At 47.9% G+C, this 288,358-nt stretch overlaps 1 protein-coding gene and 2 long non-coding RNA genes across 5 annotated transcripts; 2 read left to right on the plus strand and 1 right to left on the minus strand.

Annotated features, from left to right (window-relative positions):
- Positions 1-8,050: 8,050 nt before the first annotated feature.
- PHACTR3 (phosphatase and actin regulator 3) lies at positions 8,051-216,923 on the minus strand. 3 transcript variants are annotated; one of them, XM_070472452.1, is made up of 13 exons: positions 216,765-216,923; positions 99,362-99,523; positions 95,537-95,614; positions 89,317-89,499; positions 80,621-80,833; positions 77,855-78,029; positions 76,844-77,091; positions 46,571-46,724; positions 17,721-17,776; positions 13,512-13,573; positions 12,336-12,476; positions 10,772-10,848; positions 8,051-8,628 (listed from the first exon to the last, which is right to left on the minus strand). In XM_070472452.1, the coding sequence occupies exons 1-13, from the start codon at positions 216,871-216,873 to the stop codon at positions 8,613-8,615; spliced, it is 1,674 nt and encodes a 557-aa protein (XP_070328553.1). In that variant the 5' UTR covers positions 216,874-216,923; the 3' UTR covers positions 8,051-8,612. The 3 variants fall into 3 exon arrangements, with proteins under 3 accessions (XP_070328553.1, XP_020760821.2, XP_020760822.2); XM_020905162.2 differs by lacking the exon at positions 216,765-216,923 and adding an exon at positions 200,025-200,573; XM_020905163.2 differs by lacking the exon at positions 216,765-216,923 and adding an exon at positions 153,218-153,314.
- LOC139036727 (uncharacterized) lies at positions 198,455-200,461 on the plus strand. Its single transcript, XR_011489559.1, has 2 exons — positions 198,455-199,083; positions 199,751-200,461. It is a non-coding gene; the product is annotated as an uncharacterized lncRNA (long non-coding RNA).
- Positions 216,924-257,522: 40,599 nt separating the features above from the next.
- LOC110145004 (uncharacterized) lies at positions 257,523-262,102 on the plus strand. Its single transcript, XR_002316049.2, has 3 exons — positions 257,523-258,028; positions 259,929-259,969; positions 261,471-262,102. It is a non-coding gene; the product is annotated as an uncharacterized lncRNA (long non-coding RNA).
- The last annotated feature ends 26,256 nt before the right edge of the window (positions 262,103-288,358 follow it).

Genomic DNA, 288,358 nt, shown 5'->3' on the forward strand with positions numbered 1-288,358 from the left:
GTGTGTATAGCCCACACTTATTTTTTAAAAACATTAAAAAAATGACTAACATCAAGTTCCTTTTTAAATGCTGCCCTTCGTATGTAATTCTTAACCTAGCTTTACACAGAGCGTAGCAAGAGAGTTTTCTCTAGTTACTATCTCAATTCATACTTCTTACTTGCTCCTTACTGCCCCTCATAGACTCCAGCTTCTGTCCCTATAATTTCACTGAAACAGCTTTTATCAAAATCACCAGTAATTTTACCAAACCTCACCTCTGTCTTCTTAGCTTCTCAGTGCCATTCCGTAGTTAAAAACCCTTGGCTGACACAGATTTTCCACTCTTTTCTTGTCTTATTCCTAACTTCCCTTTTACATCTTAAGACTAGGAATGAGCTCCATATTCTTTTCTTCAGTCTAAATCTCCTTAGGTGTTTTCATCTGGTACCAAGTAATAACCATTTCTATATTAATAACTTCCAAATGTAGAAACATTCTGACCTTTACTTTGGACATTAATGTGTTATATACATTGCTTTAGGGCTTACGTGGTGGTTCAGTGGTAAAGAATCTGCCTGCTAATGCAGGAGATGTGAGTTCAATCCCTGGATCAGGAAGATCTCCTGGAGGAGGAAATGGCAACTCATTCCAGTATTCTTGCCTAAAAATTCCACGGACAGAGGAGCCTGGTGGGCTGCAGTCCATAGTGTCTCAAAGAGTCAGACATGACTAAGCAGCTAAACAACATCATATACTGCTTTACTGACAGTTTTAATAAACATCTCAATTCTCCAACTCTTGATTTCTCAGCATTCTCTCTCACCACCAAAGGGGGGAGAAAAGATAAACCTGTTCTTCTATCTCAGTAAATGTCACTTTTATCCACTCAACTAGACAAGCCAAAACCTAGGAGTAATTCCTGATTGCCTCTTTTTCTTTGGCTGGTTAATTGATCAACAAGTCCTGTAGATTTTACTACTAAAACATGTTCTACAAATATAAATACTTTGTCAATTCCACTGTCACTACCTTTGACAGTCTCAGCATCATTTCTCATATGGACAATTTCAACAGCCTCCTAAATAGCTTCCCAGCATTCATACTTGCCTTGTAATTTATAGCCTCTTATTTACTTAGCAGCCAATATATTCTTGCTAATTCATAAATCATACCATTTATGTAAAAATCTCCAGTGACAATACATTCTTAAATAACCAATGGGTCAAAGAAGAAAAATCACAAGAGAAATTAGAAAATACTATGAGTTAAATGAAAATGCAGCATATTCCAAGCAGTGCTCAGAAATTTATAACTGTACATTTATACACACACACACACACACACACACACACATATATATATTTAAGAAGTGAAAGATCTCAAGTTCATAACCCAACTTTAAAAAACTAGAAAATGAGTAAATATGCCCAAAACTATGAGAAGGAAGGAAACAATAGATATTTTAGATTTTTTTGAAAGAAGAGAAAAACAAAATCAAACCAAAAGTTGATTCTTTGAAAAGATCAAGAAAATTGATAAGCCATTTGTTAGACTAAGTAATAGAGACTAAAATTTCTAAAACCAGAGTTGAAAGATCTGAAAACTAAAAATTACAAAATACTGTTGAAAGAACACTAGAAAGACATCCCATGGTCATCCCCTCTGATTCTAAGACTTATTATTGTTGAATGGCAACAATCTACAGATTTAATGCAGTCCCTATCAAAATCCCAAGTCCTTTCTGCAGAAATGAAAAGGCCAGCCCTGAAAAACACATGAAAATGGAAAGAATCCAACATTGCAAAACAATCTTGAAAAAAAAATAATAAAGTCAGAGGACTCACAATTCCCAATTTCATACTAATACAAAGCTAAATTAAAATAATGTGGTACCTACATACGGACAGACATACAGACCAATGAAATAGATTTGAGAGTCTAGCAATAAACCTGTTCATCTGTAGTCCAGTTGAGTTTCATCAGTGGTGCCTAGACTGTTTGATAGAGAAATAATAGTCTTTTCAACCAGTGGTTTTGGGAGAACTGGATAGCCACATGGAAAAATGGGACACCCTTACCTTACACCATATATAAAAATTAAATGGATCAAAAACCTGTTAAGTAAGAGCTAACACTACAAAACTTATAGGAAAAAAATATAAGAATAAAGATTCATGACATTGGATTTGGCAATGTATTTTTAGATATGACACCAAAAACAACAACAACAGGGGGAAAAATGCAATTTGGACTTCATCAGAAATTTTTTTTAAAAAGATTTTCGTACAAAGAATACTTTCATAAAAGGAAAAAAATTACAGAATGGGAGAAAATATTTGCAAATCACATCTCATTAGGGTCTAGTAGCCAGAATATACAAAGAATTCTTACAGGTTGAAAACAAAATGCCAAAAAACCTAATTAAAATATGAGCAAAGGACTTGAACCACCATTTCTCCTGAGAAGACACACAAATGTCCAGCAAACACATGAAATTACACTGAGCGTCATTAGGAAAATGGAAATCAAAACCATAGTTAGATCCCAACTTTATGGCCACTATGATAGAATCAGAAACCAGAAAGCAAGTTTGGCAAGGATGGGCAGGAATTGAAACCCTTGTGGTGTTTTATTTTTGGCAGGGGGTCAGGGTGGGGGAATGTAAAATAATGCAGCTGCCATGGAAAACAGTTTTGTGGTTCCTCAGTTAAAGAATTACCATGTGACTCAGCAATTCCACTCTTAGTTATATACCCGAAAGAACTGAAAACAGATACTCAACAAATACTTTTGTACAGGAATATTCAAAATCGCACACTATTCACAACAGCCAAAAAGGTGGAAACAGCCCACATGGCAATCAAATAAGTAAACAGGTAGTATATCTATGTAATGGAATATTTTTCAGCTGTTAAGGGGAAAAAAGTATTGATTAACCTGACAGTGTGGATGAATCTCAGAAACATGTTAAAGAAAGAAAATAGATACAAAAGGTCATATGTTGCATGATTCAATTTACTGTAATATCCAGAATGTATAAATTCATAGAAACAGCAAATTAGGCATGGGATCTTCTTCAGGTGTGATGAAAATGTTCTGGAACTAGACAGAAGTGGTGGCTGTATGAATTTGTAACTGTGTTGAATACCATTTATTCTTCAATATGGTTAGTTTTATGTTATCTGCATTTCACCTGCATTAAAAAATAATAACAGCAAAACAACAAAGAACCTTTTCAGAGGTTTCCTGTGCCCTAAAAGTCAACTTTTATATATTTATTTCTAGAACCTAAAAGAGTACTTGGAGACATAGGCTTGCACAAAGTGAGTGAGCAGATGTTAGTTCCTGGAGGGCCAGTGTGCCTTATAAAACTTTCAGTTCCTCAAATCCTGTATAGTGTTCGTATTTCTATTAAAGTTGATAACAAAGTATTAGCCAGTCATATGAGCATCTATTATATGACATGCCTGTACTCAGCTCTAGATATAGAGATAAGAAATGAACTGTTTCCTTGTACTTAAAAATGGAATCTATGTTTTTTTTAATGCCATGTAAAATCATAGGGATTTCTAATTTATTGGCACCTTTGACAAATTGTGTAGGCAGATCAGATACTCACAGGCTGCATTACCAAAGAAGATATTAAATTTGTAATGGTTAGTTTTTGTTTTTTAAAAAAATACATTGGGTCAAGAAGGCCAGTAGAAATATTCTAAAACAACATGTGCCATGTGGTGCTAAGTCGCTTCAGTTGTGTCCAGCTCTTTGCAACTCTATAGAGTGTAGCCCACCAGGTTCCTCTGTCCATGAGATTCTCCAGGCAAGAATATTGGAGTGGGTTTGTATTTCCTTCTCCAGGGGATCTTCCCGACTCAGGGATTGAACCAATGTCTCTTAAGTCCCCTGCATCAGCAGGTGGGTTCTTTACCACTAGCGCCACCATCTAGAGGGAAATAATTCAATATTTTTTTCTTTAGGAGTACAGACTGTTGAATGAGATCTATGTGTTGCACTGCCTTGAACTGTAGATAACATAGTTTTGGTTTAAGCTTTGATAACAATAATTTTAAATAAAAGGAAGTTGGAACAGTGAGTGGTCATACTAATGAAACATATGCCTTTGATATCAATAGAGCCTTTGTTATTTACCCAACTTGATGTGCATTTTACACATGTCAGAATACTATTGTCAGTGTGAGGTTATAATGAGTTTGAACTTTGTAACAAACTTGATGTTAAAATTTTTAAGTTTATTTAGAAACTTAACTTTTCTGTGTAACTCAGTGTTTTCTATTATTTATTTTCTTAAAAAAAAAAAAAAAGATTTTAGAGCAGGAGAAGGCAAACTGTCTTTTAAAAGGCTATGCAGTAAAAAAAAGTTTAAGGGCCAAAAGGTAAATTTAATGATACCATGTATGTACTTGTATAAACTTGTCAAATGTAACAATTTAAAAATGTAAAGACCATGCCTTGCAGACCACTAAAAAAAAGGCAGATCTGGTCTGTGGGCTATAGTTTGCAAGACCCCTCATTTAGAAGAAACATTTGAAGGTCAGATATCTCTATTCTTTATTACAAAATTTATTCCTCAATTTGTCTTACTATAATGAGTTAAAGCAGTTTTGCATTAGCAGAGGTTAATGATTATGTTAATTAATATAGCTAACACTTCTTGATTTTCCCATTTCAAACATATTAAAAAATAAGCATTGTAACTAATGACGTCTATGTCTTACCTGGATCACAGTTTAACACCACGTTGGTGCAGGTTTACCACAGTGTGGTCAAACTGTTCCAGAAGGCGTGGGAAAGGACATGGAAGAGAGAAACATTTTGCAGTATTAGTACAGCCAGGCAGAAACTTAAATACTAAGCTCTATAGACATTATTGCAGAGACTTAAAAGCCACATGTTCCTGACACCACAGATGCCCGGCACATCCTAGAGTGGGCAGTAGATTGTGTGGTTTTTATCCTAGCATTTAATTCCTTCTTAAAACATCAGTCTAGGGTGATGAATTCTGCTTTCTATGGCCTCAGGGCCTAGGGTGAAGCTCTTTACAGCTGCTAAAGGTAGTTTTTTCTTTAGCCATCCCATCACCACCACATAATAACTAACCAAGTCACAGTTATGTCTAGGTTCATTAACATTGATTAAAATGTCAGTAAGCATGGGTGAATCATAAGTGCCGTGAATAAACACTTAAAATAGAATTCTAAGCAATGTTGGGACTTCCCTGGAGGTCTAATAGTTATGGCTCCAAGCTTTCATTGCTGAGGGCCCAGGCTTCACTCCCAGGTCAGGGGACTAATATCCACAGGCTGTGAGGAGTGGCCATTAAAAAAGAAACGATCCTTAGTATTGTAAAAATTGGAGCAAGCTCTTAGATCCTTGAAGTAAATTTGACTTTCTGTATTTTCAGTTGTTAATGAGCATCTTCTGAGATGTTTCTTTCACATGAAGAACTCTGAAAAAATATTCTGAAAAAAAAACTGGGTAAATAGGTATTGGAATAATGTGGAACTAGTAATTTTAACAGTATAATTAGAATTTTGCATTTCTGAACTTTGCTTTCGAAGAACTGTGGATATATAGCTAAAATCTGACTTTCAAACTTCGACGATGCAATAGGATACCTTTAGACTTGTAATTACCTTGTTTTTCCACAAGGTGGACCCCCTATGTTAGGTGTTTTTTTTAATCCATTTCAGTTGTCCAGAAATTATGTAATGTCATGGGACATTCAGCCCCTTTAAAATTTTGTAAATGTACTTTTTACAAAGTCATAGCATGTACTATTCTTCCTAACATACTGGCTTAAAACTTGATGCTTCTGGCTGTGATTCAGTTTCTTGTCACAAAATTACCAATTAAATTTTTAAAAAAATTTAAACTCCTTAAAAATAATTTAATGACTTAATATTGTTACTTTAACAGTCATTTTATTCTGTTAAAATAATTTGTTAAGTCAATGCACAAGAACCTTATTAATGACTACTAATAGTAGTCTGATAATTCAGATATTGTATCTAATTATTGAATAAGAAAGAATTTTTTTCTAAGTCTTCAGCTCCTAAGTATATAAACTTTCTCTTCAGATTTACACAATATGTGTAAATTTAAATTTATATCCATTTGCATGTATATCACCAGTATCATGTGATTAATGAATTGCTTTTTATTTCTGTTCCTCCAGCTAACTAGGATGAGAGACTGGAGATGCCACATCATACACTTACTTAGTGTAGCATTACATACACTTAGGTGCCGAGTAAACATACATACTTGATTCAGATTTAGGTTATCTCAGCCTCTAAAATACCTGCTAAGAACATGAAATATGGAAATATAATTTAGGGTAATAGTTTATGATTAATAATACAAATACAGTAGTAGATACCTTTCCAAATATTTTGATTATAATGAAAATGTCTTCTGGTTTTATATTTTAGAACTGTTGAGTCTAGACCAAACCAAACTCTGCTTTGGATATCTTGTACTTTATCATAAATCTTTAATTTTATTTATCTATTAGTTGTGCATCTTTAGTTGGGCAAAAACCCTGAATTTTTGCCCCATCTATCAGATTGTCTCTAACTATAGCTACAGTTTAGATATATTCTCAGCAGTGATCCTATTTGCTTTGGGGGCCAGAATGGTTTCTAAATAAGAAAACTTTTTTCATTTTTTGCTTCATAGTAAAGCAATTATATGGATAGTTCTATGTGATGAAGATTGAAATCTTATTTTTATATAGTTTGGGTCTAATATTTTAAATTGAATAAAATATAAAATAGGAAGCTGCTTATATGTAGCTTAAAATAGAAATTAAGTATTTAGAGGGTTGACTGGCCACAAATAACAGCTTACATATAAAATATACATACATAAATATAAAAAATATATATATATACACACACACATAAATGCTTATAAAATTAAGAGATTGGCTTCTAGTTAAAAAGGATTTAGGTATCATTTCATAGACACAGAAATTGAGGCTTAGTGAAATCAAGCGATTCAGAGAATGTTACACAGCATGAAGAGGCAGAGCTAGAATTTTTCTACTCTACACTGATTTCTTACAAAAAGACTCCAATTCGACAAACTAACAGTATGTTTGCTTGCATCTAGGATTGATCACAAATCCCTTAGGACAGAATGCTGCCACAAGGGCTGAGCAGTGGGCTCCTGACCCAGTGCAGCCACAGAGCAGCGCAAGAAAGGTCCTGGGAAGTAGTGAGGTAGCTTGTGCGGTGAGAAGCCACGGGACATTCAGCTGCCCCAGGGCTACCTGGCAACCACACCCACATGATGGACTGGGCACTTCGCTGGTACTTCACACGCACTTCCCCTCCTTTTTCTCATTTAGAGATTCCAGTGGTGGTGTGTGTGTGAGAGAGAGACTGGGGTGGGGTCGGGTGGGGAGCAGGTGGGAGAGCTTCCTGCAGAGAAATTAAAACACCTTGCTGAGTGGTGCAGAGCTGGGATCTGGGCACAGGTTCTGCAAGATCCCAACGTCGTGATAGAAGCACTGTGCTCCTGGACTCAGTGGACCAGGAGGGCAGGCTCATCTTTGCAATGATACTTACTCAAAGGCTAAGTAAAAATATATTCCAGGGAACATTTATTCTTATTTAACTTACTTTCCCCTCTTTGTGCCAAGATTACCTTTTACCTTTGTGCTGGGATAAATATCCTCTTAGAGCTCCACTCAATCTAAACCTTTGTCTCTTACAACAGAGTCTTTAATAATGTTTGCAAATACGAAATTAAAAATACTCTTAGAGGTCATCATTTTCCTTTTAGTAGAGTTTTTCAACAAGTTGTTACTTATTTCTAGGTTTATTACTCAAATGCTTTATAAACTTAACTTGAAAAAGGTAATTTGGTTTCCTAAGGCACAAACCACAAATACTAAAAGAATTTACAAAACACACAAAAAGTTTGAATTCTCCTTTCTGTGTTTGGCTTCTGATGGCTCAAAAATAATAAAATTTGACTTGTTCCACAGATCCTTTTTCTAAAAAAATCTCTTACCCCACCCCAAGAAACTGTAACACCCAGGTTAATTTCCTGCAATAAGTAGTCATTTAATTAAAGAACAAAATTAACAGGAATCAAAATGTTGCAGCTGTATTTTTTGTTAGACATTATATAAAAAAAGAAAAAGTATAATACAGTAAATCATTTTGTATAACAGGAACTTAAAGAGTTCTCTAATTGTGATGAGAATAAAAAGGTCTTTTGCACATGGTACTGAAGACACTGCGTACACGCCCCTTGGTTACAGCCTCAGTGTGGTGACCCTGCACACGCACGTCACCATCCTCAGTCACACCGCAGAGCTGCAAGACAAGGCGGGAAGGCAAACAACAGTTTTCTTCGGGTCGAGTCCCTGGGGTTTCTCCTGACCCCAACAGTTGACACTCCTCAGGCCCCAGAGAGTGAAGGGTGTCCTCTGGTCATTCTCTCACAGGTGAGCGTGGCCAGGATTTCACCTGTGTGTGTGGTCCTGCTCCTCTGGCAAACACAGCAGGTAGTCATGAGCTGAACTTCAGGAAAGCTCCCTGATGGATGTTCAGTGTTGGTATCAAAAAGTAAGCACAATTCTTCTCAGAAGAAAATCTCTATGGCCTGTGGAATCTAGAAGTTGTTAAAAAAAAAAAGACAAGGTTATACATTTCTAAGTTTAAATTGCCAAAAACCTTCCACAAATTACTCTGTTGCTATTAAAATCTTTGCAGAAGTCCAACATGTAAAACATGAAGATGGACCTGCCTGGGTTACAGTGGTGTACAGCCTCAGAGGGCACCCACCACTCAGGCCCCATCATAACGCAAAAGGAATCGAATGGTGAATTCTTAAGCCTATCTAAAACTTAGCTTGAAAACTGCAAGGTAGGCCCTTGAAGTTCACAGAAACAGCAGTGCTTTGCTGAATCAGCAGATGTAATGAACTGATTAACAAATGATTGGATATTATAGTAGAGTTATAATTTTGTTATTGTAGAATTGAAAATGTGTTTGTGGTACTGTTTAATGCACTTAAAATTTCATATCACTAAAATCATTGCTCTTTTAAAAGTTGACATTGAATGCTAAAATGTGGTGGTATAAAAATCTTAATATTTCCTGATGTGTAAGTTTTGGGCTCACTCTGAAAATTCTGTCATCTAAAAAAGCTATCAAGGACTAATGAGAGAAAGTACATATCTTTAGTAAATATCTTTTAATATTGTATAGTGAGAAATGTATTAAATATTTTCACATTACCATATATAGAATATGCAGTAATTACATCTTTTTTCTATAACGGGATTGAACATTAAAAATAACTCTGAATATTTTACAAAGAATGTTTATTTCCTAAACACTTTTTAGTGTTCTGAACACTCAAAAGAAAGATGATTTATTCCTACCCCAAAGTGTGCCAGTCATGGAGGAAACCTTAAACATCTTTAAACAAACTACTTGCTTCATTTTTCCTGCTCTTCCAACCTCTTCTTCCTCCCTTGATATATTTAAAGTCATCTATCTCATAGGACAGAATTCTGTTGGCTTGGTTTCTATTCCATAGCCACATTGCACTTTACAGAGTAAATCTTATAAATAACAACCATGGTGGCCACTTTGTGCCAAATTGAAAAGAAAAGGCGTCCACTGTTTTGACTCAAGGCAGTATCTCCATTCAGGATTTCCTTTCTCTGTGTGTCTGGGGCCTGAGCATCTCTAGCCCAAGGGAGAGATGACCAACAGCCAGTGCAGGTGAAGGCGTGTGGCATCAGGCAGTCCTTTGAGGATAAACGTGTGTGTGAGAACCTCATCATGGCTGTTCATGGACAGGAAGAGAAAGTGCTGGGGGAATATGCCACCTGTGAGCACACTGGCATCAGCAGGCCAACCCATGCCACCCCCGTTTATGTGTGTATTCCCCTTGTATGAAAAGTCTTTGATTATGGAAGAATCAGCCATATCCCCATTGGGATATAAGCTCCTTGAACACGGGACCCTCCTTTACTTATAGCTGACTCACAGCATAAGAATGGCACATATTTGCTGACATATTTGCACATATTTGCTGACATATTTGCTGAAGGAACAAAGGCTGTTTGGAAGACCTTCGAGGCAGCGTGAGCTTGTGTTAAAGATGTGAGTATAAACTTAAATAAGGTAGGAAACAAGTGGGATTGGTGTGGAGAGTAATTTCACAGCACTCCTCTACATATAAATTGGGGGGGGCGGGTGCGGGCGGGTTCCGAATATGAGAGAAGGGGAATACAGGCAAATTACCTTCAGTGCTTTGAGACTAATGTCTTTAAATATACATTAACTACTTAAATAAAACAATGTGTAATACTGTTCTACATCCCACCCTTCACCAAAAGTGTTAGCCCCACAGTCCTGTCCAATTCTTTGTGACCCCAAGGACTGTAGCCCACAAGGTTCCTCTGCCTATGGAATTCTCCAAGAAAGAATACTGGAGTGGGTAACCAGCCATTCCCTTCTCCAGGGGATCTTCCCAACCCAGGGACTTGAATCTGGGTCCCAGCATTGCAGATGGGTTCTTTATCATCTGGGCCACCAGGAAAGCCTGCCAAGCCCTATGTGAAACCACAGGAACCAATAGCACTTTCAATTGAGTTGCATTCTGTCTGTTCAAGACAGTTCTCTGCAGACATACTGAATTCTTTTTCACCCTAACATAGTGATTTGTGACATTTTTTTCTCTTAAAAAAAAAAGTACCATATTGCAAGTATCATGAAATTCATACAAATAGAAATCTGACCTTGTCAGATGCTTGCTTGATGCATGTACCTCCATTTCATTACTTTTGTATTCATTCAGTTCTTTACGAATTGCTGCCTGGAATTTAAAAACAGCACATTATTTTTCAGGACTTTAGAAAGTTAGCATGGGAAATGAGTATCATGGTTGTGGATTGATAGCCATTCCTAATACTTGCTGACTTTGTTATTTTGTGATAGAGTAAAAAAAATTTTGTGCTTAGCATTTAGGCTTTTACTTATTTTTACAGCCCTACCAACCTAGTACATAACTGGTGTTCTGGAAGTATTTAGTGAATTTGTTTACTGTGCTGGAGTGGGAATATATCACCCCCCTGCCTTGACCCCGCCCCACCCCCGTCCCATGTCACCAGGATACATAACAGATAGATCAAGCACATGCTCAGGGCACTTGTAAAGTAAGAACCTCAGAATAATGAGTGAGGTTCAGGTTTTGGTGAACTTACTTGGAATTTTGCAACTAGATAATTTAGAAGTTATTCTAACTTCGACATACATTTATATTTTGTGTCATTTGAAACATAATCTTGTTGTTACATGTGGGTGAGATGTGCATCTCAGTCTTCAGGGCTTCTCATCTGGCCCTCCAGCTTCCCAACGCCCATTTTCATCGTGTGCGTCTCTCAGATAAACTCTCAGGCCAGGGTAGACAAACATCAGACACAGCCTCTGGGGCAAGGAAAGGCTGCCAAAGATGCCTGAATTCTCCCTTCATGGCTGGGCTCCTCTGAGCACATCCACCCTGAGCACCTAACTATAGCCTGTCTGCATTGTTCCAAGAGGATGCAGTGCTTACGTGCGTTCATGTATTACCTCACAAACTCACACCAAGCTTATGAAGACAAGGAACCATTAGCAATTTCAGCACACTCAATGGCTGAATGTATTATGTTCCTCTCCTTTAGGGACGCTTTAAAAGTTCTGGAAGTCACTCGAAGTGGGGAGGTAGGAGAGACTCTGTAGACAGAGGCTCCCAGGTCTAAGTCCGGCCAGTCTTTCCCAGTCACCTGTTCAAATGGCACCTCTACAGGGATAATAGCAACACCTCTCTCTCAGGAATATTTTGGAGGATTAAGTACCTGGCAGGTTAGGCTCAGTCCAGGCAGCCGGAGGGCTCTTGCTGGTGGTGGTGGTTTAGTCACTAAGTCAATGTCCAGTTTTTCACTCCATGGACTGTATGTAACCTGCTGGGCTCCTCTGTCCATGGGATTCTCCAGGCAAGAATACTGGAGTGGGTTGCCATTTCCTTCTCCAGGGGTTCTTCCCCACCCAGAGATTGAACCCAGGTCTCCTGCATTGCAGGCAGAGTCTTTACTGACTGAGCTATGAGGGAAGCCCATTTGGTGGTAACCAAAAATGTCCCAGTCATTGCCAAATGTCCCTAAGAGCAAAACCATCCCCTAATTGAAAACACGACCCTAAGCCCAGGTTCTATTTGTGATTCCACATCCGGTCAAGCACAGCCTTATTTCAACAGCTGATAGTGCCCACTGTCTTCTGACACATACACACCCATAAGCCAACGTGCACAAGTCTGCTCAGTACCTTATCTGCTGCCGACAGTCTCGTCCAGGGTTTGTCTGCCCGTCTGTCATAGTCCTGTGCTTTCGCCACCTCCACATAATCACTGAATCGTATCAGAATTTTTCTGTCTCTCAGTTCATCAACTGTGGGTCTCTGATTAAGCTAAAATAAAAGATCACCATAGTTAGGTCTCACATGCCAAACTAGCTTTCTTAGTTTGTTCAAGTACCCTGAACAAACCAGGACCCTTCTATAAATAAATGTAAAGCTCTGAAGCTGAAATATAACCCTAATGCACACACACACACACAAAATCTCTAATGTGAAGGGCTTAAATTATACACTCTTAAAATGACAATCCCTTCTCCTTAACACATCTTGTAATGAGCACTCACACCCCCAGGAAGCTAGCGGTGCCCTGTCCACAGCACAACTCAAGGAAAGCTGGATGAATTATCTAAGGAAAAATTCTACAGCACCAGCTGTTGCTTTTCAACTATCATTAGGTAAGATTTTCAAAAAAAAGCTTCTGATAAAGTTGAAATACTAAATACTACTACTAGCACTCATAACTCAAGCTCAGAAAGGATATTCTATTAACTTCAAGTAGGACAAGATTTTATTATTATTATTACAGAATACAGTAGAGAAAGGGAACACCAGAAGACGAATTAAGAGATGGTCAGGGCTTTAGAAGGAGACCAAACTTTACAGACTTGCTACCTATATCGGCCATAGTATATTTTGACTTAACTATTTGAGTCTCAGACAAAAACTCTTGAAGCTAATGAAATTTTCTGTAGTCAGGAGCTTCTAGACAAATGGAAGGTAACCAAGGAGTGTGAAAGGTAACCTGACACACTGATATCCAGGCATGCTTTGCTTGAGCACTGTGTAAAGAGCTCAAATAAATGAAGAGCATGCCCAGTCAGCATCTGACTTCCTGGAAACAAATGGCAACATCATCAAGGCCACACGGCGGCAGTCATGTACCCCATGGCTGGGTGAGCACATAGTCCACGGGGACATCAGTCACCCCCAGGTTGATGCAAAAAGCACTGCTTTTTGACTGTCCAGTGAGTGAATTCACTGTTGCCCAAGAAATCACAGGTCAGCATCACAGAGTGATGGCCTGCATCACCTATCCCAGTCTTTCCTACCTTAATATTCAGGAAAGAGATGCTTAAATGATCATACCTTTCTTGTCAGCCTTTGCTTGATTTCTCTTCTTTCTTCTTGCTCTGTCTGATCATTCCTTTCTGTGAAAGATTAAAACAAAAGAAGGGAAAAACAAAGAATCAGGTTGAGACTTTCTCCTCTTTAGCAAGGACATGTGCTCAGATCTGGACATTCTGGAGGCTACAGGTGTAACAGGAAGGACACCTGGCAGGTGACACTTTTTTCCATATCATTGCACTTTGCCAATCACTGCTCAGGAAACTATGGTCTCATTGTTCCACAAAAACACTTATAAAGGAAAGTTTTGCCAACATCACAGCCTGGTTCTCCTGGGCCCTTTTCTGTGTTAGAAATAACCACACAGATTGATACTGGGCATTGATTTGCAGGAGAAACAGGAAGCAATTCTCTCCTAATCAAATATCATCTCTGTGTGTATTTACAAGTAGGAACATAGATGGCAAACAAAAATGTTTTAGTAGGATAAGTTATATATATATATATATATATATATATACACATAATATATTCAAGTATATATGAATGAATATTGTTAGAACTGTCACCGCTTTTCCATGTAAAAGGGATTCATACTTTTAGCCAACCAACATAAGGAACATTCGCCTCAGATTCTGGGCAACATATGCCTGCCTGGAATTCATATTTTCTGATTACATTTCAAATCCAAACATACCCAGGAACCCAGATGATTCTCACTGCAGAAGTGAGACACATGACCTGCCTTTTAAAGGACCTGAGTCTCTCACCAAAATTGGTTTTGCCTAGTGAGTGTCACTATTAACATGCAAGCCGTGTTTACACCTACACTTGGAAGCTAAAAATGGAGCAGAATGCTGAGACTTAGTGTAAAACGTAAGCTCCGCCCTGGGATGCCAGATAATGGATGTCCTATTTCTGGCTCTCTCTGTTGCTAAATAAAGCCTCAGGTCCCTGGAGGGGGCCCAGAATTCCATTCCTGGGAAACAGCCCTCATCTGTCAGCACTCCTAGAATCACTGCCAGGTTTGAGGAAGGGAAATTCTGCAACTCCCCGTTAACATAAGCTCACGTTACCTGCCTTTCTTTGAAACATTTTAAACATCTATGCATTTAGGAGATTTGGTATATGGGCATTTAACATACTAGTCATTGAACTTTTCAGTAATTTTCTTTAAAAAGGAAGATTCATCTTTCATTTGGATGTTTTAGAAAAAGAAGACAATCCCTGTTATGTTCCTTGTTCTTAATCTAAGTGAAAAACCAGAAGAAACCACAGTTAGAAGCTTTCATCTGAGAGCTGATAATACAATTAGAAAAAAAAAATGTGAAAATACCACATAGAAGGCCAACCATAAGAGATTTAAATGATGATATGAAACTAATTCTTTAGATTTTAAAAAATGTTGGCCATGCTGTGTGGCACTCATGATCTTAGTTCCTGCCCAGGAATCGAACCTGTGCCCCCTGAAGTGGAAGCACAGAGTCTTAATCACTGGACAGCCAGGGAAGTCCCATAATTCTTCATATTTCTTAAAAACAGGCCATGAACAAATCCTCAGTACACCCTCCATATAAAAACACTGAAATAAGAGCATATCTTTCTGTTTTTTAAATTGTGGACAACATCAGCATCATTACAAGGTATCAGAGCACAGCAGGGGTCTTGGAGGTGCCCGGGGAGTGTGTCCCTGCAGGCCAGGTGCTCTTCGGGGCACCAGCTCCAAGGTCCTTCCTGAGAGCCTAAGCCACAGACTCTCTGAGCTCCCCTGAGCAATGGGTTTATAGATCTCTTATTCTCAGACTCAGAAAGTCCTGTGCTTTATACAAAACAAGGGAGAAATAATCAGAGCCTCCATACCCAGATTTTCTGGAAATAGTGCCAGTAGCTTGGACAGTCACACAAGCACCTTCTGTAAATAATCAGATGCACTATTGCTCCTTAGGCAGTGGTCAGAACATGGATGATGGAGCCAGGCCACCTGCACATGGACCTCTGCTCCTTCCCTCTGCCAACACTCATGTTAAAAAGTCCTATTACCTCCCAAAGTCTGAGCTTCCTTACAAGGAAAGTGGGAACAGCCATGCAAACCTCACAAATGTCTGGTAACAAATCAGCGAGGGAACAGAGGCAAGCCCTGAGTACAATGCCTGGCACAGAGTGGGCCCACCTTGGAATGACCACTTCTAATACGACCATATAAAAGAGGGCCACTGTGTTTTGACACTCTCGTATCCACAAATGCACAAGCTCAGTTCTAAGCGTTCTTCCAACATGATCACAGTCAGCCATGAGGCCCCATTTGAAGGGGAGCAGGTACAATGTAGTGATATTCTAAGCCATTGACTCAAAGCAGAAAATACAGCAAGAGTGCAAGCCAGTGTCAAGGGCTGTGGGGATGACGCTCTAGGCTGGACCATATATAGTCAGTCGATCCTCATCTCCACAGAACCAAACCAAACCAAACGCCCACCTCAAACCAGCAGTGACATTCTCAAGGATGCTGCCCAGGGCACGTGAGAAGCTTCCAACTAGGGACGGACCTGACTGGCTGAGTGGCAAGGAAGAGACTGTCAGGGCCGCAGCAGGGAGCCTGTTTTCCTACCCTGGAGGTGAGTGCCATCAGTCCGGGATCCACCTGCCATCTCTGCTCACCAGGCACAGTTCTGATATTCAGGCTTTCACGTCTAAGTGTCTATGTGCAAAGACTAACACAATTATAAGCACTTGCTGGTGGGAGGACCTGGTCATCCACTAGAGCAGAGAGGAAGTGACCACTGACAGGAGAAATGGTTCCTAAAAGAAAAGCCTCTGCCCACTTTGGGCAGCAAACCAGGCTGAGGGCAGCACTCCTTGGGCCTTGAACTTGCCCCATTTGAGTCTTAGATTACTACCTGAGGGGGCATCTGTGGCTGATGAGCTTTATAAGTCAGTGACTTAATTTTTTAAAATTCAAATATTCGGTAACAGCTTCACATTTGTATGTACCCACCTGACTAAGCAAGCTATCCATGAAAAGATGTTCTTGAAATTCTCAGATACGGCTTAGTTGATGTAATATAGAATAGTAGTCACCATATCAAGTTTAAAAATAACACTTTTTTTTTTTTTTTTTTTTTGCTGCACTGCTCAACATGCAGGATTTTAGCTCCCTGACCAGGGATTGAACCTGTGCCCCCAGCAGGGGAAGCCTAGAGTACTAACCACTAGACCACCAGGGAAGTCCCTAAAACAAAAAATTCATAATCTTAGGGTTTAAATATTTCCAACAGTCCTTAAAAGGGGGAGTCTTCCAGGCAGTTAATAAAGGTGCTGAAGTCAAGAAAGGGGAAAGAGTCAGTTAGGACTCAACATCCAGACCAGAGGTTCTGCCTTCTACTTTTGGACAGAAGGTCAGTCATGGGACTGTCTTAACTTTGTAAAAGGCATTCATGAAATGAAAAACCAAATTCAGAGAATGTCTGCAGTGCTCACTCCTAGAGAGAGAAAAACATTTTAAAAATCCAGGCCCTTAGAAGACAGGCTATAGAAAATTCCTCACAAACTAAGTCTGTTGACCAGATACGACAGAAGTATCTGGGAAACACCTTTGAAAGGGTTCTACCACCCAAATCCTCAACGCCTTTAACGAGATGGAGCAGTGTTCTCTGTACCACAGAGGCTCTTCCTGGATGCTGGTGCTCAGCACATGTTGCAACCACAGCTCTACCTGGGAAAACCCAAAGGATGTGAAGGAGGGAAGGATCTAAAATTGCAGAGTTCTAAGCCACAGGCAACTGCCTAGGCTTTTCTGTTCTTTTGAGCTGGTACTTTACTCCCCCCAGAGGGAACTACAGAGGGCTGAGCCCTTCCCTGGTAGGTTTCAGACTCTGTCCACACCTGCCTGTGATGTCTGTGACCATGAGGAGCCCTAGTCCCAAACTGCCAGGGACATCTGCTTGAAACCCAGCCTGCCAAAGGACATCATTTCTCTTCCATCTAGAGAGCTGACTCATGACATAACCCCGAAGTAGGGACATTTTTAATGATGCCAGGAGAGCTTTTTCCTTTTTAATTTTCAACGGGATGTTGCTGGCTGTTTCAACTTTCCCGGGGGCTTGCTTTCAGAGTTACCAACAGCGGCTCAGGGCGAGGGGAACACAGGAGGGCTCAGCCAGCCTGCAGAGCCAGGTTCCCACAGCAGCCTAGGAGCACACGTGAGGGAAGCCCCAGGGGGCCGCCACTACTCACGTTTCAAGATGTTTCTTCTCTCCAGTTCCTCCACCGCGGGTCTTTGGCTCAGTCGTCTGCGGAAAAACACTAGAATTACATTTTGCACCATGGTGGCTGCCGGCGAATTGCATCCAGGGTCTGTGAGGGTACGGGGTGGCTGGCGCACCCCCTGAAGATCGCCTCCCAAAAAACGGGAGGGGGGAGGAGGAGGGGGAGGAGGTGGAGGGACCTCCGTCGGAGGCAGCCTCTTGCTGGCAAATCGAGTCCGACCCCCGCGCGGGAGGGAGGTGGCCCTCTGTCACCGGGCGGCTAGGGCAGCCCGCGCTCCCGCTCCCGCTCCGGACGAGCAGCTCATCATGTCCAGATCTGCTGCCAGGCCGGCAGGCTGGACGGCTCCCTAGGCGCGGGTCCGAGATCCAGCCAGGAGATGGTCCCCTGTCCGGGGGCGCAGGGAGGGGCGGGCAGCCGCGTCTCCAGCTTCTGTGTCTCAAGCTCCCGGCGACCCGAACACTGGCACTCGCCCGGGTTCTGCTCCAGCCGCTGTCCGGCCTCACCCGACCCTGCCTGCAGGGAGGCGATGGGGAAGCTCCTGCCTCTAGCGGGCGCGGAGCCCAGGCGCGTAGGGAAGAAGCGCATCCAATCCTGGCTGGGAATCTCCTGGGCTGAGCGCGCGCGCCGGCCACGCCCACAGCCGCCCGCCCGCCGCCTGCTCTGCCAGTCCGCTTGGTGAGATAGGAGGACAAATTATCATTTCCTTTTAAATGGCTTCTCATCGAGGGAGTTGGAGGACGTAGCCAAAAAGAAGAAATACATAAATAAATAAAAGGCTTGTCAGGAGAGGGAGGCATAACCAGTCAACATTAATGCCAAGCTCCAATTATTTCTGTAACTCCAATAATGTTATCCCTGGGGCAGAGCCAGAAACGTCCCCACTTCCGGATCCTTCTGCCACTGCAGGGAGGTGACAGGCGGAGCCTCTGAATGCCCACAATGCGGGGCCATAATCCTATTTATAACCCCTGTCCCAGCAAAAAAGCCCAGGCCCCCGGGGGCTCAGCTGCTCCTCCTTCCACACTCAAGGCGACACTGTGCTATCGGCTCCTAGGCGGGCTTTGTGTGTCTGCTGGCTGGTGGGTGGTTGCTTAACATCTTGTCTGCATGTCTGCTGAGACTTGAGCGTGCCCTCAGACAACTCCTGGCTGGCACCCAGGGGCCAGGGCCTCCCTCTCCCTGGCAAGCAGCAGGCACCAAACCAAGCTGTTTGGGTGGGGCTCCCTCAGCCTGGTCAACCCGCGCCCCTCATGCTATTTATTCATTCACTAAGTGACGTGTGGGGCGGGGGTACCTGCTCTGCAGCAGGCATTCTCCCAAGCCCCAGGACACAGTGGTCCTGCCCTTGGAAAACAAGTCTAAAGAGGAAGGCAGACAAACAGCAAGTGAGCAATCATCCCAGCGAGTGGGCAATGCCATGGAGAAGAGAAAACAGGGGTGGGGACGTGATGGATGAGGGAGGGGCAGGGGCAGGGGCAGGGGAGGTCCATTTCCTAAGAGACAGCAGAAAAGAAGGAACCAGCCTTGAGAAGCTCACATTTCTAGACAGTGTCTCCTAACTGTTCAGGTGCTGGGCTTGGAGACAGCCGTGGGGGCAGTGATCAAGGAGGACTTCCTGGAAGAGGAACTTTTGGCAGTGTTGAGGAGAATCCGCACGAGGTGCAGAGCCTATTCCTTAGGGGCTGCCAGCTGACCAGCTACGATGTCTGCAGGGACAGCTGAGGATGGCTGAGGCATCTCCTCAAGCCTGAAAAGTACCCCAAAACTCTACTCACTTTGCCCCCATGGAGGGATTTTTCTTGCTGGAGCCCTGTTCTCTCTTCTAAAATGAGGACTAATAATAGATCTTCACAAAGATGAGAGAACTGAATGAGAAAATGCACAAATACACCTGTTATATCAAGCTTGCTTGGGACAGAGATTTCTCAAGAAATGTCTGGAGAGAACCCAACCTATGGGTTGTCAGCTGATCATGGACTGAGTTACCAGAGAGACATTTCATCCAATTTGCACGTCTCAGAAAGGTGTGGATATCTCACCACCATAATCTCCGCTGCTAGCTCTAAGGGTGAAGGCAGGCCTGCCAGGGTAAGGGCCACAGCAGGCCCCCAAAGAACCCCCGAATGGCCCAGAAGGGGCAGTCCACCAGCTGTGAACAACATGCAGCCTGCTGGGTTATCATCAACCTGCCCCTGTACCCAGAGGGAGCCCAAGAGCCCACAGCTGGATTGCAGCCAGAGCCGCTCTTTGGGGGACCCCAATCACAGGGAAGGGTGGTACTGCAGGTCGAGGGTCCCCATTTGGACTCACACCTGCCTGTACCTGACACCTCTGCTCAGGACCCTGAGAACTAACTTGGGTTCACCAGGCCTCTTGTGTCAGAGGTTTAGTGAGCGCAGAGGACACACCCAGTCCTGGGATACAGCTGGAAGAAGTTAGACCCAGCCCTGCCCTCGGGGAACACAGGCTCTAGAGGGGACAGACATTCAGTCCGTTATCACACAAGTCAGTCAGTCAGTTCTGTTGCTGACTCTGCAACCACCAGGCTTCCCTGTCCACCACAAACTCCCAGAGCTTGTTCAAACTCAGGTCCATCAAGTCGGTGATGCCATCCAACCATCTCATCCTCTGTTGTCCCCTTCTCCTGCCTTCAATGTTTCCCAGCATCAGGGTCCTTTCTAATGAGTCAGGTCTTTGCATCAAGTGGCCAAAGTATTGGAGCTTCAGCATCAGTCTGAAGTTATCACACAAACCACCTAGCATTTCCATAGTGACCAGCACTAGGAGGAGGAACCTACAGCATCATGACAGCCCAGGGGTAGGTGGGCCAACCTGGACACACGCGAGGTCTGGGAAGCTGATGTTGAGTCAAGATCAGAAGGGTAAATGGGGATTGCTGAGCCTGGAGAAAGTGGAGGAGCACACGTCCTGAGAAGAGAAGGTCTCCTAAGTGTCACTGGACTGGGTGAAGGTGTGTGCGCACCTACGGGGCAGGGGTCAGGACCCACCCAGCCTGCAGTCTGGATCTCTGGAGCCCCGAATGTGCCGAAGGGTGTGAAGCAGGCAGTGCGGGGTAGAGAGGATCTGTCTTTGGAAGCACCTCCGGACTCTCCTGGACTGCAGTCCAAGGAAGGACAGGGCAGAACCTGCCCACAGGAGACATGGAGCTGCCAGGGGTGGGATCAGGGAGAAGAATCCCCATCAGACAGGAACCTCTGGGAGCCAGGCCCACAAATGGTCACAGGCCAGTGAAGTGTTCCAGACAAGGGGGAAATATTGGCTCCAGAGTAAGAACACTGCAAACTCCAAATTACATCATACACATTGGACTAAATACATATTAAACACAATATTCCATTCATTTACTACCTGAGACTCGGCTCCACTCTCCATGTGGGGATGAGGCTTCCCAAAGCAGGAGTGACTACGACCTTAATGTCAAGGACAGACAACGCGATTATGCCCATTTTACAGATGAGATCGGCGGGGCTCAGAGAAACAAACTTGTAAGCAGGTGTTATTCCTCGTGCAGACCCCAGAGCTTAGCACCGACAAACATGCGTGGCCTGAACAAAGCAGCAAACCATGGGCGCCGGTTCCCCTCCCTCCGTGTGAAACGTTCTTGGTGTGGCCCTGGAGGGGTGCTGCTAAAACATCCTTGGAGCCTTAGTAGCAGAGGGTTCTCCGGGACAGCGAAGACATAGCCCCAGGCTGGCTGTGCTTTGGGGGAGAGGGGGCGGGGCCCCAGGAGGGGAGGGGCGGAGCCTCGGGAGGGCAGGGGAGGAGCCTCGGGAGGGGTGGGCAGGGTCAGCACTCTGAGGGATTCCCCAGCTCTGCCCACGCTGTCTGCTCCCTCCTGATTCAGAAGCTGTTGCTGTGGGTGATGAGCAGGTGCCGCCTGGAACTGGGGAAGCCACAGTCTATTTCTGACTCTCCCCTCTGAGAAAGCACAAGCGTGGCAGCCAGTTACAGCACTGCGTGGGCGTGGGAGCGACAGGAGAAAGAGAGGCACCTGCCCATCCGCCCGCCCCATCCCTGGGTGGTCCCCACCTGTGCACACAGGAGAGGGAGCTCCCCCCGCCTCCAGGGGGCTGTGGGCAAGATGGCAAGGTGGCAGAGCCTCCACATGGAGTGGGCAGGCTGGCCTGTGCATGAGGTTGGCTGCCCTGGAGGGTCACCCAGACACAGCGGACTTCTCCTGCAAGAAATAAGCCTTTTCTAGGTAAAGCCCCCAAGATCTGGGGGTTTCCACTGCAGCACAGCTGCACCTAACCTAGTACACGTGTGCACAGCTGGCCATGACTCTGGCCCTGTCTCCCAGGACACTGTGCAACCAAGGCCAGAGCCGCCTCCCCCTTGCTGCCCGCAGCCAGGTCCAGCCTGGAGCCCTCCCCAGCACAGGATCAGGGCTCCGGAGCCTCAGAAGTCATATGCAAGCTCCCCACTCCCTGAGCCCACCTGAGGTGAGGGAGGACAGCCTGGTCACCACCCCCAGCAGATGACCATAGTCCAAATCTAGCCAGCAGCCTCATCGCTGCCCCCATGGTACTTTTTAGAATGTGAATATGAAGCAAATGTTAATCAAATCAGAGTTTTTACTCTTAAAAACATCAGCTTCCCTTGAAGACATGGGAGAGCTGGCTCCTCAGATCCATCAGCACCCCTACCCACCCCCAGCTCCGCAGAGCAGCAGCCAGGCTGAGGGGGCCCTTGGTTCCTCGCCATCCCCACGGCCCACACCTCCCAGTGGCCTCACTTCCCCGTGGACACTCCACCTGCCTCACCCATGGGACCAGGCTCCTGAGTGAGTGGAGCCCCAGGAATCCCCTCCTTGTCCTGAGACCCCGTGACCCCCATCTGCCTCCCATACACACTGGAGGGGAGTGGCTGCATTCTCGGGAGCACCAGGCGTGGCGGGAAGGCGACCTGAGGACAGCAAGTCCAAACCTCAGCTCTGAGCCCAGTGGTGGACAAGTGGCCCTGGCTGGCCACCCAAGGAGCATCCGGCAGCTGGTGTGTCCCTCAGGGAGGCTCAGCGCACAGTCAGACTCCTTCCAGGCACACTCCTCTCCATCAGTTGGCTCACACAGTCTACAGGCACAGGCCAGTTCCTCTCTCTGAGCCCGTTTCCTCTCCTAAAATGGACTGACAATAGACACCCGTTGGGGTTGCTGTGCGGTAAGAGAAATGGCCCAAAAAAGCACCAACCAGGTGCCTGGCACTCCAGGCCTGTCTATGTCAGTGGCCATGTCCGAACTGTCCTTTGCACACCCCTCCTTGAGAGTCCCTTGGACAGCAAGGAGATCAAACCAGTCCATTCCATCCTAAAGGAAATCAACCCTGAATATTCATTGGAAGGACTGATGCTGAAGCTCCAATACTTTGGCCACCTGATGCAAAGAGCTGACTCATTGGAAAAGACCCTGATGCTGGGAAAGATTGAGGGTGAGAGGAGAAGGGGGCAACAGAGGATGAAGATGGTTGGATGGCATCAATGGATGTGAGTTTGAGCAAACTCCGGGAGATGGTGAAGGACAGGGAAGCCTGGCATGCTGAAGTCCATGGGGTTGCAAAGAGTCAGACATGACCGAGTGACTGAACAACATCATCATCAGACAGGAACTGAGCTGCAATCTCCCTAAGCAAGGCAGAACGCCTTCCTGGAGAGGAAAGCCTTAGTGGCAGACAGACAGCTCTCCGCCCCCAGGGATGCCGGCTATTTTGGGAGCTCCTCCCTGGGAATACCATCCTGCTCCACCACCAGCCTTGAGTCACCAAGGAGGATCTTGGTGTCCCTGCTGGGGACAGGGTTCCCCAGCAGAGGGGAGTAGGGGAGGAGGGGGTGTCTCCCTCCATCATCACCATGACTCCTGAGCCAGACGTGTGGCTCAAGAGCTGTGATCGAGAAGACAGCTCCTCTGCTCCCACAGATGCTGTCCGGGCGACGGGACCACCAGGGACACGTGGATGGGCTGGGGAGCAAGAATCAGGGAGGGGAGCCCTCTCCCGGAGGTAACATGAAGACGAGGCCACGGACAGACCAGAGCCAGGCTGCAGGCTCTGAGGGGTGCAGCTCATCCACGCTGAGAACAATAGACTCCCAGACCTTAGCCCCCTCTGTCCTTGCAATTACCTTGTGAGAATGAATTATCAGCCCACTGAGGGTTTATCCAGCGAGGTGCTGGCTGCTGGCCCCCCATCACGGCATCTCACAACCCAGGAACCCTAACCCCACCTCCTCACATGTCCCCATTGTCCAGCATCCGTAACTCAGAGGCTGGTGCCCACTGTCAGTCATACAGTCACCCCAGACCCCAGGGCCACCCTCTGCTCCTCTGGCTCCACATTCCCATTCCCCAAGGATCTCCAAGTCCACTGGGTTCTAGAGCTGATACCTCATATGTCCATCTGTCTCTCCATCCCCAGGCCACCAGCCTCTGCCAGCCTCCAGCTTCCTTGATGCCCCATGGCAGCAGGCTGGTCATGCTTCTGAAACATGACCCCCCACTCCCACCATGACTTCAAACCTGGGGTCCCCACCAAACTCAAGACAAGCCCCACAAGGTCAGCAAGTCTGCGGGGTCCCCTCCCCAGATTCTGTGCACCATGACGCTCACACTGAACTGCCCACACTGCCTCCCTCAGGCACAGCCATCCTGCTCCTAACTCAGGTCCACAAGCTCAGATGCTACACCCTCTTTACAACAAGAATTCGGTCTCATTTCCCTTACTCCAGTCCACCAACATGCATACTTTTTAAAAATTGATGTGACACCCGGCTGTAACATGCAGGAGGAAGAAGGGAAGTTTTAATCCAATAACATCTGTTCAACACATAAGTGTTCAACAGGAGCACATCAGGTGATGTGGTGAAGGCGGCTACACAAAACAGTTGCCATGACAACAATATCAACTACAAACACAGAGAGACTGGGGTCCGTGCTGGTCACTCACACACCCACAGAGATGCCACCATGGGGGAGCTATTCCTGAAATGAGTGATTCTTGGTAAAGTTCTGAATGAAACAAGATGTGTCAATTTCCACCAATTTCCAAGACACTTATGTTCAGGGAAACTCAGCGACAAAGCTCTGCCAAACCCCTCTGTGCGTGCATGTCCACTGCACACCTGGGTTGCAGGCTCAAGTCATACTAATAGCTCTGGACTCTCCTGTTTGAGTGTCCAAGGGAAACCATTTGTGTCCTGTTTTTGATGGCTCTGTTTGAGCGTCCAAGGGGGTGGGGGCAAGTCTCCCCAGCTGGGGCCTGGCTCATTCCAGTGACAGCCCACAAAGTCTCCCCAGATGAGTCAGGGGCACCACTGACTTAAACCTTGTGCTCCCAGGCAGATCCCTGTCCCTGTCCTCCTCCAGGAAGATCCCAGGCTAGAGAAGGAGGCGCATCCTTCACTCCAACCCTTGGCCTTGGGGTGTGCTGAGTGGGTGAACTCTGGTGATGAGGATTTGGTCTTTACCAAGGTTGCACCTGGGCTTCCCAGGTGGCGCTAGTGGTAAAGAACCCACCTGCTAATGCAGGAGATATAAGAGACACAGTTTTGATCCCTGGGTTGGGAAGATCCAAGGAAATGGCAACCTACTCCGGTATTCTTGCCTGGGAAATTCCATGGACAGAGGAGCCTGGTGGGCTACAGTTCATGGGGTCACAAAGAGTCAGACATGCCTGAGGCAACTTAGAACAGCACAAGGTTACAAATGCAGGTATTTACCCTTTGCCCAATAGTTCAGGGTTAAGAGGATGTTCTCTGGAGAGCTCATATGGACACGGTGTGTGAGAGCTAGATTCAGGGCAGAGCTCTGGCATCCACTCAGAGCCTGGGTGGAGATGCCGTGGTCAGCTGGCAGTACGGCTCCAGGCACGCGTGAAAAAGCACTAGCATGTCTAGACTGGTCCTCCCTGGAAGCCCACCTGGCTGGTTTCTGGAGCATACATCAATTCAGAAGATGCAAGATCATGCCACGATTAAGCAGTGGAGCTCTAAATCCAGTCATGGCATGAACTCAAACACCGCCACCCTGTCGGTTCACAACCTTCTCTGACCATCAGTCGGTGGAGGTCACCTGGCGAGGCCCCGTCCCCAGTTCTCCACTCACTCACTCATCTAGGTGCCATGGTGGAGGCGTTTTGTAGGTCAACATCCGCAAGCAGGTGATAGCCCTAGCTGGCCTAGGTGGGCCTGGTCCAGCCGGTGGAAGGACCTGCAGAGCAGGGCGGGGGCTCCCTGGTGAAGAGGGAATTCTGCCTGTGGATGCCAGCTGCGGTCCAGGCACAGGAGTTCCGGCCCTTCCTGACTGCCTGCCCCATGGGTGGGCCAGACCTGTGCCGCCAGCCCCACAACCACTGCCACCAACACCTTGCCAGAAATCCCTCAATACACACCCCGCCGGGGGCTTCCCATGTGGCTCCACTGGGAAAGAATCTGCCTGCCAAGCAGGAGATGTGGGCTCAATCCCTGGGTCGGGAACATCCCCTGGAGAAAGAAATGGCAACCTACTCCAGTATTCTTGCCTGGGAAATCCCAAGGACAGAGGAGACTGGTGGGCTATAGTCCATGAAGTCGCAGAGTCAGACATGATTGAGCAAATAAACACCACCACCTCCCCTGAGAGCTGGGTCTCTATGTCACAGGCACAGCCTCCTTCTCCATAAACAAAGACGACAATACCGTGGGAAAAGCTCTCTCGAGTTCCCCCCGCTGACCTAGCCTGGATTAGCCAACACTCCCAGTCCTTCTGGAAAAGGAGACCCCACTGAGCACATGTAGCCGACATCCCGTGTTCCCAAACCTATGCGAACCAGGTGAACATGTATCTGTAATTAGGTGATTTAATCAGAATTTATGCACATTGATTTAAATGATTCAATATGGATGGAAAAAGAAAACATTCTTTCTAGGAGAACTGAGTTGGCTGCCTTGGAGTCGGTATAGGAGAGATGCTGAAACACGGCCTATGCAGGCATGTGTGGGAGAGGAAGCTGTAAGTGGTGGGGCTTCCACCTCAGGAAGGACTCGGCTTCCATGAGTCTAATTCTCACTCCTAGACAATGCATCACACAAGAGAGAACACTAATTGTAGAGCCTTCTGCAATGAGAAGTCTTTGATTCCACCTCAAAAGACAGCGGAATAAATGCACATCTGAATGCCTTAGGATGAACACATCACATTGATCACTCCTTACTTGAGCCACCTTTGGGGGTTTATCACCAGTGCTGTGTACAGAGGAGTGGGCTCTGCTCCGCTCCCTACTGGGTCTGTGGTCTCTTCCCAGCGATGCTCGGCCCCCGTGTGGGGATGGTGTCCACTGGGCACAGGGCAGGGGGTGAGACTCGCCTCCGGGTGGTTCCGAACAGCCCCTGGACACTGGCAGCCTCTGATGGGGTGGGAGTGAGACGCGCTATTTAAGATCTATCAGGGGTGTTGGTCCCTTATTCAGATTTGGGAAATTAAAGTAATACACGAAGCTTCCCACTGCTGCCTCTGGCATGAGGATCACTTGATCTCTGGTCCACACATTTATGGAGCACCTGCTGGGAACCAGGTCCTGCCTCTCACCCATCCTCCAATACTGCATTTCCTGCCCTTCCCCCATCTTCCCTTCCCTTCCCTCTCACCTTCCTGGGGCAGCTCTCCTGGGTGGTGGGTGGTTGAAGCCCGCCCCCCTGCATCCCTCTCTTCGTCTCCCCAACTGGGGTATCCTGAACATCCTGCTACTTCCCCAGGGACCTGAACCCCAGGCTCCTCCTTGGCCAAGATCTCAACCATCTGCTGGGGCCATCTCTTGGTTCCTACCCCAACTCAGCGGGTCCGGGAGTGGAAATCAGGTTAGTACAGTGCCCCAGGCCCAGGGCGGAGGCTCAGCAAGACTGCAGTGAACAAGCAAATATCAGGTGAGGAAACAGCAGGGCAGAGAGACACACAAATTCAACAAAACTGCCCTTGGTTTAAAAAAGCAAAGGGCATCACCCCACACACCAAATAGTCTCAACAGGAGACAGAACTGCACAAGGCTAAGAAGCCTTGACCTCACCAGCCCGGGGAGAGAGGAGGTTAGGATCTACCGGGGGTGAGTGGGAGGGCACACGGGACCTCCACAGCGCCCTGGGCACCTCACAAGCCACGTCCTCTGTCCCCCCACGTGCTGTAGGGACCACACTCTCTCTCGCCTGACCTCCCTCCCCATCCCATGTCCTGAGGACGGCTCCGCATCTCTTATTCCCTCCTCCATCTTGAGAGTCCCGTGCCAAGGGGGGTACACCCAGGCTGCCCAGAAGTATCTCTCCTTGAGCTTCATTGTCATTTAGGGGTTACCACTGAGGTTTCCCCGTGGCTCAGATGGTAAAGAATCTGCCTGCAGTGCAGGAGACCTGGGTTCGATCCCTGGGTCGGGAAGATTCCCTGGAGAAGGGATTGGCAACCCGCTGCAATCTTGCCTGAAGAATCCCTGGCAGGCTACAGTCCATAGGGTCAGAGAGTCGGACACAAGGGAGTGACTTCCACCACCAACAGCAGTGGTGAGGAAGGGACACTGGTGTCTGTTCCCGTCATCCCAGGTGTCCCTCGGAGTCTGCACGCCCCCCCCCCCCCCCCGCCCCAGCTTCCTGCCACCTCTGAAATCCCTGGGCCCAGCACTGGACAGTCGGGAACACAAGGCACTCATAAATGCCCATTACAGGGACACCAAGGGACTTCCCAGACCAGACTGTTACCTCACAGACACAAGGTTTTCCATTTACTTATCCACCTGTTTACTCCCCATTTCTCTTCTTCCTTCAGTCTCTCTCACAACAAAATTAGCTTGAACACCAACAGTAGCAGAGACCTCTAGTTTCCTACACAATCTTCATTCTCCCCTCTTATGTACATAGCATCAGAAAGCTGATTCTATTCAAAGAAGTCTCTTTTCCAGCTAAGTATAGTCATATGAAGAGGTTCTGACCAAGAAACCGTAGGGAGAAGTGTGCCAAAAAGCCTCTAAAGAGCAGTCCTTTTGAAGAGCTGACTCAGCTGGGATCTATGCACCGATGAGAGTTGAATGTGTCTGGCGCTCCTGAAGCCATCCTGGACCATTCAGGGTTAAGTGTCAGTGTGAGGATAACTGAGCAGGAAGATAGAAGGAAGCCTGGATCTTCAGTGACTTTGGAACAAACATGCCAGCCTGACTGTCTACAACCATTCCATGAAGCAGGGTACCTCCGGACCCAGTGTCCTGAACCAGCCTGACTGGGTCAAATCTCAGCTCTAGGACATACTAGCTATATGCCTTTGGACATCTTACCTAACCTCTCTGAACCACCATTTCCTAAGCTATGAAAGACAGCTAACAATAGCATTTACATCTTAAGGCTTCAGTGAATGCAGGCAGAACACAATCTCTAGCATACAACCCACATTGAATAAATGTTAACAAACTACCCCCCTTCATGGATCACTGCCTTGTTGTGGCAAAGGAGCTTGTGTAACTCAATGAAGTGTGAGCCAGGCTATGCAGGGCCACCCAAGACAGACACGCCATAGAGAAGAGTTCTGACAAAACGTGGTCTACTGGAGGAGGGAATGGAAAACCACTGCAGTGTTATTTCTGCGAGAACCCCATGAATATGAACAGTATGAAAAGGCAAAAAGACAGGACACCAGAAGATGAGCCCCGGTCCCCCGCTCCCCACCTCCTCCGGTCAGAAGGTGTCTAATATGCTATTGGGGGAAGAGCTCGGGGCAATTACCAATAGCTCCAGAAAGAATGAAGTGGCTGACCCAAAGCAGAAGCAATGCTCAGTTGTGGATGTGTCTGGTGGTAAAAGTAAGGTCCGATGCTGTAAAGCAAAATATTGCACGAGAACCTGGAATGTTAGGTCTACAAATCAAGGTAAATTGGATGCAATCAAGCAGGAGAAGGCAAGAGTGAACATCGACATCTTAGGAATCAGTGAACTTAAATGGATGGCAATGGGCAAATTTAATTTAAATGACCATTTATCTACTCCTGTGGGCAAGAATCCCTGACAAGAAATGGAGCCATCTTCAGAGTCAACGAAAGAGTTCAAAATGCACTGTTTGGGTACAATGTCAAAACGACAGAATAATCTCGGTTCGTTTCTAAGACACACCATCCAACATCACAGTAATCCAAGTCTATGCCCCAACCACTGATGCTGAAGAAGCTGAACAGTTGTATGAAGAGCTATAAGGCCTTCTAGAACTATTACCAAAAAAAGATGTCCTTTGCATCACAGGGGATTAGAATGCAAAAGGAGAAAGTCAAGAGATATCCAGAATAACAAGCAAGTTTGATCTTGGAGTACAAAATGAAGCAGGGCAAAGGCTAATAGAGTTTTGCCAAGAAAATGCTCTGGTCACAGCAAACACCCTTTTCCAATAACACAAACGACAACTCTACACATGAACATCACCAAATGATCAACACCAAAATCAGACTGATTATATTCTTTGCAGCCAAAGACGGAGAAGCTCTATACAGTCAGCAAAAACAAGACCTGCTGCTCACTATGGCTCAGATCATAGCTCCTTATTGAAAAATTCAGGTTTAAATTGAAGAAAGTAGAGAAAACCACTAGGCCATTCAGGTATGACCTAAATCAAATCTCTTATGATTATACAGTGGAGGTGCTGAATAAATTCAAGGGATTAGATCTGGTTGACCGAGTGCCTGAAGAACTATGGATGGAGGTTTGTGACACTGCACAGGAGGTGGTGACCAAAACCATCCCAAAAAAAGGAAATGCAGGAAGGAAAAGTGGTTGTTTGAGGAGGCTTTACACAAAGCTGAGGAAAAAAGAAAAGCAAAAATCAAGGGAGAAAGGGAAAGATATACCCAACTGAATACAGAGTTCCAGAGACTAGCAAGGAGAGATAAGAAATCCTTCTTCAATGATCAATGCAAAGAAGCAGAGGAAAAATAAAAGAATGGAAAAGCTAGAGATCTCTTCAAGAAAATTGGAGATATTAAGGGAACAAATCATACAAGGATGGGCATGATAAAGGACAGAAACAGTAAGGACCTAACAGAAGCAGAACAGATTAAGGAGAGATAGCAAGAATACACAGAACTATACAAAAAAAGTCATAATGAGCCAGATAACCACAATGGTGTGGTCACTCGCCTAGAGCCAGACATCCTGAACTGTAAAGTCAAGTGGGCCTTAGGAAGCATTACTGCAAACAAAGCTAGTGGAGGTGATGGAATTCCAGCTTAGCTATTTAAAGTCCTAAAAGATAATGTTGTTAAAGTGCTGCATTCAATGTCAGCAAATTTTGAAAACTCAGCAGTGGTCACAGGACTGGAAAAAGTCAGTCTTCATTTCAATCCCAAAGAATGGCAATGTCAAAGAATGTTCAAACTACATTACACTTGTGCTCATTTCGCATGCTATAAGGTTATGCTCAAAATCCTTTAAGCTAGGCTTCAGCAATACGTGAACCGAGAATTTCCAGATATAAGACCTGGGTTTAGAAAAGGCAGAGGAACCAGAGATCAAATTGCCAGAATTCGCTGGATCACAGAGAAAGCGAGAGAATTAAAAAACAAAAATCTGCTTCATTGACTATGTTAAAGCCTTTGATTGTGTAGATCACAATAAAATGTGGAAAATTCTTAAAGAGATGGAAATACCAGACCACTTTACCTGTCTTCTGAGAAACCTGTATGCGGGTCAAGAAGCAACAATTAGAACCTTACATGGAACAACGGACTGGTTCAAAATTGGGAAAGGAGTATGTCAAGGCTGTATACTGTCATCCTGTTTGTTTAATGTTTATACAGAGTACATCATGTGAAATGCCAGGCTGGATGCAGCACAAGCTGGAATCAAGACTGCTGGGAGAAATATCAACAACCTCAGATATGCAGGTGACACCACTCTGATGACAGAGAGTGAAGAGGAACTAAAGAGCCTCTGGATGAGGGTGAAAGAGGAAAGTGAAAAAGCTGGCTTAAAATTCAACATTCATAAAACTAAGATCATGGCATCCAGTCCCTTCACTTCCTGACAAATAGAGGAGGGAAAAGTAGAAGCAGTGACAGATTCAGTTTTCTTGGGCTCCAAAATCACTGCCAATGTTGACTGCAGCCATGAAATTAAGACACTTGCTCCTTGGAAGGAGAGCTTTGACAAATCTAGACAGCTTAGGATGTGAGAGTTGGACCACAAAGAAGGCTGAACACCGAAAAATTGATGCTGGAGAAGACTCTAGAGAGTCCTTTGGACTGCAAGGAGATCAAACCAGTCAATCCTAAAGGAAATCAACCCTGAATATTCACTGGAAGGGCTGACATTGAAGCTCTGATACTTTGGCCACCTGATGCAAAGAGCTGGCTCATTGGAAAAGACCTTGATGCTGGGAAAGATTGAGGGCAGGGGGTAAAGGGGGCGACAGAGGATAAGATAGTTGGATGGTATCACTGACTCAATGGACATGAATATGAGCAAAGTCTGGGAGATAGTGAAGGACAAGGAAGCCTGGCATGTTGCAGTCTGTGGGGTCACAAAGAGTCTGACATGACTTAGTAACAGAACAACAACCAAGCTACCACTGCACTATTACTACTGGGACTATAACTTGTGCAGGATAAGCTCTGACTCTGGGTAAAGAAGGCAAGCATCACCAACCATTTCACAGACTCAGACAGATGGAGTAATTACCCTGGGCTCCCTCAGTCTGCACCTCCCAGCCACGTGAGCTCACAACCACCAGACCACCTGTGCCCCTGGGTGTGGATCATGTTTTATTGATGCTGAAGGGAGACTGGTATTGCTTTGCATCTCCTTATAAAACATGCTGTACTTTCCTGGACAGACTCCCAAGCAACTGAGAAAAACCAAGAGCAGCTGACGCCACGGGAAGTCTCAAAGGCCACGAGCTGGTGAGAACGAGGGGGCCTGAGCCCCACCTGCAGGGGGCCTGGGGCCCTGGGTGCTGCTCTCCCTTCCCTGCAAAGGAGTAGGGGAAAACACAGGAGTGGGAAAGACTAGAGATCTCTTCAAGAAAACTGGAGATATGAAGGGAATACACAGTGCAAGGATGGGCATGATAAAGGACAGAAATGGTAAAGAGCTAACAGAAGCAGAATAGATTAAGAAGAGATGGGCAAGAATACACAGACCTATTAAAAAAAAATCCATAATGAGCCGGATAACGTGGTTATCCGGACACCATGTGCTCCACCCCAAGACCAATTTGTACGCATATGTCTTCGGAGGCTTAGATTTTGTTAAACCTTTCCTGATTTGGAAGTGCCATTTTCTATTGCTTAGCTACTTCCAACTCAGAGCAGAACACGTGAGACTCAGACTTCACAGCCACTGCCCTGCCTGCATTGTCCTGGCCTCACCCACCTCCCAGACCCTGTGGGACCACCGCATCGCTCCCTCCAGAGTTGGGGGGGTCTCGTCTTACCCTCCCCCCAACATCCCACAGGGCCCCCACTCAGCTCTGCCCTAAGAGTCCCTTCTGTATTTTTTCAACAAACTGTTGCAGGTGCCTAGTTAACCCCAGCATTCCTCTTGACCTTGGAGTCTACATCATATTCACATGGGGCTCTCACCACAGCAGCGGAGCAGGGAGGTAGCATCAAGCTGGGGGCTGGGATGGTTTATCTGGATAGAACAGGCCTGACCTCTGTGTCCCCTGAGGTTTCTAACCAGAGAGAGACTAAGAGCCTCAAGAACATGCCCAGAGTCACTGGAGGGCTGGGGAAGTAAGTCAGGTACATTTGCTTCTCCACAAAAAAAAAAAGAAGAAGAGAAACTACTAACACAAAGGTCTTTGCTCCTGGGATCTCAAAATCCTCTTCAGAGGGTAGAGACCTGGGCCCTGCACCTCTCAGCCTAGGGGTGGCTGGTAACTCGAGATCACCACCCCAACCAGTTACTGTACTGGGTGCACCCTGAGCTGGACTGGTAGGGTCTGAGGGGTCCTCACCCCACCCTCAGCCTTCCACCACTTCAGGCCCCCTTTCTCTCCAGGCAGGAGTAAACATGAAGCTCAGATGTGGGCTTCAATTCTCCTGGAAGTGGGGTACCTGAACCTCAAGGAGACTGAGAGCCACTGTTTCCTAAGTGCTTCCCATATGTCAAAGATGGACAATGAAGGTACTGATGGTGATGATAAAGATGTGGATGAAGATGTTGCTAAAGATGAAGATAACAACAAAATGATGAAGATAAATGATGTAGAAGAAGAAGAAGAAGATGGATAAGATGCTGATGAAAATGATGGTCGTGATCGTGAAGATGAACAAGATGATGAATGAGGTGATGAAGATGGTGAAGAGGATCAAGACAGTGACAGTGATGAAGATGTTGCAGAAGAGAATAAAGTTAGAGAAGACACAGATGAAGAAGAATAGGATGGTGACACTGATCATGATAATGGGTCTTCATACAAGTATATCCCTCAACCCTTGTGACAGTAACTGAAAAATTATTGAGTGCCCACATGGCCCAGGTACTGTTCTAAGGATTGGAGATAAGGCTAAGGGGTGAGGGGTTCCTTTGGGGTGATGAAAACTTCCTAAAATTGCTAGTGGTGATGGACGCACAACTCATGGATATACTAGGACCACGAGACTGTGCACTTTGAAAGGGCGGATTGTACAGTATGGAAGTTACATTTCACACTGTTAAAAGAAACTCTCTAGTTTCATATTTATTTGTTTTATTCTCTGGTGCTTCCTCCCTACCACACAGAAGTTCAAACATTTTATGTATCCTGTCTCTCTGCATCCTTTCTGCAGCCCTAGGAGATAGGCTTTGTTGTAATAATTCCCATTTTACAGAAGAGAACAGTGAGGCACACACCAGGGAGGTCACCTGCCTGAAAACACAGCCAGAACACAGCAGAACCAAGACAGGAAGCAAGACATCCTGCCCAGAGTCCATGCTCTCCCCACCACACAGAGACGCTTCCTTCAGGATGAGAGCAAAGAGAGCAAAGGTCACAAGGCCTTCCAGGTCAGCCCCCTCACCCACCAGGTGCAACGATAAGACCCGTCGGGGCTGCACAGGGCGCTGGCACACACAGTCTCTGGTCTTGATGCTTCTACTGCTGACCATCCATTCAGACCCTGACCTGCTGTTTTCCCTACAGAAATTCAACAGTCACAACCCCCCATTCTCAGCATAAACAAGAGCGAGCTTCTCATAAAATAGGTGATATATCACAGGGTGACCTCCCCCAGGACCAATACTGCCCACAAATGTGTTTTATGGGGTCCACACTTCCTTTTTTAAAAGCACTGATTTAGAAAGATGATAGAACGATCTTAGATGCAGAGCAGCAAAGGAAACACGGATATAAAGAGCAGAATTCTGGACTCAGTGGGAGATGGCCAGGGTGGGATGATTTGAGAGAACAGCACTGAAACATGTATATTACCATATGTAAAATAGATGACCAGTGCAAGTTCAATGCATGAAGCAGGTCACCCAAAGCTGGTGCTCTGGGAAAACCCCAGGGAACAGGGTGGGGAGAGAGAGAGTTCAGGATGGGGGTACACATATATACCCGTGGCTGATTCATGTTGATGTATGGCAAAAACCATTACAATATGGTAAAGCAATCATCCTCCAATTGAAATAAATTAATTTCAAAAATAAAATTAAAAAAAAAAGCAAGATCCTTCCCTCAATGAGAATCTGCTCTCTATGTGGAGAGTCATACAAACAATCGTGAACCAGGGAGCGGTCCATGGACCAGCTTCAGGGTGTTATGAAGCGGGTACTGTAGGCAGGGCATGCTGAGAAAAGAACTCTGAGCTGAACAAGTTCAAGTTCATTCCCCACTCAGCTACTCACTGGCTACTGGCAATTTTGAGCCTCAGTTTCCTCACATGCAAGAGAAAGGTTGTGGGCCCGCCACATGGGAATGAAACGTCATGAGTCCTCAGCACGTGCAGATGGCGCAAGACAGAGGGTGAAATTTCAGAAATCGTGGGAGGAATTTTATACCTAGTAGGACTGACCTGTGAAAGTGTTAGTCACTCAGTCATGTCTGACTCTGCAACCCCATGGACTATAACCCGCCGGCTCCTCTGTCCTCAGAAATTTCCAGGCAAGAATACTGGAGTGGGTCGCCATTCCCTTCTCCAGAGGATCTTCCCGACCCAAGGATCGAACCCAGGCCTCCTGCATTGCAGGTGGATTCTTTACTGCCTGAGCCACCAGGGAATTCTCAACTTCATGAGCCCCAAGGGTTATTAATCACAGACCCAGTCACCTGCTTTGTAGATTCCAGGTTCCCTATGAAGTGGGGCCCCATTAAGCTAAGCCTCGCCCTTCCCACCCAGCTGTACTTCCTGCTGGGGGGGCCCAGCTGTTAGGTTTCTGTTCAAGAATTACCTTGGGCAAATGAATTATCTTATCACTCAGCTCCCTCTTCTCCTCTATTGTCTGAAAACCCCTTTAGAAGCTGTCCCCCCGGCCATTTCAGAGCCTGGGCAGATGCATGTCCTATCGTGTACAAGAACGCCGAGTCCAGCCCTCTGAGGCTCTGCAGTCGAGCTGGGCTGGGAGAACACCCTGTGCCTTCCTTGCAGACGGCGGCTCATTAACCAGCAGCCTCCTTCAACAGCGGCCTCTCCTGACTCAGTCCAGCTGGGCCCCCGATGGCAGTCCCAGCCTGGCTGCAAGATTCCACCTCCCGAAGTCGGGGAGCCCAGGTCCGGCCCCTCCTCAGCAATGTGAGGAAGGACTCGGCTGCCCTTGTCCCATTTCATCCAAGCAGAAACACCTGCCCCGATGTGCCAACTGAAATCCCCAAATTACTCAGCATCACCTCGTGGCTGGAGCCCTGCAGGCTTATGGAACAGAGGAATGTGGGTTTCAAGTTCCCTCACTTCCCTTGGATTACATTTAATGCTGCCCAGTTTCCATAGATGGATGGGACTTATTAAACCCGACACACCTGTTCGGTACCCAGAGGTCCCCCTCGGGAAAACAGCTGGCCACCTGCTGTCCCTCTGTTGTGCTACGAGTTTGGAGGGAATGCACTGCGGTAGGAAACACACCCATGATCAAAGGAACCGCACAACCTGGAAAATGTGCCGGCGCTTCGGTGACCCTGATCTTGGCTGGTGCTGCTGGTAACTTGCATCCTGAGTTCACCACCACTGGGGAGGCGCCTTCATGTGGTCCTCCCACTCCTGCTCATGGGTTGGACCCCCAGGAAGAGCACCAGGGACACATGTCCAAACGTGGATACAGAGCCTCCCTCCTGCACCTGCCTGCCTTCTTCCTGTCTTCCCTCCCCCAGCACAGAGCATCGACTCCATCATGTTGGGGCCACCTCCTCCAGCCCTTACCCACGTCCTGCTCCCCGTCCTCCCCCGGCTCTCAGTCCATCCCTCTCCAGCCCCATCATCACGTGCTGACGTTTGTCTCCTCGGCTCTTACAGACCAGAGTCACATGCCCCCTTGAGGCCCCCTGCTGGTGGGGGCATCAAGGGAGGGTCCTCTGGGAAGGACCAGAGGCGGCTGTGTGTGGACCAGGAGCAGAGGGCACCCACCCCGGTCCTGCTGAGCCCTTCAGCCTCCCCCACCCTGCCCACCCCAGCTCCTCACAACCACACCACATTCTCCAAGAGGCAATGTGGATTCAGGCCTTGGTACCCTCTTGCAGCTGCTCTCTGCCTGGGACATCCTTGCATGCCAGCCCACCACGTGGACTGACACGTATCAGGACATCAAGACCATGCTCCACGTCACCCACTCTTCAAAGCCTCACCCCAACTCTGCCTCCCTCCGCTGGCTTAATCTCTCCCTCTTAGACCTCTGCTTCCGTGGCTGATTCATGCGTTTATTTTGTATGTATCTGATTAGATATGATGGTTCCTGATGCGCCTCTGCACCCCGGCACCCAACCCCTACACTCTGCAGGGACCTGAGGTTTGTGACGGGGTTTGTGCTCCCGGGAGACATGCAAGGGCGTGGAAGCGATGCCGTGGGAGAAACAGGCCTGCTCTGCTTCGGTCTCGACCAGATTCCCTGTTAAGTCATCACCATATCCCGTTACATCACAGTGAGCGTGCATACACCGTGGGGTAGGAGGCAAATCTACGAGGAACTGAAGTGCGGTGCTAACAGCTGTCATTACATGAGTTGGGGGTGGCTGCACCAGGCCCTCAGGAGCTGCACCCTCAATGATGCCATGGCAGGGGTACATGGCCCCCCATGGCACAGAACAAGAAGGAAGGTTCTAGAGCTGCTGATGCAGAAGCAGACAAAAGACCAGTGGAGGATGTGGACCTTATCCGCTTGTTAGTTCCGATGCACCAGAAATGGATGCTCCCTGAAGTGGAGTGTTTGGTTAAAATATGCAACTTGCCATCCTGGCTGTTCACCTGCTTGGCTGTTTTCAGTCACATGCATGCCAGGGGTAGATGGCACGTAAACCACCACCCTCCAGGATGGGGTGTTCTTAGTTCATTATCAGTATTTATGCTAGTAAAATATAATGTAAAATATTTAAAAATATTTTTAAACTTTCCAGTCACTTTAACTGGGGATGAAAGTTTCTTTGTTACTATGAATTCTTTATATCTCTAGTTACTAGTGAAGCTGAATTATCTTCATATGTTTATTTAGAAATTTTGCTCCCTCCTTCCCAAACCATGAATTCCAGGCTATTTCCCAGTGATCTGCAGAGTTCTGCTAACAACTGGTCTTCATTCATGAATGATGAAATCATCTCACTCAATGCATTTCCCTTCCTCTTTTCTCATTTCCGGAAATGTTGTTTTAGTCATTTAGTCGTGTCCAACTGTTTGGCGACCCCATGGACTGTAGCCTGCCAGGCTCCTCTGTCAATGGGATTTTTTCAGGCAAAAATACTGGAGTGGGCTGCCATTTCCTTCTCCAGGGGATCTTCCTAATGCAGGGATCGAACCCACGTCTCCTTCATTGGCAAGCAGATTCTTTACCACTGAGCCAGTAGGGAAACCCTCTAGAAATGCTGTTCTTATGAATAATACATAAAAAGAATAAAACCACTGATGTGTGGAAGTAAGCATTGTATGTAGTTTTATATTAAAAGTAAAGACTTTGACAGCAAGAGGGAAAAGGGAAGCTGGTGCCAGTCTGTCCCTTCCTTACACCCCAGACCACTATTAAAGTGAAAATGTAAACACTAGCAGAAGAATGGAGGAGAAGGCAATGGCACCCCACTCCAGGACTCTTGCCTGGAAAATGCCATGGATGGAGGAGCCTGCTGGGCTGCAGTCCATGGGGTCGAGAAGAGTCTGACATGACTAAGCGGCTTCACTTTCACCTTTCACTTTCATGCATTGGAGAAGGAAATGGCAACCCACTCCAGTGTTCTTGCCTGGAGAATCCCAGGGACGGCGGAGCCTGGTGGGCTGCCGTCTATGGGGTCGCACAGAGTCGGCCACGACTGAAGCAATTTAGCAGCAGCAGAATGGAAAACCCTCTGCCCACAATGCTAGGTGGCAGAATCTCATGCATGCCAAGAGGGCCTCCACAAAAATATGTACTTTTAGTTATACTTTTATATTTAAAGTTGAGAACTGTATTTGAAATCATGTATAGAAAAATACACCTCCTAAAGATAAAATTAAGGGCTGAGGAAATTAAAGTAACACTGAGAAAAAAACAACAAAACAATCCCACTCCTGGGCACATACCTGAAGAAAACCATCATTTCAAAAGATCCATGCACCCCAATGTTCACTGCAGCTCTATTTACAACAGCCAGACCATGGAAGCAACTTAAATGCCCATCAGCAGGGGGATGGATAAAAAAATCTGTGGCACATATATGCAATGGAATATTACTCGGTCATAAAAAAGAATGAAATTGTGCCTTTTGCAGAGTCATAGATGGACCTAGAGACTGGCATACAGGCTGAAGTAAGTCAAAGAGAAAAACAAAAATATATTTAATGCATATATGTGGAATCTATAAAAATGGTACAGATGAACCTATTTGCAAAGCAGAAATAGAGACACAGATGTAAAGGACAAATGTATGGACATCAAGGGGGGAAAGAGAGGGGTGGGATGAATTGGGATTAACATTATACAGCACTATGTATAAAATAGGTAACTAATGAGAACCTACTGTATAGCACGGGGAACTCTACTTAATGCTCTGTGGTGAACTAAATGGGAAAGAAACCCACAGAAGAAGGGATACATATATACATACACACACACGCGCACACACACTCACACACTCAGCTGATTCACTGCTATGCAACAGAAAATAATACAACATTGCAAAGCAACTATACTCCAATAAAAAAATGTTTTTAAAGGACTACAACCGGAGCACATCTGGAGAACTACAACAGATGGGAAAGAGGTGAGAAAAGAAAATTCAAACTAAAACAGAGATGCTCCCCAATAATCCTGTCTCACTCCTGGCTCATCACTCTCTCCACAACTTCAGCCTTCAGTGGGCATCGGCCTTGCATGAATGCGTTAGAAAAACTTCAAGTTCTATGCTTTAGAAATTACCATCAATTATCCAAAATCTCCAATATTAAGTCAAATGACAGGAGTCTATTTTAATACCTACATATTTTGTTTCTGGTAACCATGACAAAAATGTAACATAGGTGAGTTAGAACATAGTATGATCAATAAATGTGAGACTCCTTCCTTCCAAAAAAAAGTTGATGAAATTAAGACAAAGGCCATACAATAGAAGGTCAAACATAGACACACAACCCAAATGATACAAGGCAGTTAGTTGCACACTTGGCTCTGAGCTTCCTGGTAGCCAAGACAAAAAGGGAAACATGATTAACTACAAACACGCACGCTCCTGAAAAAACCAACGTAATAAATGTGGCTTATTTTGGTCCCGAGGCCTCCGAGAACAGTCTCCCAAGGGTCCTGAGGGAGGGGATATAGTGCAGCACAAGACAGCAGTGACACTCAAGGGAAGTGCTCTGTTAAAATACAAATTCCTGTTCAGGAGATTCGGGGTGGGGCCTCGGAATCAGCACTTTCACAAAGCTCCCTGGTGACCTGGATGGATGTTCTGATGTGGGCAATGGCGAGGATGGGACGACCGATGACCCTGCCCCCAACACGTCCTGCTGCATGACAACAGGCAAGTGACTGCACTGTCCTGAGCCAGTTATCCTCATCCGAAGAACAGGACCATTAACAGTTCCTACCCTACAGAGCTCTCACAAGGCTCCAAGGAGGTGATGTGTTTGAAACACTTGGCAGGAAGCTGGTACACAGAAGACACTAAATAAGTGTTAACAATGACCTTCATTAATAACCATGCTTCTCTGTCCCCAATTATATGATGTCTGCAGGGCTGGACTCAAGACACCCAGGAGGAGCTGGGCTCTTACCCAGCACTGCTGAAGAGGGAAATCAGCAAGTGTTTATCAATATCCGTTATTATGCAATCCCCCGCCCTCTGCAAGAATGCCTCAATACTTCCCAAAGGAGCAGCTTCCTTTCCAGCAATTAAGTCATGTATTTTCCTGCTAAGCCCAGAAAAAATCAGGTTTCAATATTTTCAAAACCCTGTGTCCATAGAACTGAGACCCTGCTCTTTGCCCCAGCTTCCCTGGCACCTTCAGCAGAAAAAAAGCCCCATGGCTAATATCCCATGATTATCAGGGGTGCCAATCTCCACTGCCATCCTGAAAAGCAACAAGCCTTGTCCTTAAGTTCTGCAGTTTTCAAGGCAGGTGCGGGGGAGGGGAGCAGTAGCACAAAACACTTATTTTCTGGGAACCTGTGTTTCCCGGAGGCCTGAGTGGCGGCAGTTTGTTCTGGAAACGGGAGAACAGGACGTGCAGAGGGGCCAGCTCAAGGAGCATTTAATGCCCACATAAACGTTCTAACTAACAGTTCCTGGAGGACGCTACTGAGCATTCACCAGCTTCTCACAAGGCGCCCCTTGTGAGCAGAGGAGCCCCCAGGGGAGACTTAATAGAAGGTCGTGCAGCATTCTGGAGGCCCCTGGCACCCCGCCCCCCAGCGCCAGGCAAACTGCACCCCAAGGGCTTTCCTGGTGGCTCAGATGGCAAAGAATCTTCTACAATGCAGGAGACCTGGGTTTCATCCCTGGGTCGGGAAGATCCCCTGGAGGAGGGAATGGCAACCCTAATATTCCCGCCTGGGAAATCCCACAGACAGAGGAACCTGATGGGATACAGCCCATGGGGTTGCAGAGAGTCAGACACAACTGAGCGACTAACACTTTCAAGGGGAACAAACACAGGGTCGTTACCAACTACACTAACACAACCTGAGTCCTCCAGGTGCCGCTCAGCACCCGGGCCTGGCCTCCGCCCCTCCCAGGAGACCACCAGTCAAGTGCATCCAGCCAGGACCACCAGCAGCAGCTCCACATCCCTCCCCTCCCCATCGGGAACACACTTTCACCTTTCCGCAGAGGGACTACCCTAGAATCTTCCGAAGGGCCCAGGAGGAAGGTGCTGCCACGGTGCTGAATTTGCAAACCAGGGGGAGATTCGGAGAAGGCGGTGCTCCCAAGCCCACAGCACTGTGAGGGAAGCCTGGGATTTGAACCTGCCTGGCTGCCTTTCTCCAAAGCCCATGGTTGGCCCAGGGTCTCTCTCTGGATATTTTCACTAACCATGTTGTTCCAGGTATAGGGGGCACATCTGCATCCCCTCCAGCAATCCCCACCTTAACACAGGCATGAAGCATTTTGCACAGAGGCCCAGGGCCTGGCTGGAGGCCTGAATGTCCTGACGGAAGCCACACAACATAAGAAAACCCAGAGACTCAGATAAGCCAGAGACTGCCTCTGAGAACCTGCTTCCCCCGCCACCTAGGCTGGGTGTTCTGAGGAACCTAGCCCGCCTCCTCAGACCCTGGGCAAGTTTCTAAACCTCTCTCATCAAGCCTCAGTTTTCTCATCTGTAAAATGGAGATGATGACAACTGGTTCCTACAAAGATTAAATGAAATGAGGGAAAGCAAGCAAAACTCACTGCATGGGCTCTGCACTTAGAAGGCAAAGTTGTCATTTAATAACTTTGCAAACAAATGCCGAATTCTAGTGCTGGACACCTCAAGCTTATAATAACAACAATAGTAATAAAGAAAGCTGTCAGGCATCCTTATCACCGGCTCCACCTAAATGGTGAGCAACACAACCGTACTGAAGCAAGACCATAACTTCCAGAACTCGCCCACTGTGAGAGTCCCTGGAGCTTTGGGTCTGTGAGACACTGCAGATCCATTTACACACATAGCAAAGGTGGGCTGGGCTGCTGGACTGAAAGGGGATGAAAACTACCATGAGGCTTTATTCCCCCAAGCTGACTCTGACTTCATATGCCCCCCCTAACAAGCAGCAGCACAGAGTTGGGGAGACCAAGACCACTTCATCCAAAAACGTTCTCAGAGTGCCCAAAAGATGAAAGAGTAAGGGTCTGGAAATTTTTAAAAAATACACAAGATGAAAACACCAACTGCACTTTAGGATATGGTGAATGGCCGGTTGCCATGGCAACCAGAGGCTGAATTATTCAGCAAGTGAAGGCAGAAGAATCTCTGAAAGGAGGCAAAACAAAGACAAAGGATCCAATTAAACCACTTCTGTAGGGAAACAAGCCAGGCAGCTGGGAGGGCTGTGTCTGCCCCCCGGGATGTGATTTCTCAGCCACGGCCCTTCCGTGTCTAATTCCGGGCTTGCTTTTCCATTTTTAAACATGGTGACAAACAGCCAAGGAGCTACTATGTTCTACTCCAAGATTTAAAACAAGCTACAGACTCAGTGATTAATGGAGGAAGTCTAGTCCAGGGCCTGGGTTTGGGGTACCACTTAATCAGAGGGACTTCGAGGTCCCAGCACCCTACCTTTTCCCACCTCCTGTCTGCCCTGGGAGTGGAGTCCCCAGAGTTCTCTTAAGCCAAGCATCATCGTGATCATTTTGTTTTCCTTGAATCTCATGTACTTACAATGCTTACTATTTTTTCTTTAATTTGCTTAGTATCTTATTTTGAAGGAAAACTTGGTTTTGTTTGAGTGTGTACATGCTAAGTCATTTCAGTCATGACTGACTGTTTGTGACCCTATGGACCATAGCCTGCCAGGCTCCTCAGTCCATGGGGCTCTCTAGGCAAGAATTTTGGAGTGGATTGTCACTGCCTCCTCCGGGGGATCTTCTGGACCCTGGGATCAAACCCACATCTCTTAATGTCTCCTGCATTGGCAGGCAGGTTCTTTACCACTTGCCCCATCTGGGAAGCCCCTGGTTTTGTTTAGCAAATAGAAAACCATTATTGACTGGCACAGAAGACAACTGCAAAAGCAAATGTGAAAAAATCATGTTTTTGACATCTGGGCAGGGGAGGATGTTTTAAGACTGGGCACAAATAGTATGAACCATAAAGTACATCAGGGGCTGGGTGAACTGTTGTTCATGTTTGTGCATAAACCTCCATTGGACCCCGGCCGCACTCACTCACCACGCACTGGCCGTGACTGAGTAAGTGTGACAACAGTTGTGTGGTCACAGCAGACACGGTAGGTCCCCAGAGGCAGCAAGATTCAGTATCTGGCTCTTCATGGAGAACATCTGCTGACACCAGAAGTACATGATCGATCATCTGGTGACTTTAGAAATGAAGAGGTTTCACACATCAAAGGGAAACATCAACAAAATGATGAGACCGGCCCCAAAGAGGGAGAAGAGGTGCCATTCGCAGACCTGGAGAGGGCTGGGAGCTGCGATTTCCAGAGTAAACTCCTCAAGTCAGTAAGATAAAGAAAACTTCGCGTAATGGACAGAAAAGGAACTGAAAAAAACAAAAAGCTAATAAGCACACACACAAAAAAAGAAAAAAGTTTAATCTCGCTAGAAATGAGAGGCAGAAAACCATGCCTCCCGTGATAGTGTGTGGCATCGTGAGACAGGCAGCCGGGACACAGAGCTTGATCGGCCGGCACATCCCCTCGGCCATGAAATCCATGCAGCTCTGTTCCCAGCCCACCCTCCTTCCCACCCACATGCACTCATTGAGTATCTGGTTGGTACCAAGCCCGAGAGTGGGTACCACCACACAGGAAGAGGTCTGAGGATGCTCTCAGGGGTGTGGGGCTCAGGGGACCTCTCTCTCATTACCCACAGCTCTATCTCCAGCAATAACCACAGCACCAGCCTGCCCTTCATTTGAGTGGGATAAGCCTTTGTTGAATAAGAGGAACAAGTGCTTGGGGGTCTGACAGTCTCACTGCAATCAGGCGAGGAACATCCAATGTGGAGAGACTCCTTCAACCCATTAAAATCAAGGAATTCAATAAAGTCCCCCCTCACCCCAGAGACTGATCCAGGTTTGGGGGTGGGGGGAGGTGGGGCTCATCAATCAGTACTTTTAAAAAGCTTTTCCACAGGGAGCCCTGTTCTGGGTTTGGGGCCACCGGTCACCATGGGCACCTCAATAGCCATCCACAGTGGGTCCCTCACCACGCAGCTCGGAGCCAACACAGAAGGAGGGGTTCCCAGGCCCCACCAGCTACGGTGAGCACTGATTTGAAAGATGTTAGTTGCTCAGTCATGTCTGACTCTCTGCGACTCCCTGGACGCTAGCCCACCAGGCTCCTCTGTCCATGGGCTTCTCCAGGCAAGGATACTGGAGTGGGTAGCCATTTCCTTCTCCAGGGGATCTTCCAGAGGTCTAACTCGGGTCTCCCGCATTCAGGCAGACTCTTTATCATCTGAGCCACCAGGAAAGCCTGAGCACTGACTTACTGAGCACCTACTACATGCCCCAGGTCTGCAATGCACCTTCCTTATGGGATCTCCCCGCAACTCACAATGACCTTGAGAGCATCAGCACCCCACTTCATGAATGAGTAAACTAAGACCTGGGGAGGTGAGTCCATTGGCCGAAGATCCCCAGCACATTAGCACAGAGCGGCGATTCAGACTGGGACTATGTGATTCCAGGCCCTCAGGACTCCAGCCAGGGACCCCACAGCCTGCGGAAACGTGTTCCTGCTGAGCCCACTGCTCCTTCTCTGTGAGCCCACAGCAGGTATCACCCCATTTCACAGGGGAGAAAACTGAGGCCCAGAGAAATGCGACATCTGGGTTCTGGGTTTTACCAATTACACTCACTGCCCTCGGCCCTGAAAAACCTGAAGTAAAGGCATTCAAAGGGCGACACACTGGGCCAAAGCTCCCAGCAGGATGGGAAACAGAGGCCCATCTGCCCGCAGTGAGGAGGCATGAGCCTCAGGCAGAGGGACGACCTGGAGGAGAAGCCCAGGGCGACCTTCGGGGGAGTGGTCCTAGACCAGGGGTGGCAGTGGCTCTGTCCCCAGGGGATGTGTGGTTGTCACAGTGGTGGGGGGAGGGCGGGCTGTGAGCATCTCCAGGGCAGAGGCCAGGGATGCTGCTAAATGTCCCATGGTGCACAGGACACCAGAGTCACCCAGCCCCAAACATTGGGACCCCCGAGCTCGGGAGCCCCTGCTGTAGACCCTCACTTCTCTGAGGGTGCCATAGACCAGCGGCACTGGCAAACCCCACCCCGTCCCCCCCAGAGCTTGCCCAAACCACAGGCCCTGCTTCTATAACCAGTCCTTCTCCACGAGGACTGGGCCCCCGCGGAAGGGACTCAGCAGTGTCTAGGGACACGTCAGTTGTCACAGGGGATGTCATGGGTCCAGGCCAGGGAGGCCACCAAGCATCTGATGCTCCGATGGCCCCCACGGCAAGAAACTTTGGTCCCGAACATTGATGGCGGTGGGTGCAACGCAGGGTCGGGCTGTGGGCGGGTAGGACCAACCCCTCTGGGGCCCACGCACCCACACTTACTTGGAGAGCTTCATTTCGATCTGCTGCCGGATCTCCTGCCGCTCCTCATCCGTCCTCTGGGGGAAGATGTTTCGGTCCTCCAGCTCCTGCCTGCTGGGCCGGTTCCTCAGCTTCACCGCCAGGAGCTCCTTCTTGCATTTCCTTGGCAGGGTACCTGGGAGAAGGGGTGATGAGATGACAGGTGTCAGGAGGTGCCAGCTGCCAAGCGAGATGCTCCCCATCCCCACTGCAGGGAAGACCCTGCACCAGAGCCACAGGGGTGAGTCCAGTAGCTGTGGTGCCCCCCAGAGAACGGTGGGCAAGGCACCTCCCTTCGCAAAGCCCCCTCATTCCACATCTTCCATGGGTGGGGTACTGATTGTGCATACAGGTCTCCACTGACCATCGTGAGAGACACTTGCTGTCTCAGAGCAATTATCAATAGCACCTCCTTTTCTTTCAAAAGTGTCCGAGTTTGGGTCATAAATTAGTTACTTCTATCCACGGTGGCCCTTCCCTTCCTCCCCACTGTCTGCTTCCCTGTGGCCACCTGGATCCCCTTTCATTCCTGGAACATCCCAGCTCATGGTCTCAGCAACATGTCCATCCAGTGCTGACCACCCTACTCTGCCTGGACCATCCTGGGCTGGCTACCTTTTGAACCATGTCGTTGGCCTGGAACCCGGCCCTCAGAGACCCAATAGGTCCTCTAATCTCTGTCACCCTTAGGATCAATTCCTCCCCTATCTGGTCTCTTTCTGGTTCCTTAGTTTATCATCTGTCTCCTCCACTAGACTGAAAGTTCCATGATAGTCTGTTCTCCTGGGTCCTGGAACAGTGTTGACGCAGCAGGTTATCCGATCCGGTCGAGTGAGCCTGACTCAGGGTCTAGAAGGCTGACACTGATCTTTCTCTCTCCCCGTGTCCAGAAGCAGCACAGTGACATCTGAGTGCACGTAAGATGTGAGATCTTAAGGAATGATGTTCAGATTTACCTAACACATTATTGACTGGGAGATTTTTTTGCAGAAACTAGCACCTGTAGCTGGCAATTTACAAAAGTGCACATTGAAACACTCCAGTCACTAATTTTCGGGTAACATAAGAAAGTGAAAGTGTTAGTTGCTCAGTCAAGTCTGACTCTTAGCGACCCTATGAACTGCATACCCTGCCAGGCTCCTCTGTCCACAGAATTCTCCAAGCAAGAATACTGGAGTGGGTTACATTCCTTCTCCAGGGGATCTTCCCAACCCAGGGATTGAACCTGAGTCTCCCACATTGCAGGTGGATTCTTTAGCATCTGAACCACCAGGGAAGTTGGGTAACAAAAGTAGTAGTGATACCTCTCTTGTCAGTAAGTTGCTAAGAGCAGAAATGGGGATTGGCTGCATTCAAGGTCAGAGAAGGGTCATGCCTTAGGTGCCAGGACATGGTGCTGAGCTTTCTGAACACCAGAGTCTGTATCTGCCCCAGCCAGTGCACATGCTGACAACTGGCAAGAACTCCAAATATTAGTACAACGTAGACTGTGATTCTGAGGGTATATGGTTTTGCACTTCTATTATGGGGTAGGTTTAATTCCTGGAGTTAGAACCATCATCCAATGTGGTCACCCCACAGCTGGTGGCAAACTATTTATTAAGAATCATGGCTCCCTAAATAAAGTCAATTCCCAGCGTGGGGTGTGGATATACAAAGTAAGAAATACATCCAGCAAGGTGATAGTTTAACAGAAATTTGGGATAAAGTAAGATATAAAAAATCGTACTTGACTGAAACTTGACTTTCTAATGTGAACTTGTTTACTATGTGTTTTATAGACAAAGAGAAAAATAATGACCCCAGAAACCATTTCAGCCAGGACTCCAGCCTGATTTTGCTTTAATAGCTTTATACATGATTGGAGACCTGTATTTATAGAATCATAAAAGCCTAAAGCAGTCACGTGCATTTTTCTGTTGATCTCTGCTGCATGGTCTGGGGAAAATTGAAAGCCAAACTGGCATTTATGAATCGAGGGAGCCTCAAAGGTCTTGGGACATGTCCTTCGTGAATGTCAAGGGTCTCATACATGGCGGGAAGGCGAGGGGGATTGCCATTTCAGACGAGTGTAATATGCTTAACCGTGAAATGACACTGAAGGCGGTTTAATCTTTTCAGCTTTTGATAAAGAACGTCTTTAAGCCTACTGCAAATGTCTCAGGCTTGTCATTACGAACTTTAAGCATATTTGTTCTTAACTGAAAGACCCTTTCATCAGAGATTTCTAGATGTGATGAGAATTCACTGCACAGGAAGTCTTAGTTCTAAGAGCGGGTAATTCTCTGCTTAATCTTTCAGCTTCTGTGAGCACAGCTTGGGCACCTATAGGGCCATTATGAAAATGTCTGGGCTGACAGTCATTCCCGGGCTATCAGGGGTTACCAGGTTTGGCTACTTAAAAGTCAAAGAGAAATTTCCAGACAAATGGCTTAAAATGCAGGTTTTACATGAATTTGAGTGGTACTTCTACCACACTGACAGCATTAGTCTAAATGAGCAGGTGATCCAGAGCAGGGTGTGATGCAGAGAAACAGAGGCTCGGAAACTTCCCTTCCTGACGGTGGGGACCATCGTCTCTGCAAGGGCCCCGATACACACTTGTGTTCCTATCTTTGGAGCCAGAAATCCCCCTTCCAAGAGTGTGCTCCCCAAACAAATGAGACAAGCACATAAAACTCACATATGAGGGTGTCCACCCAGCCTTATTTACAAAGTAAAGAAATTAAACACACCCGATTCGTTGGAAAAGACCCTGCTGCTGGGAAAGATTGAGGGCAGGAGGAGAAGGGGGTGGCAGAGGATGAGACGGTGGGATGTCATCACCGACTCAATGGACATGAGTTGGAGCAAACTCTGGGAGATAGTGAATGACAGGGAAGCCTAGCGTGTGGCAGTCCATGTGGCTGCAAAGAGCTGGACACAACTTAGTGACTGAGCAACAACAGCAACAAACACAGCCAAAATATCCCAACAAGACAGCATGTGCCAAATTACGGCACATGTGTCATCTGAATATTCAGTTCAGTTCAGTCGCTCAGTCGTGTCCGACTCTTTGCGACCCCATGAACTGCAGCACGCCAGGCCACCCTGTCCATCACCAACTCCCAGAGTCTACCCAAACCCATGTGCATCGAGTCTATGATGCCATCCAACCATCTCGTCCTCTGTCATCCTCTTCTCCTCCTGCCCTCAATCTTTCCCAGCATCAGAGTCTTTTCAAAAGTGTCAGCTCTTCGCATCAGGTGGCCAAAGTATTGAAGTTTCTGAATATTATCAACCTATTAAAAATGGCAGTTGTTATTGCTTAGTCACTCAGTCATGTCTAGTTCTTTGGGACCTCATGGACTGTAGCCTGCCAGGCCCCTCTGTCCATGGGATTCTCCAGGCAAGAATACTGGAGTGCACTGCCATTTCCCTCTCCAGGGGATCTTTCTGACCCAAGAATAGAATCTGCATCTCCTGCATTGGCAGGCAGATTCTTTACTACTGAACCACCTGGGAAGCCCTGATTAAAAACAGTGGTATAAAAAAATAAATAAATAAATAAAAACAGTGGTATATTCATTATTGAAAGACAAAAAGACAGTCATGTCGAAGATAAGGTGACCATAGGTTCGTGGACTTATCTCTGGGCTTTCTATTCTGTTCCATTGATCTATATTTCTGTCTTTGTGCCAGTACCATACTGTCTTGATGACTGTGGCTTTGTAGTAGAGTCTGAAGTCAGGCAGATTGATTCCTCCAGTTCCATTCTTCTTTCTCAGGATTACTTTGGCTATTCGAGGTTTTTTGTATTTCCATACAAATTGTGAAATTATTTGTTCTAGTTCTGTGAAAAATACTGTTGGTAGTTTGATAGGGATTGCATTGAATCTATAGATTACTTTGGGTAGTATAGCCATTTTGACAATATTGATTCTTCCAATCCATGAACATGGTATATTTCTCCATCTATTTGTGTCCTCTTTGATTTCTTTCATCAGTGTTTTATAGTTTTCTATGTATAGGTCTTTTGTTTCTTTAGGTAGATATACTCCTAAGTATTTTATTCTTTTTGTTGCAATGGTGAATGGTATTGTTTCCTTAATTTCTCTTTCTGTTTTCTCATTGTTAGTGTATAGGAATGCAAGAGATTTCTGTGTGTTAATTTTATATCCTGCAACTTGACTGTATTCGTTGATTAGCTCTAGTAATTTTCTGGTAGAGTCTTTAGGGTTTTCTATGTAGAGGATCATGTCATCTGCAAACAGCGAGAGTTTCACTTCTTCTTTTCCTATCTGGATTCCTTTTACTTCTTTTTCTGCCCTGATTGCTGTGGCCAAAACTTCCAAAACTATGTTGAATAGTAGTGGTGAGAGTGGGCATCCTTGTCTTGTTCCTGATTTCAGGGGAAATGCTTTCAATTTTTCACCATTGAGGGTGATGCTTGCTGTGGGTTTGTCATATATAGCTTTTATTATGTTGAGGTATGTTCCTTCTATTCCTGCTTTCTGGAGAGTTTTAATCATAAATGGATGTTGAATTTTGTCAAAGGCTTTTTCTGCATCTATTGAGATAATCATATGGTTTTTATCTTTCAATTTGTTAATGTGGTGTATTACATTGATTGATTTGCGGATATTAAAGAATCCTTGCATTCCTGGGATAAAGCCCACTTGGTCATGATGAATGATTTTTTTAATATGTTGTTGGATTCTGTTTGCTAGAATTTTGTTATACAATGGAAAAAAGATAACCTCTTTAACAAGTGGTGCTGGGAAAACTGGTCAACCACCTGTAAAAGAATGAAACTAGAACACTTTCTAACACCATACACAAAAATAAACTCAAAATGGATTAAAGATCTAAATGTAAGACCAGAAACTATCAAACTCCTAGAGGAGAACATAGGCAAAACACTCTCCGACATAAATCACAGCAGGATCCTCTATGACCCACATCCCAGAATTTCAGAAATAAAAGCAAAAATAAACAAATGGGACCTAATGAAACTTAAAAGCTTTTGCACAACAAAGGAAACTATAAGCAAGGTGAAAAGACAGCCCTCAGATTGGGAGAAAATAATAGCAAATGAAGCAACAGACAAAGGATTAATCTCAAAAATATACAAGCAACTCCTGCAGCTCAACTCCAGAAAAATAAATGACCCAATCAAAAAATGGGCCAAAGAACTCAACAGACATTTCTCCAAGGAAGACATACAGATGGCTAACAAACACATGAAAAGATGCTCAACATCACTCATTATCAGAGAAATGCAAATCAAAACCACAATGAGGTACCATTATACGCCAGTCAGGATGGCTGCTATCCAAAAGTCTACAAGCAATAAATGCTGGAGAGGGTGTGGAGAAAAGGGAACCCTCTTACACTGTTGGTGGGAATGCAAATTAGTACAGCCACTATGGAAAACAGTGTGGAGATTTCTTAAAAAGCTGGAAATAGAACTGCCATATGACCCAGCAATCCCACTTCTGGGCATACACACCAAGGAAACCAGATCTGAAAGAGCCACATGCACCCCAATGTTCATCGCAGCACTGTTTATAATAGCCAGGACATGGAAGCAACCCAGATGCCCATCAGCAGACGAATGGATGAGGAAGCTGTGGTACATATACACCATGGAATATTACTCAGCCATTAAAAAGAATTCATTTGAATCACTTCTAATGAGATGGATGAAACTGGAGCCCATTATACAGAGCGAAGTAAGCCAGAAAGATAAAGACCATTACAGTATACTAACACATATATATGGACTTTAGAAAGATGGTAACGATAACTCTATATGCAAAACAGAAAAAGAGACTCAGATGTATGGAACAGACTTGTGGACTCTGGGAGAAGGCAAGGGTGGGATGTTTCAGGAGAACAGCATTGAAACATGTGTATTATCTAGGGTGAAACGGATAACCAGCTCAGGTTGGGTACATGAGACAAGTGCTCGGGCCTGGTGCACTGGGAAGACACAGAGGGATCGGGTGGAGAGGGAGGTGGGAGGGGGGACTGGGATGGGGAATACATGTAAATCCATGGCTAATTCATATCAATGTATAACAAAAACTACTGTAATGATGTAAAGTAATTAGCCTCCAACTAATAAAAATTAAAAAAAATAAAAAAAAAAAAAAAACCAAAAAAAAAAAAAAAAAAAAAAAAAGACAGTCATGATAAGTTGCTAAGAGAAATAACTTCTAGGAAAATATGCACCATATATACATATATAAATAGATAGATATAGATATATATCTTTATCTACATTTGCATTTAATTTTGTAAATATATACAACCTTCTTATAAATTGGCATAGAGACACTAGAAATGGACTTTACTTATTAATTTATCTGTATTTTATTTTTAATCATCAGCATAGTTTCCTTATCTCTAAATAATTGTTTAAAAAGAAAGACCCTAGTGGAATTAAAGTAGCAAAGATAGTAGAAAATTCTCTCCTTCATAAGAGCAACAAGAAAATTGCAAATATCATCAGGATCAACTTCTTCAGAATTCTAAAAATTAATCAAAGTAATTTAAAGCAGCACAGGGAGTCTTTATTCAAGATGAACTGGTGGAATCTCAGTGAGAATGTTTTGCTCCATCCACTCCCCTGCCCCTCTCTCTAGATTGGAGCATGCTTGCAGCAGTTTGCTCTCTCCTGAGAACCAGGTGCCTGAAAGCCACTGTGGGAAAAGGAACAACCCTCATCCTCAAACAGCTGCATCATTTGACCTGCTGCTGGTACCCAGAAGTCCCCACCGCAAGGCTGCCTACCTTGGATCTGACTCAGAACCAGCCCCGTGCAAAATGTCTTCTCCCTGGGGGCGTTGGTTGAAACAATATTGTCTTTCCAAGCACAAGGCTTTCATTTATCTTCAGACCACTCTGGTTCAATACTCTATAGAGTTCTTAATTGGCCAAAGCAAATACAAACCAATGCATGGGCCAAAAATACTAAGTCAATTAAAAGTAAAACCTTGGACTTCCCTGGCAGCTCAGTGGCAAAGAATCTGCCTTCCAATGCAGGAGACACGGGTTTGATCCCTGGTATGGGAGGATCCCACATGCCACGGGGTAACTAAGCCCACGCAGCACAATTACTGAGCCTGGGCTCCAGAACCTGGGAGCCGCAACCACTGGAGCCCATGCTCCACAACAAGAGAAGCCACTGCAATGAAAAAAGCCCATACGCCACAACCAGAGAAAGCCCACGTGGCAATGAAGACCCAGCACAGCAATCAATCAATCAATCAATCAATAAATAAAACTATATACAAAAGGATGTTACAGATCCAGTTCCTCTCCAGCTAATGCTGGAGAGCCTTTCCCAGGCACAGTTGGCTGGCAGGCAGGGCTCAGCAGGCACGGTAGGCAAAGCTGGCACTTCTCCCAGGACCCAGCATGGCCAGAGAGCAGCAGACCCCAGAGCTCTGACTCCTCCTCACCTGCAGGGGGCAACCTCCTGACTCCACACAGGCTCACCACCAGTGAGTGCGGCATGCAGAACATCTCCCAGCCCTGTGTCATCAGGACCATTATCCACCCGGTAGGGAAAGGATGCTCGCGTGGGATATCAGGCCTTGGACCACTCTCTTCCTTGTCAAGCCTACCTCTTCTCTCCCTAGGCACTGCACTGGCTGGCGTCCTCCCATCAATGTCTTTGGCTGGTTCTTCATCATCTCCCCTCTAGACAAGTGTGTGCCCAGGACTCAGCCCTCAAACCCTCCTTCATGTTCGCTTCCTACATGACCTCACCTGCCCCATGACACTAGGGACTAACTACTAACACTCAGATTCTTCCTCCCCTGTCACATCTTCTCTCCTGAATCCATGCTGCATCTTCAGGCTGTCTCCACTCAGGTCCCAATCAAGTGTCTCAAACCTAGCATGGCCACAACCGAGCTCCTGTTTTCTTGCTGAAGTGTCAACAGGTTAAGCAACAGAGCCAAGATTTATACATGGGCTTGACCCCAGCATCCACAGTCTTAGCTGTAACCTTCATGGATCTATTAGGTTCAGAAAGGCACCATTTCTAGTGGACCTGTTATTCCTGTTGCACACCTAGCCCAAGAGGAGAAATGACCAGGTGGGGCATACCCTGCTGAGCTCACTTGGGTGAAGCAGATGTGAAAACAAGCACCTGTAATGATCTGAAACACATTATGTGTGTTCCTATTTGCACACTCTCACAACATACCCCAATTATCTGTGTGACTTCCTCTAACCATGGTCATTATCCAAGCTTGAAACATTTTCACTCAATGGAGGAAAACAAATCTGGTGAGCTCATCCACAGAGAGGATTCTGCCTTTTTCATTTCACTTCCTGCACAAACTCAGGAAATGTCTGCTGAGTTCCCTAGTGCAGGCAAGAGAAAACAGGCCACACAAGGAAGGAGACTTGAGGTCAAGATCAAGGAAGGATTTCTAGAGGAAGCAGCATTGGGGTTGGATCCTGTAGGAAGGATTCCCTCGGGGATTTGTCATATCAGAACACAGTTTGTTCCATGGAAGAATGTGCCGGGAAAATTTGTCCAGGGCTCCAAAGGAAAATTGATGATTTTGACTTCTACTTCTGACCAAGATAAAGTAATATATGAATTTCCCACCCACAAATAAACAAAAATCAAAATATATGAAACAGTGGTTTTGACGACACTGGGAAGGATAGTGACCCTTGACATGGGAACCAAACAGTGAGCTCTATGATCACCCAGCTGACTAGGTCTTGAGGTCATGGACCAGGAAGAGCCTGGAAAGCCCCTGAGTGGAGAAGACAAAGCCTGAAGACCAAGGAGACAGAGACAGCGAGAGTCTGCAGGGTAGGGGTGGGAAGGCGGAGCAGCACAGAGAGAGGCTGGAGATCTGCAAAACTAAAGAGCAGATTTAAACCCAATGAAATCAATGGACCTGTGAAGTGTAAACAGTCTGAAGAACTTGAAAGTGAAAGTGATCGTGTCTGACTCTGTGCGACCTCACAGACTGTAGCCCACCAGGCTCCTCTGTCTATGTGATTCTCCAGGCAAGAACACTGGCGTGGGTGCATGCGTGGGTGCTAAGTCGCTTCAGTCACGTCTGACCCTTTGCAGCCCCATGGGCTGCAGCCCTCCAGGCTCCTCTGTCCGTGGGATTCTCTAGGCAAGAATACTGGAGTGGGTTGCCACTCCCTTCTCCCAGGATCTTCCTGACCCAGGGATCGCACTCAAGTCTCCTGAATTGTTCTCAGGCAGATTCTTTACTGTCTGAGCCTCTGAATAGCTTAACTAAAGGCAAAAATTCTCGGGAAGGACAAAAAAGTAAGCACAAACTACATGCTGCCTACAAAACAGGCATTTAAATAAAAACATGAAAAATAAATATCGTATATTAACGCATATATGTGGAATCTGCAAAAACTGATATAGACGATCTTCTTTACAAAGCAGAAATAGAGACACAGATGCAGAGAGCAAATGTGTGGATACCAAGGGGGAAAGGGGCTGTGGGATGAATTGACTTTGACATATATACACTATGTATAAAATGCATAACTAATAAGAGGCTACTATGCAGCGCAGGAAATTCTACTCCATGTCTGTGGTGACCTTAATGGGAAGGAAATTCAAAAAACAGAGGGGATATATGCATACTTGTAGATGATTCACTTTGCGGTACTAGAAACTAACACATTTTAAAGCAACTATTGTTGTGGTTCTTCAGTCACTAAGTTGTGTCTGACTCTGCAACCCCATGGACTGTAGCATGCCAGGCTCCTCTGTCCTCCCCTATCCCCTGGAATTTGCTCAAATTCATGTAAAGCAACTATGCTCCAATAAAAATTTTAATAAATAAAAAGATGCAAAGAGATGAAAATTATAAAGGGAAAAAGTACCATTCTAAGATTAATCAAGAGAAAGTTGAAGTGGTCCATTAATATCAGACAAGGGAGATTCCGAAGCAAAGAGGCTTCTCAGGGATAAATAGGATCATCCCGAATGACAGAGGGACAGCTTAGCAGAAAGACAAAACAATCCTAAATATTTATGACCCTATTATAAGAGGTTCAAATATATGAAGCAAAAACCAATAGAATTGAGAGAAGAAATACATAAATCTATGGTTAAAGTTGGCGATTTCAGACCTCTGAGTAATTGACAGAACAAGTAGATAGAAAATGTGTAAGAATATGGAAGATGTGATCAACACTGTATCAAGAAATCTGATCCAATTAACATTTATAGAAACACTCTAACACACAACAGAAGAATACACATTCTTGCCAAGAGCACAGGCGATATTTACCAAGACAGACCATACATACCTGAGCCATAAAGCAAGATTCAGTAAATTTAAAAGTTCTCAAGTCATACAAAGTATATTCTTTGGTCAGAGTGGAATTAAATTAGAAATTAATAACCAAAAGATCTCTAGAAATATACCCAACTATTTGGAAACTAAATTTTAAAATTCTGAACAACCTACAGTCCCAAGAAAGTATCACAAGGAAAATTAGGAAGTATTTTGAAGTAAAAATAAATGCAGCATGTCCAACTGATATTGGGGGCAATTTACAGCATTAAATGCCTATATTTGAAGAGACTAAAAGGCCCAAATCCATGATCCCTGATTCTATCTTAAGAAACTAGAAAAAGATGCAAATTAAAACCAAGGATGTAGAAGAAAGGAAATAATAAAGATTGGAACAGAAACTGATGAAACAGAAAATAGAAAACAATAAAGCTAATGCTTTGAGAAGAGCAATAAAACGAATTAAACTCCAGGCAGACTTCTCAGGGGAAGTGGGGAGGTAGGAGTGAGAAGGGAGAGAAAGACACAGAGAGACACAGACAGATACACACACACAGATTGTCAGTGTCAGAAATTAGAGGGGCAATATCCACCCAAACACAAACCATCAAGACTCACTTAGGAAGACACATACAACTGGAATAGATCTGTATCTACTAACTAAATACAATTTCTACTTTAAAACCTTCTCCCATTTGAAAAAAAAACCACCTGCAGCCCCAGATGCATGCATTGACAAACTCTGTGAAATATGTAAGAAGTAAATAATTCTAATTCTATACAAAATATTTCAGAACACTGAAAAGAAGGATAGATGGTAAAACTCATGCTATGAGGATAGAATTTAGAGATGTCAAAACTAAGAAAGATACCCTAATAAAGACTACTAGAGACTAATAGCCCTCATGAACAATAATGTAAAATTCTCAACAAAACAGTAGCAAATCACATCCAACAATTGATAAAAAATGACCAACTGGGAGGCAAGGTGGTTTAACATTTGAAAAGCAACACATGTCATTTGCCAAATTAACAAACTTTGGAAAAGAAAAAAATATATTATTAGACCACCCTTTGATTTATGGGATGCCGACTCTATCAGAGCAGACTGGCCCTTCCTGGGCTCTGCCTGATATCTTACCGGTGAGATAACAAGAGGGAAGGTTAAGTTCATGGAGGTGGGAACTGTCCCAGGTCACCACTGAGAGCAGTGCTAAGGCAGGCTGCCTTCTGGCCCAAAGAAGCCTAATCTCTCACTCAGCTATGAGAACAGTGCAAACAACCAAAGACCAATAGCATCAGTTAGAGGAAAGGATCCCCTTCCCCCACCCACATCTCATCTCCAGCAGAAACCACTATGGACATTTTGTGGGACTTGCTTCCAGATCTAATTTGTCTGCTGTTAACAACTGACACCCCCATTTAACTGTTTCACAGAAGTGGGATCGCACCACATACAGCACAGCAAAGGCTGGCTCATTCATACATCCAAGTCTAAAGCAGGACGACCCGACCCAACTCTCTCCCTTCAATGGCTCCAGACACTCCCCGAGTGTGGATGTCCCCTGATCCCATTACTTGTTGGTCCAGTTCCCCTGACATCTAGGTTAGGGCTTATTCTGGCTCTTTTAAGCAAAGCTTCAGGGACTACCCTCATTTCTGTGTTTCCCTCCACATGAATGAATATTCCCATCAGCTCCATTTCTGGGAAGGCAAGCATTCCTGAGCCAAAGCTGCTGTGTATTTTAGGTTTAGGCAGACACTCCTCTCCCCCCTCCACACTGGATCGTCTCCTCACTATTCCTCCCAGAATCCCAGTCTTGAGTACCATCTTGAGAAGAGGAGTAACATAAATGGGGTCGTGTATAAATATGAACAGAAGGCTGAGGAGTTAAAAATAAACTCAACACGAGATCTTTTTCTCAATTAGTCACATTTCAGAATTTATCCTAAGGACATACTCATGGAGATGTACACAGCCTTAGATATAAAGATGCATATCCCCACACCACTAATGCAGCCCTTTTCCCAATAAACTGCATGTCCAGACTGGTGATCCTGGGGTTAGGGGGATGGGGGGAAGCCTCAGGCCACATGAACGGGAGGAGGAAGGCATGAATGTCCCCCTACCCGCCATGAGCTATAGGGGCCCCAGTGAGAAGCCCTCACATCTGCCTTGGCACAAGCATGGATGCTGTGGGGCCATCTTAAAGCTGCTGTGGATTTTTTGGTTCAGATATTATACTTTTTAATTCTAGAATTTGCATTTGGTTCTCTTTCATAGTGTCTGTCTCTCTGTGAAGATTCTCCATCTGTTCATTCATCCTGTTCTTTAAGGCTCTGAACATGTTTGCAGCAATGGCAGGTCTATTTCAGTTTTGAACATGGTTGTCTACTCCACAGCACACTCCTTACTCCAAGGTTTGGCCTTTCTAGGGTTTTAAAAGATGGTCCATGGTACTCACTGAAATCTCTCTGTGGTCTGGACTGATCCCAGCATCCCCATTCTCCAGGATCACACACCTTCCTTGCTCCTACAGGTGATCTCCGCTAAGTCCTAAGGAATTCTGTCTGCCCTTGGCTGGCTGAATTTCCACATGAACTTCGGGGGGCCCCATCGCATACCCCCCTTTTTCAGGATCCTGTCCTACAAACTCCAGCTGCTTCAGCACCACAGATCTGCAATTTGTTTCCCATATCAGTGTGACCACCACTCAGCTTGGAGGTCACCTCCCTGCACCCTCCATCCTAGGAAGATGCTCCAGGCAGAAAGCGGACAGTTGGTTGTGGGGCTCACTCTGTTTCCCCTGTCATCCAACGATAAGAGTGAATTTCAAACTGTGAGCTACTACTGCAATTTCAGTGGCTAATTCCGTGCATCACTGTAATTCCACATCCACAGAGTTCTCTGGAGTCTGGAGCCTAGTTTGGGTTGGTTGTTGATACAATAGGAGCTCTGTTGTATCAGATTATCACTGGGCCTGTGAGTCCCACACACACCTCTGCTGCTTGGTGCTTTTGGTAAGAACCACCACAGTCTCACGGGGCCCACCACAAACAGCCCACTCCCTTGTCCCAAAGCGTCCCGGGATGCCGGTCTTGGGAGCATCCTGCATCCCAGCGACTCTCTGCAGCGCCTCCTGGTGTGCATGCGGGGAATGGCCAGTTTCCGGGTAACGCCAAACCCGGAGCCCCAGGCCAAGCAGGAGCAGGGACAAGCGGTGTTCTGTGCCCTCATCCTTGTGAGGATAGGCGAGTTCTCACCCCATCAGACTGCAGGTGACTCTTCACATCAGAGGATTCACTGCCAGGGGCTGTTCAACATACCCCCCACCACATTTAAAATAGGATTCAAATAACACAACACACTTTAGCTTTCACTTTTCACCAGTTGTGTCCAGGGGGAAATGATGTCCGAGTCTGAAGAGAGGGCCACCCTTTCCTCAGTTCAGGCAAGATCACAAGCGCCTGGCCCTGCGCCCCCCACGGTGATGTCCCTGTATCATCGCATCGTCCAGCCCAACGTGTCAGGATTTCTCATCCAGACATGGCCCTCTTCCGCCTCTTTGCCTTTATGGCAGCTTTCAGTGTAGCCACGAGCTCCCTCGGGTGCTCTGGTTTTCCCTGAGAATACCCAGGGACCCAGAGCTGGGACATGCAATGCTTGTCCAACAAACAACAATGCAGATTTTTGTATAAGACGCAGTAGCAAATTCTAGCTTTTATACTAGGGTGGACCTATCAAGGATGAGATGGTTGGATAGCATCACCAATTCAATGGACATGAACTTGGGCAAACTCCATGAGACCGTGAAGGACCGGGAAGCCTGGCGTGCTGCAGTCCATGCGGACATGACCAAGAGACTGAACAGCAGCAATCAAGGATGGATTTTGGACAAAGTGCACCAGACACCGACCACCCCACCCCACCTGAGCTATGTTCTTCCTGAAATGTCAATCTCTGGGCCTCACTTAAAGATTCAGGAGGTCAGGCTGTGGTAGAAAAGAAAAATATTTACACAATGGCTATTTCATGTCATCTTTTCTTCATTACTACTTTTGCGTACATTTTATAATGTTTGCAATAATACATTCATGTATATAAAGTTTATAAATAACTAAATGAAAATGAACATAATACACAACGAAATAACATACAAATACCCAGTGTGTGTGTGTGTGTGTGTGTGTGTGTGTGTGTGTGTGTACACTCCTGGGATGCACCAACAGAAAACTGGGTGACCTTCTCTTTAGACACTCGGTTCTAAATGCTCATCTGGTTGCAGCCTCACTGAGAATGATTTGCTAGGTCCCTTGTTTCCCGGGTAAAGCCCTGCCCCTGAGTCTCCAGCTGTAGAACCCATCCTGGGGTTCTGTTTAGGTCCAAGTAAACATTTGGATGGCCTTCCCTGGTGGCTCAGTGGTAAAGAATCCACCTGCCAATGCAGGAGACTGCTTGCAATGAAGGAGATGTGAGTTCTATCCCTGGGCCGGGAAGATACCCTGTGGGAGGAAATGGCAACCCACTCCAGTATTCTTTCCTGGGAAACCCCATGGACAGAGGAACCTGGCGGGCTACAGTCCATGGGGTTGCAGAGAGTCAGACATGACTGAGCGACTGAACGACAACAAACATTTGGAATCCTAAGACTATCACAGACCAGATGCCGCACCTGTCTGCTCAGGACACAGGGCAGCCCCGGGGTTCCCACTGGGAAAGTCCTCCCAGCAGGTCCCACGGCTCCCCAGGAGCTCCTCCCCCAACAGGTGACACAGCTCAGCTGACGATCAGGCGGGTGTGGGAGTGCCCTTGAGCCGCACCGGGGCCTCCGTCTCCTGTGGCTGTTGACTGGGCTGTGCTGCTGGGCCCCCTCCAGGGGATCTTCCTGACTCAAGGATCGAACCCAGGTCTCCTGTGTCTCCTACACTGCAGGTAGACTCTTTACTCAGTGAGCCATAGAGGAAGTCCTCTTCCCCAAACAGATGCAATGTACCAGTCAATAGTGATATTTTTCACCATTAGCGATATTGACTGGTGACACCATGGCTGGAATTCTCAGCCTTCTCAGATTACCTAGGAAAGTGCAAAATGTGATGGAGGAGATTCTCACATCAACCCTACGCCGACACCAACAAAGACTCTCCAGATTGGACACCTTCTGCGCTGCAGGTGGTCCACGCCAGCTTTAGTTTCCCAAGTGTGTCCACCTCTGCCATATCTCTGAGACTTCATCTGCCTGGCAAACTCTTCCTCATTCCTCAAAACCCTATTAAACAGCCTCTGGTCCTCCTCCTGACATCTGCCCACCGCCTAACCTGTTCTTGGCCCAGGCATCAGCTCCTCCGTTGCACGCTTTGTCGAGCTGTGTTACTCTTGCCTATCTGTGTGTTTGTAAGACTGAGAACCCCCCCAAAGCAGGAATGAGGGCTTTTCTAAAAAATACCTATCCTATTGGTTTGCTAATGATAAAAGTAAGACATGTTCATTAAATCCAAACTAAGCAGAAGACATGGCAAGACTTAGAGCAGAAATCAGGGAAATTAAAAGTAGAACAACATGGAAAAATCAATAAAACCAAAAGCTGGTTCTTTGAAAAGATCAATAAAATCAATAAGCATCTAGCCAGACTAAGAGAAAAACATAAAGGACACTAATTGCCACTAATCAGAAATAAAAGAGGGACTATTAGTATAGATAATAGAATAGCATCTATACTATTATCTATAGTGTATTATCTAAATATACTACTTGTAATAGTATAGTCAGTCAAGTTGCTCAGTCGGGTTCGACTCTTTGCAACCCCGTGGACTGTAGCCTACCAGGTTCCTCCGTCCACGGGATTTTCTAGGCAAGAATACTGGAGTGGATTGCCATTTCCTTCTCCAGGAGACCTTCCCAACCCAGGGATTGAACCTGGGTCTCCCACATTGTAGGGAGACACTTAACCATCTGAGCCACCAGGGAAGTCTTTATACTTTATAATAGTATAGATAATAATATATTATATTATTAGTATAGATAACACAGTGTTAAAAGGATATTAAAGGAATACTATAAACAATTTTGTGCCTATAAACTGGAAAACCTAGATGAAATGGATCAATTCCTAGAAGACAATCTGCCAAAACTCACACAAGAAATTGATCACCTGAACAAGCCTCTGCTAAATAAAACGAATCAATAAACAATGATCCTCTGAAACAAAAAGCAGCAGGCCCAGAGGGGTTGACTTGTGAATCTACCAAAACTTGTGAGGAAGTATTACATCAATTCTCTACAATTGATTTCACAGTTTAGAAGTAGAGGGATTACTTCCTAACTCATTCTGTGAGGCCAGCATTACCCTAACACCAAAACCAATGTCACAGGAAAAGAAAATCAAAGATGAGAATCTCTCATCAACACAGATGCAAAAATCCTTAAAAGATTAGCAAAATTGAATCCAAAAATGTGTAAAGAATTACATACCACAACCAAATGTAACTTTTACATATGCATATGCAAGGCTGGTACAGCTTTTGAAAGTCAATTTATATAATGAATCACATCAACAGGCTAAGAACTAATAATCACATGATCAAATTAACTGATGGACAGACCCAATACCACCAGTTTATGACTTTAAAAACTAGTAAAGAATGACGTCATGAAATTCAAGCCATGAAATTAAAAGACGCTTGCTCCTTGGAAGAAAGGCTATGATCAACCTAGACAGCATTTTCAAAAGCAGAGACATTACTTTGCCAACAAAGGTCCATATAGTCAAAGCCATGGTTTTTCCAGTAGTCATGTATGAATGTGAGAGTTGGACTATAAAGAAGGCTGGGTGCCAAAGAATTGATGCTTTTGAACTGTGGTGTTGGCAAACACTCTTGAGAGTCCTTTGGACTGCAAGATCAATCAGTAAATCCTAAAGAAAATCAACCTGAATATTCATCAGAAGATGCTGCTGCTGCTGCTGCTAAGTCGCTTCAGTCGTGTCCGACTCTGTGCGACCCAAGAGACAGCAGATCACCAGGCTTCCCCGTCCCTGGGATTCTCCAGGCAAGAACACTGGAATGGGTTGCAATTTCCTTCTCCAATCCATGAAAGTGAAAAGTGAAAATGAAGTCGCTCAGTCCGACTCTTAGCAACCCTATGGACTGCAGCCTACCAGGTTCCTCCGTCCATGGCATTTTCCAGGCAAGAGTGCCGGAGTGGGGTGCCACTGCCTTCTCCAGGAAGATGAATGAAGCTGAAATTGAAGCTTCAGCTTTGATGCTGAAGCTGAAGTTCTACTACTCTGGCCACCTGAAGAGAAGAGCCGACTCATTGGAAAAGATGCTGGCAGGAGGAGAAGGGGGTGATAGAGGATGAGATGGTTGGATGGCATCACCAACTCAATGGACATGAGTTTGAGCAAGCTCCAGGAGATGGTGAAGGACAGTAAAGTCAAGTGTGCTGCAGTCCATGGGGTCTCAAAGAGTTGGACACAACTGAGCAACTGAACAACAACAAAGAAGGACGTCAGCAGCGTGGTGGACAAGAAGCTCCTTGTCTGTCTCTGTCAATCTACAACCACGGCTCAAGAAAGCTGCCTCTGCCCACCACGTCAGGACCCTGGAGAATTCCACACACCTGTGCATCTACAGCGGGGTGGACTGGGAAACAGAGAGGCGATGGGACCTGGGCAACGGCAGAGGTGGGGCCTGTGATCCCAGACCCCCAGCTGCCAAGCCTGCAGCCCCAGAGATCCCAGTAGCAGCACCAGAGGAGGGAACACACACAACTCCAGCCTCCTGGCCGCGGTAGTGCCCACAGCCACAGGGAAATAGGTGGCCGTGGAGGCAGGGCCGGTGACCTCATCCCTCTGGTCATAGATGTGCCCATAAATGCCCCCCATAGCCTGCAGCAGCAGGGCACATAAACCCCAAGACCCCAGACACACCAGAGCTACTCAGGACCCCGGCTCCCCCTGTGACGCAGGAGACCCTGGACGCAGTGGAAGTGTCCATCATCTGTGTCCCGGGTGGTGACCAGAGGCAACGAGGTACCAAGACGCCGGACACACAAGCAGAGGCAACAAGGGCACGAGGTGGAGGGTGCAAAGTGCTGATTCTCAACCACGACCAGAGGTAGTGCAGGTAGGAGAAGCCAGAAACGTGTGCTAGAGCACCACCTACTGGCAAAGGAAAGAAACGCTTCTTACTTCTCACCTGGCTAACTCATGTCCCACTCTTCTGCAACCCCATGGACTGTAGCCCACCAGGCTCCTCTGTCCCTGGGATTTTCCAGGCAGAATACTGGAGTGGGTTGCCATTTCCTTCTCCAGGGGATCTTCCTGACCCAGGGATGGAGCCCACGTTTCCTGCATTGGCAGGCGGATTCTTGACTGCTGAGCCACCAGGGAAGTCTGTTGAATTGTTAGAATCAAGTTAAAAAGAAAAAAAAGTTAAAAAGCTTTACCTAAAGAAGAAAGTTGTTCACAGCTTCAAATGCAGCGGCAGAGGAACAACTCATCAAGTGCCATGGAGAACCACAGTAACGTTGCTCCACCAAAAAAAAAAAAAAAAAAAACAACCAAACACGACAATTCTCCAGAAACCAAACTTCAAGTCATGGAATACTGTGATTCAGCTGATAGAGGATTCAAAACAGCTGTCACGGAGAAAAGCAATGAGCTACAAGAAAGCTCAGAAAGGCAGTTCAACAAGTTCAGGAATAAAATTAAAGAACAGACGGAATACTGTACCAAAGAGATGGAAACTCTAAAAAGGAACAATAATTATGGAGCTGAAGAATTCAATAAACAAGATAGAAAATGCAAGTGAAAAGCACTGGAGATAGAGGAGATGACAGGCAAGAGAGAATCAGTGAGCTTGGAGACAGAAATCTAGAAACGATTCAGGCCCTCTAGAGGAGAGAAAGTGAAAGGAAGCGAGAGTCGCTCAGTCGTGTCCGACTCTTTGTGACCCCATGGACTATACAGTCTGGAATTCTCTAAGCCAGAATACTGGAGTGGGAAGCCATTCCCTTCTCCAGGGGATCTTCCCAACCCAGGGATCAAACCCAGGTCTCCTGCATTGCAGGTGGATTCTTTACCAGTTGAGCCACAAGGGAAGCCCAGAAGAGGAGAGAGAATATCTCAGAAAATGAGGAAATTGTAAAAGAACATTATTAGGACTCCTTTAGGAGGGACATTAGGAGAGTGAGAAGGCAAGGTTTTATTTAAAGATAATAGCTGAGGACTTCCCTGGTGGCCCAGTGATTAAGAATCCCCCTGCCAATGCATGGGGATAGGGTTCGATACCTGGTCCAGGAAGATTCCACCTCCCGCGGGGCAAATAAACCCATCCACTACAACTTACTGAGTCTGTGCCAGCAACTACTGAAGCCTGGGTACCTAGAGTCTGTGCTCCACAATAAGAGAGGTCACCTCAATGAGACGCCCACACACTGTAAGTAGAGCGCAGCCCCTGCTCGCTGCAACTATGAAGACCCAGCAGAGCCAAAAATAAATACAATTCTGAAAAGAAATAATAGCTGAGAACACCCCAGACCTGGGGAAGGAACAGAACAGACAAGTCCATAAAGCTAAGGGAACACCTAATTACCTCAAAAGAGACCTTCCTTCTCCAAGACACACAGTATTAAAACTGTCAAAAGTCAATACCAAAGACTTTTCAAGGTATCCCAAGGGAAAAAAAAAAAAAAAGGTGACCTACCAAAGAATCCCATCAGGCTGCCAGCGGAACCCTACAGGCCAAAGGAGCGGCCTGGCCTTCTCAAAATACTGAAAGAGAGGGACTATCCCCCAAGATTCGATCCAGAAAAGTTATCATTCAGATAGGGAGGAGAAGTAAATGCCTTCCCAGACACACAAAGGCTGAAGGATCCAGACCTGCTCTGGACCTGCCTTACAGGAAATGCTGAAAGGAACTCTTCCATCTGAAACAAAAACTGGGACAGCACACACCTATGTGAGTAAAACTGTAACAGGCAGAGTCAGAGACTGCAATTCTACATCAGAGTGGGTTTTTAAGGTGGCTCAGACAGTAAGGAATCCACCTGCAATGCAGGAGGCCTGGGTTCGATCCCTGGGTTGGGAAGGCCCCCTGGAGGAGGGCATGGCAACCCACTCCGGTATTCTTGCCTGGAGGATCCCATGGACAGAGGAGCCTGGTGGGCTACAGTCTATGGGGTCACAAAAAGTCATACATAACTGAGTGACTGAGCACACACAGCATAAAGGTTAAAAGAGGAAAAATTTAGTAAAAATAACTACGTGGAAGTGTTAGTTGCTGAATCGTGTCTGACTCTGCGACGTCATGGACTGTAGCCCGCCAGATTCCTCTGTCCATGGGATTCTGCAGGCAAGAAGACTGAAATGGGTTGCCTTGTCCTCCTCCAGGGGATCTTCCCAACCCAGGGGTTGAACCTGGGTCTCCTGCATTACAGATTCTTTGCTGTCTGAGCTGCCAGGGAAGCCCCCAAATAACTATCGCTACCTTCAATTTGGTAACAAACTCGAACATAAAAAGGAATAATATGAAACATAAAAGGGGAAGAAGGACAGAAAGCATATAGGCCAAAGAAGATGAGAATGTTTCCAGCAGAAAGAGGACCATTGTATCTACGATACGACTTACACAAACACAGTGAGCACAAAACGTGACTCTAGAGCAGAGACACAAAGCATAAAAAAGAGAAAACAAAAAGTTTCATGGAGAATCACCAACCTCAAATAACAGAAACACAAGGGAAAAAGCAGCAGTGGTGACAGCGCTACCAGAACCCAGAGACAGAATGGCAGTAGCAGGCCCTCCTTTATCAGCAATCACCCTAAATGTAAATGGATTGAACTCACCAATCCAAAGACACAGACTGACTCACTGGATTGAAAAGTAAGACTCAAGAGGCAGTTCTCCGGGGCTCCCTGACCCTGCTGCTCTCTGCGCAAGTGGCCCTTCTCAACAAAGCCTTTTGCTTTGTCAGAAAGACACAAAACAACAAGACAACTATATGCTGCCTCCAGGAGACACATCCTGGCTTTAAAGACAAACACAGGTGCAAAGTGAGGGTACAGAAGATGATACTACAAGCAAACAGCAGCTAAAAGGCAGTGGATGTAGCCATACTTATATCAGACAAAATAGACTTCAAGTCACAAAAGTAACAAGAGACAGAGATGGACTTATGTAATCTTCAACAAATGGTGTTGGAACAACTGGATATCCACATACAAAACTGAAAACAAAAAATGAACCTAGACACAGACCTTCCTCTCTTCACAAAAATGAACTCAAAATGGATCACAGACCAAAATATAAACCATTACACCATGAAAATCCTAGATCACGCAGGAAGTAACCAAGGGGACCTGAGTTATGACAGTGACTTTTTAGATACAAGAGCAAAGGCACCTTCAAGGAACAAACCAGTTGATCAGTTGGAGTTTATTAAGTTAAAACTTCTGTTAAAGACAATGTTAAGAGTATGATGAGAAGAGTTACGGACTGGGAATCAACATTTGTGAAATACATCTGATAAACAAATGTCATCCAAAATATACCAAAAACTCTTAAAACTCAACAATAAGAAAACAAACCACCCAATTAAAAAATGGACCCAAAACCTTAACAGACACCTCACCATTTGCCATACAGATGGCAAACCAACAGCTGAAAAGATGGTGCATCTCATGTGCCACTGTATGTTAGCTGCTCTGCTGTGTCCGACTCTCTGCGATCCCATAGATTATAGCCCGCCGGGCTCCTCTGTCCGTGAGATTTTCCAGGCAAGCATGCTGGAATGGGTTGCCAAAGATGCCCCATGTCATGTGCCACTAGGAAAATGTGAATTAAAGCAATAATGCGATACCACTACAAACCTATTAGAATGGCCAACATCCAGGATACCAACAACCAACCAAATGTGGGTCAGGATGTGGAGCGACAGGAACTTTCACCCACAGCTGGTGGGAACACAAAACGGTACAGTCATCCTGGAAGACTGTCGGGTGCTTTCTTACAAAACTCAACAAACTCTTTACCATATGATCCAACAACTGCACACTTTGGTATTCACACAAAGGATTTGAAAACTTATACCCACACAAAAACCTACACACGGATGTTTGCAGCAGCTTCATTCACAGTTGCCAAAACTTAGAAAGAACCAAGACTTCCTTCAGTAGGTGAAAGGGTAAATAAACTGAGGTCCATCTAGACAGTGGAATATTACTCTGTGTGAAAAAGAAGTGAGGGTGTGAGAGGGAGAGAAACAGGTGAAGGAGATGAAGAGGCACAAACTTCCAGTTAAAAAATAAGTGAGTCACAGGCAGGAAATGTACACTATGGGGAATATGGCCAATAATTAAGTAATACCTTCGTATGGTGACAGATGGTAACTAGACCTACGGAGACCACTCTGAAATGTATAGAAATATTGAATCACTCTGTATATACCAGGAACTAACACAGTGTTGTAGGTTCAAAAGCAAACTCACAGAGAGATCAGACTTGAGGTCACCAGCAGCAAGGGGTGGAAGGAGGAGGAATTGGATAAAGGTGGTCAAAATGTACAAATTTCCAGCTATAAGATAAATAAGGAATGTAATGTACATGATAAATATGATCAGTAGAGTTAACATTGATGTTTGTTATATACGAGTTTTAAAAGAGTAAGTCCTAAGAGTTCTCACCACAAGAAAAAAAATTTTTTTTTCATTTTGTATCTACGTGAGATGATAGATGTTTACTAATGTGAAATTCATTTCAGGATGTAGGTAAGTGAAGAACATTATGCTGTGCACCTAACTTACACAGTGTTATTTGTCAATTATATCTCAAAAATCTGGGAAGAGTAAAAATAAGGGGGAAAAAAAGAAAAAAATTAAATGAGTCATGCAGCCACAAAGTGACGTGGCAGAAACATAAAGTGTATATTACTGCGTGAAAGAAGCCAGTGTGAAAAGACTGCCTACTGTATGATGCCAACTGTGACACTCTAGAAAAGGCAAAACTATGGAGACAGAAAAAAGATGAGTGCTCGCCAGGGGTTGAGGAGAGGGAGGAATGAGTCGACAGAGCACAGAGGATTGTCAGGGTGGTGAAAATTCTCTATTGATACCATAAAGATGCACATGTCATTGTCCATTTGTTCAAAATCACAGCACATACACACCCAGGACAAACCCTAATTAAAGTAGGGACTTCAGGTGATGTGTCAGTGTAGGTTCATCAGTTGTAACAAATGCTGCCGCTCTGGAGAGGGTGTTGATGATGTGGTGGGGGTGGGGAGGCTGTGCAGGTATGGGGCAGGGGATAAGGGAAAACTCTATTCGCTCTTAATTTGCTGTGAACCTAAAATTGCTCTAAAAAGCAAGATACTGTTGGGTTAGTCACTCAGCCATGTCCGACTCTTTGTGATCCCATGCACTGTAGCTTGCCAGGCTCCTCTGTCCATGTGATTCTCCAGGCAGAATACCGGAGTGGGTTGCCATTCCCTTCTCCAGGGGATCTTCCAGACCCAGGGATTGAACCCAGGTCTCCTGCACTGCAGGCAGATTCTTTACCATCTGAGCCACCAGGGAAGCCCAAACAAATGCTTCCCTTACCAGGAATTGAACCCGGCCCGTGACGGTGACAGCACTGAATCCTAACCACTAGATCACCAGGGACCAAAAAGCAAACTCTTTGCTAAAAGTCACCTTTGATGGACCTGAGAACATGCTGCGTGTCCTGCTGTTGTCTGGGGCTGACTGCGCATGCCCATAAAGGTATCGGGTACGTGGGCGGGTATGTGTGCAAACGTGTCTGAGAGCATGTACACATGGAGACTTAAACACATAGCCCGTAACACATCTTTCTGTACTGATCAAGGCACCGTGTTTGCCTTGCGTGGAAATCCAACAGTCAGATCCAGACTATAGCAAATACACTTTTCACTTCAACCGGATCCAACAGGATAGTCTCCTAGCTGGTTCAGAGGCAGGTCTGCCTCAGATGGGGCCCCCACCACCTCAAGAATTAAGCCCTAATGTAGAGGCTACTAGAGGATTCTGGTGGAAGAGATGTTTGATAACAAACACTTCCTGGAGTGATGATACTGGACAGACATAGCCTGCAAAGGCTCTGTCGACACCAAGTTATGAGGATAAATAAATACCAGTGCAGTTTCTTTAAGAGAATTAGAGATACCAAGGGAACATTTCATGCAAAGATTGGCACAATAAAGGACAGAAATGCTATGGACCTAACAGAAGCAGAAGATATTAAGGAGAGGTAGCAAGAATACACAGAAGAGCTGTACAAAAAAAGATCTTCACCACCCAGATAATCACGATGGTGTGATCACTCACCTAGAGCCAGACATCCTGGAATGTGAAGTCAAATGGGCCTTAGGAAGCATCACTACGAACAAAGCTAGTGGAGGTGATGGAATTCCAGTAGAGCTATTTCAAATCCTAAAAGATGATGCCGTTCAAGTGCTGCACTCAATATGCCAGCAAATTTGGAAAACTCAGCAGTGGCCACAGGACTGGAATAGGTCAACTTTCGTTCCAATCCCTAAGAAAGGCAATGCCAAAAAATGCTCAAACTACCACACAATTGCACTCATCTCACACGCTAGTAAAGTAATGCTCAAAACTCTTCAAGCCAGGCTTCAGCAATACATGAACCATGAATTTCCAGATATTCAAGCTGGTTTTAGAAAAGGCAGAGGAACCAGAAATCAAATTGCCAACATCCGATGGATCATGGAAAAAGCAAGAAAGTTCCAGAAAAACATCTATTTCTGCTTTATTGACTATGCCAAAGCTTTTGACTGTTTAGATCACAACAAACTGTGGAAAATTCTGAAAGAGATGGGAATACCAGACCAGCTGACCTGCCTCTTGAGAAATCTGTATAAGGTCAGGAAGCAACAGTTAGAACTGTACATGTAACAACAGACTGGTTCCAAATAGGAAAAGGAGTATGTCAAGGCTGTATATTGTCACCCTGCTTATTTAACTTATATGCAGAGTACATCATGAGAAATGCTGGGCTGGATGAAGCACAAGCTGGAATCAAGATTTCTGGGAGAAATATCAATAAGCTCAGATATGCAGATGACACCACCCTGATGGCAGAAAGTGAAGAAGAACTAAAGAGCCTGTTGATGAAAGTGAAAGAGGAGAGTGAAAAAGTTGACTTAAGGCTCAACATTCAGAAAACTAAGATCATGGCATCTGGTCCCATCACTTCATGGCAAATAGATGGGGAAACAGTGGAAACAGTGACAGACTTTATTTTGGGGGGCTCTAAAATCACTGCAGATGGTGATTGCAGCCATGAAATTAAGATGCTTGCTTCTTGGAAGAAGAGTTATAACCCACCTAGACAGCATAGCAAAAAGCAGAGACATTACTTTGCCAACACAGGTCCATCTAGTCAAGGCTATGGTTTTTCCAGTAGTCATGTATGGATGTGAGAGTTGGACTATAAAGAAAGCTGAGCGCTGAAGAAATGATGCTTTTGAACTGTGGTGTTGGAGAAGACTCTTGAGAGTTCCTTGGACTGCAAGGAGATCCAACCAGTCCATCCTAAAGGAGATCAGTCCTGAATATTCATTGGAAGGACTGATGTTGAAGCTGAAACTCCAATACTTTGGCCACCTGATGTGAAGAGCTAACTCATTTGAAAAGACCCTGATGCTGGGAAAGACTGAAGGCGGGAGGAGAAGGGGACGACAGAGGATGAGATGGTTGGATGGCATCACCGACACAGTGGGCATGAGTTTGAGTAAACTCTGGGAGTTGGTGATGGACAGGGAGGCCTAGAGTGCTGCAGTCCATGGGGTCACAAAGAGTCAGACACTGGACTGAACTGAACTGAGTGCAGTGTCTGTGATTAATAACTGATGAAGTCATCACCTGGCACATCTCTCCTTCTGCACCTCCATCTGTCAGTCCTAAGTCGCTTCAGTTGTGTCTGATTCTTTGTGATCCTATAAACTGTAGTCTCTCCTGGCTCCTCTGTCCATGGGATTCTCCAAGTAAGAATACTGGAATGGGTTGCTATTTCCTCCTCCAGGGGATCTTCCCAACCCAGGGATTGAACCTGAGTCTTTTATGTCTCCTGCATTGGCAGGCAGGTTCCTTTCCACTAGCACCACTTCTGCACCTCGAAGATCTGCAAATAACGTACCAGCTGTAACCCTAGGAGTGGGGTCTGAACTCAAGAGAAGCCAAGAAAAGCTGATCTTTGCTGCTGCCCTACTGGGCAAAGCAGAATGTGTTCACGGGTTTTTCCCAAGGTGAATCATTTTCCCCCAAAAGTAAGATGTGTAGGCTCTTCCCAAAACAGATATGGAATTTCTCCCTCCAAGCATTTTGTCCCAGCGATCCGTAACCCTGAGCGAGCTATGGACACACACGAGAGTGTAATAAAGGTGAAGAGCCCACATTCTCTACTTGGTTTCAGGGTTCAGGGAGCCCAGACTGTGTACCATGGCCCCAGTCACAGATGTCAGGGCTCCTCTCCAGATATGGGGGTCTCCAGCTGTGCCTCACTGTGTGCAATGAGCCCAGCCCTCCACGGATGCTTAAAGGGTTGGATGTGAGCCCTTGACCTTGAGCCCCAATGCTGGTACCCACAGGAGGGGCAGCTTTGCCCAGGTTTGCAAATATAATCAGTGCAGCCCTTCCCAAGCACAGCCTGGTGGGACCCTGGGCACGTTAACACCAGCAGAGCTTCTAGAATGAGTTCTACCCTCCCTGTTCCCATCACTACTGTCAATCTCTAAGTCCAGTTAAGGACCCCGGTTTTTGGAGACAAACAACAAGAGACTCAGGTTTGACCCACAAGAAACCTTGAAAGAGGAAAAGTGGCTGATCCCCACAGGAGACTACAGATACCACCTTCTTCCATCCCGACACCCAGTCATGCATGACATTTATTGTGTGTGTAGCATGCAGGGCTGCAGACACGGCAGGAACCTCTACATGATGAAGCCCTGACCTCAGGCATCTGTGCTGGTGGGGACAGGACTCAAGGATAGAAGGTGAGGGAGGGGCCAGCAGGGCCGTGGTGGGGAAGAGTCACTTGTTTATACCTGCCACCTTTCTGGAGGAGGTGGCATTTTAAACCCAGTGGAGCTGCACATACCTCCTACTCAGTGAGAATGGGAGCCCTGTGGTAGATGCATGTGGAGGTAGGGGGTGTGGCCAGGTCCCCGGGGGCCCAGGAGGTGACAAGCCAGGTGATAGGGACAGGCCACAGGGGTCTCATTGAGGACCTGCATTAAACCCTCAGGAAGCTCCTGGAGGGGTGTGAGCAAGAGGTGATGTTGCCCGATGTCCATCTGTGTGGAGGGGCTAGAACAGGGGTGATGGTGGAGGCAGGAGGGCCTGGGGGAGGCTGAGTCCAGGCAGGAGAGGAAGGAGCAGCTCAACAGAGGAGAATTGGCCTGACATCTCCAAGGAGGCACCATCTGCCAGGTGCAAGGTCAAGAGTGGCGAGATGGTCCCAGGCCATGGAAAGTCAGAGGCCCTGCTCATGGGGACAGGGAACAGTCTGGGTTTGGAGGCAAAGATCGAGAGCTCAGATCCAAAGGGGTCAGGTCAGAGACACCTCTGAGACCCCAGTGGATGTGCTGAGTCCACAGGGGACCTCTTGGAGTTCAGGGCACGTGGGCTGGAGGACCACTGGATAGGCAGACGGCAGTCAAAGCCATTCATCCAGCAGCTACCCACTCACTCCTATTTAGAACTGGGAGTGTATGGACGAGAGGCACCAGCCCTCACGTGGACAGCAGTGCAACACATAATAATCGAATAACTGATAGACTTGTGAAGAGACAGAGAGGCTTCCCTGGAGGCTCAGACAGTAATGAATCCACCTCCAATGCAGAAGACCCAGGTTGATCCCTGGATCGGGAAGATCTTCTGGAGAAGGGCATGGTAACCCACTCCAGTCCTCTTGCCTGGAAAATCCTATGGACAGAGGAGCCTGGCTGGCTATAGTCCAAAGAGTTGCAAAGTCAGACACAACTGAGCAATGAACACTTCACTTCAGAAGATAGAGAATCACAAAAATCATGGTAAAACTGCAACTGTGTGGAGTGCTGAAGGAAGGTCAGAGTGCTGTCTTCAGAGTGGAGGATGAGGGAGTTTGATCTGATCAGGAGGAGGAGGCAGAGGTGGGTGGGGGCCCGCCCAGGCTGCAGGTCCCAACTAAGGCAGGTGGTCCCGCAGCTGAGGCCCTGATGATGGGGTTGGTGGGGGTGGGAGGTAAGAGGCCTTGGGGGTGACCCTGGCTCCATGAGAAGAGGAGCATGTTACACCATCAGGAGCAGCCGCTCCAGGTAGACAATCACCCCCAAAGATTGGTGTACCCAGAACCTGGGAACATGACCTTATTTGGGGGAAAAGAAAAAGATGTAATTTGCTTTTGCAGATGTAATTAAGGTAAGGATCTTAAAATGAGGAGATCATCCAGGATTATCCAGATGGGCCCTAAATCCCATGATAAGGAAAGGAGAGGACACACAAGAGCTGATGCAAGATGGTGGCAGAGATCTGACTGACGCAGCCACAAGGCAAGGACCACCTGGAGCCCCCAGCAGCTCAAAGAGGCAGGAAGGATCCTCCCCTTGAGCCAGAGGGAGCATGGAGCAGTGGGCAGAGGCCAGGGGAGCTCCAAACACTGTACAAGGTATAGGGCAGGCTCACACAGAGGATGGTCCAGCCTTCAATGTTGCCGAAGTTGAAGGACCTGCTTCAACCCTGATCTGTCTACATCAGCCATTTTCAGACATCACCCTGTCCTGTAGGAGGCTGATGAGTGTTTAAGGGGAAAAGTCCCAGAACCAGATAAGCCTGGGAAACACCACATGCTTCAGCCTCTTCTCAGATGTCCAGGGTCTTTGGCTCTGGGTTTCTGACAGGAAGACCCTGGTTTGACTTTCGTCAGCCACTTCCAACCATATGTTAGCTTCATCCCGTGCCCCCCCACACACTACGGCTGGTGCTCCCAGAAGTGCTTCACCAGCCAAAGTGGACAAGGTCCAGAGGGGATGCAAGGTCACAGGAGGGGGTGACAGCCAAGGCCAGTATCCAGTCCTGGGCTCCTGGTCTGTCCACCTGGTCACGGCTGCCCCCACCTGACCCCCTTAGCACCAGCCAAGTCACAGTCAACGCCAACCCTTCCCCGTTCTCCATCAACACTGGGACCAGGTCCCCAGGAGCTCCCTGCAGACCGTCATGATTGTCACCACGAGATGCTTTCAGGAGGAACAACAACCCTCCCCTAAAGGCCTTAGAGCCATGTCACTCTAGACCCTCCTGCAAGAGACGGCGCTCAGCACAGCTCACATCAGGACTGAGTACCCATTATCAGGAGGGGGCTACGATGCTTTGTCTTGCGAGCCCGCATATCCTCAAGGGTAAGACTGAGCAAATATTCTAACCTGGAGAACATGTTGTGAGGACAGACAGACCTCCAAGGACCCGGTGGACACACGGTCCTGAACAAGTAGACACTGCTGGGTTTACAGTAGTTCTGAGATGACCATTGGCGTCAGCCTGCCCCCCCTTCCTCCCTCTTCCATCTCATCTTGCTTTCTTATTAGCATTTTCTGCCACATCTTCCAAATGCTGGCAATCCAAGTGCCCCCAACACAATGACATCCTGCCATATCATCCCAGGCATCGATGCTCTTAGTCGCTGGCTGAGCCACTTTTGTGTTTTCAAATACACATGAAAATGTATATGCGACTGTCAGAATCAAACAAGTTTCCTCGGGTTCCTCCTAACTGTGCCCTGAGCCAGCCCACAGGCCCCCGCTCACAAACAATGGGGCATCTCTCTCCACGACTCTCTGGCACATGGCCCCACCCTGTGCCCTCGACTCTGGCAGCAGAAGGACCCCCAAACCCGCGCTTGGGCTCCATGCCTCTGGAAGGGGGCTCCCGCCCCAAGAGACCCACCCTCTGCTCACCAGAGATGACGGAGTCATTTAGGGCTTCTTCGTCCTGATACAAGAGCAGGTCGTCCTTGAGTTCCGCATTCAGGATCAGGTTCTCCTTGTTCTCCTCGGACTCCTTGGCCGCCGTCCGCTTACTGTCAGAGGCGCCGTCGAAGCTCCAGGCCTCCTCCCGCTCCTTGCCCCGCTCCACGCTGCAGGTCCTCGACAGCCGGACGTCCACGCGCTTCTTCGGGGACCCCTTACTGTCCCTGCCTTGGAAACTGAAGCAGAGATGCAGTTCAGGTTATACACTGTCCCCGTCACCCGGACGCCCTGCAAAGTTGACCTGAAGACTTCTAACGGGTTTTGCAAAGATGGCCCCCGAGTGCGTGCAGCTGATAACTCAGGACAAGAAGTGCCAGAGGCTCACAGAGCTTTCAGCCCAAAGTTGCTCAGAATGTGTTGTTCTGAATGATGCTGACATGCATGTAATAAAACCTGCTGAGACAGCGCAGCCAATGCGCAGATCAAGGATTTCCTAAGAACCAAGCAGGGCATCTTCTTTGTCCAATATTTCTGCCAAGCCACATGTGTGTTCTAGTATCTGTTTTGCCCTCCAATGACTCACGAGTCTTCAGCCTATGAGGCGTGTGAGGTCAAGAGTAAGAGTCAGCTTCCGGGCAGGTTACTTGCGCTCTCGCTGGATGAAAACAGGACTCAATCAGAGTCCCCAGACAACATAACAGCTACTTCTCCCTCTCAATCCTCTTGTGTGATGCTCCCACTCGACCCTGGGTCCCTGGACCCTCCAGGGGAAACACAGGGGCTTAGGGCCTGGTTTTCACCCTCTCCCTCTCAGAATGTGGCCGCTGAGACCAGCTACCAACCAACTGCAGAGCCTGGTGCAAAACCGGAAAAGGGAGCGCCCTGCTCAGCAGCTGAGAATTCCAGGACGGCGAGAGCGGAGCGCTGAGGCCAGCCTGGACCCACCCCCTGTGACTCCCCTGAGGGGGGCTGGCCCTGGACGGGGGTTCAGGCCCTCACCTGTCCTGGCGGTGCTTGGTGGCCAGTGCCCTGTGCAGCTCCTCAATGACGCGGCTGGGGGGCAGAGGCCGGTGGACGGTCGTGAGATGCGGAGACCCCGTGGGCGTGGAAAGCTGTCCTCGGAGGGAAGGGTCAGTACTTTTCCCGCCAGAGCCTTGGAAGAGTGTGGCCTGGCCTGGGGCATGAGAAGAGCCAGTAAGAAGGTAAGTCTTTGGGGTCAGAGACGAGGGGCTTTGCTGAAACACACGAGCCTGTGAGCAGAGAGGACGCAGGGCTCCCGACCAGGTGAAGTCACTAGCATCCTATCTGAGATGCTATGCCAGGCTCCCTCCCCACAGAGACGGAGATGGGTACATCCCTGATCAGTTCCCCTCTATCCTTGGGACCCCTGAGCTGAACAGACAGCAGTGCCCACAGGCCCTCGGCAAGGTTGTGGGCATGGAAAGGCCTCTTCCTATTTCTCTACAACAAACTTAACATCCTGAAGCCACGCTTCCTCTTCTGGAAGCTGGAAGAACTCCCCAAGCTGTACAGCCATTGGTCAGCCTGGACCATCACCACAGCCTCCCTTTGCGTCCCCATCACCCACTCACGTCTGCCTGCAATCTGCACCTCTCCTTGTGGGAGTCTTCTGATCAAGGCTCTCCCATTCTCCTCGGGACAAGATCTGGGCTGATGACAAGTCCCAGGGCCCCACAGGTTGTTCCTGATCATATTTTAATATGCTTCTTTTTTTTTTTTTAATTGAAGTATAGTTGATTTGGGCTTCCTTGGCGGCTCAGCAGTAAAGAATCCACCTGCCAATGCAGGAGACACAGGTTCGATCCCTGGGTCAGGAAGGTTCCTGGAGAAGGAAATGGCAACCCACTCCAGCATCCTTGCCTGGAAAATCCCATGGATAGAGGAGCCTGGTGGGCTGCAGTCCACAGGTTGCAAAAGAGCGGAACATGACTTTGCAACTGAACACTCACACATAGTTGACTTACAATGTTGTGTTAATTTCAGATGTACAGCAAAGTGATTCAGTTTAATATTGAGACATATTTTGATGTTTTAAAAATAGGCAACGTATTTTTAAAGTACTGAATACCACGCGTGTGTGTGCTCAGTGGGACTGACCCCATGGACTATCTCCTGACAGGCGCCTCTGCCCTTCCTCCTCCTCCTTTGCTGCCGTCTAGCTGAAGCAAACATCTCACCCCAAAGGAAATGAAGACAAAGTCACCAAAATGCAGACTCGGCTACAAGAGATCCAGGCAGAAGTCCACAGCAGGCAACCCTCCTGTCCTCTCCCACTCCTAATCCAGTCCTCAGACTCCTCACCCCTGAGGGTGGGTGGGAGTCAGAGGAGCTGACCACTGGCCCCTAGGACCCAAGATTTAAGATGTGGGGAGAGTGGAGGGGTCATGGGAGACGAAATGGGCTGAGGTCTGATCACGTCCAAGCACAATGTGGGCAGAAAGTCTCCAAGAAAATTACACAGAAGCCAGAATAAAGCAGGGGGCTGGGGCCTTAGCCAGTGGATTTCCAACTGATTTATGTTTCAATGGATGGAATGGGGATTATCGCGAAGATAGTAACAAAATACAGGACAGCATTATTTGCCTCAAAACTTCATCTGTGTGACCACATCAGCCAAGGACTAAATGCTCTGACTCATTCCCAGAGATGGAGAAAGAGGCAGGAGGCAGACGAAGGGGGTCAGATCACCCAACTGTCCCTTTGATCAGTCACCTGCACTCACTATGCAGACTCTGGGATCTGGGGCTGACGGCAGAGTTCCCTCCCTAGAAAGGCTGGTCCAGGGATCGAGGGCTGGGCTCCTGGGAGTGCCTGGGGCTGGGCAGCTTCTGACAAGTGGTGAGTCGTCATATTATCGCTGGTGGTCAGGGATTAGAGCAATGCTGCTGAGCTCTGCTATCCGCTGTCACCTTCATGCCCACTGCCCGCAGAGGCAGAGTGTAAGGATTTATTCTTAAAAACAATCATCTCTTTGTGAAGGGCCTGCTTTTCCTGAGACCAGCAGTGTCTCCTGTTTCCAGCAGTGATGAGACAAGATGTACCAAAACTTGAAAAGTCAATGTCTCCGTGTCCTGGGATCTTTCAGCCAGGGTGACCAAAGCTACAGAAGGAGATGCCCTGGGAGGGGGGCGGTCTCTGCTGAGCTGGGCTCCCCACTCTGACAACCACTCTACATGCTGGTGTGGATTCCTGGCTCTGCCTTTCTGGTCGGAGTGCCCACAGAGGTGAGCAGAGATCATAAGTGAAACAGAGAGAAAGAAAGGGAGGGGAGACAGGGATGGGGAGGGAGGGAAGGGAGAGAGAGAATGAAAGAGAAAGAGGGGAAGAGAGGTAGAACAGGGGGTGATGAGAGGGAGGGACCGAGGTAAAGGGGAGGGAGGGAGGAGGCAAGAAGAGACAGACAGACACTGACCCAGAAGCAGAGAAGGACAGTCAGACACCTGAGTACCCAGATAGAAAGGCTGTGGTTGTGTCTCCTGCCTTCAGATTCTGGAAGAAATCTTTGACAATCACCCCATGTTTGCTTAAGGGAGCCCAAGCCCCTGCTTCTGTCAACCAAGCTCCTCAACAAGGGCCGCCCTCCTGCCTCCAGCTCTGCTCCCCAGGACCTGCCCAGAGCCCCACTCACAGAAGCAAAGGGTGAGAGCCCACAGTGGGAGCCCAGTCAGGATCGGTAGGAGGCATGGATGGATGAGAGGAAGGAAGAAGGATGGAGGGTGGATGGGTGGATGCTCGTAAACCCACCTGTGACACTTCTTGTGGTTCTGGAGCCTGCCTTGGGTGGCGGGGTGGGCAGCAGCGGGGGGCTGGGGAGCTGGCCCACGGATCTCTCCAGGGGTCTGGGAGGACTGTCCAGGGAGTCGGACCCAGCTAAGGCTTGAGAGGGCTCATCTGTGCTAGGTGGGAGGCTGCCGGCGGCGTCTGATTCTTCCTCTCTGGATGCTGACGACACCTTGGCTGGTTCAAAGGAAAAACAGTTCACAAACAGCTGCTTCTCTGACTGGGGCAGGTGTGAAGACAGTGAGGGGCTTTGGCTGGGTGGGCTTGTTATCATGAGACAGAGGGGTCACTTCCCATACACGCGCAATTCCCCGTGAGCTCAACAATCAACAGAAACTTCAGAAGCAGAGAGAGGAGGGAAGGAAGGAAGAGGGAGACAACTTCAAGAGTGTGGGTGACTCTGTCCCTTTCCCCCCTCAGCTTGTGGTACTGAGGCTCCCACCTCACCTGGGGTTGCTGGTCACCAACACAGGCTCTGGAATCAGACCCAAGCTGGCCCTGCACTTTCTCTGTGCCCTTGGATGAATTACTGTGTTCCCATTCATGTTGGATGACGTTGGAGTAACAGCCAGAGTCCCTCCCAGGCCTGCTGTGAGGTTTAACCAAGAAGCAACAACGACATGCATGCCTAGCACACTGCAGACCCTCAAATTGCTGAGTTATTGATTTTCCATGCCAGATCTTCCACAGCCCTGCACTGGGTGAGCCTGTGAGCTGACTGGTGAGGGAGAAGCAGGGGTTTAGCTTTGAGGAAGGGTCAGCCAGCCCAGAGGCCCCTATCCCCTCTTCTTCCAGCTGCTGGTCAGGCTACTCCCCCTCCAGGAGCACTGCCTGTCCACCCCTGTGCCTTCTCCCCACCCATCAACCCTCTCCTTTCCCCCTCCTCTTTCTCCAGCTCAAGTTCCACCATATCCATCCCTCAACCACCATCTCACCAACACCCCTCAAGCCCTCTGCCATGCTTCCTCTCCACCTAGCTAATTAGGAAAACCCCGTCTCTGGATGCAGCCTCCATCTGTTGGCTCCCATCACTGTGGAGCATTGTGGAAGAAAGTCAGTGACACGGGAACCCCCATCCTGGCATCTCAGGACCACCTCCCTCCACACCGTTGGCTCTGCTCCATCCTGCAGTCACTCACCTTCAGACCTTCTCTGTGTCTCTTCTACCTCGACAGTTTCTTACTCCCTCCTCCCTTGCAGCCTCACCTCCAGCTTTACAGAGGAAACTGAAGTCATCAGACCAGGGGGTGCAGGGGAGCTCAAACACAAACCTGCCATCCCTGATATACCATTCCTCCTTCCCTGACACAAGAAGAGAGGCGGCCTCCCACCCCCACCTTGGGACCCCAGCCTCCCTACTCTCTCAGACCACATCCCAGGTGCCCAGCCCTGGGCAAGGCATTGCCCCACATCATGTAATTTCATCTCTGCAACCACCTATGGGGGAAGATCCTAACTCCCTCTGCAAAGCTGGCCCCAAAGTCACTGTGTAGTATTCACCCATCATCAGTCAGGGAGTATGCCTAGCAGGGAGGGGTGCTGTCCGTGGTGCTGACTGAGGCAGGTCTGATCCTCACAAATCTCTGAAACTATAAAAGGGACACTGCACGTCCCATACACCCCACTGTCATCACCATTTCCATTTACTTACTGCCCCTGTTGGAAGCTGAAGACCTCTCTGGCCAGACCTTCTCCCTTGTGAAGCTCATGGAAATGCAGAACGGCTGGGCCTCCCAAATCCTGATGAAATGTCCCCTTCCCACCCACTGCAGATGTCAGAGTCAGGTTTGTATCACCGAGAACAGCAATTACAGCATGACCCTCACTTTATATCCTGCATGGATATGCACATGAAAACACTATGGTTTTATTATTATTACATCTGCCTTATTTAGCTTTTAACTTGAATTTTTTTTAATTGGAGGAAAAATGCTTTATAATGTTGTCTTGGTTTCTGCCATACAACAATGCGGTTAGTCACAATTTTATGTGTGTGTGTGTGTATATATATATATATATATATGTGTGTGTGTGTGTGTGTATTTATAAATATATATATATATATCTCCTCTCCCTGTTGAACCTCCCTTCCCCCCAACTCACCCCTCTAAGTCATCACAGAGAGCCAGGCCAGGCATCCTGTGTCATAAAGCAGCTTCCCACTAGCTATCTGGACCATAATGGTCCAGCAATAAAGAATCTGCCTGCCGATGTAGGAGATGTGAGTTGGTTCCCTGGGTGGAGAAGATCCCCTGGAGGAGGAAATGGCAACCCACTCCAGTATTCTTGCCTGTTGAGAATTCCATGGAGAGAGGAGACTGGCAGACTCCAGTCCATGGGGTTGCAAAGAGTCGGACATGACTGAGCATGCATGCACACACAGCACTACTCATCTGTTTTACGCATGATAGTGTGCATATGTCAAAGCTACTTTCTCAACTTGCCCACCTTCTCCTTCCCCTGCTGTGTCCACAAGTCTGTTCTCTACTTCTGCATCTCCACTCCTTCCCTGCAAAAAGGTTCATCAGTATCATTTTTCTAGATTGAATGTGTGTGTGTGTGTGTGTATATATATATATATATATATATATACACACACACATACAAAAATACATAATATTTGTTTTTCTCTGACTGTATTTCACACTGTATAATGGGCTCTAGGGTCATCCACCACACTGCAACTGACTCAATAAAACTGTCCTCAAAAGTATGATTTGTTCATAGAAATTTTTTAAGACTCCTAGACTTCAATAGTAATGTTATATCCTATGAACTGTTACCTGTTTCTTCTAAGAGTCTACAAGTCTGATTGTTTTAGTGAAAAAAGTTTTGCAAAAATATTAAAAGAAATGTTCTGCTTCTGAGTAAAAACAGACGTGTGGTTTCCTTGTTGAGCCACAGGCGAGTGAGAACCATCCCTCTTCTCCACATGGGCAGCAGCCCTGTGACTGTATTGGGTCTCCTGGTCTGTGTAAATCAGCGCAGGGCAGTGGACCCTGATTCCTGGGAGGCCATGCTCCTGGCCCAGGCCCTCAGTGGCCATGCTTGCATATGCAAGCACCAGGAGTGGGGCTGGCATGAGCTTGAAGAACTAGTTCCAGGCTTGATTCCTACCCTCTGAGCACCCAGCATGCTCCCCATGTCATGGTTTCAGGGCAGACAGGTGACAGAGGAATGACTCACCTGGCCTCAGGCCCCCCACTCTCCCACATCCATCCTTTTCTTCTGTTGTGATCAACTTATTCAAGAAGCATGACCTTGGTCTCTAATCGCTAAACCTCAGTTTCCTCATCTGTATAAAATACCCGCTCCTGCCCACCACCAGGGAGGGAGGGAGACCTCCATGAGATCACAAAGCGGCTGTTAGAAGCTATTCAGCACTTTGGACAGTTACAGGCCACTCTGCCAGGAAGAAAAGCATTTTGGAATGGCAGTCATGGGCTCCATCCACCAGATGCTGTGAGACAACCAGACTGTCTCCAGACGCTGCCCAGTGTCCCCTCCAGAGGGATGCCCAAGGCTGAGAGCCCCTGCTTGAGGCAGACACTACTCAGACTTCTGAGGAGATGCTCTGTGGGGTCTCGTGGAGAGGGCGGCCCCTCATGAGACCCACAGCTGTTTGATATTAAGTCACCATGGACACTCCAACAGGCCAGTTTCTCCCTCTGGGCCTTGGTCTCCTCGCTGGGACCTGGAAGTGTGGACAAGGTGGGCATGTCTGAACTGGGTTCCACAGGTTCCCTTGGGAGGGTCACCGAGAGAAGGGTTAGCAAGGAGACAGAGCAGCCCAGGGTCAGGGTCTCCACACCCGTGTTGGCCAGAACAGGTCCACTTGGCTGTCTCAGCACAATCCTCCCACCCCTTTCCACTCCTCTGTGGCTCCTGGACACCATGTCCCCTGGTACCCTCCCGCTGGTCTCACCTGCTCAGTCCCTCTCAGGCTCCTCCGGACTGCCCCAGCACTAAGCCCTCGGTCCTCTTCTCCTTAACTCACTCTCTCATCTAATTCTCTCCTCCAGTCCTCTGGCTTCAGAATCCATCCCATCTCTGCCGACCCTTGACCCTTGACCCTTTCCCAGCACTCCAGACTCATCCATTATTAGCCACTCTGACACCTGTGTCTAGAGGGCAACATCAAAATGAAACACAGGCAAACCCATCTCCTGATTTCCCAGGAGAAATCCTTCCCCACTCCCTCTTCTCTCTCACTTATCTACCCATCCATCTCACAGGTGTCTTTGCCGAGGCACCCTCCGAGGAGCTGTGCACAATGACACTGATCAAGACGGAACCCCACCTTCACCAGACTCAGTTCATGGTCCCGCAGCCCCCAGCTGTCCGCCCAGACTGGACACAAGGCTCCGTCCCTCTCCTGTCCTCCTCACCATCCAATGCATGAACACATCCTGGGCACACTACTCCCAAAACAGTTCTCAGAAATACTGTCCTCTCAGTGTCAGCCACTCCAGCCTCTGCCTGGACCTCAGCAGTGGCCTTCAAGCTCCTTTCCTCCCACCCGTGATGCCCCAAATCTAGTCTCTAAAGAAGAGGGTGGCAAACTGTTGTATAAAGGGCTTTGACTTTGCAGGTTATAAGGTCTCAGGAATGGCAACCTACTCCAGTATTCTTGCCTGGACAATCCCATAGACAGAGGAGCCTGGTGGGCTACAGGGCTACAGACCATAGGGTCGCAAAGAGTCGGACAAGACTGAATGACTAACACTTTCATATCATGGCCCAAATTTATTGTCTAAAATAGGGGCAGCAAATCTTACTGTAAAGGGCTCGACTTTACACCTATAAAGTCTGTTGGTCTCAGCAGAAAACTCTGCTGGCGGACACGAAGAGCAAACTCCCCTGGCTGCCCACCCAGGTGGATGTGGGGCCACCTGTCACCCCCAGGGCTGCCCAGCAGACCTTTCTCAGATGATAGAGATGCTTCCTCTTTCTCTGTTGCAGCAGCCAGACTGGCCAGTGAGCACCTGACCAGTGGCTGATGGAACAGGAGAGCTGGATTTTTAAATTGGTTTTGGTTTAAATTCATATAAATCACCATGCAGCTAGCGGAGAGGGTGGCTCTGGATTTCTGGGAGTCAGTGGCCATAGCCCTTCAACCAGAGAGATCTCAGGGTAAGCTTCCAGCAGACCTGTGGAGGTGCCCTCACCCCACCGGCCCAAGGTGGAATGTGGGTCCCCACGTGCTCTTAGGGATCTGGGACTCAACACACAAGGCACTTGCAGCCCAAACCTCCTGTGATTCTTTCCTCAAAACTCATCACACATTGAGCCCTCACACCCCAACCAGTCTGAAGGGTCCTAGTCTGGAGAACTGGTATCTCAGCATCTCCTCTCTAAATCAGCATCTTCCTTCACACCCTGTGTGAGCATACAGCTACCACTGAATTCCAGAATACTGTGACGCTGAAACATTAACATCTCAAATGCTGTTTGATTTTTTTTTTTTTAATGTAAAAGCGGACATCAGTTTTGCATGTTCACTGCGTTTGAATTCCACCCTCAGGGTGTCCCTTCCTGTCCTGACCAGCAGAGGTCGCTGCTCGCCCACTGAGCTCCCAGCCGAAGTCCTTCTGCCTGGGACATGCGGATGGGTGGGGGGGCTTGCTTTATAACCAGTTATCACCCACCAGCTGAGAGAGACTAGCCTGAGAGGAGGACGGGGTGGGCTGGGGGGACCGCTGCCATGGTCAGTTTCACTGAACCCCAGTGACACCCAGCACGCTTGGACATGGGCCAGGAGACTGGCCAACTCCCAGAAGAGAGCTTTGGCAACTCGGGCCTGGCAGCGGACACTGGTGATATACGGACACCTGCTGCGAGGCTGGTGTTGAGTACAGGGAGGGTGCTATCTCTGCCTGGTCCAGGTTCACGGTGCCAGCCCACGAGCTGATTGTACCGACAAAGGCAGCCTGGGCCTGACCTGTAGCCAGCAATCTGCTGACCCTCCTCTAGATGACAGAACAACCCACATTCCAGAACATGCCAGAAGCACAGCAAAGTCTAGCTATAGTTGGGGCTGTCGAATGTTATACTTAAGAGCATGTCTGGGAATCAAATCCCAGCTTCACCACTGATGCGCTCTGTGGCCTCAGGGAAGTGACTTAATCGCTCTGGTCCATCTTAAAAAAAATGGGGGACTTCCCTACAGCTGACTCAGGCTGGTGTTTGGCAGAAACCAACGCAATATTGTAAAGCAACTATTCTTTGATTAAAAATAAGTAAATTTAATTTTTACAAAGTGGGGGCCTTCCCTGGTAGTAAAATGATAAAAGATTCTCCTTGTAATGCAGAGGACACAGGTTCGACCCCGGGTCAGGGACCTGAGAACCCACATACCACAGGGCAACTAAGTCTGTGACCACAACTCCTGAGCCCATGAGCCCGTGCTCTGTAATAAAAGAAGCCGCTGCAAGGAGAAGCCCCAGTACGGCAACTGGAGAGGAGCCCCGACTCACCACCAATAGGGAAAAACCTGAATACAGAAATGAAGATTCAGCGCAACCAGAAATAAAATATTTTTAAATGGGGCTAAGATAATCCAGCACACAGAGAACATGCTCCCTGAATGCCACTTTTCCTTTAAATTCACGTACGCGTGGGAACACCGGAGCTCAGCCCCAGCCCCATAGAATCCGGTCCCGCTTAACATCAAAACAACGGGTCCTCCCGGGACTTTTGGAGAATGTTCTATGGCTAATGCCACACCATCCACACAAAACCAGGAATCACCCCAAACACAAAAGCCCAAAGTCAACCCAAATCACTGAATCTAATCTTCTCAGCTCCCAGCCACAGTGACTGTGTGGGAACAAGGGCCCAGGGGGCGTGGACTTTGATGGCTGAAAAGCAGCTAGCTACACACGTGAATTTTTGTGAATGCTCCTGGGTTTTAAGCAAAGGCAATGTTGGAAGTGGTGAGTTTAAGGTCTCTGCATTAGATTTCAATCCACTTCCTCATTGAAGGGGCTTCACTCAAGGTCAGGCTTCCAGAAGAGCCTGGAGTGGCAGTCCTGGTCCATGTTCTCGGTGCAAGATTTGTTACCTACAGCGCTGCCAGAGACCCGGGGGAGTCCCCATTCAAAGCAAAACTCAGGTGCACACACATCCCCAAACATGCATGCTGTTAGTGTCAGGGCCTCTGGGGGGCATTGGCAAGCAACCCAACACCAGGAGTTAACGCATCGACCTCCCCCAAAGGGCTACTTTTCCACAATGTATGTGTGTGCTCGTGTCTGACTCTTTGTGACCCCAGGGACTGTAGCCCGCCAGGCTCCTCAGTCCATGGGGTTCTCCAGGCAAGAATACTGGAGTGGGTTGCCATTTCTTTCTCCAGGGCATCCTCCCAACTCAGGGGTTGAATCCTCATCTCTTAGTCCCCTGCATTGGCAGGCAGATTCTTTACCACTATCGCCACCACAATGATGATGACAAAAGTGATGATGAGCATAAAGGTGATGATGACAGCAGCAAACACTTGTGAGCCCTCATTGTGAGTGACAACTAAGCTAAGTGGTTTCACTGTAGCAACCCCAAGAGGTGCGTGCAACATGACACCATTTACAGTTGACGACACAGGTTCAGAGAGGCTAAGTGACTCGTTCATGGTCACACAGTGAGGCGTTCAGTCACATCTCAAACCCAGGTCAGGCTGATGTCAAAGACATTGCTCTCGAGTTTCTAGTTCTATACCTTTGGAGCTTCCCTGGTGGCTCAAAGGTAAAGAATCTGCCTGCAGTGCAGGAGACATGGACTTGATCTCTGGGTAGGAAATAGCAACCCACTCTAGTATTCTTGCCTGGAGAATTCCATGGATAGAGGAGCCTGGGGCAGTGCAGTCCATGGGGCCACAAAGAGTCAGACACAACTACAACTAAAACGACAAAAAAAATCCTTGGATGAGTTACCTGTGTACCCCCTTTTCATCAACAAGTGAAAGCGGGCAACAGCATCGGTCATCTGGGTGTTCTTCCAGGGTTCCATGTGCCAACATACGTGACAGCACTTAGAACGGCGTCATGCACACAAACAGCCACGTGTGTTGGCTCTTGGGGTCACCAGCGTTACGATAAAGGTCAGTATTGGCTCTTGGGGTCACCAGCATTACGATAAAGGTCAGTATTGGCTCTTGGGGTCGCCAGTGTTATGATAAAGGTCAGTATTGGCTCTTGGGGTCACCAGCATTACGATAAAGGTCAGTATTGGCTCTTGGGGTCACCAGCGTTATGATAAAGGTCAGTATTGGCTCTTGGGGTCGCCAGTGTTATGATAAAGGTCAGTATTGGCTCTTGGGGTCACCAGCATTACGATAAAGGTCAGTATTGGCTCTTGGGGTCACCAGCGTTACGATAAAGGTCAGTATTGGCTCTTGGGGTCACCAGCGTTATGATAAAGGTCAGTATTGGCTCTTGGGGTCGCCAGCGTTATGATAAAGGTCAGTGTTAGCCCTTGGGGTCGCCAGCGTTACGATAAAGGTCAGTAGCTGCTGTCACACTGACCATACCTCAAAGGAATGAACCAGGCCTGCTGCCTCTAAAGACAGCCTTCCACCAAGGCTGCTGCCCAGCGCGGGCCAGGATCCTTGTCTCACCCAGGTCAACAGTCATCCTCGGAGCAGCTCAACCCCAGTGTCCAATCAATACCTGCATCGTCTGCCTGGTTATCCGAGGCCAACGGCTCATCCAGGGAGGCCTGGTCTGTCCCTGTGGCCAAAGGGCTTCCCGGCGCGGCTTCCTCTGAAGGCAGCGGCTCCTGCCGGGGTGTGGAGGGTTCGCTCTGTGTGGCACGGGGCTCTCCGTCGGGACTGCATGCTTTGTTCTCAGCATCTGCAAGAATGTCAGCTGTCAGCCGAGCCTGACTCCCTTCCTACTGGCTCTCATTCACACAAAGTGACTTCCTGGAACACCACCATCCCAGGCCTGGGGTGGTACCCTGCATTGCTCCCACACACCCTGGGGACTCTTCTCTATCTCCAGTCTCCCTAGGGCAGCACCAGTGTCACAACAGCACACCTGCCCTGGCCTCTACCTGCACCACGTCCAACCCACACCTGAGCCTCTGTGATGCCCCTGTCCCACCAGCCAAGGGCACCCAGATAGGTGATGACAAGCGCTGACTGCTGTCCATCCCCGAGGTGCTAGGTTATTACCATTGTGGCTATAAATAACCTTCCACTTCAGCACCCCCATCCCACCATTTGGTCCCCAACACACAAATGCTTCTCGTTTGTCAGATCTGACATTGTGCCAACCCTGGAAATCTGCAGGTTAACAAGACAATCCTTACCCACCTCCCACAGGAGACTTAAACTCTGGGCGGCCACACATGGCATCACCAGCCCAGGGCTGAGCGGGAATCAGGGAGTCCTTGGTCTAGACAGTGGCCATCCCAGGACGGAGGATACCAGACTCCTAGCAGGACACCTCAAGAAGGACTGGCACCACCCCTTGCTTGGGGCTCAGCGGCTGGAACCCTTGAGGGTCTGGCCCTTGCCTGGTTGATTGCCCTTCTGGGGTCACATCTTAGTGTTGAGGGGTTCGATGCTCTGGAGCATAATGGCTGATTGGTCCAGGTCACACAACCACACAGTGCAGGTCCAGGCTGGAGGCCCAGCCAGTCAATCATGGTCAGCTCTGAGACACAGCTCCCAGCCCTGGGCTTATAGCACCCACACAGCCCCCTGCACACCCTAATCCCCATGGCTGGTTCACCCGGCCACCATGGGGTGGGGTGTCAGCGTAACCTGTGCACATCCACACAGCTGGCCTGCTCAGCACCGTAGGGTGCCAGCCTGGCTTGGAGAACACGGAGGCAGGGGGAGGATTTATTTCAGAGCCGGGAGTCCACTGCCTAAGTCAGGTGGCCATGTCCCTCCCACTTCCCAAAGTGTCCAGGTGGGACAAAAAGTATAAGGTTTCCCTCTCCACCCATCCCACCCCACTGCCCCCAGTTCTTGTGCCCAGGCAGCAAATGGCTCCAGGCCTCAACTTCCACTACTGTAGAATGGGGCTAATAACTCCTTGCTTCAGAGAGTCAGTGCAAGGATACAGTGAATTAATGTCTACAACATGTCTGACATAAAGCAGACACCATGCATGTGCTTCCATTACCCTCATTATTGTTGTTGAAGAGGAAGAGGGAGAGGATGACAAGGGTGATGGTCTGGCCACTCGCCTGGGCCCCTCTGCCCATGTGTTATCAACACCTTTCCTGAACAGGGCCCTCCCCAACCCAGGACCCGGGCCAGGCCCGTGATGAGACACTCTGGAGGGACACGCGCTTGTCATCACTGTTGTTCGTCTGCTGCATGTCCCCTCAGGGGAGGCAGGTGGAGAGGGCAGAAAAGACAGAAGTCTGAAGATCTGGGGCTCATAAGATGACATCTGTGCAGCCATGTCACCTGGCCGGGGGCAGGGTCTAGACCAGGTACCGGTGACCCCTTCCCAGAAAAGAGAAGTGACCAGTATTTCTATTTTTGACTTTCTGGACCACAGGCCGCAAGATCCATACTCCTTTTTATTTTTATGAGAATACTTTAAGTTTTAAACCATTTTAAGCTCAAGGGGCTTTACAAAAACAGATCCTTGGCCAGATCTGACAAGCAGTCAACCAACCCCACCCCAGGAAAAGACCAAGACACAAGCCAAGAGAACTCGCCCAGTGGACACAATTAGAGGTCACCAAGCTCAGAACTACAGCATCTTGGGCCCTCTCTCATGACTGGTTTACACACGCCTGGCCCACAGCCGTGACAGTCCCTGCTACCAGCTTACCTGTCCGTTGGTGACAGGTGACAGCCGGCACCGACTGAGGCTTTGCAGGACTGTAGGTACTGTGCTGGCACTGCCTCACCTGAGCGGCATAGCCCCCCACCCCTTTAGGTCCTATATAGATGGGGACCCTAAATTTTAGAAGCGGTGGCTCATTTGCTGCTGGTGATGATCCCTGTTAATAATAAAGGTATCTCCATCCTCCTCATCAACAAAATGGTCAGAACACTGAACCTGAAAGAGACCCAAAGTCCCCACCCTCCACAGGGCTCAAGAAATGCTGCACCCCAACACACGGTTCTGGGGTTCCTCCACCTGCTTCTACAGCTTAGCAGGTTTGCATGACTCTTTTGGGCTGTGCTCAGAGCTCCGGCTCATAATCATGTTCAACGAAAAGTTACAGTTCTCAAAATAGCCCGGGTGGCTGGGTCGTTGCTAAGCAACGCTGGGGGGTAGGGAAGCTGTGGGCAGCTGGTCCCCTGCTCCCCTCACTGTACGTCGGTGCTCTGTCCCCGCCAGGCCCTTCCAAGGGCGGCAGAGGGGAGCATGAGCCGGGGTCATTCACAGAGCAGCCACGGAGAGAGAGGATATGCCACAAACATGCAACACACACCGTGCAAGCACACGCATGCATGCACACACAGACAGACAGACACTGCCCCCGGCATTCCTGCCAGACTTGACTTGTCACTGCCAACCGCCCCAAGGAGAGGAACCCCGTGGTCTCTTAGGTCACTTGAACACAGCATAGGGGTAACCACCACCTCATTCTCGGACCACTGATGCAGAATGAAAGTCCTTAAATTATTTAAGACAAAGCCAAGAGGACACACACAGGAGGATCAGGGAAAGTCACTCGGGAGAAAGTCACTCACACAGAGCAACTGGCCAGAGAAGCGGGGGTACTCCTGTCCTTACTCCATGTGCTTGGACGGGGGAACCCCATGTGGGGCTGGCTGGGATGCTGGCCAGCCCTTGCCTGACACAGACACATCCCCAGCCAAAGCAGTGAAGACAGAGTGAGGGAAAGGTCAGCTCCTCACTCCAGGCGGAGCCAGTCCCATCTTGAGTCTCCTAGCAATGCCAACAGGGTCCTTCCTGGATCCGGCAGATTCTTAGAGCTTCAGGAACCAAGGCGAACTCAGAGGAGTTCATACAAAGCACGTGTTCACAGTATCACAAAATAACACACCGCCCCCCTCACCAGGAGCAGGGAGGGCAAACCCACTCGCTGGACACAGGCTTGTCTCAGGGATGCACGGGCACCCCTGCAGGCCCGTCCACAGCCAGCTCATGCTGCCATGATCCTGATTGCCTTGTGGGCAAACTCTGGAGCCGGGGGCATGTCCACGTACACGTGAGTGCCCACCTGTGCAGGGCAGAGGACCTTCCTGGGTTTGCCTGGCCAAGGGGGTCCCAGTGCGAATTCCTGGGGCTGTAAAGGACTCCAGGCCACTCTGGGCCCCTGGGTTACTATCACAGGCTCACTTGGCCTCCCAGGTGCCCCCCAGTGTGAAGTCCAGGCTGGGGTAGGGGAGACTGGCCACAGTGGGGCACTCCTGGCTACCTACCGGCCCAGCTGGGCAGGTGGGGAGGGGAAGGCCATCTTCTCAACTGTGTGGGGGGTGGATGGTTCAACTCGCAAGGCCACAGATTCTTATCAACCCAGCAGGAACTGTGCTGTCCCAACTGCAGGACAAGTTAGGGACAGACCAGGCCTGACCAAGAGCTGGACCTCACCTGCAGTAGGTACAGGCATTTTCTGGACAAGCGCAGGACTGAAACTATCAGCCCAACAGGCACTTGCCCCAGGAGGCCACAGCCAAACATTCTCAGGTCTCCTCTCATCACTGTGTGTTCATTACACAGTCGGCACAGAGTTTAAGGGGTACGAGGGGGTACTGAGCTCACATCCCTGTCCCCTCCCTGACCCAGGTCGCTTCCTAGGGCAACCCATGCTGCCCGACTTCTCACACGTGCCCCCCAACCAGTGACACACCCCCAACCAGCAATGCCCCCCAGCAACACCCCAGGAGGCTCACCCCAGGCTCCGCCTACTCATCCTGTGGCTTCCTGGGACCCCCGTGGCCCCAGAGGAGCCTGTCACCCAGCCACTCCTGGGGAGTCTTGTTCTCTTGGCTCTGTCCACGTTGGAGGAAGAGGCAGGAGGGCGCTAGGCCCTGTGAGACACCAGATTCTCTCCCTCTCCCCATTTCTGACCTCCCCGCTTCCCCACCCACCTTCTCTCAGCAGCTCCTTCTTGAGGTGCCTGCTCCCTTCCCCCATGGGGTCCTGCACGGGCTGCTCCATAGGGCTGGAAGATGCTCCCCAATTCCCTATCGCTCTCCGCGTCTCGCCGGAGGCAGCACCAAAATTAGATCCAGCTGGGGAGGTTTATAAAGCAGGATCCTAAGCCCCGCCCCCACGCCGTGGACAGCAGAGCTCCCAGGTGACCCTGATTGTAGCAAGTTCAAGGAGCACCTTTGGATGCTCCAGCATCAGCCCCGCTCACGTTCTCCAGGACCCGTGCCTCTCCTTCACCACGCTCAACTCAGCTGTGATTGTATGCTGACTTGTGGGATTATCTAATCTTTGTTTCCCGCCAGACTGTTGAGTTCTCTGGTAGCTCAAACAGTAAAGCATCCACCTGCTAATGCAGGTAGACCCGGGTTTGATCCCTGGGTTGGGAATATCCCCAGGAGGAGAACGAGAAAACCCACTCTGGTATTCTTGCTTGGAGAATCCCATGGACAGAGGAGGCTGGCGGGCTACAGTCCATGGGGTCACAAAGAGTCAGACACGACTGTGCAACTGATCAACAATAATAAAATTAAAGCAGTCCGCATTTCCATCTCAGCAATGACATTCTCCTAAGTCTGAGACACAGACTAGACCATTTAACATCTGAAAGTCCCAGGACTTGATACCAACCCTCCCGCCTTTTTTTCTTGTACCAGGCAAAGTTGGATTTTTAGCACTGATTTCACATGTAGTTTTCCCTGAAAACAGTATCATCAAACTACTTTTCTTCTCAGATTTAAAGATGAGAGAGGATATGAAGGCCCTGCCTGAAGCAGAGCATCTTATAAATTTGGATTCACTGACTCCATGGGCTCCCTTCCTACTTCCTGATGCCTGGGCCAAATCACCAAGACACTAGGAATATCTGAGTGTCTTATCTTAATATATATCTTCATATCTTATGGAAATAGGAATTCCATTTAGTCACGTGTCCTTGGGGAACTAGCTCTGTGAGGCTGAGTTCCTTCAATCAAGGGGGCAAGAACTTGGTTCAGCTCCAGAAATACTGGTAAGCAGCGGAGAGGTTTTCTGAGACCCCCCCCCCCCCCGGCCTTTTCCCACTCTCGCCAAGCTTCAGGGAACTAGAAAGCAAGAAGCTTAAGGTCAGAATCCAAGTCCTATGCCTCACACCATCACCAAGGGAGGAAGATGGGGGATCTCAAGCATTCTGTAAATTAGTTGTGATGGTGATAAAACTGTGTGTTTCTCAAAGAAGCAAACACAGGCAACCACGCAGATGCCACGCTGAGTACTGTCTCTGGATCAGAGACTGAACAGCATCGGGGCCCTCCCTCTGGCTGCGTCCCAGGGCAGCCACCTCCCAGGCGCTCCCATTCCTCATTTGGAGACAGGGATAACACCACACCCAGTCTCGAGGATGCTGCGAGGACCAAAGGACGAAGGTGAAGCCAGCACAGCAGCGGGCGTATAGTCGGCACTTAAAAAACAGCGGCTGCAGTCCTAGGCGGTCATGGGGAACAAAGACTCAACAAATCAAGGACTAAACTACTAATGTGAAGTCACCGCTATGACTCCAGAGGAATTGGCACAAACCATCCACACCCGGCTGGGGTGGGAAGCAATCCCTCATTCCCCAGGGCGAGTGGTTGACTCACACTCATGGAGGGGTCCTCAGAGCCATGGGTCCCGACTTGGAAAACTTCTCTAACCATGGAGGCCTCAATCCAGTGCAGCTGCCACCTCCGGACAACAGACTCCTGGGACACTCCACCCTGAGGGATTTGCTGGGCCCCCGTGAGACACCCAACTCTGTGTTCCCGGGCCCACTTACCTTGCTCCATCATCTCCAGCAGCCCCTTCTTGATGAGGTCCTCCCGGCCCTGCCTGCCGGCCATCTTCTTCTCCAAGGCTGCACGCAACACAAACATCAGGTGAGTCCCAGGCTGAGCATCTCAGGCCCCACCCCGAGCCCCAGCCAAGGCCACCTCCAGTTCAGGAAGACAGCAGTGAAGCAGCAGGTGACCGTGGGTCAGCGGGCTACAGGCGGGGGTGTGGTCAGGAACCCGAGCTCCCTCACCAAGCAGTGTGCTGATCATGTACCGGAAAGCCGGGCCTTGGGGAGGTAACTGAGTTCTGCTTAAGGCAGTGGTTTTCTGCCTTATCTGAGAAGTGATGCCCGGAACACCACCCTCCTCTAAGTTCTCACTGGCCATTCCTTGGCTGAATTCGCCTTCACTTACCAACCCAGGGCCCTGTTCCCTCTCTGCCCTCGATGCTCTGGGGTGCGTGTCTGCGGTTCTATACATCCTGGCCGCCCTTTTGTCTGTTCACAGATCAGCCTTCTGCACAACTGCCCCACTGGAGGCTCCTTCAAGAAGCCCAGGTTCACCCTTTCAAAGACTGTGCCAGTCAAATAGGAAGGAGGCAGGCTGGCCCCATTCCCCTCCACTGATTCTAATGTGCGGAAGGACCCTTGTCAATTTCTCCTTCAGAATAGCCCTTTGGCCCTTCTCCCAGAGCAAAGCACTCCAGTAACTCACCCCTGCCCCTCTCTCTCCCCTCCCAGGGGCCAAGCTCACTTGCTTGACGAGCTCCTTTTTCCCCTAACTGTCCAGAAACAAATCTGCCTACAGTAGAATGCAATTCCCAAATACAAACCCATGTCATTCCTCAGGTCCTCTCTTTAAAAGATGCAAAGTGCTGGCTATGAGCCTGGGTCACCAGGGGCCCTGAGTCCCCCACACATGTGAGTGCTCAGCCCAATGCAGGTTACGATGGGGAACAGAACTGCCATCTGACCAGTGAAGCTTAAAGTCTAGTGGCCAATGACAAACAGATGATGTCAAGGGTCATCGAATTTATTCAAAAATATTTACTGAGCACCTATTCTGTTCAGGCATGGGGGAGCAAGAGAGGCATGAGCTCTGCCTGTGGGCCAGCGCTTTGGCACAGAGGACTCACATCTAATACAAGCAGGCCAGTGGCATCAACCAGAACCAGACAGCCTGGGAGAGGGCGTCCAGGGAGCCCCGGTGGCCTCCCTGAAGGCATTGACTCAGGGATAACTAGGAAAACCCCAAATGTATCACGAAAAGACATTTGGGGCAAAGGGAACTTAATTTCCAAGCCAATTTCCAGGTGCCAGAAGTGTGGATAAAACTGAGTAATTGGGTTGCCATTTCCTTCTCCAGGGGATCTTCCTGACCCAGGGATGGAACCCAGGTCCCCTGCATTGCAGGCAGATTCTTTACAGCCTGAGTCACCAGGGAAGCCCCATGGAACTCTGGCTTTGGGGGGTACAAGCAAAGAGGCTGCTGTCCAGCCCAAAAACAGGGGCGAGCACAGCCAGAGTGGGGTCTCTGAACTGAGGGACCCCGTTGTCCGACCAGCACTGGGGGGGGTGCTCACGGGAGGCTGGCCTGGGTGCAGGACATCACATGTACTGGCTTGTGAGTCCTCCCGATGTAGGAGGCAGAGCCAGGAGCAGTGTCTGTATCTCAGGGACACTCACCCCCAGGAGATACAGGCTGCATTGCCACTTTCAGACTTCAGGCTTCGGGAGCCACCTTCATGATGTCGCCCAATCCCCACTCTGGCCAAACTACTGTCTGCTTTGTTTTTTCCCTTTAAATCATCTTTATTTTTACTTCATCTCATCCTGGCCAAGGATGCCTGTGAAACCAGGGATTTGATACGCTGAAGTAAATAACATCCCACACTTTGGGGGGAGAGAATGGTTTAGAATAAATAAATGAGATGCAGTACTGTCTGCAGAATTCCAAATGCTTGATAAAGGACCCAGTGCTGGGGATGCCAGCCTGAAGGCGGGAGTGCTGCAGGTATTCACCTGGAGAACCTCAGGCCCCTGGCAGGGACCCCACAGCACTCTGATAAGCTCACAGGTCACCTCCTACAGCCCAGTGCCAAGTGAACCAGGGGCACAAGGTCCCAAGAGCACACAGCTCACCCTCCAATCCCACAGCTCAGAGAGCACCAGGGGCTCTCCGAGGTCACAGAGATCACCCTATTCCGGCCCCCTGAGCCTTTCACTGATGCCCAACCTGGCGAATCTGCACGGCCATTCCCACAGCTGCGATGCTCTTCCTTGCTTTTCTCCAGGGGCCAATTACACCTCAGCTCAGGGTCACCACCTCACCTGGGTCTTCTCAGGCCACCCATCCCAAGGCCATGCCCACCCCACCCACCTGCTCCCCAGCGCCTGCGCCGAGATCCTGACTGTCACGTGCTCATTCCCTTGCTTGTCTGTCTGTCTCCCGACTCCCCCCTTGGAGGAAAGCTCCAAGCAGGCAGTGTCTAGTCCCCCTCTCTAGCTCTCTGGCATACGGAGCTGTATCAGATTCATCGAATATCAGTGTTTGTTCTGCTTTCATTCTTGACGAGGAGAGCCTGTCAATCAAATTCTTGGGCAGTTAGAAACATAATCTCGTGAAACGCGTACACAGTGTGAATGGAGGACTCGCTGCTGCTATTAGGAGCCCCCGCTCCTCACAAGTGGCTTTGCCGCCGCCGTGCTCTGAGCGCTGGAGTCTGTGCCACTTCAAGGCTGGGACCCCCGGGGACTGTCAGAGGCAGCAACCCAAGGAGGGCACTTCTCAGTCAGGTCCCCGGGGCCCAGGACTAATTCCACGCCAGTGCCTCCCTCGCTAATTGTTTCCAGCCGCAGCTAACAGGGCCTGTGGGATCTGAGAGTCTCTCTCTCCCCCGAGTTTGCCTTTCAGGGCACCGACCTCCCCTTCACCCAGGGCACCAGGCACCCACCTTGGCACCCAGGAGCCAGACCTGAGCCCGGCTGCCCCACGACCCACCGCTGCTCGGCCCTGGAGGCGGCTGCCCGTCTCATCCCACCTCCCGTCCTGATACACAGGAGCACGGGCGATGGGGTGGTTCTGAGCATTTAGTTGGTTAGAAACATGCTGTGTCGCTTTTACCCTGACAGTTAGTCGTGTCATTGTCACCAAATCTATCCCATGGGTCTGGCTCACTGCTGGGGCAGGGGCAAAGGTACAACCTCTTGTTACCCAACTTCCCACAGAGCTGAAGGTGACTGAGGGGGGCTTCTAGAACCTTCAGTGGGTGGGATGCCCAGATACGAAGTTTCTTCAGGAAGAACTTAGGAGCCGGTGAGTGGCAGGCCGTCTTCTGTAGGAGCCTTGAGGCATCACAGCCAAACTGATGGCCTTCACCATCTGAATCACCGGGGGGACTCTTGGGGTCAGTGGTTGTCTCCAGGCTCTGGGTTGTCAAAGTGAGTGTTCTGGTGCAGAAGGGAGGGCGGTTCCTACTCAGGTGTGGTCAGTCAGGAGAGATGGTTACCAGCTGGGTCTCGCCCCAGACTGGCCCTGCACCGACCCCGAGTCTGCATTCTTAACTAGGTCAAGGGGGTCATGTGTGCCCCTTGGGGTCTGGGTGGTGCATGGGCTATGGGTGTGCCTGGGGCTGATGCCGCACCCCCAGCCATGGACCTGGAGGGACCAGAGGAGGAAGGGACCTGCAGGAGGCTGAACAGCTCCTGTCATAGAGGCCACAGAGCACAACCCGCCCCTCCCAACATCTGCAAAAGAAAGCAAGGTGACAGTGACATCGGGCCTCCGCCCCCCCACCTGTCCCCCAACCTCTTTCCCACACCCACACTCACCTGACGTGGTCTGCTTCAGTTTTTCATTTTTCTTTTTCCTCCATTTCCAGGGTTTGAAGATTCTGCCCAGAGTGGCCAGCTTGCTGTTCCTCCTCACGGGGGGAGTTCGAATCCCTGAGACCAGATATTCGGAGCGCACTGGGGGGGTTTGGTCCATCTCATCTGGAAGGAGAAAACCCAGAGAGGGGTCAGTGGTGACCAAGCCCACACAATGCCCTGGTACCACAGTGATCCTCCAAAGCCCGGGGATCAAGAGGATGGTCCAGGCGATGGACACACTCTCATCTTCCATCGTGTACCAGCCCACGTTCAAGTGCACACCCAATAGATTAATTCACCTCTTGCCTCCTGTGAGAAGGAGCTGGGAGCCTAAGTTTTTCCAGAACCAAGAAACCCCAGAGAGACCTGAAGATGCAGGAAGAGCAGGGCTGGAATGAGCGAGTACCAGGCCACAGGAGACTGCCAGCAGTCAGAGGGGCCGGGGCCTGGGGTGGGCTGGTCATCACCAGACCCAGCCTGATGCCCCATGTGACAGGCCCCCTGGCCAGCAGCCTCCAGAGAAACCCCCAAGGTTTGACTTCCCAAGGGCGTTTTTCTCATCAGCAGCCCAAGCCATTCAGCCCCCTGAGCTCCTGTGTCCACATCTGGAAAACAACGGTCATCCCTCATACCTAGGGTGGAGAGGAAGTTTCTGTGTGACCATAGGATGGCCATGAAGTCTGGAGACATATGGAAGCACATGAAATACACAGTTTATTGATAGCATGTTACAATCCATGTAAGGTACTATTATTTGTGTTTTGAAACTGTGGACACTCTGATTAACATGGCACACCAGCATGGGGGACTTCCAGCATAAATTTTCAAGATAATAATTTATATTATAAAAGCAATATAATATTTCTTATGGAGTGAAAGTTACTGCTTGTTCAGGGCTGGATGCTATGGTATTTTATTCCCATAGTAAAACTATGAAGTGGAGATTGTTATTACACCCATTTTACAGATGGGCACACTGAGGCTGTCAGAGCAACAGAATTCTGGTCTCAGGCAGTCTGACTCCAGAAACCTCTCTCATATTGCTAAGCTGCTTCTAGGTTGATGATACAAATTTATTGCCCAGAGCAGGAACCAAATGGATGGATGGATGGAACACAACAAGAGACATAAACCAAAATGGTCCCAGCCAACCACTCTCTCTAGCTCTCCCCACACCCTCCTCCCGCCCACCGCCAAGGGGGATATGGAATTTTAGTTCCCTGATCAGGGATAGAACCCATGCCCCCAGCAGTGAAAGTGCAGAGTCTTAACCACTGGACCACCAGGGAAGTCCCCCTCCAGCTGTTATTAATCGAATGTTAAATATATACCAGGGACTGGCTCCACAAAGCAATCCCATGTGGACAGACAGTCCAGGGGTGTCTTGTTTGAGAACTTCTGCCCGCAAACTCAGTGAACCAGCCAGGCTCCTAAGCCAATGCCATCCTCCACCTTGTGTTCACCTAAGACCCTAGGGCCAAACATCCAGGAGGGGCCCAGGGCTTTTGGGTCAGGGAATAAGTGAATCAGGGCAGTCCAGGGACTGGTCACGGATCCCCAGCTCCACGCTCCAGGCGTGCAGGTTGCAGACGGCCCTTCTTTCGCCAGAGGAGATTTATTCCATGTTACATCCTCTCCCTTCCTTCCTCCGCCCACGGACGCCAGATGGGAGCAGAACGGCCAGAACCACGTGGCCCCAGGAAAGCTGACTGTCCTGAAGGCATTATTGGCACAAAGGGGAAAGAACTGGCCAGGTCTCCCCAAGCTTCTGGGCTGGTTTGAAGATAAAGACATCCCCAGAGACGTACATGGAGATGGGGAAGAATTGCTATCACCTTGTTTATATTAATGCCTCATCTCACTCCACAAAGGATGTATGGCCATTACATAAACTCATGCCCAACAAGATACAATGAGTGAGGAAATCTGAAAGAAAAGGAGTATGGACAGGGCCACCGCATCAAGGGTTAGACACCACGTGTCACTCAGAGCTTCCTAGCAGCCAAAGCAAAAAGAAGCAGCCCAGAGAATAAACCACAAATCAGACCCCAAACCTCACTCTGTCTGCACCTGAATAGCTGGACTTCAACCCAGGTCACCAGCATCTCCATCCCAGAAGCCCACTTACTAAGTCATTTCAGTCGTGTCTGATTCTCTATGATCCATGGACTATAGTCCACCAGGCTTCTCTGTCCATGGGATTTCCCAGGCAAGAATACTGGAGTGAGTTGACATTTCCTTCTCCAGGAGGTCTTCCCAATCCAAGGATTGAACCCATGTCTCCTGCATTGGCAGGTGGATTCCATCTGCTAAGAAACATACAGCGCAGTGGTGGCTCAAGAAGTTTTCAAAGGAGATGAGAGCCTTGAAGATGAGGAGCACAGTGGCTACCATTGGAAGTTGACAACAACCAGTTGAGAAGATCATCGAAGCTGATCGTCTTCCAACTAGACAAGAAGCGTCCGAATGTCAACCATTCTAACAAAAGTCCATATGAGTCTTCAAATTGCTGTTCCCTGTGAACCCCGACAATGAAACTCTGCCCATATCACTTTCCTGCTTACTCCCCGTGACCTCTCTTCTCATTTAGGACAAAACTACCAAGTCTGCAAAGGGTTCTGAGGTCTGCTCCTGACCACGCCCACCTCACTCTTGCCCACTGGCCCCCCTTTCCCATTTCATCATCATCACCCTATGCATTAGTGTCTATGGCACTTATGTCACAGGTGTTAGGATGCAGGTGCCAGAACCAGGCATTGGGGCTCACTCACTCAGCTCTGTCACTCACTCCCTGGGGTTGAGGGGCTCACGCCACCCTCCTTCTCCCCTCTGCATCCTTACCTTTGCCATGGCCTTGCTGGCAAGTCCTCATCTGCTTTGCCTGAACCCATGAGAGACAGGCAGAAGGACAGCGCAGCCCCTTCCCCATCGCCCCCTCCCCTCTCCCTCCACCATCACCACCATCACTACTTTAATCTATGGTCTCCTTGCTGCCCCACCTCACCTCTGCCCCCTAGTGGCTTGAGCAGGTACTGTGGTTCCCACCTCATTTTGGACACACCTGGGTCCTCACAGTACAGTCTGGGACAAAGGCAGCCTGTGGTCACTGAGCAGACTTCACTCCACACTCCTCTTGAGAGAACTCACTCACTCATTTATTCAACAAAAACCTACTGACACCAGGCATGTGTCGGGAACTACACCAGGCATGTGTCGGGAACTGCACCAGGAGCAGGAGGCACAGAGGTGAACAGAAAGGATCTCTGCCTTCACGGGGCTTCTACCACCTGCGGGATGAACAACAGGTGTGGCTATTAAGAAACCAGGCCTGTTCGCCACCTTGCTCCCTGCTGCCTTCCTCTCCTGATTTTTCCCCATCACATTTATCACCTGGAGTATGGGCTTTCCTGATGACTCAGCTGGTAAAGAATCCTCCTGCAATACAGGAGATACAGGAGGCGTGGGTTGGATCCTGAGTTGGGACCATCCCCTGGGGAGGACATTGAAACCCGTTCCGGTATTCTTGACAGGAGAATTCCATGGACAGAGGAGTCTGGCAGGCTACAGTCCATGGGATCGCAAAGATTCAGACATGAGTGAGTGACTAAGCAGACACGCACGTGTATGTGTGTGTGCCTGCATGCACACACACACACACACACACACACACACACCCCTGCACAATTACTTGTTTGCCTGCTGCTTTACAGTCACCTCCCTAATTGGAAGGCAGGGTCTGCCTTTGACATCCGGTTTGCAGCCGAACCCCTGGTGTCCAGAACACATGAGGCAGAACCCACGTGCTGAAGGCGATCTTTCCAGACATGAGGATGGATTGACAGAACCCAGCACCTTCTCAGGGAGCTGGGGGAATGTGGGGGTGACTGTAAACAGCCGGTTATGAAAGGCTGCTCTGAGCGGGGCTATTGGAGCAAAAGCCTGGATGAGAGGGAGCCAGCAGTGTAGATGGGAGTGGGGCAGGGAAGAGGGTCCTAGGCAGAGGAGGAGTGAGCTCAAGGGCTTGGAGGAAGAGCACAGTGGGGGAGGGCTGTGGATGGGCTGGGGAGGCAGGCAGAGGCTTGAACTTGATTTAAAACCCAGCAAGAGCCTCTGGGGTTCTTCAGCTCAAACAACTGGATCTGTTCATTTATCAAATATCCAATGTGTGTGACCAGGAAGACACCTCAGTCTGAGAGACTCCCTGCGGTGGTGGGGGTGGGGGGTGTCCTGCTGTCGTGGGAGGAGTAAAGACCCCTGAGGCCTGGTGGGGAACCCCTACAGAGGTCTGAAGGCTGTGCCTCCACCGCCCTCTGTCCCTGCCTGCCCCCAGGTGAGGACTAGGCCCGGCGAGGGCTGTGACTTAGAATCCAAGGTCAGAAACTTCAGAAGAGATGCACAGCCAGCGAAGGAACCGCTTACAACCCACCGGAGGCCATGCATGTGTCACTGATGGCCTGTCTGGAGGTCTGAGTGAGCAAAAGCGGGAAGGTCCTCCTGGGCACCGCGCGGCCCACTCACACTGACAGGTGGCAGTGAATGCGGCCAAGTGCGTATCTAGGAGAGAGGGTGTGCATATGTGTGAGCCTGTGTGGGTGGGCACATGTGCACCCGTACACGTGTGTCGCACAGAGGAGAGAGGCTGAGGGGACTGCCGCCCCCCTCCCCAGCCCCTGAATTTGCTCAGCATCCCTGGCGTTGCTGGAGGGCCTCCTTCCCACATCGGAGAGGATTCCTGGAGGTGCAGACACATTAGTAGACTCTGAATGGTGCAGTGGCACTCAGTTCCAGGGGCATCTCTGCCACCTGCGAGGCATTAGCAGTTAATTAATGAAAACTGTTTTCTCCACATCTGCTGAGGAAGTACAGCCTACAGCGACAGGGCAGGCAGGAGGGCGGCCCTGCAGGCTCCCACATGATGGATGGGGCAGGCGCCCTGCCCTGGAGCTGAAGGGGCCAGTCCCAGTCCCTCCCTTCTCTGGTCCCTTGGACCAGTGGTCCACACCATTATTGGCACCAGGGACCAGTTTCATGGAAGACAACTTTCCCATGGACCAGTTTAGGGGTGCAGAGGATGGTTTCAGGATGATTCAAGCACATCACGTTTATCGAGTTTGTTGAACAGGAGGCAGAGCTCAGACAGTAATGCAAGTGATGGGGAGCAGCTGTAAATAAAGATGAAGCTTCTCTCATTCACCTGCCACTCACCTCCTGCTGTGAGGCCCCGTTCCTAACAGGCCATGGAGCAGTAAGGGTCTGTGCCTCCCAGGTTGGGGACCCCTGCCTTAGACAACTCCAATCCTCTCCGGGTTCCCTCTGAGGCTCACAGCAGGGGAGGCACTTGTCCCCCAGGACCCAATGCCCATCCACCCCCATTGGTAGATCCCACAAACCTACAAGTCAGGAACTGCTAGAACAAGGCAGTGAAGGATACCAATTCCACGGCCAAGGAGGTCACTGAGCTTATGGGCTAATTTCCATGTCTGTCTCAGGCTCAGCTCCTTTATTCCTAATATTCCCTTCCATCCTAGCTCTGTTCACAGTCAGATCTCATCTTGGGATGTGCTATTATTGTTATCATCTATCTTTCCCATCAGAACAAATATAAGCTTTATGAGAATAGGAACTGTGGCCATCTTGTTCATCACAGGTCCCTGGCATCTTCACAGGCAACTGGCACCCAGGAGGTGCTCAAATAAACACCTGCTTGATCTGTGAATCTGGGAAGCAGAGCTGCCAGGGCTGGAGCCCCCATCCTCCTAACTCTAAAGTCCTCCTCTTAGTGACATCAGGCATTTCGGCTTCCTTGTCTTCTATCCACTGACCTGTCCCTGTCTCCTTCCACGTCACCAGACCACCTTCCCCAAAACACACTTGGAGGGAAGCCCCCCTCACTGATTACAAGGTGCCATGTGCTGAGCTACTGGTCTCACAGGGAAAACAGGCCCCATCTGTATCAGACAATACTGAAACACAACCTTTTGCTTGTTTCATTCGTCCATTCATGAATTCATTCATCAAGCATCAGCTGAGGACTGCTGTGTGCCAGGGCTGCTGTGAGTTTGAGAGAGAGCTGTAAACACAACTGACACATGGTTTTGCTCTGCATGAACCTCACCTGCTTACAGAGAAGGAAGAGAGGCAAGGACACAGTGACTTCAGAGTGTGATACGAGCTATGAAAGAAGCAAACAAGAAGTGGGGATGTGGGTCAACCGCACGGCCTCTGCTTCTTCAGGGAGTCCTTCCCTTCCCCCAAAGAATCCGTCTGGCAATATGCAGTGCCCATGTTATGTAAACAAAGCACTGTGCCAGGTGTGAGGTGAAATAAAGAGATGCTAGACACTCCCCTGCCCTGATGGACTCACTGACTATGCAGGAAATCAAGAGGCACAGAATCACCAAGACGGAAAATTACAACTGCCGAGGAAGCAACTCTTCCTGCCTGGACTGGGAAGACTCTGAGAAGGCTACCAGGGGTGGGGGTGACATTGGAGTTGGGCCTTGGAGGTTAACTAGGAGTTGAATAAAAGGGGCACACCCATAAAAGCATGGTCGTATGTGGTGTCTGGTGGATAACAAAGAATGCAAGGGAGTAAGATCTGACACCTCCAGTCTCTGAGGCTCAGATGCCCCATAAAATCTCCACATATAAAATTGGGATCCACACAGAGATTCCATCTGTCTATGGTGCCAACTCATGACCAACACACACCCACAAATACACAGACACAAAATTATCATCATTATCATCACCACTGACTATCAATAATAGGAAAAGATAATCTAGAAGTAAGAAAATAGCCTTTCTTATTGCTATATCAATAAATATATGGATAAATGAAAAAATAGCAAGTATTGTCCTTAGCGTTTTTAATTTGCTGGCATGGGTCTCAGTACATGAACCTGAAAACCCTTAGGCTGGAGCTCTCCATTTCGGGATGGAGAGGATGGAGGGATTCAGCCAAGAAGAGCCATGTGTAGCCACGATGGCACCTTGAGGGCATGAGAATCACTTAGGGATCTGGTTTGAGACCAGTCCCATGGAAAGGCTCCAGAGAACATCAGTGTGGACAGCACCTTCAGGGAACAAGGCTGAAGACCAGGAGGCCTGCTGAGAGAGGCCAGGCAGGTGAGGGCCATGGGACAGCAGGGAAGAGGGGGGTGGTCCAGGGATATCATTGCAGCAGTCTTCACCAGATCTTGGTGAGAAAACAAGGGGCCAGTAACACAGGCAGAAGACTCGAGAAAACCAAGGTTTGTTTTGTCGTCACTGTCGTCAGCAACAGCAGCATCTGTTGGGCACCTGCTGCGTAACAAGCTGTGTTCTGAGCACCTGACATGGATCAGCTCATTCTGTTCCCATCAAGACCCGAGAAGGCAGGTCGCTATCTTCATCACTCACATTATGGTAAAGAAAATGGAAGCAGGGATGAGAAACAGCTTTCCCAGGTCACGCGGCTAAAGTGACAGAATGGGCTTGGAAATCAGGACACCTGCTCTGAAAGCCCTCGTCCTAACCCCAACGTCAGACCACATGGAGCAGATGATAACAGCACTGTTACCTGGGATACGGGATGAAGGAGGAGAAGAGGGGCTGGAGCAGAGAGCATCATTAAAGCAATGTACACGAAAATCATTGCATTTAGGGTGTAAAGACCAATAACTTGAGTCCAGGCTGCAAGAGATGTGGCTTTATGGTTGCTGTCTATTAAGAAAGTGCTGGGTGCTTTCATAGACCCATCATCTGGATGGCTCTGAAGGTCCAAAACCAAATTCATGAAATGGATTTGAAGTTGCCCCAATATAGAACTAGTCTTGGTTTGACCTTCTCCCGTCCTCCTGGAAAGTTCTGGAGTATCGATCCAAGAGCAGGATATGTTGGGGGGGGGGGAGTACTGATAAACCCAAGAAGAACTGGGCCACATGTGGACAGCTTCCAGGGAGCAGTGAGACCACATCCCCAGGGTCACACTGCTCAGAATGCAGGAAGGAGCTGGTTGCTGAGTGGGGCAGGGGAGCAGGGCTTAGGAAGAAGAATGAATTTATTTAAAGTGGGGGGGGTGGGAGGGGGAAGAATTCCTGAAGGCCTGTGGCTCTATGCCCAGCAACTCTGCGGACATTTCTCTACAGTTCTGCAAGTGTATCCATCAGAACCTGTCAACAGTGACAGCCCCCTGCGATGGAAATACTGCCGCCTTCCAGCTGGGAGGGAACAGGGGCCCCCAGAGCAGGTGCCCAGCACAGCAGTGGGTGCAGGAGTAAATGCATGAAGAAGAGAATGAATGAACAAGAAATGGATCCCAGAATACAAGAACTGGAACGGAATCAGAATGCAGGTCAACGGTACTTAACAAAGACCTGAGCACCTCTGTGCCCCTTTACAATGGCAGGTAATTATAATTCTTGAGCAACTTCCCGGCTGCATGCTGGTCCACCATTTTTCCTGGCTGCCACCTAAGCAGACGGCACCTCCTTTCTCTCCCTCCCTCATTAGTCGAGGTGCTAAGGAACATACAGAAAGGAAACACAAGGCCCTGGCTGAGCTTAGAGTGAATAACCGGTCCCTGGAATACTGCAAATTGAACAAATGCTTCATCATAGAAGAACATATCTTGGCACGCTCAAAGGAAGGCCACCAAGCTCTTCTGGATGTTCAATCCAAAGCAACAACCCCAGGAGGTGGGGACATCTTCCGCTCCACTTTATGTTTAGGAAGCAGAGGCTACGAGAGGCCTGTGTGGAAAGTCACATAACAGGGAAGTGGTAGGTCTGGCACCGGATGGCAGGTTCTCTGACCCAAGCTCCACATCTGGGCATGACACCGTGTTACCCAAAGCATCTCCCATGGAACCCTAGCAGTGGCAAGGCTTTGTGAATGAAGACACTTGGGAAAACACTATCTACACTGAAAGTCTTGCCTGAAGAGCCCCACCACATACCATCATAGTAAAGGTTCTGAGAAGTCCTGCAATAAACAGTCTCATTCAGCCACTTGGCCAGCTTCTCCTAAACAAAGGACTGGCCAACCCCTATTTGCACCTTGCTGCCCAGACAGTGACAACCACTCAAACTGTCAAATGGAGCTTGAGCAATAAACCTGAGATTAAGCCCCTTGAATGTATTCTGCTAAGTAGTGCTAATGACAATTTATTTAGGGAGTTTAAAAGTCTTTTCCCCAATATCTGTTTCCAAAGGTAATGGGATTCACTAAAGTCTTAGCAGAGGTGTCTCTAAATTTCCCAAGTCTCTAAGCCTCTTCCAGCTATCTCAGGCCCCCTGCACAGCAATGATGCTGAAATTAATTCTAGATAAATGGGCATCATTCATGCCTCTGACACCAGTGGAAAAATCAAGACCTTATTAAAGTGGCTTCTTTTTTCCCTCATATGCATCGTGGAAAAAACAGCACATCTAGCTAGAAAGCCCATCTGTTTAGCATCAACTCCATAATTCTGCCAATGGTGGCGGGTGTCTGCCAGACATATGGCCAATTCTCCAAGTGAAATCAGCTCAAATCTGTAAATCAAGTGGATCCAAAAAGGCTCCACAGAGCTTAGAACCAGGAGTTGAAACATGAAGATGACAGGGTCATGCAAGGGAAAAGGTGGGATCTGGAAAATCAGCTTTGTTGTCATTGGGCTTAGAAGGATGTTGCACATGAGCAAATGCTCATAAAAATGATTCTGCAAGAAGCCCAGAGACTTTGCAAAGCCTAAAAGCTGGTTTTAGAGGCATCCTCTTAAAGATCCTATTTTACAGAGTGGAGACAAATGAGTGTTTCAGAAAGAAGACATAAACAGTGAAATAAGACATCAGGAGAGTTTAGCATCGCAGGATAAATTTAGACAAAAAACATCACCCAACATCTTCAAAGCCCAAGTTCCAACTCTGACTGTCCAACCTCAAATGCAAGATGAAATTCTTAAATAATGCCAGTCAATGCTTAAGGATATATAAATGTTAATTTTAAAATACGCATACTTTAGCATTTTTCACAGGAACCAAACAAGTTGTAAATTCTGGGAAGATTCTGAACCAACAGATATGTATTCAGATAGTGTTTTCCAGACTCAATTTTGCCTAGGTCAAGGATGGGCAAATGTGTTCTGAAAAAGGTCAGATGGTAAGTATCTTAGGCTCTGAGGGCCAGACAACCGTCACGATGACTCAACTCTGCTGTAGCATGAAAACATCAGCAGATGTTTGTAAATTAATAGGTGTGGTTATATTTAAATAAAACTTTATTCGCAAAAGCTGGTGATAGGAGGATTTGGTCCATGAGCTGTTGCTTGCCAACTGCTGCCTTAAATGGTCCCTTTGAAAAGGTCTTCAGGGGAAAAGTACTACAGGACACTCCTGTAGTAAAAGAAAAAGAGAGAAAAGGAACATTTTCTGATCTGAGCCTTTACCTTCTAGCCCACTCCTAACCTCCAGGCTCCAGGCCAGCATCACTCTGCCCACCTAACTATGCAGCCTACTCCCTGGTTCCCAGGCATCCACTAATCCTGCTCCCCTAAGCAAACAGGCCTTTGCATCACTTCCCTGCTTAATGTCATAGCAGCTTCTAGAATGAAATACACAACCTCAGCTATGATCCCAGAGTCCTGGCCTCTGCTTATTTCACACCATGCCATGCCCCACTATGCTCTACTTCTGTCTCTTTCTGCTCCTCCCACCACAGGGCTGCCTTCCAAGCCAATCACTTTAACAGTAACACTTTTCCCTGAAAAACTCCTACTCATTCCACATGGCCCCATCGTCTATGCTCACCTGTTAAGTTTTCTGTTGTTTTTTCTACCATAGTCTTCAACATAATTTATAACTAGCTATTGATTTCATGTTCATTAGTTTAATGTCCATCTTGGCTATTTGACCATGAGGGCATGTAAAGGAATCCAAGCTTGTACTGTTCTCTGCACCAAAGCCCTGTAAATCAAGAGACAAGTTGTTGGGGTAAGGAATAGCGACTTATTCAGAAAGCTGGCAGACCAAGAAGATGGTGGACTTGTGTGCCAAAGAGCCACCTCGCCCGAGCTGGACTTCAGGCTTCTTATACTTAAAGGGGAGGGAGTAAAGTCAAGCATTTTCTTGTTCCCATCAGTCTCTGGAGGGAAATATGCTAATTTCTTCCTTCCTGCAGTTACTCACAGGTAGGTCTAGTCAGGAGGTTTCCTAGGAGCAAAAGGCATTTAGCCTAATGCTCATTATCTGGCAGGCAGGGTTTCCAGAGATGGGCCATTATGCATCATTTTAAGCTTATAGGCAGCATCCCTTTAGTGATGAACTTGTAACAGAATACAAAGATTCTTCACTATTACAAGCAGAGCCCAAGTGTGTCCCGTATAATTGCCTCCCTATATCACAGACAGTCCAAGTGGGTCCAGCAGGTACTTGAGAGAAGCTGAAGACTTCTTTCTGTGCTCAGGTTCATAACCCTTGCCCACGGGGACCTGTCCATGAACATCTGAAGGCTATAATCCTATCAGAATGAGGCGTGGTTCTCAGGATTTACCAGGTAGAGTTCCCTGGCAAATCTGATGAGGTTTCCTGCTATACTGTTAATGTTTCTGCAGCTGCTTACTGAGAACTTTCACCCAAGAGCCAACAATGTGATGCTTGAACTCCTACAAGCGTCTGCATGTGTGATGTCACCAGGGCCCCTGCTTCTCCCTGGGTCCTGGTGACTGTCACGGAAGCAACAGAGTGAGAGAGAGACAACAGACAAGCCAGCAGCCATACCACGCATGCCTTCCGGGAACAAGCATCAGCTGGTGATGGGCCAGTCCTGGAAACCTGCCCCTGCAGGTGACATCTGTCTGCCCAGACCGTCCCTAAGGGCTTCCCGCTGCTGTTGGATGACAGTCCCCTTTGGCACCCCCAGCAAGGGCTAGACCCGGTGGCCCCACTTGCAGCCACCGTTCCCTGACATTCTGGGCCACCAGAGAGTCACTCTGGGTGGGGGCTGCAGCCAGTTCTGTCCACTCCCCACCACACCCGCACTGGACGGACCCACTCACACTACAATCCACTTTCCTGAGCGTCTACTCCATACCCGAGACCCAGCCCTGCCCATCCAGTCTCAGGGGCTAGAGGTGAGGGAGGGGACAGTCATGCAAGTAGACAATTAGGACAGTGGGCTTTACCACTCCACCCTCCCCTGCCACCCACCTCAGTCCTGGTCAACCCCCCTGCAGGACTCCCAGGTTCCTGCAATGTCCTCCCTGGGTCATGTCCCCTGATGCCCATTTCTCCCTGCCTAAACCCCTCGCATGGCTTCCATTTGTGACTGGAACAAAATTCCACATGGTTCTTCACGCCCCATGACCCCTCCCCTCACCACCAGCTCTGGCCCTGGGGGTCATCAGCTTCCCCTCGCCCCTTCCCACCTCCGGAACCCTGCGCTTGGCGGCCCTTGGAGGACCCCTCTCCCTCCCACCTTTGCAAAGAGCTGCCTCCTTCTGATCTCCTGGGTCTTGGTACCATGGTCTCCTCCATGGGGAGGTGCATTGAGCCTTGGCAAGACCAAGCCCAGGCCCAGCACACCTCACCCTGGCAAGGCACACTCCCCCCAACCCCCGAGATGAGCTGATCTCCCGGCCTCTGCCCATTGGGAGATGCAGGCCTGGCCACAGGGGGCTCCTGAGATACTCTGGAAGCAATCAGTGAACAGACTGATGATGGATGAGGCACCATGACCGAGAGTGAGACAGGACTCTGTGGGCAGAAAAAGGACTGGTCTCTGGACTCAGGTGAGACTTCCTGGGAGACTGAGGACACCTGAAGTAAGCTTTGAAGCATTAGTAGTTCAGTGAGCTCTAATAAATACCAAAAAAATAAAAGGTAATATTCCATCATCTGAGTAGAGCTGTTTCTTCATTCATCCTCTGATGGCCATTTGGGTGGTTTCCACCTTGTAGTGGTTGTGAATAGTGATGCTATGAATATTTATATACAAGTTTCGTTTGAACACCTATATTCAATTCTTTTAGGTATATACCTAGGAGTGGAATCGCTGGATCCTATGGGCTTCCCTGGTAACTCATACAATAAAGAATCCACCTGCCAATGCAGGAAACATAAGAGACAGAGACATAGGTTTGATCCCTGATTGGTAAGATCCCCTGGAGGTGGGCATGGCAACCCACTCCAGTATTCTTGCCTGGAGAATCCCATGGACAGAGACGCCTGGTGGGCTACAGTCCATGGGATCTCAAGGAATCGGACATGACTGGGGGACTCAGCATGCAGCAACAACGCAGTAGCTTTAAGCGTCACTTTTTAAAAGCATTTGAAGTACGGTTGGTTTACAATGTTGTGTTAGTTTCAGGGGTATACCAAAGTGATTCAGTGATATCCTTTATTGCTCTTTAGTCACTAAGTGGTGTCCAGCTCTTTCGCAAGTCCATGGACTATAGCTCACCATGGAGAGGCTCCTCTGTCCATGGAATTCTCCAGGCAAGAGTACTGGAGTGGGTTGCCATGTCCTTCTCCAGGGGATCTTCCCAACCCAGGGATCGAACCCTCATCTTCCTGCACTACAGACAGATTCTTTCCCACTGAGCTACCGGGGCTTACCATATGTCCTTCAGAGGTTATTACAAAATACTGAATATAGCTCCCTGTGCTACACAGCAGGTGCTCACTGTTTATTTTATATTAAATATTTATATTTAATTGTTTCTTTATATTAAATATATCTAACATACTTAGATATATTAGTGTGGGTCTGCTAATCCCAAACTCCCACTTTATCCTTCCGCCCGCCCCACTTCCCTCTTTGGTACAGGTTCATTTTTTGAGGAAGTGCGAGTCTGTTGTTCAGGGGGGCTGCACTGTTTTACATCCCCAGCAGGAATGAAACACTCACGTGCTGCAACACAGATGAACACAGGAAACATGAAGCCAGTCACCGAAGGCTACATACTGTCTGCATCCATTGGCACGAAATGCCCAGAAGAGGTAAATCCATGGGTCAGAATATAAATTAATTCATGGCTGTCAGGGCTGAGGGTAGAAAGGGAGGGGCAGTGACCATGAAATGGGTCCAGAGTTTCCGTTTAGCGCTTAAAAGTTCTGGAATGAGAGAGTGGGGATGGCTATGCAACAATGTGACTTGTATCCTTTAGAATGGTTAAAAAATGTCCCATGTTATGTCATGGGCATTTTACCTCAATTAAAGAACTGAAAAAAGCATGTCCTGACCCTGTGAAGCTCCCTGACATCTCCTGCAGCCAGGGACAGAGCGGCCGAGCCCACCCAGCAGGGTAGTGGTTTCTGGGTAGAGTGAGAAGCAGAGGGTTGTGTGGTTTCCTGCCCGCCCGCCCACATCTGAGTGGGGCCTGGCCTCGTGCCAAGGAAGCCCGGTGTCCCTGGGAGTAAGTGATGCAGTTATTCCAGCCACAGCAGGTCTGCACTGGGCAGAGCAGTCTTCCGGGGACTTATATGGACTCGCTTCCGGGCTGCCTCCAGACCTGGCCTTCATTCACACATGTCAGCCCAGCTCTTTGCAGAATCAGGACCCTGGGGTCCAGAAGAACACTGGCCAGGATGCCAAACAATAACCCCCACACACATCAGGGCTGGGAGTCACGCCGTAAAAGAGCCGTAAAAACAAAAAGCCTCAAGCAATGTGCAGACTCTGCAATCCCCCTAAATTAAAAACTCATTCAGGATCACACATTTCAAAGCATTCTGGCTGCAGGGACCATAAGCTGGGCTCAAGCCCTTGCCATGTGGAGGCAAGACCCTATCTGACGATCAAAACCACTCTCCCCTGGAGAAGGAAATGGCAACCCACTCCAGTATTCTTGCCTGGAGAATCCCATGGACAGAAGAACCTGGCGGGTTACAGGCTATGGGATTGCAAAGAGTCAGACACGACTGAAGCTACTTAGAACACACACACAAGAGAGCTCTATGGGAGCATGTGATGGGGGACTAGACAAATCTCCCAGAGGAGGTTATCCAGACCAGATGAGAAGGATGAGCTAGGCTGGGGAATTTCATCCAGGGAAAAAAATGTGCAAACCTCCCTAGAAAGAGGCAGCTTGGTCTATTCACAGTCACGCCATTCTCTGAACATCTTCACTGCCCATTCATCTTACCAGCATTAATATCAGGAACAATGGGGATGGCAAGCGGCCCGGAGTGTTCTCCCCATGGCGTCTGGTCCTGCCTTCTCTCCACCTCATCACTTACCACCCTGACCAGACTGGCCGCGACTTTGTTCTACAGGGTCTTTTTTTTGGCTTCAAGGATTTTACCCAGGTTTTCCTTTAGAAAACCCTTCTCCTGGCCTGGCCAACTCCTGCTCTGGGTCACAGTGTAACTTTTACCTCCTACAAAAGCCATTCACAGCTCAGAAGTGGGGGCTCTGCCCTGTGCACCTCCAGCCCCTGCACCATCACCCACCGTCATCACCTCTCACACACAGCATCTGAACTGTTGGTTCTTTGGCTTTCTGGCTAGAATCACTCCAGCAAGGCAGAGAGGCACGTGGGCCTTGCCCACCAACACCAATCAGGCCAGAATCTCACACAAAGTCAGTCCTCAGGAAGGGCCTTTGACCCGACAGCAGTCGATGTGGGTTTATCCTACAAAGCACAGGGTAGCATTGCCACGATCAGGTTCCAGGAGTCAGAATGGACGGGGTGCGGAGGCAAGTTTTTATTCACTGTTGAAATTTGAACAGGGTACTTCACCTCTCTGATACTTGGGTTCCTGACATCCATGACATGGGCATGACATTAGTACCTACTGCAAAGGGTTTTGGGGAGGATTAGATGAGTTCATGCATGTGGATGGCTTAACATGGTACCTGATACACATCGAGGTTCAATCAATGTCACCCCCCATGACTGCCTTTCTCTGCCATCCGTTTTCCAGGCTCCTTGGGTGTCCTGGATCACAGTCTCAGGGAACACAACAGGCACTCAGTAAACACCTGATGAATGAGTGAAGATACCTCAGAGAACCTGGCCCAAATCTCACGATATTCAAGGGGATCATCAAAAGCACTTTTACCAAGCCTTTCGATTTCAACAGAATGGGTATTCCCTTCTAAAAGCAAAACACCAAAGACAAATGAAAAAAAAGATTAGTGGTTCCTTCTGGAGTCTGCAAGGACTGGGTTGGAAGCTTTTAGGAGAAGTGGCCATTATGGCAGGACACTTAAGATACCTGGAAGAACAATTCTTTTTAAAGACCTGGAGGGAAAATGCACAGCAAACAAAACTGAGGAGGACCAGAGTCCTCAGATCAAAGGAAGGTAGAAAAGTCTGTGCGTCTCACCCTCCCTGAGAACTTAGGCTGAATGCGGAAGACCAGCCCAAATGCCCAAACACAGGGGCCATCAAATGTGATGGCAGCGTGCCGAACAGATGCAGGCAGCTGTGTGTTACCAGCATTACTGGACCACTGCAGTATTGGGCCCTCAAAAGCAAAAGGGGACAGGAACCGGGAGACATAAGAGGTCGTGGCCTCCACCTGATTCAGGCTCCACATGCCTGTCCGTGTGAGCCCCTGGGCTCCTGCTGGGTGGCTTTAATGTTTACTGATAGGTGCGTGCACCCAGCATGCCGGCCCCACTCTGTGCCGGCCTCCCCCAAGGAAATGGTCAGATGCGCTGCCTCCCAGGGCATCGGTGTTGCTGTCTCTTCCTCACTGGATGACCCCACCCCACCCCAGCCTGCCCCCAGGGAGAGAGCTGGGGGCTGCGGGGACAGTGAGACATGTAAGAACAGGGCTCCCGCCTTTAAGGAGCTCATAGTCCCGTCTGACATCCTGGAAGGAGCCTGGGCCCCAGAGGCAGGAGAGGCAGGTGGCTCCATGTCACACCGGCCCCAGGACCACAGGCAGGACCCAGTCCTCTCCAGGTCTCCCAGGGATGCTTGACGGTGACATGTGACAATGCTGATGTCAACATCAGTCACTCCTGTGATGGGCCTGAAAAGGAGTCAGCCTCTAAGACACATGCATGGGTGAGCCTGGCAAATCCCCCACAGCCTGTTTAAAGCCCCCCACATTGAGGCTCAGCTGGGGACTGCCGGTCTGATTCATCCATGTCTCTTGTGGAGGTAGGCTAAAAGGCTTGACTACTCCATCCCACAGGGTAAAAGCATGAAATCCAGTCAAAATGTCTAAGCATCTGTCAAACTTGAAATTTACCTCAGGAAGAAAAACAAAAGGCAGGAAATCCCTTTATGGAAAAACCACAGATAAGAGAGAGAATGGGGACTCCCTGGTGGTCCAGTAACTAGGACTCTGAGCTCCCAATGCAGGGGGCCTGGGTTCAACTCCTGGTGGGGAACTAGATCCCACAAGCCACAACTAAGACCCAATGTAGCCAAAGAAATACATACATAAATATTAAAAAAAAAAAAAGAAAGAAAGAGAATGAATTTCACCCCTGTTTGCTGCCTGTCAGCACCACAGCTTTGGGGGAGGCCCGTTATTAATATATTTATCTGGTGTTACTGGATGAGATGGTTGGATGGCATCACCAATTCCATGGACATGAACTTGGGCAAACTCCGGGAGATGGTGAAGGACAGAGAAGCCTGGCATGCTGCAGTCCATGGGGTCACAAAAAGTCAGACATGACTTGCAACTGAACAACAACAATTGGTATTACCAAGGGCTACGAACTAATTTATTTTTTTAAAAAAACTGTCATCCAACTAGACACTTGGCCACATTACGTTTTCATGAGATGTGATGGCTTATTGAGATAAGGAACATCCCTTGCAGATAAAATTCCCGCCACCTGGAGAGCAGGGAGGTTTTCAGTGACAACAGGAAGCCACGTGTAGGGCAACCACAGTAATGTAACCATTAACAGTCAATCACAACACACAGCAGAACCAAGGCTGAAATAACCTGATGGCCTTTTGAAAATCCAGAGCCAGGCGAAGAGTTGATTTGCATATTCCTCCAGTTTAATTTAATTTGCTGTAGATTAGATTGAGCCATTCGAAACTGCCCAAATCCAGCTGTCGCTGACCTACAAAAATGGCAGTTTCATACAGACTAACCTAATAGAAATTAAAATTAGATCTTATTCTGTAAATGAACAAAGATGGAAGAGGATGATACCTGTCTGGGGGAGGGTTTTCTCTCCATCGGTGTGAGGGGCCATCCGCTATCACTGACTGCCCTTCGCTTGTACTCTCACACACAAGGAGAGATTCCTGCAGGAAATTCAGGCAGGCGGAGCCAGAGATTCTGGGGTTGGGGTCCCACTGACACTCAGCCACAAATACAGCAGCCCAGAGAGCAACCAGGTGGCCTTGGACAGCATTCCATGAGCAGGGGAGACTAGGCAGGCCGCTGACACCACTACCTGGCCCTCAGGCTTCGTGGAAGCCATCTCAAACCTTCCAAGTGACAAAGTGCTTGGAAGAAAAACAGAAGAAGTATCTTTTTGTTCTTGGCCACATAACTTCTGATCCCTGGGAAGATGGGAAGATCCCCAGGAGAAGGAAATGGCAACCTGCTCCAGTATTCTTGCCTGGAAAATTCCAGGGACAGAGCAGCCTGGAGGACTACAGTCCATGGGGTTGCAAAGAGTCAGACACGACTGAGTGGACACACACACCTAACTTCTAGGTTGCCCCAGCACCAAGCATCTAAGAACACATGAGGATACTGCCAACCCAGGTTACCTACCACTTGGGACCTTTCCCCAAACCTGGAATGGGGAGCTCCACCAGGATTTGAAGTCACTGCCTAGGAGGAGAACTCCATCTACTTAAGCTGGCTAAGTTGAAAGACTATTAATTGGACACACGTCAACTCAAAGAGCTTCTTCAAATACTTGGGTGCCTTGAATTTTGGAAGTTTTCTTTAGGCTTTAAGAGAATATGACTCTGAAGGAATATTTAAAAAACACACTTGACAACACAATTATTTTTTTTCCCAAAATCATCTTCTTCTCTAAAGAGGGGCAGATCCCAGATTACGGTTCCCATCAACATGGTTAAAAGCACAGGCTGGAATGTCAGTCTTCTTGGTGTGAATTCAGCTTTACCGCTTGACGTCTGCAAGGCCAAGGACAACTCACTTCATGAGCCCCTAGAACATGACAGTTAAATGAGATGAAGCATTCCACACAGAGCCACAAATATAAAAGTTTCTATTACAAGTTCATCGCTAAAGGGATGATGACTATAAATTTGAACAAAATGGCCCATCTCTGGAACCTCTGCCTCCCAAGTAATGAACATTAAGCTAAAGTACCTTTGTTTAGCCCACAGGAAACATTCTGAGCAGGACCACCTGTGAATGGCTACAGAGAGGAAAAAATTAACACAGCCTCACCAGAGGATGACCAGAGGCTGACCGGAAACTGACCGGAACCTAACCAGAACCAGGAAGTGTTTGACTTTACTTCTTCCCCTTTGAGTATAAAAGAAGCCTGAATTCTAACTCAGGCAAGATGGTTCTTTGGGACAGGAGCCCACCCTCTTCTCAGTCTGCTGGCTTTCTGAATAAAGTCACTATTCCTTGGCCCAACAACCTGTCTCTCAATTTACTGGCCTGTTGTCAGGCAAGCAGTATAAGCTTGGACTCAGTGACAGGATGAGGGGTCCTAAGTGCATGGACACATGTTCAGCTCTGATTTGAGAACAGTCCTCTGTCCCGGGGGCAGGACCTCTGTGTGTGGCTCCCTCACTGCATATCCCTGATGCCTGGCATTGCCTGGTACATGCCAACAACCAGGACATTCCGGCTGGATGAATGAATCCTTCCTACTAAGGGGAACACAGACAGGCACCTCTGCCTTCGCCTCTTTTCATTTTCTTAATGTGCAATCATTTAAGAGTGATGTCACCTCTTCTAAACACTCAAGTATCTGCTGAAGGATGCGTTGGCTTGATGGCAAATCCCTCCAAGCTCTTAAGGAACAAATAACATCAGTCTTGGAGAGAATAGAAAAAGAGGGAACCTATTTTAGGAGGCCAGGATCCTACCTCCATGCCAGGACAAGAAAAAGGGCATCGCTTGAAGTGAGAACAGGAGGCCCATCTCTCTTGTGAACAGACACAGAAACCTACACATAAGTTAAAATCAGAGAGATGTGTAGAAAGACAAACATCACAAACCAGCTGGGCTTATTCCAGAAACATAAGGTTGGTTCAATATTCAAAAACCAGTCAGTGGATAAACCACATTAACTAAAAGGGGAAAGGTCATATGATCATTTTGATAGATATAAAAATAGAATTTTCTAGAATGCCACACCCTTTCATCATTAGAAGTTTTTAATGATGGCAAATTGGGACAAGGAAGAAACTTCCTTCATCTCAAAAAGAATACATATAAAATATCTGTCACAAACTCATACTTAATGACGAAATGCTGAAAAATTTCTTTCTGAGATTGGAAATGAGACAAAAGTGGCTTTCTCTAAAATTGTACTGGAGATCTTTAACCAGTACAATAGGAAACAAAAAGTTTAAAGACTGGATAGGAAGAAATGAAGCTATTTTTTTCCCCTGGAGAAACATTTTTGGAAAATCCAAAAGAATCTCTCAGATCAGAATAACATAACACGTGGGCTTCCCAGGTGGCACTAGTGGTAAAGAAGCCTCCTGCCAACGCAAGAGACATAAGAAATGTGGGTTCTATGCCTGGGTTGGGAAGATCCCCTGGGGGAGGGAATGGCAACCTGCTCCAGTATTCTTTTTTTTTTTCCATTTATTTTTATTAGTTGGAGGCTAATTACTTTACAACATTGCACTGGTTTTTGTCATACATTGAAATGAATTAGCCATGGATTTACATGTATTCCCCATCCCAGTCCCCCCTCCCACCTCCCTCTCCACCCGATCCCTCTGGGTCTTCCCAGTGCACCAGGCCCAAGCACTTGTCTCATGCATCCAACCTGGGCTGGTGATCTGTTTCACCCTAGATAATATACATGTTTTGATGCTGTTCTTTCTAAACATCCCACCCTCGCCTTCTCCCACAGAGTCCACAAGTCTGTTCTATACATCTGAGTCTCTTTTTCTGTTTTGCATATAGGGTTATCGTTACCATCTTTCTAAATTCCATATATATGTGTTAGTATACTGTAATGGTCTTTATCTTTCTGGCTTACTTCGCTCTGTATAATGGGCTCCAGTTTCATCCATCTCATTAGAACTGATTCAAATGAATTCTTTTTAATGGCTGAGTAATATTCCATGGTGTATATGTACCACAGCTTCCTCATCCATTCGTCTGCTGATGGGCATCTAGGTTGCTTCCATGTCCTGGCTATTATAAACAGTGCTGCGATGAACATTGGGGTGCACGTGTCTCTTTCAGATCTGGTTTCCTCGGTGTGTATGCCCAGAAGTGGGATTGCTGGGTCATATGGCAGTTCTATTTCCAGCTTTTTAAGAAATCTCCACACTGTTTTCCATAGTGGCTGTACTAATTTGCATTCCCACCAACAGTGTAAGAGGGTTCCCTTTTCTCCACACCCTCTCCAGCATTTATTTCTTGTAGACTTTTGGATAGCAGCCATCCTGACTGGCGTGTAATAGTACCTCATTGTGGTTTTGATTTGCATTTCTCTGATAACGAGTGATGTTGAGCATCTTTTCATGTGTTTTTTTGCCATCTGTATGTCTTCCTTGGAGAAATGTCTGTTTAGTTCTTTGGCCCATTTTTTGAATGGGTCATTTATTTTTCTGGAGTTGAGCTGGAGGAGTTGCTTGTATATTTTTGAGATTAATCCTTTGTCTGTTACTTCATTTGCTATTATTTTCTCCCAATCTGAGGGCTGTCTTTTCACCTTGCTTATAGTTTCCTTTGTTATGCAAAAGCTTTTAAGTTTCATTAGGTCCCATTTGTTTATTTTTGCTTTTGTTTCTAAAATTCTGGGATGTGGGTCATAGAGGATCCTGCTGTGATTTATGTCGGAGAGTGTTTTGCCTATGTTCTCCTCTAGGAGTTTTATAGTTTCTGGTCTTACATTTAGATCTTTTATCCATTTTGAGTTTATTTTTGTGTATGGTGTTAGAAAGTGTTCTAGTTTCATTCTTTTACAGGTGGTTGACCAGTTTTCCCAGCACCACTTGTTAAAGAGGTTGTCTTTTTTCCATTGTATATCCTTGCCTCCTTTGTCGAAGATAAGGTGACCATAGGTTCGTGGATTTATCTCTGGGCTTTCTATTCTGTTCCATTGATCTGTATTTCTGTCTTTGTGCCAGTACCATACTGTCTTGATGACTGTGGCTTTGTAGTATAGTCTGAAGTCAGGCAGGTTGATTCCTCCAGTTCCATTCTTCTTTCTCAAGGTTACTTTGGCTATTCGAGATTTTTTGTGTTTCCATACAAATTGTGAAATTATTTGTTCTAGTTCTGTGAAAAATACCACTGGTAGTTTGATAGGGATTGTATTGAATCTATAGATTGCTTTGGGTAGTATAGCCATTTTGACAATATTGATTCTTCCAATCCATGAACACGGTATATTTCTCCATCTGTTTGTGTCCTCTTTGATTTCTTTCATCAGTGTTTTATAGTTTTCTATGTATAGGTCTTTTGTTTCTTTAGGTAGATATACTCCTAAGTATTTTATTCTTTTTGTTGCAATGGTGAATGGTATTGTTTCCTTAATTTCTCTTTCTGTTTTCTCATTGTTAGTGTATAGGAATGCAAGAGATTTCTGTGTGTTAATTTTATATCCTGCAACTTTACTGTATTCGTTGATTAGCTCTAGTAATTTTCTGGTAGAGTCTTTAGGGTTTTCTATGTAGAGGATCATGTCATCTGCAAACAGAGAGAGTTTCACTTCTTCTTTTCCTATCTGGATTCCTTTTACTTCTTTTTCTGTCCTGATTGCTGTGGCCAACACTTCCAAAACTATGTTGAATAGTAGTGGTGAGAGTGGGCACCCTTGTCTTCTTCCTGATTTCAGGGGAAATGCTTTCAATTTTTCACCATTGAGGGTGATGCTTACTGTGGGTTTGTCATATATAGCTTTTATTATGTTGAGGTGTGTTCCTTCTATTCCTGCTTTCTGGACATGCTCCAGTATTCTTGCCTGGAAAATCCCATGGACAGGGGAGCCTGGCAGGCTACAGTCCATTGGGTCACAAAGAGCTGGACACGACTGAGCGACTAAGTACACACACATAACACTAAATCTAGACAGTCCCACAGCAAGAGGAATGTCTAGACATACTGGACAAGAGAGGACAGAATTCCAAGCAAGCAATAAAAATCATATATTCAAAAAATATTCAATGATGCTGAAAATTTTCAAGATGTAATCCTATATTTAAAATCAATATCTATAATTGTATCTAAAATATGGTATCAGTGTAATAAAGGAGTTTTTGTATATGTTTGGATTAAAAGGATAAATGAGACAGATGAAAATATTTGCAGTGATTAACTTCGGGTGACATGATGGAGGATGATTTTTGTTTTATTTATAAGTATTCTACAATAAGCATGTAATGCTCTCAGATGCAGGAAAAAAATTCCAGTTTTCCCCCTAAAGTCTTCATGAATGTGTAGCATTTGACCTGGCCTTTGAAGGCTAGATAGAATCCTGACAGGTGTGGAAGAGCTTTCAGATGAAAGGAAAGCTGTGATGTAGGAAACTTAAGATGCTGGGCTGGGGGGTGAGAGGAAGCAATGGAGAGAGACATGAGATGGGAAGGTGGGGGCAGACCCTGGAGAGACATGAATGCCAAAATAACAGCTAATGAGGATGAAAAGAGGCAAAAAGATGCACCTGGGAACTAGGAAGTCACTGACGGAACCACTTGTGAAACTGGCAGAGCTGAAGACTCTGTTGAAAAAGGTCGACTATTTCCAGGAAACAAGAGTTGAGAAAGAACTTAAAAGGCTAGTTGGACAGCACTATTTACAACAGCCAAGATGTGGAAGTGTCCAATAACAGAGGAATGGATAAAGAAGATGTGGTATATATATACACAATGGCATATTACTCAGCCATAAAAAGAAGGAAATAACGCCATCTGCAGCACCATGGATGGACCTAGAGATTATCATAGTAACTGAAATGTCAGACAAAGACAAATACCATATGATATCCCTTCTACATGGAGTCTAAAAAAAGTGATACAAATGAACTTATATAAAAAATAGAAATAGACTCACAGACTTAGAAAACAAACTAACAGTCACCCTAGAAAACAAACTTATGGTTACCAAACTTATGGTTTCCTGGGAAGGAATTAATTATGAATTTGGGATTAACAGATACACACTACTATATACAAAGTAGACAAACAACAAAAGTTTACTTATAGCATGTGCTAAGTCACTTCAGTTATGTCCAACTCTGTGCTGTGACCCTATGGACCACAGCCCACTAGGTTCCTCTGCCCATGGGATTCTCCAGGCAAGAATACTAGAGTGGGTTGCCTTGCCCCTCTCCAGGGGATCTTCCCAACCCCAGGGATCCAACCCACATCTTTTATGTCTCCTGCATTGGCAGGCAGGTTCTTTACCACTAATGCCACATGGGAAGCCCGTTATATATACTTATATATACCTTATATACTTACATATCCCTTATGTACTAATAGCACAGGGAACTATATTCAATGACTTGAAACAAATTATAATAAAAAAGAACTGAAGAAAGAAATATATATACATATTCGAATCACTTTGCTGGACAACTGAAACTAACACAATGTTGTCACTCAACTATACTTTAGCAAAAAAATAAATAAAAGTAAAAGGCTAACTGGAGACTGGGGAATTAGAAAGTATGTGTCTGCCTGAAGGAGGTGAAGTGTGAACTCAGCTGTTACTGTGTTCATTTTGCCAGGTCAGATGATGCTCTAAACCCCAACTTGACCCTATCCTGTCTCCCAAAGAATAAACCAACCTCCAAAAATTAGGGCCTCATCATGACCCAAGGAGAACTGTTTTCATCTGATGTCTCCCAGACTCACCCCTCTCGAGGTCCACTCAGACCCCAGGAACAGCCAGCTTGGAACCAGAAGTGGGAGAAGGAGAGGATACATGAGGTTGATTCTATCTTTTCAATTCTTGTCCACGATATCCAACAGGACTCTGTGCTTGTTAAGATAAGTCTACTGAAGGACTTCCCTAGTGATCCGGTGGTTAAGACTTCATGCTTCCAATGCAAGGGACACAGGTTTGATCGCTGGTAAAATTTAAGTAAACCTTTCCAGGAACCAATCTGTAAAAGTAGAAAGAAGGAAAACTCCAAGCCAAGAAGACTTGGTCACCAATCCACACTCTGCCATTCATCAATGCCTTCCCTGAAACCAGATTGATTCTCCTCCCAGATAAGAAAAACCAGAACCCAGCAGGCTCTGCAAAGGATCAGACAATACAATATACATGAGGACCCCATGAAAGACCACATTCTGATGACCATGAGTAATCAGGGCAGGGTCTGGGACCCTGACACAGCCCTGGGACCCCATCAGTGGCCTGTCTCATTCCCACCACTTCAAGTCAGACCCTTCTTCCCTGGCACAGGTTATGAAACACAAATAGATAGCATTTCTTATGATAAACCTGGACAGAGTATTAAAAAGCAGAGACATCACGTTGCTGACAAAGATCCATCTAGTCAAAGCTATGGTTTTTCCAGTAGTCATGTATGGATGTGAGTTGGGTCATAAAGAAGGCTGAGTGCCAAAGAAATGATGTTTTCAAATTGTGGTCCTGGAGAAAACTCTTGAGAGTCTCTTGGACAGCAAGGAGATCAAACCAGTCAATTCTAAAGGAAATCAACCCTGAATATTCATTGGAAGGACTGATGCTAAAGTTGAAGTTCCAATACTTTTATCCACCTGATGCAATGAGCCGACTCATTAGAAAAGACCTTGATGCTGGGAAAGACTGAAGGCAAAAGGAGAAGGAGGTGGCAGAGGATGAGACGGTTGGATGGCAACACCAACTCAAACAATGGACATGAGTTTGAGCAAACTCTGGGAGATAGTAAAGGACAGGGAAGCCTGGTGTGCTGCAGTCCATGGGGTCACAAAGAGTCTGACGTAACTTAGCAACTGATCAAGAAGAAGGAAGAAAATAGTAGGACACTTTCAGAGAAGCTCTGAGGAAAAGGCCCACAGACCTTTGAAGGCCCGAGCAGTGGAGGGTGTTTTACACTCAGGAGAGGACGCTGATCAGCTCCCCCCAGGTCATCACAGGAAGAACCCAGGGCCGCGCCTTAGGGAGCTAGGCTCAGGACGGCTCCCCTTCCATCTGGCAAGCTTGGGTTCTCCAACAGAAGGGCTCAGTTGTTCCGGTTCTTCACATATGTGTGTGAGCGTGTATGTTCACATTCTAAGCAAAACGTTAAGACTGGAACAAGCAAAGCAGAACAAACACTTCCCTTCCCAATTAACAGCTCTCAGGGAAACAGCTTAATTATCTTTCCAGGCCCAAGTGTGATGTCCATTAATGCTAATGGGATCCAGGCAGGAGGCTGAGGCCCTCTGGCTTCTGGGAGCCGGAAGTGCCTGGTTTCTGGTTTGTGGGGGGCAGGCGCTGATGTGCATCTTTCCATCTGGCCATTGGGGTGGGGTCAGGGTGCTGTTTGTCCCTGTTGCCATGTTCTCAAAATCCTCAGAAAAGACTGTCAGAGAGGCACAGAGCACTGAAAAGCTGCAGTTTTGGAACCTCTGTCATTTCCTCCTCTGGAGAACTCAGACCTCAGCTGCCCTCTGAGGGGCCTCGTCAGCAGCACATGGATTCTTCTGGATACAAGTGACAGAAACCCATGGTCAGAAATTCCCTGATCAACTGTCCTTTGAGGATACACAGACACTGCCGGCTGGCACCTTCAGCTGTCCGCCTGTTGAGTGGGGACAGACTCAGATAACAAACAGACCTGCCGGGAACCCTGAATTCTCAATGACTCCCTCATCATTCCCCAGACACCTGCCAGGTAGATGCTGCAAACACAGAGTGCTCACTCTGTACTGGTCCCCAACAGTGGACGAGACACAGTGCCCCTCCTTCGGGAACTGACAGTCCTATGGGGAGAAATGAAAACGCCCTGGCCCTCAGAAGTCTGGTTCCCGCCCTACATGACCACACTGCTGACTGCAGGTGAGCTGCTTATTCAGTCATCCTGGGGCTTACAGCCTACGGGAGAGAAAGGGCACATTAACACTAGTTGGAGCATCTTTACAGAAGACGTATTATGAGCTGTGGACCAGAGCTGCCCTTGAACCAGGGCCATCTCAGTTGAGTAGACATGGCTGAATGTTTTACAGGAATAGCCACTGATCACTGGCTATGTGGGCAGCTCATCAATCAATCTATGCTCTGAAATCTGAAGAGAACCAACTAGAAAACAATTTCAAATGCTATGAGAGTTTTCGAGACAATTTGTTACAAAATGGACTCAAACCAGTGTTTTTTTCCTAATTAGTTAGCAATAGTCACCCAACCAACTCAAAGAAAATGAAAATCTCATTCACAGTAACAAATGCAAAATATTAAACACAGAGACATAAAACTCATTAAAAAATGCTGAATTCCTCAGGAGGAAATGATAACATCTAAACTGAGAATTACATTGATTTTTTTAAGTCTCAAAAAACAAAGATGTGTATCTGGTTCTTGAATGGGATACTCAATTTGGTAAAGACATCAATTCTCTAAAATGATTTTGTAAATCTCAAGCAATTCTAACTGTATATTATAATCTAGTGTGATACAACTCATAATAATTCCTATAGAATACGTATGATAGAATGGCCAAAGAATGAGGGAGGCCTCCTACTAAAGTATATACTAAGTATATTTTAATGAATATATAATTATAATTAATTTTAATATATAAATATGTTTTGAGGGAGCCTGGATATTAAAATACATACTAAAACTGTAGTTATTAAAAGGACACACCCAGGTAAATAAAAGAAAGTTAAAAGTCAAGGAGGAGAACTTAATATAAATGAAAGAAGTAGGTATATTATAAAACATGCATTTCAAATCAGTGACAAATACCAACTATTTGAAGGATGGGGCTGAGTTTCTCACCCAACTCAGAAGGTCAGGACATCAATCCTCACATGAAAATGCATAAGCTGAAGGTCAAATTTAAGAAAAAGATCCCAGAGGCCTCCCTGGCAGTCCAGCGGGTAGGACTCCACACTTCCAATGCAGGGTGCCCAGGTTTAACCCCTGGTTGGGGAACTAAAAGCCCACATGCTGCGTGGCACAGACAAAAAATAAAATTTAAAAACTAATGTACACCTATGGCTGATTCATGCTGATGTTTGACAGAAAACAACAAAATTCTGTAAAGCAACTACCCTTCAATTTAAAAATAAATTTTTAAAAAAGAAAGAATTAAATTAAGAAAAAGAACCCAGAAAAGAACTGGAAGAAGGTCTTACTGGTGGGGATGACCTTAAGTATAAAAGCAAGTGACAAAGGCGTAAAGAAAAGATACTAGTATATTTGCTCTAAAAGTTTTTAAAACTTCTGAGCATGAAAACATACCATTAGAAATCAACCCAGAATCCTCCTGAGTCACTGTAGAAAATGTTTCTAACATACATTTTAGGAACATATCAATATGGGAAGAGGACCCCGCCCCTGCATTTCAAAGGGGCATGCTTACAGGAACTAGTTTTCTTCTTTGCTGATGAAAAGGAACCTCAGCATTTCTCCCTGGAGAGTTATTTAGCAAAAATGTATAAAAGCCTGAAAAATGTTCAGGCCCTTTTTCCAAGAATTCCACTGCTAGAGATGGATTGTAAGGAAATGAATGAAAATGATCTCAAATTCTACAGTACGAAGAGGATTTCCAACACAGCTTTTCATTCAGTGAGACAACATTCCACCATTAAAAGTCTTGTTTTCAAAAAAACCTTTTGAAAGTAAGGAATGACTGGCATTGAATGGAAAAAAAGAAAGCAAAATACAAAACTAAATACAGAAACCTATCCAAATTTTGCTTTGAAAGATGTGACACATACCTAAGTTCATTCGGTAAATTGGCATTGAGCATCTTCTCAGGGGTAGACATAGAGAATGAAAAAACAGACAACGGGCTGCCTGGTTGGAGTTTACAGTCTAATGAGATTACACACACACGAAAATGTTACTGATATTTAGATGCACTTGCATAATAACTATTTTCTTTCTTACACTTATCTGAAAATGTCTCTAAAATACACATGTCTGAAATGCATAACTAAAAAAAGAGACTTCAGTTTCATCACTCCCTACTTTGGACACAATCCTTCCTCTAAGAAAAGATGCAAACACCTCACCAATGTGTGTATAAAGCTATATTCCTCCTGGGTTGGTTGTGTATCATCTAAATCTTCTTTCCCTGAAAATAATTTCCTTTGTTAAAAGAAAGAATGGGCAAGAAGAAAGAATGTGAGACAGGAATCCGCCTACTACGTTTGAAAAATCTAAATGACCTTTCAAAAGATTTAGACTTAAAATAAATGCATGAGTCAGGAACAAGTGATCCCCAGTGACTAAACGTCCTCATAAAAATGCCTTCAAACCGTCCCCAACTGTGGATCACTCACCACACCAAAAAAAGGCCATTCGCGCTCGTGAGAACTGACAGGACAATGGAAATTATGTCAGTAAATTTCAAGACCCATTCAATACTAACATGTTCATGGTGCTGATCTGAACCTCAGGAATGGAGAACGGCAGAATCAACATAAACATCTTTCAAAGTCTAAAGAGATGGGGAGGAAAAGGAGAGAAGAGGCATTTCTAAAGAATCTCTTTGGAATTGATTCTCACAACATGGTGGTTTAGAATGATACAATACTGATGGCTCCATCCCTTCTATTATACTGATGGCTCCATCCCTTCTATTATACTGATGGCTCCATCCCTTCTGTCATGAAGGGAGGGGATGTGTAAACTAACCTCCAGCAGAAGCTGCCTGGAAACAAGTTACAGTTTCCCCACAAGCAACTGGAAACACAGTGCATGTCACTGCAGATGCACTGTCCCCATCTTATTTTTAATGGGGGAATGTGATCCATGTAGAGGTAAGGCTAACAATTTGAGGGGCACTAGAGAAGTCATACCAAGGAATGAGTCATTCACTCATCCCACAAATATTCTTTGTTCCCTGCACCCTAGGCATTGTTCTAGGGCAGTCAATATGACCAGAAAGGAACCTGATGGTGTCCCGTGCTCTGTGGGGAGATAGGAAACCAACAACAAACAGATAAGACTGTTTCAGGGAGCAAAAAAATACACTAAAGAAAATCAGAACAGGAGTTTGTGAAGGAAGGTTATTGGACAGCATGGATTTCTTTCAGCGAAGGAGGGCTTCTCAGAGGAGATTTCACTTGAGCTGAGATCTAAACAGCGAGACTTGGGGTAAGAGCTGTCTGGACAGAGGGCAGAGAAAGCAGGAAGGTATAATGCAAGATACAGCAAGGCAGGTGGAAAAACAGGAAGAAGAGCAGCTGCAGGTAGGAAGGGATGAAGCCAGGCAGGGCAGTGAGAGCGATGGCGACCAGGCCATTTGGACCTCAGATCATGGGAGCATCTGATAGTGCTTTAAGTGCAACAAGATTCACAAGTGAAACATAACCTTTGAAATGTAAATTTCAAAGTTTTTTGTGTGCCAAAAATTGGAAGCCATCAAGACGTTCTTTAATAGGTAAATGAGAAAACTGTGGTGCATCCATGCAATGGAGTGTTATTTAGCGATAAAAATAAAATGAGCTACGAAGACACAAAAGGACATGGTGGAAACTTACAGGTGTGTTGCTAAGAATTCAGTGTGTGCTAAGAAAAGGCTGCAAAATATATGTTTCCAGTGATACAACACCCTGGGAAAGGCAAAGCAGTACTGGCAATAAAATGACAGGGTTTGGGGGGGTGGTGGTGGTGAACAGGTGGCACAGAAGGGACTCTCAAGACAATGAAACTGTTCTGAATGAGTCCATAGTGGTGGCTACACAACATGACACATTTGTCAAAACCCACAGGACATGCACCACTAAGAGCAAGCCCTAACATGTGGACTTGAGTTAATAGCAGTGTGTCGGTGTTGCTTTATTATTGTAAAAAATGAACCACATTAACACAAGACACTAATTTTTTTTTTTAATTTAAGATCTATGGGAACTCTGTGCTTTGTTACCATTTTTCTGCAAACCTAAAACCACTCTTAAAAAATCAGATCTCTTTAAAAAGATGAGTTGCTGTTGCGATGCTTGAATAATCCATTCACCTCAGTTCCAGTCTCTCCTGTCCTGTTAGAGTCAATCTACTAACTAGACCTCAGAGTGACCAGCATCTCCAGAGCCTGGCAGGCAGGTGGCATTCAGCAGTGGCTGCCAGGCAAGGGGACTGCCAGTCATACGTGGTGTGGCACCATGTTAGATGTCTGGGTTTTCTGGTCCTGGACCCAGTGAATCTCTCAGAACCTCTGTTTTCTCATCTGTAAAATTGAAATAAAATCATCACCTCCTAACCTTGCAGAGATGCCAAGAGTGAGTAAGATGGTCACACCAGGAACTTCATCTGTTGCCTGGCACACGATGGGCTTTGACTAAATGCAGGCGGAAAAATAAAAATCCATGATAGTTTACCACCCAAATTTTTACTGTGAGGGTCAGATGGCAAAACTATTTCACATGTGACTTGAAAATCCCCATTATAAAAAGTATAAAGAATGGCAAGTACCTACAAAAGTACGTAGCATGAAAAAAACAAACTGCCACATCCCCATGGCTCAGCTTCAAGGACTCCTAATACATGGGCGATCGCTTCTCATATGCACCCCCACCAACTCCCACTCACCACCCCCACTGCATTACATTGACGAAAAGGCAAGACATTTTATCATGCCCATGGTTAATACAGCTTGAATTTAAGTCAAAACTGTCTTTTTAAGGACCACCCTTGTTGACACATCTCAAAATTTTCACTGACCTGGCTTAGTGAGGGGGTCAGAAAATACAGTGCCTGCTAATTTGGGTGTGATTATAAATTGGCATAATATATTTGCAGGCCAATTTTTCATATCTATTCAGACTTAAAATGTATGCATGATTCAACTCAGCAGTTACAATCATCAGAACAGATGTCACAAATAAACCTGAACCTGAGAATAAAGATGCACACACAGGGATAAGACTGTTCACGGTGGAGCTGATTCTACTGACAAATGTTTAGAAACAGCCTCACTATTTGCCAGTGGGGCACTAGAGAAGAGCAGTTTTGCTACATGTTCTCCTTAGAATACTAGGAACACGTAAAAAGAGTAAAGAAGATCGACCTGAACAGATATGGGATGATCTATGAAAAATACTGGCGAGTAAGAAAAGGCACCATGCAACCTTGACGGAATGATGTGAAGTATACCGTCATTAGGGCTTCTCAGGTGGTGCTAGCGGTAAAGAACCCACCTGCCAATGCAGGTAGATGGAAAAGGTGTAGGTTCGATCCCTGTGTTGGGAACATCCCCTGGAGGAGGGCACAGCAACCCATTCCAGTATTCTTTCCTGGAGCATCCCATGGACAGAGGGAGCCTGGAGGGCTGCAGTCCATAGGGTTGCATGGAGTCAGACACAACGGAAGTGACCTAGCATGCACACACACCATCATTAGCGTGAAAAAGGCAGAGTCACACATGCACATATATGACTTGAGCATATTTGCCAAGAGTCACAAAGAAGACACTCATAACAGTGGTTACCCTGGGTGGAGAGGACTGGACCACCAGAAAAGCAGAGAAGGGAGCCTTTCCACTATCTAATCCTGGGTCAGGAAGATCCACTGGCGAAGGGATAGGCTACCCACTCCAGTATTCTTGGGCTTCCCTTGTGGCTTAGCTGCACAAAGAATCCACCTGCAATGTGGGAGACCTGGGTTCGATCCCTGGGTTGGGAAGATCCCCTGGAGAAGGGAAAGGCTACCCACTCCAGTATTCTGGCCTGAAGAATTCCATCAACTGTATAGTCCATGGGTCACAAAAAGTTGGACACGACTGAGTGACTTTCACTTTCTGCTGCTGCTGCTAAGTCACTTCAGGCGTGTCCAACTCTGTGCAACCCCATAGACAGCAGCCCACCAGGCTCCCTCGTCGCTGGGTTTCTCCAGGCAAGAACACTGGAGTGGGTTGACATTTCCTTCTCCAATGCATGAAAGTGAAAAGTGAAAGTGAAGTAGCTCAGTTGTGTCCGACTCTTAGTGACCCCATGGACTGCAGCCCATCAGGCTTCTCCATCCATGGGATTTTTCAGGCAAGAGTACTGGAGTGGGGTGCCATTGCCTTCTCCGTTTCATTTTCTACTGTCTAATAAAAGCGATGGTAGTAATAGTCTTCACAGTAGAAATGCCCATCTTTTCATGATGCTTAATTTTTTTTTTACTACAGGCATATATTATCACAAAGAGCCATATATGATTTAGTGACTGAATGACAGCAACATGTATTATCTATTCAAATATTTTTAAAATAAATGTAAGGAGGAAGGGAAAAAAATATCTGCTAGACCAAACATAATAGCCAAGCACATACAGAAATTTGAAAGAAATCACAACATACAGGAGACCAGCATCAACAGAACCAGTAGCCTTGTTTTAACAGCATAAAAAGGAATGCTGGGTCTTCACCAGTCACAAAGGTAAGTGGGGGATCAACGGATTCCTCAAGAACAAGTGATTCCTGGATTGGAGGTGGTTGGTTGGGGCCATGTTTCCTGTAGCTCTGGGCCCTCAATCTAGAGGAAGTCATACTGGTTCCAGCTCAGGACTTAAAAAAAGATCAGGAAGTGCTGCTGTCTCCTTGCAAGCCACATCCCGAACCCCACGCCGTGGAAGCAGATAAAGGTGACAGCTATGCGCCTGGCATGTCTGTGCTCTTCTGAGCTATTTCCCTACTCTTGGAGTCCTCCAGGCTCATAGAAGGTAGGAAATGACATCCCTTTCCACGTAGTATGCTAACAATTTTATGATGTTTTTGTACTTATTTTTTGGCCTTGGGAATTTGGGATCAGCAGAAATACTGGAACATCTGGGGAAGTCATGCTTCTGAAAGTACGTCCCAGGTGCTGATCCTCTGTTTTCAATATTCCATAGCTTATGTGGACCACACATGACGATGTGAACCCTTATCAGAAAAAAGACCATCAAAGATGAGCTCGTATAACAAGGGGATTTATTTGTGTGCCTATTAGTTAAGGGACTAGCACCATGGACAGTTCTGCAGACTATGTACACAACAGGCAATTAATAAGTGTCTGCTGAAAAACATTCTCTAGGAGAAAAGAAAATTACTGAAGTAAGTCAAATTAGACCTTGAACTTAAAATAGGAATCTTCAAGTATCCAGCCTCTTCCCCTCCCCAAATAAATCTTCTTTTTTAAACTTTTTCTAATTTCTCTGAATAATTTTTTAAAAATTTAAAGTACACAGAACAAAATATCAAATATATTAAAATAAAACTGGGAGTTGTTAAAGCTGTCATCTGGTGTGTGTGCATATATGTGTGTATGATATATATACACACACACAGTGAAAGCTGCTCAGTCATGACTGCCTCTTTGAGACACCATGAATATACACTCCATGGAATTCTCCAGGCCCGAACACTGGAGTGGGTAGCCATTCCCTTCTCCAAGGGATCTTCCCAACCCAGGGATTAAACCCAGGTCTCCCGCATTGCAGGCAAATTCCTTACCCGCTGAGCCACCAGGGAAGCCATATATATATATATAATATGTAATAATATAATAATACATAATGTACAATGATATATATTAATATAACAGTGTATATGATATATATGGCATGTAATGACATATATAATATATATATAGTGTATAATAATAATAGTACACAGTGGAGAAGGCAATGGCACCCCACTCCAGTCCTCTTGCCTGGAAAATCCCATGGACAGAGGAGCCTGGTGGGCTGCGGTCCATGGCGTCGCGAAGAGTCGGACACGACTGAGCGACTTCACTTTCACTTCTCACTTTCATGCATTGGAGAAGGAAATGGCAACCCACTCCAGTGTTCTTGCCTGGAGAATCCCAGGGACGGCAGAGCCTGGTGGGCTGCCGTCTATGGGGTCGCACAGAGTCGGACATGACTGAAGCGACTTAGCAGCAGCAGCAGCAGATTTATAATATATACAATGAAGCATTATTAATGTAAAATCCTCTTTTACTCCATTCAACACTCCCAAAAGTGACAATTATCATGGATTTGGCATATGTCCTTTTGGTGGTAGTTTAGACTCAGAGTAATGTCTGACTCTTGTGACCCCATGGACTACTGTAGCCTGCCAGGCTCCTCTGTCCATGGGATTTTGCTCAATCTTTAGAACGCTCACTAAAACACTCTCACTTACTTTCACTTGCTCGCTGTCTTTCTCTCTCTCCTTTCCTCCCTCTTTCCCTCTCTCTCCTCCCCATTTCCTCACACCACGCTTATCTGACATGCATCATATCGTTCTGTTGGGGGCAGTTACGTTTACATACATAACGCATGGATGTATGTAACGTGCATGTATATGCTAAGTCGCTTCAGTCGTGTCCAACTCTTTGTGACCCCATGGACATAGCTCATGAGGCTCCTCTGTCCATGGAATTCTCCAGGGAAGAATACTGGAGTGGATCGCCATTTCCTTCTCCAGGGGATCTTCCTGACCCAGGAATCAAACTGGTGTCTCCTGCGTCTTCTGCATTGGCAGACAGGTTCTTTACCACTAGCACCACCTGGGAAGCCCACATACATAATATCACACTGTAAATTTTGTCATGCAAATTCCTCTGGTCATAGAAATTTAGCTCATTGCTTTAAACTACTGCCTAGTGTCCCAAGTTAGGGACACATCACCTCTGACATATCTGATCCCTAACTAGTAGCCATTCAGATTGTTTTCAGTGTTTCATTATCACACACAATGCTCTAATCATCAAGACTATCACAGCCCACCCCTCCTCACTCGCTTATACTTGCCTAGAAATAGACAATGGGTGTATGCACATTGCCAGTTTCACTTGATGTTGCCAGGTTGCCACTCCAAAATGGCCATCCCAAATTATAGCTGAAATGTAAAAAAGCTGTTTCCCTGCATTTCTGCCAACATGTGACACCGTCAAATTTTAAAAGTTTTTTTTGCTGATCTCTCGGGTGGAAGATGCCCTGCCCTTTCTTTATTTCCCCTCTTCCTTCTAACCATTTCCAGTCCAGACATCCACAACACAAATGACCACCTCCCCCTCCTTCCTAGTAGAGGGTGGGGTGACTAGTAGCCACAGTTCCTATGAAGTTGAGGAAAGGGGGTGACTTGCCAAAGGCCCCATAACAAAGAAATGGTGGCTAGGTCTACAGCCAAGTCTCCTGGCTTCCAAAGTCCCCTCTTCCCCCCTTGATATTTGTTAGGGGCCTCTGCGTCCAGGGCAGGGATAAAGAAGTAGGTCTAAATCGCCATGAAAATTAGTAAGATTTTCCTGTTTCCATATAGTTATGACATGGATCCAGGGAGCATCTGAATTCAGTCTTCCAATGGCAATCTATCAAACATGATGAGCACACACACTGAGAAGAAAGGCTGCAAGGAGATCCCCATTGGGACCACATGTGCCTACATCCTTTATGGAAGGCTCTGGAGAATGGCTCCTGGGTCTTGGCCAAGTCTGGGGGGCAATTACCTCCACCCCTGAGCCTGCATTTCATAACCTGGTAAGTAGGGCAACACTAACCTCACATGTCCCTAGTGAGACGCAAAAGGGACGACATATGTGACTGACTCCTGTCACATCATCCTCTGACTCCATCCCCAGCCTGGCTCCTCCTCTATGCACAAACATCTGGGATAAACCCCAGCATCCTCTGTTCAACTCTGCGGTTATTTTATTATCCTTGCTGACAGCCTCAGTGTCCATCCACATGGTGAGCCAGAGAACTCACAACAAGAAAAGACCCTGATGCTGGGAAATATTGAAGACAAAAGGAAACAAGGCTGGCAGAGGGTGAGATGGTTGGATGGTATCACCAACTCAGTGGACATGAGTCTGAGCAAATTCCAGGAAAGAGTGGAGGACAAGGGAGCCTCCTGGTGTGCTGCAGTCCATGGGGTCAAAAAGAGTCGGACGTGACTTAACAACACAATGACAATGACAAAAGTAAGAATGAAACAAAGACGAAACTCATGACCTTCAAGGTCTCCCCAAAGCAGATCTGGGTATCCCAAGGGGCTGCTCTGGGACCTGTCAACCGCAAGTGGTCAGAAGCTGACCAGCCTTTCACCAAAGACCACTGGCATGTGTTCTTCCCTGGACAGCTGCCCAGGGAGCAGGGCCCTGGCTAGACCAAGGCAGGGGTTGTTCCTTAGTATTCTAAGAGCCACCCCTGTGCCTTCTGAGCAAAGTGGCTGGAATACAAACGCCCCAACTTGAATACACAAACTCCACTGAGGTGTGATGAGCATCCCAAAGCAGCGAGGAAGCAAAAAATACAGCCTATGGCAGACTCCCACCACACTCAGCCACTTAGGAAGAATGGGCAGGTCCCTCCCTCTGGGAGGGTCAACACACACTTACAGGAGGCACTCAGGTCATCACTTCAATCTCTCCCTCCATTGTTGCCACTCTTTAGAGGCGCTCGGTAAGCCTTCAAAGAAGCTGGCTGTCCATTGTTCGGTGCTAATTGATGCTGTGTTCAGAATCTTAAAGGCAGCACCACTGGACCATTTCTGTAATTTACAGCCAACCCCTGTTCTAGACACTCTGGGAATCCCTAAGTGCTCTCTGCTTGAACCTCCATTTAATTTTACTTTGTGCTAATACCGAAGCCTTCAAAACATTTCTCTCTACACTTGTTGTTTAGTCACTAAGTTATATCTGACTCTTTTGTGATCCCATGGACGGTAGCCCACCCAGCTCCTCTGTCCACGGGATTTCCCAGGCAAGAATACTGGAGTAGGTTGCCATTTCCTTCTCCAGGGGATCTTCCCTACCCAGGGATCAAACTCACATCTCCTGAATTGCAGGGATATTCTTTACTGCTGAGCCACCAGGGAAGCCCTTCTCTCTACATATGACATGGTGACATGGACCTTTCAAATAGCCTAGCATCCTGTTTGCTCTCATCCCAAATAAATGCACATGTATAAAAGTTTAGAGCTTCACAGGACGGGGCTAAGGGCATGAGTTCATTTAACCCTCCCCAAATCGAAGCAAACTAGACACCTTTGATGAGGTAGATCCTGTTATCATCCCCACTTTCTAGATGGAAATTAAGTTCAAGAGGTAAAATACAAATGCCTGAGCCAAAAATACTCAGCCAATAAGATATTCATGTGAAAATGTTCACAAAGTAACATGAGGTTAAAAACACAGGATTCAGCATGAGTGGAATTTTGCAGATAGAATCTGTACCTGCACACACAGAGGGGGAAACACTGTAATGGGCTTGACCAGGATGTCAACAGCATTAACCTTTGGGTTGTGGGGTTTGTCTGATGCTGTTTTTACTTTCACATACTTACATCCTAGAGTGAAGCCACAGGCAGCAAGTGGCTCTGCCCTCCCCTCTCTGGGGCTCAGTTTGCTCATCTGTAATATGGGGATAAAAACAGCACCTGCCTCAAAGGGTTATGTGAGGACTGAAGGGTTAATTCCCAGAGCATGTGGAGGATGGTGCTGGGCATGTGGTCCAAGAATGCTCATTGCTAGTATCAGCAGCATCTGTCATTGCCTCCCCTCCCCCTCCAAGTGAGGTCACAGACTCACGGCCAGCACAGGCCTCCAGCAAGGGACAGTCAAAATCATCATCGGGCAGCTGGCCAGATGCTATTTATAAGCCGATGCTCACTCTGCGCAAGCACAAACAAGGACACCTCCAGAGCCGAGCCACGTGTGACCTTTGGATCCTCACCCAATTCTATTTATTACGATTCCAGTCTAGCGGCCCCGCTGGGTCAATGCTTGCGAGGTCTTTGTTCCTCAGACTCGGTCGCACACTGCTTGCTTCCTTGCTTGACACCTTGCTCTGGGTAATTTTTAAATTTCGCCCACAAGTTCAGTGGAGCTGACCCTTCCAGTGGAAGGAAGTTTGATGCTGAAACAAAAAAGTGGTGGTTGGCTACACTGTAGCTTTGCTCAGATAGTGAACAGCAAAATGAAAATCAAGTTGAACCCTTAGCTCCATCCTCTCCTCTGAAATCAGCACTGGCAGAAGTCAATGCTTTGACTGAGATTAAATTTAAATCATCGAGGTGCACTTAGCCTCACTGATGAAGTGTCTCCTTGACCATGGAGAAGACCAGCTTTGGAGCTGGAAGTTCTGATTGGGGAGTGGGGAAGTGGGGTGGGGAGCAGGAATGGGGGCACTTCCTGATTGATCAGCACTCCTAACCCACAGCATCACTTGGATAGAATCTCTGTCCTGTCTAGAAAATGAGAAAGTTAGACAAGGGCTGTCCAAGCCTTCTTCTAGATTTAAATCTAGTCATTCCTATGAGATTAAAATCCTGCTAAATTTATGAGATTTAAAAGACAGAGAGTTAAAAAAAAAGAGCCAGACAGTAGACAAGCAAAATTTAAACAAACAAAAATAATAATAATAAACAAAAAGAACAAGGAGAAGGCTGAGAGAAGAATAAGGATGAAGGGAACAGACTTCCTTCCTATCAAAACATATAATACTGTGACGATAATTATAACAATGTGGTTTTGTTGTGAGAATAGACAGGCTTCAGTGGGACAAAATGAAAAACCAAATATAGACCTCAAATCACATGAGACTTAATATATTTATAGAGAAGGCAATGAAAATTGGGGGAAAGTGGGATGACTCGATACATGGAGTTTGGACAATTGCTGGCAAACTGGAATAAAAGTAGGACAGGTCTGTCCCTCACATTCACATCAAGATAAATCCCAGATTTGTGAAAGGTTTAAATATAAAAAGAAAATGACAGCAAAAGTAAAAGAAAACATTTACTTAAAAAAATTTTAGTGAGGTCACACTGGTTTATAACATTATATCAGCTTCATATGTATAATATTATATTTCTACTAAAACATTAAAAAAAAAAAACAAATCCTGGACTAAAGAAGCCTTTTCTAATAATGTCATGACACTCAGAAGCCATAAAAGAAAGAAAATCTTGATATATTCATCTACATAAAAATGAAAATTCCTGTATGACAAAATCACTGTAAGTAAAAAGAGTGTCAAAACCATGAAAAAATATTTGCGACTCATATCTCAAACAAAGAGCTAAACTCCCTAGTATATGAGTATATAGAGACAGAAGAGAGGGAAAAAAGTCAGTAGAGAGATGAGCAAAGTGGTGGCCAAGTCCAGCTGGAGAAAGACTAGGTTTCCACCACGACATGCATGAGGTCACATCGGAGGTGCAAAAGACCCCTCCTATGCATGAATCCTGATTCCTTACCAAGACAACCCATCCAATTTGTTCTCCCAGCTCCTCACCAAAGACCACGGAGATCCCCACAGTGGAAGGGGGTCTCAGAGAGTTCTGACATCCCAATACCCAGTCTTGGGCTGGCCCTAGCTTCCTCCTATCCATCCCAAGCCATGAACCCAGTTAAGAAGCCCCTCCCAGCCCTCCAGGCCAGGATGCTATCAAGGGCCCTGGGTGAATGCCCTCCTGCACAAACCCTCCCACAATCAACCTAGCTTTGTTTGACTGCAGGACATTGCTGGTGACTTTTGATGGCTAGGCTCTGGCAACATGACAGATAGCAAATGGTTAAATATAGATTAGTGGCCACATTCTAGCAGCATTGGAGACTCTTCTAGGGTGCAAAGGGCAGGGGCTCTGAGGATGGTGAATTGAAGATGGTCCCCCTGCCTGGGGTCCCTAAATCTGAAAGCTCACAACACGATGCTTTGGTAACCCAATGAAGAAAGATTTTACCAGCAGGATGAAGAGGAGAAGGAAGACACTTCCTGCTTGGACCTAAGACTTCTGTGTACCTCACACCATCACTGCATAACACCTAAGGTCTCTGTCCCCTCAGGACATACTGACTGCATGCTGGAATGCGCTGCAACTCGGGGGGCATGAGACAGGTGTGCCTGGCTTCCATAGAGCTGACAGTCCAGTGGGTGAGAGAGAGAAAGACAGAGAGGGCCCCAACTTGGACACTGACAGTTGGTTCTGGGTGTCCCAGGGAACCAGGAATGTGCTGGGGCGAGATGAGCAAGGGAGGCTTGAGCTAGGATGGGAAGGGAGAGCAGGAGTCCTCCAGGAAACACAAGTGTGTACAGGCTGGAGAGGGTGGTTCCAGTGCAGGTTACAGCAGGTGTCAAGGTCATGAGATTGGAAGGATCGCCACACCATCATGAGGCCACAGAGCAGGGAGGGGCCCGAGCAGGCAGGTGGGACCAGCATAAGGAGTTGGGGGTGTTTTTAGTCTTACAAATCATGGACAGCCCCTGAGAAATTTTAAGCAAGATAAAAACATGGCAGAGGGGGCGGGGTTGGGGTGGTTGGGTATTTCCATAATGAGATTAAAGGTTTAAGAAGATCACTCCAATTACCCAGCGAAACCCAATTAAGTGAGCCTACCAGAGGAAGCGGGTGGGGTGGAGGTGGGCTTCAGGATGCAGCCGCCTCCTCCCAGAGGAGGCAGGAGGAGGCCTGGACCTTGGTGGTCGGGGCTGGAGGTGATGAGAAGCAGATGGGTACTCAGGGGCGGAGCCTGCAGGATGCAGGAATACTGCAGGGATGTGAGGTGAGGAGGGAAAAGGCCAAGTCAGGTGGATTCCCAGGTTTCTGTTAGCCAGGTGGGATGCAGAGCATCTCCTGGGAACACTACAGGAGGATGAGAAGTTGCAGCCTTGGGTCTCTTTCTGAGCCTCAGTTTCCCCAAGTGTCAAGTCAGGGGGCTGGGCTACTGTGGAGTTTTCCCCCTTGTCTCATCACCCAAGTCTGGGCCCCCAACCAATCCAGACAGCACTCTCATATCCAAACAAATCACACGGGAGGGGCCAACGGACACTACGCTCAGCCCACACAGCTTGACAGGCCCCCCTAGGGGACCATCCCCCACAAAAGTCTGGACCATCTTCAGACACGTGCGAAAAAACACAGGACCCAATTTCGCCCAGCCCTGCTGTCTCTATCACACTCCACTGACAAGCTGTCTTTCTCCTGAGTCATTCTCTCCACCTGGCCTCAGACATGACCTTCAGGCCGTTTGGCCTCCTGGCCACTCCAGCAACTGTGAGGACAGACCCTGGGAACTGAGTCCTGCCCTGCTCAGGACTGACCTCCCATGGTTTACAAGGCGAAGAGCTCCCCTCCCTTCCCAGGGGTAAAAGTCTCTGCCCTCAGACCTTGCAAACCCACATGGCAACTCCCTGGCACAGTGATAAGCCCACTCCTGCAGAAAAGTTGGTTCTTAAGATGTGCATTTAAAAATACCCATGGGATGCTGTGGGTATATATAGAGAGAATGAAGCCAGGCACCTCAGCCCACACAGAATGTAAATATATGCCTTGAAATCTATGTTGTATCCTAAATAGAGGCCTGAGATATGAACACCACCAAATAATAGAAATTAGTCTTCAGAGCAACCGTGACGTCAGCCAGCCCGATTCCCAGAACAAAGGCTTGCAGCCTACAGGGTTCTGCTGCCTCTGGTCTTGATCACTTCCAGATAACTCCAGTAACAGAGCTGCCCCCAATTCCACAGTCTGAGGGCTCATCATTAATTCATCCAGCAGTTATTCACTACCTCCATCGAGCTCCAAAAAAGGAGGTATGGAGGCTTACAAAAATGCCTATGGCAATTAAAAAAAAAAAGATAAAACAAGAGGAGAAAAGAAAACACATGATTTTGGCTTAGATACACAAAAAACACACACTATAGGATTCTGTGCAGATTGGAGCTTTGAGATGAAGCTGGACACTGGGCTTCCTAGCAACCCTGGTGAAGACAGAAACACAATTAGACACGTTCTCAGAATCTGAAAAATGAAGCAAACTCTGATACTAAGAATAACGTCTTCCTCTGGCTTCTCACTAAGTGAATGTTCAGGATGGAGTGGGCATGTTCTTTATGTTGTCCCACCAGGGAGGGGGAGGGGCTCATACAGCCCCAAATGACCCCCCAAACTTCACTCCATCAATTCCCACCTCCTGACCCTGCCTTCCACTAGTCTTCTGAAAATTTGTCAAGAATCCTTCTTGTACAGTTTTCATTAGTTTTGTCATATATGTACAATCAGCTGTGGGATAATTTATATTTTAAGTCTACTGACTTTTTTGGACCTACATAAAACTTTATTCCTCCACTTTAATAAGAAAGTCAGAATCAATTTCCAGAAATGTTAAGCGGCCACAAAGTAAATACAATGGAAACAAGTCAATGTAATTATATTCTGGCAGACACTGTACCCTTGCAGGGCTCCGTGCCTGAGGCTGTTCTCTGCTTGTTAGAAGAGGGAAACCAGCCAGCATCCAGTGTCAAAGACACACCAGCCACAAACTAAAATTTTCTCCTTGATCCACAACCAGAAGACTGAAAGGGAATTCAAAGAGAGTAGCCCTCTCACCACGGGATTCCCATATGACAGTCAAAGCCCCGTCTAAGTTATATCAAAAACAACACTGTTCACAGGGCATCCGGGACCACTGCCCACCTGGCAAGTGTGTGTAGCCAGTGGCAAACTGGTAAGGATCTGTCCCAGGTACTATCCACTCCACCCTCTTCCCTTTATGGTGAATCAGTGTCACAATGTTTCCCTGCACACTAAAGAAATTAGTTTGTAACACACTGAAAATTTACAAACAGGTCCTACTCTACAGAGAATATGAAAAGTACTGTTGGAGAATCATCTCTGATATCTGCTGGGAGCAGTGTCCACACTCTGGGAAATGGGTCCCGTCATCAGCTTCAATGCATTTCAGTGTCAGTGAAGTTCATGAGTCTGAATCCAACTGATACTGCAAACAGGGTTCATTCATTCCCCGGCAAACATTCCCTGGGTCCTGGCTTTCCTCTCTTTAGTTCATTAGACTTTTCTTTAATTCTCTGCTACTCTGTTTTTTGAAATCTACTAAAAAACATCATCAACATCATCATTGAATCAGTACCCAGGTACACAGCAATCACCATTGTGCCAGATGTTGACACTGTTTCAAACCTTTAAACATAACTCATTTAATCCTCCCAACAGCCCTTGAGACAGGCACTGTTACTCTCATTTTATGGATGAGGAGACTATGGCATTGAGGGATAAAGCTGGCCGAGGGCACTGAGCTAATGAGGTATAGGAATCAGGATCACATGACCTCTAGGTCCATGATCCTCACCACTCTGCTCATCCCTTTTCAGTCTCACAACGTGAGGCTGCACCGAGGAACCAGGCACCTCGCGCAGCACAAGCTGGCAGTCCTGTCCATGTGGCTTATCAGAGGGAAAGCAGGCAGGAAAGTGAGGCACAGGGTGCCGCCCATACCACATGCTGCGTGAGTGACACAGCCCCACCCATCACTGTTCAGTGTCTGTGTGTTCATGCCTCCATTCACTCATTCATTCATCCATCCGTCCAACATGTAACCCAGCAGGACCCTCTGGGGCCCTACCAGGACAGACCCTTCCCGCATGTCCTCCTCTTTAGCTCTTGTCTGAAGTCCCGGGATAGCAGTATTTATGCATCTCCTGAGTTGTTTTTCAGATGCCAAAACCAACACCAAATGAAAGACATTAACCACTTGATGACCATGAGCATGCAGTCCCCAGATCTACTGGCTCTGAGGATAATGTTAACTGTGACATCGCTCGCCCTCTAACCTATCAACCAATCAGAGAACTGTTCACAAACTGATCCCACAACCTGGACCCTTCACCTGGCCTCAAAAAAATGCTTTGCTAAAACCCATCATGGAGTTCAGGCTTTTTGAACACTAGCTGCGTTTACTTCTTGCTTGGCACCTGCAATAAATGCTGTATTTTCTTTCACCACAACCCAGGGCCAGCAGACTGGCTGCACTTGGTTTGGTAACAAACAGAATCATTGGTGGCCTCCCTCCAAACAGTGGAGGGAACGACAGGCGAGGTCCCCACCCTGTGACAGGCACATTCCGGTTGGCACAAACACAACTCGCCAGCAGACAAAAGCATCATATAGCTAGGGTGCTGCCTACCTTAAGTGGGGTGGTCAGAGAGGAGGTGACATTTAACCTGAAACATGCAAAATAATGGGTTGAGTAACAAGCTGGGGGACACTGTCCTTAGTGAAAGAATAAGAGGAGCAACCATGAGAAATAGTATGACAAGTTCAAGAAACATGAAAAAAAAAAAGCTAAAGGGGCAAGAAGGCTGTGCAAAACAGGGAGAGATACAAGAAGACACTTGGGTGGCATCAACCATGAGCCTGGAGTTGCACTGTCTTTCATCCTTGACTCAAAGGACAGCCTAGGAGGTGGGTACTTCCAGCATCACCAGTTTACAGAGGAAGCAAATGAGGAAGGAAGTCTCAAAGCTAGCATGCAGGGAGTGGGTTCAAGCCCAGGCAGCCCAGGGTTCCGATTCCACACTCCTAACCAGGGCCACATGGTCACCGCTCACAGGATGGAGGATGTGGTGCCTGAGGGAAGCAGGCCTCGGAGGTCATGGTTGGGGGTTTGGGCTTTATCCAATGGCATTGGGGCTTCCCTGGTGGCTCAGATGATAAAGAGTCTGCCTGCAATGCAGGAGACCAGGTTCAATCCCTGGGTCACGAAGATCCCCTAAGAAGGAAATGACAAGCCACTCTAGTATTCTTGCCTGGAAAATCCCAAGGACAGAGGAGCCTGGTGGGCTACAGGCAAAGAGTCGGACAAGACTGAGTGACTAACACTCTATTACTCTGTTAATGGGAAGCAGAGTGGGACAAGATCTATTGGCACTTTGAGAGTCTCTCTGGCTTCCCCAGAGGCAAGGGCAGAAGCAGAGAGACCATCAGAAGCCAAATGACAGTGGGTTAGAATTGGATGGTGGCAGAGGGGTCACAAGGTGGGCAGAGGTGGAGGTGGTGGGTCAAGATTTCATACAACATGGGGGCCTGGCTGCACAGACAGGATTCAGAAAGCAAAGAGGATGTTCCAGCTGAGACAGGGGCTGGACCTGGGGGCCAAGCTGGGCTCAGTGACCTTGAGTCAGACAGCTTGCTTCAGTGGAAGATACCTTCATCTGACCACCCGTCCACCCAATTAGCATTTCAGAGCCTGACCAGGGCTGGGAGTGATGCGATAGCAGGTCAGCAGGTGTGACCCTTTAGGTGCTCCCCACCCAGGGAAGGAGTCTTGCAGGAGAGGTTGCAGGGGCAAAACTACACAGACACACAACAGGCAGGACCTCAGGGGCCCAGAAGCCCTTCTATCACAGAGAAAAACCTCATTCAGCTTGCACACAACCTGTGACGGTGAACTCCTCTCTCACCATCAGCCGTACGGTAGACAGCAAACAGCACAGACAGTTCCCATCTTCCTCTGCCTGACCCCAGACCACCCATAACGAGAAGACTCTGCAGGTGGCCTCAGCACAAAAGTCAGCTCCAGACCAGAACAGCACACTACACTGAGGCAAGCACCTGGCCCATGTGCATGTCCAGCTCTCTGCTGCTTCTTTCTGAAGCAGAAAAGGTCAACCATGGCACTAGAGGTAAGCCTGCAATGTGAAGAGACCACAATAGGGGAAAAAAAGAAAAAGAAAAACCGCAAAAGAAAGAGATGAGTCAGGAAGCGGATGATTTAATTTAAAAACACAAACTCCAGTGAGGATCCTCAGAGTGAAAGCATGTGCTCTAAGGGAATTGAAAGCTGTCTGCTGTACTCCCCCCACCACTGCATGTCCCGGGGCCACCTTTTGCAACCAGGACTGACAAGTCCCACCCTCTTTTTTAGGATTGTTATCTCCCAAGCTTGTTCTAGAATAAACAGCCACAGTCCTCAGTATTCTTGCAAATTTCAATCAGCTGAAGTCCTTTAGAAAACATAGCATCTCAAGGGAACTCAACCTTGAGCAGAGGGTCAAGGTGGACCCCAAGCTCCATTACTATATACAATCTCCATTTATCAGCTGCTTAGCTCAGCAAGATCCAGGCACAGATACGAACGAGGGTGATAAGGTGGTTTTAGGGGACTCAGGGACCCAAGGCACAGTCACAGAGATTAGTCCCTTTTCAAATTCGCCTCTATGCTTCCAGAGAACATTAAGGGAGAACCTTAGTTTGGTGCTGAGATGATGCTGACTCCCCCAGAACCTTGCAGATCTTGGTGTTTTAACAAGCAGAGAGGGTCCCTTGTGTTAGAAACCTTAGTGGGAGACCATGAATGCATGCTAAGTCATATTGGTTGTGTCCAACTCTTTGTGACCCCATGGACTGTAGCCCACCAGGCTCCTCTGTCCGTGAGATTCTCCAGGCAAGAATACTGGAGTAGGTTGCCATGCCCTCCTCCAGGGATCAAACCCACATCTCTCATGCCTCCTGCATTGGCAGTTGGGTTCTTCACCACTGGCACCACCTGAGAAGCCCCAAAGGGAGACCATGTCTAACTAAATGATATTTTATATTCATTGTTTAACTTTTATGGTTACCTTTTATCAAAAGCAAGTGACACTGGTTTTCCACTTGAAGTCGCAGTAAAAGATTTCATTTTAAAGTGGGTTTTAGGTAAAAATACACTTTCTTTTAATAAAAATTAAGAGAAAATATTCAGCAAAGTCACTAAAGGTGGCAGATGTGTGGGTTGAGGAGGGCGCTTCAGAGCACATGGTATCTGTCCGTCTGTCTGCCGCATCTGTGATGTAGAGCCCTTTGACGGATGCTGGCTTAGGCCACCAGGTGCCACCTGCCATGTCCACGGGGTGTCCCACTCATGCCTCAAGCTCACTGTGGCCCGAATGAACTTCTCTTTCCCCATAGCCTGCTCCTCCCTGAGCGGTCCCCTCCCGGGCCAGGAAGGGAACTCCGTCCTTCTGATTCTCAGGACAAAACCTGAGGGCCACTCTCAGCCGGCGCCGTCCCCCTCTTCCTGATCTGCACCCCCAGTTGGTCCTAGTGGCTGCCTCTCCTCCTGTGCCCACTGCCCCCACAGTACTCAGCCACCACCATCTCGGCCTGGACCATCGCGGCGACCTCTAAACTGGTCTGCCACCCTGACACCTGCCTGCCCTCGCCCAGTGGCCTGGGGTTCCCCAAATCCTAGGTCCAATCTCCAGTCTCTGGGTTTTAAACCCTCCAATGGCTCCTGGCATACTGGGAGCAAAACCCAAAGTCCTGGTAGCCCCCTCCCACAACCTGTCCGGCTCTCTCCTGCTGCTCCCTGACCCACCGGGGCTCCCGTTGGGGGCGTTTCCCCTGAAGCTTCTCCCCCCTCATCTGATGGCTCATTTCCTCCCTGCCTTCTAGTCCTGGCTGCAGTGCCCCCCTCCTCAGTGAGGCCCACCCTGACGCTCCATTCAAACACTCAGCTGTCCCCCACCCACCGCAGGTTGGCTTCCCTCCCCCTGACCTCCCTCCCCTTGTAGGCAGGATGAGTTCCTACTAATGATGAGAACCAGCTACTGCAGATCTCCCCATCGGACACAGGGCCCCAGGACCTGCTGACATGCCAGCTCTGCTCACCGACCTCCCCACAGCCAGAACAGTGTCCACACTCTAGGGCAACAGACAGCAGTTCAGCTCAATAAAGAGACCTGATTCCTATTCACGTCTGTTCCTGGTGGCACCTGGGCTTTGTGAATCCAAGCTGGGGACTTGAAGTTTATCAACATTAAACTTCTCCATGTTGGCTCAGCCTTCCAAATGGCCTGTTGAGATGTGTGTTTGACAGTTTGACGCTTAGTCACACTGCTAATGCTTTTATCAATTCTATCATCTACCCAGCTGTTAACCTGCCAAGTTGTTAAGGCAAATATTGATGGTTCACAACTTAGGAGAGAGCCCTGTGGCACTCCTCTAGAGAACTGGGGGGTCATCACTATTACAGTTATCAAAATGTTTTATCATTTTTTTGAATATAGCAAAAAATAGAAAAAAATAGAAAAAAATAGCAAAATGGACAATTATATATACACCACTGAGACTCCAAAATTGTTACATCTTGCTGCATTTCCTTTGCATATATGTGTGTGTGTGTGTGTGTGTCTGACCACCACCCAGAGAGCGACCTCATAGGAAAAATCACAGGTCAGCAAACTTTTTGTGATAGGCCAGATAGCAAATATTTTCAGCTGTATGGGCCTACGGTCTCTACCTTTTTGCCTTTTTATACTGTTTTAAAAAGCAGAGACATCACTTTGCCCACAAAGGTCCATATAGTCAAAGCTATGGTTTTTCCAGCAGTCATGTACAGATGTGAAAGTTGGACCATAAAGAAGGCTGAGCACCAAAGAACTGACGCATTTGAACTGTGGTGCTGGAAGAAACTCTTGAGAGTCCCTTGGACAGCAAGGAGATCAAACCAGTCAATCCTAAAGGAAATCAACCCTGAATATTCACTAGAAGGACTGATGCTGAAGCTGAAACTCTAATACTTTGGTCACCCGATGTGAAGAGATGACTAATTGGAAGAGACCCAGATGCTAGGAAGACTGAAGACCCTGATGCTGGGAAAGACTGAAGGCAGGAGAAGAAGGGGATGACAGAGGATGAGATGGTTGGATGGCATCACTGACTCAATGGATATAAGTTTGAGCAAACCCTGTGAGATAGTGAAAAACACGGAAGCCTGGTGTGCTGCAGTCCATGGGGTCTCAGAGTCGGAAAAGATCGAGCAATTGAACAACAACATGGTGTCTATCGATTACTCCTGTTTGGAGGTTCACGTGAATTACTTGCTGGGGGACACAGCTCTGGGCAGTCTGCCTCCAAGCCCAGAGGCTTAGCACTCGGTCGCCCCGCCTGCAGGGAGTGAGTAGACAGGCCTGAGGGTGGGCAGGAGAGCCCAGAACCGACTAGAAGACCCCTCAGCCTGCTCTGCGCTCCTCACCACACTGTTGCGGAAGATTGTGGGTTTCGGGTAAATGGGCTCATGATCAGGATGAGGGGCAATTTCCTTAAGCTTTGAAACCTCAGTTTGCCCATCTATGAAATGGCAGCAATGGTAGGACCATCCTCCCAGGCCCTGGTGAGGATGAGAGGGGATGTGCAAAGGTCTGGCATGTGATGTGGGCTACCCGAGGGTGCTGCCAGGAAGTCAAAGGTGAGCTGTTTGTTTAGCATGGTGAAACTGAACAACTCTAGATTCCTAATGTGCTACTTATTTGGATCAGGAGCCATGTGGGGAAAAGGAGGACAGAAACAAGGACAGAAGGGCACTCCAGGAAGGGAGGAAGCAGACAATCCTCAGGGCCAGGGGGCAGTGACCCCCTGGGGCCCATGGTCAGCACCCTGCAGCCTCCACTTCATGCTCCCCTTCTGTTCCAGAACTTTCTCCAGCTATTGCTAACTCCACCCATCTCTTGGTCCCCACTCAGCTTCTAGGAGCTTTTCCCCACAGTGTCACAGGCCCTGAGCATATGGAATTCTCCCTTTAACAACCGGGGTTAAACCACAGGGGCACAGCTGCAGAAGGAAGCTTATATGTCAGGACAGAATCAACATCTCTGAGCCAAGCTCAGGAAGGACCTTTATACCAGTGCCAGTAAGAGAACCCGGAAGAGAAATGAACCAGGGGCCCGATGGTGTCCCAGAGACTAACTGTGACAACAAAAGAGCTGCACATATGCCCGCACACATGCCTGACACATCCAGAGCAACTGATCTCTAAAAACCCACCGTGGTGCACATGCAAAAAAAAGACTAGATGAGCCCTCAGTCCTACTATGGTTCCCAATGTGTTAATAGGATTTTTTGCACTTGCAGAAAAGTGGTAAGACTATATAATAAACACCCCCCAGGTTCAGCAATAGTTAATATCTTGCTCTATGTATTTCATATATTCCTATACACATACTTCTCTTATAGACCATGGGCACTTTTCAACCATCTTAGAAGTAAGTTTTCTAAAATCGTGACACTTCACTTCTAAACAGTTCAGTCTTTAGCCCCCTAAAGCAAGGGTTCCCAACCTCCAGGATCTAATGCCCAATGATCTGAGGTGGAGTTGATATATAATAATAAAGTGTACAATAAATGTAATGCTTTTGAGTCATCTGAAAACCATCCCCTCAATCTGGAGAAATTGCCTTCCATGAAACCAGTCCCTGGTGCCAAAAAGGTTGGGGACTGCTGCCCTAAAGTAACATCACATCAAACCAACTAATTCCCTGGATCATGTAATACTCAGCCCCTTTATCAAATAAAAATTTTCTCTAAACTTGGCATTTCTTTTTCAACTGAGTTCATCTTCATCCATGTGGACAGGATACAAACAGAAATCACCCACTCTGCTGTCTGGACATTTTCTAAAATGGTTCTAAAATCAGGCCTCTTCTCCCCACTCTAATTATCCCCTGACCTTCACTATGATTCTACAGCAGTGGTTCTAAGAGTGGCTCTGACCAGCAGCAGCATCTGGGAATGCACTAGAAATGGAAACTCTTGCAGGTCTTCTGCAGACCTGCCCCAGAGCCGCTGAATCAGAAACTGCAGGTGGGGCTGCAATGGCTGGTGTGACAAGCCCTGCCCCTTCTCGGGGGGAATTCAGATGCAGGTTCACAAACTGAACCACTACTCCCTGCTCTCTGACCCACCATCTGGAAGAATACTTCCTCCCCTCTAGGAACGCACTGTGTCAGCTGGGAAATTAACAACAACAACAAAATAATTGGTTAGATTTTATTTTGCATGTATCTTTGGAAGTAGAAGGGTAATACCTTAACCTCCTGCCTAAGTAATAACAATGTGATATGATCAGGCAAAGACTATTTCTGTCCCACAAAAAAACAGGCTGCAGAACACACTAAGGTCTGCAAGTAGATGGGGTTCAGCTGTGACATGTCAAATTATGTCAAGATGCAGTGAAGAAAGAGAGCTAAAAATAGCACCACCAGGCTGAGCAGAAAGGGTTCTGGTTCATCAACTCCAGGACCAGAAAGAAAAACATCCTCTGGCTACGCCTCAGGTCCTTGGAGGCCTCGGACAGGAGCCTGTCCATATGCCATATGCCCTTATGCCCACAGCTACATGGGTGCAAAGGGGAGGACTCCAAGGGAGGCAGGAGTGAGCAGGTTGCTCCAACGATGATATTTTATAGTTTAAAAATAGAATGTTCTGTGCGTGCAAGATATGAACAGTCACACCACAAGCAAAACTATTGCCTTATGTAATAACAACAATGTAATTAACAATCCTGTAAGTCATGGGCTGTGAAATCGATCGCAAAGAGGGCTCAATTGCTTGGCAACCAAAGAGTTAATACTAAAAATAAACAAATAAAGAAATAAATAACCAAGGGGAAAAAGTCTAAATCTATTCCATGTAGACAGAGAACTCAAACTGCAAGCTGCCCATGGGTATGGCTCTGGAGAGAAGGTCATTTATGCTAAGGAAATAGTACATTGTCATGAGGGCTTCTTCTGTTAGCTCGCCTGGAAAAAGTTGTGAAATTAAACAGCAGCAATTTTGCAGCGTGTCTGCTTTTCCGGGAATGTTTGCTTCTTGGAGAGTCACACCGAGGTGACAGCTAAAATGATTGCTCCAGGACAACTGTTCCCTTTCTCTCCTTAATCAAACCATGTATCCTTGATGATTTCTGAATGAACTTCAAGCATGGTGTTTGGGTTTTCTTTTATGATGTGTTATGCTTAGATTTCTGTAAGTGGTTACCATCATTATGAATTTGCATAAATCTGTAATTCATCCTCACAGTATAACATGCCAAAGACATCCCACAAAAGGACTGCTACGTTACCATCTTTGCTCTCCCCACACCCTCTCCCCGCGTGGCCCCCCACCCCCACCACATGCCCAGCTAAGAAAAAAAGCAAGCATTTGGGGGATGGGATCTGGCATTCAGAGAACCACCCTCTCCTGAAGAATTTAGGATCTACATCACCATTTCCCTCCGGGTCCAAAAACTTGCCATTTAGAAAGATAGTAGGGCATGATGATCAGGAGCCAACTTTGCTTCCAAAAACTTCCCCCGACCCACATTAACACTGAGAACTAGCCTTCCCATCTCCCTCTTTGGCCCCAACTCCAGATAACCAACCTCACTGGCAAGCCATTTTTCAGAACCCCCCAATAAAAAAAAAGGTGCTCAGTGCAAACTCACAGAAAAGCAGGCTCCTCCCCATCCCCCACCTCCCAAGCAGTGATTCGGTGGAGGAGATTCCAAGGGATAATGACTTCTGCTGGTGCAACATTTTTTTCCAGATGCTAAACGAAGCTTTAAACCTCCATGGTTGGAAACTTCCCCTACTTTGAATTTTGACAAAACCCGGCTGTAGAAGAGGACCCGGTGCACTCAAAATGCACATCGATTTCAATCTATTATTTCCTGGAAATTATTTTACAAGCTGGAGATGAAAAGGCATCCAGGTGGAATTTTTATTTTTAGCCCAGAAGTAATAGGTTAAAATAGCATTGCTGTGACAACAATAGACTCTTTTTCTGGTCTCTGTGGCTGGAGGGCAGGGCGGCTGGCTAATCCTGGCCTGACCCACCAGAAGCCTAAGATACATAAAAATGACCCATCTGTGGGGAGCAGGGCACACCCACCCCTCACCCTAGACTCCCAACCTGACCATTTAATTCAAGAGGTCGGGGAGTGGGGGTAGAGGTGGGGGGTTGGGGAGGGGAACCCTTCCCCCCTCGACTGGGCCTGCTGCTGTTCACATTTGCAAAGTCTGCCTTTAAGAAGCCTCCCCCGCAAAAAGACGCCCACTGCCCTCCCTCCCGTGGTGGTGTCTGGGGAATCCTACTCACCTTATGGTCAAAGAATGGTACCGAATTAAGGCCCTCATCCTCCCAGGAAACTCTGCCTCCCTGCTGGCGCCCGGATCCCGTCTCCCCAAACCTCCCTCCAAGGGAGTGGTTGGCAAACAGCCCTGCAGCGTTCAGGGCTAGCTCAGTTCCCCGAAAAAACCTCCAACCCGGAGCAGCACTGCAATTGTCAGGACGCTCCCGTCTGCCTTTGGGGGCTGAACACCATTATTATCCGTAAAACATTTTTAAATATAGACATTGCAGGAGCGCGGCCGGGGGCGGGGTGAGGAGCGCGGCCCAGGGCCTGAGGAACCAGCTCGGGACCGGTCCCTCTTGCTCCTCTTGGTCCCCATGGTTTGTCCCCCAGCAGTCAGGAGGCTGCCCGGCCGGCAGCTGGCCAGAATCTGAAGCAAGCCCCGAAATCGCACCCCTCCAGCCACCTCCTCTGGCCTCAGGCACGGTGCATTGGTTACAGGGGTGCTCTCCCCACCCCCAATGCTGCCTCGCTGACCTTGGGGAGAGGGCGCACCCTGGCCATGCACAGCCGAGAGGCGGCTGCTGCAGTCTTAGGTCAGGAGGCTGCCCGGAGCCAAGCCCGGAGGGACCAGAGAGGGACTCTAACCTCCAACCTCAGTCCAAGGATGCTGAGGGCAGGACCCCTTTGCACCCTCTGTCCCAGGCCTGGGATGGGCGCATGTGAAGGCCCAATATCTATTCTGTCTGTACCTGTGTGACTGGCTCAGGAGCTCCGCCCAGCGAGGAGGGCCCAGAACAGGGTTACTGGGCCTCAGCACTTCATCAGACATCAGGGGCCACACCCTTCCACACTATGGGCCGGAGTATTGTAGGATGTTTGGCCTCCCGATTCTCAGTCCTTATGAGATGCCAGGAGCCCCCAACCCCAGTTCTGACGACTCTCCAGCCACTGTGATATCCCCTGGGGGACAGAACTGCCCCTGGCTGACATTTCTGCTCCAGACAACGGCAGCTGTGGGTCTGGATCCTGTCCCACCACCTCACGACAGCGTGGACTTAGGAGAGAGGCTGCTCTGAGCCTTGGTGCTCTCATCTGCAAAGTGGGGTAACAGGCTGTCCGGCACTCAGTCCAGGGCCAGGAACTGATTAGCAAAGGTCCTGCTATTGGGTCAGCCTCACTGCACCCAGAGGGGCCCAGATCCTTCCTGAGGATGGAGATAAACCCAGGGATGAGGGCTGGATTCCGGAGCGAGGCTGACCCAGGTGTGAGTTCTGCATCCACCACACTGTTGCTGGGGCTTACCCCCATGTACAGTGTACACCTCCCCAGGGCTGTAGTGAGATGAGCTGAGATTAGGTGAGCAAAGTGCAATAAAGGTTCACCGAACAGGAGCTGGGGGGCGGGGAGGGAAGGGGGGCAACCCCAAGAGCAGAGCCCAGAGGGGAGTCAGGCCCCTCCCACAGCCCTGTAGTGAGCACACACAATGTGAACACGGGACACTTTTGGGGAGTTATTCCACATTTGGGGCTTCCCAGGTGGCTCAGTGGTAAAGAATCTACCTGCCAGGCAGGAGACCAGGGTTTGATCCCTAGGTGGGGAAGATCCCCTGGAGAAGGAAATGGCAACCTCCTCCAGTATCTCTCTGGAAACCTCTGATTCCAGCAGGCACAGATATATTGCTTCTGCTTTTCAGAAAAGAGGCCTGGCCCTGCTAATGATACCTTTCTGTTCTCCTGCTGAGGAGACGTGGGGGGAGGCCTTGGGCACTGAGGAGCCAGCCGGAGGCTCTTACAGTTGAGGGGCAGCTGATTTCTGCCCCTTTTCGGCATCAAGAAAACTGAGGACTGGAATCTTGGCCAAAGGCAGAGGACAGAATATAAACAGTTTACAGTTCACTGGGTAGCCAGGCCTGGTCTCACCCTCACTGTTGATGAGCCCAAGGCAGGCCCTTCTGTGACCACTCTGTCTGGTGGGGAAATTCAGGCTTGGACAGGTAGAATCAGCTGCTCCCAGGCCACATGTTAGGAGCTGGCCGGGGGGCGGGGAGCCTGGCACAGAAACCACCTCTCTCTGAAGTGGACCTGGGTGTGACCCTCTGCAGCACTGAGGTGACAACATCAAGCCACGAGTCACTGTCCAGCTCAGAGACAGTCCCAAGAGCGCACCAAGTGAGGTCAGATCCAAGGACCGCTCCCGTGAGACCTCAAGTCAGCCGAGCACTGGCCGCATGCTGAGCCCCAGACGTAGCTGTGTGCGGAAAAAGAGAATTCAAGGTAGTCCCCGGGCCAAGTCACTGAGCTAGACGGGGTTAACCACAGAAGTACCGCTTAGCCCAGTACAGGGCTCCTAGGAGGCATGCAGCCCCCTGGGACAAGCTCTCAGGCGGATGATCCGCAGTCACGCCCTCCTGTCTGTAGGGAGCCCATCACTGCTGGAGCTCCCTGACCAGGTCTTACTGAGTCCTCCCAGGGGCTATGGAGGGAGATACTCCATCTCCCTTGTACAGATGGGGAAACTGAGACCCAAAGAGGCCTCGGGGGGGGGGGGGGGCTGAAGGAGAGGGAGGAGGGAGAGGGAGGGGAGGGAGACCCCAACCAGGTCTTAGGACATCCCCATCACAATGATCCTAAATCAAGTGAGAGATGACAGATGAATCACAATTGTTCCAGAGGGATGCCCTAATAGCTCCAAGCTTACTTAAATCCACCAACCATACTGATTCAGACGATGGGGAGACATGAGTGAAATGAGGTGCCCTCCTGCCCTCAGACACCTCCATTGGCAACTTCCTGGGCTCTAGCCCCCAGGGTCTCTCTCAATTCCATCCCCTCGTCCCCATCAACACCAGCCTAGCCTAAGCCATGCCCACTTCTCCCCTAGAAACCCCTCTCCGTCCACTCACCAAAGGCCAGGCACAGCGGACTTCCTGAATCCTCCTGGAGAGTGGGGTCAGGGTGGGTTTACCCACCTCGTGGACAAGGAATGGGGTGGATTTACCTGCCTCGTGGACGAGGAACAGGGATGCGGGGTACAGAGAGAGGCGGAAGCTGCACAAAGGGCCCGGCTGTGCCTGGGGAGACCAGGACCACGGGATGCTCACACTTACTTTCCTGCCCCATCTGCCAAGTAACAACAGAGTCCTGTTTTATCTCACATCCCAGGAGGGTACACTATCATTATGTCCAGGTGGGGACACTGAGGTTCAGGGAGGGCATGTGACGAGCCCGAGGTCATGGTTAACATGCAGCAGAGGGCAGAAGACGGTCACCTCTCTGAAAACCAGAGTTCCAGTCCCGGACAACCGGGAATGTGTCTGCGCACAGATTACTTCATTACAGCCCACACACCCACAAGGGATGGACACTTCTATCATCCCCAAGCCAGAGATGGGAAACTGAGGCTCAGGGAGGCAACAGGTCAAGGCCACACTGAGGAAGCAGAGCTGGGGGAGCACCCTGGTGTCGTGGCTCCAGGACAGGACTTCCCTGCAGATGCTGTGGCCGAGCGATTCTCTGCAGTGGGGCAGCCTCACACTGCAATATACTGAGCAGCATCTCTGGTCTCTACCCTCTAGAGGCCAACAGGACTTCCCTCCCAGTTGTGCCAACTAAAAAGGTCTGCGTGCACGCATGCTCATTCCCTCAGCCATTTCTGCCTCTTTGCAACCCCAGGGGCTGTAGCCCACCAGGCTCCTCTGGCCATGGGACTTCCCAGACAAGAATACTGGGGTGGGTTGCCATGCCCTCCTCCAGGGGATCTTCCCCACCCAGCGATCAAATCTACATCTCTTACGTCTCCTGCATTGGCAGGTGGGTTCTTTACCACTAGAACCACCTGGGAAGCCCCAAACAACTACATCTACAGGCTAAACATGGCCCCAGGCTGCCTGGACCTCAAGATTCTATCCTTTCCACTAGATTCAGAGAGGAGCAGAGGTGGGTCACCTCCTGGGGTGGCCTCTGTACCTTGTGGCTTTCAACCCAGGCTTAAGAGAGAGAGGGGAACACATCACAGCTCAGGGGGATCCGTGTCTTACTTCTGACCTTCTCTGGTGAGGAGCAGGACAGCGAATGGAGTGCTCTGTGGGCAGCCCCAGCGGGTAGAGACAGCCTCTGTCCCCATTTTACAGATGCAGGGAGTGAGGCTTAGAGAGTTCCAGCCACCAGGCTGAACTCACACAGCAAGGCAATAAGAGGGGCAGAATTTGAAGACACGTGTCTTCTAACAATGCTTAATTTCCTCTGCTCAACTACATTGTCCATCTCTCCATCATTTCCTGGAAGGAGCTGACTTTGGGAGAACCCGGTCTCATATGGAAGAAAGATCCTCCACAGAAAGGGAGAATGTATGTCTCTGATGGAAGACAAGAAGCAAGGGGCTATCAGCAGACGAATGGATGAGGAAGCTGTGGTACATATACACCATGGAATATTACTCAGCCATTAAAAAGAATTCATTTGAATCAGTTCTAATGAGATGGATGAAACTGGAGCCCATTATACAGAGCCAAGTAAGCCAGAAAGATAAAGACCATTACAGTATACTAACACATATATATGGAATTTAGAAAGATGGTAACGATAACCCTATATGCAAAACAGAAAAAGAGACTCAGATGTATAGAACAGACTTGTGGACTCTGGGAGAAGGCGAGGGTGGGATGTTTCAAGAGAACAGCATCGAAACATGTATATTATCTAGGGTGAAACAGATCACCAGCCCAGGTTGGGTGCATGAGACAAGTGCTCGGGCCTGGTGCACTGGGAAGACCCAGAGGGATGGGGTGGAGAGGGAGGTGGGAGGGGGGACCGGGATGGGGAATACATGTAAATCCATGGCTAATTCATTTCAATGTATGACAAAAACCACTGCAATGATGTAAAGTAATTAGCCTCCAACTAATAAAAATAAATGAAAAAAAAAAAAAAAAAAGAAGCAAGGGGCTGTACCACCTCCATGAAACTAACAAGCCCCACTTGGAATTTAACCAAAGGCCTGATACTCCCAGCACACTCTTGTGGAGACTCAGCAGAAGCCGCTGGTCATTTCCAGCTGTTAATTAAACAGACGATCCTGACTCTGAAGCAAGAGCAGGGTCTGATTGACTCATGCAAAGCTCACTCTCCCAGCACACACTCTTGGTCAGACTCACAGGGACTCTGCTGCTGATAATGAAGTTCTGCGCAGTTGCTTGGCAGCGTGGCCAGCACTGCGCTCCCACGTCCTCTAGTATCTGAGACTAAACCCCAGAGACAGGTGACCCACTGAGTTGATATGAGATTGGGATCTATCTGACCTTCAGGATAGAGGTGAAGGTCAGAGAATCTCTCCTGCAATCCCTCTGTGATTAAGAGGGCTGGACTCATCTGGCCTGAACTGGCTTACTCCCATCATGTTTGCTCTGCTGAGCCACCTTTTGCTCTTTCCACTGGGCCCTGCATGCACACTACATGCTAAGGTTTCTTCAGTCATGTCCGATTCTTTGTGATCCCATAGACTGAACCACTTCAGGCTCCTCTGTTCAAGGGCTTCTCCAGGTAAAGAACACTGGAGTGGGTTGCCACGTCCTCCAGGGGATCTTCCCGACCCAGGGATCGAACCCACATCTTACATCTCCTACATTGGCAGGCAGATTCTTTACCACTCATGCCACTGGAAAAGTCCCTAAGGACGCCCAAACTACCATTGACAAAGCCCAGAGCAGGTCCATTTAACTTCCAAGCTTGAACTCTAACCAATTTCCTTCTCCTCTCACAGTGAAGATGCTCCCTCAGCCCCTGGGATCTGGAGCCCCAGTGGACTGGATGCATCTTTGTGATCCTCTGCCCCGGTCACCCCACCTTCCCATCAACCTGTGTTGAATATCCCTCCTTCTTGGACGGTCAGAACATGCAGCTCCATGAGTCCTAACCTCCGCCCATAATCACCCTCATCCTGGACACTCCCCCAGGGCCATCGTGCCCAGCAGATGGCTTCAGGATCCTCCCAACCATCACCCAGACAGCTCTGATGCCCACATGAGGACCAGTCCAGCCCCCTGGCATCATGAATCCTTGATATTCCCAATATCAACCCCGCCTCCAGTCACCATGACCATGGCCAACATAAGATGACTTTCCTCAGAGATCTGCCCCCCTACTGAATATGTGAAGCTCTCATGTCTCGCCTCCACCTGAGTCGCCCACCCTTCCATCTACAGACTTCCAGTCCACAAGGTTCTCATTCTTGCTCTTGGCCCCTCAGCCAGCCCCTCCCAGGTATTCAGTTCAGTTCAGTTCAGTTGCTCAGTCATGTCCGACTCTTTGCGACCCCATGAATCGCAGCACACCAGGCCTCCCTGTCCAGCACCAACTCCCAGAGTTTACTCAAACTCATGCCCATCGAGTCGGTGATGCCATCCAGCTATCTCATCCTCTGTTGTCCCCTTCTCCTCCTACCCCCAACCCCTCCCAGCATCAGGGTCTTTTCCAATGAGTCAACTCTTCACATGAGGTGGCCAAAGTATTGGAGTTTCAACTTCAGCATCAGTCCTTCCAATGAACACCCAGGACCAATCTCCTTTAGGATGGACTGGTTGGATCTCCTTGCAGTCCAAAGGACTCTCAAGAGTCTTCTGCAACACCATATCCCAGGTATTACTTCCATTGAATTCAACCTGGGGCCCCATGGTCAGGATGTCCTGACAGCAGCCAAGACTTTCTCACTCCCCTGACCTCCGCCACACCCTCCTTGTCCCTGCCTTCTGCGTTGTTTTTTTTTTTTTTTTTTCTCATTTCTGCTCCCAAGCTGAATGTAGAAAAAGTCCAAAACCATGCTCCCTGGCAAACTCATTTTATTTGACTTCAGCTGGACACTAAGCACTTGCAGGCTCTCTCCTCATCCCCAGCTGATCTTCTATCTCATTTTCCAATCCTCGAGGGGAAGCAGTGAAATCAAACACCTTTGTGTATTTCTAGAAGCACTGTAAAGCACGCAACCCTCCAGAATGGCAATTCTGCATTATTTTTCAAGAGGCACAGAACACTGAACTCCTTTAATCTGTGTCTCAGAATCTATCCTGAAGAAAGGGCCCTAAATACAGAGAACACCACATGCGTGAAGGCTACATGGTTTTATTAGTAATCAGGCTGAAGATTTTGAAGCACTGAAATTATCCAACAGGAGCAGGGCCAGGTAAGTAAATTTCATCAAAGTGGGTATTCCATTGAAACACTGCCTCTGCCTGCAATTTTGGAAACTAAACTCTAATTTCAACTACTTGAAATAAATCCTTTTATGTGATGACAAAAGAAATAAAACAAAGTGAATCAGGTGCAGAGTAAGCGTGTTATACTCTCGGGGTGGAAGATGAGAGCAAGCACATAATGCAAGTATGAGGGTTGAGAACGTGAAAGTGGCCAGAAGAAGTCTACACCCAGGCTATGATGGTCAACAGAAGGACATTCATCGTCCTCTGATGAATCAGGGCAGAAGGTTTCACAGGGGAGGTCAGATTCCGGGAGCTGACTTGTGAAAGATGGCGTCTTGGCAGCCAGACAGTTGGCAGAAGATATCTGGTGCTTCCAGTAAGTGATGCTCGTGAGACTTGAATCAAGGTCTTCATAATTTGTGACACCAGGATATACAAGAGGATGGGCAAGCAGCCCTTTGACCTTGGTCAAGGTTGGGGAAATAGTCAAGGCATGGCTATGATTTCTACCATTAATGAGAGGTCAAATCCCTAGGACCAAGAAAGGGAAGGTTGAGGATAGGGGTATCAGTCAAGGCTGAGGTTAATGAAAGGTGAGACCCCGCATGGTCCTGGGATCCAGGCTGGGTCAGAGAGAAAACTGTCCCAGGAAAGGGCTATGAGACAAGAAGGGGGACTGGAGGACAATGTCACATGGAGGTTGAGAACAGGTGGGGCTGGACAGAGCGCTGGCTGTTTGAGTTTAGTTTTGGAGGAAGAGTCCTTCTAAGGATGTGGCAACGAAGCAAAGAACCGAAGGACATTGAAGGGATAGACAGTGGTAAAAAACCTGCCTGCACCACAGGAGACGTAAGAGACTCGGTTCAATCCGTGGGTTAGGAAGATCCCCTGGAGAAAGAAACGGCAACCCAGAAGTGGTCTCCAGTATTCTTGCCTGGAGAATCCCATGGACAAAGGAGCCTGGAGAGGTACAGTCCATGGGGTCACAAAGAGTCGGACATGACTAATCGACTAAGCATGCATGCATGAAGGAACCGACAGCTATGCTTCTGATCTCTCTCAAAATGCAAAGTCCTTTAGCATCATCACTCCTTTTGGGGATTTTTTTCACTTCCTTGTCTTCTTTTTATGGGGTAGCTTACTGTTTTTTCTTATCTATCTGCTTATTACTGGGTTAACCAAAGAGATCATTTGAGTTTTTCTCTAACATCTTACGAAAAACTCGAACAAACTTTTTGTCTAACCCAATATTTATCCATCAACTACCATTTTCCCAGGCTCCTAAATAAAATATTTCCTTAATAAAAAAAAAAAAAAGAGTCTACAATGAAATGGGGTTTTTCTCTCCTGAGCATAAGAAAGGAAGAACCACAAGCACCTGTCTATAACTCACGTGTAAGAGAAATGTGGATGTCTCAACAAGCATCACGTAATCATGGACACTCTTCAGTTGATATATTTGGTGAAATATGAAATAGACTCCTTATATGGAATTTTTCCACCAAAAGTAAAAACAGAAGCCAGACTATGTGTTGAGCACTTTCAAGCATTATGGGATTCTTTCTGTGGCTTGTTTGTTCGTGTTTTCAACCCCACTATGCAAAAAAGGCTTCCCAGGTGGCACTAGTGGTAAGGAAGCCACCTGCAATGCAGGAGATGCAAGAGATGTGGGTTCAATCTCTGGGTTGGGAAGATCCCCTGGAGAAGGAAATGGCAACCTGTTCCAATATTCTTGCCTGGAAAATTCCATGGACAGAGGAGCCTGGTGGGCCCCTGTGGGGAAACCACCTCTGCTCCCACCCCCACACCAGGCTAAGTCAAGGTTTCCTGCTAAGTGCCCATCAGACCCTGGCTTCTGCACACACTCCCATCTGTCATTTCTTGTTCAGGGTCCATCTCTCCTTCTAGACTATGAGTCCCCTGTAGGCAGAACTGTCTCCTGCTTACCCCCATCATCCCAAGGCCTCGCATGAAGCCTGGCACATAGTAGGTCCCTAACAGATGTGGATAAGTGTGTGAATGAATGAATGTGGAAAGTGGAAAGTGGATGCACCTGGAAGGTCCCTGGAGCTCCAGGTTTGCGCCTCCACATGACATCCTGGTAGCACTGATTCCCTTTTTAGGTTCCTGAGAAATGGATCCAACCCAAGCCATCCAACCAGAAGACAATGGGCCCACAAATCAGGACTGATGGTGGTAGTCACTCTATGAACTAGTAAAGCCAGGGCAGATTTGGGTTTTTGCACCATCCAACTGCCAAGGCCAGTCATGCATCCAGATCAGATTTCCATCTGATTAGACATCCTAAAAACTCCCACTGAGAGGCAGGTCTGTCACTGCATGGCCAGCCTGTTGTCCAAGGGAGTCGAGGCCACAAGCATGTAGGAAACTACATGTACTGGCATCTTTGGCCACAGAAAGAGTGCCCTACAGGAAGCCAGGCCAGACCAGTTCCCAACACGGTTAAGAAGATTCAGCCAAACATATTCGTGGACACACGTTCCAGTCATGGGGCCAAAAAATCAAGCCCTAAAATGAGGATCCTGGCAACTATCCATGGAGCATCATGATAGAAGTGATCACTTGGATTTGTCCCTACTGTGATCACACACCACACACCACAGCAATACAAGAACAGCCCAGTTGGAAATGACCACTTTCTCTGGTTTAAACTTCCTTAAATTAGAACAAAGTCGTGGTACTTGGATGATCTCTTCTTCTGATCAGCCTTCAGCCCAATTTTCCTCTCACTACCAGGTAATAAGAAACTTTGTAAACTTGAACAAGCCATTGCCTGCTTTAAAATTCTGAAATTTGATATTAGAAAAATGAGAAACCACATCATGTGAGGCGATCTGGTCAAACAGACATTCAGAGAGCCCCATTCTCTTCCTCGTCCATTAGAATTGTGGAAAAGTGAAGGACATAAGCTGTGCAAACAGAAAATACTTTCCAGAAGTGAAGTGAGTCTCCTGATTTCCCTTTTCTATAATGTTCACAGACAAAGGCAACAACTACTGTAGAATTTCCATGTCTTTAAAAAAATTGACTAAATTAGAGATGTTTCAAAAAAACAACTCACTTTCTGGCTCTCCAAGAAAATGATGTCCTTACTGTGAATATGAAGTGTTTACATATGACTAACATTTGTATGAAATCCAGAGTATGGAAGTGGAGTGACAGAAAAGATTATTTAAGGAGTTTTTCAGCTGATTGCTTTCACTTCTGAGAGAGCAGTAAGGGAAGAACAGGAGGAGAAACATCCTGATAGTTGAACGACTCTCTGATGGCCAGGTGACAAATGAGAAAGTGAAGAAGCTCCAGTCACAGAATGAGTTTGTACCCATGGGCTACTCTTTCCCACAGTTGAAGCCAGAAAACTGAAAGATCCCTGAGATATGGAGGGTCTTCCCCCTATGGAAGTGGAGGGCTGAGGAGGAAACTCAAGAGAAATCCATCCTGGAAAAAAACTCCAGGCTTTCAGCTACTGAGATCTAGAGAACAGGAGAGAGTGGGAGGAATCCCCTTCAAGGCAATGCAGACCTACACTGAGTGTGAGACAGCTGCCCACCAAAGTCTAGGGGCAGAGAAGCAGATCTGAGAAACTCTCCAGTAGACCCAGAGGGCAACCATTAGTCTCTAGGGCCCCTGTATCCGCTAGCCAGGCTGTAACATGGAGACAGCACTCTCAAGGTTCAGAGAAGTGGGACCTCAGATGTAAAGCACAAGGAGACCTCTCTGAATAGAGCCCAAGCCATGTGGAACGAAAGCCCTGACCCTCCTTTCAAAGCACTTGAAACCTGTAGTGAACGGAATCAAACCAAACCTACAAAACAGCCCAAACTCAGTTCAACCATGGATGAGATTGACTTGGCGCTCCAACTCTGACAGCTTGAAAGAAGAGGAATATAATGTTGTTTGGTACAAGATGTCATACAGGTTGTAAAAAAATAAGATGCATGAAGAGGCAAGAAAATTTGAACCATGATCAAGAGCAGAAATACACAATAGAAGATCTGACTAGGACCCAATTATAAATTTTTCTTAATTTCAGTAGTTTAGCTATAGAAATTATTAGATAGGGACTTTAAAGTAACTATGATAAAAAATTCTAAAGCATAGTGTGTATATGGAAGATAACACATCTCAAGAGATGCAGAACTGAAACACATAGAAACTATAAGAAGGATCCCAGTAGAAATGCTACAGTGAAAAATACAATATCAGAAATAAATAATTCTTTATATGGGCTTATTGACAGACTAGGTAGAGCAATGGAAATGACCTGTGAACCTAAAGACTGGTATACGAGGCTCCATGATAGCAACAAGCTAAACTATAGATCAGGTATATTATCAAAGAAAGAGACAGCTAAAAAAAATAGCCCTTTTGGCCAAAGACTGGCTCTTCTGCAAAGGAATCCAAATATAATTGGATCAGACTACAGAGGAACTTAAGCCCTTGTATACTGTTGGAAATAATAGAGTAATCAGCTGGCAGTTAGTGGAGCCTAATAGCTGGGTTGGTGTGATACCAACAGAAGCCAACAGCTTAAAAGAAAAATTAGGGAAGAAACCTTCAAAGAGAGACCTACTAAAAGTACCATCATCTCAGAGTGACTGTGCACAGCTCTAAGGATGCATCCTCTGAGAAACAACATCCAGGGCTCCACAATGTTTGCGAGGGTGGGGGGGTGGTAAAACAACAAACTAGCCTACCTAAGTCACAAAACATATAAATAAGAAAACAGCAAGAGTGAGGGAAGGGAAAATCGGTATCCAGTGTTGCTAAAATATATTATCTAAAACACTCAGTTGGGGGGGTGGGGAAAGTTATGAAATGTGTAAACAAACAGGGAAATGTAACCAGTATATCAGGGAAAAAGCAGACAAACAAAACAGTCTATGAAAGGACCCAGATATCAGACTTAACAAAGACTTCAAAGCAGCTATTATAAATGTGTTCAAAGACTAAAGAAAACTATTCTTTGAGAAGAAATGAGAGATCTAATGGCAATGTCTTACCAAAAAGAGATTATCAATAAAGAGACAGACGTTATTTTAAAAAAGAGAGAGAGACAGAAGTTATTTAAAAGAATCAAATGGAAATTCTAGAATAGAAAATTACAATATCTAAAACAAAAAATTTACAAGAGGAGATCAATAATAGCTTTGAACTTGCAGAAAAAAGAAATATCAAACTTGAGAGTGAAAAGTATTCAATTTGAAAAACAAAGATAAAAAGTAAAGATAAAGAACAAAGGAAAACAAACAGACTCAGAAAGTCTGGGGTCACCCTTAAGTGCACCAACATATGCATAACAGGAGTACCAGAAGGAGAGGCATGTGAGAGAGGAACAGGAAGAAAATGCTGGAAGAAAGAATGGCTGAAACATCTCAAATGTGATTTTTTAAAAAATTAATCCAAGAAGCTCAAAAAGCCCTAAGAGGATAAATTCAAAGAGATCCACATCCAGATACAAATGTTGAAAGATAAAGACAAAGAGAAAAATCTTGAAAGTAGCACTAGAAAACTGACTAGTGTCAAATAAGGTGACCCAAGATTAACAGTTGACTTCTCATCAGCAATAATGGAAGCCAGAAGGCAGTGGGATGACACATTCAAACCGCAGAAAAAGGAGAAAGACTGTCAACCACAAAACTTATATCCAGCGAAACTATCTTTCAAAAATGAAGGTGAATTAAGATATTCCTATATAAATAAAGCATAGGACTCATTGCTAGCATACCTACCTTATAAGAAATGCTAGGCAAGTTTCTCAGGCTGAAAGCAAGAGATGCCAGACAATAATTCAAATCAACATACATGCAAAAACAAAGAACATCAGCACAAGTGATTATGCAATTATAAACGTGTGTTAGTAATTACACTGGGTTGGCCAAAAAGTTCATTCAAGTTTTTCCATTACATCTTACGGAAACTTTCTTTTGTTATCTGATTTAAAAAACAATTACATAACAATACAAACTAAGTGTGTGGGAAAAGCTGTATGGGGAAGAAAAATACACCAGATGGAACTTGAATCCACAATAACAAAGGAAGAGAACCATAAATGGTAAATAAGGTTCATATAACAAACATTATAAATATCTACTTGATATCATTTATTCTCTTAGCTTCTTTAAAATATATAAGTTCATATAAAGCAATAATTGTAAAAATGTTTCACAGGGTTTGCAACATATATAGATATAATATGCATAATAATTACAGCAGAAAAAGAAAGAAGAAAGAACTTTATAGCAATAATGTTTCTGTACCTCACTGAAATTAGCATAAATCTGAAGTATTCTGATACGTTAAAATGTATTTGGTAAGCTCTAGAGAAACCACTAAGAAAATAGCTAAAAGAAAATTAAAGAAATAAAAATGTGACACTAAAAATTCACCAGTTCAAAAGAAAACAGTGAAAGAGGAATAGAGGTACAAAAAAGACATATGCATCATAGGAAACAAAAAAATGAAATACCAGATGCAAAACCAACTATGTCAACAACATTAAAGGCGAATAGATGAGACAACCCAACAAAAGGGAGAGACTGACAGACTGAATAAAAAATCAGATCAGATCCAACTACACCCTGTCTACAAGAGAAACACTTTAGATCAAGGATGCAAATAAGTTGAGTGTAAAAGGATAGGAAAAGACGTTAACACTCAATGATAATTACAAAGACCAGTTTTTTCATTAAGTTGGCCAAAAGGTAATTTTCTAATTTTATCTTTCTTTCAATATTTATTAATTAGAACTTTTCTATAAAGGAAAACTTTGCATCATCAACCATTCAGATACCCCGAAATGTACAGAAGGCAGAGAAAATGCTTGCTTCTTATTTAGTGACTTTGAGGATAATGTGCTGTGTGCTTAGTCACTCAGTTATGTCTGTCTCTATGTAACCCCATGGAGTGTAGCCCATCAGACTCCTCTGTCCATGGGATTCTCCAGACAATACTGGAGTGGACTGCCACGCCCTCCTCCAGGGGATCTTCCCAACCCAGGGATCGAACCCAGGTCTCCCACATTGCAGGCAGATTCTTTTCTGGCTGAGCCACCAAGGAAGCCCAAGAATACTGGAGTGGGCAGCCTATCCCTTCCCCAGGGGAACTTCCCGACCCAGGAATTGAACTGGGGTCTCCTGCATTGCAGGCAGATGCTTTTTGAGCTGAGCTACCAGAGAAGCCTGTGTTGTTGCCCTGGAAACATATAATGGTGACCAATAATCTTTTCAAGTATCATTCTACGGCATGGGTTTTAAAAACAATAATTTTGATGTATTTCAATCAATTTTAACCATTATTCTCTTTGATACGCAAGCACCTCAGTTTGGCCAGCAGAAAATCATTCAGTTTGGTTCCTATATTCTTTTCTTAATTAATTATTATTTTTCGTTGTTCTGGGTCTTTGTTGCTGCACACAAGCTTTCTCTAGTTGTGGCAAAAGAGGGCCACTATTCATTGTGGTGCACTGTGGTGCCGTCTCTGGCTGCAGTACATAGGCTTCAGGCACACGGACTTCGTAGCTGCAGCACACAGGCTCAGTAGCTGTCAGCTGTGGGCCCTAGAGCACACGGACTTTAGCAGCTCTGGCACAATGATGGCTAAGCTGCTCCGCAGCATGTGGAATCTTCCCGGATCAGGGATCAAACTCGCGTACCCTGCATGGGTGGGTGGATTCCTATCCTCTGTACCACCAGAGAAGTCCAGTTCCTATATTCTTCTGACATACCCTTGTTAATCCTGGATAGCTTCTTTGCTTTCTGGCATGATAAAGCATCTCAGACCAAGAATCAGTCATTTCTCCAGGAAATACTGCTCCCTTTTAATGAGAAATGGGGCTCAGCTAGCAAAATCTGGGCAGTAGCGGGTGTTCATTGCTACAGTGCTATCACTACTTGCAGGTCTTTTCAGTGAACAGATTTATAAAGTAGATATGTTAAGACTAAAGATAATTATGAATGCATATTGGTATCTCCAATTCAAATTTAATATTATAGGACTCTAGGTAGCTTTAAAAATTGTATCTTTTCTATTGTGCTAAGAATCTTGATCCCTAACAACAGTAATGTATTTCTTATTCGCTTTTTTCAAAATTATTCCTATAATAATTTCAAAGTAACAATATCAATGTCACAGTTCACAGTAAGATTAACAAATATAGGTATGGTTTCTTGGCATTTATATAAGCACGTGTGTCCTTAAACTGGGTTTCCCAGGTGGCGCTAGTGGTAAAGAAACTGCCTGCCAATGCAGGAGACTTAAGAGACATGGGTTCTATCTCTGGATCAGGAAGATCTCCTGGAGGACAGTATGACAACCCAGTCCAATATTTTTGTCTGGAGAATCCCATGGACAGAGGAGTCTGGAGGGCTACAGCCCATGGGGTCACAAAGAGTTGGACATGACTGAAGCGATTTAGCACATATTCACACACGTCCTTAAACTATACCCCACTAGGGATGGATAGTTAAAATCAGTGGTTTTAAAGTCACTTGGAGAAATTACTTTCCCCAAGGTTAAGCCACCAACTTGATATACAGTTAGGGTTAGGTTCAATGATGACATCTGATTCAATTTTTCCCTTTTTAATTTTTGAATACATACAGTATATATGTTTCAAAACTTAAAATTATGTAGCTAAGTACACTCATAGAGGTCTCACTTTTGTAGCTGTCTCCTGTACTCCGCGGCTCTTTCCCCAATAAGCAACCATCTTCCTTAGTTTTTGCTTTGGGCTTCCAGAGTTTCTTCTGGACAATCTAAATACACCTACACATATGTACATATGCATGCACACACCCCCCTCAAAGGCAGTATACTATAAACACTGTTCTAGATTTTTTCCTCCACTGCCAATATATTCTGAGGATCACCCCATGGTGGTACACAGAGCAGCCTCATTTTTCTTTACGGCCATCCAACATTCCACTGTGTGGACATACCACTGTTTATCCAGCCAATCCACTAACCATGAACATGTGGGTTGTTTCCAACATTTTGCTACAATGAGTAATGGCAAAATGAAGAGGCTTGCATTTGTGCTATTTCATATTTTGCCAAGATATTTTGGGATGGATTCCTAGAAGTGGGATTACTGGGTTCTAAGGGTGAAAGTGAAGTGTTAATCATTCAGTTGTGTCTGACTCTTAGTGACCCTATGGACTGTAGCCTGCCAGGCTTCTCTGTCCATGGAATTCTCTGGGCAAGAATACTGGAGTGGGTAGCCATTCCCTTCTCTAGGAGATCTTTCTGACCCAGGAATTGAACCCACGTCTCTTATGTCTCCTGCAATGCAGACAGATTCTTTACCATCTGTGTCTGTAATTTTGCTAAATACAGTCCAGTTGCCTTCCATAAGTTTTATACAGCTGCTCTGTAATGACAATAGAACAGTGTTTTTGTTTAACTATTTTTATGTGGTTTATTAGGTAATACACACTAGCAGCACATTCTGACAACTAACTATAGATGCAATAGCTCATGATTTACAACATACTTCAGTGCTTTGACTTATTATAGTTTCTAATATAAGTTCCACTACTTTAGAGGATGCAGTATGAATGGATTGATTTCTTGTAAATAATACACATGCACAGAAAAGAAACATGCATGTATCCAATAGCCAAAATTTGCAAAGATAAACACTCAGTGATGAACATAGATGCTTAAGATGGGTTTTCTTTTTATTAGAATAAAAAAACACTACAGATGAAGTTTAAGCCCCTGCAGTAACCTCGGGAGCCCAATCACAAGTCCCAACTCTGCCAGCCAGCACCGCAGCACAAAGACTCCACTGACTAAATTGTCAGTTTTCCTGCTCATGATTTCCTGTTTCTCTATTTTACACACGCATCCCCCTTTTTAGCTATTGAATCAATGCTATGATAAATATCCCTTGATGACTGTTCTTCTACTCATGATGTGATCTTCTCCAGGGCAAAGGTGTGGGTGGGCATTCCTAGGTCATAGTGTTCTGAACTCAAGGATGTATGCCATGTTAATTTCCTAACTGGTTGTACTCATTTATGCTAACATCAGCAGTGCATAAAACTTCCTGTTTCTGCAAAGTTCACAAACACTTGCCATCATCATATGTCTTGACTTTTGCCAGTCTCACGGGTGGAAATAGTATCTCATTGTTTTAAATTTTCATGGAATGAGAAAATTTACTTTCCATTGGCTTTTTAAAATTAATTTTTCCCCTTATAGGAAAAATCAGCATAATGCAAAAGACAGGGAACAGCTTATATATCTATCCTCATTCTTGAGAACTTAGCATCTTTATGTCTATAGCCCCTTGTATAAATCTTGGATATGTGCATATATAGAAAGAATATACTTCATTAATTTTAGAGAAATGCAAAGATAATCACACAGATCCATTTGGAGTTTCCCCTGATTTGCTTGTTTTAGCTGGTAGTTCTGCTGATGGTTAACTATTTCTTTGTTTTCTGTGTTTCACAGAAGAAATATAGACTTCTAAGAATGGTGTCTTTGAAAACATGACCAAAAAACTCTCCACATTTTCTGTTATGACTATTTTCCTGTACCCAGAGCCTAGTATTTCATTTTTTATAGTTTGATTTTTTTATGCTCATTTGCCAAAAGGAAATGCTTTGCAAGTCCCTTGATATCTATTTCTATACCCATAAAAATAAAATACATTCACATTTACAAATTATTCATCTACATCTTGAGAAATTTACCTTTTGACCTTAAGGGAAAAAAGTATGCAGGAAAACGCCACTTGAGTTTCAATACTGAAGAATTTGGGAACCTACCTATTAGCAAGTATGTAATAATATGAAATAATATCTTTGGGGCTTCCCCAGTGACTCAGATGGTAAAGAATCTGCCTGCAATGCAGGAGACCTGGGTTCAATCCCTTGGTTGGGTAGATTCCCTGGAGAAGGGAATGGCTACCTACCCCAGTATTCTTGCCTGGGAAATTCCATGGACAGAGGAGCCTGGCAGATGACAGTCCACGGGGACATAAAGAGTCTGACACAACTGAGCAATTAAGACACAATAACATCTCTAAAATAACTCAAGTAAGACCAACCTAGACAGCATATTAAAAAGCAAAGACATTACTTTGCCAGCAAAGGTCCGTCTCGTCAGGGCTGTGGTTTTTCCAGTAGTTATGTATGGATGTGAGAGTTGGACTATAAAGAAAGCCAAGCACCAAAGAATTGGTGCTTTTGAACTGTGGTGTTGGGGAAGACTCTTGAGAGTCCCTTGGACTGCAAGGAGATGCAACCAGTCCATCCTGAAGGAGATCAGTCCTGAGTGTTCATTGGAAGGACTGATGTTGAAGCTGAAACTCCAATACTTTGGCCACCTGATGCGAAGAGCTGACTCATTTGGAAAAACCCTGATGCTGGGAAAGATTGAAGACAAGAGGAAAAGGGGACAACAGAGGATAAGATGGTTGGATGGCATCACTGACTCAATGGACATGAGTTTGGGTAAACTCTGGGAGTTGGTGCTGGACAGGGAGGCCTGGAGTGCTGTGGTCCATGGGGTAGCAAAGATTCGGGCACAACTGAGCAACTGAACTGAACTGAACTGAAGTCAAATAAAAGCTAATTTGTAAAAGTATTCTCAATACCAACAAAGATAATGTGGAAAACTACATTATGAGGTTTTTGTTTCTTATTTTTCACATGTGAAGGTAAACATGGACCAGATACATACAGGACATTTATATCTTGTATAGACGGTATACTCCAACTTAACAGTAACACTTTTGCACTACAAGAAAGACACCACTGAATACTACTGAGTCTTGAACTAGTAGAATGTTTTCAAATCATCGATTTGTACTGGCATCTGAATTCTTAATAGGAATAAACATTTCTGTGATTCTAAAAGAATGATTCTTTTTAATGAGGTACAGAGAAGTCCTTCAAGCTCAAATAAAAATATTGTCACAAAATCTACCTTGTATGATTTAGCCCCAATTCACAACATGAAATATACACTGTATCTAAAGAAAGAAAACAGCAGGCTGCTGTGTATGGTTTACCCTTTGATGAATTTACTTCACTAATGCAAGTGACTGTGTATGAAGAGCTCATATGAAAATTCATGTGCTCAGAAAATCCTTTAAGAAAAATACAATTCTATATCTTGGCTGGAATCTCTATAACCATCAAGCATTAAATAGAGTTGTTTTACTCTAACCATTACCATAATAACTTTTCTTATAACAGTTTCATAGATGGGTTATTTGCTATTTGCTTTTCAGTATGCTTAGCATAAAATTTCACTCTCATTAGCCTTTTTTTAAAAATATGAGGTCAAGTCATATAAAGAAAACTCAGAAATTAACTCAGTAAGCAATTACCCAGCACATAAACCCTGGGAGGGTGGGGGGAATCACTTGATTCCTGATCATACTCTTAAGTGACATTACTGAGCTGGATGGAGCAAGGGAAACTGAAGACTCAATGGCCACACTTCCTGCCTCATCTTTTCATCCCAGGATTTTTTCAAACAGAGGAAAAGAAGGTCCCCCTAATACAAGCAAGCTTTTTTTTTTTTTTAATCTTTTGGCCACACTATGCAACATGTGGGATCTCAGTTCCCCAAGCAGGGATCGAACCCACGCCCCCTTCATTGGCAGAGCAGAGTCTTAACCACTAGACCACCAGGAAAGCAAGCCTTTTGGAGGCAGTAGCTCCAAAGTCATCCCCAGCTCTTCCATGGGTGAGGCAGGCTCTCTACCATTCCTTGGAGATCATTTCTCTTTGAGCAAGCCTCTCCCACTCTTACTCACCCCACATTGAATCTCATCGACCCAATCCATCATCCTACTAATCCGAATGTGTCCCATTTAATTAGCACCAAGACGACATGACAATGACGGATGCTGGTGAGCTGAGGAAAGGACAAGCCCACGTTAAGCACCAAGGTCAGCGCAAGTACATTTCAGGGAAGGAAAGCAAATGGGACCACCAGCCCCAGAAGGTCAAGTCTCCCAACTCCTCCCCCCTCCCCCGACTCAAGCCAGCCTCTCAAGAGTTCAGGCATCACTAGGAAGTTTTAATTTCTTTTTTAAAGATTGTTTTTGATGTGGACCGTGTTTAAAGTCTTTATTGAATTTGACATACAACATTGCTTCTGTTTTACATTTTGGCTTTTGGCCACAAGGCATGTGGGATCTTAGCTCCCATTCAAGGACTGAACCCCCACCTACTGCATTTGAAGGCAAAGTCTTAGCCACTCAACCACCAGGGAAGTCCCAGCAAGTTTTAAAGGACACCTGTTTTGAAGACCACAAGATGGATGTATTTTCTCCTACCCAACAACCATCATACCCTTTTCCTTGCAGCCCTGGGTTTCATTTGAGGGACCCACTCCTTGCCCCTTCTTATCATAAGATTTCAAAGAGGCTGACAACCTCCAAACCAACAAGACACAATTTCCTAGAGTTTTGTTTTTTCTTTTTGAACAAATAGAAAAGGGGAAGTCTCCTCTTTTTCCGAGTTGGAGGGAGCCTGCAGCCTACAAGAGGCACAAAGGAAAGAAGAGCTGGCCTAGGAGTGGGCCCAGCATAGGGTCCCGGGTCAGGAGATGGAGAGGGAGTGAAGGCTGATGATATAATAAGATCCTCTGGATCCGCAGGCCTACGTCAGTCTTCCCCTGGACTCACCAGATTTGACAGCCAACATACACCCTTTACATGAAGCCAATGTACTTGGGTTTCTCAACAGTAACTAAAGCCACAAGCAATCAAAGAATCTTGACGGATGAGATGAAAAGCCTTCTGAATGGAAGGCGTCTTGTCTCTATCACCCAAAATTAATCACAAGGTCATGTTTCACCATCAACAAGCTACAGAGGACAGTGTCACATGGAAAATTTCAAAGCTGGAAGAAAACGCAGAAATGACATGATCCAAGTCCTAGATTTGAGGTGTCAGAACCAAGAAAGGCCACGAGGTCACGGGCAACACAGACATAGGACAGGGACCTGGGTCACATGGGACAGGGACCTGGATTCAGGGACCCTGATCCTGGTGACATTCCAGGAAACCAGATTAGGAATCGGGATGCTGTGAGAGATGACTTTCTACAAGGCATGTGTGCCCACATGTGGAAACATGATGATAACATGTTTCTACCCTCCTGAAACTGTGGAACTCGTCCACCATAAGGGATTTGGGAAATCAGGGGAAAAGGAAAAAGGAAGGGACAAAAGATCACAGGGGACTCAGGCAGGCCTGATACCATCTCTGTTGAGACACACATGGGATCCCCTCAAAAAATCAGGGGCATTAAGACCCTGGAATGGCCCATCATTAACTCCCCAACCTCTGGACTGCGGGGCCTGCTGGGTGGGCTCGAGCAGTGAGCAGGGTTTCTGGGCTTCACAGTCTCATGAAAAATACAGCCAAGTGGAGGGAAAAGAGAAAGTCATGCATGCATTCCAGTCATAGTTCAGCATTCACTGTGCTCCAGGCACTGCACTTGGTGCTGGAAGACTGTTTCCATTTAAATGAGATTCAGGCGATGAAAACAGGCATGCACACATGATGTGTATCATATATATTTGCATTTCATATATACTTGATAGAAGAAATATTCAATTGTGCATAAATAATCTATTTCTGCTTGGTGCTAAGTGTGTCCAGAGAGAATGCGGTGGGACTAGGAGGGGAGTGCAGGGGCGGCTGGGGGGGACTGGAATAATGAGATGGAGCCAGAGATGCTGAGATCCAAGGCAAGGCTGCTCTAGGCAAAGCTCTTCCTTCTTTTCTTCCCTCCCTTCCTTCCTTCCCTCCCCTCCCCCCTGAGTCTAAACAGGACTTCTGTTTGTTCTAAAAAGACTGAGCACCTGTTATCTGGAAGAAGGGAGGTCAGCCCAGCCCTGCTAGGCAGTCCCAGCCAGGTGGAGCAGCTGATATGAAGGAAGTGGCAGGTGCAAAGGCAGTAATAGGAATCAGCTCTAGCTGGGCACACACCTCTTCCCCACAGTGCCACGTCCAGGTGCTCAGACACACTGCTGCCTGGAAGGAGCATGTTATGTAGACTCAACATGTCCCCAGCGTGTTATGAAGACTTAACATTTCCCCGTCCAGCCATCCCACACACACAGGTCCCACTACTAAGAGATGGACAAGACCCTGGGCTCCTACCTTTTCAGAGTTTACAGTATAGTGGGCTATGGGCAGGCAGAGACAAGGAAGGGAAGAGGAACCTGACACTGAACAACTGATGTGATGGGCATTTTTCTCCATCCTTCATTTCATTTTATATCACAAGAGACAAGTTTGCTTCCCAGGTCGCTCAGTGGGTAAAGAATCTGCCTGCAATGCAGGAGACACAGGTGACATGGGGTTCAATTCCTGAGTCAGGGAGATCCCCTGGAGGAGGGCATGGCAACCCACTCCAGTATTCTTGCCTGGAGAATCCCATGGACAGAAGAGCCTGGTGGACTACAGTCCATAGAGTCGCAGTCAGACACAACTGCAGTGACTGAGCACGCACACACTCAGACAGTTCATCAAGGCTGTTTTTACCACAAAACGCAACACATACATGTTTCCCCAGATACACCACACACAGAGCTCCCTTTTCAATATAAACTTGCTGTTGATTCATGGATAAGCAGTCATCTTCTCCATCAGAGGGCCAGCCCCGTGAGGAGGATGTTATGTCCCTTTTGATCCTGGGGTAGCCGCGGCCCCAGCTCTGTGCCTGCATGTAGCAGGCCTCTGATGGACCTTAACTTCTTAAAGGAGTCTTTTCTACCCCACTAGACTCTAAGCTGCCATTGCATCCATGACATTTAGAAATCATGAAATAAACATTTGCAGAGTGGACCGGTGGGTGGAGGGTTTGCTCTCGAACATTCAGGGTCAGCTATGTTAATCACAAGCTGGAATCAAGATTAACTGATTAACAACATCAAATATGCAGATGACACCACTCCAGTGGCAGAAAGCAAAGTGGAACTAAAGAGGCTCTTGATGAAGACGAAAGAGGAGAGTGAAAAAGGTTAGCTCAAAACTCAACATTCAAAAAACTAAGATCATGGCATCTGGTCCCGTTATTCCATGGCAAACAGATGGGGAAACAATGGAAACAGTGACAGATTTTATTTTCTTGGGCTCCAAAATCACTGTGGACAGTGATTGCAGCCATGAAATTAAAAGGTACTTGCTCCTTGGAAGAAAATATATGAAAAACTTAGTGTATTAGAAAGCAGAGACATCACTTTGCTGACAAAGGATCATATAGTCAAAGCTATAGTTTTTCCAGTAGTCATGTATGGATGTGAGAGCTGGACCATAAAGAAGGCTAAGCACCAAACAATTGATGCTTTTGAACTGAGGTGTTGAAGAAGACTCTTGAGAGTTCCTTGGACAGCAAGGAGATCAAACCAGTCAATCTGGTTTGATCAAAGTCAATCAAACCAGGAAAACAACCCTGAATATTCACGGGAAGGACAAATGCTGAAGCTGAAGCTCCAATATTCTGACTACCTGATGTGAAGAGCTGACTCATTGGAAAAGACCCTGATGCTGGGAAAGATTAAGGGCCGGAGGAGAAGGGGTTGACAGAGGATGAGATGGTTGGATGGCATCACCAATTCAATGGACATGAGTTTGAGCAAACTCCGTGAGATAGAGAAGGACAGGGAAGCCTGGCATGCTGCAGTCCATGGGGTCACAGAGTGTCAGACAGGACTGAATGATGACACAACAAGGACATGTTGAGGCAGAAAAGGGTGCTTTAGCCCAGAGCTGTCTGACCACCCTCCTTCCTCCAGGCCAAGAATGCTCTCCAAGGAGCTCACACAGCAACAGGAAATGGGACTGATACCCCCTCAGGGCTGCCTGCATAGGATTCGTGCACTGGGCCAACGCAAGGCATCCCGGAAGGCCTCCAAGCCCTCCTCCTTTGAGTTTGGAACCCAGTATTTTTAGACAAGCTAAAGGGATCGCGTCAGCAGCAAGCAGGCATGTGCCCTGAGCGCCCCACGAGGACTAGCCCCCACCCCTCCCTCTCAGCCTCGCGCTGCTCCATCAGGCGTGCACCAAAGTTCGCCAGCGCTGCCAAGAAGGCTGAGTCCCCCTGCCTGGGGTTTTATTTAGATGCATTCGAACGTGCACCGTTTGCCTTCTAATTTTAGAGTCTAATTATTCCATGAAGATCGAGGCAAATATTTGTTCTCCTCTCGGAGTTAGGACACAGTTTTGTGCAGAACTGCTCAAAAAATAGGCAAAACTTAACCAATCACATTAAATCAAGATGCTTGAAATAATAACAAAATAGATCGCTCTGTGTGTGTGTGTGTGTGTGTGTGTGTGTGTGTGTTGAATCCCCCCAGGGCTCCTCACCTAATGCCAATTTAAAGACACAAAGAGAGCAGGTGTAATTTTAATTCTCACAGATGGGGAAAGTTACTAGAAATAAAGAGGAAAGGAATTCATTGAGTGTCTGCTGCATGCTGGGTGTGGGGCTAGGTATTTCCACTCGCTCTGAACCCCAGCTTTCAGGAGCAGAATTAAGTCACTTAAAGCTATTTGCTTCAACAAATATTGCTTTCTCTCCATGAATACGCCACCTTCAGCTGGAGAACATGCTACTACAATGTATCTACATACTAGCTTTGCTCCCCTGCACTCAGGAATCTTATTTCCAGGAATTTCTCCTAAAGAAATCATCAAAGATACCCACAAAAAGATATGTAGTCTGAAGTCCAATACGGAGGCCTTAAATACAGCAAGAAGCAAAAAATAAATGGAAGACTCAAGCCAGACTAAGTTTCCCATGAAAGGCAAATGGGCAATCAATAAATTTTGGCAAGTTTGTCTTCTGGGATGTTAGGAGACCATTAGAGACCATGGTTTCAAGTATACAGAGAGACACGATACAGTGCTATGACACATTAATTTAAGAAAGTGATAGTTACTCAGTCCTGTCCGACTTTGCAACCCCATGGGCTATAAGGTCGCCAGGCTCCTCTGTCCATGGGATTCTCCAAGCAAGAATACTGGAGTGGGTTGCCATGTGTTCTCCAGGGGATCTTCCCAACCCAGGGATCAAACCTGGAACTCCTGCATTGCAGGCAAATTCTCTACATCTGAGCCACCAGGGAAGCCTAATTTAATAAAGGAGAGACTGAAAGAGCACAATACTGTAAAAAATATGCTGTGTAGAGTATGTTTACACAGAAAAATGTCTGGAAGGAAACATTAAAAGTAGTCCTAACAGTTATCTCTGGATGGTGGTGGAGAGCTTGCGAATGGTTATTATTTCCTTCGCACTATTTTTGTGTTTTCTGAATTTTCACTAATGAGTATTTTTTTCCTTAAAAATAAAAAACAACAAAAAATACCCGAAAAGAAAAACAAAATAAAGGGACATTAGACAAACAAGCAAATAACCAAATAGTGAAGGGCCTACCCTGCCGGTCTTGTGGTTAAGACCTCATGCTTCCAGTACAGGGGGTTGCAGGTTTGATCCCTGGTCAAGGAAGTAAGACCCCGCATGCGGTGTTGCACATACAAAAAAAGTTTTTTTTAAATTTTTTTAAAATGGTGAAATAACCCAACACTCGCCCAAATCAAGGAAGCCAAAGAAAGTAGAATGGGGGTTGGCAAGCTTGTCCATGTGTCTGAGTCCCCTTTTCTATGTAATTCTGACCTCTTCTTCCCATTATCTAGTTTGTAGAGAGGCAGTCTACTCTTTGTCCAGACCTCAGCAGGACAAGGTCATCCAGACAACCAGGGAATCGATCACAAGGGAAGCTGTCCACATTCTCTGTGAGACTAGAACAGCCACTCGTCATCAGGTTTCCTAAGTGACGGGACCTGATTTTCATGGGAAGACTGGGACTCTGAGAAGCTTAATTGACTTTATACAGACTAACAGAGGAGTACTAAATAAAACAGAACTAGAGCATCATCGCTGTATAATTTATCTGTACAAAAACAGACACTGAAAACCACTATGTCAGAGTTAACTACTCCCTGAAAATTCTGAGATCTCCTTGACAAGATAATTAAATGTTATATACATATGTGCTGGATCCACACATATCCATAGATCTATTTATCCATCTCTCTCTCTACCAAGGGAGAGAAAGACATAGAGACACAGAAAAACAGAGACAGAGGGAGGAGGAAAGGGGTGGAGGTGGGCAGGAAGATAGAAGAGAGGTATAAGAATAATACTGTACATTCACTTATGTGTCCCTACCCTGCTGGTCCATTTTTGGCAACTTAAAGCTGAGTGCTTGATCTCCAAAGACACAATCATGGTCCTTTTCCTTCAGTATCCTTATAGTTTGTTACATTTGCAACACTCCTGTTCTAAAGTTGCACTGCATTCCTCCAAGAGGCAAGGTGAAAGTTTACAACTGTAAAACCACCACAGCCATCCAGGTGATCGCCCTAGAAACCAAGCACATGTCCCCTCTTACTGCCTTCTGTTGGTTTGCGGCACTCATCAGTCTGGTCATTCATATTTTCTGTTTCTTTCTATCATTTGACTTGCCATCTCTACCCCACCTCTGCCTTCAGCAATACTAGGGCAAAAAAATATGCTGTTGGGTGTACATTGCATTTTTCTCTTGCTGTTTAGTCACTCAGTCATGTCTGACTCTGCAACCCCAAGGACTGCAATACGCCAGGCTTCCCTGTCCTTCACTGTCTCCCAGAGTTTGCTTAAACTCATGTCCATTGAGTCAGTGAGGCCATCCAACCATCTCATCCTCTGTCACCCCCTTCCCCTCCTGCCCTAATCTTTCCCAGCATCAGGGTCTTTTCCAGTGAGTCAGCTCTTCACATCAGGTGACCAAAGTATTGAAGCTTCAGCTTCAGCATCAATCCTTCCAATGAATATTCAGGATTGATTTCCTTTAGGATTGACGGGTTTGATCTCCTTGCAGTCCAAGGAACTCTCAAGAGTCTCCTCCAGCACCACAGTTCGAAAGCATCAGTTCTTTGGGGCTCAGCCTTTATGGTGCAACTCTCACATCCATACATGACTGCTGCAAAAGCCATAGCTTTGACTAATAAATCTAAATTAATTCAAGCTAAGTACAATGTAAAATTCCATTCCATAGGCACTGACTTCATTTCAGGCATTCAGTAGCCACCGGTGGCCAGTGGCTGCCATACTAGAAAGCATAGCACAAATGCAGAGAGCTGCTGCTGATGGTGTGTGAGGACACCTCTCAAGTGCTCCCAGAGAGGATATAAGCATGAACGATGTCTCTAGGGCAGGGGGCAGCAAATGAGTTCTATGAAGGGCCAGAGAGGCAATATTTTAGACTTTGTGGGCCAGACATCTCCGGGCAGCTACTCAACTCTGCTGTTGAAGTGTGTAAGCAGCCACAGGCCATATGTGGATGAATGAGCATGTCTGTGTGCCAATAAAACTTTATTTACAAACACAGGAGGTGGGCTCCCTGGTCATAGTCTGCCAATGCTTGCTCTAGTGAACACTGGTATTTATCATAATCACTAATAGCCGACAGCCTGTTATCCCATGTTGGGTACCACTGGAAATGCTGTAACTACATCTATAAATTTATTCTTTAATTTATTTTCATGTTCACTATGCTTCCCTGGTGTCTTAGATGGTAAAGAATCTGCCTGCAAAGGAGGAGACCCAGGTTCAATCCCTGGGTAAAGAAGATGCCGTGGATAAGGGGATGGCTACCTACTCCAGTATTCTTGCCTGGGAAAATCCCATGGACAGAGGAGCCTGGCGGGCTACAGTCCATGGGGTTGCAAAGAGTCAGACACGACTGAACGACTAACACACACGTGATCCAAGTAGATTGAGACTGCCAGCATCCCCATTGTACAAAGGAGGAACTGAGCCAGACAGGTCTAGCCACCAACCCAAGTGGAGGGGCTGGGATCCACACCCAGGTCACCCTGACCCTAAAGGTCGCACTGGAAACCACCCACAGTCCCATGAGAATGAAAGGAAGCTTCACCGTGGAGTTTCTGGCCTCCAGGGCATTAAAATACTGCCTTGTGTTGCAACCACTTTCATGGGCTTCAGAAAGTCTGAATCCACTCTATGTATTTCACAGGCAATAAAAAGAAGACCAAAAGCTGTGAACTGAATGGCTTTGGAAAAATAAGAATATTAATATTTGAATTTCACAAAGAAATGATGTAAAAATCAGCTGTTTCCCAATAACTTTCCACAGCTGAGTGGTTTTGGAGAAAGTATTCTTTGCAAAATTCAAAATGATAATTAAGTTAGGAACCTATTAATTAATCTATTACAAAGTCTTGGTTTTGTAAGAGCCTCCTGTCTCCACATTCTAAATAATTAATTGTGCGATCCATTAACCTCGAACTCTTAAACCACTCAAGGAACCAGAGTCAAAAGCCACAGTGGGTAATAAATAGTGAGCATGGGTGTCTCATTATTGAAATTAAATATGACATTAGCAACTCCTGAGAATATCCCTTCAGTGACTTACAGAGCCCTCCATGACACTCAAGACCAGGCAACATAAAAGTGTCCAAGCAAAACCCCACATCTGTGAAAAAAACCTGAACCCCCAGCATCACTTAAGTCATGGGGGTCAGACAGGTCCTCCCAGCAGCAGAGGCCCCACAGGTGCCTCCTCTCAGGCCCCCATTAACTCCCACAGTCCTCCAAGGACACTTCTCTTTCAACAGCCTCAGGGATCTCCAGCTAGCCAGGCGCCCTGAAGACTGATGGGGAAGAAGGGTCATGCTCTGGCATCTCCCTGAGGCTGGGCAGGTACATGGGAGAAGGATGGAGAGCATAAAGCAGGAGAAGCAGAAGGGTCTTTGGATTTTGGCCCCAGCACTTCCATTAGTCTTGTGACCTGGACAAAACCACTTCCTCCCTCTAAGTGCCTGTGACAACTGGAGCTCTTGGTTCTAAGTGATGGAACTCCATGTCCAACCAGCAGAAGCATTAAAGGGATTATAAGTGATTCACTGAGACACGCAGGGGTGTACCAGCTTCACTCACAACTAGATCCAGGACTGAAATGAAATTTCTGCCCACAGAAATCAGTCCTCACCCCCTAATGGGCTGGTGGAAAGTCAGTGAACATCGGAACCTCTCCACGGTGGCCTGGGATTTAATCCACTGCCCAGTGTTCTTAATTCTGCCCAAGTGCTTCTTCCTTCGGCTGCAGGGAAGCCTTGGTCTAAAGCCACTCCTGTGGGTGTCATTTATCATCACTGTCATCAGGAGCTGGGGTGCTTCCTCCCAACGACTCTCCATCAGTCATGGGCGTCAGAGCTAAAGTCCGCAATGGCTATCTTAACGAGAAGGAGGCTTGTTCAGTGTCACCCATCGGGACTGTTCTGAGGACAACCGTGGAACCGGATTTTCTTTTTCTTTTTATGTTTTGAATAACTTACACAGAATCACAAGAGCTAATCTCTGCACCCAGAGAGACAACTGTATTTATTCTGCTCCATTTTCTGACATGAAACAGGAGGTTCCCTTAGACGGTGCCCCTGTGCAGTGTCCGGCAGCAGCCTAGACCCTCGGGACCCACTGGGAACAGACATGTAGCTCTCATGCCCATGGGACTTCTCTTAGCAAAGACCACAGAGGCGGGACATGTGCTTAAAAGGTAAACATGGAGAACTCATTTCATCTCTCACAGTGAACGATAAAGCACAGTAAAGTGACCTGGGGAAAAGGATGACAGGGAGGGTGAGAGTAGATCCTCTAGGGATTAATATTAAAGCTTCCCAGCTGGTGCAGTGGTAAAGAATCGGTCTACCAATGCAGGAGATGCAAGAGACAAGGGTTCGATCCCTGGGTCGGGAAGATCCTCTGGAGTAGGAAATGGCAACCCACCAAGTATTCTTGCCTGGAAAATTCCATGGACAGAGGAGCCTGGCGGGCTACAGCCTGTGGGGTCACCAAGAGTCAGACACAGCTGAGCAACTGAACGCTAAAGCAGAGTAACATGACATAGAAACAGAACCCAGATCCTAAGGACTTTTACAAGTCCATTTCTTACAAGATGCTATAACCTTGTTTCTAAGCATTTAGCTCCAGAGAAGCGGCATGTGAGTTGCAACATGAAAGTAATAGACACCAATGACAAGAACAGCACCTACCGCTTCTGTAGGCTCACCTAGCCAGGCAAGGTCACAAAAGTGAAAGTGAAAGCGAAGTCGCTTGGTTGTGTCTGACTCTTTGTGACCCAATGGACTGTAGCCTACCAGACTCCTCTGTCTGTGGGATTTTCCAGGCAAGAATACTGGAGTGGGTTGCTATTTCTTTCTCCAGGAGATCTTCCCTACCCAGGGATTGAACCCAGGTCTCGCACACTGTAGGCAGATGCTTTACCGTCTGAACCACCAGGGAAGTCAGCAAGGTCACAGGTGCTTTGCTAATAAATAACTCCTGTAGGTTAGTGTAACCGCTACTCTCATTTTACAGATGAGGAAACTGAGGAACAGAAGTTCATGAACTTGCAGAAGGTTACCCAACTAGTAAGTGGTAGAAGCTACACTAGAACCCGGACAGTTTAATCACCACGTCCCATCGCCTCTCACAGCCACGCCAGCCACAAGAGCCACAGGATCTATTTGTTCATCTCTTCCTAAGTGCCAAGGCCTACATGCTTTTCCACAGGCTGTCTCGTGAAATTATCACAACAAACCTGTGAAGTGAGACCTCTGATCAACAGAAACCCAAGACCAGAAAGAGGTTAGGTAACTTGTCCCAGGCAACACAGCTATTTGAGAAGCAGCTCATCGCTGTCCTGGGTGCTGGTCACTGCAGCAGAACACAGATGGGCTCTCTTCCTTGCTGGAGCTCATAATTGGAGGGAGTAGGGGGAGAGGTGGAGAAGGTGATGGCACCCCACTCCAGTACTCTCGCCTGGAGAATCCCATGGACGGAGGAGCCTGGTGGGCTGCAGTCCATGGAGTCGTGAAGAGTTGGAAACGACTGAGCGACTTCACTTTCACTTTTCACTTTCATGCATTGGAGAAGGAAATGGCAACCCACTCCAGTGTTCTTGCCTGGAGAATCCCAGGGACGGGGGAGCCTGGAGGGCTGCCGTCTATGGGGTCGCACAGAATTGGACACAACTGAAGTGACTTAGCAGCTGCAGCAGCAGCAGGGGGAGAGGGAAACTGTAAACAAATAATCTCTCGAAGCATGGACAAATTATAAAAGCAAAAGGAAGAACAGGATGTTAGGACAGAATGCTCACAGGCTCGGAGAGAGAGAATGGAAGAGAGGGGGCCAGGGATGGAGGCACACCCGGAGTCCAAAGTGGAGATGCTCTGAAGATGAAGGTGGCTGATGGCACAAAAGCTGCAACAAACACAGCTGAGAACCACCCAGGAACAAAGGCGGGACACCTGCCCTCAAAAGCTCACCCTCCATCCACTGAGTGGCCATGACAGTTACCCCCTGCCCCCACTCTCCCTGCATCTGGCTACACCCAGCTTCCCCCTGGGTTCCACCCTCCCCATCTCAGTCCTCAGGCTTCAGTGAAGCTGACCCACTGCAGGTGCTCAGGGCAGGTGTTACCCGGCTGGCCAATGAGCTTCCTCCATCCTCACTCCCCAACCAGTGATTGGTCAAGGCTGGACACGTGACTGAGGCAAGCTGAATCAGCATCAACCCCAAGCAATTTATTTGCCTTTCTGGAGAACTTGCTTTTTGCTGAAATTGTTGAGCTGGAAGGTTATGAGTGTGGAACTGCCAAGAGCCAGCCTATGAAGACAGCCTGCCTGAGAAGGAGTCCAACATGGGGAAGGGCAGAGAGGAGGGAGAGAGAGAAAGAGATTCTGGTGACGTGGCTGAGATCAGGGAACAGGAGGCCAGGCTTATTTCCCACTGTCCCCCCACCTCCCTGGGTAAGTCAAGTTGAATTGGGATGTTTGTTACTTGCAGCCAAAGGCTGACTGGCTCAGCTTTGAGGGGGATGACATGCTAGGAAGCAGACCTTGGTGGCACAGGTGGTAGCAAGGGTCACAAGTCACTGTTGCCAAGGTGACGAACCTCTTGTCTGAATCCAAGGGAGAAGGAAGGGGAACGGAGACCTGAGAGGCATCTGGGGTGAGCCAAGAAGGACCTAATAGGAGGGGATAGTTCAAGAAGGTGGGCTGCCATTGCCTTCTGGGATGGGAGGGAGGGCCACTGTGATATTGGGACCATGTCCCTAAAATTCCATGCAATTCACAAACCGGAGTCCTAACCACTAGTTTCTAAGAATGTGACCTTATTTGGAGAGAGGGTCTTTACAGGGGTGATGAGTTAAAATGAGGCCATTCAGGTGGTCCTGATGCATTACAGCTGACCCTGAGCCAGACACGCATAGAGGGAAGGAGAAGTGAAGACCCAGGGAGGAGACGGCTATCTGCACACCGGCAGGGAGAGGCCTGGAATAAACCACAGCCTCAGAAGGAGCCCTCCCTGCTGACACCTGGAGCTGGGTCTTCTGGCCTCCAGAACCAGGAGGGGTCCATTTCCCTTCCTGAGGCCACCCAGTCTGCAGCTCTTTATTAGGACTGTCCCAGAAAACCATGGCAGCCTAAGTGGGTGGGGATAGAGGAAAAGCAGCCTTCCCAAGGCCCAAGCTTTCAAATGTGCAGAAAGGGCAATGGTGCTGAGCCTCGCTGGGAACCAAGCAAGTGGAGCCTGGGGGGTCCAGAGGAGGCGGCTCCCCACCCAGGGGCATGGAGGGGGCACAACGTGGAGTCAGGAGCTGAGGGGGAAGGGCCCACCACGGGCTGCCTGGACACCAACACCCTGACCATTTCAGGGGGCCAAAGGGCTTTTATCTGAGTTGAGTCTCCTCACATGATCGTGGTGATTCTATAAATGTAATAGAGTGTCCTGCAACTTACACCAAAAAAGGTGCACATACAGTCTGGTGACATTTGCTGTGGCCCCTGGTTTAGTGACAGTGCTGTACCCTAAGTCCGTCCACTAGCATCCTGTGCCAGGTCAGGGGTCACCATCGAGAGAAGCTGGGGGAAATCTAGGTACTCCTTTTCTGCAAGGTCCATGTGAGTTTAAAAGTATTTATTTTCTAGAATATTTATTCAGCTGCTTTGGATCTTAGTTGCGGTACTCAGGATCTTGGCTGCATCAGGTGGATCTTCCGTTGCAGCGCACAGACTCTCTAGCTGTGGCGTGTAGACTTAGCTGCTCCTCGGCTTGTGGGATCTTAGTTTCCTGACTAGGGATAGAACCCACATCCCCTGCATTGTAGGATGGGTTTTTAACCACTGGACCACCAGGGGAGTCCCTAAAAGTATTTCAAAATTTAAAACAAAAAAAAAAGGAAATACACAAAAATGTAAAAAGTCTCACCTCCTCCGTGTGGCTCCCACTCTCCCTTGTCTTATTAACAGCCCATCAGTCTTTCTCAAAGCCAGCCTCTTTTGGCCCCTCTGAATATGAGTTGTGGGGAACTTTCCAGGACACTGCTGCACCCCTGAACAGGCTTGGAGGCCTGCTAGGAGCCAGGAGAAAAAGAACAATCCTCCCACACTGTCAATGCTCTGTGTTTGGGCTCACTGGGGAGAGCACAGAGCAGGCTTTTGCCCCAGTGAGAGGTGCCTGCTCAAGCCACAGCCTCTTGGCAAGGACTCATCCAGGCTCTCGGAAGCCCACTGGGAGATGGTGCGGGGCTTGCTCCCTGTGAAATGCCTAATTCTAGCTTCCAGCCATCCTTCACTCAGGCACAGTGTCCCCTGGCTGGTCTCAATGGCAAGCCTTGTCCTGGAGGAGCACAAAGAGGCCCTTGCCCGGGAGCCAAGATCGGGGAAGTTGCAGCTGAGATGGGGGTGTCTCCCCCTGCTCCCCAGTGACTGGCCCCATTCTTCCCCCTGCCCCCCTTGCACTGAGGGCCTGGGAGCATGCACAGCTCCAAACTCCTAAGTGCCTCTCCTGGCAAGTGGAGAGTGTAAATAAACCCTGCGGGGGAGGAAACAGGAGTGAGGCACCGTCCCGGAAGTGGTCCTGGGAGTTCGAAACCCAGGGTTGGCAGGGAGGAGATTTGTCTATCACTGGGGGGCATTAAAGCAGGGGCTAGACTCTGTGAAGGAATGCCAAAAAGGGGCTGGAGGTAAGCACGTGATACATGGACAAATGGGTGCATGATAGATTGATAGATAGGTGATGAACATTAGACAGAAAGACAGACAGCACCTGCTGCTCCCTCTGCCTGGAAGGCTACTCTCCAAGGTCTCTACATGGCTAATTCTCTTTTCCACCTCATATTACTACAGATGCCCTTTCTTAGAGGTCCTCTAACCCCTCCCAACCACTCTCCTTCCTCCAGTCTGGCTGCAGGCACTGAAAACAACCTGGCATTTCATCACACACCTATTTCTTTCTTAACTACTTCCCCTTGTCCCAGGAGACTATTCACTCTTTGAAGGGAAGGACATCACAGTCCTTATTGGACCTTCTTAACCCCCAAAACAATGACAGGCATACAATAGGTGCCCAATAAATACTCATTAATGCCGGCAATCACAAAGTCCAGGGAGAAAGTTTAGACTGATTTCATTTTTAAGCTCCCCAGAGGGGGTTGTGAAGACCACTCCTGGCTCAGAACTCCTGGGTTGAATGCCCTTCAAATCCAGCCCAGCCCCAGTGCCCCCAGAGGGGCTGGCTGGCCCCAGCATAGCACAAGCCCCAGGATCTCCCAGACCCTGGCTGTCAGGAAAGAAACCTTCACATCTGCCACCACAACACAGGGGCACATGGCCACAGATGTAACGGGCGCCTGCTCCAAATTCAATGCAGAGTCAGAGTCCGCCAGGCACAGAGAAACCTCATTTAAAACTCAGCACCTGCCCAGCAGCTCGGAACAGAGGATCACTGTGTAACTCAGGGCAAGAAGTGGCTCTGGCCTCTTCACATGTACTGGTCGGAGTGGGTATCAGTTACCTACAAGATGTAACAAACCACCCCACTACTCAGCAGCCCCAAATAATAACCATTACATCATCCACTTGCTGCGGCCAGGGCCCCTCTGCCAGACATGGTGCCAGCCAAGCTTGAGACACCTGGAAAGCCCCCCTATCAAGAACCATCAGCTGGGTCACCCAGTTTTCCCCAGCAGGATGATCCAACCTGGTGACAGGTGAGAGGGCCAAACAGAGGCTGCTGGGCATCCAAGTCCTGGGTCCAGAAGTCACACTGTGTCACTTTTTCTATGCTACGAGCAAGTGTAATACATGGATGCAAGAGGGCAGGTGACGGCCTCCCCCCAACCCCGACAGGAGGGGTGACAAAGTCACACTGCACAAGGGCAGTGAGGTCGGAGGGAACGATGTGGCCTCCTGTAGAAACAAAGTGAATAGCGTCCCCTTTCTACAGGAGGTGGAGGGCACAGAGTGGGCAAAAGACTCACCTGAGGTCACACAGAGTCAGGATGGGAAGCCCCACAATATAACCTAGCAACCTCCCTCTGACCCCCACCGCCTCCACCCTGGAATTCAAGTCCTGAGTCCTACACACGGCACTGGTGTGCCCAGCAAAGGCCACTCAGCTTCCAATAGGATAAGCTTGGACTTCTCCAGAGGGCAGCTCCTGGCTTCCAGGAGGGACATGTCTCTCCTGAGGGCACCAGGAATAACCAGAGTCTGGCCAGAGTGAGGACCCTGGCTGCCTGGCCACCCTCCTCCCCATGGGACTGGTGCCTGGCACAGCTCATGGGACATCTCTGACTCTTGGAGCTGGAGGGGCTAGAAACACGAGAAGCCCTTCTGTGCATGGCAAGATGGTTAACTACACGGGGTTAAGGTCTCCTAGCAACCGTGGAGCATCACCCTCCGCAGGCAGGTCAAGCTGACCTCCTCGCCAGATCCACTGCCCAGCGTGACCCAGGAGAAGGATGGAGGGTGTCGTTCCCCCAGGCTGAGCTTTCTGCTCTATGAGCTAAATTCATGGACCACGCACCTGGGGACAGGAAACAGCTACCTTACACTCAGCTGTAGGCGCTGGGCTGCGGTCAAACACCTCACCCAGCCTCCCAACCACCCACATTCTATGAAGGAGGAAATTGAGGTGATGTCTGCTAGAGGGATCTGCCATCAGCAGAGTCAGGGTTCCAGACTGACTGCAAGGCCAGCTCTGAGGCCCCAGGCACCACGGCTCCAGCTGCCTGCAGGAGGGGTAAGGGCCATGTCACTGACCGTGTCCATGACCGCCTGTGGCTTTCACAAATGAGGATAAGTTATAGCAGGACACACACACACACACGTGTACACATGCATGCCATGACTCATTCATCCACCCCCCATCCTCCTCCAACCGCTAGCTGACTTCAGCCCATGACACTCCAGAAGCTCCCTCCTGCCTCCTGGCCTCTGCCCAGCCGTTCTCTCTGATCAGCACACCCTTCCTGCTCATTCGACCTGATGGACTCAAACTACCTTTTGGGTCTCAATTCATAGCCCCTGAACACCGTCTCACAAACAACCCCAGCCAACCAGCCCCTCCCCACTTCCCCGGGACTGGCATCTGAGCCCATCCCCACTAGACAACCCACAGGGTGGGCCACATCTTTGCTCTCTGTGGCCTAACAGGAGGCCCTTGATTTGGTGGGTGGGAGGTGGGGAGGAATCTCACTTGCCATGAGCTGTGGGCATCATCCTGCATCTCTTGTCTCACATTCTCCCTCCAACCTACAACCTCCTGGGATGTCACCCTGAGCAATGTTAACTGGGCCCTCACAGCCTCCCACCCGAAGAGCTCAGCATGCAAGATGCAACAGTCAGCTCTGTCCAGGTCAGAGAAAGGAAACAGAAAAACAAACCAACACACCAATGATTAGAATCTCTATTTCCTATGAGCAAACAGCTGCTCTGTGCTAATATCCTCCTGGAATAAACTGTTATTAGTTAATTTAAAAAACCACACAGAGACCAATTATTAACAAATCTGTAAGCTTATTTTTAGCCTGGCATATTACTGATAAGTTGCCCTATGAGCTACTGTCCCCTCTACCTGTCACTCAGCTCCAGGAATTTCCAACAAGGCAAGACCACTTAACCTGCTCATCATGCTTTGCTGTTGCATTTCTGGGAATTTTTTCCCCTCAGTTTTACTTTTCCTTATGGGTACATGGGACTAGGAATAAGAAAGGGCTGCTAGGTGTCATTACCATGTTTATACAATAAAAGCAGTTTCTTGTGCACCTTCTATGAACAAGACACTCACACTTTGGCTTTTGGAGCCAAAGAAACAAACATGGACAAGACCTATCTTTAAAGTAAAAAGATACAAATATGTTTCCCAGAAAGAGTTTGAAAAATATTAGAGGAAAGTAATCACATTAAAATGCCAATGCTGTTTGCAATAAGAGTCTTGAGGAAGAGACAAGTTCCATGAGATTTCAGAGGAAGACAAACAGGGTTTGGCCCCTGTGTCCCCCACCCAGAGCGCCTGCCCAGGAGAATGCAGGCAAGAAGCAGTGCTTGGTTTGTTCCATGTGGTATGTTATTAGATGCCCCCCCCCATTTACCCTTCCCTCTGAAAGGATGAGATAAATAATAAATTATCCCTAAATCCTGCATTAGTTCCTATTAAGGCAGAGGCTGCTAGTTGCAAAAATTAGGGGGTAAAAAAGCACAGAAGTTGAAAAACAAGCTGCTGTTGCCTCCACTATCCACATGCCCTCCTTACTGAGCCCAAAGCCAACCTCAAGGAGCCCGGGCTCAGCTAAGCACATTGCAGCCTCATGTCTTTGAGCATGTGACTCAGCCTTTGACCTTGACGTTTGACTTGGGCCAGTTAAACTAGCCTTGCATTCCGGCTCCCCTGGACCAGCTCCCTGATTAGGAAATGGGCACAATCCTCCCAGAGGAGCTCCTAGCGCACACTAGTGACCCCCGGAACCAGCTCCAGGGCCATGCAGGAGGGAGGGTGGGGGAATCCTACAGAGCTACCTGATATCTCTCAGCAAGAGTGACCTTAGGCCAGAAGGGACCCTTCTTTCAACCTCAAGAGGCACCACGGGGGAGCCTCAAAACTGCACAGAATCAGGGATTTCCGCTATTACCAACAAAAATGTTCAAGGGCCTCCAAGCGGCCTCTGGTGGAAATGTCTCCATAATGACAGGTGGGGATAAACACCAGCTCATCGTGACCCTGTCTCCCTGTATTCCAAGAGCTCTGCTAAATGCTTTACAGAAACCAACCCGTTGAATCTTCACCACCATCCATCCATGCAGGGACACTTTACAGGGGGGGGAAACAAGGCTCAGAGATGTTAGGTAGGATTGTCAGTCATGTAGACCCAGGTGTCACCAAAGAGTCCACACACCTGCCAGCTCCCCTCAACACTTTGTCTGCTGGCCTCCCAAGGCCAGGGCCCAACCATGGTATAATAGAGGCTGCAGGAAATCCCAGCATGAATGTGACCAAGACCCTCCCATCAACTGGTGGAATGTATTCCCTCCCCTTGACCTTAAACTGGGCATGTTCCCACTCTAACAGAATCAGGCAGAAGTGAGGACCACAGAGCCTAAGAGGGCCCATGCATACCACCATGGCCAGGAGACAACATTGCTGGGTCCAAGGAGGATGGGGTACAGGTGAAGAAGAGCCACCCTGCTGAGCCCAGCCTAGACGGTCAACCCTGCCAACCTGCAGACAGCAGAGGGGACAGCAGCCAGCCGGCAGCACACAGGTCTGCAGGCTGTCCTTACAGCATCAGAGGACACAATGGGTGCCACCCAGAAGAGGACAGGTCTGGGAGGTCTGGTATCTATTATCCACGTGTCCTGTCATCTCACAAGTGAGCACCGTATGAACCCCCCCGCCCCCAGCCAGAGGGTGAGATTCCAGGACAAGCAATCCTTCTTTACACCACCCCAACACACCCATCATGCCCCCTGCGCACAAGGGCATTTCCTACATCAGCAGATAAACAAATAAGAAAGGGACAGTCACAGGTCAAGATGACAATGCACAAGAACATCTCTCATTTCACAGAAACCCACCCCATCTTAGCGACTTCCGCCAGACCTGTGTCTCCTCAGTGGATGACAGTAACTACTTCATTAATATTTGAAGCCCATATTTTTTTGTTTGCAAATAAATTTGATTTAGAGGAGGACTGCAACCTACCACTCTCTATGGAAGTGCATCCCCATTTACCTGGATGATAACAGGAAAATGAAGAGGGTGCGGGCGGCTGAGGGAACCCTACAGAGCAGTGCTCAGATGGGGACAGCCCTGATGCTGGGGAGCTCTGCACAAAAAACCCTGCCAGCAAACAAGTCAAGGTCAGCAGTGACTTGCCCCATGTGACTGCAGAAAGGCAGTCACCCTACAATTAACATTGCCGAGACAAAGTTTTCCTGCCAAAGGGAAGCAGAAAGATCATTTTTGGCAGGTCTTCCTGCCTTTATTTAAATCCCCTGAGCTAGTGATTACAGCAAGGCAAAAATTTTCTCTGCACATGGCTATAAACTTCCAAGAAGTAATGGGACCAAAAAATTAACTAATGACAATACAACTCAATAATAAGAGTACCAACAGCAACTTTAACAAACTGTTATATTTAAAATAACTGCATAACAATGTGTGATAAATACATTAAGTCTGTAGCCACAGCTGCCACTCTCTACTCATATCTTGGCAAATTCATTTTCTGACAGCTGACCATTCGATGCCAGAGTCTACTTATGTCCCGGCCACGAGATAAGGTGTGTTGCCAAGCGACCCACCCAAATGACTTGCTTTAACACACATGGACACTCACCCCAGCCCATTAAGGCAAGACTTGCAGCAACTCTGCCCATGGCTGGTTCTCTGCCAGCTCCTTACCTGACTTCCAGTAAATTAATCTTGTCCTGGTGGCCATTCTCGTTAAATGAACTAGGAAAGGGAAGAGTACATCTGTGCCTGTGTGTTTATGTGACTACAGATTTGTATGTATTTGTGGCACAGGTTGCTTGAAACAGAAATGGGATAAACACATGGATCTGCTTCATCTAAAGCACAGAAAGTGAAAATACTAGTTGCTTAGTCATGTCTGACTCTTTGCGACCCCATGGACTGTAGCCCGCCAGGCTCCTCTGTCCATGGGGTTCTCCAGACAAGAATACTGGAATGGGTAGCCATTCCCTTCTCCATGGGATTTTCCCAACCGAGGGATCGAACCCCAGTCTCCCCCATTGCAGGCAGATTCTTAACCATCTGAGCCACCAGGGAAGCCCAAAGCGCAGAAGGCCTTCCTGTTAAAAGATGCATTTTGAAGCCAGTAATGGATGGGCAGGGCCTAGAGTGACTGGGGCAGAGTGGGAGGGGCTGGTGGGTGGGCGGGGCAGAGTGGGTGGGGCATGCAGAGTGGGCCAGGCTTGAAACTCACCTAGATTCTAACTCCTCTCTACACAAATGTCCCCAGGGCCATCTGGCCCTTTGACCCTACCCCAAGGGTTTGGGGGAAGATTAAATAAAAGGAAGCAAGATGCCCCAGTGTAACACTGAGCTGACAAGCATGTTTTCACTTCAGCCACTGAAAATTTACCAGATTATCAGCCAGTTAGAGAAGGGGCTGCAGATCGACCCACAGGCTGTCCCCACCTCTTCATCACAGGGTCCACTGCCTCCCAACTTTATTCACAGAGGATGGAATGATCTCAAGGTGATTAGGAGATGTCTGAGGAGACTGTTGACCCCACAAAGCTGTGAAACCAATGACAGTGTCTGTTACAGACAATAGCTCAGTGATCCTCACCCACCTGGAGGAATGGACAATACTGACCACCATGTTACAGACAAGAAATGGAGGTTCAGAGAGGTGAAGCAACTTGCCCAAGGTCACACAGCATGTATGTGGCAGAGTCAGATCTGGGACTCCATCTAACTCCAGGCAAAGAATCTTTGGATGCCATTGTTTTCTTTGTCAAAGAGACCCATCTAGCCAGAGCCAACCATGGCATATTGTAGGCTCTCTGGAGGAGCTCACTGAATTGAGATAAATTAATATTGTGTGGATAAGAAATGACCTCTGCTTGGGTGTCCTCCCCTTGAGGATGTGAGACGATCAGCTGAGGGTCTCCAGCACAAGGCCTCCCAGAACACGTCCATTCTGTCTTCACTCTGACTTGTCTGTTCAGTCCATGGACAACCACTGGGGAACAGCCACGGGCTGCACAGCCGAGGAACAAGGGATAAGGACTTACCCGCGGGGTCTTCCACTCCAGAGCAGCGCTGACTGAGCCACCCACAAGGATAGAATATTCTAGACCCATGCTATCGAACATGGCAGCTGCCAGCCACATGTGGCAACTGAGCACTTGGGATATAATGAGTGTGACTGAGGAAAGGAAATTTTAAGGTTGATTTATTTAATTTAGATTTAAATTGCCGTAAGTAGCTAATGACTACAGTACTGCAGAGTGCTACCCAGCAGGAGAGACAGAGCATAAGCGAGTGGGTCAAATAAGTGAGACCATTTCAAAGAGTGACCAGTGAGGAGATGGAAAGTGGGTGAAGTGACCACAAAGGATGGGGTACGGGCGGGGCATAAACCCTGGACCCTGGCTGTGTCTGACCTTCTGCCAAACAGCCACGCCTGGCACCTGGGAAGGTCCCAGGGACAAACCTGTCCCTTGTCACTGGCTTCTGTGTCCTCTAAAGGGAGCAGGGGATGAGGAACAGAAGTTTCAAAAGCTTTCAATCACTTCCTATGAGGAATGTGCCATTGTTTTCATAACCAGGAAAAATTCTAAGTTTTTAAACTCTGTATTTTTTTTTAACTCTGTATTTTTTAAGCACCCAGCTTTTATGTTTAATAACCCCAAAGAAGAAGCTGATGAGGTAATTACTGCCGAGTTCTATTGCTAATTAAGCCATGGGGACACTCTGCAAGGGGCCAGAGGGAGAACCCCAAAACTCAGGACTTCAGAGCAAGAAGGCATTTGAGGAAAGAAGCCCCAGAGAACCAGTCCATGGAGAAAGCAGGCTGAGACCCCTCGTCTCCACCCGACGCGGGGCGCCCATAAATAGCAAAGGAACACCAAACCTAGAGTCTGGGGGCGGGGGCTGTGTCTGTGTGTCTGTCTGCAGCTCAGGAAGGCAGTAGATGCTCTGAGGGTTTCACCCTCTCCGGGCCATGAGCAGAGGTGGACCTGTCCCTGCAGAGGGGCGTGGCCCCTACCCCCTCCACACTGAGCCTCCAGCCATCTCAAGTTGCCACTGAGCAGCTTATCCACAGTGGGCCCATCCAGCCACCTGGCCAGCCCCAGGCCTCGTTCACTCAGACACTGTGCTTGGTCCCATAGGTGCTTACCAAGGCCTCCAGTGGGCAATGGGCTCCCAGCCTGGTGGGGATGCTCCACTGAGAATAAGACCTAAGTCCCAGGCAGTGATGAACATCGTGAACAAGTTGAGATGAGAACTGGGTAGTGCGAGCAGGGCAGCTACTTAATCTCATCAGATGAACAAAGAGGGCACTCTGAGGAGGTAACATCAGATCAAGACCTGGGCAAGCAGGGAGTCGAAGGACACAGCGGTCTGGGGCTCACCAGGCAGACAGGTCAGGGAAGAACCCACTGGACACATACTTAGACACACACACACAGAAGTTGTCAGCAGAGATTGAGACAGTGGCTCAGGGAGGACTAGACTCAGTGGGTCCCTGGATCTGGTCCCCTGACCTGTACCATCAGCATGACCTGTCACCCATTAGAAATGCACTTCACCAGCATCCACCACAGGCTGAACTGGAAACAAAGGGGGTGCGGTGAACAGGTGACCTCCAGGTGACTCTAATCCACACCAGAGTTTGAGAATGAAATAACTACATCAGCAGTCCTCCAGGGAGATTTTGCCCCCAGGGGACACCTGGCAAGTCTGAAGACATTTTCAACGGCCACAACCAGGGACTGGGCTACTACTGTCATCTCGAGGGCAGAGGCCAGGGATGCTGCTAAACGTCTGACCATGCACAGGACACCCTATAGCAGAGAAGGACCCCATTACCAATGTCAGTGGTGCTGAGAAACCCACTCAGGATCAAAAGGCCCCCCACCTGATTGCACAGAAAAAGACAAGTTGCAAGTCCCCACGGAAACATTCTAAACAGCTGACCCTGGTAACTCTTCGTTTAGTCTCTGGTCCTGCTCTCTGGAAACCAGGAAAAGAGCTGAGAGTGGAGGGAAAAGACAGCAATGGATGGCCCTGCAGCGACCGCTGTGTGTTGGGCGGGGGAAAGGAATAGAGGGATGAGCAGGGAGCTGAGACAGGGCAATGCAGCAAAAACCCAGGGGGGAGAGAGTGGTGGGGAGAAGGGAGCCAGAAGAGCAGCGAAGGAACAAAATGAGGAGGTAGCACGTGACTGGATCGGGGAAAGGTCCACACGGGACCAAAGCCACAGGAGCTGAGAGAACTCCTCAAGACTATGAACTCAGAGGCAGGAAAGGCGATGGGGATGCCGAGTTGCCTTGTGAAAATTTTAAGTTGTGGGGAAAATCCTGACCATACTTGTGGGCACAGAGGAGGATTTGCAGACAGGAACCCTGGAAAGCTGCCTACAGAATCATGAGTGGAGCAACGATGTGGAAAGAGCATGACGGTTGGTCCTCAAGGAAAGTCCTTCACCCTTGCCAGACAGTCCACAGCCACAGACGCAGTCACAGAGAGATTCAGCACACTAATAAGGCCACAAAAAGATGCTCACACTCGCCAGCAATCACAGAGCCACAAATTAACACGAAACACCCATGTCACCCTTCACAAGAGAGAAAGCCAGATCGACGACCCCAGACATCGGGAAGGCTTTGGAGAAAGGATGCACTCAGACCATGGGTCCATTTTCCAGGAGGAAGCGATATGAGAAAAATTTTAAATGTGAGCCTCCTGTGACCTAGACACACCCTACAGGAAATTCACATGGGAGCACAAGGAGGCTTTGCCTGGATGACCACTGTTGGATCACTTGTCATGGGTGAAAAATGGAAACACACATATAGCTCAACTGAGAGAAACATATTCTTCAGGATACTATACAGTTATTAAGAAAAGGAGATGGAGAGATACTTGCCGCGTGGTGAGACCTCCTCCAAGATCCAGTGTTGAGTAGAAACCCAAACTGGAGAACCTTCCATGTGGTGTGAAACCACTTGTGTTCTCTTAAATGCCTTTCCCAAGAACCTGTAGATATAAACACGCAGGAAAAAGTGGAGATGCCCCATGGAGCTCATCACAGAGATAACATCCAGAGAGGGAGGGAGAGGGGTGTTGCTGCTTACTTTCCTGTGATATTCTGAGTTTCTGTTGTGACAATACTGATGCATTAAAAATGCACTTTGGAGGGGAAAAGGGCAAATACCATCACGAGCTGTTTTATAAAAACAAATAAACTGTTGTTTCCAAAGAGGGAAGCAGGTGACTGTGCACCAGGTCATTCCACAACCAGCTCACCAGCCTCACTTCAGAGCAGCAGGTGGATGAATGGGAGAGGTTCTTCAGGGAAATGGAACTGAAAGACTGGACTCTACAGCCTAGTGTAGAAATGCCTCAGGGGGGTATGACACCACCACCAGATTCTCTGGACGCCAAGGTACCATGCATCGGGAGACAATCCCATTAGGACTAACAGCAGACCATTTCGAACCATCTGAAAACGAATGTTTGAAGCATGCACTGCCTCAGAAAGAAGTGAGTCCCCCATCAAAAGAGGTATGCAAGCACACACTGAGCCAACCAAGCAAAGCAGTTGTAGAAAATGCTCCCCTAATCCACCCTTCCCACTTCAAGCTCACAGGCTGCTTCCGACCTGAAGATTCTGAATCTCTTTCCACCGGAACTCCTGTGTCTAACATAGTTCTTAAATACTTCATTTTTCCTTTTCAGTAAGGTTCTACCACTCACAGAATTATATCCATAGAGACTTTTCACCCTGGTTCTCTGCTTTTTGGGTCCCCTTTTGTGCATGTGAACCTGAGACTAACTTGGGCTTTCATCCTCCCACGCCATCACTGCATCACAGGCATCCAAGCCCTTTCACCTCTCTCCCAAGTGGACCAGCACGAGTCACCTGCCAAGCCCCGTGTTCCCACCCATGGAGGCATCAACTCACAGACAGCCAAAACGCTAAAGTCTCCATAATTCCCATTTCAAGTTTGCATCCTCTCACTGCCAGGGAGACAAAAGGAGCTGAGAAGGATTCTCTCGTGACGAGCCACTCAACTTCCATAATTGGAACAATCATGGATGTGCATCTCCGACACAGAGAAAACCAATCCATCATGGAGTGCTGAAGGCTTAATCCCCGATTTCTAATAAAAGGATTAATTAAAGCCTTAAGGGTCTGCGTAGAGCTGCCTCTGCCTGAAACTCCAAGGAAATTAACTTGCCCTCCCAGATACCGGAAAACAAAAAGGCAGGGATTTCCTCAGCCTGGTACCTTAGTTTGACCAAATGACACAGTGTCAACAGTCCTAACAAAGAAATCTTACAAGCCTTGTATGGGTTTATTGTTTAAAATTTCAGATTGGGCCCTGGCGCCCAGAGTTGCCTCTAACGGGTCTTTCTTTGCAGTTAAATAGTGAAGCTGCTCTGTATTCCAGCAAAGTGAAGGAATCTCCCCACAAAGCCGGATCACCCCAGCCCCAGGGTCCGTGGGGAGCTGCACGCCCTCAAGTTAAGGCGATCAAGTCCCCATCTGGGTCTGGTGCCTTCAGAGAGAAAGAGTCATCAGAGGAAGGTAAGAGCAACTTATTGTCAAAACAGAACGTGTGAAGGGACCCTACTTCCCTAGGATACGAATGGAGTCCTGTGGCTCCATACCAAAACACCAGCTTTGATTCTTTTTTTGAACCCTACATTTCAGAAGCTCAGACTTCTCCCTGTGAAGTGAAAATTGCCTTCTGGTGGAGAAAGGTTTTAATGATCACTTTGCTTCCTGCGTCTCCATGGTGACGGGCGCACAGCCCACCACCCCCCCTCTGCTTTATTAGGCCTTTCTTCCTCTCTGGAAAGTAATCAATCAAGCCTTATGGACGCCTTTGTGACCGGATTTATCACCTAAACAATCGACGTTGCTGTGGGGGTGGGGGAGTGAACGAAGTCCATATAATTTAATGAAATCGGGCTCCGTCCTGGCGCACGCACGCCCTTCATCTCCCCGTGGCAGCTCTGCCAACACACCTGTCCCGGGAGGCGGGTGGGCGCGCCCAGGTGCGCCAGGCCCCGCCGACTTGGGAGCCCGGTGGAAGCCCCTCTGCACGGCTGCCGCACTAAGCGCTCCCTGCCCGCGAGGGGACGCCCCAGCCAGGCCGCCGGCGCCACCGGAGCTGGGGTCCGGGGGAGGGAGGCAGAGCTCAGAGCCGGCACTGGCGGAGGCGGCCACGGTTCTGCCTCTGGTTCCCCAGGTGGTCAGCACCCGAAGGAAGGCAGCCCCTCGGAGAGGACAGCAGAGCCCACCAGTCCTCAAGGAGGGCGGATGCGGAGCGCCGGTCTCTACCAGGAAAACCGGCTCCTCCTCGGACAAAGGGCTCCCTGCCGCCTTACGGGGAGCCTGAGCGCCCGGGTCCTGCCACGGCTCCCCAAACGCAGACCCGACGCGGAGAAGCGCCGGGGACTTGCGCCCAGCGCCCCCTGCCCTGGCCTTCCCCGCCCGCCCGGCCGCCCCCGCCCGCCCATTACCTGGGTTCTCCCCGGCGTCCGCGGAGGAGGTGGCCGAGGAGTCGGTGAGGACGCTGGGGTCACTCTGAGAGCGGCCCCGCGACACGAGGCAGCTGCTCTCGTCCTCGGACGCGGCCATGGGCCCGGCGGCGCTGGGGCAAGTTGGAGGGAGCCGCGTGCAATCAGAGCATCCAGGCGGCCAAGGTCACTGGCCAAGGGACTGGAGGGGGCGTTTTTTAAAAAAGGAAAATCAAAAAGGACAGGGAAAGGGAAGGAGCCGGAGGACGAGGCCAGGGCTGGCTTCAGGGCGGTGAGACAATAGCCTGGCGGCGGCAGCCAGGCACATCCCGGCGCGCGCGGCCTCGCTCCGTTATTTATTCGTGTTTATTCCCATTCTTCGGTCTATATTCCAGGAAAAAAAAAAAGTTGAACCAGGAAATAAAAACTTTTTCTTGTCAGTGTTTATTGCGTGCTTGGGGCAGGGGGTGATATCCAGGAATTTCTGGGGGCGCTCCCTCCCCCCACCCCACCCCCCACCCCCCGGGGAAAGAAAGGAAAAAAGAAGAATCTTTGCTCTGGCAATAGCTTTAATCTGAAAGCTGTTCTTGGAGCATCTGTTGGAAAACATTAGGATTCTCCCATCATGCCACGCGAGAGGAGCCTGACGTCACGAGAGAGGGGAGTGAGAGCCAGCGCCGTGATGGGGAGGGGTCTCAAATACCTGAACTGCACGCCGCCGCCAGCCCTGAGGGAAGTGGGGGCTTACTCCAGAGTTCTGGATCGCCCACCCCCACCCCAGCCGACCTCTAGAAACAAGGAGTCCGCATACTGCTTCCTCCCCCTCCCCCAGCTGGAGAGGGTGCCTCCCTCGGTGGAGGCAGGGCCTGATCTCCCCAGCAGCTTCCCAGAGGTTCCCAGACCAGGTTTGCACTCTTGGGGATTTAGGCTGGGGTCTTGCTGCCCAGGAGCCCCCTGGAATGAGGGGGCGGGGCGTTCCCAACCTGTATCCCCGCCCACCGCATCCTCGTCCCCTCTGCCCACCCTTTATTGCCCCACCTCTCCTTGCCCGGGAGGAGAGAGGCAGGAGGGGAGCCTGGCTCCTCCAGAGAGGCTTCCCCCAGATTCTTTGATGGAGTTGAGGAGGCCAGGGAAGGGAGGTGACACCCGCTAGGGCTGCCACTTACAGAGGTGTCCCCTGAGGTGTTAACGAGCAATTCTCACCCTGCTAGATGGAGCGGGGCGGGGGACAGGGGGCGGGGAAACACAGGCAACTCCCACATCAGCTGAGGCAGGGACCGGAGCGCAAGGAAGAAGAGGCCAGCCTTGTAAAGGGCACAGAGGGACACGGTGTGGAGCGGTGTCACACAGCCTGGGCTAGGAAGGGGGCCAGATGCCTAGACGGTAGGCCCCCAGGGACACCGCGGGAGGGTGCATCAAGCTCCGATGGGCGGGATCCCATCTCAGCCCCTCAAACCACTCCAGGGAGCAGGTGCCGCTCTCAGCCCCACTGCGATGACAAAACCAACTGGGGCTCAGAGTAGGAGCATGCCAGGGATCCCGCAGCTGGGCAGGGCCCAGGGACTTTCCTGGGCTGCTCATTCATATCCAGCCCTGAAGCAGGGCTGGGGTGCAGGGGGAGCACCTGGCAGCATTGGGTGAAGGACCAGGACAGAACTAAGACATAAGGAAATGATGGTCCTCACTGCACACAGGGCTTTGGGCTCTTAGAAGCAGGTGCCTCAGAGAAACCAAACCTTCTTTCCTTCCAAAACTCCCCACAGCCCACTGTGTAGTGGGTGGGCATGCCAGACGTTGGGGATCCAACAGAAACAAATGAGAAACACTCCCAGTGAGTCTTCCAGGTGGCGGGAGGATAGAGCCAAGAACAGTGGCCAATAAATCAATAGAGGACCCCCAAAACATTTCATTGGAGTTGTCAACACATTGGCGTTGTTGTTCAGTCACTTAGTTGTGTCCGACTCTTTGCGACCCCACGGACAGTAGCACGCCAGGCTTCCCTGTCCTTCACCATCTCCCAGAGTTTGCTCAAACTCATGTCCATTGAGTTGGTGATGCTATCCAACCACCTCATCCTCTGTTGTCCCCTTCTGCTCCTGCCCTCAATCTTTCCCAGCATCAGGGTCTTTTCCAATGAGTCAGCTCTTTGCATCAGGTGGCCAAAGTGTTGGAGCTTCAGCATCAACACATACCATGAGGCAAAGAGGAACCTGGTAGGACATTTTACTAAACACTTTTTATCCACATAAAAATGTGCTGGGTGGGGAGCACCTGACTCTGGGCTGAGCCCTTTTCTGGGGTGGCAGTGGGAGGGGCGTATCATTTCTTCCTCACAAGCCTCGGAGGTGGGAGCTACCTTAGAGGTGAGTGTACCTGCCCAGGTCATAAGCCAGGACAGGCAGGGCTGATGCTCCTGGTCTGGGATCTCTCCAAGTGTGTCCTCAGGCAGCCCCAAGAGCCTTGCTGAGTCCTAGCCCAAACCTAGGCAAGTCTCAGGAAGCCCTCAACCTCATCATCCTACCTCCCACATCTACATGACAAGACCTGCAGTGGGCCTAGCCAGCAGCAGATGCAGAGATGGACCAGTGGGGTTGGGGCAGGCAGGGGAGCAGGGGCGACAGCAGCCCAGGGTCATGGGCAAAAGGAGGAGAGAAGGAAGGTGGCCTCACAGGCTTCCAGCTGTGTTCCCCACCCCCCACCCTCATGCTTTAGGGCTTCCCCTACTCAGAACCTGTATTGCTACTGACAATATTTTTCTTTTAATCAATTGGTTTGTTTGGAAAGATCCCCTGGAGAAGGAAAGGGCAACCCACTGCAGTATTTTTGCCTGGAGAATCCCACGGACAGAGGAGCCTGGTGGGCTACAGTCCATGGGGTCACAGAGTCACACGACTGAAGTGACTCAGCACAGCACAGCATGGCTCAGCACTTAAATGCATTTTAAAGGAAAGCATCACTCCAGTGACAAAAATGTAGCCTGCCTGTCACACCAGGGGAGGACGAAGGACACAAGGATTGCCTGTAGTTGCCAATACTCTCCCAATGCCTTGTCCATGTAAGTACCACCTAAAACCATTTCTAGTTCCCTTGGGTGGTCTACATAGCTGTGCCTGCTCCCCTTAAGTGCCTGGAGAGACAAAGGCACAGAAAACAATAAGACTTAGCATTTGCTCCAGGAGCTGAGGTGGAGATTGGCAGGGGGGAGGTGTGGTGCACAGACAGAAGATAGGGATGACAACCAAAATGTAGTCCTTAAACATATATGTCAGTACCATATTGATTTGTTTGAGCCAGGAAGGGAAAGAGCTAGCCATTGTATTTTTCTCTGGCTTTGAAATGTTCCATAATATAAACAGTTTCAGGTTTAAAAAAAATTAGTGACCCCACCTCTACTGATCAGGAGAAATAAAAGTCCAGTGAACTTCCAGAAGGAGAAACTTGGACCTTCCAAGTCACCCATGCCGAGACTGGGGCCAGCGGGAGGTCTGCAAAGATCTGGCCCTCGAGGTGTGTGCAAGGCTGCTGTCTGCAGGTTCCAGCCTGCAGGAGCCCCAGGAAATTGTGAAAGTCACCAACTGTCTGTCCTCAAGATTTCTTCAGGGGCCCAGGAAACAGGGGTTTGTTGACTGAACCAATGAGTACGCACACAGTGGGGTCGACACATCGCTGCTCCAGGAGAAGGCGCTCAGCATCTTCAGAACCCCAGTAGCTCCAGGCTTTCAGGGACAGAGGTGGTCACTTCCTGACCTCCCTTCCCCAATCCTGATGTTTCTGCTGAGGCTCCAGGGAACTGTCCTTCCCCATCACAGGAACAGAATTAAACCAGCAAATTCAAATACTTAAAAAGAACTATTCCAGCCAAGCTCTTAGGGAACCAAGCTCTCTGTCCAAGCTCTTAGGGAACCAACGAAAGAGGGTCCAGAGGTCATCCCCCAGGATGGGGATTCAAGACCAGAGGAAAGGGGAGGGTGAAGACAAAGCAGGTCCCCCAATATCTGCAGTGAGGAGGGGAGCCCTGCCCTCTGCTGCTTACAGGAGGAACTGCACCCAACCGTGGCCCTGGGGAACTTCCCTGAGGGAGGGCTGACCTAGCCTTGAACTTGGCTTCTTTTGCCCTTTGCCCTTGGTGGGGTCTCCACCACTGGCCTTGCCCATTAGGCTACCCAGGGTGGTGCTTCATGCAGTGCCAGTTGTGGCTGTTTTCCAAACACACCCACCTCTTCTAAGACAAAATCCTTCATGTCAGCAACCATGGTCCCCACCCTGAAAGGCACGGCAGCCAGCGCTGGCCTGAGAAACGTGCTAAGCCCGCCTCGCAGTGTCTTCCGTGCTCAGGCTGCTAGAGAAGCCCTTCCAGGCCAGAGTCTGAGATCCAGGCAGGAGAGGGGTTTTAATCACTTTCTGTGTCTGCCCTCTAGGTGAGGGTGGGGGAAGGGCACTGCTCACAGGGTGAGGGCATTCGACAGGGAACCCAGCTCTCGGGACACAAAAGTCCTCTGATGCAAGACACTGACCCTCTAACATCTTACGTGCCTTGAGCACCTGCAGGCGACCAGGTAGGACCACAGAGGATGGCAGTGATGGAGGCAGAAGAACGAGGAGCAAGAAGCCCAACCAGGGGAGGGACAGGGTGCCCTCTGCAGGAAGGACAGAAAACAGCCCCAGGCAGGCTAATCTGTGTCATGGACCCTCCCATCCTGTCCTGGTTCATCCTATTTTCCTTCCTTGCCAGAGGATGTTTCCAGCTAATGAAGGGAAGCGCCAAACAATTAATGCTTTTGAACTGTGGTATTGGAGAAGACTCTTGAGAGTCCCTTAGAGTACAATGAGATCAAACCAGTCAATCCTGAAAGAAATCAGTCCTGAATATTCGTTGGAAGGACAGATGATGAAGCTGAAGCTCTAATACTTTGGCCACCTGATGGGAAAAGCTGACTCATTAGGAAAGACCCTGATGCTGAGAAAGACTGAAGGCAGGAGAAGAAGGGGATGATAGAGGATGAGAAGGTTGGATGGCATCACCGATTCAATGGACAGGAGTTTGAGCAAGCTCTAGGAGATGGTGAAGGACAGGGAAGCCTGGCATCCATGGGGTCGCAAAGAGTCAGACACGACTGAGCGACCAAACAGCAAAAACAAATGAAGGGAGAGGGGCTGGTGCAGGGCCCCTGGGAAACATGCTGATGGAGAGTCACACAGAGAAAAGGCAGCTGTCATCATGACCCTGGCAGATGCTGACGGCAGTGTCCCTGCTCCCTGCCTGAGTGTCTTATGTGGTCCTGGAGCCGCAGCAGCCACCTGTGACCCTGGGGGGGGGACCCACATGAGGATGGGATGCCCAAAACTGTGGAGAAAGGGATTATGAAGGACATTTATGCTTGGAACGCTGACAAGTAAAAGGGCAAAGGACAATGCTCATCGGAAGTCACGCTCACTGCCTCGACCATCCGGCCACTTCACTCTTTTAAAAGGAGATAAGTTATGTTTAAATAAAGATCACTGTCACCCAAACACTGTCTCTTTCCTCTGATTCAACATGTACACTGTAATATGTTTACTGGATTTATATTCTAAAGGGACCAGTTTCCTTTCCCACGGGAGGCCCCCGAGCCAGGCTCACTGCCTCACCACATACAGATTTATGCCTCCAACACCCCATCGCAGCAGGAATGGGAGACAAAGTACTTCATTGTAAAATAGTTCAAACACAGCATGGTGTCCAATCCATAAATTACAGAAAATCCATAGCACAAGGCTTATCGGTAGTACTTTAAAAATACATCTTAAGTTCCGCAGCTGGAGTGATAATTCCAAGAATCCACTTGTACAAACCTATAAATAATGATGGCTTGTCCGTGTTTTCACAGAAGCCATGATCTCTTTCAGGGCCCATAACTCACTAAACTTGTATGTGGGTTAAAGCTGGTGGGTCCACTGGGGTTTCATGGGGGAAGGGGAAGTTATTTAGGCAATTAGATATTGGCATCCTCACCAGGCCCCATTCTGGAATATTAACATGAGTTCTTGTGACTACCACGGCACACGGGGAGACAGCATTCATATCTGTGCTTAGCAGAGGCTTCATCAATTCAGCGAGTTGGGATGCAACAAAGATCACTCCTGGTACTTCACACTGCAGTTTTGGGGGATTGCTCACCCTCCCACTTCATTTTTTTGAAGGGTCACCTGGGAGACCCAGGATTTTAGGAGAATGGGCTCTGGGGGTCTATCAGCAGGAGAGAATGGAGGGGCTGAAATCTAGAGTGAAGTGGGTTCTGTCTCCCACCAGAACCTGAAACACACAGCAAAGACCCAAGGAGGTGGGGCCGCTGACACTGCATTCAAAAAGGCATGGGTCTGAAGACCACACAGAGCCCACAGCCTTGATCTAAGAGATGTCCTAGAGAACACGAGGCCCCTGTTTGGGGTCTGACTGATTCACTCATTCAGAGTACATGCCAGGCACTGCAGGGGGCAGGGAAGGGGAGGGGAAGGTCCCTCCCCACAACAGCACATGCAAAGGCCCTGGGGTAGAAGTACTGGGCAGTCAGAGGGCTGAGAATAGGCTGAGTGGTTGAAGTGCTGAGGGCAGGGTGGCAGGCAGGGAGGGTGGGGGACAGGCCCAGGACTCAAGGGGGTCTCATGACCCATGGTGCAAAGCATGGATTTTATCCTGGGAGGCATGAAAAACCCAGAAGGGTCCCCAGTCAGGAAAGAAGGAATAAATTTCTCTTCTCTGGGGAGGTTATGGGGGGCAAAAAGGGGCTGGGAGATGAGGGGGTGGGCTAGGGGCTGCTGCACTGGACTGGAAGAGACACAGGCAGCCTGGAATGCAGAGTGGTGGATGGAGCCCAGGTACAATTGTATGTTCCAGCCACTCTTGATACAAAGGTACCCAGTAGCTGAACTAATAAAGAAAATTCCTACACAGGATTACTGTTACAAATCAGACAGTTACCAACTGATTCCCATGCTCTGTAATTTGGGCAAGGGGGTTGTTCCTTGAAGTTGGATGTGACTGCCCCTTCCCCCAAGACAGGTTCATGGAGCTGGTGTGACCTGGTCCACCACAGTGGTTGCACCCTGTCCTTACCTAGAGCTCACTGTGGGCTGGACCCTGGGCTAATCAACTCAGCCAAGAATGTAGACGGGAATACCCTCAGATTCCAGCCCCAAGTTACTCATGCAAACATGACTCTAGGCACTGCAGGGAAGGCTTTTGTGAACAAAAACTGGGTTATCATCAGCTGCCTGATTGATATCATCAGTCTCCTGATGATGGGAGATTATCCCAGATGATCGGACCTGGCCGTCTAATCACAGGACCCTCAAGGCAGAGGGAAGACAGAAGAGGAGGAGTGGGCAGAGGAAAGACAAGGTGTTGGAAAATGCGGCCCACCACTGCTGGCCTTGAGGGAGCCACAAGGGAACACAGTGGCCTCTGGAAATGATCCCCCAACAGCCTGCAGGGAAACGGGGACCCAGGTCCTGCAACCCATGAGCTGGACCTGGCTTCCCTCTCGGAACTCCAGGAAGGACCACAGACCTGGCCACACCTCAACTCCAGCCCATGGGACTCAGAGCAGGGCACCAGCTGAGTCCACCACACCTCCAACCCACGGGAGGATACGTGATGATAAACAGGTGTCACTTCACCTGCAAAGTTTGTGGTCCTCTGTTTTGGCAGTCACACATCCTCCCATCCATCCTCCTGAGTGTCTGAGGCCTACAGTCCTGGTGTCATCCTCTAGCCACAAGGAAGGCGAGGTTCAGAGGGGAAGGTCAAATGGGGTCAGAGGGGAAGGTCATGCAGGTCTCCAAGGGTCCTTGTCCCACTGCTGCACGACCCTGGGTGACCCCGCATAGACCATCTGCAAAGAGGGATGTGTGTACATCCAAGGTCAACCCAAGACTCAAATGAAAGGTATGACCTATGCAGGAAGACTGGGGGAGAGAACCATCCTGGCATCCCACCTGCGGGGCACAGACACCCACCTGAGGGGCAGGGCTCTCTCCTACCACCAGTCACCTTGCATCCAAATCAGGCATCTCCCAGGTGCAGCCAGAGTTGGGGCACCCAGAAAGGACTGCCCCCCTGCCCCCGCAAGAGGCACCAAGAACAAGCCTTGTCTTCCAGGGTAAAAGGCAGAGAGCATAAATCCTGAGGCAGGAGAGCAAAGGCTAAGAATCCAGAGGCTGCCAAAGCTGACCACCCAGGTTCAGGTGCAGCTCCAGCAGCTGTGTGACCTTGGGCTACTTACTCCATCTCTCTGAGCCTTGGTTTTCCTCATCTGTCAAGTGGGGTCACACCTCCCATAGAGACATCAGACAAAGGGGAAGAGCTAAGGACAGGTCTGGCCCTGGCTGCTGGATCATCTCTGTTCCCACAAAGGAGGCTTCAAGCTGGCCTCTGCCACTGTGGTGACTCCCATGCAGACCCAACACAAATGACTATTACCAAATATTTGTCACTTTCACCATAATTCTCCAAATTAGAAATCAGTCTGTTCCATAAATGAAAGAATACCCCCTCTTAATTTTTATCATCCCAATGTTTAATCAAGAGGTAAAATATTGAAGCTAGTTTACCGTGAGTTTTTACTGTGGCTTATAGGAAAAAGGGGCTTCTCAGGTGGCTCAGTCTGCCTATGATGCAGGGGACCTGGATTTGATCCCTGGGTCAGGAAGATCCCCTAGAGAAGAGAAAGGCAACCCACTCCAATATTCTTGGCTGGAGAATTCCATGGACAGAGGGGCCTGGCGGGCTACAGTGCACAGGGTCACAAGAAGTCAGACACTCACTTTTTCACAGGAAAAAGTCCAGACAGCAAAGCGATTAAAGTAAAAATAGAAATTTGCAACAAGCCTCACCTGTGCCAGCATCCTCATTATCTGAGTGTGTAAGAATTAAAAGAAATGTAGCCACAGATGAAAGATAACATTCTCTTCACACAGATGTTCTGGCACTCTTAAGTGGAAAGAGAGGCAGTCCTTCATTTGTACCAGAGACCTCATTGAGGGCAGGGTCTATTTCTGGTCCTTGCCCTGCGGGTCAGCGGCACTGGCCCCACTATCCAAATGCACACAGTGCAGGTAGGAGGGTGCCTGCCCGGCTTCCAGGAGACCTGCCGGTAACAGAATGGGACACAGATGGACAGGGAAGCGGGTAAGGTACACGCTTTGATAGGAGCTTCTAAATTAAGAGTAAGTGTAATAAATTAGGAGCTTGGGAAGGAGGTGACTGCCAAGGGTGCCTGTCTGTACCTATATAAAGTACAAGGGGTCAGTATTGGAGGAGAGGGCCCAGGCGGGTCTCCACTCACGCGCTTTAAGTTTTCTACAGCAAGGGTATGTGACTATTTGGAAACAGCCTATCAATATGATGTGCTTTCAGAAGAACGGGGCAGATTTAAACAGAGATGCTACGAGCTGCTTCCTGTAACTCTGGAGAGAAATCAATGCCAAACTGGGGGATTTTTCTGCTACATGGGTCTCCTCTGGGGAGAAGGCAGAGGCTCCATGTAAGAGAAGATGCTGCCCAAAGGAAGAAGCTTCTAGAGCCCAAGGGCAGCTCTCTCCAGGAGCTGAGAAAAGGCAGGATTTCCCAGGCCTCGCCTGCTGTCCATGCACTCAGGAAGGCCACCTGCCATGTGTGTGGCAGGACATGGGTGTGCCCAGAGCAGCGAACAGATCGCTGCAGGACCAGTCCACACTGGCCACGGAGGACGGAGCGCTAACAAGGGAGTGAACAGGGGGCTGTGGTATGGGGTCTCCGGGAGCTGCAGGCCCCTCTGGTCACCGTAGCCCCAGTGAACACCCAAGTCCAGCTGGGAGGAGTCTTATGCAAGGGGTATACAGTGCTGCTACTGCTCTTCCTTAAAATAAACTGCAACTGTATTCAGTAGGAATCTCAAAGGCAGCAGGTTGCCTTAATGAAGCTCAAACGGAGGAGGGGTCTGGGGACCCAGTGCCCTGGGTTTATTAAGTCTTGAGATGCATGTCTGCGCGGGCACACAGGGAGGGGCTCCTTCCGGTCTGGGGGCAGGGGGCAGGTTCAGCCTTTGGAAGCAGCAGAACAGCAAAGAGGGGCACCTGGGATCCTCCAAACACCTGACCCTGTGGGCTGGTGTTTCTGGGTAAAAGCGAAAGTGTCAGTCGTTCAGTCGTGTCTGCCTCTTTGCAACCCCGTGGACTGTAGCCTGCCAGCCTCTTCTGGCCATGGAATTCTCCAGACAAGAATACTGCAGTGGGTTGTCATTTCCTTCTCCAGGGGATCTTCCCAATCCAAGGATTGAACCCAGGTCTCCTGCATTGCAGGCAGATTCTTTATGATCTGAGCCACCAGGGAAGTTCTCTGGGTAAACGGGGTTTCTTAAATGCAAAATGAAGTATTAATTATATCAATAAAACCATATAAGTTATCAAATCAGAAAGCAAACTCTTGTCCCAAGCCTGCTTCAGTTTAAGGTTCAGGAGACACAGGCTGTCTCGTGGTCACGTGTCCACTCCCCTCCCACAGGCAACCTTTTCTCACTCTGCTAACTTGTGGCTGGACCTTTCCATCAGAACCAATCACTCCTTGAGTTAAACATTTTGACTCCTGGAATCCCTATTAAAAATCTGCATTCAGGAGAAATAAATCAAGAGTTTTGGATTAATAGATACACACTACTATATATAAAATAGGTGAGCAACAAGGACCTACTGTATAACACAGGCAACTACAGTTAATATCTTATAATATTGGGAAATGGAAAAGTACCTGAAATATATCCATCTATTGACAAGTGTAACTGAGTCACTATACTCTACACCTGAACCAAACACAACATTGTCAGTTGACTGTACTTCAGTATAAAAAAAATCTGTATTCTACCTCAACTATTCACAGAAGTATATTATAGTAGATTAGAAACAAATGTAAAGAAAAAAGCTATACACTCGTTAAAAGGAAACAGGGGTGGAGGTGTTCATGATGGATCAATCATCCTGGTTTGCCCAGGACTCAGCGGTTCTCAGGATATGGGAGTTTCAGCACTAAAACCAGGACCATCCTGGGCAAACTGGGACAAGATGTTCACTCTAAATTTGAGGCAGAAAGAGACTTCTTAAAGAAGACACAAAAAGCAAAGATGTAAAGAAAAAGCTGAATAAACTTGACTACATCAAAGCTGAAAACATGGAGATGAAATATGTAGCTTGGTGATGACAGAAGTACATTGTAGGTTTGAAAGTTGCTAAGAGTGCAGATCATAAACATTCTCATTACACACACACACACACAAATTATAACTATTTGTCATAATGAACACTAACCAGACTCACTGTGGTGGTCATTTTGCAATATATACAAACAGTGAATCATTATATCACATACCTAAAATTCACATGTTATATGTCAATTATACCTTTAAAGAGCAAACTAAAAACTTCTACTCAACCAAAGACACAATAAACAGAATTAAAAGCCAAGCCACAGGGAGAGCAAAAATCTCTGCAAGCAAACAGAGGATTAGAACCCAGAATACACACAGCTCTCTCAAGACACCAATTACAAAAAGAAATAAACCCCACAGAGAAGAAGCAACTCACAAAAAGTGAATCCACATGGCCAATTAACATGAGAAAAACCTTCTCCCGAAATCGAGAGAATACAAATGAAACCAAGGAAGCCCCACTCTTCTGCATAGGGATTGACAATATTTAAGAAACTGAACAAGAGAACTTTTCAGACACTGCAGTTGGGAGTGATATAGCCACTCTGGGAAAAAATGTCGCTAAAGCAAGAGAAATTTACAACAGGCTCCTTCTATGCCCCAGAAATTCCACACCTTATAACAAGACCTGAAGACAAACTTGTGTACAAGTACACGGGGAAGATGCTCAGAGAGACACAGCCTGTAACAAAAGGGACTGAGGATGCCCTCCATGGGCAGCAGCCACAGAAAGGTCTCAAGTGGTGGAATATCCTAAATCAAATAGGAAGACTGCAAACCCAGATAAACCTCCCAGACATGCTGCTGAAAGAAGACAGTAAGTTTCAGAACAAGACGGCTGTATTCAGACACCATCTCTTTAAAACACATACAGGAAACCAGTCCGTACAGCTTCTATCAAGACCCCCCCCCACACACACACACATGAAGACAGTCTGGTGGGAAAAGATTCACGGTAACAGGCGTTCTCTCCCGGGATGGGAGGAAGGAGTCACTTTCACTTCCCACTTGGAGAAAGTTTGCGACCCCATGGACTGTATCCCACCAGGCTCCTCTCTCCATGGAATTCTCCAGGCAAGAATATTAGAGTGAGTTGCCATTTCCTCCTCCAGGGGATCTTCCCAATCCAGGGATCAAACCCGGGCCTCCTGCACTGCCGGCAGATTCTTTACCACTGCACCAACTGGAAAGCCCATTCGTGAAATACTTGAGTAATTATATATTTTTTCCCCCAAAGAAACCTGTTGCCTGCCTAGAACACCGCAGGCATTCACCTGACAAGTATATACCAGGAACAGACAGACCCATTCTAAAACCCGAGGACCACTCATTTTCTTTCAACCAAAAATGAAGCCAAAGACCAATTAATCTGGCCAAGCTCATCAGCTGTCCCTAAGGGGGTGAGGCACCGCTTTGCCTGGATGCAGAATACGTGGCAGGAGAACGCCCCAGGCAGGTGACAGGAGGGAAGGGAAGAGCTTGGCTAGACCCTCACAGGGTCTTCTACTGCTGCCTGGAGGGGGCAACCCCTGCCCCTGCCTCCCAGTGCACACCAGTCACAAGAGAGACGACTGAGGCCAGAGGGTGATCCAGACCCTGCGGGGAGGGGGCTTCTGCAGGTCAGGGGCTCACAGGTGTGGGCTTCTCGTGTTGCTGGGCGTGGGGCACTGGAGACATGCTGGGGTTTGCAACACCCAGCACCGACTCTCCTCCTGCTGTCATTCCATTAGGGGAAACACTGACCGAAACCTGCCCAGGCAAGAGAATAACCACTTTCATATGTTATCCTAACAGTAGGCGGTCCTGGGCAAGAACGTGGAACCAACAAGCTACCATCAACCAGAAGAATTTGGGAATGGTCCAAAGCAGAGAGGATTTGCCAGTCCGTACGTCCTACCAACCTCCCAGAATCCTCCTTGCTGGAATCCACCTTGGCTGAGCGATGTGTTCACCACCAGGAAGGACCCTGAGTCAGAGTGACTGGCCAGAGACAACCCGGGAACTAACCCCATCCCCATAAATCCTGAGACTGTGAGCCTCGTGGCAGAGCCGTGCTCCTGGGTTCCCTTATCCTGCCGCTCTCCGCCCAGGCACCCCTTCCCAATAAAGTCTCTTGCTTTGTCAACACATGTGCCTCCTTGGACAATTCATTTCTGAGTTTTAGATAAGAGCCTGCTCTTGGGCCTGGAAGGGGCGTCCCTTCTTGTAACAATCCCGCTGATTTTCCTGGGGCTGGGGGAAGAGGGGTCTCAGGTCTGGCTACTGAAGGGACGCAGGCTCCATCCGTGCCTGGGACTTGCCTGTGCAGCCCCCCACCCCCATTCCCAAGGGCAAGTGGTGTGACACAGCCTGCGCCCCAGACAGGCAAGAGGACACTAGTTGAAGCTACCAGATCGCCCGCCTTGGAATCTCCAGCTTCCTGAATTGCTCGTCACTTGCTAAAAGGAAGGCCTCCGAAGTACAGGGGTCATCCTGACAATTTCAAGAGTTGAGCAGCTCAGGTTCCTAACTCTGAGCCCTGGTCTAAGCCTGGGAGATGGGGCATTACATTTCCAAGTGCCTCCTGCAGCCCCTAAAGCCACAGCCTGTAATGAGCACCAGCTGGGACATGCCATGCTCTCATCAATCACTCTTTTCCCTTCAAAAATTAAAAAAAAAAAGCTAATTTGGTGCAGAAATATCCTAGTCCGAGTCAGTGCTTCCAAATCAACTTTGAAGTTCAGAAGAATAAGCAGCTCACTTGTTCCTAAATTCACGCTGGCCACAGAAATAGTCCAAGAGCCCATCAGGGTTGGGAGTGAGGACCCGCCCCCCAAGCAAGCTCGGGAAGCGGCTGCAGAGACTGAAAGGGCAGAGCTACAGGTGGCAGCCCGACAAATTCTCCCGGTTCCAGGGGTGAGAGGACCCCCCTTCAAGGTCCAGCCATCAGAATGCCCAGAGTGGTGGGTGCACAGCCTAGCTGTACCCTGGGTCCCTGGAACCTCGCTCTGAAACTTGGCAGTTGGACCAACAGAGAAAGGCAATAGTGAAACCCAAAGCCTCAGCCCCACACCAGGGACTCTCAGATGGGAGGCTCCAGGCTGCCCGCCCACCCCAGCTCCAGACTCGGACAGGCAGCGGCCTACTTGGCACATTCCTTGAAGACATCAACAAGCCCGTCCAACTGGATATGTCCTCCTCTCCCCAACCGTCTCACCCCCTGACCAGTCTCCCCACTCCTCCACTGAGCCTACCACAGCTTCATAGATGGAACCCCGATCCTCCAGGCTTAAGACACAAAACCTATGGCGATCCTGGATTTTAGACCCCCAAGGCTTCAGCAGGTCCTATAGGCTCCACTGTGCTGCCCACTTCCACCACCTCTGTCCTCCCTCCAGTTGCAGGTGGCCCCCTCCCCACCAGGAGCCTGGTGCCCCAGGACACCACCGGCTGGTCATGCCATCTCTGAGGCTAAAGTGCACCAATGGCCTCAGGTTGCACACGTGGAACCCCCACCGCTCATCAACAGGTCCAGGGCCCACCAGCCATCTGGCCAGGCACAGGTCCTCATCTCCCTTCACCTGGGGTTTCCAGCCTCATGAGCTTCTTCAACTCCACCAAGCCAACTCCAAGCAGGGCCTCTGCCTTTCCTCCTGCTAGAAATGCTCTCACCCCCTCTCCTCACACGGCTCCTGCTTCTCCCCATTCAGGTCTGCACCCAAACATTCCTCCTTAAAACCCTCCCTCGCCACCCACTATCTGCCGCCCCAGTCTTCCAACATTTCTCTGCAGACAGATTGAGCTCCCCTCACCAAAATCAAAGCTCCCTGAGGGCAGGAAGCTGACCCCCTGCTCTGCCGCATCCCCAGCATATAGGTCAGGGCCTGAGCCATTTTCAGTGATTAATATAAACATCTGCCGGCCCATCTCTCAGTTGGCTTTCTCCTTGGCGAAAGTGGGTTAGCAGCGGCTGAGCCCAGCATCCTTCAAGGCCCGGGCAGAAGCCATAGAACTATTTTAAAAATGCCCAACAACTGAAAGGAGCATGTGGGGCAGGAATTGCATCATGTCCACAGGCAGGTCATATACTTGTGACAGCTCTGAATACGCTGCCAAGCTGAAGGTCAGGATGTGAAAGGTCTGCTCTCAAAATCTGACCCCAAAATGCTTCGCTACAAACTCAGTGCCAAAGTATTGCCAGGGTTGGGGGGGCTGCTTTCAGGGGAGGAAGCTGACACTCCACTGTGTGCAGTCACGGGGTGAGGGCGCCTCCCTCTCGTTCACCACCTTACCCCAGGGCTCTGCACAAGGTCTCCTGTTAGCATGTGCTTGATAATCATGGTGTGTGGAGTCAACAGAAGGGCCGTCCACCCACTGGATGGGGCTCCACTCACCACACGGAGGTGCCCCCAAGCTTCTGGGTGGGCTTCTCATCTTCAGAGCACCGCAGAGGGTCTGGCATGTAACAGGCTCTCATATGAAGCCCGCTGGTCCCAACAACCCCAGAATCCCATCCTTCCCGACCCTATAACTCCAGGTATCTCAAAGTTCCCCAGCCTCCGCATGGTTGCCCTGCTCCTGAGCATTCTTTTCCTTTCTTTTCCGAGGAGGGGGGTGTTGGGGAGAGGGGAGCTTTGGCAGCATCCGAGGCTTCTCTCCCACAAGATGCTTCAGGGGACAACCCCCCTACTCTTGCCCCCATTGAGAGTCACTGGTGTCTCTACTCCAGAGTTCCCAGACCAGCCTGAAATCACCTGGAGCACTGCTTAAAAATACAGATTCCAGTAGATTCTAAGGGGCAGGGCTGGGGTTGGATCCCCCAGAGAATTCGAACACTGGACTAACTCTTTGGGCTGCCCCAGTGTTCAGCCTAGTCACCAACTATACCATCCTCCACGGGATCCAGGCAAAGCTCTCTGGCCCCCTCAAGGGGAGATCTAATCCTCTGTCCACTCCAGGTCCTCTCCCCTGGCCCAGGGGGAGCCCGCACCACTTCCAGCTTCCCTAGCTCCTCTCTGGAGATCCTGTCCCTTTAACGCGGCTGGACCGGCTCCAGGAGCAGGTGTCTATCCGCAGGGGCCCTGGCAGCGCCTGCCTGCACAGGTGGAGGGAGGCCCACGATCCTCCCTGGGGGACAATGGAACACGTGTGGAACTCTCACTGGGTGGCAAGCGCTACTTAACGTGATCCCAGCTACTGCCCCAAGACTTAAGTGTTGGATCGCACCCCATCTCACAGACGCGGAAACTGAGGCACAGTGAAGTCCAGTGCCGTGAGCACTGGGTCACGCAGCCAGCATAGAAGCGTTCTCATCCCGGGACGGCCGACCCCAGCAGCGCTCAGGACCACTGAGCCCACTGCCTGCCCTTGTTGTTTGGGAACGGAGTCGCCCGCCTTGGCTGCGGGGACAGCCCGAGCCAGGAGGCGCCACCTCTGTGCTGGGGGCGCAGCGGATATCTGAGCCACTCCGCAGCGGTCAAGGGCAGGACGCAGGCTCCCGGCCCGCGGGCCCCCAGCCCCGCGCCCGCCCCTCGCGCCGCGCGCTTACCTTGCGCCGGGCCTCGAGCGGTGGCGGCGGCGTCCCGAGCCCCGAAGGCGCGCAGCAACGAGCGCACGGGCGCCGGCCAGGGGGCGTGCCCCCCGCCCCGGCCGCGCATCCCACCGGAGGGCAGCTCCGGGAGGCGTCCACAGGGTAGCCCAGCGCCGCGCAGAGAGCCCGGGGTTGCGGGAGGGCCGGGGGCGGGGCGAGGTCGGGGCTGCGGGAGGGCCGGGGGGCGGGGCCGGGGGCGGGGCCACCACGCGAGGCCAGTCCCTCCACCTCGCGGGGGCGCCGCCGTGACCTTGATCTAGGGACCCCTCGCGCTCCGCAGCCCGAGATGCTGGACCTCAGTTCCAGGACGCTCTGGACACGTTAAAAGGAGATCCGGGTCGGAGGTGTACCGCTCGCTTAATTGCCTTGTAAAGAGGTTGCCCAGTTGAGCCGCTGTGCGACGCTGACTGAGTCGCTTAACCTCTCTGAGCCCCAGTGTTCATGGGCTTGGGGAAGGCGACAGATGAAAGTAAGCCTAGCTCAGCACCAGGGCCTGACCCTACGGATGTGGGTGGCGCCTTGGCCGCCTTTGGTATAACTGCTGTGAAATGCAGAATGAGCTTCTCATTAAAACGGTAACAACAACATATATTTCTTAATAAAATAAAACATAGCTGTTTAGCTTGATGAGAACTGAATGCCCAGGCCCCCCCTCCCAAGGCCCTCTTAGCTCTCCTCCCGTCGCAGCCCTTCCTCCACTCTCAAGCGCCTGGGAGCCTTCAGTCCTGAGAAGCTAAGGAGGCCCTGCTCATTTTGTGGTGGGCCTCCTTAGGGTCTCTGGCCTGAAGAATAGGGTCTCTGGCCTGAAATGAGCTCAGGGACCGCATCAGCACCAAGGCCATCAGACTGATTCAGTGTAACAGGCATAGGTCCTGAGAGTCCCAAAGGTGGTCACCTCCACCCCATGAGAGCTTTCTACGTGCAGCTCTGCTCAGGGCCTCAGAGGTCGGTCCTCCTGTTCAGGCCCAGCAGCAAACATGAGCAGGTCCATTTCATAGATGCAGAAGGGTGGGCAGCAGAAAGGAAAGCTTGGTCCACAGCCACGGGGATTTTGAATGCAGTTGCAGGCACCTGGATGGAGCCAGCTGTCCCAGCCATCTGCATCCTCCCTGGGGCACACACAACTGGCTGCTTCCAGCATCTCCTCCACTGGAAGACCACTCACTCTCATCTTCAGAACTTCATGAGAATAATAACAGTTACCAGCTAACAGTATGTGGCACCGTGATGTATAGTCACATATTCATTTGCTCTTTGTGACAACCCCTTAAGCAGGTTGCAGTTACTATTCCCACTTCTGTTGTTGTTCAGTCGCTAAGTTGTGTCCAACTCTTTGTGACCCCATGGACTGCAGCATGCCAGGCTTCCCTGTCCTTCACTATCTCCCAGAGTTTGCTTAAACTTATGTTCATTGAGTCAGTGACGCCATCCAACCATCTCATCCTGTCATCTCCTTCTCCTCTTGCCTTCAATCTTTCCCAGCATCTGGGTCTTTTCCAATGAGTTGGCTCTTCGCATTAGGCAGCCAAAAAATTAGAGCTTCAGTTTCAGCATCAGTCCTTCTAATGAATATTCAGGGTTGATTTTCTTTAGGATCTACTGGTTTGATCTCCTTGCTGTCCATGGGACTCTCAAGAGTCTTCTCCAGCACCACAGTTTGGAAACATCAATTCCCCACTTTACAGATGAGAAAATACGAGTTCCGGGAGAGCAGACACCTTGTCAAATCTATCGCTTTATCTACTAGCTCTTGTAGGAGAGCACAACAATCACCCTCTATTTTTAGAGGAGGAAACTGAGTCTTAGAGAAATGGGGGAGCTTTCCCTAGGAAGTTAGGAAGAGAGAGCATCAGGATTCAACTCCCAGTTGACATCTGAGTGCCCTTGCTCTCTGCCACACCCCCTTGGGCACACCCTGATGAACTCCTATTCATTCTATAAGACTCAGTCTAAGCACTGCCTCTGCACTTCAGCCTCCCTGCTTCTCCTCCCTACGCACTCGGTTCTCCTGTGTCCGTGCCCCCAGCATGGAGTGCACCTTCTGGTGGGCACCTGGTGGCTCAGACGGTAAAGAGTCTGCCTGCAGTGTGGGAGACCCGGGTTTGAGCCCTGTGTCAGGAAGATCCCCTGGAGAAGGAAATGGCAACCCACTCCAGTATTCTTGCCTGGAGAATCCCATGGATGGAGAAGTCTAGCAGGCTACAGTCCATGGGGTCACAAGGAGTTGACACGACTTCACTTTCACTTTCACTTTCTTTTGGGCATTGTGCAGTCAGATACCCACATACCTGCCCCACCCACGCTGGGCTGGTCTTCCAGGGGACAGGTGTTGACCCTAGTCACTGCCTTCCCAGGCCCACTCAGGGTCAGTGAGCATGTGTTTTGCAGCCTCTGTCTTTCTCTGTTAGTAAAAAGAAAAAAAAAATTCCATTTGCCTCTGGGCAGCTTCCTCCCCAAGGCTGGTGGAGCCAAGTTCCCTCCCTCCCAAATGCCAGGGGTGGGCTCACGACCCAGTCTAACCAATCAGCAAAGGCTATCTATCTGACCTCGATGATCAGGAAAGTTCGTTCAGGGAGGCACTCTTGAGACTTTCACTGGGTGGGGAGAGAAACACTTTTAATCCACAGGCCCTGATTCTGAGATCAGGGATTCTGAGAGCCATTACATGCTTCAGAACTGAAAAGACAGAGAAGGGGGAGGATTCCAGAGGTGCCAGGGCTGAGCACCTGGATCCAGCTATGCCTGAAGGCAGTCCCACGTAGGGTTAGAATTTACAATCACACTCCCTGCGATCTCCTTTCCAGCTCATCCTTGGTGGGAAAGAATTCATTAGAAAGAGAGAGTAAGTAGAAAGATGTTTATTGTAATCACAAGTCAAAGGTGTACTTTGGGAAATCCACAGAATGGGAGAAAATATTTCCAAATTATACATCTGATAAGGGGTTAATATTCAGAACACATAGAGAACTCCTAATATTCAAAACCAAAATCAAACAACCTAATTAAAAAATGGGCAAAGGATTTCACTAAACAAACATTTCTTCAACGAAGATTTACAATGGCCAGTAAGCAGGTGAAAAGGTGTTCAGCATCATCAGGGAAATACAAACCAAATCTATAATGAGACATCATTTCTCACCCATTAGGATGGCTACCATAACATAAAAATAAATAGCAAGGATTGGTGAGGATGTAGAGAAATTGCAAGCTTTGTATATTGTTGATAGGAATTGACAATAAAATAGTAAAGCTGTCATTTAAAAAAAAAAAAGTAAAGGTACTAGGACAGGTCTCCCTCTCTCAATACCCTTCTCTCTCCTCCCTCCCTGCCTCTCAGTCCTTCCACCCCTCCCTCTGTCCTTCTGTCCTTCCCTCTCCCTCCCTCTCAGCTCCTGGGCTCCCCTGCCTGTCCGCAGACCAATGCCTTCAACACCTCGCATCTCTTTCCAGGTGACATCACGCCAGACCACAGGACGGGACCGTGTGGTCTTACCCAACCTGCATGGCTGGGAGTGAAGCTGACCAGCCTCATTTGAGGCCAGCACACACCCCATACCAGCTGCTGTGGCCTGGGGATGGATCTCTGGTCTCTCGGGGGCTGAGCAGTTTCTTTCAGGAGAGCATGTGATGGAGTGGCGGGGGAAAGTGTGACAATCACTCACATTTATGGAACACTTCCTACAGCCAGCTGTGCTAAACACTTTATCCCAGTTAATCTTCACAACAATCCAAAGAAGGGATTACGACTTATCCCCTCTTACAAATCAGGAAGCGGAAGCTCACAGAGGTTACTGAGGCCCCACGGCTAATGCCTGGATGACCAGACTCAAGCCTGGGAGCTGGGCTCCAGGACCCACGCTCCTGGCCATGGACCACATTACTTGTAGGCAGTTCTGAAGCTGAATACAGGCTGGTCAGGCCCTGTGAGGAGCCCAGAGTCCTACGACCCCAGCAGCCCTCTCCCAGGCCCCTGAAGGCCCCTTAAGCCTGGTCCTCTGTGCAGCATCTCCCGTCCACAAGGGCCCATAGAGGTACTGATTTAGACCAGAGCCCCAGGAGGCTGGCAGTAGGTCCTCCACAATAGCCTCTGCCTGGTAAAGTGGACAGACGCCCTAGGACCTCCCACAGACTGTAGCAGTGGAAGGTCCCGGAATGTCCATGAATGTGTCTGGACCATGGAACAGAGGAGGGGCAGCTGGAGCCCCTGCTGATGGGGTCTGGGACAGGCCAGGGCTAAGAGGGGTGGGGCAGCTGGGGCTCCCTCCAGCCATGACAAATGGGCATCCACTTGGCCCAGCCATCCAGCCCCACACTGGAGCCCACTCACTCAACTCCAAGGGGCCAAAATCCAAGAGCATCAGGCTGGAGCAGAAAGGGGATGCATGAGCTTACGAGAGTCTAGGAGGAGGATTCAAGGGGGCACAGCTGGATCCAAGAGTTCATATCAAGAGACCTTCGTTCTCCTCCACATGAGTCCCATAGCTGGTCTTACACCCATGGCCAGGGACTGCCTCTGAACCAACTGTTATCCCCAGGGAATGGAAGGTACTGATTGGCCAGGACTGGTGGCCCAGGGGAAGGGATGGAGATGGGGTAGGATCTGCTCACCTGACCCTCAGGATCTGAGATGGGGGAGAGGGAGGTGCTCCAATCACTTGGGGGAGGGGTGGGACACGAGAGGACCCAAGTGCTGGCCCAGAACACTGCGCTCTGGGCCAGTTCCTCTCGCTTCTAAAGATCTGTGCTAGGCCGTGCTGTTCCGAGCCACGTGTCAGAGATAAGTGGGGCAGCTTGGCTGTGACCAGAGCTGCTCCAGGGTGTGTGACCTGGGCAGTTACCAAGGTGGCATTAGTGGTAAAGGACCCATTTGCCAATGCAAGAGACGCAAGAGACACGGGTTCCATCCCTGCGTTAGGAAGATCCTCAGGAGGAGGGCACAGCAACCCAGTCCAGCATCCTTGCCTGGAGAATCCCAGTCCTGGGAGGAGAGTGGTGGGCTACAGTCCGTGGGCCGGAGAGTCGGACAGGACTGTGGCTGAGCACAGCCGCAGCACGCTCGGAGGGGCCACCCGTGGTTCACTGCTCCGCTGTCATTATTCTGCAGCTCTTAGCAGAGCACTCGCTAAGGACACCGCGTTGCATCTGCAGGTTGGGCAGCAGGTCCAGGCATCGAGCAGCCTCCCCTCAATACATGCACACACAGTCCCAAAGCAGTGCTTGTCCAAGTTCATTGTCTCTGTGTGTGCCAGGAATTCCTCCACATCCTCATGTCCCCAAGGAGTCAGTCAGAGCGATGACACACATTCCCCCTGAGATCTGGGAAGGGGCTGTGAGACCATTTACATGGCTGTAAAACCCAACGACTCTGCCGCTTATGAACAAGTCAGGCTAGGGTTGTGGGATCATAGGATGTGTGTGCGTGTGTGTGCACGCGCGTGCGTGTGCACGTGTGTGCATGTGCATGCGTGTGGGGGTGTGTGTGCGTGCACGCACGTGTGTGTGTATGCATGTGTGTGCGTGTGTATGCGTGTGTGCGTGTGCATGTGTTTCTCTCCTGGCCACTGAGAATCTGTTTTCCCTCCAAACAGAGATTCTTAATGTCTAAACCAAGAACTTCCAGATGTTCAAGCTGGATTTAGAAAAGGCAGAGGAACCACAGATCAAATTGCCAACATCTGCTGGATCATAGAAAAAGCAAGAGAGTTCCAGAAAAACATCCATTTCTACTTTATTGACTACACTAAAGCCTTTGACTGTGTGGATCACAACAAATTGTGGAAAATTCTTAAAGAGATGGGAATACCAGACCACTAGACCTGCCTCCTGAGAAATCTGTATGCAGGTCAAGAAGCAGCAGTTAGAATCGGACATGGAACAGTGGACTGGTTCCAAATTGGGAAAGGAGTACGTCAAGGCTGTATATTGTCACCCTGCTTATTTAACTTACATACAAAGTATATCATTCGAAATGCGGGGCTGGGTGAAGCACAAGCTAGAATCAAGATTTCCGGGAGAAATATCAATAACCTCAGATATGCAGATGACACCACCCTTATGGTAGAAAGAAAGCTAAGAGGAACTAAAGAGCCTCTTGATGAAAGTGAAAGAGGAGAATGAAAAAGCTGGCTTAAAACTCACATTCAAAAACCGAAAATCATGGCATCCAGTCCCATAACTTCATGGCAAATAGAGGGGAAACAATGGAAATAATGACAGACTTTATTTTCTTGGGCTCCAAAATCACTGCAGATGGTGACTGCAGCCATGAAATTAAAAGATTCTTTCTCCTTGGAAGAAAAGCTATGACAAACCTAGACAGCATACTAAAATGCAGAGACATAACTGACAACAAAGGTCCATCTAGTCAAAGCTATTGTTTTTCCAGTAGTTGTGTATGGATGTGAGAACTGGACCATAAAAAAAGTTTAGCACCAAAGAACTGATGCTTTTGAACTGTGGTGTTGGAGAAGACTCAAGAGTCTCTTGCACTTCAAGGAGATCAAACCAGTCAATCCTAAAGGAAATCAGTCCTGAATGTTCATTGGAAAGACTGATACTGAAGCTGAAGCTCCAGTTCTTTGGCCACCTGATGCAAAGAGTTGACTCACTGGAAAAGACCCCGATGCTGGGAAAGATTGAAGGCAGGAGGAGAAGGGGATGACAGAGGATAAGAGGGTTGGGTGGCATCACCAACTCTATGGACATTAGTTTGAGCAAGCTCTGAAAGTTGGTGATGGACAGGGAAGCCCAGCCTGCTGCAGTTTTGGGGTCGCAAAGAGTCAGACATGACTGAGAGACTGAAGTGAACTGAAACCCACATTGGAAGAAAATCAAGGTGTGCCCTGCAGTGGTCTAGAACCTAAACACACATACACCCCTGATCCCAGAACCCCAGCCTGACTAGTCCATAAGTTGCAGGGTGGTTGGGTTTTACGCCATGTAGATGGTCTCATAGCCCCTTTCTTGGTCTCTAGGAGAACATATGTCATTGTCATGTCTGACTCCTTGGGGACCTGAGGATGTGGAAGAACTTCTGGCACACACAGAGACAAAAACTTTTGTTATAAAAATCCATGAGACTTTGGCAGCATCTACACACAGAAAATTTCCCTCCAAATCCTCCCTTAACACTGATTCTTCAGGGACAAGTTGTCAGCCTCCTTCAGTCCCCAGGCTGGACCAGGGGCCCCAGGGGGGCGAGGGGCCTGGCCCTCTGATCAAGCCAGAGGGGAAATCACCAAGAGCCAGCTCTCTCTCCCTCATCCCAGTCCCTGGCCCTGGTCTCCTTCTGCTGCTGGAGTTGGCAGTTGTTTCTACAGGGACGGTCATCTCTGTGCCAGAAACCCCAGTTCACACGAGACCGTCCCCTCCTGTGCATGCTGGCCTGGACTCATCATTAATATCACTGCCTTCACTTCCCACAGTACCCTCATCTGGGTGACCCAGTCTCTCTGGAGTGATGGTTGCTTCTATGTGTCAACTTGCCTGGGCCAAGGGAGGCCCAGCCCAGATGCTGGTAAAAGGATCTTTCTGGTGTGTCTGAGAGGGGCTTTCAGGAGACGTGAGTATTTGCATCAGAGGCTGAGCAAGGAGGTGCCCTTCCCAGCGTGGGTGAGAATCACACGGTCTCCTGATACCCAAATAGAACATGGAAACGAAGGATGGAATACCCTCTCCCTGAGCTGCACGTCTGGCTCCTGCCTGCGGGCGTCGGCCCTTCTGGTTTTTGGACTTTCGGAATCACACTAAGACTGTCACTCTGTGGCCCCTCCTCAAGCCTTTGCATTGAGTTAAGCCCTGGCCTTGTGTTCCCCAGGCTTCAGTATGGAATTAGTGAACCGTGGGCCTCTTTGGTCTCATAATTACATGAACGAATTCCTACAATGACTCTCCTCTTCCGTGTCTCTCTCTAGCCTCTTGGGTGTGTTTACCTGCAGGATCCTGACTAACACACATGCTGCTCCTGAGCAGAAAGTTCAGGATGAGTATTCTGCATCGGTTCTGGGGTTCCTGGAATCTGTTCTCTGTCCTGATTAGATGGAAAGATGCTAAGATTCAATTTCCAGTAGTCGAATCAGCATGGCCATCCTGTTGATTTGTTGTTACTGTTGAGTTGCTAAGTTGTGTCCGACTCTTTGTGACCCCATGGACTGTAGCATGCCAGGCCTCCCTGTCCCTCACTATCTCCTGGAGTTTGCCCAAGTTCATGTCCATTGAATCGGTGATGTTATCCAACCATCTCATCCTCTATCACCCCCTTCTCCTTCTGCCTTCAATCTTTCCCAGCATCAGGATCTTTTCCAATAAGTTGGCTCTTTGCATCAGGTGGCCAAAGTATTAGAGCTTCAGCATCAGTCCCCTAATGAATATTCAGGGTTTATTTCCTTTAGGATTGACTGGTTTGATCTTATGTCTAAGGGATTCTCAAGTCTTCTTCAACACCACAGTTAGAAAGCATCAGTTCTTCCGTGCTCAGCCTTCTTTATGGTCCAGCTCTCACATCCGTACGTGACTACTGGAAAAACCGTAACTTTGACTATATGGACCTTTGTGGGCAAGGTGATGTCCACTTTTCTTTCTTCCTTTTTTTTTTAAGACGATGTCCACTTTTTTTTTTCCATTTATTTTTATTAGTTGGAGGCTAATTACTTTACAATATTGTAGTGGTTTTTGTCATACATTGACATGAGTTAGCCATGGATTTACATGTATTCCCCATCCCGATCCCCCCTCCCACCTCCCTCTCGACCGGATCCCTGGTGCACTGGGATGTCCACTTTTTAATACGGTGTCTAGGTCATCCTTATGCGGTGATGCTGTGACTCATGAAATGGTGCCCTCTAGCGGCCATTTGAAGGATTGCACAAGAATGTCACAAGTTTTCCCAAAAGACCTTAACTTGTGGCCAGTGGATCCTGGGACATTGGTTGTTGTTCAGTTGCTCAGTCGTGTCCGACTCTTTGTGACCCCATGGCTGCAGCACGCCGGGCTTCCCTGTCCTTCACCATCTCCTGGAGCTTGCTCAGACTCACGCCTGTTGAGTTGGTGATGCCATCCAACCATCTCATCCTATTGTCCCCTTCTCCTCCTGCCTTCAATCTTTCCCAGCATCAGGGTCTTTTGTAATGATTTGGCTCTTAGCATCAGGTGGCCAAAGAATTGGAGCTTCAGCTTCAGTATCAGTCCTTCCAATGAACACCCAGGACTGATCTCCTTTAGGACAGACTAGTTGGATCTCCTTGCTGTCCAAAAGACCCTCAAGAGTCTTCTCCAATACCACAGTTCAAAAACATAAATTCTTTGGGACTCAGCCTTCTTTATGGTTCAACTCTCTCATCCACACATGACCACTGGAAAACCATAGCCTTGACTAGATGGATCTTTGTTGGCAAAGTAATGTCTCTGCTTTTTAATATGCTGTCTAGGCTTGTCATAGATTTTCTTCCAAGGGGGACACTTTAGGAGTACCATAAATATATTTTTTCAAAAACCACTTTATCTTATAGGTTTTATTTTAATTTCTTATATTAACTCAAAATATAACCATGTTTGTTTTAATATAAGGACATGTTTGTTTTATTCTGTTTAAATAAAGCTCTCCATGTGGTACCTGAGGGCCCCATTGGGTGCACACCCAGCCATCTTACCAGGAGGGTCTTAGAGATAAAATCCTGGCCGTTCTCTAGTCTCTAGGCAGAGAAGGCTTTGTCATATAAGGCTGCCAGATGAAATAACCCATTAAGTTTGAACTTCAGGTAAACAAGGAATGACTTTTCAGTATAAGTATGTCCCCAACATCGCCTGGGAGAAGACTGGAAATAAAGCTTGTCGGGTCCTGTATGACCCCCGTCTGCTCCGACTCGGAGACTGGCTGGTCCAATGGGCCCTGACCCTTGTAAGAACACACTTTGCTCACAGAGTCTCTGTCATTTAGAGGCAGAACTTTGTCAAGGTTACTAGGATAATCAGACTCAGACCTCTGCAGGGAACAGACCTCAACCTGGAGTCCCAGATTTGGCAGGTGTGCCGCTGACAGCCACCTGCCCGTGTGAGGACCTTCTGTCAGTTTCTACTTCCCCTGGGGGATTGATGTGTGCCCAGCAAGGGGTGTTGGCAACAACACAGGTGCCACCCGGCTCTGCCAGCAGATCATGGAGGGTCGTATTGCTGTCCATCACCACTTGGCTGGGCTTCCCCGGTGGCTCAGCGGTAAAGAATCTGCCTGCCAAAGCAGGAGATGCGGGTTTGATCCCTGGGTTGGAAAGATCTTCTGGAGGAGGGCCTGGCATCCCACTCCAGTATTCTTGCTTGGAGAATCCCATAGACAGAGAAGCCAAGTGGGCTACAGTCCAAGGGGTTGCACAGAGTCGGATACGACTGAAGCAACTTAGCACGCACGCACACACACCACCTAGCCGGCTAGTTCGCTGAGTCTTGTTGGTCTTGGGGAAGGTCCCAGTCATCGTGTACTGGTGAGAAACGGAGTATTTCCTGCCACATCAATAAATAAGGATGTCACAGCCATCAGTGATTCCTCCAAATGTGACTTTCTGAGCCCCAGTTGTCCTCAAGAAGAACAATACCTGCTACTTGGCATTCATCAGCCACACCCCATGGTGAGTACTGAGGATGTTGGGGGATGTGAAAGATGCAGGATACTGGCCCCAGATAGCCAAGATGCATACGAAAGGGATGCCCCTAGTGATCCCATCTCTTTGCATCTTCCCATACACAGAAAAGCGCTAAGATCCTTAACTTGAGATATCTGATTTTCTTTAACAGTAATCTTTTGATGTTCAGACTACCTGCCCCTCGTTGCAAACTTCTACATAACCTGACTGCCCACTGTCCACCTCCTTGGAGCAGTTCTCTCAGGGCCACTTGAAATACTGTCTCCTGGGCTTGAAGTCCTAAAAATTCCCGGCAAATAAAACATAACTCTCAACCTCTATAGGTTTCATGTATTTTTTCAGTTGACCCTGTCCAGGAGGATACAACAGGAGTGGGGATGAGAGTCTTCATGCCCAGCCAACAAATCTGCATGAAGTCCAGGGCTGTGTTGATTTTTATCCAGGGGCTGCTTCACCAGGAGCAGCCTAGGATTCTGTAGGGCAAGGTAAGTGACCCTCCTGCTCCATGGAGCTCTCTGGGCTGAGGGGCTTTTCGCCACCTCCCTGGGAACCCTCTGCCCCTGCAGTCTCACCGAAGCTTTTCAGTCCCAATCGTCCAATTCTGGGAGGGAAGTCACTCTCTCAATGCAACTGACATGCCCTTGGTGTCATCCTGTGCGCTGAGCTTGGTGATGTCATTGTGTCAGGGACTCAGGGCAGAGCTCCACCCCCTGTTCCTCCTGAGGCCAGAAAAGCAATCAGCCAAGTCAAGAATGACTGACCCACCTGGGGAATGGGCTGTCACCGATCACTGCAGTGAGGATGTCTGGCATCCTGGTGGCATCCAGCCTGGGGTGGCCCCTTGTCAGTTTCTGTGTCCCTGAGGCCTTTTTGACCAGCCAGGCTGTTAGATGGTGGCAGGATGGTCTATAACGCTCCTGTGTGTAGCAGGTCCTCAGTTAACAATGCCCCACACCTGCCAGGAGGGCAGCCTAGCTTGTGATGGAGCCCATTGGGCTTGCATGACTTAGGAGGTTGGGTGGGAGTAGACATGCCTCACTATTTCGGCTCAGATTTTTACTGAGGGTTAGAGGCCTTCAGACGACACTGACATTCTAAGCCACAAGCTGCCAAAATGCCAGGGCCCACAATGCGCTCTGCTGTGAGACTGGCCATCACCAGCCCCCATAACAGTCCAAAGGCCCCACCCATAGGGGTATCAGCACCTGTGTGTTAGAGCATCAGTTCACCCTCAAATCCCCCAATGTCAGCCATTTAATCCCCCCCAATGGGGACCTAATATCATGTGGTCATGAACATCAGAACCGTAGAAGAGTTTGAATCCCCGCCTTTCTCCCCTTTAATCTAACAGGAGTGGAAGGTCACTGTTTCCAGTGGGGGCTGGAGACCTCAGTCCGTCCCTGACTGCCAAATGCCTGAGACAATTGGGTCTGAACGTCCCTTCACCAAACAGACACTAGACTGCACGGGGCTCCCCCCGTTTCTGCCCATGTCTATCCTTCACTCTGTGCTTCATTCTGAGGGAGGGACCTCATTTCTGCAGTGCCATCAATGGCTGTATGTGCTGAGTGAGGCTGGCAAGTGACTGACCTGGTGGAGCCCCTCACAGGGTCCTGCTTCCCTCTGACATCATCCGTGGCCCCTGGGATGCCCTGGGAGCATCCCTGCGGCTGGAGGGCACCTGAGCAGCCCATCACCTCCACTCCCCAGGGAGCTGGCGTTGCCCTAGGGCAGCAGGCTAGGGGCCTGGTGCTCCCACCAAGCCACGGGATGCCTCTGGGTGACCCTGCTCACTGCACCATTGTCTAGAAAGTTGCCTCTGTCATCTGCTACCAGGAGCAGAAGTTTGAACGATCCTGCCCTTGGCATTGTGTGGTACCCAAGTCTCCAGGGAAAAGACACCAAGCTCTGGACAGAGCCATGCAGAGAAGACACATCGGATCAGCCTCAGCAGCGGAAGCGGCCCCTGGGGGCGGGAGGCCATCCAGGCCACTGGCCTGGCACAGCCCTCCTGGGCCATCAGAAGGGCCCCGTCCCTCCCCTGAGCAGTAGCTGGCTGGGTGCCATGTGACACAGAGCAGTGGAGTCTGATCCTCTCCCCCTGGGGACGACACACTCCAGGCCCAAGGTCTGTCCGGAAATAGGTGGTGATGGTTTAGTCGCTAAGTCATGTCTGACTCTTGCGATCCCATGGACTGCAACCCACCAAGCTCCTCTGTCCACGGGATTTCCCAGGTGAGAATACTGGCGTGGGTTGCCATTTCCTTCTCCAGAAGATCTTCCCGAGCCAGGCATCGAACCTGGGTCTCCTGCATTGCAGGCAGATTCTTAACCGACTGAGCTATGAGGGAAGCCCTCCAGACGTGGATGAGTGGGGTAGAAAGACTGCACACATGAGACCGCCTCTCGCAACAATCCCATCATGATCCAGCAACCCCACTTCTGGGTATAAACCCCAGGAACTGCAAACAGGATCTCAAAGAGCTACACCCATTTCACTGCAGCGTCACTCACAATGGAGAAAACATGTAAACAACCTAATATCCATTGGCAGACGCTGGTACGTACCACGTGGTACAGACATCAGAGAAATGGTATCAGCCCAAAGAAGAAGGAAGCCTTACTGTGCCGCATACAACAGGGATGAGCCGTGTGGACCTCGCACCGACTGGAACAAGCCAGACATGAGACAGGCCCTGCGTGAGACCACTCCCTGAGGACCTACGACTGTCAAAGTCTTAGCAAGTTTGGCACTCAGGCCCCAGGTCGGGGAGGAAGACTTGCTCCATGGGTGGAGTTTCAGTCTTTTGAGGGAAAAAAGTTCCAGAAATCAGATGCCTAGTAATATACACAGAGATGACACCACTGCCCTGCACACTAAAGCTGGGTCTGGTTTTGTGATAGGTGTTTTTATCACAATAAAACAATGACAACAAGAACTTCCATTTATTTGTCTCAAAACCACTGCTTCCAGACCCCTGGGTAGCACTCCTTACTTCTGTGTACTGTGTGATCTCCCAGAGCTGTACATGCCGGAATCCACAGAACCTGTGATCACCTTAGGCGACGTGGCAAAGGGCAGTAAAGTTAGCTGATGAGATAAGTTGACTAATGAGCTGACCTCAGATGGGGAGATAGCTCATGAATTTTGAGGTGAGCCCAGCCTGAGCGTAAGAAGCCAACAAATAGGAAGAAGTAGGTTGAAGAGGAGGTCAGAGGGACTTGTCCTTTGGGATGAGCTGAATTGCGTGCCAGCCTCCCACACGATGTTTATAAGTTGATGCCCTAACTCGCAGAGTGACTATGTTACAATATAAGGACTTCAGCGGGTAGCTGGATGGTTGGATGGCATCACCAACTCAATGGACATGAGTTTGAGCAAACTCTGGGAGATGGTGAAGGACAGAGAAGCCTGGCATACTGCAGTCCATGGGATTGCAAAGAGTCGGACAGGACTGAGCCACTGAACAACAAGAGAGTAATTAGGTTAAATGAGGTCAGAGGGGCAGGGGCTGCAATCTGTGCCTTTGCAAGAAGAGGCAGGACTTCTCCGGCGGTCCAGTGGTTAAGACTCCACCCTGCAATGAAACAGGGTGTGAGTTTGATCCTTGGTCAGGGAGCCAAGATCCCACATGCCTCAGGGTGTGGCCAAAAAGTTTAAAAATAATAATTTTAAAAATTAAAAAAGAGGCACAGAAGGAGGTCTCCTTCTCTGTCCCACATGAGGGCAGTGGGAAGGGAAATGTGGCCACCAGGAAGTGAGACCTCCCCAGAAACCAACCCTGACAGCACCTTGAGCTCAGATTCCTGCCTCCAAAATCGTGAAACAGTAAACATCTGTGGTTTAAGTCCCCACCCTGTAGCTGTGTTGTTTCAGCCTGAGCTGACGGAGATAACCCTCTGGCTGGCTTTGATGATGGAGGAAGTGGTCAGGAACCAAAGATACAGACAGATGCTGGCAGCTGGAAGCAAACTCTCCCCGAGAACCTCAGGAAGGAATGCATACAGCTCTGCCCACACTTGCGAGTCCAGCCCTGCAAAACCCATGTCAATGTCGTGGTGGGTTTAGTCGCTAAGTCATGTCCGACTCTTGCGACCCCAAGGACTGTAGCCCACCAGGCTCATCTGTCCGTGGGGATTCTCCAGGCAAGAATACTGGAGTGGGTAGCCATTCCCTTCTCCAGGGCATCTTCCTGACCCAGGGATCCAACCCAGGTCTCCTGCATTGCAGGCGGTTTCCTTACCAGCTAAGCCACCAGGGAAGCCCCTGTATGCAATAGCAGGGTAAGACAAGAGATTTGTTTGTTGTAGTCACTGACTTTGAGGCAACAGGAAACTCAGACTAAACACATATTTCAAGAGTCTGGATTCTTACTAACCCTAACTTCCATGGTTGTACAGATTTGATCACATTTTCTTAACCTTTCCAGAACTTTGTAGACTAACCAGTCCAATATTTTTTTAAAGATTTTTGTTTGATTTGGACCATTTTTAGTCTTTATTGAATTTGTTACAATAGTGCTTCTGTTTTATGTTTTGGTTTTTTGGCTGTGAAGTATATGGGATCTTAGTTACCCAACCAGGGATTGAACCTGCACCCCCTGCCTTGGAAGGTGAAGTCTTGACCACTGGACCACCAGGGAACTCCTTCCAATTGCTTTTAACACCCATGTGCTGTCTGCTAAGTTGCTTCAGTCATGTGCAACTCTTTGCGACCCCATGGACTGTAGCCCACCAGGCTCCTCTGTCCATTGGATTCTGTAGAAAGAAGAGCACTGGACTGGGTTGCCATGCCTTCCTCCAGGGCATCTTCCCAACCAAGAGATCGAACCCGTATCTCATGTCTCCTGCACTGGCAGGCAGGTTCTTTACCATAAGCGCCACCTGTGAAGCCCTCTTTAATAACACCCTCTGGTTATTTTAGACCTCTTTCCCCAGGCCTTCTTCCTTTTCCTTGCCCCTGGACACACATGATGAAAACTATTGCAGAACTCAGGATATAGCCTTATTCTGGCTTGGGATAAGGTCATCATGATGACTTAGTTTAGCTAATTGACTCCGTTAAAGTCGTTGCCCAGATGCTGTTGGCCCTGTTGGCTGTGGCAGCAGATGAAGACAGTGTCTGTGGGAACAGCAGACAATGCCATTTATCGCCTTTGTAACTGACTTCTCACAGCCATCATTGTAGAGACTGAGTTGTGTTTCCCTAAATGTAACAGGCTCAATGCCATCTTTTAACTGGCTCACTGTGCCTGGAGGAATTTGCATGCATTTTGCCACCTGGAGGAACTTCACATCATCTGTGAGGCTGGATATTTACCAGCACATTCTCTACTTGAACACACTGCAATACAATTTTTAGTAGACACCAGCCCTTCCACTTGGGCTTCCCTGGTGGCTCAGTGGTCAAGAATCTACATGCGGTGAAGGAGACACATGTGGGATCTCTGGGTCGGGAAGATCCCTTGGTGAAGGAAATGGCTATCCACTCCAGTATTCTTGCCTGGAGAATCCCATGAACAGAGGAGCCTGGCGAGTTACAGTCCAAGGGGTTGCAAAAAGCTGGACATGACTTAGTGGCTAAGCACCAACCACAAACCCTTCCACTCAGCACTTAATCATATTTCATCCAAGAGAAAGTCAGTGCATATCTATGAAGTTATCTGGCCCTAATCTTGTCCCAGACATGACTTTCCCTTCCTCCAGCTGATACCTGCCCCACTGGTAGCTTACTAATATCCTCCCTGTGTGTTTTACATAGTTTGAATTTTGTTATTAGGTTGTTGTTGTTCAGTTGCTCAGTTATGTCTGAGTCTTTGTGACCCCGTGGACTGTAGCACGCCAGGCTTCCCTGTCCTTCACCAACTCCCAGAGTTTGCTCAAACTCATGTCCATTGAGTCCAATCATCTCATCCTCTGTCATACCTTTTACCTCCTGTCTTCAATCTTTCCCAGCATCGGGGCCTTTTCTAAAGAGCTGGCTCTTCTCATCAGGTGGCCAAAGTATCAGAGATTCAGCTTCAGCATCAGTCCTTCCAATGAATATTCAGGGTTGATTTCCTTTAGGATTGGCTGGTTTGATCTCCTGGCAGTCCAAGGGACTCTCAGGAGCCTTCTCCAGCACCACAATAGCATGACAAATATTCAATTTCTTCAACAGATAAACACCATGCCCACCCTCCAAATAACAACAAAAATCAAACCAACAAGGAAGCAAATAAAAACAAGAAAGTCAAGAAATCCCATAAGTGAAAAGACACATTAAAGACATTTTATCCAACACAAATGCACTGATTCTGTTTAGATGAGGTTTGAACAACTGCAGAGAGGCATTTTGAGATAATCAAGAAGTTATAAAAGCTGAACTGGCTTATGTGGTATCCAGGCATTTGGGGTGTTTTGTTAGGTGTGACAATGGGTGGTGGCTATGTCGAGGGATTTAATGAGTCTTTTTCTGGAAGAGACACATATTGGATTATTTTCAAGTGAGTCCAAAAATGTGGAAAGTTCAGGAGGGAGGGGACATATGTATACTAAGGATGCTTCACGTTGTTGTATGGCAGAAACCGACACAACATTATAAAGCAATCATTCTCCAATTAAAAACAAATGGAAGAAAACCAAAAATATGCTTTAAATTAAGAAAATGGGTTTACAGGTGGGATGGATGTAACAAAACTGGCCAAATGTTAGACAGTATCAGGTCTCAGAAAGGGTGCCTGGAGGTTCATGTTCCTATTCTCCTTAGTCCTATGAAGAAAAGTTTTCCAGAACAAACAGGAATATTTATACTCCTGCGCTCCTCCCAAGAAAGCCGTAGGAATCCTAAATATACTCATGCTGTCCTCTAGTGGTGGCTGGGAAGACTGCAGTTGAGATTCTGCAAGCTCGCATCAGAATCTCACAGAAGGAACACGCCAGGTGCCCAGCAGAGAGCGCCAGGTGGGCCAGCAAGATGGGATGCTTTTGCTGAATGCAGGAGACACAAAAGAGAGGGTTAGATCCCTGGGTTGGGAAGAGCCCCTGGAGCAGAGCATGGCAACTCCAGTATTCTTGCCTGGAGCCTGGACATAGGAGCCTGGACATAGGAACCTGACAGGATACAGTCTTGCAAAGAGTTAAGAAGACTGAACACATATGCTCTGTATTATACCGTACTCCAAGTGGCTGAACTTCCATATTAACTGCTACAGAGTGATTCCAAATTAAATGCCTACACAGGGATGTTTGGTCAAAGCAATCAAAATGGAATTTAAAATTTTCAAATGTTAAGGGTAAACCATGCACAGGGTTTGGACACCAGGTTCACATAACCCCAAGACCTGGAGGAGGACCACATATGGTTGGTGATCCCCCTGGTCACTGAGAGTCACAAGCTCAGAGTCTATATGTGCGACCCCATGTGGCTGGTCCTGGGACCTGGTGGGTCACCCGAACCTTGCTCAGGACCATTTCATGGCCAGACCCTTGTTTTTATTCATAGTTCCCCATCTCTGTCCCTCCACAGAAGGAAGGAGTGTGAACGAACACCTAGCAATGGGAGTGTGTTTATAAATTAGCTTCTACTTCCCAAAGACCCTGTGTGACATCACAGCTGCCCTGAAGGTGGAGGTCCCTGTCCACTTTTGAGAGGACACGGGTGCTCGGAGAGGCCACAAGGGGACAGAGCTCATGAGTCACTCTGCCCGGGGGTCTGCCCAACTGGGCGTGAAGGGACCAGTGCATCCTCAGAACAGGGAGTCCCCTGGGGTCCTGCGTCTGTTCCTGCCCACTCTAGGGAGTGGCTGCCTGCAGGGCCACGAGTGAGCTGCCCCCGCACCCTTGGGGGAGACCCGATGATGCTCTATAATGCTCTAGTGTCACGACAGCCAAGGAGGCAGACAATCCAGTTCTCCATCCCACATGGAGAAGCTGGATTTCTCTAGAGAGCATAGGTTGCTCTTATCTAACAGTAAAAGAGAGTAACTCAGTCTTTCTCAAATTCACACATGCAGACCCAATGGGGACATGGGGGATGTTTGGGGTATATGAATATGTATAACTGATTCACTTTGCCATACACCTGAAACTAACACAACATTGTAATTCAACTATACTCCATTATAAGAAAAAGAAGCAACTCCCGGTGATCTTAATGTTAAATTGAAGCTATTAATATAAACATATGTTTTCTTTGTAAGATATCTTCTGTCTCCTAAAAAGACTTAGAAGACTACAATCCAGTAGTATTTTAAAATGAGCACTCCTAGGGTGCAGATTTTAGTCCCTAAATATTGTCTCCATCTTGTTATTCTGAAAAATTGATACACAGCTGGAAACGATAAGACAATTATCTCGATAGTCTTATGGACTGGACTACATTTCAGAGCCACCAAATAGGTAATGAGGTAAAGCCTTCTTTGGAGGAAAATGCTCAGGTGGCACTAGTGGTAAAGAACACGCCTGCCAGTGCAGGAGATGTAAGAGACATGGGTTCGATCCCCGGATCAGGAAGATCCCCTGGAGGAGGGTATGGCGACCCACTCCAGTATTCTTGCCTGGAGAATCCCATGGGCAGAGGAGCCTGGTGGGCTACAGTCCATAGGGTCGCACAGAGCCGGGCACGACTGAAGTGACTTAGCATGCAAGCATGCCTGCCAGCTAAGATAAATTTAGGAGGAATGACAGAGTTTTTAAAATCATCCTTTTGTTCCCCTAATAGTAGCGGAACTAGGCAATAGTTATCAAGGGACATTGAAACCAGGAAGCGAGATAATAGCGGGGACCATTTTACTGGCTTTATCAGGTGACCACGTGGGAAGAAATCCCACATGCATTCATCATCCCCAAAGTGAGACGATAAATCGCGTGCCCACCTGTGCAAGATGCTTGTCTCATTGAATCTAGTGACACTTCTGGGTTAGATATCTATTTGTACAAACTACAAAAATACAGCAAAAGAAGTAAGTTACTGTAAAGTAATTAGCCTCCAATGAATAAAAATAAATGAAAAAAAAAAAGAAGGAAGTTTCTGCACAAATTCAGAATGTGAGTCCTTCCAACAACTGTTACTAGATGACAGGTCTGTGCTGGAGTTGGGGGTGTCTGCACGGGGGAGTAGGGGGTTGGATATGCAATAAACAGGAAGCAGAAAAGTGCACCAAAACACACATGCTAATGGCCTGGAATAAATAAAATGAGGCTTAAATTTCCTTGGAACAAAGGAAATGCTGATTAATATTAATTGAGACACCATTTTTCTTTGGTCAGTTTGCCTCAAATCCTGAAGTGTGACTCCATTCTCGGTAGGCAAGACCATGAAACAGGTATTTTCATAAGTTTCTGTTTGGAAAGAAAAATTGGACAACTCCTAGCAAGGGGAATTTGACATTTCTTTGTTTGCAAAAACGGTATGTGCATTTATCCTTTAACCCAGCAACTCAGCCCCGAAGGATTTACTCTAAAGATTCATGAGCAAAAACACAAAAAGGCATATGTGTAAGGCTATTCCTTGCATCTCTTTTTGCAGTGTCAAACATCTGGAAGCAATTCAACTACGCACAATTGAGCATCATTCAGCTGAAAAAGAAATGAGCAGTATCTTTATATACTGCTGGGGAGTGAGTCTGGGATGTTTTATTAATCGAAAATGCAAGCAAAAAAAGGTTTTTATGACATACTACGATTAATCTAAGAAGACAGGCAGTGCAGGGGTGTGTGTGTGTGTGTATACTTGTCTATATTTTAAAAAGAAAGAAACACCAAAAATGTTAAAAATATAAGTCTTCTTATAGAAAGAGAAGGGGACCAGGGTGGAGGGGACAGGATTAGAAGTTAGACTTCTCATGATGTATTGTTTATAGAGATGACTGTGGAACCATGCAAATATTTTTATATGTTATACAAACTAGTTCTAACTATGTAAAATTAACACATTAAGTAATCATTATGTAATTATATATAGATAATTATTTTAAAAAATCAATTCCTACTAGTTGCAGTGAAAATGAAAAAACTAAACCTAATTAGTGATTGGTTGGTAGAACAGTTACATGAAGGAACTCTCTTTGCTGACTTTAAACACAGTTATTTGACAGAATAGCCCCAGTAAATTACACCAAAAGAAAAAAATATTGGGGAAAAAAAACTTATTTCTGTAATCCTAACTTTGCTGGTTTTGATTTACTTGGTGTGTACTGTACCAGAAAGCAACAGAGTGATTGCTTTGCCATCAGAAGCTGGAATTTTCAGAATAGGAGAAAGAAGGGAGAGGTGTAAGATCATTAAGGTCAGTAAAATTCTTACACGTGAATCTGTATTTGATTTGAAAGTCTCAGGGGAAATTCAGAAGATATCTTACCTTAAAATCTGCGTGTTTCCTATTTGTGTCCACTGGAAAGGCCTAGAAACAATGGCCTGGACAATGTACACAAGTGGTGAACAGCCCCATGCACACACACTGTGGTCTCTATTCCATTGTCCTTTCAAATGAACCAGAACTCCTTGGAGAAATGATTCCAGGTCTAGGGTGAGAAATGTCCCAGATGGTCCTAGGAGAATTACATTTTCAAAGCCTACTAAGTTTGTACAAAAAAGGCTCAGGTGCCAACTTGAATAAGCTCTACCCCACAATGGGCTAATTTAAGCATCAAAATGAATAAAAACTGTAATGAGCTGAAACGTTCAAATAATGTTTAAATCAACAGCATCACCGTGGCACTAAAGAGAACCTAACTGGTCATATTCTAAGAAACCTAGGAAACCAATTCAGTAGTTTTAAAATTGGTTTTAAAAAGAGAGAGAGAGAAAAAGAATCTGAAAAAGAATAAGCATGGACTATACAGTCCATAGGGATGCAAAGAGTTGGACACAACTGAGCGACTTTCACTTTCAATAAACTGAAACATTCAAATAATGTTTAAATCAACAGCATCACCATGGCACTAAAGAGAGCCTCACTGGTCATATTCTAAGAAGTCTAGAAACCAACTCAGTAGTTTTAAAATTGGTTTAGAAAAAGAGAAGAGAAGAATCTGAAAAAGATTATATATGCGTATACACTTGTATATGTGAATCACTTTGCTATACACTTGAAACTAACACAACTATACTTTAGTAAAAAAAATAAATAAATTTTAAAAATAATCAAAATACTTTGAAAAATAAAAAGGAAGTACAAAAATTTAATTAATTAAAGAAGGGAGAGAGGATCAAGACTTCCTGCCTCCCCGGTACAAACTATACCACGGGGTGAACAAACAGTTGGGCAAACTTTATAAAGCATTTCACCTCCAGGTAATAAGTAAATAAGTCATGGAATTAAAGTATTGCTATGTTGCAACCCCTAATGAAATAGCAGATTTAGGCAACAGCCCTAACAGGCTTGAAACATCAGGAGACAAGGAGCAGACAATATATGCTCCTGATGCATGTAGACAACTTGACCTATGAAAGAGTCTTATCCTTCATCTCCCCCAAAATGAAGCAAACTTGAAACTAATCAAGCCTCCAGGTCTAGTTATCAGTTTACATGAAGTACAGAAATAGTAGAGAGCAGAAGAATGTATTAAAAGATTACACTGGAAGAAACAATAGATTACACTGGGACTTTCCTGGTGGTCCATTGTTTAAGACTCTGTGGCTTTCAATGCAGGGGGCATGGTTTGGTCCCTGGTTGGGGAACTAAGATTCCACATGCTGCACAGTGCATAGCCAAAAAAAATAAAATAAAATAAAAAAGAGAGAGAGATTACACAGGGATGCAGTCAGCAAAATCCAAAAAGTTGTGGGAAACTTTCCAGACAACTGACCTGATTATGTTAACAGATAGATTCCAAGAGGTTATGGATGATGGATTGTGAAACTGAAAAGAGTTATCGAGCGATCGAGATGAAAGCCTCTTATTTGGATACGGGTTTGAATGCACAACTGCTCACAAAGATAATTGAGGCCTCCAGATGAATGTAACCATTGGCTGGTAGAACAATGCCCCTCCAACCTTAAGCAAGATGTCCACCCTGGAACCTGGAGTATGCTAGGTTATGTGGCAAAGGAGAATTCAACCTTAAAACAGGGACCTTATCCTAGATGATCAAATGAGCCCAATGTCATCACAAGGGTCCTTTAAAGAGGAAGAGGAGACAGAAGAAAAGTCAGAGTCAGAGTGACAGGGTGTGAAAGATTACACTGTCCATCATCAGCTTCAAAGACGGGAGAAGGGTCCAGGAGCCACGCAATTCAGGTGTCTCTGGACCCTGAAGAGCAAGGAAAGAGACTCCTCTGAAGCCTCCAGGAGGAACCAGACCTGCCTGCCGACTCTTTGATTTCAGCCAATTTCAGGCTCTGGCCTCCAGAAACATGAGACAATAAATTCCTGTTGTCTAAACCCCTAAACTTGTGGTAATTCATTATCACAGCAGACATATATCAACAGATGTCATCTCAGAGGCCACATTGGAATATACAGAAACAGGCTTCCTGGAGTAGAGACTTGAAGATCGCAAGGCTTCATCTGTTACAGGTGAAGACGATGTTCATGACTTGGTCAGTCTCCTGTGCTGTGCGGTGCTGGTCTTATTTGCTCAGTCATGTCTGACTCTTTGTGACCCCAAGGACTGTAGCCTTCCAGGCCCCTCTGTCCATGGGGATCCTCCAGGCAAGAATACTGGAGTGGGTTGCCTTGCCCTCCTCTTGAAGAATCTTCCCAATCCAGGGATCGAACCCAGGTCTCCCACACCGTGGGCGGATTCTTCACCACCTGAGCCACAAGGGAAGTCCAAGAACAGTAGAGAGGGTAGCCTATCCCTTCTCCAGGGGATCTTCCAGGCCCAGGAATAGAACCGGGGTCTCCTGGATTGCAGGTGGATTCTTTACCAGCTGAGCTACCAGGAAAGCCCAGTCAGTTTCCTACATGGTAACAAATGACCACAAACTTGGCAGTTTAAAGACGCCCCCATTCAGTATCTCACAGATCTGTGAGTCACAAGACCTGGCACTCAGTTCAGTGGGTTCTCTGCTCAGGGTCTCACGAGGCTGGAATCAGCCTGGGCCAGATCCTCAGCTGAGGCTCAACCGGAGAAGGAACACTTCCGAGCTCAGTGACCCAGATGTTGACAGGCTCTCAGTCTTGGGGGAACCTGAAGCTCTTTGCTCCATGAACAGCTCACAATGTGGCTGTCCGCTTCTTCAAGGCCAGAGGGAGGGTCTCTCTCCAATGTGCTAAGATGGAGTCTTAGGTCCTGTAGTCTAATCAAGGAAGTGACATCCTATCACCTTTGCTATAGTCTGTTTTTGTTCAGTTGCTCAGTTGTGTCCGACTCTTTGTGACCCCATGGACTGCAGTATAGTCTGTTGGCTACCATCAAGTCACAGCTGCCACCCTCACTCAAAGGCTTAACACCAGGCAACAGAGATCATGGGACCACCTTCGAGTCTGCCTATCACAGCGGTTGGCTTAGAGATCTCCGTCGGGCAGGACAAGGTGAGGATGCTGGTATGAGAATTATTTATTTGTACACTGTGGCCCGGTATTGCAGCTCTCAGGCTTCCCTGGTGGATCAGACAGTAAAGAATCTGCCTGCAAAGCAGGAGACGTGGGTTCAATCCCGGGGTTCGGAAGATCCTTTGGAGGAGGGAATTGCTACCCACTCTAGCATTCTTGACTGGAGAATTCCATGGACACAAGAGACTGGGAGGGATACAGTTGCAAAGCATCATACATGACTGAGTGACTAACACATCAGCTCTTAACATAGGATTTCACTTAGAATCAGCTGAGTTGAGGCTTCCCTGGTGGCTTAGTTGGTAAAGAATCCACCTGCACTGCAGGAGACCTGGGTTCAATCCCTGGGTTAGAAGATCCCCTGGAGGAGGGCATGGCAACCCACTCCAGTATTCTTGCCTGGAGAATTCCATGGAGAGAGGAGCCTGGTGGGCTACAGTCCATGGGGTCACAAAGAGTCGGACACAACTGAGAGACTAAACACAGGCCAGGGTTGAGTTTTTAGAAAATGTAGATGCTTGGTTCATATCAGAATAGTTAAATTAAAATAACTGATCATGAATATATGTAAAAGCTTCCCCCACCACATACCATACACCTCTGATAGGTACCCAAGGTGGGACCATGGTTTCCCAGAGGAAAGAACCATTACTCATCTCCCAGAGGCTGGGACACAGCTCAGGCGGGCAGGGGCTGGGGCATGAGATGGCCAGTGGAGTGGATGAGCAGAAGAAAGAGTCGTCAGATGATGGAGATGACAAAATTTATGTGAATTAATCAGGAAGAACTGAGCCAGACCAGTGGATTTCTTGTCTCTTCTGGGCACCAAGTCCTCCAGGGAGCAGAGCCTGTGAACAAGATTACAGCAGGGCTCCTCCCTCCAGCTCAGCTAAGGCGGACAGAGCAACCTCACTAGGGACCCTCAGAGGACCCATCAGAGGTGGGATACAAGCATTACCTTTCTGATAATAATTTTTGTCTGTTTTAAATTTGAGAAGATGCTCACATTGCACTCCTTACTACAGGGATGATCCTTGGAATACCCAAAGTGCTGGGAAGGTGGGTAGATAGACAAACAGACAGATATCGGGTTGGCCAAAAGGTTTGTTTGGTTTTTCCTTTAACATCTTAGGCAAAACCAGAATGAAACTTTGACCAACCAATAGATAGATGCTAGATGACAAATGATGGAAAGGAAGGAAGGAATAAAGAAGGAAAGACAGATTTTTAAATTTTATTTTAAGAGCCTTTATGTCAAATGTGTGTGGGTTTCTCTGGGCTTGACTGAAGCCCAGAACAGGCAGAGTACAGGGCGCACACACATGCCCCAGGGCCCAAGGCTGGAGCTGGAAGCCCACCCCCACATTTGCTCCCGGGCTCCTGGAGGTGAGCTGAATTCCAGCCTCTCCAGAGCTCCTTTCATGTCCTGACCTTTGAGGAAGGAGCCTGGAAACTCACAACAAAGGTGATGTGATTAGATGAGAGCTCGCTCTGCACCTGAGAGACTGTGTGCCAGGACAGTGGTTTGTCTTCTCACCCCCACCTTCCCTCTCACACACGGAGGCCAGAAAGGAAAATGAATTTACACAGATCACACGTGCCTGTGCGTTTGTGCTGTGACATGTCTGATGGATCAGACTGGAGAGCACCCTGTAACTTCGGGAGGGAACCAGGCCATGGGGAGTGTGAGTGCGCTATGGGAGGCAGGAAGTCCGCAACGGATCAGTGATGTCTGATGAAGGCAGGAGGGGGAAGGGCAAGCAATGGTACCCAAATAACGGAATTGCAAAGGACAGTGATAATATTAGCAATTAAAATATAAACAGGAAAGAAGTAGGTGAGGGAGATTAAGAGGTACAAACTCTCAGTTACAAAGTAAATGAGTCACAAGTATGAAATGTACAGTGCAGGGAATATAGTTACAAATTATGTGATATCTTTGCATGATGACAGATGGTAACCAGAGTTACTGTGATCATTTTGAAATGTATAGAAATAGCGAATAATGATGTTGTGTAACAGGAGCTAACATAGCGTGGGAGGTCAATTATACTTCAAAACCAAGCAAACACACAAACTCACAGGAAAAGAGATCAGATTTGTGGCTACCAGAGGTGGTGGGAGGAGGGGAACTGGATGAAGGTTGTCAAAATGTACAAACTTAGATAAATGAATACTAGGTATATAATGCACAATATGATAAATAAAATTAACACTGCTCCTGTTATCTTTGAAATTTGTTAACAGCACAAATTCTAAGAGTTCATATCACAAGGAATACATTTTTTTTCTGTTTCTTTAATTTTGTATATATGTGAGAAGATGGATGTTCACTAAGCTTATTATGATCATTTCATGATGGGTGTAAGTCAAATCATTATGCTGTACACCTTAAACTGGTAAGTGCTGTATGTCAATCATATATCAATAAAACTGGAAGAAAAAAGACAAAAAAGGACAAAAATGAAAACAGAAATGGTGTCTTTGTTGGACAATAGTTTTGTTGTTCGGTCGCTCGTGTCCCACTTTTTTCAATCCCATAGACTGCAGTTTGCCAGGCTTCCCTGTCCTTCACTATCTCCCTGAGTTTGCTTGAATTCATGTCCACTGAGTTGGTGATGCCATCCAACCATCTCATCCTCTGTCGTCTCCTTCTCCTCTCATCCTCAATCTTTCCCAGCATCAGGGTCTTTTCAATGAGTCAGCTCTTTCCATCAGGTGGGCAAAGTATTGGAGCTTCAGCTTCAGCATCAGTTCTTCCAATGAATTTTCAGGGTTGGTTTCCTTTAGGATTGACTGGTTTGACCTCCTTGCTGTCCATGGGACTGTCAAGAGTCTTTTCCAGCACCACAGTGGGAGATTTGTTTGTGCTCACAGGTAACTGGTCAGTCCTGGGAGGCGAGAGCATGATCCTCTGCTGGATGCTACAGGAATTGCAGCCGACTGTTCCGGCTCCTTGGTCCATCACTCCTCTGAGAGGTTCCCAGGTGGCCTGAAGAGGTCGGCCCCCTTGAGTCAAGGGTGCACTGCCTAAATGTCTTTGGTTTATATTGCTTTGTGCTGTGAAATCCATGAAAACATCACATCTTAGCTTCCATAGCCTAGAGATGTTTGTGAAAAGAGATGGTATTTTTCTCTAATTGGATGATAGAGGAGCATCAATTGTGTCCTTTGACTCCAGGTGGTCCCAGCACTGCAGCAAGAACTCCTGAGGGTCGGCGACCCCCGTCTGGGCTCCCAGCCACGTGAAGCCCGCCTGCCAGGCGTGTGCCTAGGCCTGGGTGCCGGGTGGGTGTGCTGAGGCCTCTCCCGGGGCTGTTTCATGTCCTGACCAGCCCCTAGCCTGACCTACTCTGATCTGTGTGCCATCATGACCCTTAGAAATCCGCCTGGAGACAAGAGGGCATGTGAATAAGTGGGAGATTTGTAAGCCCCATTCAGGGGTGACTAGAATGATCTGACTATCTGGCTCAGGTCGGGGAGCAGTTCCTTCACTTTGGCCAAACCTGAGACGCTGTGGGCCATCCACGCTCGGTCCCCTTGTCCACCTAAGCCAGGCTCTGTGGGGGTAAGACACAGCACCAGAGGGTCCTCAAATCCAGCTCACAGGTGCCTGACAGATGGCCAGCTCTCAGGATGTAGGGGGGGGAAAACGGCCCCCTCGGCAGCAGAAAACAAGAACCCCCGTCTCATGGAAACACGGCAACGGGATGAGGAAGCTTACTGCACCTCGCTGATGTGAGGAGGCGGGGTGGAGGAAAGCGGCAGGAACTAATATCAAAACCCATCCAGAACAGTCACGCTTCTGTGAGACTGCTGTGCTCCGCATCCCTGGGTGCTGTGAGTCGTGGAGGTGATTATGTTTCTAAAGGCCGAGAGAGGCACTATAGCAAAGCCTCACCAGTTTTCCCATCGAAGTCCTCCCAAGTCGAACAAATAGAATTCAGCATCTGCCCTGCTGGGTTCTGGAGTGATAGCATGAAAGCATTTAATTTCCTTCATTTTTTTTCCCCTTGAGCTTTAAAATTAATGGAAATTTCAGCTTTTACTCCCTAATATGGGCATGTTTCTTTGGGTATAAAATAATGGCATTTTTTTAATCTTCAAGGTGTCAAGTTAGAAGGTGAACCACGTTTGTCCTGGGGTTTTATACCACCCCAGCCTGGGGGCCAAGTAGTCCAAGGCTAAGAGGTCTTTGTCTGCAAAGCACAGGCTCACAGCCTAGGTGACCCTCCTCCCTGTAGCAGGGACCTGCCCTAAAATGGTAGGCAGGCTGGGGGTTGGGAGGGTGTGATCTGGGTTCCTGCCTTCCCCTGGGGCTACCTGGGGCCCTCATCCTTGAGTTCATTGCTGAGGCCTCACTTTCTCACTCACCTTTCAAGTTCATATCCATGGTGAGCTTCCAGTCTCCCCTCTTTAAACCAGGAGCTCCCATTTTGGGGAAAGTGTGCAGTCTTCTCACTGGCTTCCTTGCTGAGCCCCCAGCACTCACTGGGGGTGACCATCCCCTTTTGAGAGAGGACCCTGACATCAGAAAGGTTAATTCCTTTATATGAGGTCATGGGGCAGGTGGAATTGGACTTGAACCAGACAATCTTGCCAGCGGTCAGACAACAACCAGCCTAGACATCTGTGTCCATCATGTAGGCATAGAGAGCAGCAGGCTCCATCTACAGGGAGCACATCTCAGGATGGCTGCGTTTCCTCAGGCCTGCGGGCAGTTGGGCTATGATTGATTAGTGATGTCTGCCAAGAGTAGGGGAGGTGGGGGTGGCAGCCCTTCCACCTTCATTAGTGACACTGAACTAAATAGACCTAGGGCATCCAATCAGCTCAGCCAAGGGAGTCACCAGGAAAGAGGTTGAATTAACAGCGTCAACCTTGACAAGGGCCACCGTTTTCATTTTTCCTGAGCATCAGATTTGCTTTATCCAGAGGGACAGTGTCAGCCTTGCATCCCAGTGTTTCTCAGACAGGTCCTGCAGACCCTATAACTGTGTGACCTTTGGGGCACTCTGTAATATGCTTTGTCATTTTCTGGTTTCTTTCAGTAATAATCTTTTAAGAATTTTTTAAAACAAATTGAAAGAAATCTGCTCTGTTGAATTGTCCATTTACAATTGAAAGGCATTTTCCATCCTCCGAAACATGAGATTCTTTTTTTTTTTATGTGAGATTCTTAAATCAGTAGATTTCAGCCAGGGTCTTCAGACACCTTGAAAACTCTGTGCAATTTCTTTGCCTCTGAAAGAAAACTGGCTTGAGCTTCAGAAATACTGATGAAACTGATGAAATTTCACCATAATGGTGGAAAGAGAATGGACAGCTTTGCATTTCAAGATTCTCTGTCAATGTGTCTCAGAGGTACAAGGGGAAAAAAACAACTTCCCCCAGGAGGTCTGGGGAGGGTTGGAGGAATCTGACATGGGACGGGGGATGCAAAGTCACGATATTTTCACCATTTCTTCACAATGCATTCAAAGTGTGTATTCCACTAAACAACTGATTTTCTTTACATGGAAAATGCATTTCTAAATAAGGTTTCATATACTATAAATTCTCAGTAAAGCCAAAGCAGCAGAGTATGTACGGGTTAAAAGTAAATACCTGGCTGTACATACAGATTGAAAGTATGAATTGGGAGATACACAGCAGGGGACCAAATCCTGGCTCTGGTCTTCATTAGTTCTATTTTTAAAGCCTTAAGGAAAACCTTAACTTCATTGTGCCTTAGTCTATGCACAGTGATAATGTTTGGATGATAGCTGAATCTACATCACAGCACCATTGTTAGGATGAAAAGACATAATCCATGTAACATATCTGGAATTGCACTGGGCGGAGCAAGAGCAGTGCATAACTGTTAGTATCCTGGTATTCTTGGAAGGGGCAACACATCATCCCGCAGCTTCCCCAGCTCTTGGTGTGTGGCCTATGCTCCTTGCAGGACAAGCCCCAGTTTGACAAGACTGTCTTTAGGCCTTTAGTCTAGGATCAAGTTTAGTACGGAGGCTTCCCAGGAGGCACAGTGGTAAAGAATGCATCTGCCAATGCAGGAGATGCAAAAGATGCAGGTTCAATCCTTGGGTCAGGAAGATCTCCTAGAGAATGAAATGGCAACCCACTTCGGTATTCTTACATGGAGAATCCCACGGACAGAGGAGCCTGGTGGGCTACAGTCCATGGGGTCACAAGGAGTCGGACACGACTGAGCGCACACACACAGTTTAGAAACAAATCATGGTCCTTTCTGGCAGCTACACATTTCTCACTCCTGGTTTGCCTCACTTTAAATTTTCTCTATTACCTACTTCTAATTTGTTTTTGTTGCCCTGTTTTATACTTCTACACGACCACTGAATGCCAGCTCTGAAACAATAATGGCTTAGTTTTCCTGACAGCACTGTGCTGGGCTGGGCCATCCACTCCATCACACTCTCAAGATGGTGGGCTCAGGTGGAAATTACTGCCCATGTTTTACGGCACTGATCCACGTGCCCAAAGAGTGTATATAATCTACCTGCAAACATATAACTGAGAAGTACAAGAGGTGAAAATGAAAGCAGAGAGGAAAAAAATCCATTCATTTGTTCACATAAACACACACATACAATGTGACACAGGTAAGAGGGAGAGAGAAAGAAAGTGAAAGCACAAATATCCAGCATCAGGAATGAAAAAATAGAACCTTTTTGTTGTCGGCATTAAGAAGATGAGGGAAGGTTACAAGAAAACATTTATGCCAAGAAGCTTGAACATTTTGATAATGGACGATTTTTTAAAAATAGCCATACCTTATTAAAATTGGTATACTATCTAGGGTGAAACAGATCACCAGCTCAGGTTGGATGCATGAAACAAGTGCTCGGGCCTGGTGCACTGGGAAGACCCAGAGGGATGGGATGGAGAGGGAAGCGGGAGGAGGGATCGGGATGGGGAACACATGTAAATCCATGGCTGATTCATATCAATGTATGACAAAAACCACTACAATATTGTAAAGTAATTAGCCTCCAACTAATAAAAATAAATGGGAAAAAAAACTGAGGCAAGAATAAAAAATCTGAATGAGCAGCCCAGGCCCCTTCCCAGGGCTATTACACTAGACCCCCTGGGGCCTGGCAGAGCATCACTGCTTCCAGACTCTTCCTGGAGACCATTGGGGCAGCTGGGGCTGGGCAACTGGATCTGCAAGGCAGCCCTTCCCCCAGGTAAGAGGTCATGGGCATCACAGGCTTCGCAACTAGGGTGACCCACGCTTCAGGCTTGCAAGGAACTTATAGGCTTACACTGGCGAGTACTGGGCAGGCTGGGACAGCGGGTCATTTACAGAGAGAGAGAATTCAGGGGGTGGAGCATGGGAGGGCCTGGGGTGACCAACTCACCCCTGTTTGCCCAGGACTTCCTGATCATAGCAGTGAAAGTCCATGTACTGGTTGGGAACTCTGGTCCCAGGCAAACCAGGATGGTTGGTCACCCTGGGGGCACCTATCTCGGGAGGAACGACAGAGGAAGAAGAGAATAAAAATAACAGTGACAAGAATAAGCAAGATTCCCAAGATGGATAGCTTGCTCTCACACACTGAGACCCCAGGAGGGGCTCCGTTCCCCATCCCCGACTCCCCGGGCAGCACTTAAGCTTGACTTTGTGTTGGAATCAGGAGAGGGCAGGAAGGGAGGGATTTAAAACCCTGACGCCCTGTCCCAGCCCCAGAGGTGCAGCTCGGCCTCTGTCCCCTGCATGGCCAAGGGACCACAGCTGAGTGGCTTAAAAAATAAGAACTGAGTCTCTCAGTCCAGAGGCCAGAAATCAGCAATCAGGACCCCAGATGGGCTTCGCTCCTTCTGAGCCCCCGCTGGACCGTCTCTCCCAGCTTTGGGTGGTTGGGGGAGAGGGGAGGGAAGGGAACTGGGGGCAGTGCTCAGAATTCCCTGGCTCATCACCCCAGCCTCCGTCGTCCCTGTTGCCATGTGGCTTCTCCTCTTGTGTGTCTGTGTCTCTTTTCCTCTTCTTGTAAGTCATGTTGAATTAGGACCCACCCTCCCCTGATCCCCACAACGACACAAAACCCCAAGCAGCAACAAAGACCCAGCACAGCCCAAAATAAGTAAATAAATAACATTACCAAAGAACTGACCATTCTGGCCGTTTGTAAGGGTACGGCTCAACGGTACTACCTGCCTTCACATTGCTGTGAGGCCATCGCCACTGTCCACAGAACTTTTTCATCTTTCCAAACTGCAACTCTGTCCACACTAGATGTAATCCTTCATTTCCCCCTCCCTCCAACCCCTGACAAACAGCCTTCTACTTTCTGTCTCTGTGAATTCATGAGTGAATGAATGAGTGGAACCACCCAGGAATCATCTTTTTGCACAGGTTTGTGTCATGTAACCTGATGTCCACCAGGTGGCAGCCTTTACTAGAAATAGATTTTCTACATGAAGGTTCTCAATGAAAAAGTGCCTGGGTTTGTCCCCTGGCTTTACATAACCCCCAGCACAGGGACACAGAGTTAGGGACCTTGGAGGGGCAGGCTCAGGGCCCAGCATGTGGCCTAGACCCGGGGCACAAGTGGGGACCAACGGGACCTGGGTGCCAGCCCCACCCCTCGACCTGAGCTTGTTACCTGGGCAGCCTTCTGCTCCAAACCACAGTCTTGGTCCTACTGCTCTTCTTTAGGAGCCAAGAAGCCCTTTTTGAAAGGAAAGGAGTGTGTGAACTAGCCCACAACAATGTTTGATTAAAACACAAGCCCCATGTTCTAGAGGCTTCCATGCCCCGTCAGGGACACCACGCCCTCCCCCACTTCATCCTACACCAATGAAAAGGTGAAGGTTTATTACTCTCACTTGATAGAGGCCATCATGGCCCCTAAAGGTTAATTAATTTTCACAAGGTCACGCTGTCAGGTGGAGATGAATCATTCTGGTCACATCCAAGGTGGAAAGACACAGGGGTCACCAGATTTGGGTGATAAATCGTTTGCTCCTGCTTGTTGACTGGGATCCAGGGCTCCTGGTAGTCTGCAGAGCAGGGAGGCAGGCTGTATCCTGTATCCAGGTCCCCAGGAAAATGGCTTTAATGGAACAGAGATGCTGGGGGAAAGGTGGAGTGCCTAGTAGATGGCCAACCACACTAGTTTATCCAGAATTGCAGGGTTTCCTGGAGGGAGCCAGCTGAATAAGAGCTCCCCCAGAGGTCCACATCCTAATTCTTGGAATTTGTGAATGTGTTACTTTAGACAGCAAAAGGGACTTTGCAGATGTTAATAAGTTCATGATCTTGAAATGGGAAGGTTATCCTGTGTTATTCAGATGGCCCGAAGGAATCATGGAAGCTTCTACAAGAGGGGAGCAGGAGGGACTGAGTCAGAGAGAGAGAGATGCTTTGAAGATGGGAGAAGGACCAGAAGCTACAGGATGAAGGTAGTTTCAGAAGCTCAAAACAGCAAAGAAGGAATTCTCCCCAGAACATTCCAGAAGGAATGAGGCTCTGCTGTAATTATGATTTTAACTTATTTGTGAGACTTATTTGAGAACTATCGACCTCCAGCAGACCAAAGGAGCACATCTGCGTTGTTTGAAGTCACTAACTTTGCAATCCCAGTTGGCGCTAGTGGTAAAGTACCCACCTGCCAATGCAGGAGACTTAAGAGACCTGGGTTCGATCCCTAAGTTGGGAAGATTCCCCTGGAGGAGAGCACGGCAGCCCACTCCAGTATTCTTGCCTGGAGAATCCCATGGACAGAGGAACCTGGTGGGCTATGGCCCATGAGGTCACAGAGTCGGACACGACTGAGCGACTTAGCACCCTCCGTGGTCAGGAAATAAGCACAAAAGGACATACAACATTCCAGGCTAAAATCAGAAAAACCAAAGGCAGTAGGACGAGCTGGTCACCTTAGAGCCCAAGAACCTTCTGTTAGTTGACTTAGAAATGCAGCTGTCTCCTTCAGGAGCATCCCTGGGTCTCGGAGCTGTGCTTCTCCAAACTCCTCTCATGCCTTCCTAGAACAAACAGAAAGTGATGTCTATCTGTGAGCTCTGGAGTGGGACAGGACCCAAAACTCACTGGCAAATGCTTAAGTACTGGCTTACCAGGAAAAAAAATGTGTGCACATGTGTACGTGTATATGTTTATGTTTGTTATAAACTTTACTGAATAGTTTGTAGCAAACAACCCACATGATATTACAAGCCTCTACTGTAAATTCAATGCAACTCTAGCTTCAGTATAAGTCAGATTTCTTGCAAAATCCATTGTCAGTTTTCAAATTTGATTGCCAACCGCAGAGGCAGGTGAGCAGGTAGCAAAGGATCGCTTGATTGAAATTTGACTTAGCAAGGAATTTGGCTCACATCATTGACAAACAACTCTAGTTCTGACCATAATTTTGGTTGATATTTTCACTTATGTTAATGAGTAATACAAAAGTGAACTAGCAAAGACAGCTGTCAAAACTTCATTCACTCAACAATGATGGGAGTAACTTCCTTGCTGGAGGAAATAATAGCTTTCAAATAGGGATAGAATATTTCCTCCATGTTTTGTGCTGTTCACAATGCAACAGCCACAGACAAGACACAGATTGGAGGTTAATTTGCATTATTAACATTTTCCCAACCACTTGCTTAAGTCTAGACAATCAACAGAACAATATAACAAGGGCTGATTTCCAGAGTGTAAATACTCCCACCATCGATGATTTTGAGCTATAAAGTGACATTGCTGAAATGGAGTTGGGCAGAGATGTGCACCTTTGAAGTATTTCTACTATACTGATGCAACCGACATAAATAGCCTGCAAACACAGAGCATAATAAAGTGTAGTCAAATAGTAAGTGATGGTTTTAAAGCAATTATTTCCTTTGTTTTTTATATAATTTAGTTAATCATTATGTGTGAAAATTTTAATTTAAAATGATTTTATTTATTTATTTTTAATTATTTTGGGGCAATGCCACGCAACATGTGGGATATTTTCCCCAACCAGGGATCGAAGCCATGCCCCCTGCGCCGAGTCCTAACCACTGGACAGCCAGGGAAGTCCCATGAAATTTTTTATTTTTAATAATGTTAATAAGCAGCTTATAAAATTCCTGAAAATTTCTGATGAGCTTTCCCAAGCAGCTCTTACACGAAATTAGAGGAAGCAGCCTAAGGGGGTTTGACATTAGCACCATTTCTTTTTCTTCTTTGCTAAAGTGTGACAAATAAAATTACAAGATGTTTAAAGGGTACATGGTGGTGCTTTCATGTATGTCTATACTGTGAAAGGATTTCTCCCATCTAGTTAATTAGCATACATCACAGTGTATATTTATCTTTGTGTGTGTGAGAGAGAATATTAAAGTTCTACACTCAGGATATTTCAGTTATAATAATGCTATCAACTGCAATCACTTTATTAGGCATTAGATCCTCAGACCTGATTCATCTTACAGCTAAAAGTTTGTACCTTTTACCCACTCCTCCCTATTTCTCCCACCTCCCAGCCCCTGGCAACTACTTTCACCGTTTCTTTGTGAAGTTCCTTGTTTTCTCATAAAATACATTTAAGGTTTGTAATTATTAGATGATACAATTGTTTAATATAAAAATTGCTTTTCTGAATTTTTAGTGAAATGAAATCTTAATAAAATTGAATATCATAATGAAGAATATTATTCTAGTCTTCCAACTACACAAATTAAAATTAAATTAAATCCACAGCAATGAGATACCACTTCACACCCACTGGGGTGACTCATCAAAAACAACAGCAAACAGAAAATAAGTGTTGGTGAGCATGTGGAGAAGCTGGAATCTTTGTGTGTTGATGGGAATACAAAATGGGGGAGTCTCTGTGGAAATTAATGTGGTGAGACCTTACAATAAACAGGGTTATCATATGATCCAGAAATTTTACTTTTGTGTGTGTACCCAAAGAGATATTTGAACATCCACGTTCATAGCAGTTTTATCCACAACAGCCAACAGGGGGAACCAAACTCCCTGTCATAAATGGATAAACAAAGGTGTATATCTGGGCAGTGGAGTATTATCCTACCTTTAAAAGGAAGGAAACTTTGACATACGCCCCAATATGCATGAGTCTTGAGAACATCATACCAAGTTAAATAAGCCAGTCACAAAAGGACAAATACTATATGATTCTGCTTATATGAGATTCCTAGAGAAGTCAAGTTCACAGAGACAGAAAGTAGAATGGTGGTTACCGGGGGCTGGAGAGAGGGGGAAATGGGGGGACAGGTGGTGGTTATTGTTTAACAGGGGCTTGCCTTGTGACTCAGAGAGTAAAGAGCCTGCCTGCAATGCAGGAGACCTGGGTTTGTTCCCTGGGTTGGAAAGATTCCCCTGGAGAAGGGCATGGCAACCCTCTCTAGTATCTTGCTTCAAGAATTCCACGGACAGAGGAACCTGGCAGGCTACAGTCCATGGATTCGCAAAGAGTCAGACACAACTGAGCGACTAACACTTTCACTTTTTCACTTTTGTTGTTTAATGGTGGCAGAGTTTCACTTTGTGAAGATGAAAAAGTTCTATGCGTGGTTGCCCAATAGTGTGGATGCAAAAGAACTGTGCATTTAAAAATCTACAGTTCTCAGGACGTCCCTGGTGGTCCAGTGGTTGAGAGCCCACTTACCAGTGCAGGGGACATGAGTTTGATCCTGATCCAGGGGGATCCCACCTGCTGGGGAGCTGCTAAGCTCAAGCTTAGTGTGAGCCCTCCAGCTGCAGTGACTGAACCCATGTGCCTAGAGCCCGTGCTCCACAAGAGAAACAATCGCCAAGAGAAGCCCACGTGCCCCAATTGGAGAGCAGCCCCTGCTTGCTACAACTAGACAAAGCCCATGCACAGCAATGAAGACCAGCACAGCAAAAAATTAATTAACTAATTTCTAAAGACCTAGAGTTCTGAGGGCACATAGGTCTAATGGCATAGAAGGACTCCTTTATGATAAAATGGTAAATTTTCCTTGTGTCATCTCTCGGCACCAGAGGCAGGTAGGAAGTATCCACTGTCAGGAGCTGTCTAGGGGGCTGAATTCCTGCTTCTGCAGTTACCCCCCGAGGGCTGGGGCCCATCCTCTGAGTGGGGTCCTGCCTAGAGTTGCCCCCATTTAGCAAACAAAAATATTGAACACCCAGATCAATTTGAATTTCAGATAAACAACAAATATATTTATTTTTCTTTTTAGTAGAAGATAGCTCCAGGTAATATTTGGGGCAAACTTGTACTCTTTAAAATGCAGTTTCTTTGAAATTCAGATCTACCATTCTGTATTTTAATCTGCCAACCCCAGCTGGACCTCTGTCCACTGTCACACTTTCCTCTGTCACCCTGCTCACCACAGGGCCCTGACTGCCCCCAAGCCCTCGTCTGAGGGCACAGCTGACCACACAAGACCTGCCCTGTGCTGGGTGGTGGTCAGCTGTCTGCATGTGTGTGTTAGTTGCTCAGTTGTGTCTGACTTTTTGCGACCCCAAGGACTGTGGCCTGCCAGGCTCCTCTGTCCATGGAGTTCTCCAGGCAAGAGTACTGGAGTGGGTTGCCATTTCCTTCTCCAGGATCTTCCCAACCCATGGATCAAACCCAGCTCTCCCGCATTGAAGGCAGGTTTTTTACTGTCTGGGCCACCAGGGAAGCCCCTGGCCCCTCCTGAAGTCCAGCTCGGCTTCCAAGGCAGCCTGGGTTCCCCGGGAGTTCAGGGTCTCCAGCGTGCCTGCTCTGTAGAATCACCGGACACTTGGTACCACCCCAGGGGTTTGGATTGAATTGGTCTGAGTGAGGCAGGAGATAGATGGGCTCCAGGCCGGACATGTACAACTGGCCTCCTGTTCACACTTCCTGGGGTAACAAAAGGATGGGCTCCAGGCCGGACATTGACTACCAGCTCCCTATCTACATTTCCTGAGGCAAAAGACAAATGGGCTCCAGGCTACATATTTATGACCAGACTCCTGACTACATGTCAAGATCTGCGTCGGTATAAGAAACAACAACAGGAATAGGGCGGACAACCGGACACTGGACATTTTCTGGCAGGAACAGAGAGGGGCTAAACCCTGTTAGAAGATCAAGAGGTCATACGTTTCCCATCCTTGGGGCAAGGCAGACACTGCACACGTGCAAGAAGAGACTGCACGGGGTCAAAAAGGCAGAGGATGCGAGTAAGTCTTTTCTGCTCCTCCCATCTGCCTCTGCGCTGAAGTCCATCTTGACCGAGGTGTGTGCGTGCACCCAGTGAATGGTCCTGAGACACGGTAGCCAGGGGGTCAAAACAGGATGCTTGGCTATGAAGAAGACCAAGAACCGGAAGACTGCCCCCTTATATAGGACTTAAACTTCCCAAAGGCGACTCTCTCGCAGAGTTCACCCAAGCATCTTTCTCCATATACTCTGCTTTTCTAATAAATATTTTCTTTCCCTCTATACCTTCTGTCTCCTTGTCAGATTCCTCCTTTCAAGGTAGACAAGGTCTAAGGACTTAGATTGCAGCACTGGCCTCTGAGGTCTCACGGTTAAGGTTCATGGTTTCCACGCAGGTGACCAGGTCAAGCAACTGTGGTCTTGCTTCTAGCTGTTGCTCCCTGCAAACTACTGCTGACTGCTGCATGCATCCAAAACCATGGAGAGTCCTGACAAAGCTGGCCAGGGGGTGCACCATGCAGTCTGATCTGAAGCCTGCCCTCTCAGAGGCTGCCCTGACTCAGGGACCCTGTCTGAGAACCAGCCTTGGAGTGAGAAGCAGGGTACCTGGCTTTGGCCACTGGGTTTGGGATCAGCAGGCCTGTGTCACAGTCTTGCCTCTGTCAGTTTCTAGCTGTAGGGCCTCAGGCACGTTGCCTCTGCCCTCTGAACTTCTGTTTCTTCCTCCCTCCCTCATAAGGCTGTTGTGAACGTCAGTCAAAATGGTGGCCTTCAAACGCGGTCTCTGGACAAGCATTGCCTGGGGATGGTTAGGCGTAACTTCTCCTTCACCCAGATGTGTTGTAAAGCAGGACCTCAGGTTGGAGGGGAGCAACAGTCTATTTTTAAGAAGCCCTCCCAATGACTCAGATGCATGCCCAACCACAGATACAAGGTAACAACAGTCAAGAGCAAGAGGTAAAAAGATGGATAAAGGAAAGCTAGTTACAAGCCTCCAGGACCGACTTCTGAATCCTGGACTTCTGCCTCTTAATTCCAGGAGCCCTGACATGAGACTCCTCTCCTCTGCCTGTGGGGGTCCAGGCTGCTGATCACCATGCCAAAAGTCCAGAGTTCTTCCCTTCTTGGCCCCGGGGATGCTCACCTGAAACCTGGGAGATATTAAAGCTGTGGCAGGCTCCTATCTCTTTCCCTGGCTCCAGGCCCTTGATCCTGCACCTGTGCGCAGGGCAAGGTCCCTGTTGCCCTCTCCCCCGAGGCCCCAGAGTCGAGAACTTTCTGCTACAACAGTGCTTCACAGATTCCAGGTTCCACTGAATTGCTCCAGAATCTGGAATTGGGGCACAATTCAGGGAGAAACTTTTAATTTCCCTCTGATTCTTTTAACCCTACAAAGTGTCAATTGCTTGAAACACACAAAAAAATTGTAAAGTGATTGCTGATTATGGGCTAGGACAGAAATAATACACATTTTTTTACTTTGATCAAGTTAAAATAGCTTCCATCGTGGCATGAGGCTTTGGAATCACAGAAACCCAGGTGCTCTGCCCAGATTGGCTGGACCAGTTGATTTCTCTGAGCCTCAATTTTCTCTGCTCAAATAAAAGTAATAATTGCCATTACGATGATGAGGACAATAGCAGAGTTTGTAAGTGCTTTATCCTTACAGCCACCCTTGGAGGCAAGGCCATGGTTTGCCAACTTAAAGGCTCATTAGAATCACCTAGGGAGATTTTTGCAACCATATTCCTAGGCTTCATGGTACCAAGAGAACCCCGGGTGGCCGGGCCATCTGCATTGTTCCAACTCCCGTATCATTCGAATGTACAACCAATTCAAAGAGCAGATGGCCCAGTGGACAGCTCAGATCACCACCCACTGAGCCCAGGGCCCCTTCTTTGGGAAATAGAAGGGACCATTCTCCTTTAGGGACTCCTTTTTCAGATATACTCATCTCTTGGGTTGACAAAGGCACTTTGGGGGCTTGGTCTTCAAAGGTGGGATTACCTAAACTTCTGCAAAGGGAGCTAACCCAAGTCGATATACGGCGACTTTAAAAACTATTAACTTCATTTAAGGAAAAAAAAAATGAATTTTTGGTTGAGTTTACAACAACAACAACAGAGCAAGGCTGCGTCATTAATGGGAAGCAGATGGGGGGCCTCTTTGCAGATTGCCTGAGCACAAATCCATCCGTCTTCCCGCGCCTTTCCACCCGCACATGCGCAGGATGGCTCCATCCGCCAGGCGCTGGTCCAGCCGGCTGCGGGTGCAGAGCCGCTGGCTCTGGGGCCTCCACCTGCCTCCATTCCCTCATCATCTCAAACATCTGCCACCCTGAGCCTGCCTTGTGTCCTCTGGACCTGGCAAGGCCATTAGTCATCGTCTCATCTGGTGATGTCACAAACGCCTGCGTGCTGTGCTCATTCCAGCTGGTCCTTGGGCTCAGGGGACCGAGGGGTGGGGTGGGCTCCAAGGCCCCCTCCTGTGCCTGAGTCTCCCAGATGCAGACGCCAACAAGCCGGGACCCTGCGTGATGGCCCGTTGGCGCAGGCCAGGGTCAAGTGGTGGGGCAGAGGCCACAGCCCTGATACTGGCTTTGCCTTGCTTTGTGGGGCCTCAGCTCTCTCTGGGTCTCCACAGTCTCCCTTCCCATGAGACCTGGAAGACCAGGGCAGGGAACCTGCAGGGTTTGTCCCTGCCCCAGGGCCTTTGCACTTACCCTGGTCTCCTCACTAGAGGCGCCCCCCCACCCACCCAGATCCCTGCCTAGCGTCTCACTCTCCATGAGTCTCAGGTCTTCCACTGATACACATCGCCCCCAACCTCCACCCCATCTAGTCTTCCTCTTTCCTGAAGATTTTTAATATCACATCAACTTGTCATTTCATTTCAAACCATTAACACTCTATGTTAGCCCGCCAGGGTCCTCTGTCCATGGGGATTCTCCAGGTAAGAATACTGGAGTGGGTGGACAAGCCCTCCTGTTTTCTTATTTGCTTGTTTTGGTATCGTCTTGTGTCCTCCTGGCATGTGGGCAGGGACACATCTGTCTTGGACACAGGTGTAGCACAACCTTCTTGTGCAGTCCTTGCACATAGTAGGTACTCGAGGAACATTCTAGATGTTGTCTGGCTGGGATAGCCCTGCCTCCCGAGCCCATGGGAGCGGCGCGGCGGGGGAGGGGGTTGGGCTGTCACGCGGGTCTCTGCGTCCCCGAAAGCTGTGGAAGGGCAGGAAGATGGCCAAGAAGGGCTTGGTGCAGTGCCTGGCTCAGCGTGTGAGGTGGGGGGACCCACCTGAGCTTCCCTGCAGGTGATCCCCAGGCCTGGAGACTCAGAGGTGGATGGGGCGGGCGCGGATCGTGAATATGTCATGGGCTCGGTAGAGCACAGATCCGCCCTCCCGGGGGTGGGGTGGGGGGGGTGGGTGGGTTGCTGCGGCCACTGCGCATGCGCCGACGCCCCTGGCACCTTGCGGTTTCTTTCAATGAGCATCTGGCCTGACCTCACGGTGCTGGGAGACGAAGCAGGCTCTGTGACTGCGATATAGACGTGCATGCCTGCGGGAACTGCACGGACTATTTTAAACACTCACGAGGCTTGGTTAGTTGGCAGGAAGCCGGGAAGACTCATGTGGGGCTCGTGGGGAGCCCCCCACTGATGCGTTTTGGCATCTTGCAAAGCCGGGCTCAGATATGCCTGGGGGTGGAGGACAGGCTAGTGCTCCCCTTCCGGATAAGAGGCAGCACAAGCTAGCACGGGGATCTCGTGCTGCCGGTGTTGGGGCGGGTGGGATGGAGGAAAGGCAGTCAAATCTTGGCTTGCAAACCACTTCTGCCACGCCAAGCTGAGGCACACATTGCTCTCTGTCTCAGTTTCTGTCTATAAAATGGTCATGGAAACCACCTCCCCTTTGTAGCTATGACTAGGAAAGACGATGCGTGCAAAGCATCCTGCCTAGTCATTAAAAACATTCTAAGAGGAAGTCCCTGGTGGTGCAGTGGCTGAGACTCCGGAATTCCAATGCAGGGCGTCCAGGTTGGATCCCTCCTCAGGGAACTGGCTCCCACACACCTCAACAAACGAGTTCACACACCTCAACTAAAGATGCTGTGTGCCATAACTAAGACCCGGCTCAGTCAAATAAATAAATATTAACAAAAATAATAGCAACCAGAAACGTTCTGGGTGCCTTGATAAACAGAATGATTACCATCACAAAACCCAAAGCTTTGAGCTGGGACACAGAGCACAGTGAGTTCAAATCCCAGTTGCCCTGTGACTGTGACACATTGCTCACCCCATGTGAACCTCTGTTTTCCAAACTGTGAGATAGAGACGATGTTCATACCTCCCTCGGACTGTTGTGAGAGCTCAGTGAGTTTCCAGACGCGCCTGGATGTGGTGAGGATGAAGGTGTTCCCTGCCTGCTGAGGGATGCTCAGCTTCGCTGTCACACATGCTTATGAGTCCTGTTTCCGGTGGTAGAGACTGGACCGCCATCACCATCATTCACAAAATTCAGGTTGCCACTTTCTCTAGACTCCACCCACAGGGAGCTTAAGAGCTCTGGGTCTGAGCAAAGCTGCTGGGAGAGATCTGCCAGGCTGGCCCCAGAGGTGAGGAGGGGAGGGGCCTCTGAGCCCCGCAGAGTTGGGAGAAGGGCCCCAGGGGCACTGGTCCCCTGCCCAAGGTCACAGAGCTGGACTCCAGTGGAGGCCACGTCTTCTGCCTCTGGTCCCCTTCTCGGACCATCCAGGAGGTCACTGAAAACCCTTGCTAATCTGGGGCAGGGGGACGGGGTGGGAGGGCCACCAAATGAATGGACCTTGTGTTTCCCTTTTCTTCAGACATCGCCCATGGAGTCTCTGACAGATAAACAGACCCCCAGGTAAGCCTGGCTCTCTGGAGTTTTTCAAACCAAACAGCACACATGTTTCCAAGGTTGCTGTGCTTGTTGGGGAGGCATCAGTGCCAGCGGGGGTCCAGGCAGCCCCAGGGGGGCAGAAGTCCACAATGAGCTTGTGCTCAGTCAGTGCTGGGAGTGGGGGAGTAGGGGAGGGAGGTGGGGGAGGACCAGGAGGGTGAACCGTGGACCCTTCAGATGCTGACCCTTCTTCTGCCCCCTTGTCCTTCCCCATTATTAGAGTTCAAGAGCAAGATCAAGAGGCAGGGGACCATGACCACAACTATGGAGGCAGGAACCCAGGCTGCCTTTATTTTCCTGGAGGAATCCTGCCCTTGCCAGGACCCTCCCTCCCCCCACCAGGAACTCAGCAACTGTCTTCTTACTCTTGGGGTGCAGGTACTTTGCCAACAAAGGTCCCTATAGTCAGAACTATGGTTTTTCCATTAGTCTTGTATGGATGTGAGACTTGGACAGTAAAGAAGTCTGAGCACTGAAGAGTTGATGCTTTTGAACTGTGCTGCTGGAGAAGACTCTTGAGAGTCCCCTGGACTGCGAGGAGATCAAACCAGTCCATCCTGAAGGAAATCAACCCTGAATATTCACTGGAAGGACTGAAGCTGTGTTGAAGCTGAAGCTGAAGCTGAAGCTCTGATACTTTGGCCACCTGATGCAGAGCTGACTCACTGGAAAAGACCCTGTTGCTGGGACAGATTGAAGGCGGGAGGAGAGGGGGACAACAGAGGATGAGATGGTGGTTAGATGGCATCACCAACTCAAAGGACATGAGTTTGAGCAAATTCTGGGTGATAGTGAAGGACAGGGAAGCCTGTCGTGCTGCAGTCTATGGGATCATAGCAAGTCGGCCACAACTGAGCAACTGAACAACTGAAACTCAGAGAAAGTTCTAGAGGAAATACCACTCTCTGACCAGAGGAGGGTGCTATTGCCTCACAAATAAGCTGCCCAAGGTGGCGGTTGGAAGAACTCTCTGCGGTCCAAGAATGAGAAATTTCCGTCCGCAGGCAGCTAGAACAGGGAGTTCTAACAGCCTCGGCCTTTTTCCTGCTGGCCAGGAAAGGCCCCCTCCAGACCCTCACAGGCTGGGGAGAGGTGGGGGAGAGTTCCCAAAGGTTGGGAATGCAACTCAATGTGCCTCCCCCACACACCATGAGTTACACAAACTTCTACAATATGTCACAAGGTCGCAACACCTGACCCTGTGCTAAATGCTTTCCAGACATTTCCTGGACTCCCTACACTCACCCCAGTGGGGGTGGACAGGGTGGTCCCTGCATTGCAGAACCTCAAAACATCTATCTCTTGCCCAAGACCTGGGGTATCCAGGTAGAAAGAGTGGCCTTCAGACCAGGGTGTGGCTCCAGAATGGTCGGTGGGCCTCTGCACTCCCTTGGAGTGTTTGGGGGCCGTGGGGCCTCAAGCTTCAGATGGCGTTTCTGCGCGCTGACCGCCTGTCTCTGTGCAGGGGAGTAGGTGTCTGGCCTCCCCATTTGGGGATGTGGTGCTGGCTGGATCTGGAAGTTCGAGTCCTGGTTCGTCCTCCCTCTCCTGGCTGGGCTGCAGAAACTTGACGTCCAAGCAGCCTTGGAGGGGGTCTGGCATGCACAGAACTCCAGGAGAAGTTTCCATGAAACAATCATCTCTAGCCAGATGTTCTCGGTTTTTAAGCCACATTTTTTTTTTTTTTTTTTAACCTAAGAGGGACCGATTTCCCCATTTCTCCGGAGGGGAAGAACAGAAGGGAAGAAGCCCAGCTCAGGCAATCTGGTTGACACTGCAGCTGAGGACGAGAGGCCAAGGCCTGGGCCCCCGGAGCCCGCTGAGCCAGCAATCAGCAATGCTCCGGCCGTCCATCAGGCGGGGGAGGACAGGAGGCAAAAGATGTGTTTTCTTTGCGCATTTATGCGTTAAGAAAAGAGAGAGCACGGCATGGAAAATGGACAAGGCGGCCGTGAGCACGCTTCCTCCCACTCCTGGGTTTATGGAAACGCAGACGTCAACTCAATGTCCACAAAAGCAAACTATTTTTCCCCCAACGTCGACAGTTCTGCCAGTTCATCTAGTCCATTTCTCGGAGCCACTCTGAGTTTCTGTCAATAAAGCTGATGAGGACCACTTGCAAATATTGAATGTTGTTAGGGAAAACTTGTTAATCTGCCACTAACTAGAATTCGCTGGGCACGCTAAGATCCTGGGGGACTTTAGACGACTCTGGAGATGGAGGGTTGTGGGGAGGAGTTCTAAATGTTCTAAATGGCTTGACATCTGTCCAGTGTTGCTCGCTGGACTCCAAGAGGGCTGGTCCTCAGAGAGGTTTGACCCACGTCCGGATCCCGAGGAGATGGACAAGATAGCGGCCCCTCAGCCCCTCGGCCTCTGAGTTCCCAGGGCAGGGTCCCCCCCACACACTTGAAAGGGATGCAGCCTTTCAAGGGGAGGCATGTTCTGGAGGCTTCTCTTCGCTTCACCAACTTTCTGGATGCTTCCTGCAGCTGCAGTGCCAACCAGCAGGGCGACCTTCTCTCCAGGAGGCCTCTGTCTGCTCTGCTAGCCATTCGCAGGGAGTGGTCTTCTCTGCCCACCAGGCCCCATCCGGCCTGCTTGGGGGTTCTTCCCATGGTTGTTCCCTAACTTCAAGATAGGGGGCTTCTTCTGGGCCCTTCTCAGGGTCTTCCCAATCAGTCAAGGTTTTCTCCCTTCTTTGGGGGGCTGTGTAGCGTGACAGGGTGTGCGTGCATGGGAATCCAGGGGGTCTCAACCCTGGGGGGACCAGGGCTTCTCTCCTAGGGACATTTGACAATTCTGCAGACATTTTGGTTGTCACAACCAGGGAAGAGGGGCCACTGGCATCTAGTGGGCCGAGGACAGGGATGCTGCTAAACGTCCTACAACCGACAGGACGCCCCACAGCAGAGAATCACCCGGGCCTGAGCATCAGTATTCCCAGGGTCGAGAAACCCAGCTGTAACCCACTCAACCCACTCCCTAGTGATGGACACTCATATTGTTCCAAATGTTTTTGCTGTTAGCAACATTGCTGCCAGAACTGCTCTCACACCTTGGCCCCCCGGGCTGTGGGTGAATGTAACCGGTGATGTCGACAGTGCGGTACCACTTGGGCACCAGAAAGAAGTCAGGACACACATCTATCCTGATAAGACGCCTCTGGAAGGTGACACCAGAAAAGTGCTTGCTTGGGGCAGGAACTAAGGGGAGCAAACCCCCTGGGGCTCTTACGACACCCTGGACCCCTTGTGGTCTTTTCTGATGTGGAGGAGGGGAGCAGAAGGATCGGGAGGACCAGGGCTGCATCCTGAGGGCCGACACAGCTCTTGCCCCGACAACTGGCATGACTCACACTGGTTGCCCAGGCTCCATCCTGCCCCTCGCGTCTGAAGAAAGAGGCTGCAGCGGGTAACCTGGGCTGGTCCTGCGTGGCCTGCCTCCCCTCCATCTCCCCCTGGCTCCCAGTGCTCTCCCCTCTGCTCCTGGGGATCTGAACCGCCCCACCTGGGCTGGCAGGTGTCTCCCGTGCTGTCGCCTCCACTCTCTTTGACACTTTTTGCCTGCTCTGCCTTCAGGGCTCAACTGAAAAATCACCTGGGTGTGACCCCAACCGCAGAGCGCTGGCCTTGCCCATCTCCTCCCGGCCCAGCCCTCCTTAAGGCGCCACGGCTGCAGTCTATTCCCAGCATGGAACCCAGTCTGAATTTTTTCTTGCTCCTCTTCAGGCCGTGAGAGTCTTATGCAAAGGAACTTTTTCTCTTGTTCATGGCTCCTTGCCCAGTGCTTGTGTGGTGCCTGGTCCCTAACAGGGTTAGATACGTTCTAACTCTGACTCTGACCCTGACCTTAACTGATCTTAGGACACAGAAGTGAATGAATCAATTAGTGAAAGAGTGAACAGTTAAGAAATGGAGAGCTGGGGATAAACAGGCTGGACATCACGCCACAGTTTTGCCCCTCCATTCTCCCATATGATCTTGACAGCATCTGTGAACAATATTAGTCTATTTTATAAATCTGGAAACTGAGGCCCAAGGTGGCTTAGCTTGGCCTCTGAACAGTAAAACCAGTAAGGAGCCTTTTCCCACCGGAGGCCTCCAACTCCATAGTCAGTTGCCTTTTATGACCACCAGGGGGCACACCTCGCTATGTGCCTGTGTACAAATGCTTCCCATTTTGTAGGAGGCAAAACCGTACACTCATCCCTTCCCTCCCCAGCTGAACGTTTATTCCAGCTCTGTCTGAGCAGAACTGTGTCCTTGGGAGGGAAAGGGGATCTAGATGTCCCCCTGCCAAGAGCGATAATCATCTCCTAGGAAATCTGAAAAATGCTCCGCTTCTAAGTGTCACTCTGTCGTCCGGGGTTTGGGGCTCTGGTGTGGCTGGCTCTCTTGCCCAGCCTGCCCGCGGACTGGCCCCTGATGCGATGCAATGGGGTCTCATAAGTGGTGATGGGGTGGGGGGGCAGGCTTGGTAACTCTCAGCAGCTTTGCTGTTGTTGCCAGTTTGGGGAGTAACTGATTTGTATTTCAGATTTTGTTGTCACTTGAAATCTTAGCTATTTCAGAGGAGAAATGGCAAGTTCGCAGTGAGCTTTGCTTGTTCAAAAAGAGGGAGGAGAGAGAGAAGGGGGAAAAGTATCAGATATTAAGCTGAGCAGGTGTTGAAGCTGATGTTTGAGGAGCTAAAAAGCCTGAATCTGAGAGGGAGTTAACAGTCTCTCCTGATACCCCAGTGGAAGAACTTTTACGTAGCATATAGTTTTAAACCTTGATAAACACTGGTCCCCGACAGCTGTGTTACCCACAGCCAACTTTTTAATTTCTCTCTGCCAGGTTACTCATTCTTGAAACGTGTGTGTTCTTTACACCCAGGGGAATATTTTCCGTTTTCCAAACTTCCAGAAAGCTGCTTGAATAGAAAAACAGGGATTTCTGCAGCAGGCCATTGGTAGCTTTTTAAATGAAAGCAGAAGTGGCAGCAGTAGCCAGAGGAACAGGGACCAGAGATGCGTGGAAGGTTTTCTAATCACCTATGGATGTGTCTGAGGTTTTCTGACCACCACGGGGTTACTGAAGATGCTCACACAATCTTTTTCCACATCAGTTCCTTATTTTCGATGATGCATCTCAATGAGGAATTTATGCATCTCTCCATATGCCCCTTTGTCAATTAATTTATTCGGTGTGAATTGAATCGAGTAGTGTTCATTACGTGTAGCATGCTCTTCAGGGCGAGAAAGTGATTTTCCTAAGACTATCCAGGCTGGTCCTGTAAGGGGTGCCACTTCATCTAGTATCTCATCCCAGCGAATTCACACCAGACCTCTTCATCCTTGTCTTCAAAACAGACAGTCCAGCCCAGGGTGGGCTGGGGGGCAGGGGCAGGATGAGGCTGCAGACCCTGTCTAGGTCCTCAGCCTCCTCCCACACCAACCAGGGAGGTTGTCCTCATCTCCATTTTCTGCCTCTTCCTCGGATTTCCCAGCCCAGCACAGGTGACGGTGATGCGGGGGAGAAGCACCTGCCCCCCACTGCCCTCCTGTGCTCTCATCAGAGGACGAGACTTGGGAGGTGGGGGCAGCCAGTCCAGTGGTCTCTTGCCAAAACTTCTGACTCCTGCTCATCTCTCCCCTTCTTAGTCCAACCTTCACACTGGAGTGAGCACTGATCAGTGAGACATCCTGCTCCAGTTTAGAGCCTCTGTGACAGCCACAGCACCAGACCCCAGGTCATCAGCACGGTTTTCTGGGCTTCAGCTCCCCCTTGTCTCCCACTTCTCAGCTCTTGGGAGCCAGCTCCTCACCCCAGCGTGGCCTCTGGGCTCTGTGCTCTGTCATGTGGGCTGACCCTTCTTTATCCGAGCCAGATGCCTCCTCTGGCTCTGAGTTGTCCCCACCCTCTTCCCCTGCACCCACCACCCTCCTTTGGGTCCCTGCACCCCCCTCCCCCCGTTTGGTTGCTCTTTTGACAAATGCTTGTTTCTTGTCCTCACTCTCCTTGCCACGTGCTGAGCTCCACAAAGATCCAGCACACCCCCGTCACTGTTCCCCCCGCCTTAGCAAGGATGTCACACCCAGGAGGAGCCCAGCAGATGCTAGCTTCTAAAGGAAGGAACAAGAGTTCACTGCTTGTTTCTTCATGTTGTGACCCTGTGGAGACAGACGTGTGCAACGCCATGCATTTATCTGAGAGTTACAATCACGTTTGTTCCAATTGTTGTGGGAATGACATGTTTTTAAAATGACATCATTGACACCATTTTTCATGGCCCTGTTGTCCTTCAGAATTTATTGCAGGGGCTTCCCAGGAAGCTTCATAAATGTTCCATGTCTCTGTGGACTTAAGCTGGGTCCCTCTCAGAGAGAAAAGGACAATCTGTTTTTCACTTTCCTTTTCAACAAAACATTGTTCTTTTGCTTGTTTGCCAGATACTAGTTAAAGTGTAAGAACAAATTTTAATCAGTAGTATAAATATATTTTTACACTTTTTATTTTATATTGGAGCGTAGCCGATTAAACAGAGCATGTTAATAGCAGTAACAAGAAGCAATATTATAGCACCTCATTTAATTCACTTAATAATCACTAAATACAAAGAGATTGATTTACTATTATCTTCATTTTATAAATAAGGAATTGGAGGCACAGAGAAGTTAAGTAACTTGTTAAATGTCACACAGTCGTTACATGTAAGGAGCTGGGACTCTCTGTTTGCAATTTGCTCTATATTCTATGCTTTGCTCTCACATTGCCCATGAACTTTGAGTTTCTCAATGATCTGGAAAGCATGTAGAGTAGCGGCGGTCATCACCATGTTACAGTTGAGGAAACAGAGGTTCAGAGAGGTGCAGTGACTTTGGCCAAGATCACAGAGCATTGTTGGCAAAGTCAGGTTCAAACCCAGGTCTATCTACTTCTTGGCCAAGCTCACTCAGCTGTGGGGTCACACCTGGGGTCACAGGTGTGCAGTGTGTGCATGGGTTCATGTGTGTGATCCAAACCAGCCTCGAAAAGGTTTAAGGTTAGGTCTCACCTAACGGGAGACCCCAGTCTGCTTGTATGATGCTTTAGCGGCTTCATTTGGAAAATGTTGCTGTCCGTGAGCTATTTTAAGGCATTTTTAAGTCTCTAGTTCAGGATGCAACACGAATCTTACTCCCGTTCAATAAAACGTAATTGTCCAACTGGCTGTAAGGGATTAAAGGAAAACACAGTAAATCACAAACAGGAGATCCTCAAGAGTTAACGAAGTTCTGACTTTAGGACTCGGAACGCCAAGACATTGGGCATCGGAGCAGGTACAATGCAACCCGGGTTTCTTTTTCTAACTCCCTTAGAGGCAGGCTCTTAATCGGACTTTTAAAATACTATGCTCATGCACAGTTTAACTCCTGTGTCTATCTCTGAAGATAGACTTTAACTGAGTCTGTTAACTTTTATTATAAGTATTACTGTTTTCATGACCACGTGGTCTAAAAATAGTAGTGCCATGTCCTGACCTGTGTGTTGGCGCTGACTGCATTTCCTTCAGGGTCAGAGTTCAGGGTTCAGGTGGTGGGTCCTCAGGGAGAGTTTCAGCCCTAGCAGAATGATGTCTTTATGAAGAGCAGGCAAAATGAGTGATCACAGTTGGTAGGCAATTTGGGGTTTTTCAAATCTATGTTAATAGCATACATTTTCAAGTCAATAGTGTATTCAATTAAAGGACCCGAGGAGAAAACGATGAAGACCAAATAGGGCATTTTGTTTTGTTTTTTCTTTTGTCCTCCTTCAACTCATTTTCTCTGTAAGTGCAGACTGGGGTTGTCTTTCAAGCAGAAAGTAAGCTGGGGATGGGGTATGTGGGGCCAGACTCTACATCCACCAGAAGGAAGACCTTTGCTCTCATAACACAGACAGTATTTTTCCACTACTAGCAGCTACACGCTGTTGTTAGGTCATGCTCAGACCACACCGGTGAGCCCATAAGCCCCACTTTCCATTTCCTCCCATTTTCTGTCCTCATCTTTCTTGGAAGTTAAGAGAGAAAGGGCTTTTGGTAAAGCCCTTTGTTATTCCTACGCTTCTGTGATCTTTGTTGATGGCACTCGCCTTCTGAGACTCAGGATTCTGTCATTTTCAACATTTGGCAGAGATACAAAAAGCAAAGAAATCAATATTGCCATGGAGACTATCATTTCTGAGCCAGACTTAATTATGAATTATTAAGAATGGTTCAGTTGAATTAAAAGAATTAGGAGGGCTCCTCTGTTTAATGCAGGCTCCAGCGATGCGTGTTAAGTAGCAACTAGGTTCATTACCAAAAGTTACATTCATTAGGTTATATAATTTGCAAGTTTCTATTCTTAATTTCTTCTAGCCAATTCCAATTATTTTCTCGAAATAGCATAATTAGTGGCAGGGGAAAAAAAAACACATTAACATGACATGCAAATAACACATTTTTCTTTCCATTGGTTATAAAAACCTTTTGAATGTATTTTTGTCTCATATATAATAGTATCTTTATGCATACAGACTTATGCCAAATAAGTGTCTCTTCATATGCGTAACCCAGCCACCGACCTCACTACGTTTTGTCGGCAACAGGTATCCTGGGTAAACAATTTCGTTTTAGGTTTTGGAAAAATCTGAGATTTGCATTTGCCTTTTGGTCTCTAATTAAAATCCCCACTGAAGGTCGTGTTTGTGCCTTTGCTTTTCACCCTCTGTTCCGTTCAGGAGAATGTAATTGAGACTTGCGGACTTGACCTTTGCAAACATTCCCATTTCATATGTAGCGCTTGGAATTTTAAGGAGGGGGTGGCAGCTGGGTGCGCAGAGGGAAAAGGCAGAACCTTTCAGAAATGATTTCCAATTAGAGTTCCTGATAGGCAATTTCATAACCTGTTTGTCTCCAAAATGCTTCTGTGGTTTTCTGTATTTCTGTATTTCTTATTATCTTGCGTGACTAAGCATTCAGCTCAGGTGAGACACTGCCTGCTACAAAGCAAAGAGAAAAACTGACAATTAGCCAGTTGATTTCAGCTATATAAACTACTGAACTGGAATGTTCCAGGCAAGAAATGAATAAAGGAGGAAGAAAAGTGAGGAGAGGAAGAGGGGGGGAATGGGAAAAGGAAGGGGAAGGGGAGAGAAGGAAGGAAGAGAGAGAGGGAGTGGTGGAGGACAGAAAAGGCAAGTCCACCCCATTGATCAGTTCGTCTAGGTCAGAAGGATGGCCGTAGTCTTATCAGACTTTCTTTTGGATCAGACCCATTCAAAATGGCACCCCTGGTTTCGACAGCACTGCCTGTTCCAGATACTATGGCCTTTAGATCACAGTGGTCAAGGGGGAATTTGATGCCTGGGTTGTTTCTGTTTATCTGGGAACGTTTTCACATCTAAACAGCTTTGGCTCAGCACCCAAGAATGGCGTTGCCATGAACTGTCTTCTTTGGAACGGAGGAGCCCCAGTGAATACACCGCTGGGGCTCCAATGCAGCCAAATAAATCAATAAACAAAAAAAAAAGAAAAAGAAATTTGGATGACATCTTCTCTATTTCAAACCAGGCTCTGTGACTTGCCAGACACTCTGCTTGGCGATTTACCTGATAACCACACAGCCACCCCCACCCCTGAGCCTGGCTAAAGGGACAAGCTCATAATTGATCACGTCCTCCAAATTAGAGCAGCCTGGAAAATATTTAATTTACAATAAAAACAAATGCTTATTATGCTGTGTTTTGACAAGAGAATTCAGCTAAAGAGATACGTGGTTTAATTCAATCATTTGGCCCATTAGACGGGCTTCTGGGAGTGTTTTTAATGGCCTTTCCTTTCCTTCAAAAGGACTCCATGGATCGTCAGGACAGAAGCATGGGGCGTGGGGGGTCTGCAGTGAGCTTGGGAGCTCGGCAGTTCCCCTGGCTTGCTTGAAGCAGTATTGATAGGTATATGCATGTTTCTATGTAAGGGTCCAGGGTGATGCTTTGATCCACATATACATCCTGAAATGATACTTCTAATAGAGCTAACTGACCCACCCATCACCTCACATACTTACTTTGTGTGTGTGTGTGTGTGTGTGTGTGTGTGTGAAGACTTAAGACCTCTGAGCAAATTCTAAATGTACAACAAACTATTGTTATCCACAGTCACCGTGCTGAGACTCTTCTGTGGGCAGGGGGATGCTTTTCACGACCTCGGTGCCCCTCACCCAAAGGTGATCTCCCCCGCTTTGCTCTTTCGGGCCATAGAGGAGCCTCAGGGAGACAGACTTGCTGTGATCCCCAGGTGAGAGGGCCCTGCCTGCAAACGTGGTTTCCTCTCTTCTCCTGACTTCTGTGCCCATCTTCCTTGTTGCCAGAGATCATGGTGAATCAGGGAGGTTTCATCCTAATTAAACCTGTGAAACATATGTGAGCCGAGAAGTGAGGTGGAAATGGGTCCAAAGATGGAAGAAAAGTAAGCCAGGGGAGTGCAAAGTCAAGGTTATTTTACTGTCTAAGTCCTACAGATGCCAGCATTTGGGAAAGAAAGTGCTCAACATGTGATTTCTCCTTAACCCTGATTGCTAGAAGTCTTTTTTTTTTTTTTTTTAACATCCATTTATATCTTATCAGCAGGAGGATCAGAATCTGAGAATTCTGAGCTCTGGGGTCACCAGCTGACCTTCACTCTTACATTTTTAGCCTTTCCACCTTCCAGAAAAGGCCAGGAACACTCTCCTGGGTCGACGATGTTCTTGGCTGCTCATCTCCCAGGTGAGGGCCCTGTTTCCTGGAAGAAAACTGAGTCAGACCCCTACTTTCCACAAACCTCTCCCAAGTATAAGACAGGCCCAGTTCCCAGGTGGGGTCATCCCTTCGACAGCCTTGTAGTGGACTCTACTGCAACATTAAGACCAGAATCTGAAATGTCCACACTGGTGAGAAAGTTCCAGAAAGTACATTCCAAATGAGCCACTTTCCAGGAAGAAAAATTATCTTTTTAGGCCTCTGCCTTTGAGTCTCATGTCAACTATAGGCCAGGACATCATTGCTATTAGCAATAATAACAACAGCCAGCATTTAGTACATGCTCATGCTGCACACCTAGTGATTCTCCCAACCACGCTTACAACTGACCTAAGTATTCCCATTCTACAGATGAGGAACTTGAGGCTTAGAGGCTGAGTGAATCACTCAAAGTCCCATGGCCAAAAACTAGCAGAGCTGGGATTTGGCATGAAAACTCTTGCATTTTTAAATTTTATTATTAAAAAAAATTTTATTGGAGTATACTTGCTTTATAAAATTGTGTTTGTTTCTAATGCACAGCAAAGTGAATCAGCTATACCTATATAAATATATGCCTTCCTTTTTTGGATTTCCTTCCCATTTAGGTCCCACAGAGCATTGAGTATAGTTCCCTGAGTTATACAGTAGGTTCTTATTAGTTATCTATTTCATGTGTATGTGTGTGTGTGTGTGTGTGTGTGTGTGCTAAGTCGCTTCAGCCGTTTCCTACTCTTTGTGACCCCATACACTGTAGCTCACCAGGCTCCTCTGTTCATGGGATTCTCCAGGCAAGAACACTGGAGTGGGTTGCATTCCCTCCTCCAGCAGATCTTCCCTACCCAGCGATCGAACCCGAGTCTCCCGCATTGCAAGTAGATTCTTTGCTGTCTGAACTACCAGGGAAACTCAGTGAAGAATCATACATAGTATCAATAGTGTGTACATATCAGTCTCAAAGAGCTGGGATTTTGAATTCAGATCCATTTGAGCCCCAACTCATCTCCTGGGCTGTTTCCATAACCCATTGCCCCAGCTTGGTATCCATGTTACAGACCTGAGAAGCCAGGGTGGGCCCAGCTCTACGCCCAGGCTTTTAGAGAAGAGGCGCACATCCTAATGTTCTTATCCTTGTCATCATTGGCATATTTAATTAGGCAGCTACAAGGGGGCATCTGAGGTTGCTAGGATGGAAAAGCTGCAGCCAGAGGGCTCTCAGATGGCAGGACACAGACTCAGTCTACTTGGATCATGAAAAACAAGAGTGGCTCTTTAAAGACGCCTCCTTTCTCTCTAGTCTGGCAGGAAAAGAGTTCTTTCTGGTCTCCCAGACTGCCTTGTTTTGTCACGAGGGGCTGTTTCCACTAATTAGCGAGTGTTGTCTGTATAGGGCACGAGCCTAGGTCAGAAACTCAATGGAGGAGTTTGCATTAGCCAGAGCACATGCTTTTTATGGGGTTTTGTCTTTCAGAGGCACTTAACTAGCAGGCTTTGCAAAGCACGTCGGTGAACCAGGCAATGGGGTGTCTCTTTCCTGTCTCCAGATGGCCCAGGGTCCTGCCACAGCCTGGTGTTGAATGAAAATATATCTAATTAATGCAGCCCCCTCGGGGAAGAATGGTTTCTGAACAGGCGAGGATAAGCTTTGTTAATGAGGCAACTTTCTGCTCTGTGTGCGCGGCCTGAAAGCTTCATGCCATCATTTATCACGGCCCAGCCAACTCAAGACAGCCAGATGGCTTCTTGTCTTTCCTGGGCAGGACGCAGCAGAGGCTAGTAAGGGACCTGCATAAATACTAGAAAGGGGGATGTCCCTGGCCATGCAGTGGTTAAGACATCGTGCTTCCAATGCAGGGAGTGTGGGTTCAGTCCCTAATGGTGGAACTAAGATCCCGTATTCGCCGCCATAAATAAATAAAAAGAGAATCAGTATTTTTAAAATGCAACTATATTAAAAAAAATACTAGAAGGGATCAAAACACACTTTGACTGGAAAGAAATTAGCAACCATAATGACCTCATGTCACTCAAAGGACGAGGGAGTTTCGTAGGGTGCTACATGGGGAACCCCATCTCCCATCTCTAGATGAGGAGGCAGAGGCAAAGAGGTCAAAGGTCCTGTGAAAGTTCACACAGTGTGCTGGTGTCTGAGTCAGGACAAGAAGGTGGGGAGAAGATAATGTAACTTTAGAGCAAACCCTTGGAGAAGGCAATGGCACCCCACTCCAGTACTCTTGCCTGGAAAAATCCCATGGACGGAGGAGCCTGGTAGGCTGCAGTCCATGGGGTCGCTAAGAGTCAGGCATGACTGAGCGACTTCACTTTCACTTCTCACTTTCATGCATTGGAGAAGGAAATGGCAACCCACTCCAGTATTCTTGCCTGGAGAATCCCAGGGATGGGGAAGCCTGGTGGGCTGCCATCTATGGGGTCGCACAGAGTCGGACATGACTGAAGCGACTTAGCAGCAGAGCAAACCCTTGGGGCAGCATCGGCCAGAACGTTCAGTCTTTAAGACTAAAATCCAAGCAGAGGAAGATTCAGAGCCAGTGACCAGAGCCCGGTGACCTGGTGGCACCCACTTCAAATGAGGGCTCTTCTCCATCCTCATTTCTAACCGCTCCTTGGTTGAAAGCATCTTCCAATGCTGGAGACAGTACTCAGGCTCCAACACCCACCCCCTCCCCGATCCCAACACGGCCTCGTCTGTCAGGCAGTTAATGATCTGTAAATAGACATTTCAATCCTCTGGTTAACGGAAATCATTTGGGCAGCTCCTTTGGAGAGTCCACAATTCTTTTCTTACACGTGAATAATCAAAACCAAATTTACCATTTTATAAGCTGTCTGCCCCCAGGTTGAGGTAGAAATGGAAGGCCTCCTGCCATCCAGGGGAACTTTCCCCAGTGATGGGGAGACTCAGGGCTAGGCCATATGGTGGCCACTGGCCATGCATGGCTGGTGGGCCCGTGAAATGCGGCTGTTGTGACTGCGGCACAGAATTTTAAATTCAGCTTTCATTCATGCAAATGTAAGTTGTCCCATATGGCTGGTGGTAACTGCAGGGAACAGGATAGTGTGGTTTAGACAGTGGGGTGCTGTGGTCCAGGGATGCAGGAGCCCAACTGGGTGAGCTCCAATCCCTATCACAGGAGTGAAAACTTTCAACTCCTCTGAGGCTCAGTTTCCCATCTTGGAGATGATGTGGCCCCTACCCTGTTGTGGGGATTCAAGAAGATCATCCCTGGAGTGTGCTTAGGATGGAGCAAACGCTTCAGTAAACCTCAGCTTCTGGGACCGGCCTGGTCAGAATTCAGGAGACAAGGTTCAAGGTGAGAGATCACCCTAGTGATTGCTAAGAAAACCAACTTCTTAACAACACCCTTCACATCCTTTCTCTGTAATCCTCACCAGTGCTAGAAAAGTGGGCCTCGTTTTCCCCATTTACAGAACGTAACTCGACTCAGACGTGTAGGAGCTGCAGCAAGAAAAGGAGGTGGTGGGTCTGGAGTCAGACCTCTGGGGCCCCTGTGGACGGCGGCTGCTCCCTCAGCTCTCTGCATCCCCATCTCCCACTGCCCCGGCCCAGACTGCAGGCATTTCCCCACTCAAGCTCACGTAAGGCCTCCCTGCTAATCTGTGTTCAGAACGAACTTTGGAAATCACTCTTCCCCTCTGTGACTGCAAACATTCACCAGGACTGAACTTGGCCTGGTGGCAAAGCACCCAGAGGAGACCAGCATCATCCGACACAGAATTACCGAGATTAGATAAAACGAAATCCTACAAAGCAAAATCGCAACACTGCAGATTTAAAAAAAAAAAAAATCCTGCTCTCTCCCATTTATTCAAATCCTTGGGATTCTTTAGCCTTGGGAACTGTATCCCTTCATTTGGGACCCTACCCCCACCTCTTCACCCTGGAACCCTCCTGCTCCACATGGTTGGGAAGCATAGATTCCCTTTGCAAACTGGTCCCAGCCTGAAGTTGCCCCAGATCTCCTGGGCTTGGCTTTTTCCAAATTTCTTCTAATTGTCTTCATTGTATATTTGATTTCCACTTTAAAACTTCTGAAAAAAACATGTTTCTACATATGATCTCTGGGATGACATTTTTGTGGTTTACAAAATCTGGATTCAATGTATTGGATAAACCATGGCTCCAGAGACTTTTTTTTTTTTTTTTGGTTACAGCTTGAAACTTTCATTCTAAAGTGGCAGAGTCTATAAGGTTGTCATAACATCGCTTGTGGTCCCAAACTGATTTCTCTAGCATTTCTTCGAAGGCAGAACTTTAGAAGTGCAGTTCGATGTGGGAAAGATTTGGTACCTATTTCTCCGCGTATGTGTCTTTCACGTGCTTTCTCTTTCTATTGTGCAACTTTCAGTCAAATGCTTGAAAGGAGAGGGGTGAAGATTTTCTTGTTTTTTTAATCCCCACAGGCCTCCCCTGAAATCAATGTTACGCCAAGCAAGGCCAGTGCACAGGGCAATGAAGAGTGAGAATCTGGTTGTTATTCTCATTTTTTTTTTTTTTTTTTTTGGCCACATAGCACAGCATGTGAGGTCTCAGTTCCCAGGTATAGTTCAGTCGCTAAGTTGTGTTCGACTCTCTGTGACTCCATGGATTTCAGCACGCCAGGCTTCCCTGTCCTTCACCATCTCCCAGAGCTTACTCAAACTCATGTCTATTGAATCGGTGCTGCCATCCAACCATCTCATCCTCTGCTGCTCCCTTCCCCTGCCTTCAATCTTTCCCAGCATCGGGGTCTTTTCCAATGAGTCAGCTCTTTGCATTTGATAGCCAAAGTATTTGAGCTTCAGCTTCAGCATCAGTCCTTCCAATGAATATTCAGGGTTGATTTCCTTTAGGATTGACTGGTTTGATCTCCTTGCTGTCCAAGGGACTCTCAAGAGTCTTCTCTAGCACCTGGACCAGGTAGCAAACCTGGGACTCTCAGCAGTGAAAACATGGAGTCTAAACCACTGGACTGCCAGGGAATTCCCCTTTTTTATCTTTTTAAAAATTTCCCTGAGAAGTTTCCAGAGATGGTTCTGATGGAGTGGGCAAAATCACAGCTGAACCAAATGAAAGGAGGTTCAAGAGACAAAACATGTAGTCACTTTCATATCTCACCTAAACATTTACCTCCTCAGATGCTGGAAGTCATAGAGGAAAATCACATCTACGTCAACAAAGCCATTGAAAGTCCATCGCTGAATAGAAAGATACGCACTTTCCCCGTATACCCCTGAACACGACAGAGAGGAATGTATTTCAGTATTTTGTTGAAATATTGTTGTGTGTGTGTCTGTAGGAGAAAAGAGGCAAAGGGAGGGAGTCTTCTAAGAAAATATGCAAATGAGTTAGTGCATCCAGCATTCAAGTATGGAAGAGGAGACAGAAGGAAGAATAATTCAAGAGCATCTCTCTAGTAACATTTTCTGCAGGAGAACTAAGAGCCTCTCTCTTCCTTTTACATTCATTTGCATCCTGCTTGTATTTAGTGAGGTAATTAATTCATTTCCAACATTCCTTGACTTGTAAATCTGGTTTGAAGGTTAGGCGAGGGAAAGAGTCCCCAGGGTTTTCACAGAACTGTTATTAAAGTTGGAGGAGGGAGATTGGCTGTGTTTGCATTTGAGAGGCAGAAGGTCTCTTGAAAGGCAGAGAAAATCAATCCCCCCTCATTCCCCTGTGATACACAGGTTTCCCCAGGGCCCCACCCACCTGCTGGTACAGGCAGACAAATGGGAACACGGGTTAGTGATTCCACTTGTGTGTGTGTGTGTGTGTATATCAACTACAAAAAACAGTGTTTGGAGATGTCTTGTTTCCAAATAAAATCAGATGTACATTGGTGCAGCCACTACGGAAAACAGCACGAAGGTTCCTCAGAAAACTAAAAACTGAACTATCATATGATCCAGCAGTACCCGTACACACTATCATTGGAAGAGATACATGTACCCCTATGCTCATAACAGCACTATTTACAATAGCCCAGACATGGAAACAGCCTGATGTCCCTCGACAGATGAATGGATAAAGATAGAGGAATACTACTCAGTCATGAGAAAGACTGAAACAATGCCATTTGCAGTGTGATAGATGGACCCAGAGATTATCGTACTAAGTGAAGGAAGTCAGAAAGAAAAAGACAAATACCATATGATATCGCTTATAAGTGGAGCCTAAAATATAACACAAATGAACTTATTTACCAAACAGAAACAGACTCACAAACATAGAAAACAGACTCGTGGTTGCCAAGAGGGTGGGGTGGAGGGACTTGGGGGATGGACGGATTGGGAGTTTGAGATTAGCAGCTACAAACTATTATACACAGGATGGAAAAACAACAAGGTCCTACTGTACAGCCCAGGGAATTATATCTAAAATCCTGTGACAAATCACAATGGAAAAGAATATGATAAAGAATAAGCATAGGTAAAACTGAGTCACTTTGCTATACAGCAGAAATGAACACAACTTTATAAATCAACAATGCTTCAATAAAACTAAAAGCAAATTTAAAAAAAGAAACAGGGACTTTCCTGGTGGTCCAGTGGGTCTCAAGTCAGGGGTTCGATCCCTGGTCAGGGAACTAGATCCCACATGCCACAGCTAAATGATCCTGCATGCCCTGATGAAGACTCAAGAGCCTGTGTGCCACAACTAAGATCTGGTGCAGCCACATACATAAATATTAAAGCAAAAAGACAAAAGATCAAATTAAATGGGTATTCTAAAAAATTTAAAGGAAGGTCTTCAGTACCCTCTCGGGTCTATGAATTTATCATTCACTCCAAATCTGTGTCCTTCTGCGTTGAACTGAGAAATTTAGGGCAGCTGAGACTTTTTCACTGTTAATCCCAGGGGACTAGCATGGGGTCTGGGGGCCAGGGATGTGTAAGGGAGAAGGGAAGGGGTGCCAGAGTCTTTCAAAAGGCAACCTATTTACACATGTTAAGTGAAGAGCAAATTGCTCCTTGAAGAGCAATGTTCAGGAAGCGCTACTGCCTGTCCTCTGTGTGAGGGGTGTTTGAGGCAGACGTTCTCTGCTTCTTCCCATCCTCACCTCCACCCACAAGGGCTGCATCTCCCTTCATTCGGAGACCCCTGAGGTACCAGAGTCACTGTTCCTGGAAGCAGCTCTCAACCCCATCAGTTAAGTGTGCTAAGCTAAGCTGGGTTCCCCAGGAGCAAAGCCTGAGATTTGAGGGCAAGCAGTTTATCGGGGATCGGGTCCCAGAAAACACCCGGAGAAGCGCAGGAAGGGAAGCAGCTGAGGGCGGGTCCCTGATGGACCGTTGGCCTCTGTGGGTAGCAGAGGCTCAGAGACGGTGTAGGACAGTGCTCTTCATATTTTCTGTCATGCAGAATTCACTCGTCTTGGCAGACTCAGGAGGGCTGAAGTTTTTGTAATATATAATAAGATGGAGAGAAAAAGTGTACAAAATCCAAGCCCCATATTGCTTATTATTCATGGCAACAGTCATGAAGTTAAAATATCAAATTACTCTAACAGTTTCTAATCTCTCGTGTTCAATTTCAGTCCCTGGCTCATCATAGATCAGTAACAGCTCGGCTCAGAAAACACTACTGGTGCCGGGACCACACTTGGAGTTGTAGGATTTTTGTAAGCCACGGCTCAGAATGACCCTATCTGAGGGGTAGGGAACCGAGGGTATTTTATCCACCACCATCTAGCCTACGGTTAATTAGGGGCTGCTTCCAAGGGCATGAACTGTCCATCAGTGCAGCATCTCTGTAGGCCCAGTGTATTCCTGCAGTGGAGATTGGTCGTGGATGCTGTGATAGCCTTCAGGTGTGGAGTTGGTGACGCTACGGGGATGCGGACAGGACACCAAGGTCAATTGCTACCTGGAAGGCTTATTGCTTCATTTTCACTCTATTGCTATGATTTTCAGCGTGTGGTATCCTGACCAGCAGCAGCAGCCCCTGGGAACTTGTTTAGAAATGCAGTTTATCTGGCCTCGTCCCAGACCTCTTGAATCAGAAACTCTGGGGGTGAGGCCCCAACTGTGTGGATTTCAACAAGCCTTCCAAAGGGTTCCGACACATGCTCCAGGTGGAGACCCTCCACGCTACTACATCTTGGGGCAATTAGGCCAATCAAGATTTAAGGATGGGCTTCCCTGGTGGCTCAGTGGTAAAGAGTCCTCCTGCCAATGCAGGAGACACTTGTTTGATACCTGGTCCGGGAAGATCCCACATGCCGCAGAGCGACTTAGCTTGTGTGGCACAACTATTGAGCCCATGCTGTAGAGCCTGAGAGCCACATCTGAAGGCCACACACCCTGGAGCCTGTGCTCTGAAACAAGAGAAGCCACTGCAGTGAGAACCTGAGCACCGCAACTGGAGACTCGGCCCCGCACGCTGCAACGAGAGAAAACCCCACAGAGCAACGAAGACCCAGCACAGCCAAAAGGAAAAAAGCAAACAAAATTATATAAAAAATGAAAAGATCAGCGGAACTGACAATAAGAAAATTATTTTTTAAAGAAAGACTTAAGGAGAAATATCCTTGCTCTCACAAACAACTGATTCAAACTTTAGGTTTAGGTACCTTTCTTTCAAAGGGCTCAAAGGAGCATATTTTCCCAAGGTTTGCATTATTGAAATAAATACAACCTTAAGCTCCATATCGCCTTTCTTTAAAGCAGGCCAATAAGTCCAATGCATAAAAATCACTTTCAAGTCCAACTTTGAAGATCTGGATTTGGTACTGTTCCTCCAGTCCCTCCTCTGGAAGATGTCAACAGTGGCAGATGATAAACTGTCTTCTGCAATGTGACACCTTCCTTATACTCACAGGCCATTAAGCTGTCTGAAATGGAGTGCTTGCTGATTAAACAGGAAATGCCATCTGCAAAGTCTGGTATCCTTCCAGGGTCTAGAAGATGGGACCCAGACAAAGAAGAAGGAAAAATCTTTCATGTGCTCCAAGTGTTCTATTCCTCAAGGTGCTTTCGTATAAATAACCCACAGGGAGCCTGGTGGTAGCCACATGAGAAAAAAAGGTGCAGTGATGTCTACACCTGGGTTGGTGGGGGGTGGGGGGGGGAAGGAGACTGAAGTCAGGGTGGTGGGGGATCGGCTGGGGAAGTGGTGTCTGCTGAGTGTGGGGTCCCTCTTCACTGCCCCATGCTCTTTCCTCCCTTGAACCAGAACTTGGATGGATTTGCTCAGACACACACGGTTTCCATCTTCTGAAGTCATCAAACAGTTGCTAGTGAGTGGAGTGTGGGCTCAGCCCCCCAGCCTGGCTCAGTGTCCACAGCCTCACATCTCATACCAGGGTTGTCAGGGTTTCGCCAGAGCTTTGGTGTCAGAACTTCCCTGGGGGTCCAGTGGTTAAGAATACACCTGCTAATGCAGGGGACATAGGTTCAATCCCTGGTCTGGGAACTGGGATCCCACATGCCAAGGAGCAACTAAGCCCAAGAGATACAACTACTAAGCCCACACCCTAGAGCCCAAACTCCACAACAAGAAAAGCCACTGCGATGAGAAGTTGGCACACCACAACTAGAAAAAGCTCTTGGGCAGTAACGAGGACTCAGTGCAGCCAAAAATAAATTAATTAATTAAAAACAAACTTTGGTATCACCCAGGAGTCTAAGATCCTGTGGAGAAGGAAATGGCAACCTACAGTATTCTTGCCTGGAGAATCCTATGGACAGGGGAGCCTGGTGGGCTACAGTCCCGCCAGGTTGCAAAGAGTCAGACATGACTTAGCAACTAAACCACCAGCATAAGTTGGATGAAACCAAAAAGGTTTAATTAAATAGATCATCGGCCCTGAAACTAGAAACACGAAGGAAAGCCCAATGAGTGTGTTTTGCTGTCTGTGGATATTTGTCACCTGTAAGTGAGCAGCCCAAATTAATCAGAAAGTTTAATTCCTTGGCATTTCAGCTGTACTCTATCATGTGCGTCTTCACAGGGGTGGTTTTACCCTCACTCTCAGCCAGGGGGCATTTGATAACATCTAGAGACATTTTCCATTGTTAGAACTCTGGTGGGGGCGGGCAGAGATGCTGATGGAATCTCATGGGTAGAGGCCAGACAGGCTGCTTCATGCACAGGACGACCTCCGCGGAGAGGGGTCTGGTCCAAGGTAGAAAAATGTGGCTTGATGGCTTTCTGTGGGCACCATTTTCCACTCAGCCATACCTAGCAGATTGTAATCAGCAAAACAACACACTAGAAACACAGTGGGGAGAAGTGGGCAGGTCTCAACCATTAAGAGTACAGTCTCATGGACCAGGGAAGCTGGGTGTCTTAGCTACATTCTCTCTGCTGGAGGGAGGAATCTGCCTACCGAGGGTTCATTAGTTAGTGTCTCTGGGCCCTATTTTAGGCAACCAAATAAGCAATTTATTTTTTTAATGAAGGTTTAAACCCTAACCTTAGGCAAACTGTATTGAAATATGGATTAGGGGTAAGCCAGCTCTCGCACTTTCTGTTCTGGACTCGGGCTGGCTACCATGTCAAAAGCAGCTAGACTTTCTTGCTCTAATAGTTCAGTTCTGTCTGAGGGATTTTTATTGAGTGTGTACACTGCTAGTTGCCATGGGGCTGGCTACTTCAGAGTGGAAGAAGGGGATGGGAAGAGAAGAGGTGAAGGAAAAGTACAAAGCAGGGTGTCAGAGGACAGTGAGGAGCTAAAAGGGAAGAGTCTGAAAGAGATGGAACTGACGAGAGCAGAGAAGGGAGAGGCATGGGGTCAGAGGGGTCTTTGTGGAACCAGAAAGCCCAAAGGATGCTCGTTTCCCCGACATGCACAATTACTCTAAAGCCCTGGGGAAAATTCTTGGCACTTATGCAGGGTAGAAATGTCAGCAGGACTCAGAAGTGTGTATGCCTGCTAAGTCACTTCAGTCGTGTACGACTCTCTATGACCCTAAGGACTGTAGCCTACCAGGCTCCTCGTCCATGGGATGCTCCAAGCAAAAATACTGGAGTGGGTTGCCATGCCCTCCTCCAGAGGATCTTCCTGACTCAGGGATCAAACCCACATCTCTTATGTCTCCTGCACTGGCAGGTGGGTTCTTTACCAGTAGAGCCGACTGGGAAGCCCAGAAGTGTGCAGATCTATTCTATCTCCTCCCTTCAACTTCTTTTTTTTTCCCACCTGCTTCCCATCCCGGCCTCCAAATAAAGACAAACATCTACAGTGCACAAGCTCCCTAGAGCCCCGCACCAGGTTTTCCAGTTTCTTAACCGGAGAAATAAAAGCAATCATGCCTGCCTCCTGCCTTCTGTGTAAATGAATACATTTTGGTAAACTCTTTGAGGATACACTGGGAGATACAATTATTCCAGGCTGAAATGGACCATCACAGACTCACTTCATGAAACATCTCATTTGCTCCTTCTCGTAATCGGATCTCCATGTTCTAACTTTATTAGTGTCAAAAACGGAGCCCGAGTGCCTGGCTAGGGATGGACTGTCATGGGAGCAGTATTTACTGCATCCGGCGTGCCTGCCCTGGAGCTGGCTGTCAGGAAGAAGGTTGGGGTGGCCATAAGGTCACTCCCATGATGGAAGCGTGGACTCCATGGGGAGCAGGCACCCTGAGGCAAAGAGAAACTCTCAGAGTCCTAACTCGCCTTTCAAAAATCAGGCAGAACCAGTTACTTCTATTTCCAAGCTCCCCGGGGCTGGGACAACTCCATTTCCTAGGGAGCTGGCGTGATGGCTTTTGATCTTCAGAGCAGGTGAGTTGGTTCCAGTAGCTTTCTTGATGTTTTTACAGAAATAATAAACACCTTTCAAGGGAAGTGCTTTATCTTAGCCCACAAAACAGGAGGTGGGAGGCTCAGGCTGGGGCGAGTTGGTCAGATGGGTTGAGTACAAGATCCATGGCGGTGCGGTTACCATCCTGGGAAGGACCTCACGCGAAGGCAGCTTGACAGGAAATTGGAATTTCTCCCCTCTCAAATTACTCATTATCTTCAGCGACATCTTAATAAAACAGACACGGGGTCAGTGATTTGAGCTTGGTAATTAAAGTGAAAAAGAACAGCTTAGCTCGACGGCTGAGCACGGTAATATATTCTGACACGTAACGACACGCGCATGAAGGGAAGGGACACGTAGGAGTGGCTCCGGAGACCAGACATGAGACAGATGTTTGCGTCACTGCTGAAGAGTCCTGCATTGGTGCGCGGGGTGGCTTTTGTTGGCTGGGGCCACTGCTGGGGCCTTGGACTGGTGGCCGGTTTAATCAGATTGTGGGGTGAACAAAAATGAGATGTCTGTGCATTTCCGTTTCTTTTCAGAATGGTAGATGCTAATGATCCTGAGAAGCTTGATGTTCCAGTACAACTCCTGGGTGAAAAAGATGCTGATGGTGGAGGCAGATGGAGAGGGAAAAAAAAAACCCACAGAAAACCCCAACTTGGGCTGTCACTTTCAATATGCTTATCTCCAGGCTAATTATAAGATCTTGAGGGCTTCGCCCCAGGCAGTGGAGAGCTAGGTTGAAGAATCAGACCAGTAAGGATGCTTGGTTTATCTAAATAACAGGCTTTGTCAAATATACCCAGAGTGTGGGAGCTATCATCCTGAGAGCTGGTTTTCCAGTGATTGTAACTGTCTACTACATCCCAACAGCCTGATTCTGCAACGAAACAGCCGACCTGAGGACTTGGAGCATCTCTGAAGCCCCTTCATAGACATCTTGTGTGCCTTTAGCCAGAGCCTCATTTGAAGGGCCTTATGGTTGTCAGGCTTTGCTCTCGTAGTTCTAAGAGGATCAAAAAAACAATTTTATGTGTCTTCCATGCAGGGAGAGAAACATCAGATTTAAAGCCTGAACAGGCGGGTGTTCCTTCTCTGAGCAAAGAGAATTCTCTGTGTCTTGATATTCGTGTCTTCACAATGTCCTGGGGACCTTCTTTCCTCAGGGACCCCCTCCCTCCCACCCACCCACTCTCCACACTTGCTAGCCAGTGGTCACCTCTACCTCTGCCTGAGTCCACATCCCACCTGACTGGCCAGGTCCCTTTTCCCTCCAGGGTTGGAAAACACCTTTGCCTTGGATTTTCCAAACCCTGAGCACATCCACCCCTTGTTTCAAACTAGCTGGTTAGATATTAGCCCACAAGTATAGATCACTGCCCAGAGTTAGGAGGCAGATGTCCAGAGAGGGACGCTGGCAGGGAGAATCTAGCACAGCATGGCACGAGAGCCCGGAGCATGAACTGCATCCCTTAGCCAAGGGATCTGCTTCTCCACAGGCTACTTATCTTGTCAGTTTCCCTGCATGCCCTGCATACGGCAATGGTCAGTGATGCTATAGGAAACACTTCAGTTATTCCATTTTATCAACATTCGAGATGACGCTTAGAAACCACAGGAGCCTCATCAAGTTTCCCTCCTGATCAGAGATAGGAGATGAGTCCTGGATCATAAATGGAGTCATGGTGAAACTCTGTTGTGTCATGGGCCCACTGGGCCCATGGATCCCCCACCCCCACAGGGACCATTGCTCTGATTCCTGGGTGCATATTTAGGATTCTTGTTCTGGGCAGTTGATCCTTGTTCTGTAAGATAAGAGCCATATCAGTGGAGAAAGTCAAGTGGAAAAGGGAACTTCATCCCCTCCAGCCCACATATCATACCCCAGGAAGATGTGTGGTCAGCGTCACTTTTATTTTTTAAATTTTTTTGGTTATGCCGTGTGGCGTGTGAGACCTTAGTTTCCCAACTAGGGATTTAATATATGACTCTTGCACTGGAAGCTCAGAGTCTTAACCACTGGACTGCCAGGGAAGTCCAAGCATCACTCTTAAAAGAGCTAAAAGATCCAGGGACAAGGTTCCCATCATATTGCTGGGATTCGTCTATCCAACCCTCAGAGAAACAGGAGGAATCCTGGAGGGTAGCTGTCGATGACTGTTCACAAGGATCCCTGATCAATTTCTGTGCCAGGCGTGTCATCCTTGTGAAGGAACTTCGTGAAGTTCTGCAGTCACTGATTGGACAGTTGAGCTCTATGCCCTCCCAATCAGAAAAGAGTCCAGAGATAAGTTTTCTGGACTGCACAAATGGATCTGGAAGGGGCAGCAAGATATACCTGCAGATTTGTCCCAGGGTGAGTGACCCTCCCCACTTTCTCTCCTGATGAAGTCTGGGCCATCTGGACATCCTCAGAGAGTCCCATTGGTCCATGACAGTGATGATATGACATGGATCAGGCCAAAAGTGCAAGAGGTGGCCAGTGTGCCGAGGCCTTGAGAAGACACATGGGCTTCAGGGGCTCGAGACAGGCCCCACAAAGAGGTGCAGGGCCTGTTATACCTTCAGGGCTCCCACAGTCAGAGGCATGCCAAGACGCTCTCCCTAAAGTAGAAGACAGTGTTGAATCTTGACCCCTTGTCCTAATCATGAAAGAAGCAGCACAGTCCTGGTGGGTCACACCTGGGTACTTCGTCTTCATATCTTGGTGATATGGAGCTGGTAGCTTCAAGCGGGGCCCAGAGTAGGGCCCCACAATTCAGCAGAGGCCACGGGGTTGGATGTGTTAGTGGGGAGGAGAGAATTCACTGGAGATTCCCACACTTGGTGGAAAACAGGTCCTAAAGTGCCCTGGGACACCTGAAAGGCCATAAAATTAGTGCACATCTATCTTTAGTAAATAACAAGCCTCAGTTTTGAACACCGTGTGTGTGCTCAGTTGATCAGTCATGTCTGACTCTTTGAGACCCCTTGGACTGTAGCCCACCAATCTCCCCCGTCCAAGGGATTTCCCAGGCAAGAATACTGGATTGGGTTTCCATTTCTTTCTCCAGGGGATCTTCCCAACCCAAGGATGGACCCTGAGGCTCCTGCATTGGCAGGTGGATTCTTTACCACTGAGCCACCAGGGAAGCCCAATGCTTTCTTTAGACTATGCATGAATGTCATATACATTAATTAATTAAACAGAATGGGTTATAGTGTGTTAAAAATTCCATTCCTGGTAGAGACGGAATGCCGAACCACAGGATATCGTGTGAACACAACATCATGACTATCCATTGGGAGCTATCTTTCCACCAAACCATGGGGCTAAGTTGGCACCACAGTAGCCACCATAACACATAAATGGTGCAGGCAGAACCAGAGCGTTCAAGCACACCCATGTCCCCACCACTAGCTGTGCCCCTTCTGCTTACTGATGGAAGCCCCCAGGGCCCTCATCAAAGAGGGACTGGCTCACAACTGCGGGAAAGGTGGGCAGCGGGCAGCCTGGAGCTTCTCATTCCTTTTGGGGCAGCCTCAGCTGTTTCAACAGCATCACTCCTTTCCTGAGACAGCCAATATCCATCCGGCAACATCAAGGGGAGGACCTGGGGGCATGGCCATTCAGCCTGATGGGCAAAGCTTCTCATACTCCTTCCTGTTGGATCAGTTGGGGTTGGGGGACTCCCAACTGGCTCTTAATTCTACTTTCCCCTTTGCTCAGCGCTGCCTCCTCCTTTCAGAAGGGCGGGTCCCCGATGAGCATCTCACACTTCCATTTCAACATCTGCTTCTGGAGAACTCTACCTGAGACCAGGCAATACCGAGCAATGTCTGTCCATCAAAATTCGCTTCTTGCTCACAGGTCTGTCTGCACAGTTGAACAGTTTGGTGGGATGGTTTTGTTGTCTGATTGGCGTTGGCTGTGACACCCACACCTTCTGTGTCCTGGTGTCATTTTGGCTGTTTCCCTCCCCTCCAGCTCTCGGGGGCAGAGGAGACCATGAGGAGGAGTCAAACCTGCCTCTGAGATGCTGCAACCCTGAGGTGACACATATGACATGCCACACCCAGCTGCACGCAGGTTGAGCAGCTCTGGGCAGATGATCCGTGGACCCATGCTGGCTCTAATGCCTCATGTCACCCATGTTGGCTTCTGTCAGAAGCAGATCTTGACACAGGGAGTCAAATGCAAGTAGTTGATCTGGAATGTGATTCTGGGAAACACTGAAAGAGGATGGAGAATGAGAGATGGAGGAGAGGAAGCCCACAGCTGTGCATTAGCAAGCAAGGTACCACGGATGCAAGTGGAGTTTATCCCCCAGAGGAGCATCAACCCTCCAAACCTCCCTTTCCATTTATCTCTGGGTGTTTCCTGGGACTCCCTCCCCCACAAAACTGCTTGCCCTCGAATCCTCATCTCTGAGTCTGCTCTTTGGCCGAACCCAAACGAAGACCCTAAACTGATGTGATTTCTTGAAATTCTTTAAAATGAAAATCACTCTTTGTCTTTAAATGTTAAACCGCATTTATGGGGAGATGTTTACATAAATATTCAGATCTCCTGCTCCTCTTTGAAAATAAGAATAAATAACAGCATGGGACTCACTTCTAAGCATGGCAGCAAGCAGCTGCAATGGAGCCTCTGTTTTTTCCACATCCTCCACCACGCCCTGTGGTTTCCCTGAGGCTATTTTCCTTGCCAATTATCATTTAGTTGCAGGGTATTTTCCTCAAATTAGAGAAATATTTCCCCTGATCATAGTCTCCATCAAAAATGGGTACAGATAAATCAAGAGTACTGCATGTCTGGAGCAAGAAATGGAAGAAAACACATCTCTATGGAGTAATGAAGGAACTGCATTTCTGTGCATTTCGCAAACAACAGCAAAGACTCTCAGCCCCAGCTCTGGCCTCTGAGGGAACGGAGTCTGTGAGCCTGTGGCCTGGAACTGAGGTTTCGTCTTCCACCTCCAACGACAATCAGATCAGACAGGCAGCAGGGATTTTGAGGAGTGCCAGCGGGACCTAGTAAACCAATGCTGGGCAAAATTGGAAAGCCAGTGGGGTGTGTGGATGAGAGAGCTTCCTTATCTCAGAGGACAGATCCGACTGGAGTGTCCTCACATCCATTTCTCTCTGATGAAGCCTCAGACCAGGACACTGGGCTCTGTACGTGAAGCCTCATCACGTTATCTTGGACCCTGGCAAAGTCACCACAGATGGCCTTCTTAGACCCAGTGTCCCCCCTTGTCTATGGTGATGCCTTCACTGGCTTGTATGGAGCAAAAGGAGTGCTTTTAAATGAATGGTTTTCTGTAAACTTTCCAAATGTTGGTTGTTATTGTTAGCAGTGTAAAAAACATCTACTGCCAAACACCCCGGACCCCCTTCCACCATGTTTACCTAAAAAGATTATTTACAATCTACAGACACATCTCCTTGCTGTCCAAGGGACTCTCAAGAGTCTTCTCCAGCACCACAGAGGAGATCAAACCAGTCAGACCTAAAGGAAATCAACCCTGAATATTCACTGGAAGGACTAATGCTGAAGCTGAAGCTCCAATCTTTTGGCCACATGATGCAAAGAGTCTACTCATTGGAAAAGACCCTGATGCTGAAAAAGATTGAGGGCAGGAGGAGAAGGTGATGACAAAGAATGAGATGGTTGGATGGCATCCCTGACTCAGTGGACATGAGTTTGAGCAAACTCTGGGAGATGATGAAGGACAGGGAAGCCTGGACTGCTGCGGCCCATGGGGTTGCAAAGAGTTGGACATGACTTAGCAACAGGACAATAACAACTGGGACACATCACTGCTTGA

The sequence above is a fragment of the Odocoileus virginianus genome, chromosome 9 (assembly GCF_023699985.2).
Source record: "Odocoileus virginianus isolate 20LAN1187 ecotype Illinois chromosome 9, Ovbor_1.2, whole genome shotgun sequence".
Classification (NCBI taxonomy): Eukaryota; Metazoa; Chordata; class Mammalia; order Artiodactyla; family Cervidae; genus Odocoileus; species Odocoileus virginianus.

Bases quoted from the DNA above. Each gene is read 5' to 3' on its own strand.
- PHACTR3 (XM_020905162.2), bottom strand. From the start codon at position 200,142: ATGGCCGCGTCCGAGGACGAGAGCAGCTGCCTCGTGTCGCGGGGCCGC. The intron at 95,615-99,361 runs GTGAGTGTGGGT...TGTTGCGTGCAG, and splicing joins ACTGAAGCAGACCACGTCAG to CCTTGGAGAAGAAGATGGCC. The intron at 12,477-13,511 runs GTATGATCATTT...CTTTTATTTTAG, and splicing joins AGCAAAGGCTGACAAGAAAG to CTTAATCAGAGACCCACAGT.